The sequence below is a fragment of the Strongylocentrotus purpuratus genome, unplaced genomic scaffold (assembly GCF_000002235.5).
Source record: "Strongylocentrotus purpuratus isolate Spur 01 unplaced genomic scaffold, Spur_5.0 spur5_scaffold_14, whole genome shotgun sequence".
Lineage (NCBI taxonomy): Eukaryota > Metazoa > Echinodermata > Echinoidea > Camarodonta > Strongylocentrotidae > Strongylocentrotus > Strongylocentrotus purpuratus.
This window is the reverse complement of record NW_022145599.1, coordinates 11,863,642-12,151,999: the sequence shown is the minus strand read 5'-3', so window position 1 is coordinate 12,151,999 and position 288,358 is coordinate 11,863,642. Positions and strand designations below refer to the sequence as shown.

At 36.5% G+C, this 288,358-nt stretch overlaps 16 protein-coding genes and 1 long non-coding RNA gene across 22 annotated transcripts; 7 read left to right on the top strand and 10 right to left on the bottom strand.

The window, feature by feature from the left end:
- The first annotated feature begins 60 nt into the window (after nucleotides 1-60).
- Nucleotides 61-2,334, top strand: LOC115923480. Its single transcript, XR_004063906.1, has 3 exons — nucleotides 61-337; nucleotides 1,767-1,860; nucleotides 2,290-2,334. It is a non-coding gene; the product is annotated as an uncharacterized LOC115923480 (long non-coding RNA).
- Nucleotides 2,335-21,828: 19,494 nt separating this feature from the next.
- LOC762457 (mu-type opioid receptor-like) lies at nucleotides 21,829-22,563 on the bottom strand. Its single transcript, XM_001198078.1, has one exon. The coding sequence runs from the start codon at nucleotides 22,561-22,563 to the stop codon at nucleotides 21,829-21,831; it is 735 nt and encodes a 244-aa protein (XP_001198078.1).
- Nucleotides 22,564-27,098: 4,535 nt separating this feature from the next.
- LOC115923730 (craniofacial development protein 2-like) lies at nucleotides 27,099-28,619 on the bottom strand. The gene has a single exon (XM_030985005.1). The coding sequence runs from the start codon at nucleotides 28,617-28,619 to the stop codon at nucleotides 27,099-27,101; it is 1,521 nt and encodes a 506-aa protein (XP_030840865.1).
- Nucleotides 28,620-40,798: 12,179 nt separating this feature from the next.
- Nucleotides 40,799-44,575, top strand: LOC590735 (toll-like receptor 3). Its single transcript, XM_030984204.1, has 2 exons — nucleotides 40,799-41,111; nucleotides 41,846-44,575. Exon 2 carries the CDS (start codon nucleotides 41,869-41,871, stop codon nucleotides 44,488-44,490), a length of 2,622 nt encoding a protein of 873 aa, XP_030840064.1. The 5' UTR covers nucleotides 40,799-41,111; nucleotides 41,846-41,868; the 3' UTR covers nucleotides 44,491-44,575.
- Nucleotides 44,576-53,649: 9,074 nt separating this feature from the next.
- LOC763276 (rhodopsin, GQ-coupled-like) lies at nucleotides 53,650-54,345 on the bottom strand. The gene has a single exon (XM_001199195.2). It carries the CDS (start codon nucleotides 54,343-54,345, stop codon nucleotides 53,650-53,652), a length of 696 nt encoding a protein of 231 aa, XP_001199195.2.
- A 13,762-nt stretch (nucleotides 54,346-68,107) lies between these two features.
- On the top strand, nucleotides 68,108-70,282 carry LOC115923479 (toll-like receptor 4). Its single transcript, XM_030984203.1, has one exon. It carries the CDS (start codon nucleotides 68,342-68,344, stop codon nucleotides 69,068-69,070), a length of 729 nt encoding a protein of 242 aa, XP_030840063.1. The 5' UTR covers nucleotides 68,108-68,341; the 3' UTR covers nucleotides 69,071-70,282.
- Nucleotides 70,283-77,094: 6,812 nt separating this feature from the next.
- Nucleotides 77,095-78,303, bottom strand: LOC590039 (D(2) dopamine receptor-like). The gene has a single exon (XM_789661.2). The coding sequence runs from the start codon at nucleotides 78,301-78,303 to the stop codon at nucleotides 77,206-77,208; it is 1,098 nt and encodes a 365-aa protein (XP_794754.1). The 3' UTR covers nucleotides 77,095-77,205.
- Nucleotides 78,304-80,561: 2,258 nt separating this feature from the next.
- On the bottom strand, nucleotides 80,562-83,220 carry AnkAT-1 (ankyrin-containing gene specific for apical tuft-1). 2 transcript variants are annotated; one of them, XM_030983886.1, is made up of 2 exons: nucleotides 81,885-83,220; nucleotides 80,562-81,383 (listed from the first exon to the last, which is right to left on the bottom strand). In XM_030983886.1, exons 1-2 carry the CDS (start codon nucleotides 83,110-83,112, stop codon nucleotides 81,067-81,069), a joined length of 1,545 nt encoding a protein of 514 aa, XP_030839746.1. In that variant the 5' UTR covers nucleotides 83,113-83,220; the 3' UTR covers nucleotides 80,562-81,066. The 2 variants fall into 2 exon arrangements, with proteins under 2 accessions (XP_030839746.1, NP_001191242.1); NM_001204313.1 differs by having other exon boundaries at nucleotides 81,067-81,392; nucleotides 81,885-83,172.
- A 6,600-nt stretch (nucleotides 83,221-89,820) lies between these two features.
- On the top strand, nucleotides 89,821-100,971 carry LOC100893706. The gene is made up of 9 exons (XM_030984202.1): nucleotides 89,821-90,071; nucleotides 93,521-93,808; nucleotides 94,343-95,187; nucleotides 95,486-95,621; nucleotides 97,018-97,126; nucleotides 97,617-97,718; nucleotides 98,900-98,995; nucleotides 99,461-99,582; nucleotides 100,730-100,971. Exons 1-9 carry the CDS (start codon nucleotides 90,042-90,044, stop codon nucleotides 100,895-100,897), a joined length of 1,896 nt encoding a protein of 631 aa, XP_030840062.1. The 5' UTR covers nucleotides 89,821-90,041; the 3' UTR covers nucleotides 100,898-100,971.
- Nucleotides 100,972-110,418: 9,447 nt separating this feature from the next.
- LOC100893609 (neuromedin-B receptor) lies at nucleotides 110,419-117,905 on the bottom strand. 2 transcript variants are annotated; one of them, XM_030984201.1, is made up of 2 exons: nucleotides 117,655-117,905; nucleotides 110,419-112,729 (listed from the first exon to the last, which is right to left on the bottom strand). In XM_030984201.1, the coding sequence occupies exon 2, from the start codon at nucleotides 112,725-112,727 to the stop codon at nucleotides 111,645-111,647; it is 1,083 nt and encodes a 360-aa protein (XP_030840061.1). In that variant the 5' UTR covers nucleotides 112,728-112,729; nucleotides 117,655-117,905; the 3' UTR covers nucleotides 110,419-111,644. The 2 variants fall into 2 exon arrangements, with proteins under 2 accessions (XP_030840061.1, XP_030840060.1); XM_030984200.1 differs by having other exon boundaries at nucleotides 110,419-112,733; nucleotides 117,655-117,904.
- On the top strand, nucleotides 117,885-149,803 carry LOC577336 (probable serine/threonine-protein kinase DDB_G0278665). Of its 3 annotated transcripts, none has more exons than XM_030984198.1 (13): nucleotides 117,885-117,964; nucleotides 127,268-127,382; nucleotides 130,410-130,531; nucleotides 134,933-135,124; nucleotides 136,867-136,998; nucleotides 137,646-137,773; nucleotides 138,854-138,941; nucleotides 139,407-139,540; nucleotides 139,943-140,027; nucleotides 140,528-140,652; nucleotides 141,743-141,892; nucleotides 143,012-144,273; nucleotides 144,766-149,803. In XM_030984198.1, exons 2-13 carry the CDS (start codon nucleotides 127,268-127,270, stop codon nucleotides 145,236-145,238), a joined length of 3,006 nt encoding a protein of 1,001 aa, XP_030840058.1. In that variant the 5' UTR covers nucleotides 117,885-117,964; the 3' UTR covers nucleotides 145,239-149,803. The 3 variants fall into 3 exon arrangements, with proteins under 3 accessions (XP_030840058.1, XP_782664.4, XP_030840059.1); XM_777571.5 differs by lacking the exon at nucleotides 117,885-117,964 and adding an exon at nucleotides 124,552-124,686; XM_030984199.1 differs by lacking the exons at nucleotides 117,885-117,964; nucleotides 134,933-135,124 and adding an exon at nucleotides 124,552-124,686.
- A 1,863-nt stretch (nucleotides 149,804-151,666) lies between these two features.
- LOC753715 (synaptogyrin-3) lies at nucleotides 151,667-166,701 on the top strand. The gene is made up of 4 exons (XM_001177627.4): nucleotides 151,667-151,872; nucleotides 157,173-157,404; nucleotides 159,064-159,206; nucleotides 165,205-166,701. Exons 1-4 carry the CDS (start codon nucleotides 151,774-151,776, stop codon nucleotides 165,433-165,435), a joined length of 705 nt encoding a protein of 234 aa, XP_001177627.1. The 5' UTR covers nucleotides 151,667-151,773; the 3' UTR covers nucleotides 165,436-166,701.
- An 11,036-nt stretch (nucleotides 166,702-177,737) lies between these two features.
- LOC585348 (guanine nucleotide-binding protein G(o) subunit alpha) lies at nucleotides 177,738-196,568 on the bottom strand. Its single transcript, XM_030984196.1, has 9 exons — nucleotides 196,369-196,568; nucleotides 194,643-194,800; nucleotides 193,664-193,755; nucleotides 188,173-188,265; nucleotides 186,256-186,416; nucleotides 180,934-181,062; nucleotides 180,173-180,302; nucleotides 179,708-179,867; nucleotides 177,738-179,015 (listed from the first exon to the last, which is right to left on the bottom strand). The coding sequence occupies exons 2-9, from the start codon at nucleotides 194,764-194,766 to the stop codon at nucleotides 178,825-178,827; spliced, it is 1,080 nt and encodes a 359-aa protein (XP_030840056.1). The 5' UTR covers nucleotides 194,767-194,800; nucleotides 196,369-196,568; the 3' UTR covers nucleotides 177,738-178,824.
- Nucleotides 181,676-186,185, bottom strand: LOC115923478. Its single transcript, XM_030984195.1, has 2 exons — nucleotides 185,168-186,185; nucleotides 181,676-184,502 (listed from the first exon to the last, which is right to left on the bottom strand). The coding sequence occupies exons 1-2, from the start codon at nucleotides 185,496-185,498 to the stop codon at nucleotides 182,347-182,349; spliced, it is 2,487 nt and encodes an 828-aa protein (XP_030840055.1). The 5' UTR covers nucleotides 185,499-186,185; the 3' UTR covers nucleotides 181,676-182,346.
- A 2,574-nt stretch (nucleotides 196,569-199,142) lies between the features above and the next one.
- On the bottom strand, nucleotides 199,143-209,172 carry LOC585909 (actin-related protein 2/3 complex subunit 1A). Its single transcript, XM_030984194.1, has 11 exons — nucleotides 209,055-209,172; nucleotides 207,576-207,657; nucleotides 206,734-206,819; nucleotides 206,092-206,157; nucleotides 205,653-205,761; nucleotides 205,156-205,225; nucleotides 204,137-204,244; nucleotides 202,993-203,096; nucleotides 202,357-202,535; nucleotides 201,507-201,697; nucleotides 199,143-199,699 (listed from the first exon to the last, which is right to left on the bottom strand). The coding sequence occupies exons 2-11, from the start codon at nucleotides 207,637-207,639 to the stop codon at nucleotides 199,573-199,575; spliced, it is 1,104 nt and encodes a 367-aa protein (XP_030840054.1). The 5' UTR covers nucleotides 207,640-207,657; nucleotides 209,055-209,172; the 3' UTR covers nucleotides 199,143-199,572.
- An 18-nt stretch (nucleotides 209,173-209,190) lies between these two features.
- LOC585927 (ERI1 exoribonuclease 2) lies at nucleotides 209,191-220,965 on the top strand. Its single transcript, XM_011674456.2, has 9 exons — nucleotides 209,191-209,280; nucleotides 213,494-213,576; nucleotides 214,451-214,531; nucleotides 215,169-215,296; nucleotides 215,974-216,118; nucleotides 216,544-216,644; nucleotides 217,015-217,096; nucleotides 217,767-217,855; nucleotides 219,434-220,965. Exons 1-9 carry the CDS (start codon nucleotides 209,255-209,257, stop codon nucleotides 220,655-220,657), a joined length of 1,959 nt encoding a protein of 652 aa, XP_011672758.2. The 5' UTR covers nucleotides 209,191-209,254; the 3' UTR covers nucleotides 220,658-220,965.
- Nucleotides 220,840-235,607, bottom strand: LOC100893761 (kinetochore protein Nuf2-A). 2 transcript variants are annotated; one of them, XM_011674453.2, is made up of 12 exons: nucleotides 235,496-235,607; nucleotides 232,520-232,661; nucleotides 231,452-231,609; nucleotides 230,464-230,525; nucleotides 229,832-229,929; nucleotides 229,277-229,387; nucleotides 228,547-228,666; nucleotides 227,057-227,319; nucleotides 225,642-225,833; nucleotides 224,737-224,824; nucleotides 222,859-222,933; nucleotides 220,840-222,352 (listed from the first exon to the last, which is right to left on the bottom strand). In XM_011674453.2, exons 2-12 carry the CDS (start codon nucleotides 232,622-232,624, stop codon nucleotides 222,296-222,298), a joined length of 1,329 nt encoding a protein of 442 aa, XP_011672755.1. In that variant the 5' UTR covers nucleotides 232,625-232,661; nucleotides 235,496-235,607; the 3' UTR covers nucleotides 220,840-222,295. The 2 variants fall into 2 exon arrangements, with proteins under 2 accessions (XP_011672755.1, XP_030840053.1); XM_030984193.1 differs by having other exon boundaries at nucleotides 232,520-232,649; nucleotides 235,496-235,599.
- Between the last annotated feature and the right edge of the window lie 52,751 nt (nucleotides 235,608-288,358).

The following is a 288,358-nucleotide window of genomic DNA, read 5'->3' as shown; positions in this document are numbered from 1 at the left end:
TCATGACGTATTTATGATGGCCTCCGTTCAAGGTAAATGTCTGTGCGTGCGAGCCAAAGACGTTTAAATATAATTACTAGACGGAAAGCAGCACGCGCGGAAACCATGCAGACGAATGTGATTAGGCTCCGCCTCTTTTGGATCATTTGAAGACAAAATAAGCACCCGAGGCGGCTTTTTGATTGGATATGAGCCTCATGAATATGTATTTTATCGATAGTATCGTTTAAGAAACCGGATAATATATTTGACCTCATTGCGTCACTTTAATTATGCAGATTTATGCACGACGCAGGCTACTCACACAAACTGAGAAGATTTAGTTCATTGAGAATGGGTGAGTAATTGATTGAAATATGAGTAGATTAAGTGAATTTAGTCATCAATTTTGAAAAAGCTGCAATAGTCTTTGTGATCTACGGTAATTTCGTTACATTGTGAGACCGTTCTCAACAGATTTTTGGGGAAAAGACTAGGAAATTATTGCTCTTGAAATTGAACTTTGATTTTCATCGTCATGAAGTAGTTTGACTGCGGTTTGCCGTCATTTCACCCTAGTAGTAGTACTCCAGTTAGGGGCCCGGCCGTTCGGCCAGGCCCACCCCGGGGAATTTCGGTGATCATCTGCATCAAGATCAAACTTTCTAATCAAGTTTTATTTGAGATTTGATCGTCATCATGAATCTAATTCACCAATCATCGATTTAATTTAAATATAGATTTAACGTTACACCTTACAATAATCTCTGAAGCATGATTTTTTTGATAATCCAAGTGGATTAATTCTTGTTAAAATCTTTAGTAGATGTTGACTCTAATGGCTTTACTTATCAGTGCCATCCGTTCGCTCAGTTGCATCCGTGTCAACTTTATATAGACCAAAATTATCTGTGACCATTGATAATCAAACAACTCCAAATCCTATTTCATTTAGATGTAAACCTGGAACTTATTAATAAAAAGTATTCAAAAAACATCAACACTAGGATTTCTTTATTTAATAATTAGATTTTGTGTGGGTCCAGCATGCTTGTCAAGTTATCATTAGAGTCTAGGCCTTGACCTTACTAGAGTCTACTAGATCTAGATCTAGACCACTATCAGTGGCGTACGCAGGATTTTTTCAAGGGGGAGGGGGGGGGGTTAACATTTTGAAATCGGACCAAAAATTTCGCAACGACTCAGCCAGCCACTGAATAAGCATGGGGGGGGGGTTTAGGTCATCCATTTGGATTTTTTTTTTTGTATTAAAAAAACAAAAACAAAAAAACAACACTAAAAAAGGGGGGGGGGTTCAAGAAAAACATACACATAAAAAAAAATGAAGGTAGGGGGGTTTACCCCCCCCCCCCCTGCGTACGCTTCTGACTCCTGTTTTTACTTTTAATATATTATTAGAGATTTTTTTCTTTGAATTGTGCAGTTCATGTTGATAAATCTATTTGTGTAAGAGAAGACCCCTTGTCCACAATTATGTTTACTTATGAAGTCCACTTCTTCTTGTCTTAATAAACCAATTCTACTTAAGACTACTTTATATTTATAGGCCATATGAAGCACTTTTTGAGGCACAAGTTAAATCTTCCATTTGATTTTACTTTGTACTGTGGTCCATTAAATTGGAATGTTGATTTCCACACTATATTAAAATTAAGGCCAACCATGACATGAAAAATAGCTTTTATGCTAGATCTATTTTTATTTTGTTAAGGAGAAAGGGACGCCTTGATTTTCGTATTGATTTTGTTTTCTTTTTGTTCCAACAGATGGAAACTGATGAAGAGCTGGAAGGAGCTAACTGATGAGTAGACATTACAACATTTCTTATATTTTCAAGATGAAGCTGAAAGTCCCATGCAGGTAAAATTTTCAGGATATTTAGCACACAAATATTAAACGACCACCTATTAATTCACTAAAAAGGAAATGGAACTAAGTGTATGTTTCAAGTGTGTATAGTGGAGGGAATATTTTATTCTAGTTCTTCCCTTTCTTTGTTTACAAAGGGGTTTGTCCTTATTTACAGGAGGTCCTGTGTGTAGAAGAACGATGTCTAATGCACATTCAAAGCACTACATAATAATGATAATGATCATACATGTAGGGTATACACAGGACCACTCATTACCTTTTTTTTGTAAGTGGTCCTTTCACATCTTGAGCGATGAAGATGAAGAAGAACACAACATAAGATTAACGAAAGTCTGTTTATACGATGAATTATGGTTGATATGTATCTATTATTATCACTTTTTAATTGAAGTACCTACATTGCTTTCTCTTATGTAGGATGATGCTTCTCTACAGTGGATGATGAAAGCATGCTGATTACAAGCCCAGGAGAGGAATAAAGAACAGATATTGACAGAATCATATCTAGAGATGTGGGCCTACTGCACTTCATACAAGCAAGTGTGCTAATATACCATGTAGGTACCCCCAATAAACTATTGTAGGACACATTTATCATGCAGAAAGTTATAGATCTGACAATTATATTTTTCATTGTCCATTGACTTGTAAAAGAATACTTGACTGAATATCACAATTGTGATTTAGATTAAAACTAAAATGTCAATATACATGAAATATAAGTCTACATCACGTATGTTTCCGACAATAGCATTATTTCCTGTACATTCTCTGTTCCAAGTTGTTTGGTCATTTTATGTAAACCGAGTATTATTCATTTATGACCACAAGTTTACATTACAAGTACATTGTACATGTACCAGTATTACTTATTTCATACTTGTCTGATCCAAGCTCCATCAGGCCTATTGTCTTAATGGGATCATCAGAAATAATCTAACATGTGGTCAGTAACTAGTTTTGTAGGAAAAAAAGTTTAGGTTTTCCCACTAGAACCCCAAGTGAATATTAGTCCTTCCTCTTTTTGTCAGAGCAGGTATCAGGGTGTATGTTATTAGTTGTTGTTTATTTTCTTATACACTGTATCTTATTTCATTTTTCCATTCAACAGACTTGGGATATCATCACAGCCCTTTCTTCTGAAAACTAGCCTACAACTTAATCGATGAATGCAGAAGACATCTACATGGGACTACGTCTTAAAGATGCCCCCTCATATAATGAAAGAGGACAGTAGAGATGGGTTTAATCTTGAATATTTACATACTATTTATTTATTATTTGTATTATATGTTTGTAGAATACCACATTTAAAAAAAGCTAATGAATTTATCATCTTGTCAACTTTCAAATAATTAAAGATAACTAATCATCAATGAATAAACATTAATGACATTTTAACAATGTCAACTACCATCTTATAGGATGGAACTGAGTGCTGGGCAGAAAGAAATTTCCTTGAAATTTGAGTGATAAATATTTATCAGTCTATATCAAAGATTGAATCAATCAATGATATTTATAATTATAATTATACATGTTGAAATTCATTTACCTCAGTCTATGGACTTCTGTATTTGAAGTTTTGTAGATTATTACATTATTGCTGCTTCAAGTATTGTATGTAAGAAGGTTTGAAAGACAACCCTCTAAATGCACTAAATATGGAAACTGCTAATCATCATTGCCTGTTGTATCCAAACTGCTAATTTTAATAGAATCATGTTTTGATACTTCCTAGCTTAAGAAAACAGTGGGGGGGGGGGGGAACAATATTATATTTGTTATATGTTTATATTAGAAGGATTTAGAAAATGAAAACGTTTTGAATTATAGAATTACTGTTGCTAGAAGTAATGGCAGTATTGATGTGTAAGGGAAGGGGTGGTTTTCCCAGTGAAATTAACGGTATACCAATGTCAAATTGATAAAAAAGAGAAAACTATTCCTAAAAATAAAATTATAAAGGACATGGGCCTCCCAACTAACTAACCCTGGTACCACTCCTGTTTTTTTTGTTTTTTTTGAGAGGGGGGGGGGCGCCCCAATTCAAAATTTCCAGTGTTAAATTCCATTGTCTTTAAACAAAAAATATGTCAAGATATTGAAAAACAATGTTTCACTTTCCGTTTTCAATTCGAATAAAATGATTAACATATTTTCCGATCTCTCTGGTCTCTGCATTAAAAATGTTCAAAGCTCCTGCAAAGGCTGCAAAAAGGAAAAGTGGAGATAATCCAAGTGAAATGTGGACAGTAATGGAGTGAATATGGATCAATGGTTGATCGTAGTTGATAACGAGTAAATGTAAATGAATAGTATTACGACTGAGAGTGAGACAGAAAGGAACTGCAACAGATTGTTCAGTCAAGACAACAAACCGTTAGTTGCAGAAGATAATTTACGAAAGACAGAGAAAGAGAGAGAAGGGGAATCATTAAGGTACGATGAGATTGGGTGGAGAAAAACCATCTTCTTTGCCACATAATTTGTTTGTATAAAATAAGGACACTTTATACATTAGCATATAGCCAGAGAATGTGTTGTTATATGGCTTATAGCATGTTTGAGTTAATAAAACAAAAACAGACCCAGTTATTGATAGACTAAAAAGGGAATAAGATCGGATCAGTATTTCTTATTCAATGAGTTAAGGCCACTCCCCATATTAAAAAACAACAACAACACAACAACGAGAGGCCGGTCCACTTCCCGATGCATTCTGGGTACACCAGCTGTTATACTGGTGATCGATAATACAAGTTTGAGCGCGTATTTCACCTAACGGTGATCGCATCAGAATAATCTACGCTGATTCGCTGAATCACTTGCGTTGCTAGCGCGCAGCGTGATGAATAAATTACCCATAATTCCGTACAGTAGATTATTTGACCTCTCTAATTACGCTGATACGCGTATCGTCTTTTACCATGTAGTGAACATCATTCCAGTACACGTTTCGTGGGGAGCATCCTTCAGAATGCATAATTCATAGGGCTCATGAATTATGCAAGGAGGCTTATTTTGGCTTCTAATGGATTCGGACAAAATGGCGGAGCTTGGGGGGCCTGGTGCGAGCTCTTGTAATACATAGCATATATGGGCAAAAACATGCCTATACAAAATCCATTGTAGCTCTTTAGGATGCAAGATGACCCCAATTTTTTTTTCATATCTTGATAAAGTATGAATCGGAAATATGATTTCATGTCTCATTTGACCCTCAATTAACTCATGACGTCATCATAATGGCCCTCCGAACTCAAAATTTCAATTTGCATATTATGACGTCATCATATTTTTAGAAAATTGATTGTATCTCTGTAAATATTGATCGATTTCATCCAAATTTTGATATGTTTTAGCTGAGACAATTCTCTACAGATGCAGTATCCACAAATTTTCATTTTGATGAAAATATCATGGCTTTTTTTTGCGATTAAAGGAGGCATGTCAATTTTTTACATTTTGCGTGTATTCTCTATGGGACATGACTTTTTCTGAAAACTGGATTCTACATTTCCGTCTTTCACGAGCAATATCTCCGTCGTCTTAGCTTCGTTTTCGCTGAGCATCTAATATGTTGTAGCTGAGACAATAAGCTATCACAAATGTGACATTTATTTCTCGATCAGATGCCGGGATCATGCTCATATTTCACTTGCAAAGTGGGATTTGAGAATTCCATTTTCCGTTTACGTGTGATCTCTATGGGAAATGTTTTGGTATATCGGTAACGCACTTGACTTCCGACCTCGAGGTCCCTGGTTCGAGTCCGGGTGTCTCCAACAATTTGTTTTCTTCACTTTTTTTTCTTTTTGACCTTTCACTGTACCATCTCCTTTGAATATTAAAACACGTACAATTGCAAATAATGTAATAAACAACCATATTTACTTTATTATCCCCTATTATCACTTGATCCATTACTTTTTGCGTGTAGTCCCTATGGGAGATGACTTTTTCTCAAATCTGGATTCTACATTCCTCTCTTTTACGAGCAATATCGCCGTTATTTCCGCTTGGTTTTTGTTGATTTTGGAGTATGTTGTAGCTGAGACTATATGCTATCTAAAAGTGTCCCCTCATTTTTTTCAATCTGATGTCATCATGGTCTGTTGATGATGATCATCAACATCATCATGATGATGATGATCATCATCATCGTCATCACCATTACTATCAAGATCATCAGTATCATGATCATCATCATGATCATCATTGTTTACATGTCTGTATAACTTGAAGGCAGACCACCTTATTCGTCCTCGTGACGATTTAAATTCTAGTTTATTTTTATTTATTCCGTACACTTTTTTGTGCACACGTTTACTCGGAATTGACATGGTCAATTTCCTTCAAATTTTTGTCAGTCATTAAGCCCTATAATTACAAGTTTAATTTACTTTTTCAAGGTCATTAGGTCATCGTGACGTCATCCAGGCGCCATTTTGTAAAAATCAGGTCATTATCGTATCTCAATTATGAGTCATGAAAAATGAACCATATTTGGTATACATCAACTTCAGGTCAAAGGTCAACTAAAAAAGTCAACAAATTCCGTGCGCGCACTTCGACGCGCACGTACGCACGCATCAAATTTTTAAAATGCTCTAATTCGTTTCAATTTTTTTTTGCACACGTTTCAGGCCATTGTAAGCATTTTAAAAATTTGCGCGCGTGTAATTATGCGCGCGCGTCCTGGCATTTTGCAACATAGAATCGCCAAATTTTTTCTGTAATCATATTTATTACATTTTTCAAAGCATTTTGAAACCTTGTTTACCTTTTTCCGACCAGTAATAACGCAACTAGCGGCTGTCAAAGTTGAACGCACGCGCCGACCTGCGCTATCTGTATCCACAATACATGGGCAAAAACATGCCTATACAAAATTCATTTTAACTCTTCAGAATGGATAGATACCCCCCAATTTCTTTCATATTTAAATAGATTATGAGTTGGAAATATGATTTCATCTCTCATTTGACCCTCAATTAACTCATGACGTCATCATAATGGCCTCCAAACTCAAAATTTCAATTTGCATATTATGACGTCAGCAGATTTTTAAAAAATTGATTGTATCTCTGTAAATATTGTCCAGTTTTCTTTCAAATTTTGATATGTTCTACCTGAATATATTCTCTACAAATGCATTTGCCACAATATTTCATTTTGACAATGGTATCATGGCGTATTTTTGCGATTAATGGAGGCATGTCAATTTTTCACATTTTGCGTGTATTCTCTAAGGGACATGACTTTTTCTCAAAACTTGATTCTACATTCTCGTCTTTCGCGAGCAATATCTCCGTCGTTTTAACTTTGTTTACGCTGAGCTTTTACTATGTTGTAGCTGAGACAATAAGCTATCACAAGTGTGCCCTTTATTTTTCGATCAGATGCCGGGATCATGCTCATATTTCACTTACAAAGTGGGATTTCAGAATTCTATTTTCCGTTTACGTGTAATCTCTATGGGAAATGTTTTGGTATATCGGTAACGCACTTGACTTCCGACCTCGAGGTCCCTGGTTCGAGTCCGGGCGTCTCCAACAATTTGTTTTCTTTACTTTTTTTTCTTTTTGACCCTTCACTCATCCATCTCCTTTGAATATTAAAACACGTACAATTGCAAATAATGTAATAAACAACCATATTTACTTTATTATTACCCTATTATCACTTGATCCATTACTTTTTGCGTGCAATCCTTAAGGGAGATGACTTTTTCTCAAATCTGAATTCTACATTCTTGTCTTTTGCGAGCAATATCGCCGTTATTTCCGCTTGATTTTTGTTGATTTTGGAGTATGTTGTAGCTGAGACTATATACTATCTAAAAGTTCTCTCATTTTGTTCAGTTTGTCATCATGGTCTGTTGATGATAATCATTATTATCATGATCGTCATCATCATCATTATCGTCGTCACCATTACTATCAAGCTCATCATCATCATGATCATCATGATGATCATCATTGTTTACATGTCTTTATAACTTTTCCCTTTCTCAAAATAGTAAATATTATAATCTATCATAAGACTTGAAGACAGACCACCTTATTCGTCCTCGTGACGAATTAAATTCTAGTTTCTCTTTCTTTCTTCTCTTCTCTTTCCGTTCTTTTCCTTTCGCACCCCGCATCCCCGTTTAGCGACGCCCCTGGCTGTCCCCTACCCTAGCCCCCGCCGCGTACAGTCATGATTCAGTGGCAAAGCAATGGCCTCGTAACTGTGAGGCCCCAGGATGAAAACCGTGTCGATGTGCTATATTAGTGCCCTTCTGTGAGGCACTAATCCTCATTACTGCCAGTTATGACTAAAGGACGTAGGTCCCCTAGTTAATAAATATAGTAGCATACACATGCCTTAAAGGCGAGCAAAACAAACACTCGCCAATTAATATTCAATAAAATCTAATAATGTATACTATCATCTAGATCTATTAGGAATACATCATTGTCAAAATCATTCCATAAAATGGGGTAAAACAATTTAATCCACGTTTATGACCAACAGTGTGTGTTGGTATATAGGCAAACAGGATGATGTGTGTTTATAACATTGTTTATGTTAATTATACAGTGAGTAAGCAGATTTTAAAAACTGTCTGAAGTATCGATTTCGGTATGTTTAGGCAAACAGGAAGATGTGTGTTTATAACAGTTTTTATGTTAATTATACAGTGAGTAAGCAGATTTTAAATAATGTCATTAACCCCTCAACATACTTCTCTAATGGCTAATAATCAAACATTTATTAAAAAACAAAATATACCTATTAAAGGAAAAGTCATAGCTCATCAGAGACTTGCAAGGGACTTTTAAGTTTTTAGCGAAAGATTGTTTATTAATATGAGCTTTGTACATGTAAGTTTACAAGTACCAGTTCTTTTAGATATGTATCTTTTATGTATATACATAAATTATTTTAACAATTCCATTAATATCTTATATTTTTATCCTTTTTGCTGATGATTCTAACATTATCTATTCACATCGTGATCCTCACACACTCTAAGATACTATCAGGGGCGTCGATCCGGGGGGACGGGGGGATACGTCCCCCCTCAAATCTGGTTAGGGGGATCGTCCCAAAATACTGACTCAAGACTGCATCACAATTTTAGGCTTAGTAGGGCCTAAGAGTGCGCGTTTAAATATATTAAAACATCTTCTCGCTCGGGAGCTCTCTATAATATTCTTCAAAATGTACAAGTAAATATTGTAGAAAAGCAAAGTGTGAAGAAAGTATATTGCTTGATTTGCTAAGGAATATATTTTTTTAATATAAACAAACTTCATCGGAATGGGGATCTGGCGAAGGCGGGTGGATTATTTGGTCTCTCGGGGGAAGGGGGGGGGCAGACATGTGCAGGATTTGATGCACGCTGACGATGGTCTAGTACTTTAATACTGGGAATTTTGTTCAACAAGCCTAGTTTTTCTGAGATTCCCTTTCCCCCCTCACAGTTAAATCAAGCAATATAACATAATGTCTTATTCTCAAACTTAAATGTACTCTGTACACTTATTTTATTACGTAAATTCATTTGTTCTTTTATATACTGTAATACTGTATTGTTTATATGTCATTTTAATTTGTGGATATTTGAGTGGAAAATAAATCAAATCAAATCAAAACGACTAGCATATTTCCCGCAAGCAATATTATGGAAATCTAATGATGGGATTCTGATTGTTTGGTGCCCGGGAGGGGGGGGGGGGGCGGCGGATCTCACATACCACGACATAGGGGGGGGGGGAGGGGTACCGCTCTAATAGGTCACTTTTCCACAAACAATCTCTAAACATGGGTCCCATTTTAAACAAAATAATCCCTAAACATGGGTCCGTTTTTTTTATTCTCGGGTGTTTGCATGGCAAAAATACGAAATTGTGACAAATGGGCTTTACTTCGAAAAAAATCCTTAAAAATTTCCCTTAGAAATAGGTAGGGGTTTCGAGGCTTGAGCGGCACGTCCCGTCCAAACCATATATGATTACCTCCCTACGTGACTGAAAGTAGGGGAGTTTGATGTGGTGCACAATTGCACCCCTATGTTAATAATCGAATAGTCCATGTTTTTGCTTACCTCGGCAAAAAGTTTGCTTTTACTAAATGGAAAAATTAAGGTGGGGGTTGGCTGAAGTGGACATAATGAACCAAGCAGAACTGATTTATGATAATTCATGCTTCTTATCTCTTGTGTGCTTGACCTATAATCTTACAATCGCGTGGTAAATTGAGTCCAAACTTCGACTTGTTGTACATGTGTTATATAGGCAATGACAAGCCAACCTATTTTGATGAAATTACGGTGGGTAACTTTCAAAAGTCAATGGGAGATGAGGGTTCCAATGGAAGAGCTAGTGATAACGTACGTCGGGGTGGATGTGCTTTTCGTTTAAACAAAAAGTCCATAGGCTAACGTGTATGTTAGGCCGATGGACTCTGCCGATAGGGGGCGTTCTCAAATGAGACTAAACGGAGCTATATGGGGGATGCATGGGGGACGCACGGCCAGCGCTTTGGAAATTTGCAATTTTGGCCAGTGCGTTGTCGTTCGATAGGTGTGCGTCAGTATTCGTTAAAAGGCCCGGTCACAAAGCCCTCCACGGGCGTATCGCGGCCGAATCACGGCCAAAAATTTCTGCCCGTGAAGCAGACGCTGTTGGACGCTTTGAGGTCGCGATAAAGACGCGATACAGCCGTAGTTTACCCGTCGTTACACGCGGTAAGAAATTCACACGCGGTTGGCCGCGCGAAAAAGTTTTGGGCTGCCCAAAAATTTAGACCGCGGGTAATCGCGGGCGGTACACGTGGTACACACGCGGTAAAGACGCGGTACAGACGCGGAACGAACGTGCTAGGACGTGCTACGGCCGCGGTTAAGACGTGGTTACACGCGGAATTGGACGCGAAATTTTAGCGGGTAATCGCGGGTGGAGCACGGTCATAGCACGTTTGTTCCGCGTCTGTACCGCGTTGTTATCACGTGCATTAGCGTGTGTACCGCGTGTAAGCGTGGTAGGCCGCGGTACCGCCGCGCTTCACCCGCGATAAGGACGCGGAACAGTCGCCGGCGTCTGTTCCGCGGGGCATACCACGGGTAAACCGCGGGTAAGCCAATTTTGCACATTTTCCACCACGGGCAACCGCGGGCAAAAAAAAATCGCGAAATTTTACCCGCGATACAGACGCGAAAGGCTGTGTGACCGGGCCTTTTACTCGGTCGTCGCGCGCGCTGGACCAACGCTGGACCAATGCTATGCATTCGTCGTCATTCGCTGTGTGCTTCGGGATTTTTTGAGCATGCTCAAAAGTTTTGGGATGAGCATGCGCAGATCGATTTTCATCTCAAGTTACCATCCTCTTTGCCTTCCGTTGTTTTTTGCTATACTGGACGAAGGAATTAATGAAACCTTAGTGGATGCTTATAGTTTCGCTTTACAAAGTGATGACTATAAAAGACACTTCAGTTATTATATACCACCATATTTAGATGATCTCTTTCTCACCTCGTCGAGGATATACATTAAAACGTGAATAGTTTGGAGAGCAAGTTCAGAACCATATCAAATTTACAAACCAACCATTCATTGCGAAGGATCTTATTTTGGAGCGCATGTTCAGAACCATATTTAATTTACAAATCAACCATCCATTGCGAGGGATCTTACTCTGGAGCGTCAAACTACTGGGGTCGTGCAAAGTTAAGGTAAAATGCTTAAAAGTTTTCTTCTCCAGTTGCCTCATTTGACAATACGTTGTGTGGTCAGCTTATGAAGTTAAAGTTATCCAAAGTAAACTTGAAATTGCAGCCTGAAAAATATCTCATATGAACCTAAACAAAACGACAAAATTTCGTTTACGAAGATATTTAAGTGTTAGTATTAGTAGCAAGTATGGAGGCAGTACTAGTAGCAATATAGTACGTATAGTAGTAGCAGCAGTTATTATTATTAGGTGTAGCAGCAGTAGAAGTAGTAGTAGTAGTAGAAGTAGCAGCAGCAGCAGCAGCAGCAGCAGTAGTAGTAGTAGTAGTAATAATATTAGTAGAAGCAGTAGTAGTAGCAGTAGAAGTAGTAGTAGTAGTAGTAGTAGTAGTAGTAGAAGTATAAGATGATGATAAAGAAGAAGAAGACAACATGCATGAGGCTCTTCTACCAACTTTACCAACGTTTCACAAATTCAGAAAAATATGATTCCTGCATGCTACATTAAGCTGTAGAGGGTGCAATCGCCTAAACAGCAAACAAACACAAGATATAACAACTTAGTGAGATAAATTGACCCTATATGTTTTTCTTTCAGAAATCCAAAATCAGGCATTATGGCTTTCGAACACCGTGTACTTCTTCCATTGATCATCTTCTTCTGTATCCGAACCCTGCATGGAGATACTGTTCCCATAACACCTGAACATCTGAAGAGATCACTCTGTCGCGAGGACGTTAAGCTGAAGGAAACTGATTGTGATGGCAGAAATTTGGATTCTGTCCCTCAAAATCTTCCTGAAAACACTGAAGTTCTGAAGCTGAGTTCCAACAAACTCACCTTTCTCTTAAACTCTTCGTTTAAAAGATACCCTCTCCTTACCAAATTGGATATTTCCGCTAACGACATCCGGATGATTGAATCTGGGACCTTTTATCCTCTCAAAGAATTGCAGGAACTCGATATGTCTGCAAACCCTCATCTTGTGCTTCCCGACACAGGGCTCTTCAGATGGGCTAAGAAGCTGTCTGTTCTAAACTTAGAGCATTCGAAATTGAAATCACTACCCAACGATACGCTAAAATGGAGCCCACACTTAAAACTTGTAAAACTTAACGATAACCTTCTTACTTTCATTAACATCAGTCATTGTGGCAGGGTTAAACAGGTTGACTTGTCTTCAAATTATCTGACGCACATCACCCTGAAAGATTTCGATTTTTCATGTGATTGTGAGACTTTGTTTCTATATTATAACAATATCATATTAGTCGATCCCTATGTGATCGCATCATTGCATGTCAGGACACTGTGGGTCGGGGTCTCTTTGTCATTGGAAGTGTTGAGAAATATATTCATTGGCATCTCACTATCGAATATAGAGCAATTAAAAGTCCTCTTTTGCTGGACTATTAGTGAAATTCCAAGAGATTTATTTGATCCGCTGCAGGGTCATTCCCTGTCAGTGCTTGACTTCTCTTGGAACAATATAAGCGCCCTCTATCCATTCGTCTTCTCGAATTTGACGCGTACTAGATTACTTGATATCAGTTACAACTATATCGAAACGATCGAACCAGAATTCTTTGAAAATATGCAGGATATCAGGGTTTTGAAAGCGACGAGGAACAAAATGAAATATATAAACACCTATAATAGTTCATGGCAAATAGGCTTAACTGAGTTGGATCTATCCTTTAATCATTTGACTAATGTTTCCCGATTCACTTTTCTCGGTTTGCAAAATTTAACGTTCTTAGACATGCACTCAAACAAATTTCTTACAACCCTGGAAAGGGGGTCATTTATGGGACTAGAACAAATTGAAACTATCACTTTGTCACAATGTAATATCTTTAGATTTCCATTATTGGTCAATCCGAGCTTAAAATCTCTTTTCCTTAACAATAACTTAATTTTCCCACCTGTAGTGTTTTTTCCTAAGAATTTCTTAAAAAATCTACGATCACTTGTGCATTTGAACCTCAGAAATATCGGACTTAAGCGCATTTTTATTTCAACTGGAAATGTCTCTCTTTTCGATGGACTGGTTAGTCTTACGACTTTGGACCTGAGTAAAAATTCAATCGGCTCAATGTATGATCGTGAAGATTATTTATCATTTAAACCACTGTCTGCTCTACAAAATTTCAGTTTGGAAGACTGTCAAATTTCATTGCTTCATCCATTAGCCTTTGAGGCGTTGAAATTCCTTCGGGTGCTGAACTTAAGGGGAAACAAAATAAAGCAACTTCCTATTGACATATTCAAACATTTTGGACAAATGACAAACATTGATCTCAATAACAACCGTTTGACATACCTCGATATAAACCTGTTTTTGAACAATCGCATGCTGACAACACTTTTGTTATCAGAAAACAGATTAACAAGACTCAACCAAAGTACTTTCAAACTGATTGGACCGTCTCTTACATATGTTGATCTTTCAAGGAACCTTATTGACTGCAACTGTGAACTAAGTTGGCTTCTCGACTGGATTAGCGGACCACTTGTACTCATGAACAAGAATAAAACTATTTGTTCGTCAGCGTCTTTAGAACCTCTTCGCAGGAAACCGCTATTAAAATTTGATTCCAAAACACTTTGTAGCCCTAATGATAATATTGCCCTCTATTCTTTGACTACCCTTGCCATCATTTCCTTCGTTGTCATCGCCGTACTCGTCTTTCACTATCGATGGCAGTTGAGGTACAAACTCTTTCTCTTGAAATTAGTAGCCGTTGGGTATAACGAGATGCGAGACGCTCGAGACCACAATGATTATGAGTTCGACATGAATGTCATCTTCTACGACGATGACGAAGAGTGGGCTCGCGAACGTCTTATACCAACTCTCGAAGAAAGACTCCCGCAGTTTGAGAGGAACGTCTTTGGTGACGAAGACCTCGTGCCGGGAATGCATTACTTGGATGCGGTTGACTACGTGGTGAGCCGGAGTTACAAGACCGTCATTCTACTAAGCAGAGCCGCCGTGCACGATCGCTGGTTCATGCTCAAGTTCCGCACCGCGATGGACCATGTGAGTGACACTCAGACCGAGTTCGTAGTCGCGGTCTTCATCGAAGACATCCCAGATGATGAGATACCTTTCTTGGCCAGGTTGTATCTCAGTGACGGCAGACCCTACCTCCATTGGACTGAGGACGTGAGGGGACAGGAATATTTCTTTGATCAATTGACGAAATATATTACGATTAATCTCAGAACCAATGACTTGATCCCTAACGAGTAGAAGAATGCGACAATATGATTATGTGGCCGTTGGTGGTAAGCAGGGGTAGCCTCAATATCGTTATGAGGTGCAATATTATAAATAAAAAAGAATGGAAAATTTCGGAGAGTGCTACGACATAATATTTTTTTGAGCAATTTCTTTTCCTAGATACCTCGTCTTTGATAAGTGCAAGACATAGCATATTTAAAATTTCCGTATGATTGAAAATTTATAACCTGATTCTATAAATGTTTTCTATTACGACATAGTCTAACACGAGCCTTGTCTCTGTGTCTCTGTGGGTCTGCGACAGTGACTTAAATTGACCAAGTAATCCTAGATGGATTACAATAGTTTGTTACATAATTATTTCAAATTTACTCGAACGCACCTTGAAAAATAGAATCACAAATACGACAATTATTTTATTTCAACGCATTTTGATATACTTTTTACTCTTGATGTTTAATAACCATTTTATATGGATACAGTATTTATAGGAACTTGAAAAATCTTTGCACTCTAGATAATTGTCAAGCGGTTTAAGACAATATGATATGCAAAATGACAGCCGTCTCGTTTTAATACAAAAAAAATTGTCCCTTAAAATGTTACGTAGCGCATATTGGGATGTTTAATAACCCTTTCGTATGTATACAGTATTTATTGGAACTTCAATCTGGGCGTCAAAAATATATTACTAGGGGAAAAACAATATTCAGTATTGTATAATTACAATATTATGTTAATATAAATGTAACGCATTTAATGAAATAAAAAATGACATGTATAATAATAACTTTTTTTTTTACCCAGGTAGCCCCGTCAGTATAAATATTGTTCTCCTTAAGGACCCTGCAATCATATTATAACCCTGCGGCTTTAGCCGACCTACCATGACGATTTAGGCGCTTAATTTTTCAAGGAATTGTAGTCAAATTAATGTACGAATTAATGTACAAATTGATGTATGAATGTATGTATGAATTGATGTATAAATTAATGTATGAATTAGTGTCTGAATTAATGTGCGAATCAGGGGCGGATCTAGCTTTTTGCTAAGGGGGGGGTTTGACCAAAATAATGACGATGCAGAGCATCGTCCACGAGCCGCGTAGCGGCGAGCCGATTTTTTTTGGGGTGTTTATTTGAACCCCGTAAGTGATGTTTTCCTGGCATCTATTAACACAATGGAGACCATAAAAAGCAGTGCATGATAACGTCTTTTTAAATCAAGTAACAGCTTAATACACAGTTATATCCAGCCTTTTTATCATGTGTTTGGTTAAGTTACCAGATGAGTTGAATATCTTCTCACAATATTTGCACTTGAAAGGGTTTCTCTCCAGCGTGCGTTCTTTTTTCTTTCTTTTTTTTTTCTTTCTTTTTTTTTTTTTTTTTTTTTTTTTTTGGGCCGCCCAAGGGGGGGGGGGGGGTTTGAACCCCCTAAACCCCCCCCCGTAGATCCGCGCCTGGTTCAAAAGCTTTCTTTTGCCTAAAGTCAAAAACAATTTCTTTTGTTTTCTTTGAGTTCAGCAGTAAATAGTTTTCCCTACACCAATTTTCGAACATGGAAATGGTAGCTCTGTAATCAAGTTCATTTTCAGTTTCAATCAATCCTACTATTACTGTATCATCTGCATATTTAAGTATGTGAACAGATGGAGAATTAGATATACAGTCATTGGTGTACAGGGTAAATAGGGTCGCAGAGAGGACACACCCTTGTGGGGTACCAATTGTTGTGATAAGTTCGTCAGAGAGAACACCGTTGACCTTGACCTTCTGTGTCCTTTCATGTAGGAAGTCTTGCAGCCACAATATAAGAGATGGCTGAACTTGTAGATGTTGAAGTTTCTGTAGTAGGATGAGGGGTTCTATAGTGTTAAATGCCGACGAGAAGTCTATGAAAGTTGCTCTGGCATAATACCTTGCCTTATCTAAGTGTAAATGGATAGTTCTGGATTACAGTATATACAAATTTTATCTTTGATGATCAATATTAGTATTGTTAAAACTTAACAATTGATGTTTATGAGAGATAACATATTTTCTTAAAGGTAATACAAAGTTTTGGGAAATTTTGAAAATTGGGTGGATAGTGATTCTTTACAATTTTGATATATTTGGATGCCCCTGTGGATGCATTATAAGCACTAGAAAATTTGGATGAATTTGGATGAATTTCAAATAGCGCCTACGCCCGTACAATAGTAGCAGCGACCATGAAAATCTCAGAAAATGTAGTTGTGGTATATAATTTCCAAACGGGAATAGCTAATCGGTTGATTTTATTCAAGAAACATTGTTTTATAGCTTACTTAATATCTTGGCCTTGAGAGGGAGCTGTACAAAACAAAGAGTTCATTATTTCCAAATTTCCTAACTTTAGACTCGATTTCAACCGCGACAACGATCACTGAGTATTGCAGGATCGCATATGCTTCTAATATGTTCATTTGAACCAAATTCATGACCCCATACCATAACTTCGTATTATAGCGAATGAAATTGATTAATGATGTGTAAGTTACAACTTAATGTAAAGTAATAAAATATTATTAAGAGGATATCGTTTATACATGTTGTTCATTCTGAAACCTGTTCTCAGTATGTGTGAGTGCGTGTGTATGCGTGTGTGCGCGTGTGCGTGTGTGTGCGTGTGTGTATGTATATGTGTGAGAGAAAAAGAGAGAGAGAAAGAAAGAGAAAGTAAGAGGGTGAGAGAGAGAGAGAGAGAGAGAGAAGGAGAAGAGAAAGAGAAGAGAAATCGAGGAAGTAAGAGAAAAAAGACCGAGAGAGAGAAAGAGAGCATGTGTGTGCGCGTGTATGTTTGTGTATGACCTGTGTGCAAAGAGATACTTGATAGGGATATAATTGACAATATATTTTAAGGTGGTTGAAAAATTAATTATTTGAAAAAACGATTCCCTTGAGATCCTGATGGGTAAATCTAGATAGATGTGGTAACAATTTTTTTTAACGAATTATAGAATTAGTGATTGCGGGATCTCTTTATCACCAAATGAAATTCTACGAATGGAAATGTCTTGTTCTGTACCTTATAGTATTCCCCTTAATAGAAAATCAATTGATATAAAATGGATGCGTGAAAGAAGGAAATAGATTACAGCTTCCTGAATGCATCTTAGAGGAGTTAGATTGCTATGCTTATAGTATTTGAAAACAATACTATTTTAAAGAGTGTGGTAACGTAACAATGAAGAATCATGAGAAATTGTCTCCATATACGAATACCCGAGTTTCGATTAGTTTCACTTCTGTAAGTATCTTGACTATTGAATTGATGATATTAAATGGTTTCATGTAGGCTGTATGCATGCCCAAAGGTTATATACTTTCCGAGGTTCGTTCTCCCTGTACGTTTCTTGTATTCGGTACTGCTTTTCCTCTACGCCCTTTACTGAACATTAATCAGACTGTATAATACTACTCTGTACATGTGCATGATCTTGTACAAGCTTTACTTTTTATTAAGGCTCCTCACATTTTACATGGTTTTTAAATTGCCCTGTCATATCTACACTTCCCTCGTAACATCTTGATGTTTACCATATATTATACTTCAAATAATAATAATAATAATAATAATGGCTTCTTATAAAGCGCACCAGGTCCGTCAGGCATGACGCTCATGGCGCTATACATGCAAATCCATATACGAATACACAAGAAGATACAATATATCTATGCAATATTAACTTATTGAACCTAAAGCATTAAACTAGAGGAAATATGAAATACAAACTTATGAATATATAACGAGAGGAACAGGAAGTAAACAGAATCGTTGCTGTATTCAGCACCGGTTATTCTTTTAATATATTGTTATAATGATTGTTATTATTCCTATTACTATTGCTATCATGATAACGATGACAATTAGTATTATTATTGTAAAAATTATATGTATCTTATTTAAATCTTTATTCTATTTGTAGGCTATAATGTGTGTTGCATACATCTTTTTATAGAAATATGAAGAACATCTGAACTTTATCTTGAAACTTGATTTAAACAAAATGTATAACTCAAAGGTATTTCTTCCAACAACTTTTCTTTTGTGATTCCAAGTCTGTGGTGCATCTATTATATAAGAACTTATTCATAAACATACTCCAGTACGTAATCTTTAATAATCATCACAACATCTTCTGGTTGTACACCCTGTAAACATGAATACAAACGGAAACATCTCCTTCATGGCATCACTTCCTGCTCTGTGGAATTCTCAACCCATTACCATTAGACAAATATTTTCTCTCGATACTTTTAAGAAAGCCCTTAAGACCTACCATTTCTTACATTGATTGATTGGTTGCCTTTTTATACATATTCCATGCAAACTTTACAAAGTATAATATATTTTAAATAACATTAAAGTTTCTTTAAGTAATATGGAAATAGATAACTCTAAATCATAGTTAACAACAACAAGAAAGAATGTTCTTTAAATCATTGTATACGGAAATGACTAAAAGTAAACCTACTTAAAAGCCAGACTTGTTGCGTGTATGTTCAATGATTTAAGCTACTAATCAACATGTATACAGAAAAACCCAATATACACAAATACTAGACTGAGACAAAAAGGAGAATGTTGGTTAAAAGTGGAAGTGAGAGTGATATGGGGGACGACACACAGACAGATGGATATACAGATAGATGAATAAGTGGGATAGAGAGAGAGAGAGAGAGAGAGAGATGGAGAGAGGGGCAGAGATATGAAGCGAGAAGTAAAGCGAAGAAGTAAGATAGTAGTAGTATAATGTAAGATGGGACTGGTAAATTCTCTAGAAATGATAGGCATGGATGCGAGATGGAACAGCGAACAGCTATGAATTGACAAAAGTAAATAATAACAAACAGCTGTTTATTTCAGTCATTGTCATATTGCTGGAAAAAATAACGTTTAAGTGCATTCCTGAAACCGCATTAAGTGGGTCTCTCTTTAAAATCATCTGGGAAGGAAACTCCAAAGTCTGGGTCCTGTAGAAGTAAAAAAGTAGGGTTCTCATTTTTGGAAGATGATAGGAGCCCGTTCAAATAGTGGGTAGCTGTGTAATTGAATATTTTCATTGCTAAAAGAAATTCCGGTAACTCATTTCTACTGATCGAAAGCATAAAGTATAACAAACAGATCACGTATCTTTACATTTTTGTTAGAGTAAAAGAGTGTATCTGTATGTGCTCGAAAGTGTAAAGATTTATAATATTTATGTTTTTTTCTTCTAAAGAAGTATTAAAGATTCTGTCCAATAACGAGCCTGCACAGCTCCCCCAACTAAAGTAGAGTATAAATTCAATAATATGTGTGTCCAAAAAAAGTAATTTGATAAGTATACTAATATTTCTGGGATTATGTTACACATGTTATCAATATGTGGTTTCCCTGATAACCTTTTTGTAGTAGAAACCCTTTCAATAACAGTGATATCAAGAATAATATTTTTCTAGTTAATTCATCTTTTATATTACTAAACAACATACATTTAGTTTTCAATAAATTAAGTGATAATTTAATAGCTCTGATCCTATGTGTTATATCTTTCATTTACAAATTAATTGTTGTGGGTAAAATCAGAGGTTCTCTGTGTGAAAAGAAAATATCAAAATCGAATAATAGATGAATCAAATTTGATGACCTGTAGAAGTCATTAATATATATATATATAATATAAAATAGTGGGCCTAGAATTGAGTCCTGAGGTACACCGCGCGGTCAATATAATTAATACCTGAATAAACACCATCGACTGCTACATATTGTCTTTTATTGTGAGGAAGACCTAAACCACTCCAAGGCTTTCTTCTTATTCCATAGTTTGAGAGATTGTAAAGAAGGATGATGGTTTATCACATTAAAAGCCTTGGAGAAGTCCAGGAACACCACATCGAATGTTTAAGTTCATCAATGGAACATGCTTTTTTATTGATTAACGCGCGTCCAAAGTTAAACGTTACATGTGTTGTATTGTAGTTTGCTCATGAACCAAACTGCGAATCGTATAAGAAATATTTGAAGTGAGAAAATCAACTGCTCAAACATAAACAATTTTTTCAAGAATTTGAGATAGGCATGTCAATAAAGATATTGGTCTTTAATTTCCCAAATGTAGTGGATCCCCTATCTTCAAAATGGGAACCAATTTAGCAAGTTTCATAGCTTGAGGTAACAAAAAAGAGACAAATTAAAATGTGAACTAAGGATTGAACAATATATGGTGCAATTTTTGTTTCTAGAGACAATAACTAATTTACTCAAAACCAGAACTCTGCTTATTTTGCATTCCAGTAGTGTTTTATTTTTTTGTTTTTGTTTATTTTCTCCAAATTTATAATGTAAAGCGGAATAAAGAATTAAGTTGTAATTATTATGCCGGCGCTATACAAGTTTAAAGTTATTATAGTCCTTTAAACATCTAACTTTTTAAGCTGAATATCATTCGAACTTTTATGCACTATAATTTGCGAATGTCATTATTGTAAAATAACTCGAAATGAAAGTGTGTTCATCTGCATTTAGTTGGACATGATAACTAGCCTGTCACCAAGTCTACCTCGATGGGGGTAGTACCATAAGTATAAATTAATGTTCTGGTGGTAACAGTACAAAGTATTGTCAGTTATAATAGTTACCTTATTCAGTACATTATCTAAAAATTTACCAGTCGCAGAAATTATAGGTACCTATTCAATTTAAGAGTTCTCCAAAGCTGGATGACATCCTCAAGTTTGGCTAAACTTCGCCGCCGATGGTGCTTATCTCGACGGCATCTCTTTTTATTTATAATTTTAGAACTTTTGGTAACATTGCAAGTGAGCATGTCCTTGAGAGCCTCTGGAAACTCGGGATACCTCGCTGCGTAGATGATCGGGTTCGCGCAAGAGTTGTAGAAGCCCAGGACTGTAATCATTGAATGGAGATGGCTATTTATGTAAGATTCAGGAGCCCTACCGATGTTATAACCCTAATATGCAATATGGTTCGGAGTCCAACAGACAAGATAGATGAGGATGACGATCAGCATCATCTTCAGAACGCGGTTTCTGGCCACGATATGGAAAGATGGCATTGTTTTTCCATTGAGGCTGTTGGTCATGCCTCTAAATTGGTTGGAGCGGTGACTAAGCTTGCGAGCGATTAGAACCTGGGTAATTAGCATGGTGAGAGAAGGGACAACGAGGAGAAGGCAGAACCAATAGAAAGCTACAATGATTTTTGTCAAGCGGTTTATGTACTGCTCCTTGCACTTGTTGGTAAAGGTGTCAACAGTACGAGTAAATGAGCCAAAAAGTCCAGATAAGACGGAAAGGACCCAAATGATAACGATCAGGGTCGAGACACGTCGTGGAGTGATGAGGCGCTTGAAATGAAGAGGATGGACCACTGCAATGTACCGTTCTACAGATATAGACATCAGGAGGTACGCTGAGACCGTTATGGATGTCCAGAGCAGGCTTTGCGTGAAGACAAGTCTGCTTAAGACCTCACCCAACCAGGTCTTAGGGATGTACGCTGGCTGGGGCATGGGAATGAGGAATATCGAAGTAAGGAAGTCTGCAAAAGCCAGTCCACCGATCAGGGTATCCGTTGATCTGTTTTTACTTCGGCGATGAAAAAGAACAGCAATCACCAGGAAGTTTCCTACGATTCCTGTAATTGCCGAGGTGAGCTGTAGAATGACCAACCATGACCAATCCATCGGGCACCAGGAAAAGTTTAAAATGATCGCAGTGTTCTCACCAAATACTACGTGGGTTTCGGAAGATAGACCATAATCAACAGTTGTAGAGTTGAATATAACACATTGTTCCGTCATCGGTTGTGTCGTATTCATGATTGAAAGTGGTGATACTGTAGATCAGCCTCCCACACTGACCACTATTGAAGTCGTCTGAACATGCTTTAAGCGTTGGTCTTCTCCATGATTTCTGACCTTAGAACAGACTCAGCTACCGCAACTGACCACAGTGAAGATAGCAGCAATGTTTACAAATTGGTTAAGGTTTTCGGCATCGTCATTTCTTTGGCTGTGCTTCGAAAAAATCTCTGCTTTCCTCGTAATAGTCTTCGGAGAGAGTACATTATTATCCATATACATCATCGCACATCTTTTCGGCATCGTCATTTCTTTGGCTGTGCTTCGAAAAAATCTCTGCTTTCCTCGTTATAGTCTTCGGGGAGAGTACATTATTATCCATATACATCATCGCACATCTTTTATGAAATTTCAACATGTGTGGTCACATAAAATCATACTAGCAAAAAATGGGTCGTCATACAAGCAAAGCTTGAGCTCGCGTCCTCATTTCATTCAATAGTTCATTGTAATGTAACTGAATACATGTCAAACAAAAATGACAAATTGTGGGTGATGCCTAATTAGATTTGATGCTCATTTGTGTGTTGAACATCATCCCACATATTCAAATTTTCAACATGACATGTAATGGTCACCTAAATCAAAATGCAGTGAAATTGGTTTTGTATTTTGTCTACCGCAATACGGGCGATGGTAAAATACGACCGTTAATCAGGTACAATGATCAGGGACTTTGAACCAGATTGCATTTTCGATTCACGAGGCAGAAGTGATCAATCATTATTTATCATTGATTTCGGCAGACTCTAATTAAGTTTGTTATAATTTTCATGAACAATACAAACATTTTGTCGAAATATTAGCTCATCTTAATCAGGCTTCATTTAGGCCATCGAGTAGGGTATCTGTAAACAAAGATAATGAAATGGTATAATGGAACAACATGACTGAGGTGTTGGAACCTGATGTAATTTAAATCAAAGTATCCAGAACGGAGCATATTGGAGAAAATTACATAAATTATAGTGAAAAAAAAGAACATTTGGACACTTAAGAGAACTGAACTAAATGATAACCATGATTGTACAGGGGGAAAAACATTCAAGGTACATTGTTTTGGAGAAAGGCACAGGCCTATTCTTCAAATGTTATTTGGGTGTGTCAGAGTCACTATAGAGTTTATCTATCACTGTTTAATAATGCATGTATAGTAAGCCGGACAAATATGAAAACCCTTTATTTGTAAGGCATCACTCCTTCTTTCACCCCAAATGATAAAAAGAAAGAGAGACAGGAAGAGATAGATATATATATATATAGAGAGAGAGAGAGAGAGAGAGAGAGAGAGAGAGGGGGAAAAGAGAGAGAGGGGGGGGGTCGAGTTCGCGATGCTGTACTCAAAGCACGCAAAAAGATGAAATGAAGTGGCCTAGCAATTGATGAATCACTAACTGCTAGTAATCAGGAATTGGTCTGGTCTACCAAAAATCATCACAAACTAACGGAAGCATGGGTTTCACGATGGCAGAATCAAAGCCCTTGTAAACGGGTCTGACAACAAACAATACAAGAAACTGATTAGAGAGAAAAATGATCTGGACAAATTATAATCAATCAATGAAACAATCTATAGGAAACAAAATTATTTTTTCAAACTAATACATTTTGTTTACCCCATTGCATTTGCTTTTTCTTAATGCTCGATTGTAACTGAACTTTAGATGTACTTTTTTATAACTTGTTCATAAGTGAAGTAAGTCATTGTTTGTTGTTGTAGGGTTTTGATTTTTGTTCCCTTTTGTGTGAGTGCTGAACGCTGCTGATAAAAGTGTGTGACTTCGTATTTCCGTTTAGTACTCTTTCTAATTTAGAGTTTGGTAATTTATTCAATGATGGACATATTTTAATTGATAATAGTGATATATTGAATGAACATACTGATAATTGTTTGGATGATTTAAATGATAATATTGATCCTGATAAAAAACTGATATACCTGATGTAAACATTAGATACTGGCTACCAGAAGAACCTAGAACATGTCATGAAATGACAAGTGGAGTTGAATTTAGTGTCATTCATTTCAATTCAAGAAGTATGTGTACAATTTTTGATGCAATCCATGATTTCATATGTGAATTACATTGTCAATTTTCAGTGTATGGGTTTAGTGAAACCTGAGTATATAGTCGAACGCTTTTGATATCGTTATTTAATATTCATAATTACACATTGTTTCATAGTGACAGACTTTGAATGTCAATGAGAGATAAGATCTTCACTTATCACCCAACCTGTGGGAATCTCTTTTTATTGAAATCGATGTACCGAAACGTAAAAATGTTATTGTTGCCGTTATATATAGAAACCAACATACAAATATTCATGATTTTAATATAGCTATTAATGAGTCGTCGCCTAGCTGACAGAAGGGCGTTAGCACTACATCGCCTCAAACTTTTTTAAACTGACGTATTTCCGAAAAATTGTGACCATGTAGTCTTTAAAGTTTTAAACCAATTTTTGGGATGGAAAGCAGTTTCAAGTTTCAAGTTTATTTGTTTCACATTTCACAAAAAAAGAATTCACATAATTGACAAGATTAGAACATAATATGAAAGATACTAAAAGTGTCACATTATATAAATAATTCTTTGAAAAGACGTCGAAATTAATTGTATTGAATAGAAGGTTGACTTGACTTTGACTTAGGTGCATAGGACGGTGTGTCCCCTTGCTCCCCTACGAGAAATCATGCTCCAGTCTGATCTGTCGTGGACTCGTTGTTCTGCCTCTTGTGTGGATAATCCCACATCGCATAGAACCTGGTCCTTCCATCTCTTTGGAGGGCGTCCCCGTGGTCTGCGTCCATAAAAGTCATTTTGGAATGCTTGGTATGGTAGGCGGTGATGCGGCATGCGTAAAACATGGCCAAACCATTTCAAGCGACGTTTGGTTATTTCCTCGCATATGGTGCTTGGGACATTCAGTCTCTGCCTGATCGCATCGTTCCTTATCTTGTCCATTAGGTGAACTCCAAGGATGGTCCGGAGACACCTCATTTCAAATACCTCAAGCTTATTTCTATCAGACTTTCGGAGAGTCCAGGATTCTGCTCCATATGTGGCAATAGGGAGGATAAGTGCTCTGTAGATCCTGACTTTGAGTCTCCTAGAAATATCTTGGTTGGACCAGATGGCACTTTTCAGTCTTCCGAATGCCCAAGCAGCAAGTCTTGTACGTCTCTTCACGTCCTCTTCTATAGATGGAACTGTGCTGCCGAGAAATACAAATTTTTCCACTTTCTCAATGTTGGTGTTGTTAAGTAAAATATCTTGTTGATCCTCTGTCATGACTTTGCATTTTGTTGCATTGATTTTCATACCCCATCTTCTACATGCTTTCTCCAGTTCATTTGTTGAGATTTGGAGGTTTTCAAATACGAGTTCCATAAGGGTGGTGTCATCTGCATATCTGATGTTGTTGATACGCATGTCACCCATCTGTATTCCACTATCTAGTTGTTGGATGTCCTTCATCACATATTCCAGGAATAGGTTGAAGAGGCTTGGAGAGAGGAGGCAGCCTTGTCTTACCCCAGTTATGACATCAAACCATTCAGTTATCTTTCCATTCACCATAACAGAGCATTTGGTTTGTTTGTACATGCTCTCTATGAGGTCAACTAAGGACTTGTCCACTCCAATGGAACGCAGACATTTCCAGAGAGCTTCTCGCCATATGGTATCAAATGCTGCTTTAAAGTCAACAAAGTTCAAGTGGATTGGTATTCTTCTTTCTCTGGCCTTTTCGATGATTTGTCTAACGACAAACACAGCATCTGTGGTGCCCCTACAGCTTCTGAATCCACATTGTTCCTCAGTCAGATGGTTCTCGATGGTTCCCTGTATTCTCATGAGGACCATTCTACAGAAAACTTTCCCGGGTATGGAGAGTAGAGTTATAGCTCTGTAGTTGGATGGATCCAGCTTGTCTCCTTTCTTAAACACTGGAGTGATAAGACCCTTGCTCCAGTCTTCCGGGGTTACACCTTCCGACCATGCTGCATTTATTATTTTGAGCAGGAGTTGTCTCATTGGTTGTCCACCAGCCTTTAGAGTTTCGGCAGCTATTTTGTCCCACCCGCAGGCCTTGTTGTTCTTCAATAGTTTTATTGCCGTCTCTACTTCTTCAATTGTGAAAGGTTCACTTGGGTTATCTGTAGGTTGTGGGTCAGGTATGGTCAGAAGAGCATTTTCGTCCCTTGGAAATTGCGTGTTAAGGTGAACGCTAAAATGTACTTCCCAGCATTTCAACACATCTGCGGGAGCAGTCTTTAAGATGCCGTCCTTGTTCTTCACGGCAGGTTGCATTTTGTCTCTCTCACCAGATAGTTTCTTCACCTTCTTGAAGAGCTAATGGCTGTTGTTCTTCGCGTGAGCTAATTCCATCTCTTCCACCTCCGTGTCAAGAATTTTCTTCTTCCACTTCTTCACTTCATACTTAACTGCTTTATTCAGTTTTGTGTAGCTTTTCTTGTTGCAGTCCGAGGGATTGTTCATCATGAGGATTCTGGCTTTCCTCCTTTGTTCACAGGCCTTACAAACCTCCTCTGGGAGACCTTTAACTTGTCTCGACCTTTTGAAGCCTACAATTTCCTCTGAGATATTATTGGTTGTATCTCTGAATTTCTTCCACAGCTCATCAACATCTGTGTCTGGGAGCTGAAGTAGTGGTTCAAAGGCACCTCCAATCCTGGCTTTGAATGTTTCTACAATGTTAGAGTCATTAAATCTGCCCACGTCATAGGTTTTCGGGAGGCTCTTCATTCGCTTGGTCTTTGTGGGTGAGAACTTCACATTAGCCAGTACTAGATTGTGGTCTGACCCAATGTCAGCTGAGCAGTACGATCTGCAGTTCTGGAACGTCTTTATATTTCCTAATTTGGTAATAATGAAGTCTATCTGGTTTCTGTAATGCCCACCTGGGGATGTCCATGTTGCCCTTCTACATTCTTTGTGTTGGAAGTAGGTGTTACACACTGCCATTCCGTGTAACATGCAGAACTCAAGAAGTTTCTCCCCTCTTCTGTTGATCTGACCTAATCCAAACTTGCCCAAAGTTGGTGCCCATACTCCATGGTCTGCTCCTACTTTCGCATTAAGGTCACCCATGACAATTATATTCTCCTTCCTAGGTACCTTCTGGATATGCAACTGGAGTGCATCATAGAAAAGGTCACTTTCTTGTTCACTATGTGCAGATGTAGGGGCGTAAACCTGGATGATATTCATGATCTCTTCTTCCATGTTGAATTTCGCTGTGATGATCCTCGGTGAGACTGCTTCGTAGCTCACCAAGCAATGCAGGATTTGCTGGGAAATCATGATGCCGACTCCCTCCCGACTCGTGTTATCTTTCCTGCTTGATAAAAGGATTGAGTACTCCTCTTTGTTTATAAGCGTCTCTCTGCCAGTCAGGTGTGTCTCACACAAACCTAGAATATCCAGGTCAAATCTCCGAGCTTCTTCGAGGAGTATATCCCAGTGCCCTGCTTTCTTCAGTGTTCTCACATTCCAGGTTCCGATGTTCAGCACACCAGATTTCCTTGTGTTGTGAGAGGACTGTGAGGTGGCATCTTTAGTCATGTCATGTACTTTATCTGTTCGAGGTCGATGGTTATCCTTTTTCTGGGTACTTACACTATTAGAGGGTGCAGTTACTCCCTTTGCATTGTTGTTCTTGTTCTTCTTCTTCTTCTTCTTCATGGTGTTCTCTTCTGTCGATGTACTCCGCTTTCCTGAATTCTTCTCTGCTACATTGTGTACCTGTGGAATTGGCAGCAAATCATCCGGCAGATTCTTCGCACCCCTGCCTCTCTGCTGCCAGCAAGCAGCCACCGGGACTCGGGGCCGTAACGGGGGAACAACTTTCATAATAATATCTCGTAGAGGTGTGGCCTGTATACAAACTGGGCACGCGGCCGCTGACTTCCCAGCCGGGTGCAGCAAGATGTTCTGCTGTAACAAGGCAGAGGCCACCACCCTCCACCTTGTGGTTTATTTCAGGTTTTCCTTCCCTACCCAGAGCCCCTGTTGGTTTCTCAGGCCGCAAAGCTTGAGGTATCCAGTCAGTACCACGAGGAGGTAGGGGTTGAGTTACAAACAGAGAGGCGATTATGGAAAGGTAGACTGATTGGGTGCTACCAGTACATACAGCTAGGAGTAGGAGATAAGAGGAGAGGGAATTAAGAGCAAGCAGAAAGGGATACACATGCGAGGGGACATGCAAGGAAGAAAGGGTTACAGCTGGAGTTGCGCATCTGCATGCTGTACTGAATAGAAGGTTATACAGGTTTAAATAAAATTTTAAAAAATTAACCAAAGTGCGTGATAAAAATGTTAAAGCTGTAATCTTTTATAATGACACCACTGACCACTTAACTATTTTTTTAAAAACTAAAATAATATTAGTGTGAACGTCATTGAGTCCAATCAATCCAACTACTCTAAGAGATGTATAAATTCTACATCAACCGGTGCCTTGAAAAAAGAGCTCTCGAAGATTGGTTGGACTGATGTTTAGATATTTGATGATGTTGACTATACTGTGCTTATAATCGATGTTTTTGGTATAAATTCAATGAAGCTGTAGATAAAGAGTGTTTAAAGAAATATCATAGTAAAAAGGAATCCAATCCTAGGAAACCCTGGGTATCTCCTTTAATATCAAAGTGCATAAACAAGAAAAAAAGAATATATAAGATATTTTTTGTCAAACGTGATGTTCAATCACATACCAAATTCAAAAGATATCGTAACGTATTAAACACTACACTCAAAATAGCTCGGAAACAAGTAAATAAACATAATCTTGCAAAAGTATGGTAAATTATAAACAATCTAATTGGTAATAAAAGAAAGTAAGATTTTTCTTTGTTTTTTATGAAAACGGGATTAAAATAGAAAAAGATGAAAAAATCGGGTTTCATATTGCTCCAGTTGTCTCATTTTCGCCAGCACAAACGTAGCTAGTTCGCTGTCACTACCAAACTAGAATGTTCCACTATGTTGCAGGGTGTATATGCCATTGGGTATGATGTGTGAACCGGGTGTGCGGAAATGGTGTGTTGGGGAGGGGAAGTGAGAGTGTTCATGTGTGTGGTAATACTATGTGTGTCAACAATTAAAGACTAATACATGACAGATGGCTAATCATAAATCTACAATGACGAGTAAACTGTGTACATCACAGTCCACAGATAAATGTGCCTTGAACGTATATAGCAGACGGCAATCGGCGGATCAGACGACACTTGACAGTGATTTTGTATGTGAGATTGTTTTGCTAAATATAAAATACAAGAACCTTTTCCATATCTTTAAACTATCATTGATATCAGATAATTAAACAGTTAGTAAAATTAACCTACCAAACTACATAATACAATGAAATACTTGACTGAAAGTAGGGAAGTTTGATGTGGTTCACAATTGCACCCCTCTGTAAATAATCTAATAGTTCAGGTGTTCATGAATATTCATGTTTTAGCTTACCTCGGCAAAATGCTTGCCTATACTAAATGGAAAAATTACGGTGGGGGGGGGGGGGGGGTGGCCGAAATGGACATAATAAACAAATCAGAACTGATCTATGATAATTCATGCTTGTTATCCTTCGTGTGCTTGACTTATAACCTTACAATCGAGTGGCAAATTGCGTCCAAAGTTCGACTTGTTGCACATGTGTTATATAGGCAATGGCGAGCTGGCGACCTATTTTGACCAAATTACGGTGGTTAAACTTTCAAAAGTCAATGGGACATGAGGGTTCCAATGAAAGAGCTAGTGATAACGTACGTCGGGGTGGATGTGTTTTTCGTTTAAAAAAAAAAAAAAGAAGAATTTTTAACGTTTTTTTTGTTGTTGGTAAAAGTTCATAGGCTAACATGTTTATAGGCTGCTGGACTCTGACGATAGGGGGCGTTGTCAAATGAGACTAAACGGAGCTATATGAATGACTAATTTTCAAGTATTGCCTTATTGGCTCAAGCAAAACTGAAACAATTAGTACATCCTCATTTTACATCATACTTAAGGAATCCTTGTGATAAATCGTTATTTTTATATCCAACAAATGCAAATGAAATTATTAATATTGTAAAAAAGCTTAAAAGTACCAATGGTACAGGTTTTGATAATATTCTCAAGCTCAAACTTAATAAAGAAGGTTATTCAGGTAATAGCGGAACCATTAGTTCATATCGAAAATTAATCTTTTTGTTCTGGTAAAGTCCCTATTGTGAATGAAAATGGGTAAGATAATCCCCGTATTTAAAAAAGGTGACAAACATTTATTTTCAAATTATAGCCTCATTACTTTATTACCTTGTTTCTCAAAAGTATTGGAAAAACTGTATATAATACTACTATAGAACTCTTTTTAATTTAACCCTAATAAGACCGGGGGGCATTATGCCCCTCCCCCCTCCACGATTTTCCCAATTGCTCGGGAACGCATATGGATGGCGCCCCGCCGCTCGCTGACTTTTTTCTTTCGTGTCTTGCGCAACTTTTAAAATAGATTTTTTGAAAATCGGACCTACGGTTACAAGGTCACGTGACCTTTTGTCTTTGCATGTCAGCCGAAAATCGCTCATTTTCGTGATTTGTTTACAAAACATATGGAAAAGTCATTTTTCCTAAAAACAGATCAAACATGGGTTATTGGGTCTTGTTTAAAGTTAAGGTGGTTGTTTTGGGAGTCAAAATAGTTGAATTGTAGTAGGAAATGAAATAAAACAACAAAAACAATGAATTACATAAGTGAAAAAAACAATGAAATACATGAGAAATTATCAAAACAAGGGATAACATAAGGAATAAGCTGCCTCTTCCAAATTTGTTTGTCGTATTATTATTCAGAATGGTTTAATGAATATATGTAGTGAAAAAGAATGCTTAAATATGAATTATATATGATTTTTATGACTTTATTTTCATAAATTACCATAAATATGCAAATGAGTGAATTTTTCAAAAAATTGAAATTTCATATTATTCTATACACTTCACCTGACATGCGGGAATCGGCCGCTTCGCGACCGAGATCTTAAGGGGGGCCCATAATGCCCCCCCCCCGGCCGTACTAAAACCTCAAATAGCCCGGCCTTTTTAGGGTTAAATAAACAAGACTTATTAAATAATGCTCAATATGGTTTTAGACCAGGCCACTCCTGTGATCATGCCCCTTTTGACTTACACAATGTACTTTCAAAGTAAATTCCTTTCAAAGTAATTTTTATTCTTTTGGCATTTTTCTTGATTTAACTAAAGCTTTCGACCATTAACCAAAAACTGCACGAATTATCATATTTTGGAATTCGGGGCATAATATGGGATTGCTTTTTTAGTTATTTTAATGATCGATATCAATTTACTCTTTATACAAATTGTCAATCTTCATATTCCAAGGTCCAGTGTGGAGTACCTCAAGGCTCAATACTGGGCCCTTTCTTATTCATTTTCTATGTTAATGACTTATGTAACGCATCATCCTTTTTCCATTTTGCACTTTTTGCAGACGACACCAACATTATTTCGTCACATAGTAACTTTGATGAACTATTGTATGAAACTAAGGTGGCAGCCTGGGTCGAAGCTAATAAGTTAATAATTAATTACAGTAAAACTAATGTCATGCATTTTTGTAAAACCAAAAATTTCTCACAATATATCTGATGTTAACTTAGAAATGGGTAGGACAGTCTTGAATACAACTAAAACAATGACAATTCTTGGTGTTATTTTAGATGACAAACAAACTTTTCTTAATCATCGTTTACATATATGTAGGAAAACATCTAAAAATGTTGGAATACTGTGTAAATTAAGATCCATATTACCTGAAAAAACTTCGTCATGCTATACAACTCCGTGATACCTCTTTTCATTAAATACTGTACATGGGCTAGTTTTGGAATAACAAAACTAGATCCAATTCACAAACTTCAGAAAAAAGCACTCCACATTTGTACTAATTCTCTCTATCTAGCGCCATCTAGACCTTTATTCTTTAAATTAAAAACAATGACAGTCAATAATATTAATCAATTTAAAATCGCTACACTTATGCATGCTGTTTAAAATAGATATGCTCCTAATAATATAATAAGTCTTTTTCAATACAACTTTGAGTTCCATCAGTATAATACTCGCTCATCAAATAATTTCCATTTTCCTATAGCAACATCTAATCTAATCCTGAATTCTTTTTAACATACTGGGCCACGAATCTGGAATAATCTTGATACTACTCTTTTTCATGTACAACTATTTCCTTTTATTTAAAGTTGAATTTAGAAAAATTATTATTAATACTTATGCTTAATCATGATTTTTTTTTAAATACATATCGTTTATTTTTTTGTATACAATGTGTTTTTATCTGACATGTACACACATTGTAATAATCTGGAGGCTTCCTATTTTCAAGTGTATACTTTTTGTTGTCCTCCTTTTCTTGGTCAAATGTGGTTATTTACGAATGTACAATCTGATGTTTTATTTGATGTTCAAGAATAAAATGAATTGAATTGAATTGAATTGAGATAGAAAGAGAGAGAGAGAGAGAGAGAGAGAGGAGAAATAGAGATGCACATTTTCAAGGCAAGAGGCTTTTTTTTAGAGCTCTATGCATTGTACCTAACCTTATACAATCTTATGGTTTTTATTACAATTAAAAAAAAGTCATTACTGAATGCTGTATTTTTCAACAGCCATCCATCCATCCCCTTTCATCTGTTGATTGCAATACAGAATCATTGCATTTTTATCCTCACTCACTCATTTTTATAAATTCTGTGTTGTTGTTCTCAGATTCTGTATTTTACACATACAAGTATTGTCATTAGTTCAATCGATGGGCTAAAGTATGAAAGCACCAAAAGCACAAGTTTGCCAAAATATTTGTAAATAAAAAGGTCTAGGATTAGATATATTTTCCTGGCAAATAGGGCAAATATGCATGGATGATTTTCCTGTCTGAAGTATCTACATTTTTGGTCATCAATGTGGAATATTTTGTTGTTACCCCAACTTATGGAATGATTTCGACAATTGAATTATTCCTAACAGATCTAGATAATAGTATACATGTATACGTATAGTATACATACACACTCATGACGACGGATAGTCAACCTGTTCGAAACGTCGAGCCACTCTCCCGCCACTCATCCTCTCCAAGCACTATAGTTCTCCTCAGAACTATAAGCTAAGAAAGATAACCAACAGTCTTTTTCAAGACTACACAAACAGTCCATTTCAGGACTACACACCTTCAAGAAAGATTACCGAGAGTTCTTTTCAGGACTCCTCAATCCTCTCTCTCTCTCTCTCTCTCTCTCTCACATGGTGCACTTGCAAGCCTACTGTATAGTATACATCAGGGGCGTACGCAGGAAGAATTTTTTGAAGGGGGGGTTTTAAAATATTTTGCTCCCGAAAATTTGAAAATCGCGCCGGCCGAAAAGTCGCTCAGTGGGGGGGGGGGGGGAGGGGGGGAGGGGGGGAGGGGGGGGGGGGGGAGGGGGGGGGGAGGGGGGGGGGGGGGTAAGCGGACACTTTTTTTTTTTTTTTTGGAGGTCAAAAAAAAATCGCAACGACTCAGCCAGCCGAAAAGTCGCTCAGTGGGGGGTAAGCGGACACATTTTTTTTTTTTTTTGGTCTCGAAATTTCATAATTTGACATTTTTTGTCGTTGGGGGGGGGTAAGGTCATCTTATTTAGGTTAGCCGTGGGTATAATTTTTTTTTTTTTTTTTTTTTTTTTTTTAAATAATAAAAAAAAAAAAAAAAAAAAAAAGGGAGGGTTTTAGGTTTTTTAGGGGGGGTTTACATACATAAAAATACCAAAGGGGGGGGGGGTTGAACCCCCAAATCCCCCCCCCCCTGCGTACGCCCCTGGTATACATGTACATTCTCAGATGTTATTTAATACAAATTTGCGAGTGTTTGTTTTGATTATACGTTTCATTAAAGTATTAGAGAAAGAAGACGATTCTTTGTACCGTTCTCATGTTTGAATCCTTATTTGAATTCTGTCCCCCCCCCCCCCCCCCCTACGTCAAAGAATCCGTGACGTATCTTTAAATTATTAGAGAAAGAAGACGATTCGTTGTACCGTTCTTGACTCCTAATCCTTGTCTGTATTGAGTTTTCCCGAAAATTTTAAACCTCTAATTTATTTAGCTGATATCATAGGAAGGTGAAACTTCGAGAAAATACAAATATTATAGTTGTAGTTTCTCTCGAAATCTTCACAGCGGAAATAAAGTCACAGTTCGTACGGGGAAAAACATTGCCGGCCGACCGACATAATACATGTACATCTCACCGACTTCAAACTTCCGCATTGATATAGTACACGATAGTACACAGCTGACCCGACACGGCAACATATCTATGCGTATCTTTCTTGCTCCCTCGACGAGACGACTCCACCCAACAACCTCCTCTCTCTTTTACTCCCACCCCTCCTCTTTCAGGCTCTTACCCCTCTTCTCTGCTCTTTTTCATCCCCCGTTTCTTTTGTTTTCTTTTTCTTTTTCTTCTCCCTATTCTCCGTTTCTTTCTTTTCTTTCTTTAATCCTCTCCTTCCTTTTTTTTCCTCTTTCTTTCTTCTCTTCTCTTTCCTTTCTTTTCCTTTCGCACCCCGCATCCCCGTTTAGCGACGCCCCTGGCTGTCCCCTACCCTAGCCCCCGCCGCGTACAGTCATGATTCAGTGGCAAAGCAATGGCCTCGTAACTGTGAGGCCCCAGGATGAAAACCGTGTCGATATGCTATATTAGTGCCCTTTTGTGAGGCATTAATCCTCATTACTGCCAGTTATGACTTAATTAGTTAATTTAGTTAATAAATATAGTAGCATACACATGCTTTAAAGGCGAGCAAAACAAACACTCGCCAATTAATATTCAATAAAATCTAATAATGTATACTATTATCTAGATCTATTAGGAATACATCATTGTTAAAATCATTCCATAAAATGGGGTAAAACCATTTAATCCACGTTTATGACCAACAGTGTATGTTGGTATATAGGCAAACAAGATGGTGGTTGTTTATATCCTCGTTTATGTTAATTATACAGTGAGTAAGCAGATTTTAAAAAACTGTCTGAAGTATCAATTTCGGTATGTTTATATGCAAACAGGATGATGTGTGTTTATAACATTGTTTATGTTAATTATACAGTGAGTAAGCATATTTTAAAAACTGTCTGAAGTATCGAATTCGGTATGTTTATAGGCAAACAGGATGATGGGTGTTTATAACATTGTTTATGTTAATTATACAGTGAGTAAGCACATTTTAAAAACTGTCTGAAGTATCAAATTCGGTATGTTTGTAGGCAAACAGGATGATGTGTGTTTATTACTCTGTTTACGTTAATTATACAGTTAGTAAGCAGATGTTAAATAATGTCACTAACCCTTCAACATACTTTTCCAATGGCTAATAATCAAATATTTATTAAAAAACAAAATATACCTAAAAGGAAAAGTCATAGGTCATTAGAGACTTGCAAGGGACTTTCAAGTTCTTTAGCGAAAGATCGTTTATTAATATGAGCTTTGTACAGATAAGTTTACATATACCAGTACTTTTAGACATGTATCTTTTGTGTATATACATAAATGATTTCAAAAATTCCTCTAGTATCTTATCTTTTATCCTTTTTTCTGATGATTCTAACATTATCTATTCACATCGTGACCCTCACACACTCTAAGATACTATCAGGGGCGTCGATCACGGGGGGACGGGGAGATACGTCCCCCCTCCATTTATTTTAGGGGGATCGTCCCAAAATACTGACTCAAGACTGCAACACAATTTTAGGCTTAGTAGGGCCCAAGAGTGCGCGTTTAAATGAATTAAAATGCAAACATATTCTCGCTCGGAAGCTACTCTATAATATTCTTCAAAATGTACAAGTAAATTTTGTTGAAAAGTGAGGTGTGAAGAAAGTATATTGCTTGAATTAATACTAGAGTTTTGCTAAGGAATATATTTTTTTAATACAAACAAACTTCTATCGGAATGGGGATCTGGCGCAGGCGGGTGGAGTATTTGGTCTCTCGGGGGAAGGGGGGCAGACATGTGCAGGATTTGATGCACACTGACGGTGGTCTAGTACTTAATTTAAACTGGGAATCTTGCTCAACAAGCCTAGCTTTTCTGAGATTCCCTTTTTCCCCTCACAGTTAAATCAAGCAATATAACATATTATGTCTTATTCTCAAACTTAAATGTACTCTGTAAACTTATTTTATTACGTACATTCATTTGTTCTATTATATACTGTAATACTATAGTGTTTATATGTCATTTTAATTTGTGGATATTTGAGTGGAAAATTAAATCAAATCAAATCAAAACGACTAGCATATTTTCCGCAAGCAATATTATGGAAATCTAATGATGGGATGCTGATTGTTTGGTTTCCGGGGGGGGGGGGGGGGGGGGAATCTCACATACCACGACATAGGGGGGGGGGGTGGGGAGGGGTATCGCTCTAATAGGTCACTTTTCCACAAACAATCTCTAAACATGGGTCCGTTTTTTTTATTCTCGGGTGTTTGCATGGCAAAAATACGAAATTGTGAAAAATGGGCTTTACTTCGAAAAAAATCCTTAAAAATTTCCCTTAGAAATGGGTAGGGGTTTCGAGGCTTGAGCGGCACGTCCCGTCCAAACTATATCTAATTAGGCCCGGTCACACATACATATTGCTCTGGTTGTCTCATTTCCGCCAGCAAAAACATAGCTAGTTCGCCGTCTATAGAACGTATATAGCAGACGTCAATCGGCGGATCGGACGACACTTGATAGTGATTTTGTATGTGAGATTGCTTTGCTAAATATAAAATACAAGAACCTTTTCCATATCTTTAAACTATCATTGATATCTGATAATTTAACAGTTAGTGAAATAAACCTAACAAACTACATAATACCATGAAATACTTGACTGAAAGTAGGGGAGTTTGATGTGGTGCACAATTGCACCCTTATGTTAATAATTGAATAGTCCATGTTTTTGCTTACCTCGGCAAAATGTTTGCTTTTACTAAATGGAAAAATTACGGTGGGGGATTGGCTGAAGTGGACATAATGAACCAAGCAGAACTGATTTATGATAATTCATGCTTCTTATCCTTTGTGTGCTTGACCTATAATCTTACAATCGCGTGGTAAAGTGAGTCCAAACTTCGACTTGTTGTACATGTGTTATATAGGCAATGACGAGCTTGCAACCTATTTTGATGAAATTACGGTGGGTGAACTTTCAAAAGTCAATGGGACATGAGGGTTCCAATGGACGAGCTAGTGATAACGTACGTCGGGGTGGATGTGCTTTTCGTTTAAACAAAAAATCCATAGGCTAACATGCATGTTAGGCCGCTGGACTCTGCCGATAGGGGGCGTTCTCAAATGAGACTAAACGGAGCTATATGGGGGACGCATGGGGGACGCTCGGCCAGCGCTTTGGAAATTTGCAATTTTGGCCAGTGCGTTGTCGTTGGTTTGGTATGGTATGGTATATTTTATTTATTCACGGTTAAAAACATAATACAATTGTGCCCGCATTCAGCAAAAGCTGTTTTTCAGCGAAGCCGTGATTACATATGACAAAATATAAGACAATGAAAATACAATTTACAAGCAAATATGCAAGTTATAATAAGTGAACATATTTACAGAAATTTAAGTACAAAATAGAATCATAGTGATAAAGTGAGGGGGAAAAAATATATATCTACGAGTTGAAAGAAGACAGTGAGCAAATATCTTGAATTTTACTTATCTCAATGTTGTAAGATTTAAAAACATTTATTATTCTGATATCGTTGGGTAGGGAATTAAACAGTTTTGATGCATGGTATAATGGACTATATGTTGAAGAAAATTTGTGTGAGGTCTTGGAAGGGGGATTTGTGAATTTGCATAACGGAACATATAGCCTACATTAGTATCAAATTGGATCAATGACGATAAAACAGGTGGACCAAGATTATGTAACAACTTAAATACAGTAACTAAAGCCTGTTTGACACAGTTTTCTTTTAGCATGTCAATTTCAAGGGTTTTATAAAAAAATTCAGTGTGATATCTACTATTCACTCCAAGTACAGATCTCAAACACCTATTTTGTAGAGTTTGAAGTTGTTTTAACCGAGTTTCTCTACCGTTCATCCAAATCGTGCTGCAATAAGCGAAATGAGGCTGAATTAGGGTTTTGTACAGTATTAATGCTATCTTTTCATCTGTGAATTGTCTCATTCGCTTTAGTGCAAAATACACCTTTAAAACCTTTTTCTTTACATGGTCTATTTGTGGGTTCCATGAGAAATAGCAATCAAGCAAAATCCCAAGATATTTGCATTCCATTACTCTAAGTAATTTTTTGTTATTCAGACGAATATCAACATTACAGAAACGACTCAAATTCGACTTTGAGCCGGTTAGCATGACCTGACATTTGTCAACGTTAAGCAACAATTCATTATTTGAAGACCATGTCGTCCCTGATTTCAAATCACTATTGATTACTTTCTCTAATATCTTTGGGTCTTTTGATGCAAAATACATGCAAGTGTCATTCGCATACAGAGAAAGGGAACATTTGTTTATTGATTTATATAAATCATTAAGAGTGATAATAAACATCAATGGCCCAAGGATACTTCCTTGGGGCACTCCGCTTGTTACTTTCCTGCTCTGTGACCTGCTACCGTCTACCAAAGTGCATTGTTCCCTATCATGGAAATAATCCTGAAACCAACATATTGAACGTTGATCAAAACCATAATATCTTAGCTTTTTAAGCAAAATCTCAAATGATACAAAATCGAACGCTTTCTAAGTTACAATACCTACTACATACCCATTGTCTAATTTTTTACAAACATCTTCTGTGAGAGATAAGAGTGCAGTCAAGGTCGAATGTTTCGGGCGGAAGCCGTGTTGGTTATGACATAATAGTTCATTCTATGAAAGGTAATCATACACTTGATTAAACACAAGTTTTTCCAGCACTTTAGATAATACAGGTAAGACCGATATTGGCCTATAGTTACAGGGATTAGCTCTATCACCACCTTTGTGATATGCGTCACCCGGGCCTTTTTCCAGGCACAAGGAATTTTCCCCTTTCTTAATGATGCATTGATGATATGAGTAAGCGGTTTAACAATGTATTCAATAGAATCTTTTACGAAACTGAATGGTATTTGATCGAGGCCAGTGGCCTTATTCCTTGCAATATCATGAATACATTTCAAAACCTCGTTATCTGTTATCTCTTTTAACTTAAATGTTGAGTTTACTTGGGTCATATACTGATCCATATTACCACCAAATATTTTGGTTCCCTTCCGTTAAGATGGTAAATCTACAAAATGGTCATTCAAACATGATGCAATATATTTTGATCCTGTTATTTCTTTATTGTCTATAATTATCTTTTGAAAACCGCTATCATTGACTTTTTTTAGGTATGATACGTCTCAATGATTTCCACATTGCATTTAATTTACCTTCATTATTCGAAATGCTTTCCGAAACGTATCTCTTTTTAGATTCCCTAATCATTGATGTGACATAATTTCTTAGTTGTTTATACACCACCCAGTCATTCGATGACCCTGATCCTTTCGCATTTCTTTTCATTCGATCTCTTTCTCGCATTCTACTTCAAATTTCATTATTCATCCATGGTGAATCTTTATGACGAATTCTGTTTCTTCTTAATGGAGCATGTTTATTTAAAACTAAATTGAACTTAGAGCTCCATTTTTCAAAAGGACTGATTGGACCAGGGTCAGAAAGTACATCATCCCAATGAACTTTACAGAGATCCAATTTAAATTGAGCTAAATCAAATCTTTTCGTATTACGACTTTACATGTACTTATGATGTTTCATAAGAATGGAAGTTTTGGGATGAGCATGCGCAGATCGATTTTCATCTCAAGTTACCATCCTCTTTGCCTTCCGTCGTTTTTTGCAAAAGCGCACTTAGTGCGCTTTTGCAAACTACTGGACGGAGGCATTAATGAAACCTTAGTGGATGCTTATAGTTTCGCTTTACAAAGTGATGACTATAAAAGACACTTCAGTTATTATATACCATCATATTTAGATGATCTCTTTCTCACCTCGTCGAGGATATACATTAAAACGTGAATAGTTTGGAGCGCATGTTCAGAACCATATCAAATTTACAAACCAACCATTCATTGCGAAGGATCTTATTTTGGAGCGCATGTTCAGCACCATATTTAATTTACAAACCAACCATCCATTGCGAGGGATCTTACTCTGGAGCGTCAAACTACTGGGGTCGTGCAAAGTTAAGGTAAAATGCTTAAAAGTTTTCTTCTCCAGTTTTGCTCTATAATTGTGTCGCCTCGTTTGATAATACGTTGTGTGGTCAGCTCATGAAGTTAAAGTTATCCAAAGTAAACTTGAAATTGCAGCCTGAAAAATATCTCATATGAACCTAAACAAAACGACAAAATTTCGTTTACGAAGATATTTAAGTGTTAGTATTAGTAGCAAGTATAGAGGCAGTACTAGTAGCAATATAGTACTCGTATAGTAGTAGCAGCAGTTATTATTATTAGATGTAGCAGCAGTAGAAGTAGTAGTAGTAGTAGTAGTAGTAGCAGTAGTATTAGCAGCAGCAGTAGTAGTAATAGAAGTAGTAGTAGTAGTAGTAGTAGTAGTAGTAGTAGTAGTAGTAGTAATATTAGTAGAAGCAGTAGTAGTAGAAGTAGTAGTAGTAGTAGTAGTAGTAGTATAAGATGATGATAAAGAAGAAGAAGACAACATGCATGAGGCTCTTCTACCAACGTTACCAGCGTTTCACAAATTCAGAAAAATATGATTCCTGCATGCTACATTAATCTGTCGTGGGTGACAACATGCATGAGGCTCTTCTACCAACGTTACCAGCGTTTCACAAATTCAGAAAAATATTATTCCTGCATGCTACATTAATCTGTCGTGGGTGCTATCGCTTAAAAAGCAAACAAACACAAGATATAACAACTTAGTGAGATAAATTGAACCTATATGTTTTTCTTTCAGACGGAAATCCAAAATCAGGCATTATGGCTTTCGAACACCGTGTTCTTCTTCCATTGATCATCTTCTTCTGTATCCGAACCCTGCATGGAGGTACTGTTCCCATAACACCGTGGGATCTGAAGAGATCGCTCTGTCGCGAGGACGTTAAGCTGAAGGAAACTGATTGTGATGGCAGAAATTTGGATTCTGTCCCTCAAAATCTTCCTGAAAACACTGAAGTTCTGAGGCTGAGTTCCAACAAACTCACCTCTCTCTTAAACTCTTCGTTTAAAAGATACCCTCGCATTACCATATTGGATATTTCCAGGAACAACATCAGGAAGATTGAATCTAGGACTTTTTACCCTCTTAAAGAATTGCAGGCTTTAAATTTATCTTTCAACTTTGATTTTGTGCTTCCCGACACAGAGCTCTTCAGGTGGGCTAAGAAGCTGTCTTTTCTAGATTTAAGCCAATCAAATTTGAAATCACTCCCCAACGATACGCTAAAATGGAGCCCAGATTTAGAAAGTGTATACCTTGAAAAAAACGATCTTACTTTCATTAACATCAGTAGTTGTGGCAGGGTTGAGCGTGTTTACTTGCGTGAAAATAATCTTGCGCACATCACCCCGGAAACTTTCGAATTTTCATGTCACAGTGAGACTTTGGATCTAACTAATAACTCTATATCATCAGTCGATCCCAATGTGATCGCATCATTGAATGTCAGCTCACTGTGGGTCGGGATCATTCCTTTGTCATTCAAGTTGTTGAGAAATATATTCATTGGCATCTCACGGTCGACTATAGAGCAATTTCATCTCCGGTTTTGCTCGACTATTAGTGAAATTCCAACAGATTTCTTTGATACGCTGCAGGGTCATTCTCTTTCAGTGCTTGACATCTCTAACAACGAAATACACGCCCTCTATCCATTCGTCTTCTCGAACTTGACGCGTACCAGACTACTTGATATCAGTTACAACTATATCGAAACGATCGAACCAGATTTTTTTGAAAACATGCAGGATATCAGGGTTTTGAAATTGGAAAATAATTTAATAAAATCTGTAAACACCTACCAGCGTCTATGGAAAATAGACTTAACTGAGTTGGATCTCTCTCGTAATCGTTTGGGTAAAGTTTCCCCATTCGCTTTTCTCGGTTTGCAAAATCTAACGGTTTTAGACATGCACTTAAACATAGATCTTTCAATCGTGGAAAGGAGGTCATTTATGGGACTAAAACAAATTGAAACTATCAATTTGTCACAATGTAATATCTTTGAAATAGACTTGGTCACTCCGAGCTTAATATCTCTTTTCCTTAACAATAACCCTATTTTGTTTTGTATGATTCTCTATCCCTTCAAAAGTCTACAATCACTTGTGCATTTGAACATAAGAAAGACATTGCTTGAGAAATTTAGAGTTCCGGGAAATATCTCTGTTTTCGATGGACTGGTTAGTCTGACGACATTGGATCTGAGTGAAAATTCAATCGGCTCAATATATGATTGGGGAGGTTATTTATCATTTAAACCACTGTCTGCTCTACAAAATCTCAGTTTGGAAGACTGTCAAATATCATTGCTTCATCCATTAGCCTTTGAGGCGTTGAAATTCCTTCGGGTGCTGAACTTAAGGGGAAACAATATAAAACAACTTCCTATTGACATATTCAAACATTTTGGACAAATTACAAATATTGATCTCCATGATAACCGTTTGACATACCTCGATAAAAACCTGTTTCTGAACAATAGCAGGCTGACAACACTTTTGTTATCAGAAAACAAATTAACAAGACTTAACCAAAGTACTTTCAAACTGATTGGGCCTTCTCATACATCTGTCGATCTTTCAGGGAACCCACTTGAATGCAATTGTGAACTAAGTTGGCTTCTTGCCTGGATTAGAGGACCACTTTTACTCATGAACAAGAATATAACTATTTGTTCGTCAGCGTCTTTAGAGCCTCTTCGCGAGAAACCGCTGTTTGATTTTGACTCCAAAACGCTTTGTAGCCCCAACATTGCCCTCTATTCTTTGATTTCCCTTGTCATCATGTCCTTCGTGGTCATCGTCGTACTCGTTCATCACAATCGATGGCAGTTGAGGCACAAACTCTTTCTCTTGAAATTAGCGGCCATTGGGTATAAAGAGATGCGAGACGCTCGAGACCACAATGATTATGAGTTCGACATGAATATCATCTTTTACGACGATGACGAAGAGTGGGTTCCCGAACATCTTCTACCAACTCTCGAAGAAAGACTCCCGCAGTTTAAGAGGAACGTCTTTGGTGACAAAGACCTAGTGCCAGGTATGCATTACTTGGATTCCATTGACTACGTGGTGAGGCGGAGTTACAAGACCGTCATTCTACTAAGCAGAGCCGCCGTGCGCGATCGCTGGTTCATGCTCAAGTTCCGCACCGCGATGGACCATGTGAGTGACACCCAGACTGAGTTCGTGGTCGCGGTCTTCATCGAAGACATCCCAGATGATGAGATACCTTTCTTGGCGAGGTTGTATCTCAGTGACGGCAGACCCTACCTCTATTGGACTGAGGACGTGAGGGGACAGGAATATTTCTTTGATGAATTGACGAAATATCTAACGATTAATCTCAAAACCACTGAATTGATCCCTAACGAGTAGAAGAATGTGACAATATGACTATGTGGTCGTCAGGGTAAGCAGGGGTAGCCTCAATATCCTTATGAGCTGAAATGTTAAAAATATTTTTTTAAAAGGATGGAATTTTTTGGAGAGTGCAACGATCATAATATTTTTGAGCAATTCCTTTTCCTAGATATCTCGTCTTTGATAAATGCGAGAAATAGCATATTTAACATTTCCGTATGGTTGCAAATGTATCATCAGATTAAATCAATGTTTTCTACTACGACATCGTCTAACACATTGTCGTACGAGGCTTATCGCTGTTGGTCTGCGACAGTGACTTAAACAGACTAAGTAATCCTAGCTGTATTGCAATGATTATGTACGTTTTTACTATTTCAAATTTACTCGAACGCACCTTGAAAAGTAGAATCACAAATGAAACATTTCATTTATTTCAAGGCATTTTGATGAATCTTTTTACTCTTGATTTTTATAAGCGGTTTAAGACAGGATTATATGAACAATGACAGTCGCCTCGTTTTATTAATACAAACATGTCCCTTCAAATGTTACGTAACGCGTATTGGGATGTTTAATAACCCTCTCGTATGTATACAATATTTATTGGAACTTTAATCTTGGCCTCATGAATATATCACTAGAAGTAAAACAATATTCAGTATTGTAAAATTACAATGTTTTATTTTTATATATGTAAAGTATATAATGAAATAAGAATGACAATTATTATAATATTAATAATAATAATAATAATAATAATAATTATATATTTTATAACCTAGGGTAACCCAATCAGTATTAATATTATTCTCCCTTAGGGCCCTGTAATCATGTTATAACCCCGGCTTTAGCCGAGCTACCATGACAATTAAGGCGCGCAATCATTAAAGGAATTGTAGTAAAATTAATGTATGAATTAGTGTTCGAAATAATGCATGAATTAATGAATGAATTAATGTATGAATTAATGTATAAATTAATGTATGAATCGATGTATAAATTAATGTATGAATGAATGGATAAATGTTTAATGAAATGATATATCTTGTTCACGCACTGTAGCTTCGTTAGTATCAATATTTCATTTTATGTGTCCATATGCTCCATATAAGGGTTGTCGTAGTAGACGGATAGCTCTGGATTACAGTATATGCAAACCTTATCATTGATGATTAATATTAATATTGTTAAAGGTAAAGACCAGTATTGGAAACGCCCCAATTTCAAAAAATGAAATGGAAGCTCTTATTACCAATCATGTGAAAGAATATGTTTTGACTAATACATGATGATAAAAAATTTGCCGGGAAACCGCCTACTAATTCATATATTTGGTAATTTTTTTCTCTCATGGTCTGTGAGAGATATATATGGTAGTCCCATATACATCTTTCTGTGTATAGTGCTTGTAACTTTACGAAGAATGGGTCAAATTTCTTATCATTTTGATGATTCCAGAACCTTGCAGATGCTAGATGCTAGATGATCAACCTTTTCTGATCGATTCCACAACGTTTCTTTCACAATGCAATCGCATGACCATAACTGGTCTTTACCTTTAAAACTTAACAATATATGTTTGAGAGAGATAACATATTTTCTTAAGCTGGCGAATGAAATTGATTAATGATGTGTAAATTGCAAATTAATGTAAGGTAATAAAACGTTATTAAGAGGATATCGCTTATACATGTTGTTCATTCTGAAACCTGTTCTCGGTATGTGTGTGTGTGTGTGTGTGTGTGTGTGTGTGCGCGCGCGTGTGCCTGTGTGTGTGTGTATGTATATGTGTGAGAGAAAAAGAGAGAGAGAGAAAGAAAGAGAAAGTAAGAGGGTGAGAGAGAGAGAGAGAGAGAAGGAGAAAGAGAAAGAGAAGAGAAATCGAGGAAGTAAGAGAAAAAAGACCGAGAGAGAGAAAGAGAGGATGTGTGTGCGCGTGTATGCTTGTGTATGACCTGTGTGCAAAGAGATACTTGATAGGGATATAATTGTCAGTATATTTGAAGGTGGTTGAAAAATTAATTATTTGAAAAAACGATTCCCTTGAGATCCTGATGGGTAAATCTAGATAGATGTGGTAACAATTTTTTAAAACGAATTATAGAATTAGTGATTGCGGGATCTCTTTATCACTAAATGAAATTCTACGAATGGAAATGTCTTGTTCTGTACCTTACAGTATTCCCCTTAATAGAAAATCAATTGATATAAAATGGATGAGTGCAAGAAGGTAATAGATTACAGCTTCCTAAATGCATCTTAGAGGAGTTAGCTTGCTGTTATTATATAGTATTTGAAAACAATACTGTTTTAAAGAGTGTGGTAACGTAACAATGAAGAATCATGAGAAATTGTCTCCAGATACGAATACCCGAGTTTCGATTAGTTTCACTTCTTTAAGTATCTTGACTATTGAATTGATGATATTAAATGGTTTCATGTAGGCTGTATGCATGTCCAAAGGTTATATACTTTCCGAGGTTCGTTCTCCCTGTACGTTTCTTGTATTCGGTACTGCTTTTCCTCTACGCCCTTTACTGAACATTAATTAGACTGTATAAGCTTTACTTTTTATTAAGGCTCCTCACATTTTACATGGTTTTTAAATTGCCCTGTCATATCTACACTTCCCTCGTAACATCTTGATGTTTACCATATATTATACTTCAAATAATAATAATAATAATAATGGTGGCTTTCTTATAAAGCGCACCAGGTCCGTCAGGCATGACGCTCATGGCGCTATACATGCAAATCCATATACGAATACACAAGAAGGTACAATATTTCTATACAATATTAACATATTGAACCTAAGGCATTAAGCTAGAGGAAATATGAAATACAAACTTATGAATATATAACGAGAGGAACAAGAACAAGAAGTAAACAGAATCGTTGCACTATTCAGCACCGGTAATTCTTTTAATATATTGTTTTAATGATTATTATTATTCCTATTACTATTGCTATTATTATAACGAGGACAATTAGTATTATTATTGTAAAAAATATATGTATTTTATTTAAATCTTTATTCTATTTGTAGGCTATAATGTGTGTTGCATACATCTTTTTATGGAAATATGAAGTTTCTGAACTAAACTTTATCTTGAAACTTGATTTAAAACCAAAAAAAAAATCTATAACTCAAAGGTATTTCTTCCTACAACTTTTCTTTTGTGATTCCAAGTCTGTGGTACATCTATTATATAAGAGCTTATTCATTAACATACTCCAGTACGTACTCTGTAATCATCATCACAACATTTTCTGACTGTACACCCTGTAAACATGAATACACACGGAAACATCTCCTTCATGGCATCACTTCCTGCTCTGTGGAATTCTCAACCCATTACCATTAGACAAATATTTTCTCTCGATACTTTTAAGAAAGCCCTTAGAACCTATCATTTCTTACATTGATTGATCATTGGTTGCCTTTTAATTCATATTTCATGCAAACTTTACAAAGTATAATACATTTTATACAACATTAACGTTTCCTTAAGTAATATGGAAATAAATAAATCTAAATCATAGTTATCAATAACAAGAAAGTATGTTCTGTATTAATACGGAAATGAAAAGTACACCTACTTAAAAGCCAGGCTTGTTGCGTGTAGGTTCAATGAATTAAACTATATAGACAAACCCAGAATATATATACACTAGACTGAGACAAAAAGATGAATGAAAAAAATACAACATGTTAGTTAAAAGTGGAAAAGAGAGAGAGAGAGAGAGAGAGAGAGACAGAGAGAGATGGGGGAGGGGGACGACACAAGGATAGATGGATGGATAGGTGGGTAGATGGATAAAGAGAGAGAGAGAGAGAGAGAGAGAGGGGGAGAGAGAGAGGGGTGGGGGGAGGCAGAGATATGAAGCGAGAAATAAAGCGAAGAAGAAAGATAGTAGTAGTATAATGTAAGATGGGACTGATAAATTCTCTAGAAATGTTAGGCATGGGTGCGAGATGGAAAAGCGAACATCTATGAAATAACAAAAGTAAAAATAACAAACGGTTGTTTATTTCAGTCATTTGTCGTATTGCTGGAGACAAATTACGTTTAAATGCATTTCTGAAACCGTATTAAGTGGGTCTCTCTTTAAAATTATCTGGGAAGGGAACTCCAAAGTCTGTGTTCTGTAAAAGTAAAACAAAATATTCGCAAGTTGGGTTCTCATTTTTGAAAGGTGATAGGAGCCCGCTCAAATAGTGGGGTAGCTGTGTAATTCGATATTTTCCCTTAAAGGTAAAGACCAGTTATGGTCAAGCGATTGCATTGTGAAAGAAACGTTGTGGAATCGATCAGAAAAGGTTGATCATCAAGCATCTAGCATCTGCAAGGTTCTGGAATCATCAAAATGTTAAGAAATTTGGCCCATTCTTCGTAAAGTTACAAGCACTATACACAGAAAGATGTATATGGGACTACCCTATATCCATATGGAAACGTTGTATCATCCGCTCAATCTGACTTGCGTGCATAGAACAAATAAGCATTTTTCCATGAAAAAGTGAAGTTTTCTCAAATGTGCGTTTCTTTCCAGCATTGGGGCGCCCGGAAGTCACTCGGGTAACATTTCATAAAGTATAATATAAAAAGCCCATATGCAAATTTTCTGTACTTTCGTCGGAAAAAATACATTTATCCAGCACAATGTCGTCTCTTTTTGCGTTGAAGAATAACAAATAGCGAGTTTCAATCACACTTTGGCCGCTCTCGCAAGCTCTCACTCGTTTGTTGTTGTATTGTATTTATTTTCCAATCATATTAAAAAGACAAATAACATATGACATAAAACGAAATGAAACATAACAGAATTAAAAAAAAAAAAATTACATGTGTATATAGATTGCTTAAAAATGATTGGCTGGATTGCCCGTTCAGTGTCATAAAAATATATGACACTGTTCTTCCTGGGGGTCCAGCGACTTTGGGGCAAGCGGTTAATGAAAATACTAATCGTTAGCTTTCTTCTGGCATTAAACTTGTTTTGATTGATTGTATAATTATGTCGGAATAAAGGAAACAAAAAGGCCCGACCAATAACTTATCAGCGCCTGAATTGACCTTTTGACATTGAATTCCCTGATGCAAGCGCACTAATGAGGTCATCTTCGCTAAATCGGTGTCTTTTATCGTAAAATGCAACACTTTCACAATGTTTATACATCTTTTTTAATTATTAGTAAGATATAATATATTTGTTCTGATATCACTGAAGTTTTGGGTTTTATTTAATGAGTAATTTTAAAATAAGAGCCATTTTACTGTTTTAATTTACTGGATCGTACCATTAAAGTCGCAGGGTAGAAAGATGCATTTCCAACCGCGCCAAATTTAATTTACGTTCCGACATTCTGTTAAATGGGTTCGTGTTGTTAAGAATCCACTGCTTTCTGCTCCAACAAACGTTCACATGCGGAGTCGTTTATCAACTAAATTATTCAAATTTATGGATGCTTCCTAGCTTCCCAGGTGTTTGTGTTGCTGTTGAAGCATTTTATTCACCTGCTATCATTCTTTGTACTCCAATTGCCAGAACGCAAATTTCATTTTGGTTTTATAGTTTCATCGGAGTCGTTTATCAACTATGTATTCAAATTTATGAATGCTTCCTCCCCAGGTGTTTGTGATGTTTAATGCATTTCATTCACCTATTATTATTCTTTGTACTCCAATTGTTAGAATACAAAATGCATTTTGGTTTTATTGTTTATTAAATGCAATAAGTTTAGTCAATAAAAGAGTATGTTTTGCACAATAAAAACAATGTGTGTCCCTATTGTACAATGTGATGTGTCCCCCTCATTTTGTAATAGTTAATTTACCCATTCACATAATGGAACTACCTGCCGGATGAAGCCAGTGGCATGTGACCCCTGAGCACTCAACACCGTGTGGGAGTCAGTTTGTGGTCAAATTCTTTTATGAGACAAACACAAGCAAACGTTTCCATATGCTCACAAACCATGAGAGAAACAAATTTACCAAATATATGAATTAGTAGGCGGTTTCCCGGCAATTTTTTTATCATCATGTATTAGTCAAAACATATTCTTTCACATGATTGGTAATGAGAGCTTCCATTTCATTTTTTGAAATTAGGGCGTTTCCAAAAAAAAACATATTCTTTCACATGATTGGTAATGAGAGCTTCCATTTCATTTTTTGAAATTGGGGCTTTCCAATACTGGTCTTTACCTTTAACATTGCTAAAATAACTTCCGTTACTCATTTCTACTGATCGACAGCATAAATAATAATAATAATAATTATCCTTGCCTATATAGCGCCTAACACTTACTTTATCAGAAGTCTCTAAGCGCTCTACATAATGCAGCATAATTACCCTGGCTTTAGCAGTGCAGCTGTTACGCGCGCTGCGTTTCAAGGAATAAATTCCTACCAGGTACCCATTTACTTCACCTGGGTGGAGTGTGGTAAATGTAGATCAAAGGACAGTAGTGCGGCGGCGGGACTCGAACCGCGGACCTTGTGATCGACAGTCCGGCGACGTATCCACTCAACCACAACACCTCTACATAAATATCCTCATATGAAAACAGTTCACGTATCTGTACAATTTTGTTCGAGTAAGAGAGTGCATCTGTATGTGCTCGAGAGTCTAAATGATTTATATATTTTGTTTAAATTCTGAAGAAGTATTAAAGATTCTGTCCAATAACGAGCATGCATCGTTGCCCCAGGCTAAAATTTCGTAGTATAAGAAAAAACAAATTTAAAGTAGAGTATAAATTCAATAATATGTGTGACCGAAAAAGTACTTTCAAAAGTATTCCGATATTTCTGGAATATTTTTTACACATGTTATCAATATGTGTTTTCCATGATAACCTTTTTGTAGTAGAAACCCTTTCAATAACAGTGATATCAATTAAGAATAATATTTTTCTAGTTAATTAAACTTTTATATTACTAAACAATATATATTTAGTTTTCAATAAATTAAGTGATAATTTAATAGTATAGTTCTGATCCAATGTGTTATATCTTTCATTTACATATTAATTGTTGTGGGTAAAATCACAGGTTCTCTGTGTGAAAAGAAACTATTTTATTTCTATTCTTTTGACAGGGTAGCCCATTCACCAACAAGGAGTGGTCTTCCATGGGGCCCCGAATGAACATATTTACATCGTTTATAACATTTATACAGAACAGTAACAAAAATAATACTCGTTTGCAAAATAAACATATATCATTAACCTAGTAAACAGTAATGTCAATAGGAAAGCATTAATTAAGTCGCAGTTATGTGAATAAGTCATGTTAATATTACAGAACATGCACGTAGTGTATGTTCGGCTGAGCAATTCACAAATTACAACTTTGTTGAAACAATCTCTTAAATGAATTGACAGAGGAAGCCGTTCTCAACGAATTATCTAGCTTATTCCATTCAAATATGGAAGAAACAATTGGGCTACACTTGTTACAATCAGTGTGAAATCTAGGCACACGTAAACATCCACTGTCTATTTGCCTTGTATGATGCTCATGCACATCATTAGGATGGATTAAGCCTACCTGAAGGTAAGAAGGTGCTAAGTTATGAACGTATTTATATATCATCATAACGCGACTTAACTCAAACCGCTTGTCTAGTGTCATCCATTTCAGACTTGTGAACAAATCAGCCGACGGTGTGTCATATGTCTTGTTCAATATTATTCTTGCGGCCCTCTTTTGAATTTTTTGCAGCTTAGTTGTATGAGATTGAAATCTGTTCGACCATACAACAGAGCAGTTATCTAATCGTGGCAACACTAGACTGTTATAAAGTAACTTTAAGGATTTTTGAGGCAAAAAAAACTCTTTGCTCTCTTTATCATGCTAATGTTTTTCTGGGTAAGTTTACTTACGCTTTCGATTTGTTTAGACCATTTCAATTCTTCATCTATCAAAAGTCCTAAGCATTTGGTGAATTGAACTCTTTTGATCAAATTGCCGTTTAATGAAATGGTGAAAGATTCAATTTTCTTGAGATTAGCAGGAGAGCCTATTAACATGACACAAGTTTTTTCAGTGTTAAGAACAAGACGATTTTCCTTAATCCATGCCATGACTCTGTTTAATGCAACAGTTAATTTTTCTTCCACAACAGTTGCATCATTTGCACTGACGGTAAGTGTCGTATCGTACATACATATCTATGATACCTTCAGGAGTGCATTCAGGTAGACTATTAACATATATTGAAAATAAGAGGGGACCAAGAATTGAACCTTGTGGCACACCTAATTTGATGGTTGATGGATGCGACTTGGCTCCTTTGAATTGGGTCACTTGTTGTCGATCCCTTAAATATGATTTGAACCAATAAATAGTCCTATTACTACAACCTATACAAGCTAGTTTATGTAGAAGTAGCTCATGATCAACAGTATCAAAAGCCTTACGAAGATCTATGAAGGCAACTCCAGAAATTTATTTGTTATCAATATTCAACGACCATTGATTTACAAGTTTTGCAAGGGCAGTAGCTGTTGAATGTTTAGGTCTAAAACCAGACTGATTAGGGTGTAATAATTTATTCTCGTCCAAGAATTCACTGAGTTGTTGGTGGACGGCCCTTTCTATAATTTTACTCACGATAGGTAATATTGAAATGGGGCGGTAATTATTCAAGGAAGAAATATCTCCAGATTTGAATATTGGTACTACCCGAGCCTTTTTCCATTCACGTGGAACAACCCCTGTAGACAGGGGTTTGTTGATGATATCACAAAGAGACTCTGCGATAACATTCTTTGTCATCTTTAAAAGTTTACAGCTGATGTGATCTTCACCAGTTGCTTTATCTATACTCAAATTATCAATCTGTTTCAATACAAAATCCTCAGTAATCAAATTCAAATTAAATTGCGAATGAGTTGGACCATATCAGAATCGTATGCAAAGAGAATAATAGACAAAATATTTGATGACCTGTAGAAGTAATTGATATATCTATAATATACAGTAGTGGGCCTAGAATTGAGCCCTGAGGTACACCGCGGTCAATAGAATTAATACCTGCGATTACTACATATTGTTTTATATTGTGGAGGTAGTTCTTAAACCACTCCAAGGCTTTCCTCTTATTCCATAGTTTGAGTTTGAGTTATCCAAGGCTGGATTCCAACCTCACTTTTGGCTAAATTTGGCCGTCGATGGTCTGACGTCCCACGGTGCCTATCTCGACAACATCTCTTTTTACAAAAAGTGGAGTGTTTTTGGTGGAGTTGCGATTTAACATTTCCTTGAGAGCCTCTCGAAACTCGGGATACCTTGCTGCGTAGATGACCGGGTTCGTGCAGGAGTTGTAGAAGCCAAGAAATGTAAGCATGGAATGGACAGGACTATTTAGGTAAGATTCAGGAACCCAACCAATGTAATAACACAGATAAGCAATCTGGTTCGGAGTCCAACAGACAAGATAGATGAGGATGACGATCAGCATCATCTTCAGAACGCGGTTTCTGGCCACGATGTGGAAAGATGGCGTTTGTTTCCCATTTGGGCTGTTGGTCATGCCTCTAAATTGGTTGGAGCGGTGACTAAGCTTGCGAGCGATTAGAACCTGGGTAATTAGCATGGTGAGACAAGGGACAACGAGGAGGAGGCAGAACCAATAGAAAGCTACTATGATTTGTGTCAAGTGGTTTATGTACTGATCCTTGCACGTGTTGGTAAAGGTGTCAACAGAATGAGCGAAGAAGGTGAACAGTTGAGTTAAGACGGAAAGGACCCAGATGATAACGATGAGGGTCGAAACACGTCGTCGAGTGATGAGGCGCTTGAAATGAAGAGGATAGACCACTGCAATGTACCGTTCTACAGATATAGACATCACGAGGTACGCTGAGACCGTTATGGATTTTATGCTCATTTGTGTGTTGTACATCATCCCACATATTTAAATTTTCAACATGACATGTAATGGTCACCTAAATCATACATAGAACAATCAATAATCGTCATAATTTTAAGCACAACTTAATGTTCAAGAAATATTGAGTGGAGCGGTGAAAAGGAGTTAGGCACGAGATCCTATCAAACAATCATATAGAGAGGAAAGCGTGGACGATAAAATGAGTCTCGTAAAGTACTAATTAGAAAGGTAATCACATTGACGTTTGATTAGCAATCATGCTGTAACAAAACATTGACCCATTAAGGCATGTCAAGTACAGCTATAAAAACGTCATTTTGTTTACAATCTCGATTGATAGGTTTGCAAAATGCAGTGAAATTAGTTTTGTATTTTGTCTACCGCAATACGGGCGATGGTAAAATACGACCGTTAATCAGGTACAATGATCAGGGACTTTGAACGAGATTGCCTTTTCGATTCACCAGGCAGAAGTGTTCAATCATTATTTATCTTTGATTTGGGCAGACTCTAATTAAGTTTGTTATAATTTTGATGAACAATACAAACATTTTGTCGAAATATTAGCTCATCTTAATTAGGCTTCATTTAGGCCATCGAGTAGGGTATCTGTAAACAAAGATCTTTTTATTGAAATCGATGTACCGAAACGTAAAAATGTTATTGTTGCCGTTATATATAGAAACCAACATACAAATATTCATGATTTTAATATAGCTATTAATGAGTCGTCGCCTAGCTGACAGAAGGGCGTTAGCACTACAACGCCTCAAACTTTGTTTAAACTGACGTATTTCCGAAAAATTTTGACCATATAGTCTTTAAAGTTTTAAACCAATTTTTGGGATGGAAAGCAGTTTCAAGTTTCAAGTTTATTTGTTTCACATTTCACAAAAAAAGAATTCACATAATTGACAAGATTAGAAAATAATATGAAATATACTACAAGTGTCACATTATATAATTAACTCTTTGAAAAGACGTCGAAATTAATTGTGTTGAATAGAAGGTTATACAGGTTTAAATAAAAAACAATTTTAACCAATGTGTGTGATAAAAATGTTAAAGCTGTAATCTTTTATAATGATACCACTGACCACTTACCTGTTTTGTTATACTAACATAATATTAATATGAATGTCATTGAGTCACATCAATCCAACTACTCTAAGAGATGTATAAATTCTACAACAACCGATGCCTTGAAAAAAGAGCTCTCGAAGATTGATTGGAATGATGTTTTGATGATGTTGACTGTGCTTATAATCGATTTTTGTATAAATTCAATGAAGCTGTAGATAAAGAGTGTTTAAAGAAATATCATAGTAAAAAGAAATCTACTCCAAAGAAACCATGGGTATGTCCTTTAATATCAAAGTGCATAAAGAAGAAAAATAGAAAATATAAGATATTTTTTGTCAAACGTGATGTTCAATCACATACCAAATACAAAAGATATCGTAACGTTTTAAACACTACACTCAAAATAGCTCGGAAACAATATTTTTGTGAATTATTACAAGTAAATAAAATAATCTTGCAAAAATATGGCAAATTATAAACAATTTAATTGGTAATGAAAGAAAGTCAGATTTTCCTTTCTTTTTTTTTCATGAAAAACGGGATTAAAATAGAAAAAGATGAAGAAATCGGGTTCAACAAATACTTTTCAAGTATTGCCTAATTGGCTCAAGCAAAACTGAAACAGTTAGTACATCCTCATTTTACATCATACTTGAATCCTTGTGATAAATCGTTATTTTTACATCCAACAAATGCAAATGGAATTATTAATATTGTAAAAAAAAAAGCTTAAAAGTACTAATAGTACAAGTTTTGATAATATTCTCAAGCTCAAACTTAATAAAGAAGGTTATTCAGGTAATAGCTGAACCATTAGTTCATATCGAAAACTTTTTTTCTTTTCTGGTAAAGTCCCTAATAAAATGAAAATGGGTAAGATAATCCTTGTGTTTAAAAAAGGTGACAAACATTTATTTTCAAATTATAGCCTCATTACTTTATTACCTTGTTTCTCAAAAATATTGGAAAAATTGTATATAATACTACTATAGAACACTTTTTAATTTAGATAGACATGGCGTATTGAATAATGCTGAATATGGTTTTAGACTAGGCCATTCCTGTGATCATGCCCTTATTGATTTACACAATGTACTTCTAAATTCCTTTCAAAGTAATTTCAAAGGCATAACATGGGATTGCTTTTTTAGTTATTCGAATGATCGATATCAATTTACTCTTTATACAAATTGTCAATCTTCATAATCCAAGGTCCAGTGTGGAGTACCTCAAGGCTCAATACTGAGCCCTCTCTTATTCATTCTCTATGTTAATGACTTATGTAACGCATCATCCTTTTTCCATTTTGTACTTTTTGCAGACGACACCAATATTATTTCCTCACATAGTAACTTTGATGAACTATTGTATGAAACTAATAGAGAGTTATCTAAAGTGGTAGCCTGGGTTAAAGCTAATAAGTTAATAATTAATTACGGTAAAACTAATGTCATGCATTTTTGTAAAACCAAACATTTCTCACAATATATCTGATGTTAAATTAGAAATGGGTAGGACAGTCTTGAATACAACTAAAACAGTGACAATTCTTGGTGTTATTTTAGATGACAAACAAACTTTTCTTAATCATCGTTTACATATATGTAGGAAAATATCTAAAAATCTTGGAATGCTGTGTTAATTAAGATCCATATTACCTGAAAAAAAACTTCGTCATGCTATACAACTCCGTGATACTTCTTTTCATTAAATACTGTACATGGGCTAGTTTTGGAATAACAAAACTAGATCCAATTCACAAACTTCAGAAAAAAGCACTCCGCATTTGTACTAATTCTCTCTATCTAGCGCCATCTAGACCTTTATTCTTTAAATTAAACACAATGACAGTCTATGATATTAATCAATTTAAAATCGCTACACTTATGCATGCTGTTTAAAATAGATATGCTCCTAATGATAAAATAAGTCTTTTTCAATACAACTTTGAGTTCCATCAGTATAATACTCGCTCATCAAATAATTTCCATTTCCCTATAGCAACATCTGATCTAATCCTGAATTCTTTTAAACATACTGGGCCACGAATCTTGAATAATGTTGATACTACTCTTTGTTCATGTAGAATCATTTCTTTGTTTAAAGTTAAAATTTAAAAAATAATTATTAATACTTATACTTAATCATAATTTTTAAATACATATCGTTAATTTTTTGTATACAATGTGTTTTCATCTGACATGTACACACAATGTAATAATCTTTTTGTTGTCCTCCTTTTCTTGGTCAAATGTGGTTATTTACGAATGTACAATCTGATGTTTTATTTGATGTTCAAGAATAAAATAAATTGAATTGAATTGAATTGAGGTAGAAAGAGAGAGAGAGAGAGAGAGAGGAGAAATAGAGATGCATATTTTCAAGGCAAGAGGTTTTTTTAGAGCTCTATGCATTGTACCTAACCTTATACAATCTTATGGTTTATTACAATTTTAAAAAAAAGTCATTACTGAATGCTGTATTTTTCAACAGCCATCCATCCATCCCCTTTCATCTGTTGATTGCAATACAGACTCATTGCATTTTTATCCTCACTCACTCATTTTTATAAATTCTGTGTTGTTGTTCTCAGATTCTGTATTTTACACATACAAGTATTGTCATTAGTTCAATCGATGGGCTAAAGTATGAAAGCACCAAAAACACAAGTTTGCCAAAATATTTGTAAATAAAAAGGTCTATGATTAGATAGATTTTCCTGGCAAATAGGGCAAGTATGCATGGATGATTGTCCTGTCTGAAGTATCTACACTTTTGGTCATAAAGATGGAATATTTTGTTGTTACCCCCAACTTATGGAATGATTTTGACAATTGATTTATTCCTAACAGATCTAGATAATAGTGTATTGTATACGTATAGTATACATACACACTCAAGACGAAGGATAGTCAACCTGTTCGAAACGTCGAGCCACTCATCCTCTCCAAGCACTATAGTTCTCCTTAGAACTATAAGCTAAGAAAGATTACCAACAGTCTTTTTCAAGACTACACAAACAGTCCTTTTCAGGACTCCTCTATCCTCTCTCTCTCCCTCACATGGTGCACCCGCAAGCCTACTGTATAGTATACATGTACATTCTCAGATGTTATTTAATAAGAAATTTGCGAGTGTTTGTTTTGCTTAAACGTTTCATTAAAATATTAGAGAAAGAAGACGAATCGTTGTACCGTTCTCGACTCTTAATCGTTGTCTGGTTTCAGTTTTTCCTCTCCCGCGCGAAGCGCAGAAGCTTTGACGTTTCACTAAATTATTAGAGAAAGAAGACGATTCTTTGTACCGTTCTCGTATTTGAATCCTTATCTGAATTCAGTCCCCCCCCCCCCTAGCCCTCCGCGCTAAGCGCGGATTCTTTGACGTATTTTTAAATAATTAGAGAAAGAAGACGATTCGTTGTACTGTTCTTCACTCCTAATCCTTGTCTGTATTGAGTTTTCCCGAAAATTTTAAACCTCTAATTCATTTAGCTGATATCATAGGAAGGTGAAACTTCGAGAAAATACAAATATTATCGTTGTAGTTTCTCTCGAAGTCGTCACAGCGGAAAGAAAGTCACAGTTCGTTCGGGGAAAAACGTTGCCGGCCGACCGACATAATACATCTCACCGACTTCAAACTTCCGCATTGATATAGTACACGATATTACACAGCTGACCCGACACGGCAACATATCTATGCGTATCTTTCTTGCTCCCTCGACGAGACGACTCGACCCAACAACCTCTTCTCTCTTTTACTCCCACCCCTCCTCTGTCAGGCTCTTACCCCTCTTCTCTGCTTTTTTCTCATCCCCCGTTTTTTTTTTTTTCCTTTTTCTTTTTTCTCTTTTTTTTTTCCTTCTCCCTATTCTCCTTTTCTTTCTTTTCTTTCTTTTCTTTCTTTTTCTTTCTTTCCTCTCCTTCCTTTTTTCTCTTTCTTTCTTCTCTTCTCTTTCCTTTCTTTTCCTTTCGCACCCCGCACCCCCTTTACCGACGCCCCTGGCTGTCCCCTACCCTAGCCCCCGCCGCGTACAGTCATGATTCAGTGGCAAAGCAATGGCCTCGTAACTGTGAGGCCCCAGGATGAAAACCGTGTCGATATGCTATATTAGTGCCCTTTTGTGAGGCATTAATCCTCATTACTGTCAGGTATGACTTAAGGACTTAGGTCCCCTAGTTGATAAACATAGTAGCATACACATGCTTTAGCAGTCACGCAAAACAAACACTCGCCAATTATTATTCAATAAAATCTAAGAATGTATACTATTATCTAGATGTATTAGGAATCCATCAGTGTCAAAATCATTCCATAAAATGGGGTAAAACAATTTAATCCACGTTTATGACCAACAGTGTATGTTGGTATATAGGCAAACAGGATGATGGTTGTTCATATCCTCGTTTATGTTAATTATACAGTGAGTAAGCAGATTTTAAAAAAACTGTCTGAAGTATCAATTTTGGTATGTTTATATGCAAACAGGATGATGTGTGTTTATAACAGTGTTTATGTTAATTGTACAGTGAGTAAGCAGATTTTAAAAAACTGTCTGAAGTATCAATTTCGGTATGTTTATATGCAAACAGGATGATGTGTGTTTATAACATTGTTTATGTTAATTATACAGTGAGTAAGCATATTTTAAAAAGTGTCTGAAGTATCAAATTCGGTATGTTTATAGGCAAACAGGATGATGTGTGTTTATAACAGTGTTTATGTTAACTATACAGTGAGTAAGCAGAGTTTAAACACTGTCTAAAGTATCAATTTCGGTATGTTTATATGCAAACAGGATGATGGGTGTTTATAACATTGTTTATGTTAATTGTACAGTGAGTAAGCAGATTTTAAGAAACTGTCTGAAGTATCAAATTCGGTATGTTTATAGGCAAACAGGATGATGTGTGTTTATTACAGTGTTTATGTTAATTATACAGTGAGTAAGCAGATTTTAAAAACTGTCTAAAGTATCAATTTCGGTAAGTTTATATGCAAACAGGATGATGGGTGTTTATAACATTGTTTATGTTAATTATACAGTGAGTAAGCAGATGTTAAACAATGTCATTAACCCCTCAAAATACCTCTCCAATGGCTAATAATCAAATATTAATGAAAAAACTAAATGTACCCAGAAGGAAAAATCATAGGTCATTAGAGACTTGCAAGGGACTTTCAAGTTTTTTAGCGAAAGATTGTTTATTAATATGAGCTTTGTAGATGTAAGTTTACAAGTACCAGTACTTTTAGACATGTATCTTTTGTGTATATACATAAATGATTTCAAAAATTCCTCTAGTATCTTATCTTTTATCCTTTTTGCTGATGATTCTAACATTATCTATTTACATCGTGACCCTCACACACTCTAAGATACTATCAGGTACGTCGATCCCGGGGGACGGGGAAATACGTCCCCCCCCCTCAATTTTGTTTAGGGGGATCGTCCCCAAATACTGACTCAAGACTGCAACACAATTTTAGGCTTAGTAGGGCCCAAGAGTGCGCGTTTAAATGAATTAAAATGCAATATATTCTCGCTCGGAAGCTACTCTATAATATTCTTCAAAATATACAAGTAAATTTTGTAGAAAAGTGAGGTGTGAAGAAATTATATTGCTTGATTTAATACTAGAATGCTAAGGAATATATTTTTTTAATACAAACAAACTTCTATCGGAATGGGGATCTGGCGAAGGCGGGTGGAGTATTTGGTCTCTCGGGGGAAGGGGGGGGGGGCAGACGTGTGCAAGATTTGATGCACGCTGACGATGGTCTAGTACTTAATTTATACTGGGCATCTTGTTCAACAAGCCTAGCTTTTCTGAGATTCCCTTCCCCCCCCCCCTCACTGTTAAATCAAGCAATATAACACATTTTGTCTTATTCTCAAACTTAAATGTACTCTGTAAACTTATTTTATTACGTAAATTCATTTGTTCTATTATATACTGTAATACTATAGTGTTTATATGTCATTTTAATTTGTGGATATTTGAGTGGAAAATAAATCAAATCAAATCAAAACGACTAGCATATTTCCCGCAAGCAATATTATGGAAATCTAATGATGAGATTCTGATTGTTTGGTGTCCGGGGGGGGGGGGGGGACGGATCTCACATACCACGACATAGGGGGGGGGGGGGTACCGCTCTAATAGGTCACTTTTCCACAAACAATCTCTAAAAATGGGTCCCATTTTAAACAAAATAATCCCTAAACATGGGTCCGTTTTTTTTATTCTCGGGTGTTTGCATGGCAAAAATACGAAATTGTGAAAAATGGGCTTTACTTCGAAAAAAATCCTTAAAAATTTCCCTTAGAAATGGGTAGGGGTTTCGAGGCTTGAGCGGCACGTCCCGTCCAAACCATATTTGATTACCTCCCTACATGACTGAAAGTAGGGGAGTTTGATGTGGTGCACAATTGCACCCCTATGTTGATAATCGAATAGTCCATGTTTTTGCTTACCTCGGCAAAAAGTTTGCTTTTACTAAATGGAAAAATTAAGGTGGGGGGTTGGCTGAAGTGGACATAATGAACCAAGCAGAACTGATTTATGATTATTCATGCTTCTTATCCTTTGTGTGCTTGACCTATAATCTTACAATCACGTGGTAAATTGAGTCCAAACATCGACTTGTTGTACATGTGTTATATAGGCAATGACGAGCTTGCAACCTATTTTGATGAAATTACGGTAGGTGAACTTTCAAAAGTCAATGGGACATGAGGGTTCCAATGGAAGAGCTAGTGATAACGTACGTCGGGGTGGATGTGCTTTTCGTTTAAACAAAAAGTCCATAGGCTAACGTGCATGTTAGGCCGCTGGACTCTGCCGATAGGGAGCGTTCTCAAATGAGACTTAACGGAGCTATATGGAGCTACATTCACAAGGATGAAAGGTGCATTGCTTTGTAATAAACATAGAGAGTTTCAATACAAACAATTACAAGGGGCTGTATATACGAAAAGAGAGCTCTTTAAATTTGGTTTTGAGTCAGACCATTTTTGTTCCTTTTGTAGACTAGAAGTAGAGACATACCAACATTTATTCTTAGATTGTCTTAAAGTTAAAAGATTATGGCAGGAGGTAATTCAAAAGTTACTTTTAATCGAAATTGACATTGATGATTGGAAACCCATATTTATGGGAATATCCGGCAATACTGCTAGAATATTTGTAATAAATTGTATCATATTTTTAGTAAAGTATATCATTTTTATTTCTAGAAAAGAAGGAACTTTGCCATCTGTACAGAAAACAGTACATATGCTTAAAAATTACAGAGACGAGGAATACAAAATAGCCTTCAAAAAGGGGAAACTGCATTTTTACCTTAATGGATGTGGGTATTATTATTATTATTAGTATTATTAATTCTCTCTCGTGTACAGGTGGACAAACCGGAACAGGTTGCATGCAGCGTGTGTGTCGGCGTGAAGGGGTGTGAGATGGGTGGGCTAGGGGGAGGGGGGGGGGGGGGGGGGGGGGGGGGGGGGGGGGTGAAGAGTTTGTGTGGTGTGAGTTGAGGGAACAGGTTGCATGCAGTGTGTGTTTGTGTTTGTATGGTTGTTTATGTGTGTGAAAGGGGGTGTGGTGTGGGTGGGCTAGGGGGGGGGGGGTGTGTGAGAGTGTTGTGATAGGATGGTAATATGTAACTTTAAACCTTCCTCTACTGTTATTTTGATTATACACTGTTACATGCAAGCAGTGGCGTAGACAGGTTCGTACACCTGGGGGGATGACTGGGCTGCCAACGCTAGTGAGGGAGCGAAGCGACCGAGCGGGGGAGGGTGTGGGAGGGGGTGTCCCCCCTCCTACGGTAGGGAGCTTTTGCAATTTTGAACTTGAAATCGTGCAATCTGATGCATACTTAATGAGGTAAAATAACACACACAAGCGTGCACGCACACACACACACATACTCACACACACACACGCACACGCGCACGCACACACACACACACATACTACGCCTTGAATGGACAGACATACATTGACAAGATCTACACACCGTGGCATACGAATACAGAATGGACTGACACATAGTATTGCATATTGAACCACACTACGTATTTATTTATCTCTGTGAATTTTGCTGTTACACCTCTTCAGAAAAAAAACCAATGTCAACTGCATGTGTACACGCAGGTATAGTCTTTGTTGTCTTGATAGGGGTATGTGGTTATGAATGAAAACAGCCTCTGTGGCCATTTGTGAATACTAGAACACATAAACAACAAACAAATAACGATTAAACTTTGAACAATATGTCTGTTCATTATAAAGCATAATGAATACGTACATACTATGCTTTTTTTTTACCTCAAAGAAACAGGCATAGTATCCATAGATGGATATTGGCTGGCGGCTCATTAACATACAGATACAAAAAACATAAACAGTATCACTATGATCCATGGAGTAACAATACTGCTTTGTAAGTTTGTGAAGAAATCGGAACCATAACGGCATTGCATCGTTTCAAATTAGGGCATTATTTACTTCTATTTGATCTCAGTCTTATAATAATAATAATAATAATAATAATAATAATAATAATAATAATAATAATAATAATAATAATGATAATACAAATACAAAATAATACTAATACAAATAATAATGCTAATACTAATAGGTTCCTTTTATCTCGCATTTCAAGACAGGGTAAATTCACACTGCGCTTTACATGAAACAAACTTCTTTAAACATTTCAAACTTATGTCTTCATGCATCAATCAACATACTTTAAATGAATACAAAACAAAGTGCATCTTAAATAAAACAAAAATAAATAAATAGTTAACAATACAGAAAAGATGTAGCTGCTGAAAGCTTAACAACAAATGTATACCAGTCAGTCCTGATATCAGTATTAGTGTAACAATAGTCATATAGTGGGAGCATGAAGTTGAACAATTCATGATTACACATAATTATATATGTTTGTTTGAATAATACTTGTTATAAAGATAGTAGTATGGTACTCTCTGTCACGAATTATTATGTATACTGTTGTATCACATTCATTTTCTATTCTGTTTTAGAATTGGCTTTCACCGTGTGAATGCGGCTAACAATAAACACAATTACAATAATGATGAGGATTATTATTATCATCATCATAATTATTATTATTATTAATATTATAATTGTTATCATTATTATTATTACTATTATTATCATCATTATGACTTATTAAGTAAGCAAATATCATTCCCCAAAACCTGGGGGATGATTGTACATGCCATCCCCCCCCCCACATTGTGAGGTGGGGGGATGCATCCCCCTCATCCCCCCCCCCCCGTTGTCTACGCCCCTGCATGCAAGACTTTTTTTTTTTCCTTTTTTTTTTTTATGTTCATTGATTGATGTAACTTATGAAATGTCTTGTATCAAAGATCGTGTTTTATATTGCTTATCTTGATAATTTCTTGTTATGTGAATTTCTTGTTATGTGAAATTATGAGGAAGGAAATAAAATATCATTTAAAATTTAAAAAAAACATGGGGGACGCATGGGGGACGCACGGCCAGCGCTTTGGAAATTTGCAATTTTGGCCAGTGCGTTGTCATTCGCTAGGTGTGCGTCAGTATTCGTTACTTGTTCGTCGCGCGCGCTGGACCAACGCTGGACCAAGGCTGTGCATTCGTCGTCATTCGCTGAGTGCTTCGGGATTTTTTGAGCATGCTCAAAAGTTTTGGAATGAGCATGCGCAGATCGATTTTCATCTCAAGTTACCATCCTCTTTGCCTTCCGTCGTTTTTTGCAAAAGTGCAAACTACAGGACGAATGCATTAATGAAACCTTAGTGGATGCTTATAGTTTCGCTTTACAAAGTGATGACTATAAAAGACACTTCAGTTATTATATACCACCATATTTAGATGATCTCTTTCTCACCTCGTCGAGGATATACATTAAAACGTGAATAGTTTGGAGCGCATGTTCAGAACCATATCAAATTTACAAACCAACCATTCATTGCGAAGGATCTTATTTTGGAGCGCATGTTCAGCACCATATTTAATTTACAAACCAACCATCCATTGCGAGGGATCTTACTCTGGAGCGTCAAACTACTGGGGTCGTGCAAAGTTAAGGTAAAATGCTTAAAAGTTTTCTTCTCCAGTTTTGCTCTATAATTGTGTCGCCTCGTTTGATAATACGTTGTGTGGTCAGCTCATGAAGTTAAAGTTATCCAAAGTAAACTTGAAATTGCAGCCTGAAAAATATCTCATATGAACCTAAACAAAATCACAAAATTTCGTTTACGAAGATATTTAAGTGTTAGTATTAGTAGCAAGTATAGAGGCAGTACTAGTAGCAATATAGTACTCGTATAGTAGTACCAGCAGTTATTATTATTAGGTGTAGCAGCAGTAGAAGTAGTAGTAGTAGTAGTAGTAATATTAGTAGAATAAGTAGTAGTAACAGTAGAAGTAGTACTAGTAGTAGTAGTAGTAGTAGCAGCAGTAGTAGTAGTAGCAGCAGTAGCAGTAGTAGTAGTAGTAGTAGTAGTAGTAGTAATAGTAGTAGAAGAAGTAGTAGTAGCAGTAGAAGTAGTCGTAGTAGTAGTAGTAGTAGTAGCAGCAGCAGTAGTAGTAGTAGTAGTAGTAGTAGTAGTAGTAATATTAGTAGAAGAAGTAGTAGTAGTAGTAGAAGTAGTAGTAGTAGTAGTAGTAGTAGTAGTAGTAGTAATATTAGTAGAAGCAGTAGTAGTAGAAGTAGTAGTAGTAGTAGTAGTAGTAGTATAAGATGATGATAAAGAAGAAGAAGACAACATGCATGAGGCTCTTCTACCAACGTTACCAACGTTTCACAAATTCAGAAAAATATGATTCCTGCATGCTACATTAATCTGTAGAGGGTGCAATCGCCTAAACAGCAAACAAACACAAGATATAACAACTTAGTGAGATAAATTGAACCTTTATGTTTTTCTTTCAGACGGAAATCCAAAATCAGTCATTATGGCTTTCGAACACCGTGTACTCGTTCCATTGATCATCTTCTTCTGTATCCGAACCCTGCATGGAGATACTGTTTCCATAATACCGTGGGATCTGAAGAGATCTCTCTGTCGCGAGGACGTTAAGCTGAAGGAAACCGATTGTGATGGCAGAAATTTGGATTCTGTCCCTCAAAATCTTCCAGAAAACACTGAAGTTCTGAAGCTGAGTTCCAACAAACTCACCTCTCTCTTAAACTCTACGTTTAAAAGATACCCACGCATTACCAAATTGGATATTGCCAAAAACGACATCAGGATGATTGAATCTAGGACTTTTTACCCTCTTAAAGAATTGCAGGCTTTAGATTTATCTTTCAACTTTGATCTTGTGCTTCCCGACACAGGTCTTTTCAGGTGGGCCAAGAAACTGTCTGTTCTAAACTTAGAAGAGACAACATTGAAATCACTACCCAACGATACGCTAAAATGGAGCCCGGATTTAGAAAGTGTAAACCTTAACTTTAACAATCTTACTTTCATTAACATCAGTGATTGTGGCAGGGTTAAGCGTTTTGAATTGTGTTGCAATAGTCTTACGCACATCACCCAGGAGGATTTCGAATTTTCATGTCATAGTGAGACTTTGGATCTAACTTATAACCCTATATCATCAGTCGATCCCAATGTGATAGCATCATTGAATGTCAGCTCACTGTTGTTTGGGATCTCTCCTTTGTCATTCAAGTTGTTGAGAAATATATTCATTGGCATCTCACGGTCGACTATAGAGCATATTAGACTCGCGTATATTATTAGTGAACTTCCAACAGATTTCTTTGATCCGCTGCAGGGTCATTCTCTTTCAGTGCTTGACATCTCTTACAACGAAATACGCGCCCTCTATCCATTCGTCTTCTCGAACTTGACGCGTACCAGATTACTTCATGTCAGTTACAACTATATCGAAACGATCGAACCAGATTTTTTTGAAAACATGCAGGATATCAGGGTTTTGAAATTGGAAAAAAATTTAATAAAATATGTAAACACCTACCATCGTCCATGGAAAATAGACTTAACTGAGTTGGATCTCTCTCGTAATCGTTTGATTAAAGTTTCCCCATTCGCTTTTCTCGGTTTGAAAAATTTAACGTTTTTAGACATGCACTCAAACATATTTCTTACAACCCTGGAAATGGAATCATTTATAGGACTAGAACAAATTGAAACTATCAATTTGTCACAATGTAATATCATTCATATTCAAGTGGTCATTCCGAGCTTAAAATCTCTTTTCCTTAACAATAACCCGTTGTTTTATATGACTTTCTATCCTTTCGAAAGTTTACAATCACTTGTGCATTTGAACCTCAGAAAGACCGAGCTTGAGAGCGTTCAAATTTTTACAAATAGCTCTATTTTCGATGGACTGGTTAGTCTGACGACTTTGGATCTGAGTGAAAATTCAATCGGCTCTATATATGACCGTGTAGATTATTTATCATTTAAACCACTGTCTGCTCTACAAAATCTCAGTTTGGAAGACTGTCAAATATCATTGCTTCATCCATTAGCCTTTGAGGCGTTGAAATTCCTTCGGGTGCTGAACTTAAGGGGAAACAATATAAGCAACTTCCTATTGATATATTCAAACATTTTGGACAAATGACAAGAATTGATCTCCATAATAACCGTTTGACATACCTCGATATAAACCTGTTTCTGAACAATAGCAGGCTGACAACACTTTTGTTATCAGAAAACAAGTTAACAAGACTCAACCAAAGTACTTTCGAACTGATTGGGCCTTCTCATACATCTGTCGATCTTTCAGGGAACCCACTTGAATGCAATTGTGAACTAAGTTGGCTTCTTGCCTGGATTAGCGGACCACTTGTACTCATGAACAAGAATAAAACTATTTGTTCGTCAGCGTCTTTAGAGCCTCTCCGCGATAAACCGCTGTTTGATTTTGAGTCCAAAAAGCTTTGTAGCCCTAACATTGCCCTCTATTCTTTGACTCCCCTTGCCATCATATCCTTCGTAGTCATCGTCGTACTCGTTCATCACAATCGATGGCAGTTGAGGCACAAACTCTTTCTCTTGAAATTAGCGGCCGTTGGGTATAACGAGATGCGAGACGCTCGAGACCACAATGATTATGAGTTCGACATGAATATCATCTTCTACGACGATGACGAAGAGTGGGCTCGCGAACATCTTCTACCAACTCTCGAAGAAAGACTCCCGCAGTTTAAGAGGAACGTCTTTGGTGACAAAGACCTAGTGCCAGATATGCATTACTTGGAGGCGATTGACTACGTGGTGAGCCGGAGTTACAAGACCGTCATTCTACTAAGCAGAGCCGCCGTGCGCGATCGCTGGTTCATGCTCAAGTTCCGCACCGCGATGGACCATGTGAGTGACACCCAGACTGAGTTCGTAGTCGCGGTCTTCATCGAAGACATCCCAGATGATGAGATACCTTTCTTGGCGAGGTTGTATCTCATTGACGGCAGACCCTACCTCTATTGGACTGAGGACGTGAGGGGACAGGAATATTTCTTTGATCAATTGACGAAATATCTAACGATTAATCTCAAAACCAATGACTTGATCCCTAACGAGTAGAAGAATGTGACAATATAACTATGTGGTCGTCAGGGTAAGCAGGGGTAGCCTCAATATCCTTATGAGCTGAAATGTTAGAAATAAAAAAAAAAGGATGGAATTTTTTGTAGAGTGCAACGACCATAATATTTTTTGAGCAATTCCTTTTCCTAGATATCTCGTCTTTGATAAATGCGAGAAATAGCACATTTAACATTTCCGTATGATTGCAAATGTATCATCTGATTAAATCAATGTTTTCTACTACGACATCGTCTAACACATTGTCGTACGAGGCTTATCGCTGTTGGTTTGCGACAGTGACTTAAACAGACTAAGTAATCCTAGATGTATTGCAATGATTATGTACGTTTTTACTATTTCAAATTTACTCGAACGTACCTTGAAAAGTAGAATCACAAATGAAACATTTCATTTATTTCAAGGCATTTTGATGAATCTTTTTACTCTTGATTTTTTAAGCAGTTTAAGACAGGATTATATGAACAATGACAGTCTTTAATAATACAAACATGTCCCTTCAAATGTTATGTAACGCGTATTGGGATGTTTAATAACCCTCTCGTATGTATACAATATTTATTGGAACTTCAATCTTGGCCTCATAAATATATCACTAGAAGTAAAACAATATTCAGTATTGTAAAATTACAATGTTTTATTTTTATATATGTAAAGCATATAATGAAATAAGAATGACAATTATAATAATATTAATAATAATAATAATAATTATATATTTTATAACCTAGGGTAACCCAATCAGTATTAATATTGTTCTCCCTTAGGGCCCTGTAATCATGTTATAACCCCGGCTTTAGCCTAGCTACCATGACAATTAAGGCGGTCAATCATTAAAGGAATTGTAGTAACATTAATGTATGAATTAGTGTACGAAATAATGCATGAATTAATGTATGAATCGATGTATAAATTCATGTATGAATCGATGTATAAATTAATGTATGAATGAATGGATAAATGTATAATGAAATGATATATCTAGTTCACGCACTCTAGCTTCATCAGTATCAATATTTCATTGTATGTGTACATGCTCCAAATAAGGGTTGTCGTAGTAGATGGATAACTCTAGATTACAATATATGCAAACCTTATCATTGATGATTAATACTTATATTGTTAAAACTTAACAATTGATGTTGAAGAGAGATAACATATTTTCTTAAAGGTAATACAAAGTTTTGGGAAATTTTGAAAATTGGGTGAATAGTGATTCTTTACATTTTTGATATATTTGGATGCCCCTGTGGATGCATTATAAGCACTAGAAAATTTAGTCCCTAAAACGCTTCTGCTTTCGAGAAAAATTGAATTTAACAATTTACCGGTGCTCCAGTTAAATTTTGATGAATTTCAAATAGCGCCTACGGCCGTACAATAGTAGCAGCGACCATGAAAATCTCAGAAAATGTAGTTGTGATATATAATTTCCAAACGGGAATAGCTAATCGGTCGATTTTAGTCAAGAAACATTGTTTTATAGCTTACTTAATATCTTTGCCTTGAGAGGGAGCTATACAACATAAAGAGTTCATTATTTCCAAATTTCCTAACTTTAGACTCGATTTCAACCGCGACAACGATCACGGAATATTGTAGGATCGCATATGCTTCTAATATGTTCATTGGAACCAAATTCATGACCCCATACCAAAACTTCGTATTATAGCGAATGAAATTGATTAATGATGTGTAAGTTACAACTTAATGTAAAGTAATAAAATATTATTAAGAGGATATCGTTTATACATGTCGTTCATTCTAAAACCTGTTCTCAGTATGTGTGAGTGCGTGTGTGTGCGTGTGTGCGCGTGTGCGTGTGGGTGTGTGCGTGTGTGTATGTATATGTGTGAGAGAAAAAGAGAGAGAGAAAGAAAGAGAAAGTAAGAGGGTGAGAGAGAGAGAGAGAGAGAGAGAGAGAAGGAGAAGAGAAAGAGAAGAGAAATCGAGGAAGTAAGAGGGTGAGAGAGAGAGAGAGAGAGAGAGAAGGAGAAAGAGAAAGAGAAGAGAAATCGAGGAAGTAAGAGAAAAAAGACCGAGAGAGAGAAAGAGAGCATGTGTGTGCGCGTGTATGCTTGTGTATGACCTGTGTGCAAAGAGATACTTGATAGGGATATAATTGTCAATATATTTTAAGGTGGTTGAAAAATTAATTATTTGAAAAAACGATTCCCTTGAGATCCTGATGGGTAAATCTAGATAGATGTGGTAACAATTTTTTTAAACGAATTATAGAATTAGTGATTGCGGGATCTCTTTATCACCAAATGAAATTCTACGAATGGAAATGTCTTGTTCTGTACCTTATAGTATTCCCCTTAATAGAAAATCAATTGATATAAAATGGATGCGTGAAAGAAGGAAATAGATTACAGCTTCCTGAATGCATCTTAGAGGAGTTAGATTGCTATGCTTATAGTATTTGAAAACAATACTATTTTAAAGAGTGTGGTAACGTAACAATGAAAAATCATGAGAAATTGTCTCCAGATACGAATACCCGAGTTTCGATTAGTTTCACTTCTTTAAGTATCTTGACTATTGAATTGATGATATTAAATGGTTTCATGTAGGCTGTATGCATGTCCAAAGGTTATATACTTTCCGAGGTTCGTTCTCCCCGTACGTTTCTTGTATTCGGTACTGCTTTTCCTCTACGCCCTTTACTGAACATTAATCAGACTGTATAAGCTTTACTTTTTATTAAGGCTCCTCACATTTTACATGGTTTTTAAATTGCCCTGTCATATCTACACTTCCCTCGTAACATCTTGATGTTTACCATATATTATACTTCAAATAATAATAATAATAATAATGGTGGCTATATAAAGCGCACCAGGTCCGTCAGGCATGACGCTCATGGCGCTATACATGCAAATCCATATACGAATACACAAGAAGGTACAATAAGATATTGAACCGAAAGCATTAGCTAGAGGAAATATGAAATCAGGGGCGTAGACAACGGGGGGGGGGGGGGGGGGGGGGATGAGGGGGATGCATCCCCCCACCTCACAAGGTGGGGGGATGGCATGTACAATCATCCTCCCCAGGTTTTAGAGAATGATATTTGCTTACTTAATAAGTCATAATGATGATAATAATAGTAATAATAATAATGATAACAATTATAATATTATTAATAATAATAATTATGATGATGATAATAATAATCCTCATCATTATTGTAATTGTGTTTATTGTTATTAGCCGCATTCACACGGTGAAAGCCAATTCAGACGGTAAAAAAAGAAATCTTACAAGTATTTTGTGGTTATCTTGTGGTTTGGAAACCACAAGATAACCACATGATTAAACAGGCGCGGATCTACGGGGGGGGGGGGTTAGGGGGTTTAAACCCCCCCTTGGGCGGCCAAAAAAACAAACAAACAAAAAAGGGGAAACAAAGAAAGAAAAAAAAGAAAAAAAGAAAGAAAAAAGAACGCACGCTGGAGAGAAACCCTTTCAAGTGCAAATATTGTGAGAAGATATTCAACTCATCTGGTAACTTAACCAAACACATGATAACTCTGGATATAACTGTGTATTTAACTGTTACTTGATTTAAAAAAACGTTATCATGCACTGCTTTTTAAGGTCTCCATTGTGTTAATAGATGCCAGGAAAACATCACTTACGGGGTTCAAATAAACACCCCAAAAAAAATCGGCTCGCCGCTTCGCGGCTCGTGCACGATGCTCCGCATCGTCATTATTGGTCAACCCCCCCCCCTTAGCAAAAAGCTAGATCCGCCCCTGAGTCATCCCCCCAGGTGTACGAACCTGTCTACGCCACTGTATGAAATACAAACGTATTAATATATAACGAGAGGAACAAGAACAAGAAGTAAACAGAATCGTTGCTCTATTTAGAATCGGTAATTTGTTTAATATATTGTTATAATGATTGTTATTATTCCTATTACTACTGCTATTATAAATATAACGATGACAATTAGTATTATTATCAGGAGCGTAGACAACGGGGGGGGGGATGAGGGGGATGCATTCCCCCCCCCCCCCCACCTCACAAGGCGGGGGGGGGTGGCATGTACAATCATCCCCCCCATGTTTTTGGGAATGATATTTGCTTACTTAATAAGTCATAATGATGATAATAATAGTAATAATAATAATGATAACAATTATAATATTAATAATAATAATTATGATGATGATAATAATAATCCTCATCATTATTGTAATTGTGTTTATTGTTAGCCGCATTCACACGGTGAAAGCCAATTCTAAAACAGAATAGAAAATGAATGTGATACAACAGTATACATAATAATTCGTGACAGAGAGTACCATACTACTATCTTTATAACAAGTATTATTCAAACAAACATATATAATTATGTATAATCATGAATTGTTCAACTTCATGCTCCCACTATATGACTATTGTTACACTAATACTCAGGGGCGTACGCAGGGGGGGGGGTTTGGGGGTTCAACCCCCCCCCCCTTTGGTATTTTTTTTTTTTTTTTTTTTTTTTTTTTATTATTTAAAAAAATGAAATTTAAAAAAAAAATTAAAAAATTATACCCACGGCTAACCTAAATTAGATGACCTTACCCCCCCCCCCAACGACAAAAAATGTCAAATTATGAAATTTCGAGACTAAAAAAAAAAAAAAAATGTGTCCGCTTACCCCCCCCCCCCCCCCCCCCCCCCCCCCCCACTGAGCGACTTTTCGGCTGGCTGAGTCGTTGCGATTTTTTTTGACCTCCAAAAAAAAAAAAAAGTGTCCGCTTACCCCCCCCCCCCCCCCCCCCCACTGAGCGACTTTTCGGCCAGCGCGATTTTCAAATTTTCGGGAGCAAAATATTTAAAACCCCCCCCCCCCCCCTTCAAAAAATCCTGCGTACGCCCCTGCTAATACTGATATCAGGACTGACTGGTATACATTAGTTTGTTGTTAAGCTTGCAGCAGCTACATCTTTTCTGTATTGTTAACAATTTATTTATTTTTGTTTTATTTAAGATGCACCTTGTTTTGTATTCATTTAAAGTATGTTGATTGATGCATGAAGACATAAGTTTGAAATGTTTAAAGAAGTTTGTTTCATGTAAAGCGCAGTGTGAATTTACCCTGTCTTGAAATGCGAGATAAAAGGAACCTATTAGTATTAGCATTATTATTTGTATTAGTATTATTTTGTATTTGTATTATCATTATTATTATTATTATTATTATTATTATTATTATTATTATTATTATTATTATTATAAGACTGAGATCAAATAGAAGTAAATAATGCCCTAATTTGAAACGATGCAATGCCGTTATGGTTCCGATTTCTTCACAAACTTACAAAGCAGTATTGTTACTCCATGGATCATAGTGATACCGTTTATGTTTTTTGTATCTGTATGTTAATGAGCCGCCAGCCAATATCCATCTATGGATACTATGCCTGTTTCTTTGAGGTAAAAAAAAGCATAGTATGTACGTATTCATTATGCTTTATAATGAACAGACATATTGTTCAAAGTTTAATCGTTATTTGTTTGTTGTTTATGTGTTCTAGTATTCACAAATGGCCACAGAGGCTGTTTTCATTCATAACCACATACCCCTATCAAGACAACAAAGACTATACCTGCGTGTACACAGTTGACATTGGTTTTTTTTCTGAAGAGGTGTAACAGCAAAATCCACAGAGATAAATTAAAGGAAACCAAAACCTTCATACTAAGTTACTTTTATTGTAAAGTTTAAGATATTTGAAAAATATCAGTGAAAATTTGAACTAAATCGGGCAAGGAATAAGGAAGTAAGAGCTTTTTGAAATGACTAGTCACTAGAGGGCGGTATTCAATTTGATGACATCATCTGTGAACAACTCTCCATGCCTTTTGTACATAAAATTTCACAATTTTTTTGTTTTCTTCGTATTTATTTGTGTTCCTAATCCGACTTCATAACATGTGAAGTAGAATATCCTTTTGCATTCTATGTCTTGCTTTCGGGGGAGTACATTATCTCAATCACAAGAAAGAAGGAAAAACATGAAATTTGATGTACAAAAGGCATGGAGAGTTGTCCACAGATGATGTCATCAAATTGAATACCGCCCTCTAGTGACTAGAATCTTTATTCTATTTTAAGGCTATAATGTGTGTTGCATACATCTTTTCATGGATATATGAAGAACATCTGAACTTTATCTTGAAACTTGATTTTAACAAAATGTATAACTCAAAGGTATTTCTTCCTACAACTTTTCTTTTGTGATTCCAAGTCTGTGGTGCATCTATTATATAAGAACTTATTCATAAACATACTCCAGTACGTATTCTGTAATCATCATCACAACATCTTCTGGTTGTACACCCTGTAAACATGAATACACACGGAAACATCTACTTCATGGCATCACTTCCTGCTCTGTGGAATTCTCAACCCATTACCATTAGACAAATATTTTCTCTCGATACTTTTAAGAAAGCCCTTAAGACCTACCATTTCTTACATTGATTGATTGGTTACCTTTTTATTAATATTCCATGTAAACTTTACAAAGTATAATACATTTTACACAATATTAACGTTTCTTTAAGGAATATGAAAATAAATAATATTGAATCATAGTTGAAAGAATGTTCCGTAAATCAATAAATACGGAAATAAAAAGTTAACCTACTCATAAGCTAGGCTTGTTGCGTGTAGAAAAACCCATAATACACATCCACTAGACTGAGGCAAAAATATGAATGAAAAAGAAAATACAACATGTTGCGATTAAAAGTGGAAGATAAAGAATATGGGGAAGGGGGGACGACAGACAGAAAGATGAATATACTGAAAGATGGATAGGTGGGTAGATGGATAGAGAAAGAGATATATTTATAGAGAGAGAGAGAGAGGGGGGAGGCAGAGATATGAAGCTAGAAGTAAAGCGAAGAAGAAAGATAGTAGTATTATAATGTAAGATGGGACTGGTAAATTCTCGAAATATGCTAGGCATGGGTGCGAGATGGAAAAGCGAACATCTATGAATTGACAAAAGTAAAAAATAACAAACGGTTGTTTATTTCAGTCATTTGTCATATTGCTGGAGAAAATTACGTTTAAATGCATTCCTGAAACCGTATTAAGGTGGTCTCTCTTTAAAATCATCTGGGAAGGGAACTCCAAAGTCTGGGTCCTGTAAAAGTAAAAAAAAAAAAAATCGTAAGTTGGGTTCTCATTTTTGGAAGGTGACAGGAGCCCGCTCAAATAGTAGGGTAGCTGTGTAATTCGATATTTTTCCTTAACATTGCTTAAAGAACTTCCGGTTATTCATTTCTACTGATCGAAAGCATACATATCCTCATAGTATAAGAAAACAGATCACGTATCTGTACAATTTTGTTCGAGTGCATCTGTATGTGCTCGAGAGTCTAAATGATTTATATATTTTGTTTAAATTCTGAAGAAATATTAAAGATTCTGTCCAATAACGAGCATGCATGTTGCCCCAGGCTAAAATTTCGTAATATAAGAAAAAACAAATTTAAAGTAGAGTATAAATTCAATAATATGTGTGACCGAAAAAGTACTTTCAAAAGTATTCCGATATTTCTGGCATATTTTTTACACATGTTATCAATATGCGGTTTCCATGATAACCTTTTTGTAGTAGAAACCCTTTCAATAACAGTGATATCGATTAAGAATAATATTTTTCTAGTTAATTAATCTTTTATATTACTAAACAATATATATTTAGTTTTCAATAAATTAAGTGATAATTTAATAGTATAGTTCTGATCCTATGTGTTATATCTTTCATTTACATATTAATTGTTGTGGGTAAAATCCCAGGTTCTTTGTGCGAAAAGACAATATCAGAATCGTGTGCGAAGAGAATAATAGACAAAATATTTGATGAACTTTAGAAGTAATTAATATATATATATATAATATACAATAGTGGGCCTAGAATTGAGCACTGAAGTACACCGCGATCAATAGAATTAATACCTGAATGAACACCATCGATTACTCCATATTGTTTCCTATTGTGGAGGTAGATCCTAAACCACCCCAAGGCTTTCCTCTTATTCCATAGTTTGAGTTTGAGTTCTCCAAGGCTGGATTCCAACCTCACTTTTGGCTAAATTTGGCCGTCGATGGTCTGACGACCCACGGTGCCTATCTCGATGACATCTCTTTTTCCAAAAAGTAGAGTGTTTTTGGTGGAGTTGCAAGAGAGCATTTCCTTGAGAGCCTCTCGAAACTCGGGATACCTTGCTGCGTAGATGATCGGGTTCGCGCAGGAGTTATAGAAGCCAAGAAATGTAAGCATGGAATGAACAGGACTATTTAGGTAAGATTCAGGAACCCAACCAATGTTATAACCCAGATAGGCAATCTGGTTTGGAGTCCAACAAACAAGATAGATGAGGATGACGACCAGCATCATCTTCAGAACGCGGTTTCTGGCCACGATGTGGAAAGATGGCGTTTGTTTCCCATTTGGGCTGTTGGTCATGCCTCTAAATTGGTTGGAGCGGTCACTAAGCTTGCGAGCGATTAGAACCTGGGTAATTAGCATGGTGAGAGAAGGGACAACGAGGATGAGGCAGAACCAACAGAAAGCTACGATGATTTGTGTCAAGCGGTTTATGTACCGATCCTTGCACGTGTTGGTAAAGGTGTCAACAGTATGAGCGAAGAAGGTGAACAGTTGAGTTAAGATGGAAAGGAACCAGATGATAACGATGAGGGTCGAGATACGTCGTCGAGTGATGAGGCGCTTGAAATGAAGAGGATATACCACTGCTATGTACCGTTCTACAGATATAGACATCAGGAGGTATGCTGATACCGTTATGGAAGCCCAGAGTAGGCTTTGTGTGAAGACAAGTCTGCAGTAGACCTCACCCAACCAGGTCTTAGGAATGTACACTGGCGTGGGGATGGGAATGAGGAATATCGAAGTAAGGAAGTCTGCAAAAGCCAGTCCACCGATCAGGGTATCTGTCGCTCTGTTTTTACTTCTGCGATGTAAAAGAACAACAATCACCAGGAAGTTTCCTACGATGCCTGTGATTGCCGAGATTAGCTGTAGAATGACCAACCATGACCAATCCATCGGGCACCAGGAAAAGTGTACAACGATCGTCGTGTTCTCACCGAATCCTACATGGGTTTCGGAAGATATTCCATAAAGAGCAGTTGTAGAGTTGAATATAACACGTTGTTCCGTCATCGTTTGTGTCTTATTCATGATTGAAAGTGGTGATATACTGTAGATCCGCTTCCCCAAATGACCACTAGTGAAGTCGTCTCTGACCTCAGTGAAGATATAAGCAATGTGACAAGCTGGTTAATGTTTCCCTACAATCATCACGATTATATAAAATGTCACTATGTACGGTATTATAAACTCATACATAGGAAAAAGGGGTCGTCATATAAAAGCACTGCTTGAGCTGAAATGTTCATTCAATAGTCCATTATAATGTAACTGAATACATGGCAAACAAAAATGACAGATTGTGGGTGATGCCTAAATAGATTTTATGTTGATTTATTTTTTACATACGTACATCATCACACATATATAAAATGTCATTTTGTATGGTATTATAAACTCATACATAGGAAAAAGGGGAGTCGTCATAATTGTAAGCACAACTTAATATTTAAAGAATTGTGAAGTGGAGCGGTAAAAGGGAGATAGGCACGAGATCCTATCGAAAAATCATATAGAGAGGAAGGCGTGGACGATAAAATTAGTCCTGTAAAGTTCTAATTAAAAAGGCAATCACATTGACGTTTCATTAGCAATCATAATTTATTGTAATCAAACATTGACCCATTAAGGCCTGTCAAGTACAGCTATAAAAACGTCATTTTGTGTACAATCACGATCGATAGGTTTTCAAAATGAAGTCAAACTGGTTCTGTTCTTTCTTCCACAGTACGGGCGATGGTAAAGAACGTCTGTTAATCAGACACAATGATCAGGGAATTTGATCAAGATAGTCTTGTCGATTCAGGAGGCAGAAGAAGAAGAAGGGAGATCATGAGTATGGAGGACGCGCGACATTTACACTTTATTAAAAGAGATCGGACAATGTTAAGTCGTTTTCGCTGCGGCAATCATCACCTGCCGATTTTATCAGGTAGATACTAAAATGCTCCCAGGAAAATGAGGTACCGTTGTGTACTCTCTGCAATTTGCAATCACTCGGGGACGAGTTTCATTACTTATTTCCATGCCTCTCAGACAGAAATTTTTTCCTCGATAAATATTTTATTGAAAGACCGCATACACTGAAAATGGATCAGCTTTTTAACTCCAATAATGTACAAACACGTTTAGACTTTATAGTAAAATTATGTAAACAAAAAATGCTTCGTTTCCATTATTTTCAGTGTGTGTACAATTTTATGAGTTCAATATTATCTTCATGTTTCTCTTTTTTGTCCTATATCAAAATATTAAATTGATATCAAGAGTGTTTTCAGTAGTTAATTAATTCAAATAACAATTCACTGGTGCCAATAACTTTCTTTTTTGATTGCTTTCAATAATGTTGTCATTAGTTGTTATTCTAATTATAATTATCATTATTATCAATTATTATTATTATTATCATTATTATTATCATAATTTGTATCTCTTTCGTCGTTAGTGATTTTTGTATTGATTAAAATTAGTTCGGTTTGAATTGTATACTGTACGGTGTTAAATTTACAAATTCAAACTGATTGTAAACTTCTCCAATACCCCAATATGGGTAACATGAGAATAAATTGTCATTGTCATTGTCACACTCATCTATATTCGTAACCCCTCTCTCTCTCTTTCTTTCTCTCTCTCTCTCTCTCTCTCTGAATATTTTCTTTCCATTTCCCAATAATTCGAACGCAGAAACTTATAAACTCAACCTGATGACTTAATCTCATTGCACTAATGTGTATATCTTATGAAAAGGGGCTACAAAAATACAATATTATTATTATCATCCTCATCATTATTATTATCATTGCACATGAGTTGATTTTTTTGAAAGCTCTTGCTCTAAGGTTCAGTCATATACCTCCCTCTGTCTTTCACATCTCTACAATCATGTATATCTCTCCCCTTTCTCTCTCTTCCTCTTCTCTCTCTCTCTCTCTCTCTCTCTCTCCCTCCTCTCTCTCGCTTTCTTTCTCTCTCCCTTTCTCTCTCTTCTTGCTTTCATTTGTACGAGTTCTCTTCGCTCCTTCACTTTCTTTGTCTCACATATTTCCATTTTCCTCATTTTTGTTCTCTCAGACTTTTCTCTCTTTCCAATCCTTCTGTGTTCTCTTCGTCTCTTTCCTCTCTTATCCCCGGATTTTTAAATCTTTTCTTCCTCTCCCTGTCACACTTATTGTTATATTTATATTTCCTTTCCTCCTCCCCTTCTCTCAGACCCTGTCTCAAAGTGCATCTGTCTTTTGCAATCTTTAAATGACTACATCGAGTGAACAAGATTCATATGAACTTTTTTTATTAGGCAATAAAGCTGGACCTAAACATTCAATGTCGTACTGTAACAATGTTTATTATCAATTCAAGTAAATAATGACGACCAACGATAGAGTAAACGACAAAATCCATCCACTAATAAACAATCTCACCCACAAAGTGAGAAAATTCGGTTATCTTTTGGAAATATGATATCGAGCTGGAACATCATTGAATAATTGAGCCTAAGCCAAGTGTTCAATATATCTTGATTTAAAAAGAAATTTACCATTAAATCAGTTGGTATTTTCTGAAATCATATTGAATAAATGTATAGCTTTCTTAGTGCGTGCCTTAGGGCATCGATAAGTGTTGTTCTTTCTGATTATCGGGGGGTTTTCGCAATTGAAAACTCAGTTCATAAAACTTTGCATGAAGATCAATCTTCTTACATGAATAAAACAAAATTTAGCATTCGATCCATTTGTTTGTTTGTTTGTTTTAAAGCTAATAATTGGCTTTATTTACTACTTAAATAGAAATATAGTGCGCACTACTCGAGAGAATCTTGCCAATATCTTTCTTTAAAAGTTCATCAGACCTCTCCACGTTGTCAGAACCGACGAGAGAACGTTTTCCTGGCGATATAGAGGGAAAGGTCTGCTTCTGTTCCTCGTGTTTATTGGTGCCTGTCGTCTGCTTCACAGTAACGTCATTTGGAGATTGTTCTGTATTGTCGTTGAGGGCGAGATGATTGGTTGAAAATCCGATGCGGTTTTTGTAGGCTTCCTGGAATCTTTTATTAGTAAGCTGACGTCTCAAGCTAGGAAGGCGGGATGAGTTGGTGGCTGTACGAGCTGCGATGAAAAAGAATGATGGAAAATGAAAATAAAATGGATAAAGTTATATTTAACAGTTCTATAATGATATAATTAATGAACAATGAAACAGCTGGTATTAGGCAATGCACTAAAGAGAGGTATTGAAAATAAGTGAGAGAAAAACTAACTCAGGAGACGGTCAGACAACGGAAATATGTATTCTATGGTGAATGTTTAACCATTGTTTACATCCGAGGAAATACTTTTACGTTTGCATGAATGTTATATTAAATACTAATGCAGCAGGTACATTGCATTTATTTCAGTTCCGTAATAATCTTTCATCTGATCATATAATAAAGAAAATGTTGTTGCTATTCTCTTTGAATAAATGGAATGCCATATTTATTTAAGTAGAATTACTATTAAATGTTCATTAAATTAACCAATGTTTACATGTAAATGAATATTAATCTTCATTTCGTTAATAAATGAATTTTGAAACAAATGTTAAAAAAGGCGACTTACGTGATCCTGAATTCTGTTTGGAGATGTTCTCCCTCTGTTTCCTGTTGGCCTGGACGACCTTTAGAAGTTTCTCTTCCGATATCTCGATGCCCTTCTCTGTTGTGCAGCATTCAAGTTGGCAATTATCATGGTTAAAGTCTCCACTTGCTAATGGTGCCCTGGTTGAAGTCGGCTGGTAACCAGGTCTGAAAGTGTCAGTCAGCTGAATGGCGTAAGCTTGATAAAGCTGCGGTAGATGGTGCTTCTGGTCTGGTTGTAATTGCTTCTTGATGGGGTCGTTGTTGGAGACATCACTGTTATCTGCGAGGCAGTGGCAGCTGGAGTCTTTGCAAGAGGACATCGGTGTTCTGCAAAACATTCTTTGGATGGTTTCTGGGGAAGAGTCACAAGAGGAGGAGGAGGTCTGGCTACTAGAACAAGAGCTCAATGACTTGTCATCGCTGCACACGCTCATGTCGTCACCGTCCAGCTGGATTCCGTCTCTTGCTACCATATCATTTGAATACCTAGATTCGTTGTCTGATGAATCGCTGTCGTTCATGGAAGAAACGGAGATGAGACGACCGCGCCGTCCAGACTTTCCTGCTTTTGGCCGTTCAGTCTTCGATTTCTCTATCAGCGGCAGGAAATTAGTCTTGATGTGGCGAGTGGCCTCTGCCCAATCTAGAGCACTTCGACGGTTATTGTCCCGAATAGATACAGAGGCCTTGCCTTGATGAAGGAGTATACTGGCGCAGACATCGTTGCAAAGTCGGATCGCCTGCATGAGTGGTGTGATACCATCTTCGTTTGATATGTCAACGCTAAGGTCATACCGGCGGAGAGCATCTACTAGCAGTTTTGTGGTGGCTGCATTGCCAGATGTTGCTGCGTGGAAGAGCGGAGTGCAGTCGTTTACGTCAGAGTCATTCAAATTGATGTCTCCATCAGTCTTTTTGAGAAACAGTTCTACGACGCAGTCCAGGCCACGCAGGCACGCCCAGACCAATGCACTACGGCCAAGACAGTCTCGGTGCGCCACCACTGCTCCCCGACGAAGTAACATACGAATTATCTTCATGCGATAACGGGAATTCTCAACAAAAATGGATCGGATGAGAGGCGATTGGCCGTTTGCATCTGTGTGATTGACTCCAATCCCTGATCCCAGGAGAAGCCGTACCTGTCGGGGCCGACCGGCTGACACTGCTCTCAGCAGGGCAAAGTGACCGTCTGTATCAAATACCATAATGTAATTTCGGTATCAGGAGGAGGAAGTATATGAGCTGTGTTGTCAGGCAGAAGTCTACAGAAACTAATGATTCGAGCACTGAGTGATGTCGACATTTAAAGTATCGTGCACCTTGATGAACTTGACCTAGTGAACACTCCTCTGCTTCTCAATGAGCCTGTCAATTAACCTGAGCTAGAAAGAATATAATAGCGCTAATGGTCTAATGAGACAATGATGTGTTACAATGGATGGCGCACGAGTGCCTCAAGTAGAAGAATAGCTAGGAACACTCTAAAGAACTCCATTGTCGGAGTGTGTATTGGTATTGTAATAGAAGAAGCAACTGACAGGTAATCACGATTATATTATCTATGGCCTGTATCGGGGATAGAAATTCGACTTTCAAAGTATAAGTTGCGGTAATGAGAGACATGAACAGATGTTTGTAAGGGCGAGACCAACCGATATACTGTTATGACGTGGGTTTGTATTTCCTAGGCCTGTAATGATGATGGGCATGTTGATTCCATGTTACTTAATTAGCCCTACAGCCTGCGTGTGACGTAGCTTTCCAAGAACGTCAGTGAAAAAACGCTATTCAGTAAATTTTGCTTTTTCTTTTTTGAGGTGAATGCGTACATCTTTGATGGACAGTCAGTTACAACAGAACACACTTTATACTTGAAACTCACACTGTGTCAGTTGCCAACAAAAGATAAAAACTCATCATTCAAAGAGAAATATTTTCTTGAATCGAGGTTATGCCTGTCTGCATTTCAACAATTTCATGCAACATTTACGTGACATGATGCATGTTTTGAAGAAAAAAAAACGTTGCTTTCAGTTGATCACTAATAATTAATTTTCTTCGATATGATAATAATTCTTTTAAATCAAATAACTGTCGATGAAATTCCTATGGTTACTAGCTGCGTTGAACGTGATAATTATCCTTTGGAACCCAATAATTATCATTCGAAATCCAGCAATCATAATGAATATTACAAGTGTGGCATACATTTTACATTCAACCAGCCATTTTTGGAAATTATAGTCGGTATGTTTTATACCGAAATTTCGTTGTCTAATGTAGAGTTTTTTTTCTTCAATAACATTTATTTAAATCCAATTCATTTAAGAAACGCTTATGCTAAAATTACTAAGAAAAAATATTATTCGCGGCTTTATGTCCGAAACTTAATTTCATTTCTTTCTTCTCTACATACTTCTTCTACATCGTTAAAAGAAGAAACAAAATGTCCTGTTAAATCACATCTAGTAATAATCAGCGTTTGGAAAGACTCATTTATTTTAATGATAATAATAATAATAAATACTCATTGAAACCCCAAATTGATACTCTTGCAACAACAATAAAGAAAGAAAGAACAGAAATAGAAGTCAATCAAACCATTGTAAGCCTAACGTACAATTATATCAGTGACGTAGGCCTCTAAAGGCTCTAAATGACAGAATCTGCTCTTCTGCCTAATCAACACAATGCATTTTTACGATGACAGTGGCCTTGACACGTCCATTAATTGATCGTTTCAATAGTTCTTTGTGCCTCTTTGTGCCCCGATTATAAAGGCATATTGTTCACTGTTAATTGTTCATTCTGAAGTGACAGTTGACTATAAATGATGAAGAATGTTTTGTAATGTCAGTCATTGCGAGACCCTATTGAGAACAACACGAAGAATGAGAACACAAACAAGGGACTGGGATAATCTCTTTTATCCCTTTCTTGTCATATCCACCTCATTTTTGCTATTAGCAGATTATCCTGTCAGTTAAAGGCACTGGTCAATTGAAAAGCAATAAAGGAAAGTAAGGATTATGTACGTGGAGCGGGTAACTTGACCTTCCATAGTATTAAATTCAGTGGCGTAATGAGCGAAACTTTTTTTTGGGGGGGGCGCAATCTTTGCGAGAGAGCGGGGGGCGAGATTTTTCATTTTCGACTTGAAAATGTGCAATCTGGGGCATACCTTAGAAGGAAATTTTGACTTGACGACATGAACTAAGTGGTAAGCGTGTCACGATTCGACCGACTGAATATTGAATGGGTTACAACTTTCTACTTTACACTGAGTTAATATCCAATCAATTGTATCGATCAAAGTGTAACATACAGTAAATCATTATACAAACCAGCAAATCCTTCAATCTTTTGTAAATTCTGTTAAATTAGAGTCTCCCTGATCGAACCAAATAGCCGTTCGACAAACACGATGGTGTTCTGCACCATGTTTAATAATTTGCCTACAATGTCATAATGGGACTAAGTATCGTTGTCCATAAAACAGTTACACAAGGTCCATTAGGGACTATAACAAACATATGCTTTCCTGGCTATTTGGGAATTTGTCAGTTTGCAACAGAAATTGAGAAACGCGCATTTTATTGAAAATCATGTGATATCACGAACATTTATAAATCACTTGTATGGAAATGAATACAAGTCATGATTACGTTTTATTTGGCACCCCCACCATTACGCCAGTGATCAAATTGTTGGTATCGTAGGCCCTAAGAAATCATATTACGTCGTAGCACTTGCATAGCTTGTGAGTTGTGAGATTGTGTGCCTCGACGGTTCAATGCGATATTACATAATTTGCATATGTACCACACTGCGTTTATCATGAAAATCAATATAACTATGAATTTATTGCCATAATTATGCTTCGTGTTAATAATTCATATTGTTATGTTAAGTCCCTTTATAGGACGATATATATTACAATTCATTAATTATACCTACCTTAATATCCACTGCAAATTAATGTTAATGGGAAAACAAATGCATTTCGACAACAATTTAGGGATCTATGTCGAAATAGGATAGTTGAAGGGCAAAATCCATCCTAAAGAATAACCAGCACACCCCTTGAACGAAAACTGTATACGAATGCGGTCCGGTAACCAGGTTGAGGTTTGTTGTTTGTGTTATTTATTTCAATACGGTAATAAAAAAACCTGCTTTCAGCCGCTGTCGGACAAATGGGCTCTGTAAACTCATTTATACCTATTTCCATACGAATATCAAATGAGGAAATATGAAAATAATAACGAGGTTGTTATCTTAATCCACATTATGCATGAGTGTTTCAAAGTTTTAAAAAACTTGATATTGAATGTAGGTAATAATAATGACGACAGTAATAACTACAATACTGATAATGATAATAATAATAATAATAATAATAATTAGACTACATAACAATTATAATAACACCATACATTATTGATACTTGTACAAACTTATAATAATTCCACCTCAATTGGACAGGTATAAAATGTATATTATTTTCGATGCATGACTATGTCTTTCGTTGATTGTTGATTGTTTTTGTTTTTGTTTTCTGTCAACTCAAAATTATTTTATTGAATTTGTCTTTTTTGAATGTACATACGACAAATTTCTATAGTTAAATGGAAAGTAAATATTAACCTTATAATTCCGTTCAGGCAGACCATCTTTTCTACAGTATTGAATGAAGACGTCTTTGACCTTTTTTGTTTGTAAAGGAAACTTATTCACAATGTGGACAAGTGCGAAGCTACTGTTGTTTACATTGAACAGCACACACTTCATCAAAAAGTCAATATTACAAAAAAAATCGTAGAAACCCAAAGTAACCTTGTTAGAAGAGGGGTGGTTAATAAATTAAAATCATATTGGTATATATAAATATTATATATATATATATCATACACTTGTGACTAGGAATTTCAAACAAATCAGAGATCATCCTTGACCTTATTAATTTATTTATTTATTTATTTATTTATTAAAACATCTTTTAACAGGATAACATTAATCAGCTCGCAGGCTGTTTTACATAATGGTCCTGCATAAGGATGGAAAATACAGATACAGACTGACATTAAGAGTAGTTACAAACAAAATAGCAGTTTTATACAAATGGTAAAAAAACGAAAACAACACAAATGGGAAAAAATAGGCTTAGGGAAAACGAAAAGAGGAGACAAAATATAAAATAATGCAATATGACATTTAGATTATGACATTTTACATTAGAATTATATACAACAATGCAGTTAATAAATATTTTATGTCGAGATTAAGCCCAATGAGTTGTAAATATGGTTTATATTGCATAATTATAAAAAAAAATGAATATCAAATTTAGGACGTAATGTAGGTATTTGAAATTTCTAGGTAATTGGGTTAGCAATCATTATAGGTTGTTGCATATAATGTTGTAGTAGTGAGGAGAAACGGCAGTGAACAAATTTTATCCATTAAAGGAATATTTTTTATATTGATATTTAAAACTCTCTACTGAATTGGCATTTTGGATATCATTGGGAAGCTTATTCCAATTAACCGCTCCAGCATACTTAAAAGATTGTTTGAATAAGGTTACGTTGGGTTTTGGCAATACTACATTAAGGGAGTTTGCATTTCTTGTGTTTAGGCCATGGCGGTCGAAATACATTTCTATTTCATTTGATAAACGAGGTGGAGCAATGCCCCTTATACATTTAAACATAAGCATAGCCAGAAAATAATCACGGCGCTGATCAATAGTTTGCCAGGACAGTTTTTTTATCAATGTGTTGCCGCTTGCAAGTTCATAGTCAAAGATACCAGTTACATATCTAGCAGCTCTTTTCTGTAATCTCTGAAGGGGCAGCTTGTAGCTGGCTGGGCAATTCCCCCATACAGATATTGCATAGTCTATACAGGGTTGGATTACACACTTATAAAGGGTGTTCAATAGTTCTGGGATTACGAATTTACTCAGCTTTCCTAAAGAATAGATTTTATAGGCAATAGATTTACATAAGTCTCTTAAGTATACATTCCACTTCAAATTTTCATCAATCACTATACCTAAAGATCTAATAGATTTTACCTGTTCGATCAGTTCATCTTTTATGTATATATTTAATACTTCAGAGGATCTTAATTTTATTAACATTGTTTTGGTTTTACTTGTGTTAATGCGTAATCGATTTTGTTTATACCAATTATTAAGAGCATTAATATCTTTTTGTAATTTCTTTGTAACATCATCTATCTTACTATCTGCAACAGTGACTACAACATCATCTGCAAATATGTTGCAGACGCCTTCAGTTATACATTCAGAAATATCATTTATGAATATAAGAAACAAAATGGGGGCCAGGACACTGCCCTGTGGTACTCCGATAGAAAGCTCTCTTGTATCAGATAATTTTCCTTTGGAGTATACCACTTGCTTCCTATTACTTAAGTAGTTTTTGAACCATTTGAGCCTGTTTTCATTTATTCCATATTTTTCAAGTTTGAATAGGAGAAGCTCGTGATCAACACAATCAAAACATTTAGAGATGTCTAGAAAGCATGCACCGACCATTTCTTTCGTATTTAAGGCTTCGTAGAAGTCATCTATGACACGATGTAAGCATGTTACAGTTGAATGGTTTGGAAGAAAGGCGTATTGATCGACATTAATCATATCATGTTTTTGAAGGTAGGAAAGTAACTGTAATTGTACTTCCTTTTCTATAATTTTGGGAATATGACTAGCAACCGAAATTGGTCGATAATTTGTTTTTTCATTTTTTGAGCCTTTTCCTTTGAAAATCGGTGTGGTACGTGCAATCTTCCAATCATCAGGTACTATTCCCGTATCCTGACTTGCATTAAAGATGGCACATAGGGATTGAGCAATATATGGTGCAGCTAATTTGAGTAATTTAGTGTCAAAGTCTAAGACATCTAAATTGCTATTTGAAGCTAAGTTAGTTAAATGTTTTAGAATCTTGGAACTAACAATTGGTTGAAAATAAAATTCATAAATACAATGTGGATGATTCCATTTCGGTTTTTCTTTAACAAATGATCTAGAGATATTGTTACCTGTATTAATAAAAAAATCGTTCATTTCATTACATTCAATATTACAGCTCTGGTCCTTAGACTTTGTCACTCCAGAAATCTTATTCAATTCTGTCCATAATTTCTTCGAATTATTCTTATGTTTATTATGTACATCCCGAAAATATTCCTGATATTAATTGTTATAGTTTTGCAAAAGGAAGAGAACAAATAATTTCCTTCGAATTATACAGCGTTGTGAGAGGGTTGAAAGTGTAAAACACGAGGTAGTGAAGATTAGAGAATGTGAGAGTGGATTCTAAAGATCTTTGGCACTGGGGTCGGGATTATGTTCAAGAAAGGGCAATAATGCCCCCCCCCCCCCACCCCTGGATCCAGATCATTTGAAATCACTTAGTCTTTTTATCTTATTATAGCAGTACGTAGATGTGTAGATGTGTAGTGGTGTAGTGGTTCCTTCACTTGACTCTCATGCAATCACAAGGGTTGATGGTTCGAATCTCTACTCGCCACTAACTTGGCAAGACATTAATCCACATGTGCCACTCTCCACCCAGGTGTAAATGGGTACCATAGAGATATATACTTTTAGTAGTATATATATCTCTATGATGGGTACCTAGCTGGTGTTCGCGGGGGTAATCATAATTGCAGGGCTCCGGCTCTCAGGAAGAACAGCCGAAGAGGCGTCCCTCCCCCCAAACAAAATAATTTTTTAAAAAATAAAAAAATAAATAAATGAAATAAAATAAAATAAAAAATAAAAATAAAATGGATAATAATAATGTTAAAAAAATAAAAATAATAATAATAATAATAATAATGAATACATAAATAATAAATATTATTATTACGATATTATTTTGATATTTCAAATGAGCTTATAGTTTACATATTGCATTTTGTGGTGGAAACTGTAACATTCAACTTCAATTTCAATACGTCCCTCCTTTTTCACTTTATTTTAAACTCTAAGATACCATAAGCTTTAAGCTTCTACAGGTGTAGAAGAAGAAAAATATACGTTTGTTATTCTAAAGCTACGTAAATTTTCAAAATTTGGCAGGAGTCACATATCGATTGAATGGAATCCTCACAATTTTCTCTGCCAAAGGTAATGTATTTTGAATTCATAATATGATTAATGTGAAACGCAGACGAATAAAAGTTAGACTTGGTCAAACAATTTAATGCATTGTCCCATATGCTGATATTTATGTTATCTTTTTCCTGTTCTCATGGTCTTTCAAAATAACGCCAACTTTCAGTTTCACATTTTGAAATTTTCGGGAACTGCTCTAATCCTTGATTCCTCACATTCGTAACAATTATGGAGTTATTTGCATGGATTTATAATGAAATAAAAGGTGAATTCTATACGAATGGGCGCTGGGCGAAAATTATGCCCTCTGCGGGGCTGGCTCTGGCTTAGATCCTTCTAGACCGAATTTTCCGTCTCTTTCGTTCGTTAGCCTCTTATTGGGGTAGGGTCGGCCGGCTCTCTCTTTAGAGACGGAAGCCGTCTATACACATGTCCTTGCTAACGCCACGACCAGTTCTGGTCGTAGCGTTTTGCCCCCAAAATCCCCCAAAATGTCATTTTACCTCATGCATTGATTATTTAAAATTAGGAGAAGGTTTTACTACCTCGGTTCCACTTACCAACTTGACTGTATAATCCGTTTAATGGTCCCTTTTAAGGAAATTACGGGTCTAAATTGACAGCCGTGTTGAAAATCTTGCAAGGTGTGTTAAACTCTCGCTGCCGGAGTCATCTAAATCAATCTCATCCCTTCTAGTCTACGCCGAAGGCAAAATGATTATGAAGGAAAAACTGTGCGCCATCTACACGTTCGTAATGGCGTTATCACAGTTTTTCCTTCATAATAATTTTGCCTTCGGCGTAGACTAGAAGGGATGAGATTGATTTAGATGACTCCGGCAGCGAGAGTTTAACACACCTTGCAAGATTTTCAACACGGCTGTCAATTTAGACCCGTAATTTCCTTAAAAGGGACCATTAAACGGATTATACAGTCAAGTTGGTAAGTGGAACCGAGGTAGTAAAACCTTCTCCTAATTTTAAATAATCAATGCATGAGGTAAAATGACATTTTGGGGGATTTTGGGGGCAAAACGCTACGACCAGAACTGGTCGTGGCGTTAGCAAGGACATGTGTATAGACGGCTTCCGTCTCTAAAGAGAGAGCCGGCCGACCCTACCCCAATAAGAGGCTAACGAACGAAAGAGACGGAAAATTCGGTCTAGCTCTGGCTCTACTCTCTAGAATAGTTGGCCGATCTGCTCAAGTGGCTTCGAATTTAAGTGAAAGATGGCCTACTTAACTTATCGCAGCTCAAGTTCATTATACGGAGAGAGGCTTTAAACTTACATCCTAACGTAATGAACTAATCGCAACTAATATTCAACCACTTCAGCCTTTCCTTCCTAATGAATTCTTTAAAAATAACAAGCTGCATAACAATACAGAAAATAACTACTGTGGCGTAATTGCGTAACCGGGCTCTGCTGGGGTAGCGTTCTGCCTTGCCACCTCTCAAAACCCGGTCCACGCTCTCGACAATCATTCATCAACTATTTTTCAGTGGGCTCTCACAAAAGTATATCGTGTAAGAAATAACGTGGAGTAGCTCTCATTCACTTACTCCCGCAATCACTGAATGTCTGACAGGACTAAAGAAACAACACTTGCACAGTATCTGCAGTTCAAGTAACTTTACTCATTCCTTGTGACGAACCTGTCGCAACGACAGCTCGACGCTGACTCACTGACATCTCACGATGTACACATATATATATTTCACAATTAACTGTAACGCCCTCTACATCTTACTAAAATACTGGACTAGTTATGCTACACTACTAATAATTTACTGACATTAATTGCACAAACACAACGCCACTAGGCTATCGTCGATCCAACAGCAAAAGTACTAAGAGAGGACCAGTAACTACGCCCTCTCACATTGCCTGGCGGAAATCATCGAATGACTATGGAAATGCCATTAATCACAACAACAACATTCAATGGCAAAGTCAATACGTAATATTACGTCACACCACAGAAATGTTGACATGTCATGCTTTAAACTGGTGACGCACTTCAGACACAACTGACGCACACACAGCATTGTACACACATAAAATAGAAAAATCAACAAACATCGAAGAATAAATTTCCAGTTTGTACCTTAAATATGAAAATGAGGATTGTTCAAACTTAAAAAATACTTAAGTGAGACTTAAATTTAAGTAAATACTTAAGTGAAAATATCATAACAAATCTAGAGGGTTTGACTAAAATATCATAATTTTGGTAATGAAAAAAAAAGGAAATCGCAAGCTTGCTCGTCGCACAAATATCTTATAGCATTGAGTGAATGGAACCTAGCGATAGCCAATAAGAAGGGACCTTGTCGGCACCAATTTAGTAAAATGAGGGTGCAATTTGCCAAGATCGGATGAACGATTTGTGCATGCGCTATTGCGCTAAATGTAAGCTAAAGTTCTAAGTGTCTAGATCCTAATTCCTACTCCTAGACCTAGACCCTATGTTATTTTGCTTTAAAAAAGTCAAGAAGTCACTCGAGTTGAATCTTGATCTCAGAGTCATGATTCATAATTGAGAAGTTTTCCACAGCACTGTCCTTATAACTGGACAAAGTACGAAGATGCACTGATAAGTAGGAGAAGGAAATTCAAAAGAAGTAGGAGAAGGAAATTCAAAAGAAGAAGAAGAAGAAACCTCAGAAATAATAAAAAATAATAAATAACATATGAAAACAAAATGCCATGATGTAGTCTATTATGTAAGCTCTCATCAAATGTTTTATTGAAGTGAGTTTATAGATGATATATTTAAAGTGAGGATAAATCAACATTAAGATATTTCCATGAAAATTATAGGTAAGTCAAAGTTGATTTAGATGGCCAATGTCATTATCTCTGCTAGAGTAACGGCTAGACAAGGAAAAAAAATCAGACCTTTTGGGAAAATGTTATGTCTTTAAAATGAGCACAAAACTTTGATATGAAAACTGTTGATCATCTGGTAGTAATTTAACAAAAAATCCAACTCAAGCCAGGTAAGTCTTCCTATTTACATTTTAGTGGTTGCAGATGTATTATTATGATTATTTTACAATTTGATCTACATGTACATCTAAGCATTGTTATTTCTTAACAGATGTTCTGCATATCTACTATTTCAGGAGTACCCTTGTTTTGAGAAAATAATTAGTCATTACTGTACGCCATGTTTTCAATAATATTAACAAATTTAAAGGAAAAAATCTTAAACAAAATAGATATATCTACCCAAGCACTGGAATACTTCAGTTAAATCCTGAATGGTATCAATGAAATTTGGCTTCTGAATTTTTAGATTAAATATATTTTTCAAAATATCAATCGTTAAACATAAATAATTTGTCATTTAATACTGTACATGTACATGCCATGCTTTCAATAATAATTGCCCTTTGTGTTATGAAAAATTCTTGACCAAAGTTGATATCATATTTTGTGTAAATATCACCCAGGCACTGGAGTACTTGAGTGAAATCCAGGAGCATATCAATGAAGTTAGGCTGCAGAATGAGTCTACATGTCGTGACATCAACCAGCTCCTCAACAAACCCTGGCTTGGTAAGACTTCCCCTGCTTCTTCCAGCCTCGCAGGAACTCAAGAAGAGGGCAGTAGAGGTTCAGCCAGTGCTCCTGAGCATTTGACCGATGGTAACGTGTTCTCTGTAGAAGAGCAATCAATGCTGGCTGAGGTAGACGGCGTGCTGGCCCAGGCCCAGAAACTTAGGCAGTTCCAAAGCAAGGTCAGTGTGGGAAGTTCTTGTATGTCAATGAATTATCAGCAATTGTCGACATGACGATTCCAGTGCTTTCTGAAATTTGATTCTTTCCATTCAGCAAATTTTGCAAACTTTTGAAAATGAAAGGGGAAGGAGTTACTGTGGAAATGTTAACTTTGCTTTGTAAGCATTGAAATTTATTGATTGTAAAATGCAAAGTGTGTGTATGTTGTTTGTGTGTATTTATGGGTGTTTAGACATTAAATAGTGATCTGCTCATTACTAATTTCATTACAGCTAAGTAGTATCTGGGCTACATGATTAATTCAAATGAAAGTACACATCCCTGTTGACTAAGTTGTTGACTAGGTCCGTTGCTTTATACTACAAATATACATCATGTTAGGCAAATCACCAATAATTATTTAATAAAACCCTACAGATAACAATCTTTACTATTTCTCATCAAATGAAGCTTATTGTATTTTCCTGGTAAAGTTTTGCTTTATAGTGGAACACTAGTTCATATTTGTATTTAATTTCCTTTTTTCCTCGAAGGTGAAAAGCAAACAAACCAGCAGCAGTAACCAGGACAAAAACTCACCAATAGCTGTAAGTGCTCCTAACCATACTGAACCACCCAAGTCTACCGAGGTTGCTGAACCCTCTACTGCACCAGATCAGCAGAATAATCAAGAGAGCCAGGGTGAACTTACCAACCAGAACACCAACAACTCTGGAGGGGGTGCAACCGATGTTGCAGTCATATCCGCAAGAGATCTTGATAGGCTTCTGAAGAAAGATCCACTTACAAGAAAGGAGCAAACTTCAAAGCTGACTCGTCCAACGTCAGGAACGACTAAACTTTCCAAGCAACCTAAGTCAAAGAGAACAGCTTCAGGTACATCAGGTGTCCACGGACAGGCATCAAGGAAAAATTCACAACTCGGGACATCCTCCGCAGAAATTGGAAGACACATCTCAAAACCAGTATCTCGATTTGGAAACGCTCAAAGCAAGTACATGCAATCAGCTAAAGCAAAGACATTAGCTAAAGACAATTCAAGGAAGATAAATATTCAAGGTAGTGGAAATGGCCCCAGTGTAAGGCAGAGCTCGTCACAAGGACAAACAAAGCGGCCATCATCAGCGAATAGGACATCTAATGAAGTGGCTCGTGTTCCATCAGGAAAAAGTAATGTAAAGATTGAACAACCAAGTAGAACTCAAAGAAGTACTGATACAGTTGACAGAGTAACTCAGTCAGTGGCTCAGTTGGAGGTGTCTAAAGCACTTGAAACAAGATCGGGTGATACTCACCATGAAACAAAGACATCACCTTCCACAGAAGCTGATCTTACACCACACAGAGAGAAGATCCCTTTTATGCTGAGGAGAGATGGGTGAGTGCTTAACATATTACATTATGAAACAAAGTTATCATAGATTCTATAAACTCACAAGTAGCAGGGTTAATAAAATATTATTTTGCTATCTGGGCCAGTCTTAAAAAGAGTTGCGATTAAACGCAACTATGTACATAAGAGACAGGAGACTGCAAACTGGGGATTATTTGGAGGACTTGCGATTGATTTGGATAATGGAAGTGTAATCGATTTGATGTTGCAACTGTATGACGCCTGACCAAATAAAAATTTAACAATGCTTTCATGCGATCAATTATTCTCCATATTTTCACAGATCAAGTCTTACAGTTCCATCAAAGTTAAAGAAGCACTACCAGACCGATGCCAAGCTCAGAGACAAACTGACATCCCTGATACACGGTGATGGCTCCAGTCATTCTGAACATTTCCTGGATCTCTTTGGCGACAATGTATCCTTTATATCTGTAATGCAGATATGTTCAGCTTTACAAGCTTGCTTTCATGTACATGTAGGTCCCATCATATTTCTCTCAGTTAAATCAGTGCATTATATTGACCACTTATCTTTATGTTATTTATTATGTATTATTGATTGTTATTTTATTACACAAAAAACAACTTTATTTTGAAATGTATTTATGTAACATGAGAAATTTGAAAATAAATAAACGAGATGAGATAAGATTGGTGAGGTGTTGTATAGTCAGGTGGTTTAAACATTTGACTCAAGATATGAAGGTCATGGGTCCAAGCCTATTGTCCTTTAGCAAGACATTATCACTCAGGTGTATTAGTACCTGGTAAAAAAAAATGAGCTGAAGCTGGGATACTTTCAGCGCACCCTGCATACAAATATCTGATATTATTGTTATTATTATTTTGATTATTCTTAACAATTCTTATTCTTTTTTGGGGCCCCAACTCCAATAAGCGAGTTCGTAAATAGCTCTGGAACGCATGACCCCAAAATATCCACAGATCTTTGACATGATGGATACTTCCCACGTGTGTATTTTAGAATAATCACTGCCGAAGTGATGGAGGTGCTTCATGAGTTTTGTTTGCCTCTTGAGAAGAATACTTCCACCTGTGTATCAGATAAATATACTGTTGGTGTATAAATGAATAATGATTACATAACTTTCATGAGCACGATCCGAGTATTCGTCTCAATGGTTTTACAATTTAGGTACGAATGACCTTTATCTGCCAATGCGCAAATCGTAATTACAACCTCGCTTATAGAGACAGGGCAAACAACATGAAGCTCTTTAATCAAAGCAGTGGTCTTGGAACTGAGAAACCCCATATATAACCTATGTCAATAAGTCAATGAGCCAATGCTGTTGGTTACACCTAAATCACAATAAACCTAGACCATTAAATAGGGTATGAAACTGCAAAACCTCCGGTTGTGTAGCCAATCCAAATGAACATATGTATTCTTACAATCAGATATATCTAATGGAATATTTGAAAATGTAATGATTTAAACTAAATCAGATATATCATCTGCTTAGAGCCAGAAGGGCATTAACTTGTATCAAAGTTTAAAGTCCCACTGCACTACTTATAGATACTTACGCCCTCTATATAGCAAACAATGCCTAATCGGTGCCTGTTGATCCCCCATGATCCCCTTTTTCTTATGTTAATTGAGAGCTTATTTGATGAGATAACCACCTGTCAGTGACCTTGCAGGGAGGTCTAATCCCCCTGGCCAAACTAGTACAGACAGGCTTCAATGCCCTTCCTCCTCCTCCTCCAGGCTTTATTTGTATGATCTTTCCTCATCCTGGCTTCGGGCTAGATTTGTGTAGCTTTCCTCAACCCTAGATACCTTAGCCTTCATACAGCTTACATCTTGATGCTGAGCTGCAGAGGCTTACAGCAGAGTACCAACACCTGATACAACTCACTAGGGATTTGAGAAAACAACTCCATGCAATACATGGTAAGCATATGTAGGAAAGGATCCCAGGCTACCTTGGCACTAGGGACTACCCTTGGCACTCAGACTCGGTGAACAATCTTGGCCAAGTTATTCAAGAGAGCTGAATCAATCACAAATAGTTTGTTTTTTAAATATTCTGTTTGGATTGAGTAACGCTCTAACAACATCCACATTCAAGACTTTATATAAGAAATGTGTAAACAAGTTACTGAAGGGGTAACAATGAAAGTTTCAGTAGCTGAAATTTGACAAACATGAATCTGATTGCTGTTTTAGCGATCCAGTGTGTAGCCTGCTTTTCAACTCTTGAAATGTTATTACCAATCAATGCCGAGTTTCACAAAGGTGCTAAGTAAGTCTAATGGAAATTATAGTTGTTGTTTTTAATGATAATTTTTAAAAAATATATTTGAACAAATTTGCTTTTTGATAATTTGTGATATTTACCGATATCTTAAATTGAAATTCACCTGTCATTTATTTTGTGCAGGTAAGACTCCTTGGGAGGATGTGTACTATCTCCATGCTATATCAGAGGTCATCAGACAGCGACAAGCTGAGATAAGTCAGCAGTTCTGTGAGCTGAAAGACGGTGAGTACCCCAGCTTTGCAGGCTTAAACCCCTCAGTGAACTGTTTGGTGAATTGCATTTTGGTCTACATCCATTTCGTCTACTATCCACATTGTCTTATAATCATTTCGGCCTCTTATCATTTGGTCTAATAACCATTTAGGCTAATTGCCATTCGGTCAAATTTCCATTTGGTCTAATGTACAATTAGTCTATGAACCATTTCGTCTATTATTCATGTAGTCTAATAACCAGTTAATCTAATTTCCAGTGTGTCTAATGCCAATTTCATCTTCTATCCATAAGGTCTAATAATCATTTAATGATTATTATTACTTATGATTAAATGATTATTAAAGGTAAAGACCAGTATTGGAAACGCCCCAATTTCAAAAAATGAAATGGAAGCTATCATTACCAATCATGTGAAAGAATATGTTTTGACTAATACATGATGATAAAAAAATTGCCGGGAAACCGCCTACTAATTCATATATTTGGTAAATTTGTTTCTCTCATGGTCTGTGAGAGATATAGGGTAGTCCATATACATCTTTCTGTGTATAGTGCTTGTAACTTTACGAAGAATGGGCCAAATTATTATCATTTTGATGATTCCAGAACCTTGCAGATGCTAGATGCTAGATGATCAACCTTTTCTGATCGATTCCACAACGTTTCTTTCACAATGCAATCGCATGACCATAACTGGTCTTTACCTTTAAACCATGTGGATAGTAGACAAACTGGTTGTATACCAAACGGTAATAAACCAACTGTTTTATCATCTGAATCGCCTGAAACAGCCTGTAAACTTGTCATACAATGTACCTTGCTTCAACTAGAGCTCTAGCGCCATCTAGTGGGCGTCATACTAAGAAGTCCTCAAGTTAATTTTGTACAGAATTTTGTTTCTAATGTCATGTGTGTTGATCAGAACTTTGTCCATTTCAAGAATAAACTTGTAAGCCTAATTTTGCCATGCCCTTTAGCTATGATGTTTATGAAATGAAGCATTATGTAATCTTACAGATATGTTAACGTTTGTATTTTTCGGAACGGACAATAAAAAATAAGCTGAGAGTCCTCAAGTTTGGATGGGAACAGTAAACTACTTTGCATTTTTTATGAGGCTATTTTTAATCTTCATGTATTGCTGTCTTATGCAACGGTAAATTGATCCTGTATCGCCTCCTCTGTAGGTCTGAAGGATGGAACAGATGTCACAGTGTCAAGGAGCAGTCACAAGACAATGAACAGCTCTCCATTTCTATGGCATCAAGTGAACAACTTTGAAGGTAATATTTTCATATGGTAGTCATTTTAATAATACAATTTGGCAAGACGTTTTTTATATTTTTTCTAAAAGTTCACACCTCTATAGAATGAATTTTCTTTAATCAACATAATCTTTTCAAGCTTTATGCAATAGATTATACTATATTATGCATTTCTTAATTGCTGTCACTTGTTGTCTCTCTGTGATAAAGACAAAATGTGGTTTTCCAATTATACACATGTAAGTTAAAAAGTTACATTGTAAGAAATTTAGGCTTCATTATTATTGCACATAAATCATATTTTCAAAAAATTCACCACTTCTGGGCCCTGTCTTATAGAGAGTTTCAATTGATAGCAAGATGCAGTAGGTTTGAATCAGTTACTGTACAACTGTTTTTAAGATGAGGGCGTAGTAAGAAGAAAATAATATATGATTAGATGATTGAATGAATAACTTTTGTTCTTCTGTTCTTGTATCTCAGATGAGTTGCTTTCTATTCCCGATGGTAACATCTTACAGTACTCCTCTAGAGCAGAGTTATTGGAATGGAATCAACTAGTGTACAGGATTCAGCATATACAACAAGAAAAGATTATCCAGGAGGTAAGCTCCTCTACACTGCCTCCATTTTTGTCTAGGTCTATTTTTTGTTGTTGATTAATACTCGCTTCTTTTATAGTTTGGTATGATTACAATATAAACCACTTTATTAGAAACTTGAATGACGCCCTACACAACATGCCAAAAAGAGAGAAATCTGTGTAGAAACTTGCCACCAGTCTGTATTCAGGAATGAATTGAAGTCCAGAGATATCCTATAAAATAGCTGATTTAGTTAAATTTCTTCTGTTTTTGAAGAATAACCTTGGTATGAGCTTTTAAATTTGTATGCCAGGTAAACCTCAAACCGACGACGCTACTTCTGATTATCTCGGTTATCCATATTTACCATTACAATATGAAAATCTTTTAATCCTAGACATTTAGATGTAAAATGATCCTTCATTAATGGATCACATGTATCCTTAGCAAACCTTTTGATTCTGGTCAGACAGAGTACAGTCTGTGGTTTCCATGAAGTGAAACAAAGATAGGTTCCTGTTGTGTCACCTGATGTGTGTATAAATGCAACACAGGGCAAGAAATATTATTATGGTTGTGGCAGTCGAAAATCAAGTCGTGTTATTATTTATTCTGCCTAAATTAGAATTAAGATGAATTTTGTTATATCATGAAACATCGCTTAACTCCAATTTAGTGTATAGTGGTAGAATCAGTATCAATCGTAAACTGTAGTACTATGATAATTGATACAATGTATATTTCTATGAATAAAATGTATATCAAAGGATCTTAACAATGCATTCCTGCTTTTTCTTTCTCTTATTCTCTCTCTCTCTCTCTCTCTCTCTATTTCTCTCCCTCTCTTTTTCGCTCTATCTCTTCTGCCTCACTCTCTACGTTTCTCTCTTTCTTCATTTTCTCTTCTGACCCAACTTTTTCTATCCATCCCTCTTTTATCTCTTTCTCTCCCCCCCCCCCCCCCTCTCTCTCTCTCCCTCTCTCATGGCCTTCTATATCCATCTGTCTGTCTCTCTGTCTGTCTGTCTCTTTCTCTCTCTCTCTCTCTCTCTCTCTCTCTTCATCTCTCTCTCTCTCTCTCTCTTCATATCTCTCTCTCTCTTCATATCTCCCTCTCTTCATATCTCTCTCTTTCTCTCTCTCTCTCTCTCTCTCTCTCTCATTGTAGGTTGCAGGTGATGCAATATTGGAGCTGTTATCAGGTATTGACTACGAAGACCCGTCCTATCCAACTCTCTATCGGATCACCCATGGTCTGATACTCAACTCAGGCTCAGTCTATCCATCCATGATATCTGATGAAGAGAGAGGTATAACGCCTGGACCAGAGTTTTAAAGCCCCACTGTACTACTTGTAGCTACTTGCTCCCTCTATATAGAAAACTTCCCCAATCTGTGCCTGTTGGTCCCCCGTGATCCTCTTTTTCTTATGTTAATTGAGAGCTTAGTTGATGAGATAGCCACCTGTCAGTGACCTTGCTGGGTGGTCTGGTCCCTTCTGGCTGAACTAGTACAGACAGCCTTTAAACAATGATTAATTAATTGTACCGGTATCCTTAAATACTTAGCATTACGCCTTCACATCTGTATCATAACACACAGATAAATGAGTATGCATAGCTCTTTTGTCATTCAGAGCTATTTTGTTTTGGTCATTCCCTCTAGCCATTTATTTACACAAGAAAACATATTGTGGTTTATGGTGTAGTAGGTGAACAAACTCCGACTATCCGTCGTCAGGAGTAGAGAATAGCTGGCATGCGTGAGCTTAAGTCACAATGGTGCGGACTTGGGAGAAATATACATGTCTGTTATATAACTCAAAGTGCAATATTGCAAGTATTATAAATTGCTTTGTAACTTACATGTATTCCTTTTTTTATGTAGCTGATGTATTTCTAATCTCTTCAATTGGAAATACACCCCAAAATCAATTTTGTATTTATTCATTATTTTGTAAATGTGAAACTAAAAAGTGACAGAGATTTGTTACATTTCAAGTTACTGTCTTACAAAGAGGATGTCATTTAAGACACACTTCTGCAAAGATTTCTCCCTCAAAAATGTGTTTGAAGACAAATATTGATAAAAGAATACATAATTTGGATTATCTGTTATATGCAGAAAACTTAAATTTTGTATTCTTTCATTCATATTTGACTTCAAACAAATTTGTTTTGAAAATCTTTGCAGGAATGTGTCTTAAATGATATCCTCTTTCACATTATGATACAATTTAAGTGAAATTTTGTCATCAAATTTGTGGGGCTCCCAGCACTTTAGAAGGGCTTTAATAAAACAATGTAGAAATTCTATTTGTGTGTACCTTGTTGAAATCAAGGCCGTGACAGTGCAATCGTATTGTTCTTGGTTTGCCAGTGACCACATCGGCTTAAAGGCTTCACTAATCTGTTGTGATGGTGTATTGATCCAGGGTAGTCGTCATTTGACGGTTTCATTTCCTCTTGGAGTGTGAAGTAGGGCAGTGCTATGCTAATAGTAGTGTTCAGACTAAGGCAAAGCAATGATTCAATGAAGATGTTCATTGGTTTTTACATGTAGGTTTCACCAGTATATTGTGATGGCATTTAAGTCCAGGGTATTGTTTGATGGTTTCATTTTCTCTTAAAGTGTGAAGTAGGGTGGTGCTATGTCCGTAGGAGTGTTCACATTATGGCACTCATGGGACATGTAGTGGGTTAAAGGTTTCACTATTCTCTTGTTATGAAAGTTCGATCCAGGAAAGATAATAATAATAACTAAACCTTTTTGTATAGCGCATGTTAGACACATAGGCATAATTACATGTCTCTATGTGCTTTACAGAACAGAATACAGAAGGAGAGGAAATGGTGCACTGGGTTCATAAATCTAAAATGTGAGATTTTACAAAGTGCTAAATAGGTATGTCATGTAATTGCCGCATTTTCACATTGAGTGTAAACTGGACCAATGTTATACCAATAGGAGTATTCATACTAGGGCAAAGGGCAAACGCAGTGAAATTCTCATTTGTTTACTTGCTATCTATTTATTGATTCAGGGTAGGGCCGGTAGGTATCATTGGATGGTTTTGTTTCCCATTATGTATAACAGTTTGAAGAACAAAAGTGACATATTTCTGCAAATGTGAAAATAGCAAGTTCAATGGAGGAGCCTGTGCATTTGAATGTACTTTGAACAGAAATATGATTGCATATAAATGCTCAGAATCATCATCATCAAGAATGGCAATACTACTACTGTTAAGCAGTTCTACTTTTCATGCTCATAGGGTGTGTTTTTATTTAAAAGAAATATGGACCTAATTAAAAGTAGTCTAATAATCTATATCAGTGTTATGTTCTTAACATGCTATATCTTCAAGGGTAACATTTTTTTTTGTCCACTTTCAAAATTTGTATCTATAAACTTCAGTTCTACAAAGTTTCAGAAATTGAAAGATAAAAATGCACATCAGTCAAATGGATAAAACATAGCTCTAATAAAATCCTACATTTGACACGTTTCTTACAGTCATCTACAAAGCATATCATTGCAAGTGAACAAAGCGTATTTAATCAGAAAATGATTATTATATTTCTTATCATACACAATGTTAAAGCTTTAGAAATGTTCACACTGGGACAAAACATTAATCCTCTGAAACGTGCAGTCTTCTTTTTTTCTTGTTTTTTAAACGTTTTGTTAGTTTTGTCCAAGTGTTGGATATGCATTTCTCCATCGTGGAGTTACTGGTGCAATAATGCGATGAGCAGCTTTATCACGCTAATAGAATTATTTGGATACATTCCAAAAAAAAAATAGAATCTAGAAGATACAGGATAGGTCAGAGTGGGATTGCTTAATGATAGGTGAGAGTTGGTCCTACGCATTAAAAATTCCATTTTAATTTCATTATTCGGCCACTGTAATTACAGTCTATCACTGAGGTATACCTAAACATTTTGTTTTCCTTTGTTCAGAAAAACTTTTGATATGAAATATAGTCTTTGGTTTTTATTTAGAGGAAATGAACTTGTACATGACCTTGTTAACTCACTTTCATGACGAATCAAGTTGTGATCTGTCTGTTTTTGAATTTTCATTGTTTTGATTTGTTGCCTAAGACTATTTTTAGATGTGTACTTCTTATAAGTTCACCCCCCCCCCCCTTTAAACAAGACATAACATGCTGCATATTTGATTTATCATTGTTTTTCGTGTTCTGTTATTGTAATGGTTAAGAATGGAAAAGTAAAAACAAACCTTGTGAAATATTGGCACATTGCCAAATTTGTGGACAAGAAAGTGACAGTACAGGTGACAGCCTGTTTGAACAAGTTCCATAAATACTATTAAACTGGCCTAAATTTAGCTCTTGTTATGGTAAATGTATAATTATGAATGATGTCATCATCAACAAAGATTTCATCATTCAAACTGGGCAATCGAAGGACACAGACAAGTCTACTACCTTTGTTTTCATGTTGTGGTGAAATAGTGGTGACCTGGTATCAAAACAAAAGAAATCTATAAAAAAATTAAGTGAAGTAAGTGATTATACAATGGAGCACTAATGGAGACATAACATGTGTACTTTTGATTACTACCCTATTTTTATGAGTTAATGAGAGAGCAGAGGGAATATTCTGCTTTACAGACAAATTACTTTGTTATTGGTATTCTAAACTGAACAAGTCTACTGACTTTATTGAGATGTTTCCTAATATCAAGAAGTATATTTGAATGCTTAATCTAATCATGAAAGAATATACCTGTATGTTACATGAGAACATAGATTTGGAAACACAAACAAATTCTGCTAAAAGTAATTTGAATCCTGTATTTCTCAAACCAGGAGAAATTATTGTAAACCTACATCTTGTGACACTACTTATTGAACATTCTGGAATCAACATCGTCTTAAAAAAGAAACAATACATGTTGATATATACTTCTGTTGAAAGTTATATAAAGCTAGAATGTTAGCTTGTCTTGAGCTAATCTGATAATAATCAAAATGCCTTCATTTTTTGGCACATTGCCAAATTGGTCTTTACTATAATAAATATATATCTTCATGATGAACATGAATTTTAATATCCCTAACAAGTTCTGACAGGTCATTCAAAGTCTTCTTTAGATAAATTTCGGTCAAAGTCCTTGAATATGGACAGTACTCTCAAATTTAGTTGATGAAATGCAAATTAGTTACTTTTCCTAATATGTCAATGATTAAAATAGAATGAACGTATGTAGATTTTGAACTATGTTTTTGCTGCAGTTTCAATCTAGGTTGAATTTGTATGCAATATTTTCTGTATTCCCTGCTTTTGATGATTTATATGTGTTCATGATGGATATGCCTTGAAAGCTTGGTCACACTTATATATTGAGAGTATATTTCTTGAATTGCATTATGCATATTTATGAATGAAATATTCTGTATGATATGTACTTTTATGATTCATATGGTATTGAAAATAAACAATATGACATTCGGGTAGACTATTATGATTGCATATTCCCTGCGTTGTGTTTTTGACCATGTGTTATTTAATTAATTTTGCCCACTGGTTATTGTTGGCTGATTTTCCAGTGAGGCCATCATGTAGTGATTTTTTTTATTGATTGATAATTGATTTATTGGTTAATTAATTGAGAGATTCATGAATGGATTGATGATTAACTGATCGATGGATGGATCATGGATGACTTGAGTGTGGAAATCAACATACGATTGTTTGATTGAGTGACTTGTTGGTGGCTACAGTGAGTGAGCAAACTACCGATTAGATACATGAGTGAAATAACGAAGGGTTAATTTATTGACTGATTGGTAGAATGATTTGACGATTTATCTCATTTTATTGATTGGTTTATGGATTGAATCACGTGATTAGTTGATTTGATAGTATAGTATTAATGACTGCTTTGAGAGAAATAGTTGTTTTTTATACGCTCAAGGGAAGGTTAGAATTGTGCTATTGCCCCGAGGCGTGCCGAGGGCAATAGCCCAATTGTAACCTTCCCGAGAGCGTATAAAAAACAACTATTTCTCGAATATTAAAGCAGTCATTAATACTTTTATATGCCGAAAACAAAAGAGTCAACTAATGACACCACCTTGGCCTTTCTCTAGTTTATCTGCACGGTTGTTTTTTTATGAGTGTATCTTTGAGAGTAGACTAGATCTAGATTCTAGTCTAAGCAAGATATTTTTACAATTTTGGGGGTGGGCCGGCCCTGTGGGGAATAGAGAGAAGAACCTGCGCTTTCATATGACACCTCACTTATTGAGTATCACCTTCAGGATCACAACAGATAAAGGTTTGAATCTCGACCAATCAGATGGCTGGATTTCTTAAGTGAGGTATATAATTGACTTTAATATATATTGAGTGACTGTTTTCTAAACGACCAAGGAAATCATTTATACGATGGGTTAATGATTAAAAATCCTCTTACTTTTGAAAGGTAACAATCGTATTTCTAACTAATAAATGAAGAAATCTATTGAAGCACAAGATGCAATAATATATTTTTTTTAAATTATCTATATATAAATGCAAACGGAGAGAGAGAGAGAGAGAGAGAGAGAGAGAGAAAGATGGGGGGGGGGCAGAACTGGTCCTAGCTACTTATCGGCCAAAGTATCTATTTCCTTTATTTTCCTGATCAATATCCGGACTTCTACAAAAAGCTTTGTCCCTCAGAGAAAATGTAGGAACATTAAACATTATACACGACATTGAATGATTAATATTTATCTTGTTAAATAGCCATGCATAAGGCAGAGAGAAAGAGAGAGAGAGAGAGAGAGAGAGAGTATTTAAGAGAAGATAAAGAGAAACGAGAGAGGAGCGAGAAAGAATGTGCGAGATGGGGAGCATTATAGTGACTGGTTGAGGGACAGAGAGAGAGAGAGAGAGAGAAACAAATAAAGCCTGTCATAGCTACCATAATATTACATCCTGACACATCACGTTTACCAATTGTTTAAAAGCTAATAAGGATCTCAGTCGTAGGATCTGTTTCCTGATCAGTTTCCCGACTTCTTCTAAAAGCTTTGGTGCAAGGAGAAGCACATCGGTGTATGAAACATGAGATTCAGTAATTGTAATTTCTCTTGATTGTTGATAACCAAGCATGATCAGAGCAGAGAGTAAGTGAGTGAGAGAGAGAGAGAGAGAGAGAGAGAGACAGACAGAGACAGAGAGAGAGAGAGAGAGAGAGAGAGAGGGGGGCGAGAGAGGGGTAAGGGGGGGGGGGTGGATAAAACCACTCCTAGATAGTTATCATTATCTTGGCTTGCACATTTCGTTCACCAATCGCCAGCTTATAAGGATCTCAGACGGTTTCCATCGATTTCCTGATCAATTTCCGGACTTCTACAGAAGGTGGCTTTGTTACAAGGAGAAATATATAGGTGCATTCAGGTGAACCTAAGTAGCAAACCTTGACACATCGAGGGATTGTGAAACTTTAAAGCCTTCGTTTTGAGATCCATATGAGCCATGAGTCCATAAGGGGCTGGATCGAATATATATCTCCAGAGTGTGTACATTGATTAATAAGACATTTTGCGTTATGGTTGTTTCTTATGTTGAATCTGCTATTTCTTACTCATTCAAATTACTTGTAGGATTAACGAATTCGTGCATTTTTACACTTTATGTCCCCCTCTCTTTCATACTCTCTCTCTCTCTCTCTCTCTTTCTTTCTCTCTCTCTCTCTCTCTCTCTCTCTCTCTCTCTCTCTCTCTCTCTCTCTCTCTCTCTCTCTCTCTCTCTCTCTCTCTCTCTCTCTCTCTCTCTCTCTCTCCCTCTCCTCCTCTCTCTCCCTCTTCCCCTCTCTCCCCTATCTCCATCCATTTTCTCTTTCAAATCCTTATACAGTTCTGTTTTCTAATAGAATTGTTCATACTAAAATATACGATATACATGTTCTATCAGCTATCTATGTAATTGATATTAGATTTCTCAAAGTTGACTCAAAGTTTTTTGATAATCATAATCTCTGTAACCCTTTATTTAAACATAGAGTCTATAGGGCATTTTGTAGGCCTAAAGAAAATTGATTCCGATAATTTATTTGTCTCTGTTATGCCTGTTGCATAATTTGGTATACAGTATATCCCCTTTTGCGTTTGCTCTGTTTTCCTTGGATTTAAAAAAAAAAAACTAACGTTTATGTTCCCTTATTATAGGCCTAAATCATCGCTATTGTCGTCCTCCTCCTCATCGTCATCATCATAGTCATCATTCCCATCATCATCATCATCATCATCATCATCATCATCATCATCATCATCATCATCATCTAATTTTATAAACTTGTCGATAATTTACAAGTATATTAATAAACATTATGTTCATAATTCAACTTAACATGCGGTATATAGCCTGGCCGTGAAAGCATTTCGAGTTTATTTCATTTAAACACATTTCGTTCTGATTTGATCATTAATTCGTAAACTATTAAAACAAATGGTGTATTGATATTCAGTTGTGAAGATGAAACTGGTAGCTATAGGGGTTACCTTGTTGGGATGTATGCCCAGGGTCCATCCCTTTATTTCGGGTTGGGCACTACTTCTGGTTCGGTAGTGGGTCTATTTTCCACATGAATTGCAATAAACTTTTCCGGAATATTTCGAACACCTGTCAATTTCACGTGTTTGCCCGGGTCATGGGCACGAGCAGTGTGTTTTAACGGATCATTTATCTCAAACGAGTCCTTGATTTCCTAAATATACACTCTCGATACCCGACGTTCAACTCATTTTTGTTCTCTCTCTTTCTCTCTCTCTCTCTCTCTCTCTCTCTCTCTCTCTCTCTCTCTCTCTCTCTCTATCTCTCTCCTTTTTTCCCCTTTTTTTTACACACACGGATCAGTAATGTACGTGGGATACCAGCGTATACCAAAGTATTTGTCAGGTTAGCTTCTTTAGATTTATTCACTAGATTGCGTTTACTCGATGATTTCATGATGGGACCATTTTATTCCTATTTTGGATTTCAGCTGCACTCAGATGTCTAAGTTCAGATCCTGAATTGTTGAAATGTGTTCAGATGGCAAAGTGTTTAAGCTCTTTTATCATATCATTATCTCGAAACACAGAACATTATCGTTCCAGGGGCTCGCTTGAAATGTTAACGTGGGTCATCATTCAGTTGCTCCCATTCTCAAGTGTGAACTTTTCAGTTTTGCTGCATTTATATATTACTGAATGTAATGCAACTCGCTTATAATGAGATAGAATATTAAAGAGTGTTATGATACTCGTCTTGTTTAGGCCTATCCCGCTTTTATTCAATTACATTAAAGGTAAAGACCAGTATTGGAAACGCCCCAATTTCAAAAAATGAAATGGAAGCTCTCATTACCAATCATGTGAAAGAATATGTTTTGACTAATACATGATGATAAAAAATTTGCCGGGAAATCGCCTACTAATTCATATATTTGGTAAATTTGTTTCTCTCATGGTCTGTGAGAGATATAGGGTAGTCCCATATACATCTTTCTGTGTATAGTGCTTGTAACTTTACGAAGAATGGGCCAAATTTCTTATCATTTTGATGATTCCAGAGCCTTGTAGATGCTAGATGCTAGATGATCAACCTTTTCTGATCGATTCCACAACGTTTCTTTCACAATGCAATCGCATGACCATAACTGGTCTTTACCTTTAAACGAATTAAACATCGGACAGAAGCGGAGCCACATTTTTTTCTTCTTCAGGGTGACCATGTTTCAAAAGGCACCAGCAACCAAGAAAGACGTTTCGAAGCGTTAGGTGTCGGCACAAATCTCCGACCGGTATTGCAAGCAGCAACTACAAAGACAGGGCTTAGTAATACACGATTCGTGACAAATCATTGGGGGAACAATCGCCCCCTGCTCCCTCCAACGCCACCCCTGATCTAGAATTTTGAAAGTAATTGGGTTTTTTTTTCAATAGTGTTCCCGATTCCAAGTAAGTTGATTGCACGCTTTACCACTTCATGAACAAGGAGTGGAATTCTAGCTTCTGATTGTTTTTCAGGTTTCCCTTTCCGCACTTTCATCTCTGCAAATCTGATTAAAAGGTCTGATTAAATGGTATTACGATGAGTTGTCAATTCCGGGAGGACTTAAAAATGTAGGTCACTCTCTCGATATCTCCTTTATACAGAAAAGAAAAAGACAGACGTGTATTATGACCACAATTAGTGTGACTGCTTTTTGTTGGAGGAGGTTGGCTATTCGTATATAATTATAATTCATGCAAAAAACTACGCATTTTTTAAAACAGGTATGCGACGGGAATGTCTTCAAAATTCTGTTTCTTGCAAAATCTTCACAATGTCTCCTTTTTCACTCTTCCTATTTTCCTTCCAATGCTGTCGTCTTTCTTCTCTTTTCTTTATTTATCTTCTTTATTTATTCCTTTCTTCAATCTCTATATCTTGCCCTTTGGCTCTCCTGAGTTTCTCAGGAGCCCCCCCCCCCCCCCACCCCCTCTCTCTCTCTCCCTCTTCATTTTCTTTGTCTCTCTGCCTTTCTCTCTTTTCTTCGTTCTCTCTCTCTCTCTCCCTCTTTTTTTCTATAATTATGTCTCTCTGCCTTTCTCTCTTTTCTTCGTTCTCTCTCTTCTTCGTTCTCTCTCTCTCTCTCCCTCTTTTTTTTTTCTCTCTCTCTCTCTCCCTCTTTTTTTTTCTCTCTCTCTCTCTCCCTCTTTTTTTTTCTCTCTCTCTCTCTCCCTCTTTTTTTTTCTCTCTCTCTCTCTCTCTCTAAATTTACACCCTTCGCATTTAAACCAATGATAAGTGGAAATATCTAATTGCCTTTCTTTCGTACTCAGAAAAGCCAATCCATATACAACAGTTCTAATTTTCCGTCTTTGATTGTTTAATCTTTATAAGATTATGTAACCGTATTTTTACAATACTCGATATTTATTTACAACTATTTACATGTATTAAATTAGAACTATCATTATTACACATTGTTGACCGGCAACATTCATTTTGAGAGCAAAGAAAATCTTTATCACAAGTTGGAATATTTACATTTCTAGCAGACAAGTATAGATAAACTAATCTTGTTTAAGGAGTAAAATGACATTAAAATCACTTAACAAACAATTATAATATGGGAGCACGACTGTCGATGATCTCATAATGTTCCTCTCTTTGCGTCTTTTTTGTTGTTGTCTTCTTCTATACATTATAATAAGGTTTCAAGAGCACAACGATAATATATACCAACATTATATTTTGGTGTACACAGGAGAAGCAACTAGTTCATATTATATGCAAATACAATCATTCTGACATGATGTGATATATAACATTTTCATACTTGAATATAGCACCTTTAGCGACATAATCATCTATGCTTTAGATGGAGAATTTTTGCAATATATCATTAAAAATTATATATAGGAGGTCCCTCCTTATAATTCTTTATTAATTATGAATTGTAATATGTATATACTTGTACTGGATATTTCAAATATACATAAAAGTACATATATCCTACAAAAGTATGAATGCAGTGCTTGATAAAATTGCAAGTGTTCTACTGACTCTATTATAACGAAGGCAATTTCTTTTCTGTTTGCATATTGGGAGATCAAGGACAATAACAGCTTAGATTTCTTGTCCAAACTTAGCAGTTTATGCTTGACTGTCTTTAATGTTATTCTTGCGTATAATATAACGTTATTAACGGAATTTTCCCCAACAAAACCAGTGAAACAATCAGATAAGAGTTACTACAACAAGAACTACTTATGTTACACATTGTCTACAAAATATATGTTAATGTTGTTAATATAGGGCGACTGTCGCTATAACGCAAAATGTACAAGGATAATACTCCAACTCCAGCTCCATCAATAAAATCTGTTACATAGTAATATTTGTCTTTGTCACAATGTCTGTATGCCTCGTACTCTCAGACTCTCTTTCTCTTCGATGAAAATATTATGATAGCATATGATTTGCATATTACACAAAAGGCAGGTATTGGCATTTATAACTTACAATATACAGTCTATAGATATTTACATTTCATGATGAGCAATTTGACTTGCCGTCATGTTTGAGTCTTTACACATAGTATGGATTAGGCTTAGATGAAGGCCAAGCCTGCTCAATCTTTGTCACAAAGTTCTGATTGTCCGAACAACATGAGCATCCCCTATGCGAGTCAAGCGACTTATAGTCCCCACACAGAACGCATACGAGAACGGAGCAGACGGACAGTCCTAGGTAGGCTACATAATTTCCCGCCAACCGGAGAGCGGCGATGTTGATTGGTTGGAAGTCTTCGGGTTTGAAGTACCCCTCGATCACGCGAACGCTGAGATAGAGAAGCCAAGTGAAGACGAAGGCGATGACGGTGACGATCATGACGGTGGCCAGATTTCGACGTGTGGCCCGTTGTCGATGATTACCCTTTGCAGCGAAACTGTCCAGCGATTGCCTGCTCGAGCATGAGATCAGACGACACATGAGGATGTTGTAGGCAAGAGAGAAGACAAGGAGAGGCAAGAAGTAGACGATTGCGGTGTGGACGCCGGTGTACACGTCGAATGGTCGCAGGGAATGGTAGGTGGAGTACCAGTAGTCGGTCAACCCGGCTAGGAAAGGGACGGCGAGTAAGAGAGCGAGGAGCCAGCCAGCCAGGGCGTAGCAGCAGCTGACACAGAGGCTCTGTCTCGGGCAGTATGACGTCACATTAAAGATGGCCCTGTAGCGATCGATCAGCACGCCACCGAGCGAGATCGCCATCGCACCTCGAGAAGCGAACTCCATGAAGAGATACCCGTGCGCGATCACGTTTTCATACTGCTCCGGCGTACTGAAGAAATAGCGATGGTAGTGAGCGACTAGCGTGTTGAGGGCGTAGAAGATCTCGGCGATGAAGAACGAAGCAGCGTAGATGTTGGACCTTGTGTTGCGTTTCTTTGGGTCACATGACACCATAGCCAGGGTGATGCAGTTGATGACGATGGCCAAGCCAAGCATTGGTATGGTTGTCATGGTGACGACCTTGGAGCACATCACGTCGGGAGTAGGCGTTGGCGATATGTCGGGAACATCGCTGACGTTCATAGAGAGAGTTGGTGAAGTTGTCAGGATATCTTCCATCATGTCTGTTGTAAAGGTTTCAGTCGTTGTCAGGTCCATGTCTATCTGCAAAATATAAGAGAGTATGTGAATTAAGAAAATGCTTCACCAACATACTTCATCAACAAAATTAATATACTACCATATTATATTAACCATTCTAACAAACAGACTAAGTAAACCTTTCCCAAATGCACTTCATTTAACGGTCTAGTTTCCCCATTATTTCGCCGACCATTTATATTATGGATTGTAAGCAAACAGGAAAATCAATATAAGGATGAGTAAAAGAAAGTACACAAATTGTATCATCAAAGAATAATAAGAGAAAGGTAAGCTCAGAATAAGAATAAAACGGGCACGAAATGATTAAGCTTGGTGCATAAGAATGAATAGCGATAGATCATAAAGCTTTCATCTTTAAGGAATACTTTCGTTCACAACTGCGACATTATTTTAATGTAGGCCCACGTAGGGTAACACTTTACGTGGAAAACAATAAAGTCGAGGAAGTCAACAGTCTACATGTACAAGGATCGTTCATGAAAACAAAACACTTTTTGTCACTTCCGACACGAACATGTTGCACCATTCATAGACATCAGAAGACAGCGCATACGAGAGATCTATCGATACTTCAACACCGAGATTAACGTCATCATCCTACTGTGTTCCCTGATCAATCGACATAAATTTTCGCGCGCTTTCTGTTCGCCTGCGCGGCATCACGTAAACTCGATGATATCATCCAGATAGATCAAAGGAAGAACTTTTTAATCTTGTCACATCTTCAGAAAGATCATGATGATATCATCACCGAGGAATTAGTGAATCAGCTGCTCTATAGGCGGGGATATACCAAATATTCGTCACAGCTTGTCTTGACGACCCCCCCCCCCCCCCCTCATGAATCGCCTGGGTGTCTAGATTGTACATTTCCGGAGTTGCATGATTTATGTGAGCTCATATTGCGTTTGGTTGGACTTAATATAAATAAAAGGAAATTCATGTCAAATCTTAGTTGGAGTACTTAAGATCAGCAATCTGACAAGAATAAAAACGACGGAAAACAACTCTCTTTTTTTAGTGCCAAAGACTTTAGTGCCAAAGATTTGTTTAGAAGTTAGTGATAACTAACACTTTACAAATAAAGCAATTTAGTTTTCTTGAGTATCATAAACTGGGTAATAAACCATTTTAAAGCGAGAACGTTATAACTATTTGAATGGAATATCTAGGTTTCAATTGCTGACCTCAATGTAAAATTATTCATTTTTCCTCCATATTATACATGTACGTGTAAACCTTCAGAACAAAGAGAGTATTTAAGTGTTATAACATTCTATTTTAAGGATGCGAACGCGCCAAGAATTCATGAGTCAAGGGACCTGAAAAATAATAGAGGTAACCCAATATCGGTGTTAGCGTTTACATATTCACATCTTCGACTATACGGTCGTTTCCCTTTGCAAGAAAGGATGGACAAATTAACAAAGATCCCACTAAAATGTCATCACATCAATGTGATATCATCTGCCTTGTTTTTACGATTATGACGACGATTGCGTGAAATGTCATGATAAAGCGCGACACCAAGATTTTTTACCAAATCCTCATCTTTCTTCATGGAGACGCATGAATAGAATTTGTCATCTTTGGTGACAGGAGGGCGGATCGCTAAAAAGTTGATATTTTGGCTCGATGATTGAATATATTTAGAAGAAAAGTGAGTAACTATATACTAACTACATTCTTGGGATAATAAAGACTATATAATCTTGATTTTGTGTGTGACATTTTAGTCTATGTTCTGTAATCCATTATTTCTGTTTTTAGTTCACATTGCACATCACTAATCATTTCCTGTCTGATAGATGCAGTTTCGTTTCATCTATAAACGCTTTATTGATATAATTGTAGCCCTATAATATATTCAATTATTCCATAATATCATTTGTATTTACCTGATACATGATTTCTATCATATTGCATTAACAACGATTAACGGAGTGAGTATACATGAATATTTAAAGTAATATTCAACAGGAATCTATTAACTCCCCTTGAAAATAATTCTGAATTCTATTCGGTCAAATATTCTTACTTACAAAATATTGTACAAGCATTTCACTTCATTTCACGGTGTTTTCACGGTTTTCACTTCATAAAGCATAATTTCATTTTTATTCAAGCAATTTCAATGTATGTAATTTAAATCATGAACGTATCTATTTATTTCGTGGATTGGAAGAAATCTGCATGGAAAATAGAATATTTCTATTTTGGAACGAGGTCATCTTTTCCACGTCAGCTGACAAAAATATTTCCGATGTTTACTGTGCATGGAAAACATTTTGTCCTCGATTCGCATTTTAGCTGATATTCCTTGCACCTGAAACCAATTAGCATTGACATTGAGTTGTTGGTATCATACTAGGATGATAATTCACCTTGAGGCTTTATCACGCGCAAGCTATATAGTATGTTACTGCCCGCCAACATGACCAGATAGTGACAATACGGTTGTGCCCCCCCCCCTCAAACATTTTTTAAAATAAAAAAATCAATCAATCAATCAATCGATCAAGACATGTTTTATAAGGTAGATATATTTAATGTAAGTTCGTGAACTTGCCCGAACAAGGCGGGCATGTCTAGACTGATAATAGTCGTCACTTTCACTTAAAAGGAATACCGTTTAGTCTCTGATATTCGAACTGCCCCTCCCCCTCGCCGCCCTCCCCATTTTGACTAAAGTGGCACATTAAAGCCGCAGTGGTAGCTCTATTATGGGCGCATCCGTTGGACGGATGTATGGCTTGTTGGAGTGTTTCACTTCCTGGGCAAGTTTCCTTTTCATCTCCACCATACCCCATTCGTGTCTGGCCAACCGCGGGCTAATGAACTAAACTACTTTGTAACGAATTTAGGGGCGTAGCCAAAGGGGCGGTATAAGGGTTTACCGGGCCAGAGTGATGTGAAGGCGTGGTAGTGTGATCAAGGCACTGGTGGAAGGGGTTCAGTTTGACCGAGATCATGACGAATTACATAACATTAATGATTCCTCGAAAAAAAAGTAATAAACCCGTGTTTTGCAAATCTACAGTGATAATTATTGCGCATTCAGCTGAAATGGCAGATGACATATAGGAACACAAAAATCATGATTGCCACCACGAAACATTTTAAAACATCTGAATTATTTTGCCCAAACTCTTCATGCATTGTATTAACTGGTAAAATATATCTCACGTACAAAAATACTAAAGCCTTCCTTGAAAGAAAGAAAAGAAAAAGTCAAAGATACACCTCTAAAATATTCACCCCTCCAACTTTAAGCCCTGTCTATGTCTTTGCGTGGTTGAGCTATCCTACCATTACGCTAGTTTCCTGTATCGCGTTTCTTGCGTTTTCCCGCTCAATTTTCAGACTTTTATTTTGGTTTAAAGTAATTTCCGTCCGGTCAGATTCTTGCGAAGATCATTGGGAAATGCCTCATTTAACGGTATTTCATTGTTTAAACAAACATGATGATGAATAAATGGGAATTAAAGGAACAGGTAAAGATCACCATATATTATTTTATACGAATACCGTTGATGGACAATTGGACACGTTGGATGATGCATCGAGCAAAATCACATTCTCTTTTTTTTCTGCTTACCGTGCAATTCTCTTTTTCTTTTTCTTTCTTTTTTGGTGTGTGTAATGATCATTTACACACGGTTAAACAATATCCTTTACTGCTCCATCAATACATTAAATAAGGTAATTAATCTATAGAGTAACTTTGATTTTATAAAGTGAATACTTGGACTTTTGGTGAATAATCTACTTAATAGTTAAACATAGAGTAAAGTACCCGGTAATCGGTCAGCTCCGGTTTTCGGCCAATTGGTTGGATACATGGTAAAATCACTTTAAAATACATCGCATAATAGCATAACACATATCCCACACATACCATACCATGCCAGTGTCACTGAAGAACCACATTTGCAATGAAAAATATATCCTAAAATATCACATTTTAGCGATGTAATCGGCGGTCCCGCTACCCAAATCTGAAAAATCGAGTTTCTTACGCGTGTATGTAAGAAATATGGGTACCATAAAATGAGCTTTATTTCAAGTATTTTTGAGATATAGAGCCCGATTTTGTGCTGGTCGCAAGCTCAAAAGTATCTCATCGCATGTATTAAATCAATGCAGCCGCACACCGCGACGCACACACGATATGTCCGTCTAATTCAGATTCCAACTTCCGATCACCGCTGTGCCTGTATTCGGTCAGGCGAGCACCCGGGAGCTCCGGCGTGGGATACCTGCTCCGCCCGCTTGTGCTATACATCAGCGCAGAAACGCACGGCGCGCGCGAGCGCTTCCTATTGACTTTGTACATGCGGCCGTAAACTGAAACGCTTGGCCGATAACCGGCTCCAAAACAGTGAAAATTGAAATGAATATTGTCATGGCAATTCGTGATTTTTTTTTTGGATTCTTTTTTTGTTTAAATAATAATAATATTTGCTTCATGATTTGAACAAGAAATGATAATAAATAGGAAGTAAAGAGTCCAATAAATAGGATTTTGTCTTAAGTGGCCGAAAACCGGGTACTTTACTCTATTTTGATACAATAAAAATCAAGAACATAAATCAGTAAGGATCTTAACAATATTAGAAGTACTTCTCACACTGATTTCAGTAACAATCAAACGAAATATATAAATATAATAATATTTACATAATATACTAATAATGAAGTATACACATCGAAAACATTTTACACAATAAAAAGAAATCATTCACATTGTCTATAGTATGTATCAAATATGATATATAAACTTATACGGAATGCAATGCTTTAAAAAATAGTGTCCACATGGAAATATTGTACAATTAACTATTATCTAACACTGTCTATACTCGAGCTTTGCAAAACTAAGAAGAGTTAAAAAGGAAACAAAGGAATTATTTAAACTCACCAGTATTACAGGAGCAGATAAACAAATTAATAAATTTCTTTCTCCTCTGCAGATATAAGTCGATCAGAGAAGGCAGGATGCTCCTTAATCACCAGGAATGCAACAAAGAATTGAATTAATTCCGACAACTTTGATTTCGAGGTTGTTCTTTTACAAATGCTGGCAGTGAACTGAACAGACAACGGACGAGACCTGCGATTTATACAAACCCCGCCAACGTGTTTTCCCGCTCAAAACAACAAGTTACTGTACGTAAAAAACTCGACGTGCGAGTGACTCACATCTGCATCATAAAGCTCGCCTCCGATTGGTCAGTCTGAATAATGCAGGACAATAACACATGTACTAACTTGCACAGGGTTGGCTGAGAGTTTGAATATTGTTTGGCGTTTTGAAACAATCATCGAGCCAACTTCATGGGGATTCCCCGATGATGTAACAACATACGGCCCGGCCCTGCATGCGCCTACGTATATTTCACGTTGTTGTCGTTTGATCTGTTTTGGCGAAATAACATTATGTGGTTTGTAGGAAAATATGGCGGTGCTTAGTGTAATTAATGATTAATAGAGCAATTCCGTTGAAACAGGGATAAAAACAGCCCCTTCTGCATTCATGTGATCATACTTATTTCATCATCATCGGGAAAGTTTTCTGAGCTGGCTAAATTTGTTACTTAAAAATGCTGAATTAATCAATTGATATATTATTTTCCTTGCACAGAATATAAACTATACCCTATAACTTTTGTAATATTGATGGTAGACTTAAGACGCACAATAAAATGTATGCCAATAACATTATAGAAAGGCTGCGATTATAGATAATGTATTTGGGCCTATCTTTTTTAATAGAAAGTATTCTAAAAGGCACAATCCGTCTTTCTTTAAATAAATATAATGCTCAGGCATCATCAAGCCCTAAGCATGTTATGAAACAATATGCGATGGCATTCACCTTCTGTATCTACCAGTGTTCCCTATTTCTTGTCACATGCCCACGATGTTGAATAAGTAAAGAATTAAATGAATATATGCAAAATAATAATATTATTATTATTGTTATTATTATTATTGTTTGTAGTAGTAGTAGTAGTAGTAGTAGTAGTAGTAGTAGTAGAAGTAGTAGTAGTAGAAGTAGTAGTAGTAGTAGTAGTAGTAGTAGTAGTAGTAGTAATATTTGTTGTAATAGGATAAGTAGCAGTAGTAAAAGAAGAAGTAATAACGATAATAATAATAATAATAATAATAATAATAATAACAATAATAATAATCACAATAATGATAATAATAAGATTAGTAATGATAATAATGATAACGTGGCTTGTTTACCCGAGGAAGCCTCGTCAATTTTAATGCCGTTCTCCCTGGAGCCTTGTAGTTATATCATTAAAGATGAAATTGATTGATCAAATCATTTTTCAATGTGTCAATAGGAATGTTTATTCTATTTTGCACCACATCGTTGTGATTAAAGGTAATTGGTATATCGTCATGAATTTGGTTCAAATGAACATATCGGAGGCATATGCGATCCTACAATATTCTGTGATCGTTGTCGCGGTTGAAATGGAGTCGAAAGTGATGAACTTGTAAATAATAAACTGTTTATGTTGTATAGATCCCTCTCAAGGTCAAGATATTAATTTATCTGTAAAACAATTTTTCTTGACTAAAATCGACCAATTGGCTATTCCCGTTTGGAAATTATATATCACAACTACATATTCTGAGATTTTCATGGTCACAGCTACCATTGTTTGGCCGTAGGCGCTATTTGAAATTTATCAAAATTTACCGGGAGAACCGGTTAATTTTTATATTAAATTTTTCTCGAAAACAGAAATGTTTTAGGGGCTAAATTGTCTAGTGCTTATAAAACATCCACAGGGGCATCCAAATATATCAAAATTGTAAAGAATCACTATCCAGCCAATTTTCAACATTTCCCAAAACTTTGTATTACCTTTAACCTTGGTATCAGAATGACCAGGCTTATACCCAGGTCAACAATCACGTGGAAAGTGCCTTACTTTCAAATGGAAAAATTCAGTAATATTACAATAATATTTTGTTATAAACCATGCAGAGGAAAGTGAAAGTTGGCAGCTTCACATATTATGAGCGTATGACTACTGCGTTTATCATGGGACCAACTTAAAGGGAATAATTATATGAATAATCAAAATCGCAAAGTATCTAAGAGAATAAAAAATGTTTATAATGTCGGGTGGAAAAATGAAAATGATTATAGCCGGTAACACTGTATACAGTGGTAATTATAGGTACGTCACTCACGCTCTTGGATTATTTCAGCGCTTTAACCCTCTTCGCTTTTCTTCCCAAAAGTGGTCAAGTTGACAATGACTAGCTTAAGGACAGTATTTCTCGGCTGAGGTTCGAATTCCTAACCTCTCAACTAAAAGTAAACTAAATGCAGCATTGTATACCGTGACTCTCCCCGGGCACGGATCCAGGATTTCTCAGGGGAGGGGGCCCAACTTTTTTTTTTTTTTTTTTTTTGCTCCCGAAAATTTGAAAATCGCGCCGGCCGAAAAGTCGCTCTGTGGGGGGGGGGGGGGGGGGGGGCTCTCCCTATTTATAATGATGATTGTGATCTGTGGAATATGGAATCCCAGCTATTGAAGAGGCAAATGAAAGCAATCGTCGTCTTTTGACCCTGTCTTTCCCTTACCTTCTCTGCTCGTTTTGACAACCATAACGAAAGCGACACCAAAGAAAGACAAAAAAAAAAACCCCAAAACAAAGAAAGCAAACATGCAAACAAACAAATACAAAAGGGGGATTACGTAAATAGAATTATTATGCAATCAACCGTATTTACCTGCGCAACAAAAGTAATGAGAAAAATTCTTCCACAGATCAACATCTCAATCTCTATCACATGAAGGTAAGTTGCTTTAACTAAATCAATTATATTGCTGGAAAATCACTTAAGAAAAAATAATACTCTTTTCACATGGCAGAAAATTAATGACACGCGATTGTTGTATAATGTCTTTCCAAGTCTTCCTGTAGAACTGTGCTGTCACTTTCCATTTCTAAAATATGATTTTCCTGCCAAATAACATGACAGTCACGAGAAGCATAAACTCCAAACAAAATTCGTTTTAAATAAGAATGTTTGTCATACATGGCATGGTGAAAAAGAAGAAATAAGAAGCAGAAGAAGGAGGAGAAGAAGAAGAAAGAAGAAGAAGAAGAAGAAGAAGAAGAAGAAGAAGAAGAAGAAGAAGAAGAAGAAGAAGAAGAAGATGATGAAGAAGGTGAAGAAGATGTAGGAGGATGAAGAAGAACGAGAAGAAGAAGAAACACATGGTAAAAAAAGGGCATGAGAAAAAATATGGTGGATTATGTACCACTTGAAAATTGATTAGATATTGATAAGCTTCTTAGGACTGTATATGGTGTTATTTCTGTATTATGCTGTTATTCTCAAAAGTATTAAAAAATCTATCTTGTTTGTGCTAATATTTCTTAATTTTTTAAATAGGCTTTTCAACTTTCATGTGTCATCCTGTTAAGTTATTATTATTATTCTTATTTTGTTTTTAATTTTATGAAATCAATTTACTCTTAAATGTGTCTATATGTTACATTGAACTTGACTAACAAATCAAATGAAATCGAATACCAAATTCTTTCCCCAAACTATGATAGATTGTATACATGTTAATGTGTATGGATGCAATCGTATCCCGAGATTGAAAAGAAAAAAACTCAAACACCACCAACAACAACAAACCCTAGATGGCAATCCAAATCGAGCATGCAATAGCACAATGATGTCTTCTTCTATTTATTGCCTGTATCCTAATATCTTTTATTCTGGAACATGATAAATGACACTGTCTTGTGCAAGAATCAACTTGTTTACCCGTCGTTACCAGGGCAGCCCACTGAATCAGTGACGTAATGGTTGTAGTAAAAGGAAATGATTTGATATGATGGCTGGCCGCCCAGGTACGAGTCACAGGTATACACGAAGTTGTGTAACACAAACTGAAATACAGTGTACCGGCAAAATAGAGTAATGACGACATATCTATTTTTGTCAATCTTATTCTTAGGCAATAAATAATGAATGCAGGCCTATATTGAGATTCGAACTGAGAAGGGGTTATTGACCGTATTCATAACAAATTTGCATCTAACTTCGGGGTTTTACGAAGCGGTCGGGTCGTGTTGCCTTAACCGAAATTAGCCTCAATGTTTTGCGTGCATGTTGTGCTATTTCATTATCTAATTATTATTTTGTATTATTAGAATATGATTTATTACTATATATGATGTGTTGTTTAGGGGCAAACTTGAAAACATGTTCATCACGCCATGATCACAGGATAAAAATTCAGATTTTAGGGTTTCAGTTACTCAAGTAAAATTTAAAATTTAAGCGTAATAATGAAAGAATGAAATTGTATTTCATCGTATTGTTACATTGCATTGGAACAAAACGTATCAAATGTAAATTAATCAAAATTTAAATATCACATAAATGCGCATAGAAATGCATGCTTGTTTGAAAAAGACAATACAGACATCAATAAACCAATTATCAAATGTTTTCTTTAGAGAAAGAATAATTTTTGGAATTTGTATGATTTTGCCCAAACATTCACTGATCAGTTGTCCGCCTTAATCAAAACCACTCAATATCAAGGTGGACTTCCCCTTTAAGACGACCGGTGAAAATTCCGAATATGGTAAGTATATTCGGTAGTCAATGCCAAGTAATCATCTGAACTACCCAATCAACAAGTCCTTGCGCAAGGCCGTAATTAGGTAAACTTCTATAGCAGCTTCCCGCTGCACTAACCACATAAGCTATTGCTTCATTTTTAGTCAGGAATCCCGCTTGACTTTATCTACTACCAATTTAAACATTGTTTGGTTGTTGATGATGCATGTGTTTATTTTGTATAGTACATCCCAACTCTATATCTAAGAGATGAGAAGTGGTTAAAGACAACACTTTCTCCCCTTTGTTTTAATGGGGGGGGGGGGGGGGGGTAAAAACAGAGGTCCTATGTCTCGAGACAAAATCAAAACATGTTAAAGAAAGAAACAGTTAATGTTTTTATTAGAACAAAAGAAGAAACAAGGTTTCTGGCACCGTAAATTCGCCAAGTAATCATCTGAACTATACCCAATCAACAATTCCTTGCGCAAGGCCGTAATTAGGTAAAATTCTATCGCAGCTTCCCGTTGCACTGCACAGAAGCTATATATTGCTTCATTCTTAGTCAGGAATCCCGCTTGACTTTATCATCTACCAATTTAAACATTGTTTGGTTGTTGATGATGCATTTGTTTCTTTTGTATAGTAGACAAGTATAAGTAACATCCCAACTCTATATCTAAGTGATGAATAGTGGTTAAAGACATACTTTCTCCCTTTTGTATTTGAAGGGGGGGGGGGTGTAAAAACAGAGATCCTATGTCTCGAGACAAGATCAAAACATGTTAAAGAAAGAAACAGTTAATGTTTTTATTAGAACAAAAGAAGAAACAAGGTTTCTGGCACCGTAAATTCGGAAAGTAAAAGATTTGGCGGACACGGGTATAACAGGAAGGGGTCGTATCAATTGTTTAAATTTCTGACGGGGATGTAACTGACCCAATCAGGCGTGGCCTTTGTGGGGATTCCCCCAATGATGTCACCTTACGTAATTCTTTTGTTTCATCAGACATCATGTTTTTTTCTCAATTATTTGACAAGCATGGACTTGAAAATGTTGATGATGATGACATTTTTGGAGTTTGGAGGGGTGATCTTGCCGGGGGTATTGAGCGAAATATAGGTGAAGAAAGAGAGAGAGAGAGAGAGAGAGAGAGAGAGAGAATGGGGAGGGGGGGGGGGGGTGCCGAGAATATATTATCAAATATCAGAATTGCATAGTGACATAATAATTATGGAATATACTTAACATTAAAATAAACAACAACAATACAGAACAAATTAATACACAAAAATGATGTCATATGAGAGGACGAGATATCTCGTAAATGTTTTCGTACATGCCCAGAAGTACTGAGCATGCAGATGGGACTGACCATTCCCCCTCTCCGAGGGCGCGGGGGGGGGGGGGGTCAAGTATACTCTCGCACAAGTACCCCTTTTTAAATTTCCGTTTACCTTATGCTATATATTTGTATTGCTAGCAAACTATGCAGAGACATAATACAGTACTTACTGCGCGATGATAAAAACCCAACACCACCAACAGAATTACACATGTGGACAAAAAAGGGGGAGGGGTGCATGAGGAAGAAACATTGTAGGCCTACTGGAGATACGTGATATTGTTTACTTTCGAAGAGGGCGTTAGTCACATTACTTTTAGCAAGCTACATACAGTTCATAATTTTGTTTTTACCATGGCAATCGACGCGTCTATGACGTTTGGCAACTGAACTAAAAAATTAATGCATTTCCGTTTTTCCCCCAAACATCAAACTCTGGCTACGTCCCTGCTGCATGACGAGGGGCGTTTTATCGAATAAAATTGATTTCAATTTTCTATCGTTAATGAAACAGGGCCTTAAACTGAAATCAATTTGAGGCCCTTAAAATCGATCGGATCGATTTAAGTTTTTATGAAACCATGCAACTAGCTGGATGAAACCCCCTGGTGGCCTATTTCCCCCCCCCCCCCCCCCCGCGGCAGCTAAAAGCAGTTAGTAGTTATTGGAAATCGGGGTTTTGAAAATGGTTTCTAAACATCAAAATTGGGCCTGAAAATTAGTGAAAAATACCAAGAAATAGGAAAACTGTTGGAATCCTTATTCACGTATATCCCACCTAACTCTCATATCCCTGATCCCACGCAGGCCGAACGTGCTACGCGTGTACACCTGAATCTCTTTGAAAACAGCCTCATTAATTAAAACGTATTCGGAGCAGACAGGCCCAGTGCAGTGGCAGTGCAGTGGTGAAAAGACATGATTTTCTTTTCCTAATGAGTAAAGCTTGCCATTTATTGCGTCACTTTACTTCTCCAGTTCATTTGTAAGTTCTTTACTAATAATTTTTAATTAGATATGTAATTCTAAATGAAAATGAAAACAAACCATTTCATTTGCCATTCGTTGATGTCCGCCATACATTGCAGCACCCTGTGCAGTGCGATAGGGGTACGCCTACCAATCTGTTTAGTGGCGTAGCCAGTTGCACAATGCAGTGTGATGCTGGCGGTTCGGGCCAGTTGTGCTGCGCTGATGCTGGAGGCCGGGTGTAGTACGTAGTGGTGGTAGACCTACTGGTAGAATTAGAAACAACACCGACGGCAGACGTGACGTCTTGGTGTGCATTGCTCTGTCATGACTAAGTTTGCTTCTAGTAAGACGATGATGATGATGATGATGGTGATGATGATGATAATGATGATAATGATGATAATGATGATCTTGAATTGAAGACAGTGAGTGGTGATGATGGTGTTGATGGTGTTGATGACCGTGATGATGATGATGATGATGATGATGGTGTTAATGATGACCATGATGATGATGATGGTGATAGTGATGATGAAGATGATGGTGGTGGTAATGATGATGAGGCTATTTCTTGAAATCTCTGCTATAGCTAGCTTTAATAAACAGCTCTTCTGTCATAATGTTAGTGGTCTTATTTTCCTGCTTAACTTGAAACAAGTTTGATAGGGTCTAATTACTTCAAAAGTATTAGTGTTACTGAATCAGTCAATCGGTTCAATGAGCCCTGACAACTTTGACGTGAACGACATCCCTCTGCCATGCTCTTGTTACAATATTTTTTAGTCAACCTTTCAATTCCTAGAAGTTCTGTGGTAAGGTGTCTACACAGTACATGTATATATGTGGAGAGTGGATTCTTGTTAAACCGTTGTCTACTGGAACCTGACCAGTTACCCCTGTATTAAGCCTGTGACCATGAATGAATTCAGTAGTCAACAGATTAATATCCTTCATGGTCATAATTATACGGATGGTCCTTTTTTGCCAGTAGATGTCTAGTCTGTTCTTGAAGGAGCAGTAACTACAAGTACAGTACCTCCTCTAGTAGCTAGCCTACTCCATGAATCCACCACTCTCTTTGAGAAGAAGAATTTTCACACATCCAGGGCATCGTTTCACGAAACAGTCATATATATATATATATATATATATATATATATACATGTACATGTACAAATATATACTGAAAATCTGTAAGAAACAATTTTCCTGTTATTTGGAACTCTATTCCTCCTTATCCCCATGCAAGTCTTTAACATTGTTCAAAAGAAACTTAAAGCAGCATCTTATTATCAGTGATTCTTTTACATGTACATGTACCAATATTCTTATTATACAGCATTACCTATAACTGTTTTCAAACTTATGATTTTGTAATGATTATTTCCATTTGTATTAACTGCCATGAACGATGTCCCTGTCATGTTTTGTCATGTATGTATGTTTCTTTTTTAGTTTTGTTTGTATATACTGTATGTACATGTAAATCTCTTAATTACTGTTCGGGGAACTATGCCTCCACAAGGCCATTTGGCCTTATTTTTTTAGTTCCCTATCTTCATTATCTTATATTGTAAATCTTATCATATATCTTTGTATTGTTTTTATTGAAAATGGAAATGAATAAAATGAATTGAAATGAAGTTCACCGACATCCCATTCAAACGTGTGTTAATTTTAATACATTTTCCTGAAATGCTGCCCAGATGTCTAAATGTCATGCAAGCCCACGTGGGTGCATCTAATATTCTAATCACAAGTTGCTTTTATGTTGAGAGTGTATTGAAGTTTGCAGTATCTCAAGATTAGCTTAAATTTAAGCTCATATTTTGTAATTATAGGATAGCAACATTGTGGTGGTTGTGGTTATTTACCTTACTGCTAAGAAAGCATAAATGCTTGTTAGTAAGCAACCAGACGGCCAACGGCTTTAGGTTCTCTCCGAGGGACCTGGTAATGAGGATTAATGCCTTACCAAAGGACACTAGCGCATCAAATTGGTTTCGAATCCGGGTCACCGGATTACAAGACCACTGCTCTACCGAAATCCCTGTTCCTTCTCATGCTTATTTCCTTTCTAATGCGCATTTCTCTTTCCTTATCTTCTTCTCAACCCCACATGCAGCTCATCTTTTAGTATTATTTTCTGTACCCTCGATCTCTCACTTCTTTTTGTCATTGTCTACTCTTTGTATTATGACCGTGTTCTTGTATCTTTGTCGTGTATAGTATTGTCTTGTCCCTTTCTCGTCTCTGTTGGCATTCCCCTCCCCCCCCCCCTATTTTGTAGTTTTTTTTTTTGTAGTTACAGATTAGTTAATTTAATTACTCATTATTCCTCAGTTTCATTTGAAGTGTTCACACTTGTGCAAGCATTGCTTTTTAGTGGACTCCTCTGTTTCCAACATGTATTTCTTAAATTTGTTTTAAATGCTTATAATTGATTTGTAATGTTTTGTTGGAAACATGAATAAATTTGAAATCTTGAAATCTTAAACATGCTGAACGAAATTCATATTGGTAAATGGCCGATCCACTCTGATCATTTTGTGCTACAGTATGTGAATATTGCCCTTTCTTCCTTCTTTTTTCAGATGTATACACCCTGTACCTGTTTTAGCAGGATGGCCAGACTAACTTTTAATACTGGTACATGTGCACTACTGGTCTGTGCATTCATCAGTGGGTCTCTAGCTGCCCCGCTCACAGGTAGGATTTAATCAAAATGTTGTAGGGCAATATTTTTATTATGCTTTTATGTACATGGTTCTGTACATATTAAGAGAATCAGCCATTTGTGAAGAAATGTATAATAAAAAAATGTTTAGCATCCTGCCTTGTTGAAAAAAGGAAGGAGGATGCCCTTCTTTTCTTCTTCAAAATGGCCGTTTCATGGCCATTTTCCAAGACGTCTGGCCGGGCTATTTTTCAAGATGGCCGCTAGCTTTTATATTAACAAAGATCATTTTACCAGTATGTTTTCCATATTTTTTTATTGAAAAAAAAAAGCAGGCGACCTCAAAAAAGGTAGCGGACGGGGACGCTAAACAATTGTTCCCTATATAAGTTCAACACATTAAAAGGCGAATTTGGCAAGCAGAAAAATATGCTATCCCCAATGGAAACTAATGTGTTTTGTGATATAAAATGTTTCATAAATTTTGAAATAGTTTTTTTAAGACAATGTACCCTTGACTGAAGGCAATTCCAATACATTAGGAAGCTCATTTGTGGGCAGGTCCAAGCTATTGTCCCCTCTGGGGGTCAAATTTCATCTTTATATATATTTAACAAACTATACCTCATTTTAAAGCTGAAACTATGAATTTTATGAATCTGATAAAAAAAAAAAAAAATTATCAAAATACGAAGAGTGCCAAGGTCACGAACTTCGATTTGTATTAATTAGCGTGACGTACGGGACATTACATTTTTATTTTTGTATCTCATTTGAATTATTTGTTTAAAATTAAATATCTCAGGACATGATGACCATCATGCTAGAAAATAGGAAAAAAATATAAAAACTTTCAAAATTAATTAATTATGCAAATGAGGTAGGTTCCAAAGTGTGATGTCCCGTACGTCACAATTAGATCATAATTTGTTTAATTTTAATTATGAAAATAATTTTTTTTTTTAAAGATATTCTAGGAAGTTCTAATTTAGAAGAATACCTAACAAAAAATAGGTTTAACAAAAATTTCGAAAATTCTGTGTTGATTACATAATCAAATTAAGAAATGTGACGTACGGGACAGGTGTGTGACGTACGGGACAACCCCATATAAAACCAATGCGAGATGTGAAAAAGGAAATGACCAAAAGGAGAATATATACTGTGTTAGGAAACTTGTTGTATACAGGGATATATGAACATTCCAACTGGGTCCCTTCTAGGAATTTACTTGTTTGTACTTTTGTTGTTGTTTTATGTAATTGTTGTTAATGTAATTAGTCTTCAAGCCACACCCCTGGTATTATCAACTTTGGTATTTTGCCAGTTGATGTCTCCAACATTGGCAGGATGCTAAATATGTAAATCATAATAGTGTACTAGTTCCAGGAATGAGTCTAATGAAATTATATGGTAGTGGATGCACCAGAAGCTGGCTTTTACAACTCATAGATGCTGCAGGTAAGAATAGCATACATGTATGTATGCTATCAAGCTCTCCATGTGAGGTTTTTTTATATTCTATTTAAATGTCATATATGATGGTAAAGGATTACAGCATGCACTGTACATTTTATGAAGCCAGCTCGGGAATTCTGATCTCCTAAAAATTAAATCATAACTTTTAAGGAAGGATAGCCTTTTTGAGTATTTCACACTCTCACCCACCTAAGATTTTTATCACTTTTACACCCATGCATTTTTGTTGAGTTTGCTTTAAATTAATCTTTTGAATTGTGGAAAAGGTCACACAAACGTTTAGGGTTTTAATTTCTTATATCTGGTGGTGTTAATAAGATGTTTTAATCAATACGAAATACATTCAAGATTTATATTTTTGTATCCATCTTTCACAAACATGTAGGCTACATTAATGTACATCAAAATTCTTGAATATATGACAGCAACATATACATGTTCTAATCTGTGATAAAAGGATATAAAAAAGACAATATGTCCAGCATTATCTTTGAATTCCTTCAAAATTCTATGATATTACTATCAAATAATTCAAACAAGCTATGAAGAAAATACTTCATATTTTTAATGTATCTTTGTTCACAAACACTTGGAACATAAGAAATGTTCTTTGACAAAATATGATGTGCCAAGTGTGCCCCTGTGTTTCAAACAAGTTTAAATAAAAGTTTTCAAGTTCAAGTTCATCTTCTTCATTAATTATTGTTTAAAAACATTTTGAAATGTTGAATGGAATGGATAAAAGAAATAAAAAAAGCAGCATGACTGCACATGATAGATGGGTAAATGGAATAAAAAATGGTATAATATAGTGTGTATGAATATTAATTAAATTTGTTTTCATTGTTAAAGTAATATTTGTATTGATTTACCTCATAAATTAACACAGATCTAATTGTCACTGATTTAAGTTAAAATTGTTCACATTTAACAAATTTTGACGAAAATTCTCCATTTCAATGCATTTTCCCATAGGGAAAAGTTGTCCCGTACGTCACGTGTCCCGTACGTCACGTGCACACATTTATGTTTTGGTATATTACATAATAACGAAAGGTCAGAAAAATATGGTAATAGTTGTGATTAATGCTTGATTCCATAATGAATTAAGATATCATTACCATAAATCTCATAACTTGATAAATTCAGAGAACTTTTATGATGAACTTATTTTTGAAAAAGTCAGAAATTCTCTGGTCCCGTACGTCACGCAGCACATTAATTACATTAAAAATTAATTTATGAATTGGTCAGAACTAAAACTTTTCACAAATGAACTAGCCCATAATAGCCACAGACTCATACTAAAAGATAGCCATATAAATAATGACATCCATTGTTATTTCTTGTTTAAAGTCTCTGAATGTCCCGTACGTCACAAAGCAAATAGCTTGGACCTGCCCTTGTATATATTCAAAAGGTGGTAGCAAAACCATGTCTTGTGTAACTAAGGCAAAGAGGTTTATAAACCACTTGACTCTGTACATGTATTGTACATGTTTGTATGTAATTACTGGGATTGGTCATCTCCAGCATCATCCAATGTAAGCTTTAAAACAAGAATCTTCTTTTCTTGACAGGATCCGAGGACCAGGAACCGTTCAGCCTTCTGGTCTCTGTGTCCCTATCACTAGCATCTTTCCTAATCCTGGTCCTAGCTGTAGTCGGCTGTGCCTGCTGCTTTGGCAAGTCAAGTTTGCTGGTATGTACGATAATGTACCTGTGTGAATGGTTGTATGATACGTTTTTCAATTCCAACAAATAACATGAAATACATGGGATTGCATTGTACATAGTAAAACAATGAAACTGAACAATATAATAGTATATTATATACAACAGGTTGGTCATAGAGGGGACTGCTGAAAAGCAAATAAAAAAACAAAAAACAAACAAGTAAACAAACAAACATCTTATCCATGATATCGTATGTATGTATTTAAATTTCCCCTGTATTTGTAACCTACATGTATAATTTGTACAGGTCCTCAATAAAAAGTTTTGATACTGCTGAAATAAATCTAATAAAAAAAAAAAAAAAAAGAAGAAATATTTGGTCAACTCCATGGTATCTTGTCCCATACATTACTATCTACATCACTGATTATATCAAGCTAGGTAGCCATGCAACAGTAGAGCTTGGTTTAGACAAAATATCAAGAAAAATTATGCTTCTAGGACCTGGGTTTTTTTTCTTCACACCGTATTGAGCATGCAGAGAAAATTTGTTTATTCTGTTATTTTTCAATATTTGCATCTTTTTTATAACTAAGCAAAATTTTCAGTTATAAGAAACTACATGGTACATACATGTAGATCTATACATGAAGTGGATGCCTCGTATCAAGGTTACTCTTTGTAAATAAGCTGTGATGATGATGAATAGAATTGCAGGGACCCTGGAAAGCTCTTTTATACAAAGTTCCTCTTTTGTCTGGATGTTATGATTATAAGCTGCTGTATATCGTCAGTCACGTAGGAATCGAAGGTGCATCATGGTTATACGTAAATTTGCATCCTATTGTAAATAAAATGAGTTTTTAAATGGTATTTAAAGAATGATATATGGTTGACAATCTTTTTAGAAACCTAGTATTGAGTATTCAGTGAATTTTAGTCCTAAAACTGTTTTTTTTAATTGTAGTATTCTGATGCTGTAAATAAACATAAGAATAGCATGTATGGAGATATCAGTACACTACATGTACAGTCAAACCTGTCTAGAAAGGCCACCCAAGGGAAACAGAAAAAGTGGCCACTATAGACAGATCACCTTTCTAGACAGGTTCTATAACATGCACATATTTCTCTCATGAAGGAGACAAAATACATGGTCACAATAGACAGGTGGCCTTTATAGAGAGGTGGCCACTAAGACAGGTTTGACTGTATTACTTCATTGTGCTGTCAATTGGAGAGACTTCAATATTGATGCATACCTGCCAACCCTCCCGAATAATCTAGAATATCCTGTTTTTCTGGATTTTTAGGACCCCAAAATGTGGGATATCCCAGATTTTCAAAATTTCGATTTTGTTTTTTTTGTTTTTTTTGTTTTGTTTTGTTTTGTTTTGTTTTTGTGTTGCTTAAGCCAAATTAAGCTTGTTTCATCATATGCCGCGATGTGAGTTCACGTATTGCGTACGTTGAAAGGCTGCATGATTGAGCAGCGAATTTGTATTCGCTTTTTGGCACAGATTTAAAATGTTGGCAGGTATGTTGATGAGATTATACTCTATACATTTCATAATTCCTTATGACCTGAATGGCTGTGTCTTAAATATAAAACCAAAGTGAACAAATTTTCAGTGTACACAGTGGTATGAAAAATAAAGTGCTTACCTAATTAGTAAAACCTAATGAGAGAGATTCATACGTGAATGGGCAATACCTTATAAAATGTCAGAACCAGAGTGTATTGTCAATATGAGAATGTGTGTATCACTCTTATGTGGGATTTAAGTTTGATTAGAAATTATCTTTAATTTGATCATGCTGCTTTTATAGCTGAAGGGATGAAAGGCTTTAAATGCGAGTTAAATGTAGCATAATTGCAAGTTATGTTTGTAGGAATATAAGGGGTGAACTCTATTATTACTTCTAAATTAGAATAAAGGTTAAGATTTCATTTCAGAAAAAAAAATAGATCATAAAGGAAAGAATTAAATCAACTACAACCACAGGCTCATCTTGTACAACATAGCAAAATCAAATCATGAATTATTTGTAGATACAAAAAACTAAATAAATGTATCGATTTGTTTTGATAGTGTTTTGGTTGCATGAATAATTTGCGATCAAGCCTTGGCAGCCATGCCAGTTGATCATTCTATCATTAAAACAAAATAATATTAAGAACTGTTTAGGGTACAACAACCAAGCTAATAATCTGTGCACTATGAAATGTTGATACAGAGTACACTGTACATGTACATGTATTGTCAGTCTTATTATTTTTGGAATCATATGATGATGAAATGAAATAGGAAATATGTAATTTTATTTTGAGGTACAAACCATTATCCTCTCCGCCTATGTATTACAGAAGACACTTTAAAAAAGAAACTTAAAACCCAACTCTTTCCATCTTGAATCCATAATGTACGTTTTGAGTATCTAAAATGTCTTTTCGTTCATAATATCTTAATTACTGTTCCTTGTTTGATTGCTATGATTTGTATGTTTCTTTTCTGTTGTAATAGCGCTTTGATCAGTTTGTCTGTAGTAGCGCTCAATAAGTATAAATTATTATTATTATTATGATACAGTAGTATTGTACATGTAACTTCTAATAGCAACGTATGTACATGTACTGTACATACTGGTAATAGTAATGTGTTTCATACACATGTATAGAAACACGCTTCCCAGTCTCCATATAGTATTGATGCACCTTAGCTGTTGAGTCATTACAGATGAATTCATATTTTTCAGTTTCCCACGTGACAAGCCAATATTGACATTGCATTCCATTAATAATACGTAGGTGGATGGTTACACAGATCAGAGGCTTAGAGCATTGTAGCATTTTATTGCAATATGATAGTCATAAACCAAATTGATAGCACTAACAGAACTGCCCTTTCAGTTTAATTATATTTTTGTTCAAAGAGGGGGCGGGTCTGGTTTTAAGGAAACATTCAAGAGAAGTCCTCAGTTTTTCACCAGAAAGTGGATATGAGTGAAACATGAGGAAAAATCTGGTCTTTACCACTTGCCACTATACAAGTGTTAGAAACTTGAATGGGGGGGGGGGGGGGGGGGGGTAGGTAGGTAGGTAGGTAGGTAGGGGCACTTAATAATTTGCCAAAACAGGTAGAATATAAAATCTTAAATTCTGACCTATCCCAAATTCATATTTTACCTTCTGGATCCAAGCTTAAGAAGAACATTTTTTGAGTGTTTGTGAAAATTTTGTAATGATATGTTACAAGAAAATCCCCACTTTTTGCATATCCTTTTTCTGGAAGCAAGTCTGTGAGAACATGACTAAAAATAAACACAGACGGCTTTTCAGTTATATGCTATGTTTTTTTTCTTGGAAGGGGTGGAACAAAGTGTAATGTGCCCTGCCTATGTGGATTAAAGTGGTATTGTTAGTTTCAGTCAATGAACGATGAGGTTACTGAATAAACAGGGGTTGGAGATAAACTTAAAAAACCAAAGGTCAGACTTATATTGGTATGCACTATTTCTCTTTGTTGTCTCCCTGTAAACACTCAGCCTGACTCAGGTATGCATTTTACCAAATATGTGTAGACCTGTGGAGAATTTGGTAATATTTAAAAACTATAGCTTCTTATTCTTATGTTAATTACTTCTACAAAAAGTCTCAAGTCTCAGTTTTACTTCTATGATAGAACGATGTGTGCATACAGTATATTTCACTGCTTCCCCTATGAATAGGGTTAAATCAGATTTTCATGGTTTTTAGATAATACTTTGCTGATCACCCCTTGTTACGATTAACCTCCACATTTTGAATAATGATTTTTGTCTATTTAACTTAATACTTTCATTGCTCAGAATTTAGAGGCAAATTTCTTTCACTTTGTTTACCAAACCCAGATTATCATGATAATGTGGAATTTGATCATAATGTTTATGATGGGAATAGCAGATTTGTTCGTCATGGGCTACCAGACAATGCAATGAATGCAGCCCCCTGCTGTATGATTAATTGATTACATGTATATTTGCATAAATATGACTAAGCTTCTCAGAAAGAATGCATGTGGTATATAACATAATGTACATGTACACCACCCATATCTACTGTAAGTTATTGTGCTTTAATTGCTCAAATTCATTTTTTTGTTTGCATTATTACTAATTTACTATGTGTACCATAATTTTATCATTTTTTACTGTAGTTTTTTTTCAGGGGGTGACTTTTTAGTGTGTAAACCTTGCTTTAAAAATGAATGTTTGGAAAATACTTCCATCAATGACTAATAAACATGTTCACATACATGTACATGTAAATGTTGTACATGGTACATGTATGTAATAGACACAACGGAAAGAAGAAGTGCAAGATGCATTCAGAATAAAATCAACAAGTATTTTCATTTTATTACTATCTTTTTAAATATTCTTTTAGAAATACGAGGAGTCTGTAGAGTATGAAGAACGGAACCCCAACCAGAGTCATACCAACGATGGGTTTGCAGACTTCAGCCCACCCACACAGAGCACGCCTTCCTTCCCACCGGGCGGGGTCTCAGAGACGGTCAGTATCGAGGCCCTGCCTGACCTATCATCCAGGCTGCAGACTAGCCATGGATTACCACAGGTAATGTATTATTTGGTATCGTATCTGCCATGCTGAGATGAATGACTTCCAAACTGAAAATGCAAGAGAGTTTTAACAGAAAAAATACCCCAAAGATTTTTTTTTTTACCCTTTAAAGATATACACCAGTTTTGGAAACGCCCCCCTCTCAAAAAATGAAATGGAAGCTCTTATTACCAATCATGTGAAAGAATATGCTTTGACTAATACATAATGATACAAATTTTGCCGGGAAACCGCCTACTAATTGATATATTTGGTAAATTATCATATCGATCCAGCCTGGATAAATGCACTTTAACATTGAACATTTGGGCATATATTTCTGCTTTTTTGCAAATTTAGGTTGAAGTATTGCCATCTAAACCTCTGAAGGCAATATTTAAACAATTTTGAATGGATATTTTTCACCCAATACCCTTGAACCGCATTTTCACCACTACCGGTCTATATCTTTAATAATAACACACATGAAATTTATGTTGAATCATATCTTCCCATGTACTGGTAGCACATCTGATGAAATTAAAGTAACAAAACAAAAATGCATTTTTTAAAAAAAATGATTTTATTTTTAATGAAGGAGATCTGGAAAATTATGACTAATGAAATGTCAGTAGGAAGATACTTCTGTTTGTTTGTTTGGATTCATTTCACATTATTAGACATTTACTCCCACTTACATATGTCCTCGTACTGTTTGAAGCATTTATATCATTTACCAGGAAATCAGCCTATACATTGAGTATTGTTTGGTGTGAACAAGGAAACAAGCCTTGGGAGTAAACACCAGGGACCCGTTTCACAAAGCCTTCTCTCAATGACAAATGACAAAAAGCAGTGACAAATCTGCTGATAACCAATCAGGAGGGAGGATTTCAGTAGCTTATAACAACAACTGTCATTTGTCACTGATGACAAGTTTTGTGAAACGCCCCCCAGGAGGTCAGACATGAAAAGGGAATGAAATGGAACAGGGAAAGAAGATAAAATGACTCAGCTCACTGTTTATATTAGCCTTGTTTATTCTATGCTCCTCAGATTAAAGTGAGAAGGCAATTTATATATCTATTACAGTAAATCAGCATATATACATCTATGTATACCTACATGGTCTAGCATATGCAGTCTAAAATGTTATTATATGTAACCCTTTAAATGTACTATTTTAACTACAACCTCGCAAAAGATAATAGTCTGAGTACTTTTAATCCTGTTGAGGAGACAGTTGAAATTGCTAACATTCCTGAAAGCTGCCCAAGTTGATTCAGGCCTGTACATGTAAATTAGACCATTAATTTATGAAAGCCAAATCCCCCAATTTCTGTATGAATTTCTGTAAGTGTGTATTGTAATCAAATTTGATTTAGTCATGAATGAAAATGATAAATTCTTATATTTTCATGTATTTACAAACTTATGATGTATTGTACAGGATGTAGAGTTTGCCATTTGGCACTCCATAAATCGGTGGACTAAATGTTTGCACTTTGTTAGGCAGGTTTTAAATGACCAAGAGTTAGTCAGACGGCTGTCAATATTATGGACCAATATTGTGAACGACCAATGATTAGTTGGTTGAGTGATAGATGATATTATGAATGTTTTACAGGTGAGCACAGCACTGTCAGATTGAGGTTAAAACCTGGCCTAGAGTTAGTCAACTTTCAAAAATACGGGTTAATATTGTTCTCGTCCACTGACAGGTTGATTAATTGATGGATCATATGAATGTTTTGCAGGTGAGCACAGCACTGTCCAGTGATGTAGGTAACCAAGATGGAGAACTCAAGCACCTGAAATCACCCAGATTTGTGTTCCCAAGAGATCAACTCAACTATGTGGATGAGCTCGGCAATGGCTGGTTTGGAAAGGTTAGATTCAGATACTATGATGCTACAGTTTTCATGTTTTCTCCCCCCTCCCCCACCCCTATCTCTCTCTCTCCCTCTTTAAATATTTCTCAAGGGTAGAAAAAATGCCCAACTTGTAACTTTATCCAAATTTTACTAAAAGGCATATATGTCTAGCCAAAATTTAATTGATATTTGCAGGTACAAGGTAGGATTTCAGGAAGCAAATTTCCCCTACGAATGGAGGGGGTAGGGGGGGGGGCTGAGAAGCCCCTTTATATACAAATCTTTGTATTTTTATTCCCAATTTTTTTTAAAATTCCAAGCCATGTCTATTTTCTTTTATCTTCTTCATGTTTTGACTTCAAATTAGAATATGCTGTTAGGGTGGCCATTACTCAATGCTCAAGGTTCATGCAAAGTTGTGCAGCACTCGATCAGGAGCACAAATTGGCTCAGTAAAATTTAAGACAAAATGGATTTAGTGGGTGATTGTTGTAAGAAATGCACCATGTATGGTAATGAAATGATTAATTAATATAAGTATATTAATATGAAAAATTGTGAAAATTTGTGTCCTCTTTCTAATACATGTACATAATGATTTAATCATTCAGCGTCTACCCGATGATTGATCAGTCCAACATTTCTCTCCCATTATTCTGTAGGTGCTGCAAGGTGAAGCACATAGATTACACCCAGGGATGCGTAAGACACGCGTTGTGATCAAACAACTCAGAGACACCTCTACTCCAGACGAACAACTCCTCTTCTTACAAGAAGTACAACCATACAGGTAATTCCTGATAGACTGTGGAGGGATTACATTGGGAACAAGAACAACTTTAGAATGAGGAAAGACCCTGTGGTGTGGACAAAATGAAAAGAAGTGATTTAAATAAAGATGATACATATATTAAGGCCATTTCTTGATGAGGGGAGGGTTTTAGTATCATGAAACTATGGGTGCGTTTACCTTTTTTTCCCACTCAGGAACAGCGTTTCTATACATACATATCAAACCCCACTATACGAACGTGATTTGCGGGATGTCGCGTTTATCATCTTGTTACAAGGTCTTGTCTCTGCGCAACTGCTTTGCGCCATTTGACCCGGGAGCAGAGAGTTGCTCGGAGGTCAACTAGGGTACAGCACATGGTGCGCGCTATTTCTTTGAGCCGGAAATTAGCCTGGGAAGGACCGATATGTACATGTATTTGTGTTTCAAAACAGCTTTGCGTTTATCATCTCTCAGAAACTTAATTCTGGCTTATTCTCACAATAAAAACGCACCATTTTTGGCATTCCAATATACCCCTATCTAAAGATGTTTGAAAACAGGTCTGCGTTTATCTCCATGCAAATTTGCCTTAAACACATTTGAAAACGCCGATTCTAGGCCAGAAAAGGGATGATAAACGCACCCTATCACACACCCGCCCATGTTTCTTTGTTACCGTAGCTCATCTAACTTCATTATCTGAAAGAGAATCTGAAACCTATATACACTGACCTGCTTGACAAACTTACTTACTCTCTCTCTCTCTCTCTCTCTCTCTCTCTCTCTCTCTTTCTCTTTCTCTCTCCTTTCCTCTCTCTCTCTCTCTTTTTCTCTCTTTCTCTCCCTCTTTCTATCTCTCATCCTCTCCTCTGTCTTTCTGTTTGTACCCACACTCTCTGCTGTATCTATCTATCTCTCCACCTTTCTCCCAAGTTTATCTTTCTATCCTTCACTAAAAAAACATCTTTCTTATATGCGCACGATTCCGCGCTTTCTTTCTCTCATTTTTATATCCATCTGCATGAATTTTTAATACTTGTGGCATCTATCCCTAACATCTTGTTTATTTGCTTCAATCTTTCTCTTTCTCTTTAGGGAAGTAAATCATCCCAACGTCTTGATGCTACTTGGTCAATGCATTGAAAGCATACCTCTTCTGCTCGTCTTGGAGTATGCTCCATATGTAAGTCTGTCAATTCCAGCTTGGCATTGGATGTAATCCATTCCATGAAACTATATGTACAGTCTTAAGTTACAAAGTACATTATTGTATCAACATATGGATATGACAAGTTTGGATAGAATACTTTTATGTTTAAGGTTTAAATTTATTTCATATTTGCCTGGAAGCCAGGCTTAGCTACAGTTCATTTAAATCTTATGTTGCACTGTGGTTATACCACAGTATGTAAACTTCAAAATTGGGTCTCACAAGAAAGATCTTCTGAGATCAAACATGTCCCTTGTTAAACCGATCGTAGACCCAGGATTAAGTTTAATTTGACATAGTAGAATATGGATCCATGAGTTTGATGGATCGCTGCATCTGGATCAGACCTCTTTTAAGACATTGGGCTCTGGTTTAAAAAAATATTGTTGTGTCCCTGGCTTACTCTAAATTCTCTGGACATTTTTCTTTGATCAATAGGGAGACCTGAAGAACTACCTACGCAAGAACCGCGGCATGGTGGCACAGATGGCCCAGAAGGATGTCCAGCTTCGTATGGCTCATGATATCATCTCAGGGCTACTCTGGCTCCATCAAGCCGACTTCATTCATATGTAAGTAGCACCTAAAGATGAGCGGTAGTGTTGTTGGAGGATGGCCTTTCACCTCGTAGATCTATCACAAAAGATACTTATCCTGCTTGTGAAATTGTTGTATAACTGCAGTCGCAGGAAAAAACATTTTGGTTGGATCTCCTGAAAATGTAGGTATCCATAATAATATAACAACTTTTTAAATGTCAGTATATTTAAAGAGTGTTGAAATGGTTAACAAGTATTATCTCTTTCTTAATCTGAAGAAGAAAAAAAATTGTTTTTAATATGGACAGGGAGATGTTGCTGTCATATTTATTTTTTGTCTACATAAATCTGTATATTCTTCTACACATTCCTTGAATTTGTTATATATTTGCCATCTATTTCTATTTGTGGAACCTCTTTCCTTCGTCACGCTAGTGATTTTGCAGCAAGAAACTGTCAAGTGTGTGCAGATGCATCAGTCAAGATTGGTGATTATGGACTGGCTCTGGAACAATACCCTGTAAGTTTTCACCCTTCATCAAAAATTCATTCCATCCATGGTATCAATATACTCAGTGAGAACGAGTTTTTTTAAACTACCTCAATTACCAAAGTTAGGCCTCATCAGAATCATCAAATAAAATTTTGAGTTGATGCAGATACTAATATTCATCCACATGTTACAACATTAATTGTAGGCTGTACAGTGAGTAGTAATGTTATGCCATTTAATATTGAAGAGTGTATCAAGAGATTCAAGTTGACGTTTCTCCCCAAATGTTCTTTTACAAAAGAGCACAAATGAAAAAAGGAAAAAGGTTTTTTCCTTCTACAAGTAGTTCAGTATTGTCTAGTGCATGCTTACATCAGCTAGCTACATGTAGCTTGTGGGAAGATGGAGAAGAAGAATCTGTTATTTGTCCGGTTGTGTTTTCTTTAGTAAAAAGTTTAAGAGGATTCATGCTATATAACATGTAGTGGTAAGATCTAATGCCTTTGTTTCCTTGCTTGGGTTTCCAGGAGGACTATTACATCACTAAAGACGAGTGTCACGCAGTGCCTATCAGGTGGCTAGGACCAGAGGTCATGGAGATCAGAGGTCAAGATATCAAACCCAAGAAAATCACCAAGAAATCAAATATCTGGTGAGTCTGCAGGTTTCACAAAGCCTTTTTTTCAATGACAAATGGTAAAAATCAGTGACAAATATGCTGATAACCAATCAAAAACAAGGAATTCACAAAAACTGTCATTTGTCATTGATGACAATTTTTGTGAAATGGGGCCCTGATGAACGACTGCTCCCAATCTTTGAAGATGGGGAATTTTTATTGCAAAGACAATCCTAGCTAAGTTGGAACTGCTGTGGAGCACAAACAACTTGACAAGTTTTGGATGGAGGAGAGTTTGTAAATAAAGCAAACTTAATACCATGTAGAGTTCATCCAAATACATGAGAACAAAATTAAGGTACAGTATGAATGAATGTGGTGGTGGTTATTTTACCTGACTGCTAAGAAAGCATAAATGCTTGTAAGTAAGCAACCAGACGGCCGACGGCTTTAGGTCCTCTCCGAGGGACCTGGTTATGAGGATTAATGCCTTACCAAAGGGCACTAGCGCATCGACTTGGTTTTGAACCGGGTCACCGGATCACGAGACCACTGCTCTATCGACTGAGCTATGTTCAGACAAATAAAACTGATTTTGAATCTCTTTTACACAAGAACTCCCTTTGACATACAAAGGTATATGTGTTTCAAAATATGTATATACTTGACTTTGAAAGTTGAAATATAATTTCTCTTATTTATATCTTATGGACACAAAACTGGACAAATATTTGTAGAAAAATAAAATTTGTTTTTTCAAGACAATATTCCTCATTGCCAGAGTCATAGTTGTTTAGACAAGGCTCTACAAGATTGGTGTACACTATAGAAAAATTCGGAATAAAGTACAGCGTATCTCATATCTGATTGTGAATTCTCTTGATCCTGACAATCCATCTTTTCTCCTGAATCCACAATCAGATCCTTTGGTGTGATAAAGCTAGAGCTCCCAACTGAGCTCAACGGATAATCATGAATTCTCTTTCCTAATGTCCCGTCTTTTCTTTTGAACCCACGATTAGGTCCTTTGGTGTAATAATGCTGAAGCTCTCAGCTGAGCTTAATGGACAATCGTGAATTCTCTTTCCTAATGTTCCATCTTTTCTCTTGAACCCACGATCAGGTCCTTTGGTGTGATAATGCTGGAGCTCTCCACTGCAGCGGACAGACCCTATCCCGACCTGAGCGACGAGCAAGTCTTGAAGCAGGTCGTCATGGACCAGGATATCAAGCTCGACAAACCCAACCTGGACCTCAAGTATGCAGAAAGATGGTGAGTGCTGCCTTTGGTGGCCAGGACTGGAGGACTTCCATTTCAAGGCTTTCTGCCGAAATAGGCCATTTTATTGTGTTTTCTGGTTGTCTGTCTGTCCATACATCCGTACGTCTCATCGATGGATTACCGCTAAAATTGGGTCATGTATGTATCTTGCAAAGCTTATGCACTGATTAGATTTTGGGGTCACAAAGTCAAACGTCATGCAGAGGGCTCATTATGTATGCAAAAATAGCTTGTGATCGCGTTATCTCAAGAACCGATTGATGGATTACTGCCAATCTTGAGTCGTGTATGGTTCTTGCATAGCCAATGAACTGATAAGATTTTGGGGTCATGAGGTCAAAGGTCAAAGGTCATGAGGCTCATTATGTATGCAAAAATAGCTTGTGAAAGCATTGTCAATACTGACGGATGGATTACTATCAAAATCGGGACGTGTATGTATCTTGCAGAGCCAAAGCACTAATTAGATTTTAGGGTTATACACGTTTATGAAAAATAGCTTGTAATCATGATAATCTGAGAACCTGTTAATGGATTACAATCACAATTGAATTTTTTAAATTGCTTCTGTTTTGGTTTGAACAATCGCTCTACGGCGGAGGCATCATTTTCGGCTGCTTGCAGTCGAACATCCATCTAGTTCGTAATGTAATCAATTTTAATGCATAAATCTTTGTAAAGTGCCATGTTACAAATAATTGGATTCACTTGTTACAAATAATTGTATTTTAATAGTCAGAATTCAAATTGATTACATTAACTGTTGCTAGGTAGAACAAACATTATGGTACCAACGAGCCTCATCTTGAGAATCAATTGGACTCTATAACACAAAGTTTTTCTCTTTGATCAGGATTTTGGGACGGTCTTGCTATAGAAGGTTTTAAGAAATTGGGATTGTGACAACGTTTTACTTCACTGCAAAAAATACCTGAATGACCAATTATCTTTAAATTGATATCTCAGAAAACCATGTTATAATAAAAATTGTTATCCTCTCTGAATACTCACACTGGATAAAGTTTAAACATGTTTCTAATATGCAATAACTTTAGCAGAGGAAGCGAACCCGACTATGTTTCACTACAATGTCTATTCCTTCGTTTGTAGGTTTGAGATCATGATGTTCTGTTGGATGGACAGTGACACCAGACCAACAGTCAAAGAAGTCCATGAGCTCCTGACTCACCTGAAAAATAACATAGATAGGTTCCATATGGAAGACTTCGAAACAAAATGGAACGCCCTCAAGCCGGCCATGGCCAACCAGAGTTCATCGGAATGCAGCGAGACCTCCCAGGAAACACCGCAGCAGGAGATATCACTTGAGATTGGTGGTGGGGATCCTCTGTCCATTGGCGTGGCTAAAGGGGATCCTTTGTCAGTGGTCAGTGACATGTCTCAGAACCAGACACAGCAAGTGGTCAGCGTGGATGTGACAGGTCCATCACTCGGCCAGACTGATCATGAGGATCAGCTGTTTGACGACCTTTCCAAGAAGGGACAAGGACAAGAAAAGAATCAGCCTTTTGAAATCTCTTTTGATGAACCAGAACAAGAAGCACCTACGAATATGCCGGAAACCGAAACTGTTTCTGAAATCATACCAAGCGTAGCGACACCACAAGCAAACATGGTACCTCCTGCAGGAGGGGACAGCACTCACGAACTCAGCTTTGAGGATGCCTTTGACACTCCTACACCTCAAGGAGATAGAAAGACTGATACTCTGTCTTTTGGACTGGATGATAGTGTTCCGAGTGCTGAGGTCACTCCGAATACCCCAGACTTCTTTTCGTCAGAGGATGTCAATCCTGTCGAAGCCAGTACTCCCTTTCCATCATCTCAACAACCCAATATGCAAGTTTCTATTGACACCAGTGTGTCAGCCGGAGGGTACAAAACAGCTGATGGCGGTCTCTTAGACGGGAACGATAGCACAGTCACGTTCACAGAGTCTTTCAACACCATGTCAAGTAACCCTTTCAGTAGTAGCACTTCGTCGGAACCCAGTGGCTTTGTCTCGGCCGTTGAGTCCGCAGGTGATACGTCTATGGAAGACAGTCGGGATCATGAGAACAATGGGTTTGGGGAGTTTGAGAGTTCCATGGGACTATCATTCGGGACTCCATCGGAAGGTGATCTATCCTCTGTTCGGGAGACACCAACACCTGGTGGACAGAACTCGACGTCCTCAGACTTGTTTGGTGATCTGTCTCAACCTTCAAATCCATTTGATAGCTCAGCGGCGTCCGTGAGCTTTGGTGTTGGTGTGGAGAGTCCGGCCATGAAGGAGGTCTCTTTTGACCAGCTGGCACAGAATGGAGAGGACAAGAAAGACCTTCACAGCTTTAGTGCTATAACATTAAAAGGTAGGATCAAGTTTTTTTTAATGATTATACACACATCTTTCCTCACATCAAGTAAAGGTAGCAAAATCATATCACTGGAAACTAAACCAATGAGTGAATGAATCTTCCATTGTATTGATGTTTACATAAACATAGTCTTTCTCTCTCCCCCCCCCCCCCTCTCTCTCTCTTTCTCTCTCACTCTCTCTCACTTTCTCTCTCTCTTTTTTTCTCTCTCTCTCTCTCTCTCTCTCTCTCTTTCTCTTTCTCTCTTTTTTTCTCTCTCTCTCATTGTCCATTCACAATGCAGAGTTCTCATAGTCTATCTGTACTCCCCTCTCTTCTTTCCCATGTTGTGGGATAATCCTGATAGGGAGCAAAGTAAAAATTCTACTAGATGTGTGTTTTTAAGATTAGTTCTACCACAAAATGCAAAAACAATTTGCTTTGATACCAACTTATTGTTGTTATTTGTGACACTTACCCTCATTTGTTTTTGTTTTTATCGTGTAGAGCATGAAAAAGAGTCTACTGATGTTCCTCCAGTAGGCGACCATGAGATTACACCTCAAGGCTACGCAGAGGTGAGTGCTGCTGCCAAGAAGTCCTACGGCATGACCATGCTGACCGTCACATCAGGGAAGAAAAAGAAGTCTATTAAGATCCTCAAGGAGGAGAATGGGGAGGATGCAGGAGATGCCGCATCCCACGTTACCATGGTAACCAACGGCTCCAGCAAGATGGCGAAGGATGACGGCATCTCTATGGCACCTCCTGCTTCCGGTCCAGGACCTAATCTCCTGGATCTCGATATCCCTGTATCGGGTCTAGATCAAGGATCTGGACTGGCTCCTGGTCTAACACTTGGATTCGGCACCATAGAGGTGGAGGTGTCCAATGATGGAGGGGATGCGGTGGTGGTCCAATCGCAGAGCCCAGACTCGGTTGAGTTTGGCTCTTTTGAAGATGTCAGTAAAGAATTATAAAACTTGTTTATATTCAGTGTCTTTCTTTCAAAACCAAAATGTACATTATGCATAAAAAGTATATTATACCATGAAAAGTCAACAAGAGATTTATATACAAAAAATCCAATATATTTGCTTAATACTTTATTATTAGTGGTACAGTACATATAAATTGTTATGTAGAAGTACAATGTAGAACCGTATCTGAAAGATATTGTTTGGTTTGCATTTTTGGTATACATGAATATTTCTAATTCTACCAGTAGTCAATTATCAGAGGAAAATCCAGTTTATTATTAGGAAGGGTTTTTGTACTCGGCGTACAGAGTATATTGCAAGAACATGAATTATGTTGATTAATGTTCTAACAAATTTGCCAACTACATGTCTGATTTACTTTATTTAGCTTACAATGTGTGTGTGTTAGTTTGAGGGAGGGAGAGGTACTGGAGCTGCTATTGATGCAAATTTGATTGATGCTAATTTTATTTTTGCCATAAGATTTACAAAATGAAATTAGAAATGTCAAGGATTAATTTCTAACTGAGTTAAAAATTCAATTTTATCTGGTATTCATCTCTTTCTGTAGGTATTCATCAAATGCTAGGAATCTTTCAGTTAACAAAGTATCATCTGATAAAAAAAGACAATTGGATATTCTTATTTGCTTTTTTGCTGCCAAATGTTGTATGATTCATAGTTACATTTCGAGAAAGAGACACCCAGTTTACAAAAAAGAAAGAAAGAAGACTTTCCAAAATATTCAAATTCTCTTTTTATTTGAAAATATTGTTATTTTGATCTTTGGTGCAAATGTGATTCAGTAATTATTATTCAGGAAAGGGAATACTACTTCAACTCGGCCAAAATAAATGTTGGGGACATTAATTTTGTGCTGTAAATATTACTTGTCTTTAATTAATATTGTCATGACTTTGAAAAACAGTATGTTATTACAAAGTACTACCGCCAAATCTAATTGACCATCACAAAATAGAGCAAATGAAATAAAGGTCATGCACTATGTGATGATGTTTTCCTTTTATTAGTGATTATATGAGATTATGAGCAACTGAGATTAATGAAATAAGACTTTTTCCGGTACTCTGAAAGTGGGACAGTACTAAGCTGAGGCAGAATATCCTCAATTGCAAAGAAATGATTTGATAGTTATTTAATATTTGCTGAACAGTCAGTGAAAAGTGCTGCAGAACTATACCTCTGCTTTCTTTTCAGCATAAATTGTGCACACATTGCATGAGTTCTCTAATAAACAGTACTAGCAGTTCTATTTAATTAATTGGTATTCTAATGGTGTATTCATACTGTAACACATAATATGTTAGCAGAGGTGTTGCCTTTCCTTTCAACTTGAAATATTTCAATAAATTTATGAAAAAACAAAGGAGTCATCAATATGTCAAATAATCACTGCTTGTCTTGCAATAATATTAGCAGCACAATGAATTGTTCAAAAACTATTTCTCTTGCAATTTATGCACATTCAAAGGAAAAATTAATTAGATTTTTGAAAGTATGTACAAATAAGATGTTAGAACTCTGTAATACTTCTAATATTGTTGCTTTAAAGAAGCAAATCAAAATGCCATTAAATCTCGACCAAGAAATAACTATATGTACTTGGTTAATTCGCTATAAACACTGAAGGACAGGTGATTTGTTGTTTAACACACGCCAAACTGTAGCAAGTAACACTTGTAACAAATAGTGCTAGTATATATAACCATTAACATAAAAAGCAGTTATCACGTTACATTTGGTTGATCTTTTTTTTTCCTCTGGGTATCTTGCCTGTATAATCCCTCTTTGCCATACAAGTTCATCTTGTTCATGCCCTCTTATTAAAAATTCTTTGCAATTTAGCCAGAATTGCCATATGCCCATCATACAAGTAGACATGGGTTCTGCATTCCACATTGGTTAAAGCAATAGGTTCATAGGTTATGGTACAAAACGGTAGCTCAAAGTTGCAGATTAATATCATATTTTGAATCATTTAATGATTTATATTCTAAATTGAGTTGAAAAATTAATAATCCACTCTTGTGTCTAAATTGACATGTTGCATGTAATACATTTGGGGATTTGCAGTCATATAGATCTTTAATTTGAATGTTTATCGTATTCTTCAAAGGTATTAGTATCCAACTTTGTTGAAATTAGTCTTCTCAATGCATGTCTTCTTCTCTATGCTTCACTAATGGTTATCCTTTATTAAATGATACTTAAGTGTATATATTTAATGGACATAGTACTTGTATCCTATGAAATATTGTTGCCCATTACAAATAATCATTTGGGTTTGATTACTAATTGGATGATGTAATAAATAAAAGCACAGTGCTGGCTAATTTTTGAGGTGTTAAGTACTAGCATTCAGGCTAATGAACTTTGAAATTACAGTATAGTATTCACGTTATATTTTTGTTTCTAATTTGTATTCTGATAGGTAAAATAGTGAATGGTATGCTGTGATTTAAAAAATGTGAATGATGAAATATTGCACAATGAAGTGTTATTCAATTACAAAAAGCTAGATGTATCAATTTTAATTACATACTTCAAGAATGTGTCTTACATATATAAAGGTATAAGTGACCTTTCTCCTGATATTTTGAATATTGTATAAAAAATAATTGTATTTTTTTTCTTTAAACGATGAACATTTACTTCACTTTGAAATTTATGTTTAAAGGTAGACTTTGTACATTTTCGTTTTGAATAACAATTTGTGATTGTTACGGTATTCAGTTTTGAATAAGTTAGATGGACAGTTGTGTGATTCCTGTTTTGCATGTATTCAGAACAAGTACAAACAATGGATTGTTAAATATGAATTACAATTAGCTTTAAAATGAAGGTTCAAATTTGAATCGATTCAGTATATATATTAGATCATTTCATTATAGAGACATACAAATTTAATATAGTTATATCGAAACAATATGAAGAAAAGAATTGTATATGATTGCTATTTTTGCTATGAAAAAGGTGTGATGTTTAATTTACAATCAACTCTTTAATGTGTGTGTCTGCTGTGAATTTATAATCAATATTTTGTCTAGAATATTGAGTTAAGAGGATATTTTTGGTACCTATATGCTCCTGTTGCTTTCTATTTTAATCATGGGTAGGGGGGGGCACTTTGGCATGTGGTATAAGTTGAAATCAGAATGTTTTATTAAAAAAAGAACCACTTTTTTACATGGGACATGAAAATTCAGAATTAAGGGGCAACCAGTAATTTTTTAGAAACTCAAGATATAAAGAGTATAATTTGAAGCAAATAATGTCAAAATGATAAAGTTCAAGAAATTTCATTGCATACAGAGATATTGTGAGAGAATGATCAAATTGATTGAATTTTACAAGAAACTACATGGCAGCATTAATTTTGATACAATTGTATAATTGATAATATTTGTGTAAATGTGTCATCACTCTCACAGCAACAGTTTTTACTAATATGAATTTGATAATGCTTCCTAGGTATATTTGCCTCTTCATAATATTTAAGAACAAAGTTTCAGTTGACGATAGGCCAGTTTTAAGTTTGATAATTTATCAAGTACCAAGCAAGCATGAGAATTGACTATAGGATATTTGAGAAATGTTTGACTATGAAAAAGTACTTTCATAGATAGGACATACATAAAGCTACTTAGTAGTAAATGTGCTATGCATGGAATCATTACAGTGCTATGGTTTGTCTATGTAAAGTCAGACAGGGGTTCGTATTTCAAAATATATATTCATTTTCATTGTAATATGAGACAGGATATAGTATCTCAAAATATTGTACAATTTGTGATTTCTTACTTTGTACGTGAATAAATCTAGGGTCATTTGATACAGCCGGAGGCTGACAAAAGTAAGGCTAGGCCCAAATCTTTAAACAATATTTGTTCAATATCAAATACGGTCTGTGCCTGCAGACTACTTATCAAGCCTAAAAAATCAGTAATTTTATATTACTGCATATATTATAGAAAAGGATTAGAAAAAAAGCATTATTCATTATTAAAGTGTTGTAACCATTTATGGATGTGAATTCTTCCTGTGTTAAACCATATTATATATTTCAAAGATGCCTGCAATTAATTTAGCTCAGTATACCAAAGCATTTTAAAGATTAGTATGTAGTGAAAACAAAGTAATAGATTTTGGGTACATCTCTGATATGCATTTTCAACTTCAATTATTTCTCTTATGAAGTACTTAAGTATCTGAAATATTTGATTAAATAACCACTTCATAATTAGGGCTGTATTTTCTCTCCTTTGTGTTCATTGACTCGTATCAACCCAAATTGAAGAGAATTATTTTGGATTTTATTTTTTGATATGAGGAATAGAATAGAATAGGTTAATTTCTGTTTTGGAAATTTACTTTGATACTTGTTAATTGATTATTTACCACATCAACATTGTATTCATTGAAATTGATTTATTATTTTTGTATATGTTGAAGTATCTGATATTAAGTCAGGATTTTACTTTAAATTGATAAGAATCTGTCATTCTTGTAGAAGAATAAAATATCCCTATCATCAAAAGAGGCAATCAGTGTATATATAACATTTTCTTTTTATGAGTGACTTTCAGCAGTTTTCAAAGTGAAAATATTTGTTGGTTTATTTATTTATAATTTCTATTTTACCTATCTTTCTATCTGTCTATCTATTTATCTATCTGTCTATCTATTTATTTAAATCTCTCTATCTCTCTCTCTCTCTCTCTCTCTCTCTCTCTCTCTCTCTTTCGCTCTCTCTATCTATATATATATATATATATCTATCTCTAAATATATACATGTTTCTATTTATCTTTCTATCTACCGGTACATATTTATCTATCCATCTATCTATCCATCTATCTACCTATCTATCTATTGTTGTGTACTGTATGTCATTTTTTTTAAATTAAATATTTTGTTTGGTGGGGGGGGGGGGGGGGATTTCAGCACGTATACTAATTCTCATCTTCAGGAATAGGAAATTTTAAATATGCTAATCAAAACGGGTGAAGAACCCAAAGCTCTTCAGTTATTGAATACTAAACCTGAGATAGCTACAGCTATGCTCTGTTGAGAGTGTGTTATCTCAAAATAAAATTGTACTTCGCAGGTTGATGGTGAAGCCCAGCAGCTCATTTTAAGGTTCTTGCTCCATTTGAGAAAAAACAACTACAGCACACACACAAAAAAAAAAATCACGACACAAACATGCTTGTTATCAACCCAGTACCCTAAAAGGTCAAACAAAAGACATTTCATGCATTGTGAGATTATGTTATGATTTCGCCTTTATGCTAAGTAATGGTATTGCACTTTGCTTGACGACTGAAAAATTGAAGTTTAAATTTAATATATGAATGCGCTGATGAGTAAATGCATACATTTCCATCATACTGAATGAATGAATGTATGATTTTCTTTTGGCAGCTAGAGTGATATTAACTCTATGTAAAGGTGCGCAAGCAATGCCCTCTGTACTCTTAATGGACAAGGTATTGATTTAATGGCAATATATTAATTCATTTTAGGGCTATAAGGGGAAATATATTAAAATCATAATGGCAAGCTCAACAAAGACCCAAACACAAGAATTACACAGAGTAAAAGTTTCTGAACATGAAAGTTTGTAGAATATTACTATAATGGGAAATAGGATATGGGAATAGGCAAAAAACATCAATCCAACGAAACAAAGACATGACCAAAGTAAAGTAATCATTAAGATGTATTTGAAACTTGCCAAGTTGAGGCTGCATAGAATTTTGGGGGCATAATTCAAATAGTGTACCCGGTAATCAAAACTTTTACTCCAGTTTTTTCCTCAACAAAAAGATTAAAAAGTACCAGGATATAAAAGTGAATTGAAGCATGATTGATGCAGATTTTAGAACTTGGTCAATTAGGCCTATCCGGCATTTTGATCGACAAATCTTCCAAGGGTACTCTGAAACTCTCTTATTCAAATTTCTAGATCTTCATATAATTATGTAGATCTTGTTAAACAAGCAAAATCTTCTGAAATAGAATTAGTTTAATTTTTTTTCACCCACAAACTTGTGTTACAATTATTTCCTCATTACAACAGTATTATGGCATGTGATGCAGAACTTCTCAAAATCTCATAACTTGATTACATAGTTCCAAAACACAAGAAACCGCCAAGATAGAGAAACTTGCGTTTTACTCTGATGCCCAAAGCGTTTGGGGAAGAAATGCGGGGGAGAAAAGGGGGAGTCCCCTGACCTTGAGCAAGCTCGCTCCGCCTCACCTCGCAAGATTGCCCTCGCGCCAGCAAATTCAATGCTCGTAGATCCCATTTCCACTCATTCTCAATCAGCGCTGTTGAGTTGGATACTCAAGCTCAGGTTTTATGTGCGTACGTTCATGCGTTCTCGCGCCGTACACACCTGTACTATTTTTGCATATGCAGTGCAGAGCTAGCAGAGTTGGGATTTAAATTGGCGAACAACATCTCAATATTTTTTGAATTTATCAGCGAAATACTCAAGATAACAAAATGGAAGGAAATGCATATGGAGCTGGGATGGCTGGAAAGCCATTTGATGTTTTAGACTATATCAAGAAACCTTCTGTAATACTGAGATTCATCAGTTGGGTAAGAACTTGTTCTTTACTTTGCCTCGACTCTTTTTGATTTGCATTAGGCCTACTGACTGTGACTGTGACTCGGTGGTGCATTTTGGTGTGTTGAAATATGTCTCATGACGATGACCAACGCACTGATTGGGCTTGTTGTGTTGTAACAAAACCGATATAACGTTAGACCCTACTTTAGAGTCTACAGAGTGCATCCAGATGAGATTTCTCATTTAAAAAACAGATGAATTATCATGTTTGGCCTTGGGTGACCACTAAAATAAAGTAGATCTAAAAAGACAGTAGTAAAGACTCACACATGTTATAAATTTTGTGCTTGAAAGTTGAGGAGTTAAGGGGAAATCCACCAAGATATAAATATGGTAATTGAACTTTGAAGCATACAAATAAATAAAGAAAGAAAACAAACTGGTCAGTACTAATAGTTGAGCAAAAAATAATGAAAAAGAAGAAAGTTATGAATATCGAATGTGTGATCAGTCAATTTTTCTTTAGTTTAAGAACATTTTCAATCGTACATCAGTAGGGGCGCTGCTCTGAGATTGAGGAATGTCTGCATTAATGAGGATATCCTCTTGAACGCGGACAAATAGCGTCCTTAAAAATAAGGATCATCCCCTCTTTTGTCTTCGGTGCTCTGTGGGTTGTAGGATTCCTGATCGATCCGCCTGCTGGCAATGCAAAAAACAGATTCCTTGTAATAAAATGCCCCCAGTTCACTGTCTACTTTTATGGGTAGTCGGTCTTCCCGAGAATTTATCGCTCAGATTACGTGAAAGTCTCTGTACGAAGTCATTGTGAAATGCATCAAGAAGATCATCGCGGAATCCGCTTTTCGCATTGCCAATGCGCGGATCTAATTAAGGATCGTCAGCGAAAATGGGGATGATCCTTATTTTTTAGGACGCGTCTGTCAGCGTTTACGAAGACGGTCCTTGTTTATGCGAACGATTTTTATTCTCGGATCAGCGCCCCTACTGTACATTCACACTAAATATAACCCCTGTATGAAACGAGTCTATTCCGTCATCAATCAATGATTGAGAACATGACATTTTCTGTACAGAGCCAATTCGAGATGATCTGAGCTGGCAAGATGCATCACACTCACAGTGTTGCCAATTTGTGTTTCACTGATGACAACTTTTAAAACTCATAACTTTCCTATTTTTAATCGGATATTGCTCAAAGTAAACTTTCACTATTTTTTCACTCATTTTTCTGCTTACAAGTATTAAAACCAAGATAACATCAGGGTCGACTTCCCCTTTAAGAATTTTACTCATGGTTTTGTTTGTTTAGGCAGTTAAGAATCAAAATGTAGAGCAAAAGATGAACTTTATCTTGTGATATACCGGTAGACTCAGATAGCTCTCCAATTTGAATGTTCATGTTAGCTGCAAAGCTTTATGAAAGAAAAGACTCAGTACTTGACTTGTGAGATGGGTGCATTAACACAAAGCAGTTCAGTGTCTCCTTTTAAATGTACATGTACAATGTTCTTGTTTTAGTGACTTTTAAAAATATAATTTGATCTAGAATTCTAGGAATTACAGATTGTACATGTACAATGTACATGAGCACAAAGAGCAAAATCTGAGAACATTTTGCATCCATGTTTCTAATGCAGGACACAATGGCGATCATGAATGAGAACAATTTGATTGTACGTAATCATAACAGTTTCTTACTTGACAACATGGTGTAAAATTTGAAAAACTGGACATTTTTAAAGGATTAATGGGATTATTAAAAACATTTTTTTACCAAAAACAAAAAGTATTTTCAACCATGTTATATTTTAATAACAAAATATGAACATGTCCAATGTACTGTACACACTGTACATGTAATGTTGTCCAATGATAGTAGCTGGGATAAAACTGTCCAATTATCCAAAGAGGGAGATTTTGACTGGTCCAAAATACTTTCCTCTGGTTTATTCTGATAAAAGAATTTAATGAGGGAAATGGAAATTCAGCAAAAGTCAGAATCAACTATTTACATGTACATGTACATACATATAAACAAAAGTGATATTAAGATATAGGCAGGTGAATGTAATGTACTTGTTAAAAGAAGAAAACCGGGAATAATTTGGTAAAATGTGTTTGGAAACTTGAAATTAATTTTTTTTATTTACAATTGGTCATGTTCTTTATAGTTTAATGTGTAAGGCTTACAAATTTCTCTGCTATTTACATGTACAGTACATTGTTGTAAAACAATTTCAGTTTTAAGCTTCATTTTCATGAATGCAAGCCCTTGGTGTGATAATGTATTTTTGTCATATTTTATACAGTGCAAGTTATAAATTCAGTCAGATTGTTTACATGTATATTCCCTCTTACGACAATTGGTCAGATTGCCTCGGTGGCCGAGAGCACTGCGTTTACCCTTTTGAGAAAATGTATGCAGAAATGGAGCTGGAGCAGTGTTATTTTAGCGGTGCACTATCCTTCCATAGCTCTATCTCTCTCTCTCTCTTACTACTGTATTTGATATATGCGGGGGATAGCAAGGTGCATATTGATCGGGTGCCCGTGGCATCTTAGGGAACTGGTATCCACACATCTCTTATTGATTGTTGGGTGCCTGTACTGGTTCCCATCATCACATTCTCTCTCTCAGTACTTTTATACTGAGATGGCCATACAGTGGGCAAGCGTATGTACAGCTAATTAGGTGGTAATCCCATAAAAAGCCATTTATGGGACTAAAGATTCAGTGTGTTTGTATTTGTGTACTTTTGCTTATTCATACATATTTACATACATGTACATGTACAGTATGAGCATGATAATACAGAATGATGATGCATACAAATGTAAATGTACAAAAGAGAGAGAGAGAGAGAGAGAGAGAGAGAGAGAGAGAGAGAGAGAGAGAGAGAGAGATAGAGAGGGAGGGGGTGGGGAGAGAGATATTAGGGAGCGAGATAAAGAGATTATCCTGGACTTTGACTATTATTCATAATGATGTAATGCATTATTCATAGAGGTATTAGCTAATTTGTAACCACAATGGATCTCGTTAAAATTTGAATAACTACTATTTGAGGCAGAGTTTCTTTGATTGGGACTGCATTCATGGTTCATTTATTTTGAGGATGTTTGCAGAGTTGAAGGAAAAAACAACAACCCATTTTTAATCAAATGTTGTAGAGTGATTCATGTACAGGGCAAATACATGTTGGATACTTTAAAAGCAGAAACAAACAATAACAAACCATAGACCTTCAATATACATGTACATGTACATGTTTTTCTTGAACTGTGCGTTTGAAAACAAGGAATTAAGTCATTTAATCATTTAATTATAATACACAATTTGTTGATATCCTCAAGGTTTTACAATTCACAAAGATTCAGTGTTGAGTCCATTATTATTCAACTATTTCATAGCATGGAATTCATCAAAGCTATTAAAACCACTCAAGAAATTTGCAAATATTTTATATCCATGCACAGTTTATGGTTTTCAGTACCTTTACCATGATCACATGATTTGAGTGAAAAGCAAATTATTATTATTTCATTTTCACTTATGGGTATCAACCAAAGTGTTCTTGAGCATGTACATGTACATGTACATTACAAATCATAGTCATGTTGTTTGAAAGTGCATTGCGTCACCTGACAATCCTACAATCAATTATTAGTACAATGTGTTTACTCATGACTGTAGCTGAAATAATTGAATTTTACCTAGTACAAACACAAGTGTGATTGAATGGGAGCAGGCAATGAATGAATCGAGTGGTACATCATGTACGTGATAAAGCCACTGTGTAAGGCATACATGTACATGTATGCATGGGCAGGCAGCTGCAGGCAGGCGTACCGCTGCTCATGTTAATATATCATGATTGATAGGAAACCTGGCCCAGGTATACGATCATCGCACAGCTGATGATAGTTGCATGCACCATGTCCTCTCCTTGTCATATGAGTGGTTTTATTTGCACAATCCCCTTTACAACATGCATAATGAGGTCAAAATCCTTCCAGCGCCAAAGGGAAATCAAAGTACGCAGGGCCTGGCAGGGTACCGGGAGCGACTCATGATTATCTAATGACTCGAAGGTGACCAGAATAGTTTGTGGGAAAAGTGTGCGGTGTGGTATTTCTGACTGGATGCTGGAAAAAAGAAATAACAATATCAAACAAAAGCAACAACAACGCCTAAAATGGTTTAAATTATACTTCATAGTGCAGGCCTTAAATTTCAATATTTTTGGGGCAAGGCCACTTTTCTGTAGGGCACATTCCTATATTACAGCACAAATAGGAAGAATTGAAAAGGGCACAAAAAATCTCCAAGACCAGTGAGAGGGGCATTAAGGCCAAGCAAAGGGGCATCCACGGCCATGGCCTTGGTGGCCTTGGATTAATTTAAGCCCTGATAGTGTCATATATTGGTCAGATTATTAGTTTTTCAGGGATAAGGATATTTTGATGGATAGAAAGAGATCAATTATAATAATAATAATAATGGTGGCTTCTTACAATGTATATAGCGCACATGTCCGTCACGTTGTGACGCTGGCTTTAGCACTTTTGTTTTACTTTTAGCTGACAGGAGTAAGCACTGTGTTGTGTTGTTTTGTTAATTCATTTAAGCTAATAAATCTAATTAGAAACTTCAGTGGGGAATAGTCTGTGAACTTGATGAAGTCTTGAATAGTCTCTTTAGTATTACCCTGGAACGATTGGACAGGAAATTCCTTTTTGGCACTTTTGTATACATTTTGACTGGATGGAAATCATTTATAATGAGGGGGGGGGGGGGATCATTAATTAGAATTAAATCAGCAGCCACTTGTTAAACACATTCAATTGGGTAAAGATGGAAGAGCATAACCAGGGTGAAAATAATTTGATATCAAGTCTTGCATAAAGATAACTTCAGTTACAACAATATGTAACTACATGTAGCCTATTCAAAATTTGCTTGTAGACATATGTAAATGTCATAGTGCAATATTATTCTGTTATAAATGTTAAAATGCAATATTACTTTACAGAATTGTATTGATTTTGAAACCTAACGTCTCAAAAATAATTTCAAGTGATAAGACATCGTTATATGCTTATAATCTACAATTTCAAGAAGCATCTAGACAGTGTTGAAAATTAACCAAACTTTATTTTAAAAGGACCTTTTGGCTTCAAACCATAATAAGTAATACACGTATTGTAGCCCATTTTGATATTTACCGGTAGGTCGCCACCCCAATAAACAGCCAAAAGTTTTGTTTCGATGCTACCAATTTTCTCTTCTTCTTTTGAATTTCAGGTATTTGCCATCATCGTGTTTGCGTGTATATCGGCTGAAAAAGAATACAGTTTTGGTAGCTACGTGGCTTGTCCATATGGAGGAGACAGCGGTGCATGTGGTTTTGGAATCTTCGTTGGGGTGATAGCTTTCTTAGCGTGCATGGTTTTTCTTGTCATGGATGCAATGTTCGACAACTGGAGCAATGTGCAGCACAGAAAGATGGCCGTCATGGCTGACCTTATCTTCTCAGGTAAATTCAAACAATATTTGAAATCTTGACTTGAACCTAAACACTTTACATTTACATGTATGTGCACCATCTCCAATGACGAATGGCCCGGTAAAATGAAAGATGGCTGTCATGGCTGATCTTATCATAGGTAATTCAAACAATATTTGAAATCTTGACTTGAACCTAAACACTTTACATGTATGTGCACCATCTCCAATGACGAATGGCCCAGTGAAAAGAAAGGATGTGGGCTGTGTCTGAGAGGGAATTACAATGTACCTCAAGAAATTGCTTTATTTCATAAATGAGAAAAAGTCACTGTAAATAAAGAAACTCCATAAAATGGTACACGTAAAGATCTCTCTATTTGTCAAGATGCATAAATATGGAATTTGAGGTTTACTTGAACGTGGCCCATTTAAAGAATTTCAATTTTTTTCCTTTTCATTCTGGACCCTCAAGTTGGCTTATTATTTCTGTTAGAGATTTAAAAACCCCACATACAATGGTGTAGAATGGAGGCCCTGTCACTAACATACAAATACACTTTAAATGAGCACTAGCACATTTCCAAAATCACAAGACATCAACCTTGTCTACTACATGTAGATGGAAAATGAAGATGACAAGTCCATTTTAAATAGTGCCTCTCACAAGAACAAAGTTTCAAGGTCATGTGGTAAAAAGAAGTAAGATATGTACAGCTTCATGTACACTGTATCTGTCTCAGCAAGAATCATCAGTGAATGTTAAATTGTGATCTGAAAAAGGAAGACGCAAAAATCATGTTTGTGGCAGTGTTAGAGAGGAACATTAGCTAGCTTTATATGCATCGATATGATGTGATTTACCCAATTACAATTCCAAAAATAGAAACAAAAACAAAACATGTTGGGGAATTCCATGTCACATGTACCTCAAATGCATGTACCGTTACATCTCTTTTGCAGAGATACAGCTCAGCACAATGTTGATATCGAACAATATGTCATGAGTGGTTTCATTACAAATCGGATCACAGTTATTGGCAATGAGCCAAACACAGTCCTTACCTGATCATGGGATCTGTAGAGTTGTTGTTGATAGTATTGTGATGCATAAATGAAACAATTATTACACATGTATATATATTTGGATGAATTTAACCGCAAAAACACACTTACTTTTAATAACAGAATGAGAAAATTATAAAATAAGTATGTAACAATTCAGTACATTTTATAGTTTGTAATGTTTTTAACTACCCACATTTAAAATTACATTTTTCACAAACAGTGTTTCTATACTACTAAAAAGTAGGATTTGTGTACATGTATTTCAGAATTGATAATTTGTTTCATTTAAATATATTTTTGTGACCAAAAGCTTTTTTTCAGTAGTGATATACAGTGTATATATTTTTTTTCTTCATTTTTTTAATAATTATTATTATTATCATTATTATTATTATTTTTTTTTAAATAATTGTTATAATTTTTATTTTTTATTTTATTTTATTTATTTATTTATTTTATTTTTTATTTTTTTTTTGGGGGGGGGGGGGGCGGGTAGATTGCACATACATTGTACAAGTTTCTCTATAATTTGCATATTAAGCAGAATCCTATGTCAATGTCTTCTTCTTGATGATTTATGGATATGATAAAGAACATTGCTTTCTCCCTTCTTTGTTTTCAGGTATTTGGACCTTCATGTATTTTGTGTGCTTCTGCTACCTAACAAATAAATGGGTCGGCACAACAAACACAATAAAGAATGGACCCGGAGTAAGCTCGGTACAAGCAGCTATCGCATTCTCCTTTTTCTCAATAATAACTTGGGTGAGTAGTCATTTTTAATGAAAATGAATATTAATTTGAAAAACAAGAGCTTATCAAATTTTGTGTATTTGGAATTATGTCACCATTCATTGTGGTGAATGAGTGTTTACAACTTTACATATTTATTTTGGATGTTTGCTTTGAGTTAATAACTGACTGAATGACTGAAGCCTGGTTTGGATATTACGTGGCAAAACCACGGCAATATTCTTTTATGTTGAAGCTGTAACATGTAACTGTATTACTGTAATATGTGTCACCAACATTGTATCTGTGTCTTATCAAACACAGAGGTTAGTGGATACGTACAGGACATACATGTACATTGTACATGCACATGTACATGTAGCATTTACGTGCGTTTAAAAGAAAAATAACGTGGCAGTTTACATGTACTGCGTGATATCTGAACAAGTCTTTATTGAATGACTGATAGAAAAATTTACTGATTGAATGATTAAATAGCTGCATTTTATGAATTGACTGACAGATGGAAGGATTGATTTATAGCTGACCAGATTATTGTTTGTTTGTAGTTTGAAGCTACTGTACATGACAGTGTGCATGTGATCTTGAATATTGGTGGTGGTACTGCGTCATTTCAAGAAGAAGAAGCTTATTATAATTCTGAATTATTTATCATTCAGTAAACCCATGACTTGGATCAGCAACTGAGAAAATTAATAATTAATGAAAATTTGATAGAATTCCTTTCACTGAAACCATGTACTTTGCATCATGAGTGATCATGTACTAGTAAAAGCTTGATTTTCGTACCTCCCTTTGCTCATTATTTGGCTATACAACTGTACTACCGGTAGTTATTTTACACGAAACTCTTGTGAAAGGCTACAACATCATAAACACTGCATTTCTAGTATTACAAATTATATTTGGTTCTGGAAATGATATCTGTTAAGTTCTATTTTCTATTATTACCTTTAATTGAATGACATTAATTAAATGATGGGTGGAACGATTGATTGAATAATGGACTGAATGACTGACTAGTAATAAACGAAATGACTAATAAAGTGACTGAACTTGGGTTGCTTGAGCCGTTGATTTTGACGGACTGATGACTAACTGAAAAATGGACTAATTGGTAGCATGATTGACTAATTGATGGACTGAGTTACTGATGAAATGATTCATTTACAAAGAGAAGGTTGAGTTCTGGGAAGAGGTGAAAAATAATTTGAGAGCGTTATCATTGTACAGTACATGTACATGTATTATAAAATGCAAGTGTGGAATAACATCAGATAAAAAATGTTCCCTGGAAAGCATGGCTCTTCAAATGCCTTACTATTCTAAATATGGCATGTACGTAACATCATACAAATCGTGACAGATTTTTATGCCACATGTTTGTGTAGTCCCATATATCATGTACATCTTTCTGTACATTGCTTGTACTTTATTACTTTACCAAGACTGGGCCAAATTTCTTATCATTTTGAATGATTCCAGAACCTTGCAGTACACACCAATACTGATCAACTTTTTCTGATCGATTCCACAACAATTCTTTCGCAATGCAATCGCATGTCCAGACCTCAACTTTATCTTTAAGGTCTAGCTGAAATAAAAGACAGCATGATTTGTTTAATGTTACTGTAAACCAATCAGATGTATATGTATGCTAAAGTTGATCAGATCCAAGTTCAACAACATTTATCTGTAAGATTTAAACTTGAGGTGAGCAGAAATGTGACCTTTGCTCATGATGATTTTTAATTTTTTTTTAAACTCCATGGAGTCTGTTTAATAATGTATTTGAGAATGGTACCGGTATGTTTTACTCTACATCTATGGTTCTGTTTAGAAAAATGATGTTCAAAAACAGTTCAATGATGAACACTCTTTTTCTGATTGGATTCTGATAGAAAATGGGTTATGGTTTGGTATGTACAGTGTAGATGTGATTGATGTCTGGTCAGGTCCCTTTAAAAATAGAAATCTTGGGGTGATCACATAATTCATCCAATTTATTAAAGGTGATTGTCTTTGCAAACATTCTTCAGTAGGGATGGTACTTGGTAGAAGACACAAATCTTTCTTTCCTCACTTCAAATACCATTCAAGAATCCTTTTTATACAATGTACATGTACATGTACAGTATAGTTGTTGGAAATTTACTAAATATTAATGCAAGGATGCAACTGATGTACATGTACATTGTACGTGTACAGTTGTGATCTCAATTATAAGAGACATGATACATTCTAATGTGATGATGAAAAAAGAACATTCTACCTCACTATGATATCATGTAAGAATAGTCTAATAGTCACTGAATATTGCTGAATGCTGATGCAGTTCGTGCTGAAGGTTTTCATACAATTAAAAAATAAGGTCTGAATAGCTGTTTTATGGCCTATATTTACAAGTTTGATCTCGATCACTATTCACTATATCCTATTTTGGATAACCAAAGATTTTTTTTACACTGCTTCACAAGAATACTTAATTGTAGTAAATATAATTTACTGCAAGTTTGATCTCAATCACTACGGTAGATCTATATCTTATTTTGGAAGACCAAATATATATTTTTTTACACCGCCTCACGGGTATACTTACCGAAAGTTGTAGTAAAATGACTAAATGCTTGATGCAGCTCTTGCTGAAAAATTAAAATTTTACGTAGTTAAAGACGAAGGCGTGAAGAGCTGTCTCTTCGTTACATGTCCATGTATGATCTCAATGGCTGTACCTAATAGGATGGCAGATCAGATTACCACTTACCCAATCAAGACCCTCATGAGAATGTAGTCTGAAAGACTCAGCATTTACCGTTAATCAGAGCTATATGTAGGGCAAGGGACTTTGTTTTTCTAATTTCAAATTATAGATTTCTTAATTTTTGATGCAGTCACATTGATTTTCAACTCTAAGAGGAAAAAAAAATACATCATGTAAATTGTGTTTACGGTAAATCTTTTAACTGTTCCATATCGACATACATGTAGTACTAAAGCAAGGAGGCCACATATCACTCGTATGAGTACAAAGCTGTTTTTTCTCTTATTTTGATACTTCATTAACAACTAAATTATTCTTTCTCCTTGTAAATTTCTTGTTTTTTGTGTTATTCCTACAAACTCAAGAATGAAAGGTAAACTTGCTGAATTAGGGCCTTTGTTGAATACTTTTAAGATGTAAGCCTTAATGTCATTTACTCAAGAAACATAAATGGGGACAAATCATTTTTTTTTGTATACATACAATGTACATGTATGTTAAAATGGCAAAACTTGGTAATAGGGTATGAATAATTTAGTTGTTTATGCAATTGGCTGAATCACATCATACCAGAGGAAATCATACATGTGACAATGTAGTGTATTAAAAAACAATATATCCCTCACAATACCAATGTGTGATCTGAAGTACCTTCATGTTTTAGAAACCAGATCTGTCAAAAGTAATGACATGGGAAGACGAGAAATGGTTCATATATTTTCCTACACATGTTTTGCCACGGTAAGAGATTTCCAAAATCACAATGTTGCTTGCCCTTTGGAAGAAGGAAAATGACCAGAACTCCCCCCCCCCCCCCCAATGAAAATATATATGTGTTGTCCTTATTATGAGGTGAAATAATATTCCATACTTGTTCTAGATATCATCCACCAGCACTAGAAGTGTGTTGTATTCATGTCATGAAACACAATCAAATCAAAGTGCTTGGGAGTGAGTTCACAAATAAGATTTCTAGATGGCAGGCAATTCAATTTCTGATAGTCATTTGTGTAACATATGAATGGTTTTTGTGTTGGCCCAGCTACCTGTATAATAAATATAAATGTATATACCGGTAGGAGGAGGATTGAGTCATAGACTGGAATTGAAATGGGAAGGATTCTTCGAAAGTCAAATTGTGGGGAAAACGAGGAGCCCATGCATGCAGTGAGCCGTTACAGCTGCCTGTGCAATGCGTGGAGGGAGAGTGAAGTTCAACTAATTAGAAATGTCTTGTGTTTGCTTCATTAGTTGCTACACGTTGCGTGCAATGCGAGTGCGAGCGAGTGTGTGTGTGTACGTGTGACGTGAGCCGTGCTGTATCGTGGCAGTACGTGGCTGCTGCCCTCGCGGGTTCTCTTATCTTTCACTACCTCTCAATCACTCCAATCAATGAAGGCTAGCGAGCGAGTAGCGTTACGAGCCGACCGACCGAACGAAGGAACGGTGGATGATTTATAAGCTGGTCTATTTGGGTTCTCTCGGGGTCTACGAGGGTCGGTAATTAGTTTAGCCGGTACCCTATACTGTGTCTATATGACTTATATTGAGTGGCGCTGTGTTCTCAAGAAGAGCTTCAGTAGATGATTCAGTATTCTAATGATGTACTTGTGCACTGCAATGTTTTGCCCCTTCTTGTTCCTTCCTTTTTTTTGGGGGGGGGGGGGGGGGTAGGGAGGGGTTGTAGTGGTTGATATTAATTTTTTTCTATGAAAATATATAAGGTGCACTAGCTTAGTGTTCATGTAAATGTACAGTTCATGTACATATTTGACTACTTTAAGCTTTGGGGGACTTGAGTACGGCAGTAGGCATTTACAACCATTTTCATACGGCTTAATTTTTTGTTAGATTTGATCCATGGGTACATCGACATGTGTGTATATTTGTAGTTTGTACTTTATCACAATGAAGATAAGGAACCCAATGTACTTATAAATGTCATGATAAATCCTGAAACATAATGGATAAAATTACCTCCAGACATATGTGCAAAATCCTTTTTCTCTATCATGTCTTAAAGAGAAGGTTGAGTTCTGGGAAGAGGTGAAAAAATTTTGTGAGCGTTATCATTCTTATTATGCAAGTGTGGAAGAACATCAGAAAAGACATGTTCCCTGAAAAGCATGGCTCTTCAAATGCCTTTATATTCTAAATATGTCATGTAACTCGTAAAACTCGGGGGGGGGGGGGGGGTAGGTTTTTTACGCCACGTGTTCATGTAGTCCCATATACATCTTTCTGTGTACAGTGTTTGTAACTTTACCAAGACTTGGCCAAATTTCTTATCATTTTGATGATTCCAGAACCTTGCAATACACACAAATTCTTATATGCTAGATGATCAACCTTTCTAGTCGATTTCACACCGTTTCTTTCACAACTCAACTTCACAACTCAGAACTCAACTTCATCTTTAAAGGCTGTTCTATGTGGGGGCTGAGCCAAAAGTTATTCAAAGAGCGTGCTGTAAAATGAATATATTGCCAGTGTGTTGTTATTTTTGGGGAAACTATTCATTTCGACTTGAAAGTAGCTTTTATTATATTAAGATTAAGAAATTATTATACTGCATGTAGACTTAAAATCTCAGACCAGATTTTGATTAATCAACCATTCAAGTTTAACAAGAAATGCATTGAAATACATGTCAGTGTTACTGTATGAACACAACCATACTATTTTGCAATAGTTGCAATGATCTTTGACCTCATTACCTGTACTTCAATTGCAATATACATGTACCTGAACTTTGAGCTAGCAAGAGTGGATGAGTTGTTTCTGATTGGTCATTGTTTAAAGGGGCAACACGAAGAGGCACATTTGCCAGCTTTTCAAGTTTATACTATATTATTATACCCGGTATGTCCCTTTTGTAGGCCAAAAATGAAAAGAATTCCACCGGGATTGGAATGAAAATACTAATTCAGAACTTCCCTCAAAATGAAAGGGCTTGAAAATGGCTATTAGTGGGAAAATAACGACCATTAGTTGTCAGATCAACTTTAGTGATTGCAATCACCTAAGTAATAGTCTGATTTTCAGACCCTTTTACTGAAGTGCCGTACGCTTTTTGCTGCACAAAGATTCAATCAATTTAATTTTGGCCATTACTAGAAGTTGGTTATTGATGTAGACAAATGCTCATGTACCTAGCAAATTTTATGTACATGTATGTTCTTACCAAAGAAAAAAAGATGTCACTTCCCTTCGTTAACCATGTGTTTCTTTCTCTCCCAAACTTTACAGGCTCTTCTCAGTGGGCTGGCATTCATGAAGTTCAGGCAGGGTTCCGCATCTGCCTTTGCCCCCAGCTTTGAGCCCAGTGATCAACCCACCCCCTACCCCGGCACCACGGCAACCAGCGTGGGCAACGACTCCTACCAGCAGCCCCCGTTCGATCCCACTACCACCAAGTCCGGCGATCCAGGCTTTTCGGCCCCGCCCTCACAAGCACAGTACCAGGCTCCATCGTACTAACTAGCGGCTGGCATGGAGACCCCCCTCAGTGTCAAGAGGAGCTTACATGCGGTGTTACGTATATCCGCGATGCAGACTAATACATGTAGATATATGGTCAATCTTCCTTTTGTAGAAGTGTTATTAGTGTATGAGACAAGGTGTTCCATTATTCCAACTTGTGTTGGTTAGGAAAAGAAAAAAAAATTTGAGGCAGAGGAAATTATCAGGAAGCTGTTCTAAGAAATGAAAGGTATATATGACAGAGGATTTGAATCATTCTAGATTGTATTTCAATTGCATTTTGATTATCCTGAGCGTCGTGTAAATGTGTTGCAAACACCAAAGTCTGTTGTAAATGTGAGTCGTATGATAATAATAATTTGATGTGATGCTGACAGTAAATTAGAATGATGCCCCATCCATAGTGGTATTAAAAGCTAGGCCATGTTTATTGGGAGATAGCCTAACCATGTAGCGATTCCCCCATGTCTTGAATGCTAGAGTGAACGTATGTGACGGTGTGTGTGTGTGAGGTATTGATATTACCCCCTCAGTGGCCTGCTGTAAATTGAAACCCAATCAGGAGACGAATGATGTATGCAGCAGACGCCAAACGCCACCGCTCACTTCGCTTCGAATCGTCTTGTTACGTCATTATCTAGCAGTCATGGGATACGCATGTGGCCGCCGTGTATACGTATCGTAATATTTATCACTTTGTCTTTCAAATTAAACAGACCGATTCGTCCAGCAAATTTCAATTATGTAGATCAGCTTCTACTCACTACTCTTTTGTAATTAATTATCATCTCTGATTCTTTTAACCAAAAATTCACAACCGCTATACATCAGTGTTTCCTAAAGTTGTCTTGTAGTACATGTATACTAACCTGTAAGAATTCCAGAAACTCAAGGTTATCTTAAACTGACTCTCTGTAGTAAATGCCACATGTAATTTATATTTTCCAGATAACTTTTCTTTTTCATGTTAGAACAGACTCTGTATGATTTCTCATTGTAATTGTTAGTAGTGAGACATGGTTGTGAGGAATGCTTGCGTACATGTGTCGCTTTTGAATCCTACTGTATGTCAAATACTTTGATCGTTGAAACAAGCCAACACCTAAAATCCCTGATATTAAAGCATACCAGCATGTTGGTGTTCATATCCGAAGACTTACGACATTCGTTCTCGAGAGTTATCAATTCAAGTGATATTAAGATCAGCTTAGTATCCATAAGAGGTTAGATGACTGAGGGAGAAAAGGAAATTGAAAAAAAAAAGGGATCAAATTCTCTTGTGTATCATATTGTGCTGAACATGAATTTGAAATTTATATAACTTTCTTGAGGAAATGTACGACATGAGGAGAAAAACCTCAGGCTTTGTCTTATTATTGTAAATCCTGGGACTAGCTATTCACAATGTCGCCATTTCTTGTAGTACATGAACAAGACTTCACAATTTCCATCACCGCAAACAAAGTAAAACCTATTTGAGCTTTGGGGGATTTCCTTTAAAGAGAAGTGGGATTTCCACATACCGGTAGCAATTCTTGATATCTCAGTTATTTTTCAATAGCTCTTGTAGAGATTTCTGGAGCTCAATTGCTTTCTAATCATGCATTTCCCCCCCTTGAATCCATATGAATATTTAGAGGAATCAAATTTTTAAACAATCATCAGTCGATCAGTAAATGACACTTAAAAAGAAGAAAACAAACGTAGATCAAAATTCGTTATATGTACACGAACCTGTACTCCCTTGCAAAAATGAAAGGGTGTCCCCTATAATTTTAAACAGTTCTCACTGTATGCCTGCATACCGGTAATTGGTAAGTGGACGGGCGTTGCAGAATAAGAATAACAAGATTAAAAAATCTGCTTTTCTTCTCTCGTGAACACCGTGACACATTTATTTGTGATGGTTACATGAGGATGTTTCTATGATGATGAAGGTGTAGAGTTTTAAGCATTGTGCTCAAACTAATGAATGAAGGAAATATTACAAATTTCTACTAAACTTGACCTTTGTAGAAAGACTGCAGAGGAGGTAAATAGGATTGGTGGTCTTTCTAGACAGGTTATATAGCTTTCTAGGATGGTTTAGCTGTGTATTGGAAAATTTACTACAGTACAGGCTTGTTTGTATACAATGTATATAGGCAAAAATTCATGAAGTGATACGAAATATATACATGTATATATGGCGCAGCTTCAGGTGCTATATGATAAGTATAAAATGGGAATAAGGGGGTAGATATGTTGTAATTGCTTGTCCTTTATATGAAATGTAAATGATGTTGCATTTAACATGTTTGTCATTGATCATGGATGTGGGACTTTTCTGCTGCTTCAAATTCACAAAATGCTGTTCTTTTTTCTTCTATCTTGCCTAATTCTACTGAATTATACATACATGGATTGACATTTCTCTCTCTCGCATTTTCAAATGGCAAATGGCATTTTTTACAGTATCCTACACACGCACCATGTGTAAATTATTCATCATCTTGCGCAATAGGTACATGTACGTGTATGCACTTTATTTGTAGGGATAAATATTAAAAAGGATTCATTCTATGACAATAACCAACCCCTCTCTCTCTCTCTGTCTCTTTGTCTCTCTCTCCCTCTGTCTCTCTCTCTCTCTGTCTCTCACTCTCTCTGTCTCTCTCTCTGTCTCTCACTCTGTCTCTCTCTCTTTCTCTGCCACTCTCTCTCTCTCTCTTTCTCACTCTCTCTCACTCTATCTCTCTCTGTCTGTCTGTCTCTGTCTCTTTCCCTCTATCTCTCTCTATATCTCTCTTTTTCTCCCTCTCTCTCTCCCTCTCCCTCTGTCACTCTCTTTTGACTGTCCTATCCCATCAATCATCCTCTTTTATATTCCATCTCTCATGTATTCATCAATTCTTTAGTTGAACAATGCTGCTGCAATCACCTTCATTTATATGACAATGGAGTAAATGTTCATTTATGCCTGTAACACCACTAGTCGTGAAGCAAATGGGTGGCTAGCTAGCTTCATGCACATGTACTGTACATGTATACCAGTATACACCTGTAGGTCTAGCAATTATGCACTCCTAGGCAATTGCATATATTTCATGATTCTTTTTCTTTTAAAGTCTACATCAGCCTCTATAACTCTAAAAATGCCAGTCGTAAATCCTCTTGATGCTGCAGCTTTATACAGCACACCTATTTTACTTATTTAAACCCTGCTCATCCATCATGGTATCATACTAGAAAAGTTTCTACGATAGATGATGTTGGTTGGACATAGTATATTAAAGTTGATTTTTTTTTTGTTTTAAATTGGAGAAGTGAACAGACTTAATGACAATATGAAATTAATAACTTAACTGGGTTACCAACTGGTGTCTGGCAGCTGAAAAGTTATCATATCCAAAATGTTTTAAAAGATAGTTGTTACTTGGGCATCTAAGTTAGATTTCATGCAATTCAGACTGTCATCTCCTTTCCCATTAAGCAATCTTTATTCATCTTTTTATAATGCAAAATCGAAAAAGCTTATGAAAGTCAAATTTGTTTGTTTAAAAAAAAAAAATCAGTTTGATCAATGTAAGAATACACAACCTTGCAATAGGATACTGTGCCAACAGAAATACACTTGTGTGTAATTTGTTACTTGTGATACTCTGTACATGTACTTCTGGATACATATTCAATGCCTTCTCTTAACCTGTGAAAATCAACATCCTTTTGAATGGTGCAGAAATGGAAACAGAAAAATTTATGCAAACTTCAAATACATTCTTTATTTTATTGGTGAGTTTTTTTTCTAGGGATGCATTGAATTTTGTTACTAACAAATTATTTTATGATTGGGGAGATGGTACATATGGTACAACTTGTGTGTTAGTATTAATAATGGAGCATTTGGTTAAATAGGGGAAGAAATTCTTAGATGGAGAACAAAAATGGAGGTGTAAAACATGTGGTATTTAGAGCAGTTTCCTTTTGTATCTCATTCATGTGGAATTTTAAATGCTGTTCATTCCCTAGACCTGACGGTTAAATATTATGAATATATAGCTCTGACAGTGTTTTATCTTTTGAGATTGTTTGCCTGGCTCATATCCAGCATCCCCCCCCCCCCCCCAAAAAAAAGGAAGATAAAAAAAATTGTAAGACAAAACTATCATGGCATCCTGGTATTGGAACTTCCTTGACTTTTAGCAAAATGTTCCAGCTCCCTCTTGTGTTGAGAGCTTTACAGTCACAATGCTATAGGAACTGTGCATTGAGCCATCTACATGGGTCAAAGAAATTTGTTTGGGAAATAAAAGAGAGTCCTTTGTAGTGATTGAATATTAATTGATTTATGTTGGTGTTGGAAAAGGCAAGAAACTTGTGTCAAGTTGCTGTACCATGTGTCATTACTACATTCCACAATGTGATAAAGCAGTGAAATACCGTAATAGTGCGGAGGGAAAAAGGTGGTTGTATAGTTATGTAAAGAGATCGATATATTATACACTGTATGTATGGGTTTACTTTAAATATATATGTATTGTGAAAAGTATAAGCATGTTACGAGTTCGACATGAAATATTTAATACGAAATATGCCAAGGGCTTGAATGAGGCACAACAGAAATTAGTGTCCTCTGTTATAAATGTGAATACGAGTGTTGAAAACAAAACAAAAAATGAAATAAAAATGATTTTTCAGTTTTATGGTGTATTGAACCATAGAAATACAGTGTTTGTTACAATTCTAGGGAGGTAGATGATTAGGTTTTGGTGTATTCATTGATTATTGTTGAAATAGAATTTGTTATCAGGTACACAATGTAACATTTGAATCCATCCCTATACGCGACGTTAATTTCGTATTTTTAAAGGCAAGTGCATTTTTCATACAAGCGAATTAGTAGTAGATTGTTTTTCCTTTTTTGTCTTATGTAGATAAAATAATGACTTCTCTAGCAAGTTTCAACCTACCGTAGTTCATTTGAAAGAACCCCCTTTTTTGCTGGGGGGGGGGGGGGGGCAAGGTAAAGGATAACACTTATTGATAAATTTTGGAAGATTATTGATTAGTTCATATCTTGAGTGCATTTTTAAATACTCTTCAACTGTATTATTAGAATAAAAGGTCACAGCTATAGCAGTTATTTATTGATGTTTCAGTTGGGATATTATTGTGCGAGAGTTATTGGATGTTTGTTGACCCAGGTGCAACTATAGAGAGTAGTCGATACCAGTTGTCGGTTTAGGGCTGAAGGGGTGCTAAATGTCTGTACATATATCAAAATGTCAAACCTTTAACACCCTTTTCAATCTAATCAGATGATTTTTTTTGAGTGCAAGGTGGTTGTAACTTGTAATCCCGTAAGTCAGTTGGTTTTATTGAGTGGATAATGTCAAAGTTATAAAGTATGTTTGTTTTATTTGATGGGAGTATATTTTATGTGATATGAGACGTGTTTAATAGACCCCTTCCACATTATAGAGTGTGTATGTCAGTGTAAGTTCCCCTAAGACAATGTGTAGGATATATGTCTTTGTTCTGTACCAGTCAGGAATATGTTAGATCTGAATTTTTTCAAAGTTAATCCATATACCCCATTTATCAGTTTGATTCAATAGACCCGTTTACAAACATATTCAAATTTACAGATGTTTCCTAAGCGAGGACCTAGTGACAAGTAATCCATTAACTTGTTAGTAATGAATGAACTACAAATACTTGATATCCAGTCCACACATTACCTGTTGCTATGTTGGGCAAGCCTCAAACCAGCTATCAGGTTTCCGAGAACAACGTTAACAAGTATGCATAAAATTTGAATATGTTAGTAAACCGATCTCTAAGAAAAAGGTTTGATTAATAATCAACATTGCGTCATATGTGCATTTGACTCTTGGATGTCTGTTTCATTTAATACTTCCCCTATCCTAGCATAATAATTTTTTTTATTTAATGCACCTTTTCTAATGAATTCACCCTAGAAGAATGAGGAATTTTTGTTTATTCTGCAAGCAAGAGAATTGCAAACATTCTATAGATACATCACATTCAAAAGGTATTTCAATTTTTAAAATGTTTACCTAGCAACAAGTTATCATATTACAGTCACCCGGTACATGTTTTTGCATCTTACGTTCTCTTTTCTTGTTATATCTCTCAATGCATTTGCATCATTTTTTGGCCCTTGCAAAAAAAGGTTCAGCAAAATTGATAAAGTAAGAGATGTATAAAACTGAGAAGTCGGTATACCACTTGATTGCAATATTCAATATGGGAAGAAATTTAGAAGGCGAGATTCCTAAACTATGAACAATTTATTGGTTTAACCATTATTTTTGTGTGAAAATGAGATATTCATGAATCGTGATGGATTTGTTGGCTACTTAAAGAAAGCCAAGTTTAAAATAGTTCTCTGTACATTAAGTTTCACTAAATTTCTATTAATATAGATGAATACCAATTCTTGGTATTTAATACTAATGTTAGTCATTTTATATTTATCTAATATGGTTATTTCTTTCTTCATCTTTCCCCTTTTCCATTCAGATTTTTTTCTAGTGCAACAAAACGTAGAAAAAACATTGCAAATTATTTTTTAAAAATTGTTATCTATAATAATCAATCATATTGAATCAAAATGAACAGAATTTCTCCAAAAATTTCTTCAGCCCTACTTAAATGATAGCGATAAGAACTCAAATCAACTTGCTTTCAATCTATCTTCTAATGCTACTTGCAAAGTGATTCTGCATGACTTTTTCTACATACATTCAACATCCATTCTAGCCATTTGCATGATATGTGTAGCATATTTTCTTCTTTATCATGGTTTGTTATTACTTAATTTTGTGATATTGTTTTATTGCACATGATTGACTTTGTATTTTTGGTGAAATTTTCCCCTATCCAGAGCAATAAATATTTAGTAAACAAGAGTGGGATATTTGAATAAATGGTTTTGTTTTATGAAATAAAAAATATTGGTTTGTTTTGTGTATTTTTTACTGCATGATGTATTCACGCATGTTTAAAGGTTTAAGGTTCGTTGAAAAAGGGTATCTGCAACAATTTCAGGAAATACAAAATTTGTAAACAAGATTTAATATTATTATTTTCATAAAATTAAAATTGTCCACAATACCCTTTTTTGACAAACTGGAGGCACATTTACAAATGAAATCGAAATGAAATTTGGCCCTATTTAAAATTACTTATTTTTGACCAAAAATGTTTGTTTTTCTGAATTTCCTGAGATAGCCCGATACATTTTTTGACCGCCTGGGTCATAAAATAATAACGAATTAAAATTTGGCCAAATTAAATTTTTGTAATATATAAAAAATTAAAAAAAATTACCCCTGTTATGGTGCTTGCATATTTACAAAGTTAAAGGGGGAAAACAGGCACAGTTGACCTCAAACTCCTTGTGAACGATTACATCATTGAAACATGAAGAATACAAACGAATGGGGCAGGCAACAATTACCTTGTATACGTTGTAAATGTGAGTTTATTACGTTTGCATGTTTTTTTAAAACACAAATTCACTGATCTATTGAACCAAAAAGTTGATACAATTATTTCATATGAAAAAAAAATCACTGGATGGGCCAAACATTTATTAACATGTTTTTATAACAATCACTTTACAATTCTTCTTTGCTGAAAGTTTGAACCGACCACACATGTACTCAAGTAGTACATTTCAATAAAATGCACAAGTACAGAACAAATGGTTCACAAATATTGAATACGGCATCATCTTGATAAACTAGAAATCGAGGCTTCTCTGGTGAGTACTGTCTATGTTATATTCAAACAGGGTATATTCAGAACTAGGATCTCATCAGGGTCTACAATTAGATGTAAATCACAGAAATTTGACACTTTCAGGACAGGATTTATTTCAAGACAAAATTGATCATATGTTATTCTCCAAATTGATAACAATAATATTTTTCTTTTATTGTTACATTATTAAACTGAAACATAATGTCTCCGTAACAATTAACATGGCGAGATTGGCCTGTATTCAATCCAATATTTTATGCAGTTTTCTGCTTTGATAAAATACTTCGTCAAATTCGTATTTAGTTAACACTTTTGGCTAAGTATTTTACCCTAAGTTTAAGACATATCCCAAACAGACTTACACCATTTACTTTGAAAGCCTTGTTAGCAAGCATACAATTTTCAAGCGCAGTTATCATAAGTTGCGCAAAATTATGAGCACATTTAATGCGACGTGTTATATTTCATACACCATATGACGTCACAATGGAAGTAATTTGCCTTACAGTTGGCTGAAGTAAAACAGTTAAATGTACTCTAAAAACGAGTTAAAACATTTAACATACCGGTAGCCAAGAAAAATGCTAGTAAAGTACACTGAATTGAACAAAGCCCTAGATGGTTGAATGGAGCTTATCATTGGCAATGGGATCAGGAACTATACAATTTAATATACACTTTAAACGGAATGTTCTCAGAATTTATAGAAACACACGCATTGCAACGACACACTTTTTATCACACAATCCTTAATAAATTATCAAAAAGTACATATATACAAAATATTAGCTCAAATAACACACTACCGCTTGCAAAAAAAAGTTTTTTCCTTCTCACAACAAACAAGCAATTGCACAACAATCTACATGTATCACATGTACATAATGAATATGTAAACAGTCTATGGCAAAAGTTTACAATGGATTTCTACTTTTTTCTACAGTTATATGCAACACAATTTTTTTCTATCACAGGTTCATATAAATGTAATTATCTAAACAAATGGCAATACTTTTTAATAATACTGATAGTTGATAATCTAAATTATCTACATGTATATATTACTTATTTCTCAAATTGAAATATTGTCGCAAAAATATATACAAATGTACTCCCATGTATATGTAAAATTGTTTGATGTGGTAGGTATTAACAGTACATCAAACATGAACGAGAATTCTCGTGGAAGTTTAAACGAGACAAATTAAACAAAAAACACCCAAAACATGTAGATGATGGTGACGTTCACATAAGAGGATAATGTTCAACACTGGATTTCAACTTCACATCACATTAAAGTTATCCATAATCTGTATTCTTGCAATTAATCAAGGTCAAATTAAATCTACATGTAAATTATTTCAAAACAAATATAGAATACAAACACATTAGGCATAATAAACAGGAGTGTTTTTAAAGTACTGTCAGCTTTTGTTACATGTAGCTTTATTCAACAATACCTTAAACGATTGTGATTCAACGTGACTTAGGACATTTTTATAGATTTCTTTTAAAAAACCTGGTAGAAAGAGAGTTAATCGAGCTATTCATGCTTATGGAAAGGAGCTGGTTTGATACCTATTGTTTCACAGGACAATATTCAGTATTGTCATTAGAAATTAATGTTTAGAATGATCTTTAACAATAACCATACATGTATGTTTCATAAAGATAGGTACGACTATCTCAGTGAATGATTTCAGTAAAGATTACACTATGAACATTCTTTTAGCTTTAACCTGTCCAATTATATTCTATGATCATCCAGAGGAATTAACCACAATGATAATTGGTGAAAATAATAATACCATTCATTTTCTGCAGAATTAAAATTTTGCTAGATGTGATTTCCATCTGCTTTCTTTCTGCTGCTGGGTAATATCAGATAAAGATAACTTTGTACAATTTTCCATGATGTTCTCAACTATTTTCAAATTTTGAACCAAGTGATTTCCAACAAATTATACAATTGCACAGTAGCATTTCAGTTGGATAACTATTCACAAAAATAAAAAAGGGAAACCGATGAATACCGGTACATTCAATTTAATAAGCTTTTGCCTCAAACATAGACGATCAACTATGATCATAAGTAACTATCATCATTTCACAAAAGCAAGCTGGCTTGTACAGTAATTCATATTTCTTTCAAGAGTATTCCTTTTTTACCGGGGCAAGAAAAGTTCTTCTATATGACAGCATTCAGTACATAATTACCACATAGATTTTATGTCATATGCAATATACTAGTAGTAGGTCCATGATATAAGACACAGCTGATGTTTGGGGGAGGGGTCAAGGCACTTTAGTTTTCTATCCTGTTTACCTGTGATACATTATCAAAATGGATGTTTGAGACAAAACAATCAAAAGTAGTCAATATGCTTCTTTAAAGACAGAAGGACATTAACTCTGTGTAAAAGTTTATATGTTACCACCATTCTGGCCCTTAACAGACAATAATCCAATTGGTAACAAGCCTTCTCAACTAATTATTCACTTTACATGATAACAGTACATGTCATTTACAAACATAGTACGTTTAGCTCAAAGTGAAATAATGAAAGATAGGAATTGTGAAGAAAGATCGTTTCAATTACGGTATAAGGATTAAAAATTTAGATCATGGACCATGGTTAAATTGAGTATTTTATAAAAACTTCTGCAATTCTGTCCTTGAAAACATATAGATATAGTTTGAAACTGTGCATTAAAACCAGTACCGTTTTGACGGAAGGGTGTTAAATAGTATAATTTTACAGAGTTAACATCCTTCTGGCTCCAAACGGATGACTTTACATGTACCGGTATGCAAATTCAAGTATATGATAATGAAAGAAATACAAAGAGTATTCACATCTTGTAAAGTATCATAGGTGACAGAATGCATCCTTGAGGAACCACAGCTCTCTGACCTATGCTTACACCACCAGTTCAGTAACCATTCTCAAGTGAAACTAGTGATTCAAACACTGTGGCTTCTACATCTTTGTAAGTAAGATAAATCAAGTATTGCTACATCAAGTCTTTTGTTTTTCTTTGCAAGGCAAGCGATCCCTTTAGATTTCATATCACAAACCTTCCATTTCATTTTAAATTGTAACCTTTGACCCCAGGCATTGCAAATAAGGCTTACAGCAAGATCATTGGCAGTTTAACAAAAAAAAAGCACTAGTTCATCTAGTGTGCAAACTTGTGGCACACACCGAGAAATTAAATACACACTTTTCACAACAAAGGCAGCTATTAGAGAGGCACTAGCTTTTACTTCAAGATTTACAAGAGCAAAAAGACAATAAAATCACCTGCTCAATTTGATTGAGAGGAAAAGACTACCGATAAATGATTTTATGATTGGAATGTGAAAGCAAAGTTTTTGGCAGTGTTGTTTCTACCTGGTCTGGCTCAGGAAAGTTTGGCAGAATTTGAACCATATGACTTTGAAAAACTGAAGATCACACTCCAGACAGCTAAACAACAACTTGGACAAGCAGAGTAGGCAGAGACTTTATTGAACTGAGTTAGAGATCAAGGGAAAAATAAAGATTTACAGGGGGTGTTTCATAAAGCTGTTTGTAAAGTTACGCATGACTTTACGAATGACTTTGATATGAAAAGCCGAATGGGATGCTCAATCACTTTTAACTGCATCAACTTAAGTTGAACTGTGCAGATATAGATTAACATTCTTATGATAACAAACATTTTTAATGCAAAGTACATTTTTTGCCATAATTTAATTGAGGTTATTTGAAATATAGTCACACTTTGTTAAAACATCAGGAAAAACTTTGGGCATCCTATCTGGCACTTCATATTCGAGTCGTTCGTAAAGTCATGCGTAACTTTGCGAACAGCTTTATGAAACACCCCCCAGGAGAGAGGGCCTTTAAGAGAAGGGGCAACCAGTACAGAGCCCTACTGCTCTGGCAATGTAATGTTTATGTTTTCATAAGCGCTCTGTACCTGCTTTATGATAAGACGCTATGGCAATGTTTTGTATTACCAAAGTGAAGTAAGATGCTTGCCATAGGAACTTTTTAAAAAGGATAGATGCAATCACAGACCTAGATACTGCAGCAGATATCTTCTGAGCTCACCCTAAGACCTTGGATTAGGACATTGAAAAAGAAACTGAAAATTGAAAATATAAGTGCGTAACTTATTCTCTGATTTAGGGAAGACTTAATACATTGCCTTAATAAGTACAATTGGAATTCTTTGTAGTAAAAGCTAGTGCCTCCCTCTAGCATAGAAATCTGACATAAAAAAAGCCAGAATAATAAAAATCTAAACAAATATGTACATATATGAGCAAAACATTTTTTTTGATAATCCTCATGAATATGTCCACACAATACTTTCTAGGAGACGTTTTACCTTCACATGCATTTGGCACTCCTCCATTATTCAATACTAGTAATATAAAAGTTCATTCTAAAAATATGAAACAATGTTTAAAAATATTTGATGTACCATAATGTTCATGCTCATATGAATCAAAACGTTATTGAAAGTATCTGATGCAAATTGTAAGAACACAAATCCACAAATCCATCACATGAATACCAGTTTGCTGATTTATTTTGGTGCATTTTGGCCGTGGCAGAATGAATACCCGAGTTTCTGAATACATCACTCAAACAACGCGCTCCCCCATAAAAAAAAGGTAATTTATCCCTGCTTTTGATCATAGTTTAGTTACTTCCTGCTTTGATGCCAGACGACTAGTAATGCTAGTTAGCCTGAGAACATCAATGAGGCAGCAATACAAGAGAGCAGCATATTCAGATTTGAAATGAATACAGAATTTTCTCACCATTTTGTTAAAACATGCATCAAGATCATTGCATTTACATAATGTCAATAGGATAATATTAGCATTGACTTTCGTTTCACTGTACATATACAAGGTAAAGCCCATCTATGTGGCATTTAACTGCTCATGTAACTCTGCCCTGAAGAAAAAAAAATGATTAGGATGAGAATAACTGGCAGCCAAGCCCTTGCAAGACATCATTTGACTTGACAGCATGAGAATATATACCAGAATTCTTGATGACCCGATAGCTCAGTTGGTAGAGCAGTGGTCTTGTAATCCGGCGACCCGGATTCGAAACCAAGGCGATGCGCTAGTGCCCTTTGGTAAGGCATTACTCCTCATTACCAGGTTCCTCAGAGAGGACCTAAAGCCGTCGGCCGTCTGGTTGCTTACTAACAAGCATTTATGCTTTCTTAGCAGTCAGTTAAAATAACATGATCAGTGAATTATCAGCAGTATTCACATCTTGTGAAGTATCATAGGTGACAGAATGCATCCTTGAGGAACCATAGCTCTAACTCCAAGGATATCACGTACAGTGTTCCTAATTGATGAGTACTTGGCATACAACGGCCATCATCTTGCGAATGACCAAAAGCACCAGAATTGCATCCTTGAGAATCCAAAATGAAAGTCTATCCTCAGTCACTCAGGAGTTGGAACATAGTCAGTATCACAATATCACTGACCATGAGGAAGGGCTGCAATCTTGAAAATCTCAAGTTCAAACAAATGAAAGAATCCCTTGGTATAAGGAATACAAATGTCAAAGGAGGCAAGGTTAAATGTAGGCGTCACATGAGGGCAGCAGCCTCAAGGTTATCTTTGACAATTGTATTGGTTACCACCTGAAAGACCACCTCCATGTTGCCGGTGTCTGTTGCCGTGGTGAAGTGGGGATACACCTCCTTCTTGGGGTTGCGGTTGCACTGCTGGAAGCGTCTCTGGATGTACTTGGCCGCAGCATCGATGTCATAATCTGGGCCTGTTCAGGAGAAACCAGACAAGAGAAGAAGTGAGCTCAAGACGGGAACATGTACATTTTTGAAAGGTACTCTCACTGAAATATCTGGGTGTGTCATTGCTGTGATCCGTTACACTCAATTCCTATGAGAACTTTTTAGGAATAACCATCTATTTCACTGCTGAAAAATGAAAATAAAAGGGGTAGGCCAAAAGTATCAGCATATTGAACAGAGTACTTGAGAATAAAAAAGAAAAAGAAAGGCAAATGTGGAGATAACAAGGAAACCAAAAAATAGATAGTGGAGTTTCAGAATGAAGTTTCAGAAGGAAACCTCACAGCGTCTTCCTACAGGTGATGCGACATGGGTCTGAACCTCCTTGATCCAGGTTTACTAAAATGGTTGACAGTGTGTTACACAATCCACACACAGGTAACAATATCCCAGGAAATTCTTTAATGATCAAGTGCTATAACCGGGTTAGGGTTGCTTGTATTCTTTCCTATTTCGTCCTATCTAGGTAATCTTCTATCTTCTTCTTTATCTTATGCACTGCTAAACAAAAGCATGGGGCCAATAGCAGACGCAAAAGCCCAGCTTCACCGAGGATGACAATTGTTACACTTTACGACTATTAAACTGATTTAACATTTGATCAGCAAGAGGAATGCTAGAGTGTTTCCTTGAAACAAGGCAAATACAAAGTCGTTACCTTGAAAATCTGGAAAGTAGTGTTGAAGCTGCCTTGAAGTGTGGAGGATTTTGAACTGGAACAAATCCACTTTGTTGAGAAAGAGAATCATTGTTGTTTGACGGAAGAAACAATTATTGCAGATGGATTCAAACAGCTTCAGACTCTCTTGCAAGCGATTCTACGTGGAATGGAGAAGAAATAGTCACATTTTTGTTTGAGTATTACTTGTTTTCAATATGTCAGTTTGATGTAAATAGTTTGAATTTATAGCAATTTGATTTATTCAGACTATAAAACATCTACACAATTGAAATGCCTTCCTAAATTTTGATATAAATGTATGTCCAAAAAACTTTTTACATTTTCTTTTCTCTTCACATTCTCTATCCTATCTAAATCTAATCTCATTCTAATCTTATCACTTTTTCTTTATCCTTCTATGCGCCCATTGAGATTGTGAAATCTTGAAGCCAGCCTTCTTACCACTTCAGGGTCTTCAAACAGAACCATGTCGTAGCCACTGAGAGCAGCAACGAACAAGAGCGCCTTGACATCATCAAAACACTGGATCCATTTCCTTCTCTCTGACCTTTGACCTCCGACATCATATAACCTGGTAAAAGTAAGAAGTTAAGAGTATTACAAATAGGAAATAAAAAGGCAATATAATTTCTGAAATGGCGCCATGTAACAGCATATTATCCTTCACACACAATTCCTATTAACAAAATGATAATATATCTCTAGGCATTGGTCAAAATATGGGGGAATATGGGGGAATTTAAAACGCTCCTTGGCTATGTTATTTGATATCATTCAAGAAAAGCAAATGCAGCATCCACAAATGTGCAGCTTTTGATTAAACAAGAGTATCAGACTAGAATGCAAATTTTGTGATCAGTGTAAGGACTTTTTGACTTTTCATTGGGACAAGAAAATCCTCTTCAGAGCAAAAAAAAAACCTTGAAATTCTTTGGGAATTCAAAAGCCAAATGTTACTAACAAAACCATTCATTCCATTTTCGTACGTACCTTGTAAAGCGTACAAGTTAAACAACTCTCCATGGATCTTCCATTGATAATGCATTTTCCAAATATAATAGAGGGCTTGCTCAGCAGGCGACCACAACCAGCCAGTTACCAACTTTTCCATCTTTTTTTTTTTGGGGGGGGGGGGAATTTATTTTGCTTTTGTAGGGATTTGTTTGGTTTTGTTTAGTGATGTTCCTAAAACTTGAACATACCTGAAAATGACGCCCCTGATTTTGAAGTGAGTTTCCAGTATTCCTGTTGTCCTCACTCGAGCTCTGAGGACATCTTGAGTGTCTGGTTTGTACTTCTCAGACGTCAGTCTCTCCATGTTCTCAAAATAACTGGTAGGAAAGAAAAAAAATTGTAGGAAAATTGTCAGTACAGTGAAACCTGTCTATAAATTGAAGACCACCCAAGGGAGACAAGAAAAGTGGTCCTTATTATATACAATGTACTGTATGCAGGTGGTCTTTATGCACAGGATCCTTTAGTACATGTTTCAATAAGAAACCAATTTCAAGGGAAACAAACAAATGTGGTCTTTGTATACAGGTGGTCGCTACAGCAGGTTTGACTGTATTACCAATAAATCATAGTTTATTAAGAACTTTAATATCAACCTGTACCTACACTGTACACCTTATAATTTATTTACTTCTCCCTGAGATTAAAAATCAACATCATGTAGTTTCTTGCACATCATTGGTATATTTGTACGATGACCTTTCCCTCTAAAAGGACCTGCTAACCCTTACTGGGAATGGTGAAAAACAATCTGTCATAACTTAAAATACTTGTTCACTAATTTTGCTGATCTGGACATAAACATACGAGTTGAACTATAAAATAAAGCCTTCAATTTATAGAGTAAAACTAATTCATAGTGTACAAAAACTTGCACTTGATATCACATACGAATTGAAATGCCCGCATCCCCTACATAGTACGGGTTCATACTCTTTCTCATAAATTTAATTCCATGACTTTCCATGACTTTTCTAGCCAGAATTCCATGACCTTTCCATGACTTTTACACATTTTTTTTACACGGTAGACTGAAAATTTGATCTCAAATCAAAGCGAAGCAAAGTGCATGTTTCAAGTCTACTAATAGAAAGGCAGCTTTTGTTATCTAGTTATTTCATCTGTTACAATTACATGTTATTTTTTCATCATATTCGATATGCACTGCTATATAATATTCTTACAATTACACATACATGTATTCATATCAACAATTGTCCATTTTTTAATGGCAATTTTCACTTCTAAAGAATACAAATTGCCTGTTCCTGGTTTCATGGACCACCATGATTCCTTCAATAGCTCTCCTTTGCATGTACAAGGTAACTACCCCCCCCCCCCCCCCAAAAAAAAGAAAACAAAACAACACCAACACACAAACTCACACACATACCATCACCAATTTTGATTTCACCAACAAAACACAGTAGGCCTACTCACATCAGCTGATGAATTCTTGTTTCGCTAGCATTAAGCTGGTCAATAATTTCTGAATGAGTTTTTTCTTGAGACATCTTCATGTAGCTGTTTGAAAGAAATCCCTCTACACATTGCACCTGTCTGAATATTTGGTGGCATTGGTAACAAACTGTCCAAGTTCTTTAATAATTCTTAATGGCATTCAGCTGTTCATCAATCTGTTTCTGAATTACTTGTAACTGGGATGCCTTCTCCTTTGCTGTACGTCGGAGGCTGTTTGATTTGGAAATACAAGTCAATCTTCCTTGTGACTCTGCTTCCTCAGCATACTTGTCTGCTGAGGTGTGAAGACTTTTCACATCTGCTTGCAGTCTCATTTGTTTGGCCTTTAGTTCTTCCAAACCATCCATCAGTCCTTTTCTCTTTCCTTCTTTCTTTTCCTTTTCCTTTTTACGCCTCTGTTCATCGAGATAGATGTGGTATTTCTGCCTGCCTGCAGACGCAGCCAACATGATTGATTTGTCAATAGTCACATTCTTGATTCCTCCAACATACTTGATATGGTCATAAATGGCCCTCAATGATATCAGTGAGTGTCCCAGGAGATTGTCCTCTTCAACTTCGTTGTTGATTGAGAAACCTCTCTCAATGGAGGCTTGTCCATGGGACAAGACAAGCAACATGCGGACCAACTTTAAGAGGGTCGAATAGCGAGACTCGGACAGAAATTTGCACATTACAGAGTCCAATCTCTCTTTCTTTGGATCAAAGTCTCTCATCTCTGCACTTCTTGATGCCTCATCACATGCTTCTGAGTATTCTCTTAGGATATCGTCACATGAATCCTTAAGTCTGTGGGCATCACTAAGGGTGTTAAGCACCCTCTTCAGCTTTGCAGTGGAGTTTTCTTTGTCTTTTGCCATGTTCTTTGGACTCAAGCATCCTATATTTCTCACAAGTGCATACTTAAGCGGACATCGCTCAATGAGCTTCCGGGTCATTGCAGCAAGAAACTTCTTTGCTTGAGTGCGAAATTCCAGAACTTTCAGCTCACTGATGATATTTTTCGCCTTCAGATCTTTCAGCTTCTTCTCAGTGTAGAATCCAATGTCCAACTTGGCCAAGGGCAGCTGAATGGCCTCACTGCTAACATCTACCTGCATTATCTTGTAAGGAGAAGTAATGGTACTCCTGTCCAGCTTTAAAAATCGCTGCATAAGGGATGCAAGCATTCTAGTAAGGTCTTCAGCTAAAAAGGGCAGCATTGGTGCATCAGTCTGATAGTCTGTTAGGAAAGGATTGACCAGCTTTGCAACAGATATGAAGAAGTACAGTCTTGCTAAGAAATCAGTTATATGAGTACATTTTGAAACAGTTTCAAAGGACTTGTTCTTTGGGTGAGGGATTTTCTTCTCTTCTACTGCTTTAACATACGCACATACACTCTCCCAGATGCTGATTGCTCTCTCTGCAACAGGAAGGTTTTCCAGCCATCGGGTCTTGCAAAACTTAAGTGGCATGGTATGATCTCCAGTTATCTTCTGATAATCCTCTCTTCTGGCAGGGGAATCAGAAAACAGGTAATACAAGGATGATAGAAAGCTTTCCACCTCCCAGTCAGCAGCCTTGGCACCTGTCAGAAAAGCACCATTAACTATATGGAGCCCGCATGAGCCTATATTCAGTATGGATTTGGTCAGGTCAGCAGTGTACTCTCGCGTAAAGTCATCATACATCTTCCAATTAACGTTGGGACCATCCATTGATATTTGCAGTAATTTTTCCAAGCCAACTGTGTGCAGAACTTTATTCAGTTCTTCCTTGAGGTGAACAGCTGAACCATGTCCGATGAACACAGACGTCAAGTAGCGAGTGCAAACTTCATTGTGTTGCCATGTTCTTATGAGGAAGTCCATCTGCTTTTTCTGGAGCTTCTTGTTGAGGCTTTCATCAAACAGTATCACATAGTGGTTTGATTGTTTTATGTTGTCATAAAGGAGGTCTTGCACATATGGGCCCAAACCAAACACCGTCATATACCGACATTTTGTTTCTGACAACGTGAAACCCTTAGCAATAGCTGAGTCCGGAAACATTCTTTGAAAGAGCTCACTGTTGTGCTGGCAAGAATGAAATGATAAATGATCCTCCACCACTTTCAGACACCAGAGTATTTCAGCTTTTAAAGTTTCCTCTCTTGCAGCAACAGGAATGGGAGTTGTCACTTTAGAGGTTGATGGCGCACAAGTACTGGTTGTTGCATCTGTAGACGTGATAGATACTGATGAACTTTCTGCACCTTTTGCCTTGAAGAAGCTCTTGAGTGAGAGAGTAGAATCTAGGAGAAAAGAAAAAAATGTCTATTAAAATAAATAAAATATAAATATCATCATTTGGTAAGATTTAGGGCCGAGTCAAAACGTTTAACTGCCGTTCAAACGACCATTAAAAGCATAAACGTTTTCCTATTTTGACAACCGTTTGACAGTATGGGGAAGGAAAAAAAAAAAAAATTCACGGCAACTTTTGGCCAATTGATGTAAGTCACTAAGACAAGTGGACTAATTTTTGACTCATTCCTTAAAAACATATTTTAAAGAAATAGAAAGGAGGAAATACTTCTCAAGGCAAGCAAACTGTTGGACCCAATTGTAAGTACAAAATTTAGTTTTATGATTTTTGGGGTCAATTTTAAGGTAAATTATTATTATTTTTTTTTTCTGCAGTCCACATACAGTGCCCGGTACAACACTGGCGTGTGAGTGCGGAGCCCCCTGGGTTAGCGTTCGGGCTGTTGCATGCAGTAACCTAGCCGGCCCGGCCCGGGGCCGGGGACGCTCCCGAACGGGCTGGTCGCAGTAAGCAGTAACCAATGCCTGCGAGGTGACATCGCATCGCTAAATAATCTCAAATCTTTCATTTTTATATAATTATTATCAGTCATTATTTGGATTCATGCTCAATAAAGGATCGGTAAAATTCACATTAAAAATGCTCACTTACGACGTTGTTGCTGTTGGAGGTTTGCTGTGTGTTTTTCACTCTTCTTGTGGCTCTTGACGGCTGCTTCGCCCATATTACGGACACTGAATTTACACATACAAACAGCACATCTAGCAGTCCCCAGATCGGAACTTTCTTTCAAAATCCAGCCACGGTAATCCGGGTGTTCTAACCAAGCATCCTTAAAATGACAATTTCCAGGCATTTTGAATATCACTTCCACAAAATTTGTAATGGTGAAAATATCCACGTGACGAGTTCCAAGGTCTGTGAAAATAAACAACTCCGTTTCATGAAGAATCAACACATGCACAAAAGTTTCAAAACACATGCCGTCGCGTCGATATATAGATCGTCAACGAGCTAGCGCTGCCAATTTGCCTTGTTGACACGTCAGTATTGTTCCTTTTTTATTTAAATAATGAAAATTAAAAAACAAATATTACTAATTTACTTTTTCCTCATTTATTGGAGAAGTGTAAAAATTGTAGTAGTCTAAGTGGTCGCAATTTAATGCAAAGCCAAAGTGCAATCGAGGCATTACATTCGTTCTTGGAGTGTCACATGTCGCGTTGGCACCATCATCATATGCACACACACACTGCACACGTACACGTGCGCTAGCTTGCTGAACTGAGCTAGCGCTAGCGAGCTCGCTCGCAAGCTAGCCATGTGCGCACGATGTGGACCGTACCGCCATACACTGACCATACACACGTAGTTCGTATCGTACACGTACACACCCACGTACACAGCGCTTATCCATCGATCATAGTGAACACATTCACAAGTACAATCAGTCGGTATGTTACGAATGAAAGAAAATACGAGAAGAAAATGGTTGAAATATCTCCATTTATTCACTTGTATAGTGAGAAAATACTATAGTTGTCCATAATTTTGATATTCCATGACTTTCCATGACTTTCCAATGGAAAAAATAATTTTCCATGACTTTCAAGGCCTTAAAAGCAATAAAGTAAAATTCCATGACTTTCCAGGTTTTCCATGACCCGTATGAACCCTGGCCGGCCCGCTGAAGAAAACAAAAGAAAATAATGAACAATTAAAAAAAGAAGAAGACTTACTAGAGAGCCGAGTCATTAAGTTCATATTCATGTCCTCTTGAGACACAGAGACGTATTCCAGAGTCATTCCACAAGGCAAATAATGAGCTGGATATGTCATGCTTCATCACAGTGTGCTCATCAAAACATCTATGGCATTGCAGGATTGCTTGTGCATGGGACTGAGGCCAGAGGTAGAATGATTGAGGGGAAAAAAGCAAATGAAAAGGTTTTTAAATGTATATAAAACGTCTTTTATAAATTTATGTTACGGTAATCTTTTCATTTGTAAATGGATATGGAAGCTGTTCTTCGACCCAATCACTCAAAGCTTCTGCTGTCACATTTATATAATCAACTGATCACTTTGTTCCTTCTATTCCTCCATGTCATACATAGTACTCATGCGTATGTCCTATCTTCTCTGTCATGATCAAAACAACATATATTTATTGACCAATGACACAAGATGAAGAACACATCTGCACAACCTGAAGAGGTGTAACTCATGCTGCACACAGCTGCTTATCTATAATAATATCAATGATGATCGTAATCATATTAATTTTGTTTACATACAGTGTAGGCTGGCCTAATCAGCTTCAATGATATTCCTCCTGAGGGCCCTGTAATTGATATTACCCCATGGGAGTGTTACACAAAGACTAAGATCGACTTTAAGCTGGACTTAACTATGGCATGCTGTTTATGCCACTGTTTGCTCTCATTATTGTTGAAGAAAAAAAAATCTTAAATATGGCTTAAGTTTACAATGTAAGTAACTTTTTTTCTTCAACAATGACCTATCAAAGAAATTAAATTCTGCAGATTTGTGATGTCCCTTGAGAGACCAATGGTGAGAGCGACTAGTGGCATGAACAGCCTGCCATAGTTAAGTCCAACTTAAAGTCGATCTAATTCTTTATGAAACACCTCCCAGCAAATGCCAGCTAGGTACCCATTTACACCTGGGTGGAGAGTGGCAAATATTGACCAAAGTCTTGCCAAAGGGCATTAGTGCCCGGCTGGGATTTGAATCCTCAACCCTTAGATTGAGAGTCACGTGAATGAACCACTATACCACGACACCTCCACTCTCTGATAATATAAGAGGAGGAATGAATTAAAAGAATCTGGTGTTCTGGTATTCAATTAGACAGAGGGCCTAATTTTCTATGCAAATTTAAATATAATGTTTAATTACCATCTCTACCTGAGAAATTATATTTACATAAATCACAGTGAATAAGAAAAAATATTTTAAAAATGGATAAATGCATATGTAGGACTATAGAAGAAGAAAAGAAGAATATTGCAGATTAATTCAAAATTTCAAATCAATCACATGATGACAAATGTAATCACTCTGAAAATTGATCTTTAAAGTCTACAGAACAATACACATTGGGCCCAAGAGGTTTATGGCAGGTACTGTAGTACCAAAAGCTAAGTGAGGTTTTAAATGGTTATTATTCCACAGCCATCAATCAAACTTAAGATACAGTATGCCCCTTTTCATCTCTTAATCTCTCTAATCTTTATTAATTAGAGCATTACTTTGTAGACTGGCCAAACAAGATGAGCTAAAACCATTTTACATGTCACTCATGTTGGTGAATAGACTATGACTATACTTTGTAAGGTATAAACAGACTGGTATGGTTATCTCAGTTACATGTACAATGCCAGATCGACTCCAGACTAATTGGGCGTTCAGGATGATATATGTTTCTATTTGGTCTGTTGTCGGTCTGGGCCTCTTTTCACAAAACTGTCATATACATGTACATGTAAGTACAAGTTCACAGACAACCCATTGAAACACATGTTAAATTTCAGACACATGCATTTTGTGACAGTTTTGTGAAAGGCTGCCCAGGTGTCAGTCTTCTATCATTGGTGTGATTGAGGTATCATGGACATATACATGTATCTTACCTTATTTTTAGAGTTGGCAAGAGGTATTCGCAACAGGCCCATCCCGTTTAGTACATACTTCATGGAGTTCAGTAAATTATCCAAAACAGCAGGCTGGTTAAAAAGAAAAAGAAAAAAACACTTGCATTTTCTATTCAAATTACATTTTATCATAAATGTGTATAATCTTTTCAACATCATTTTTCCTACTCTTAAAAACCTAAATTTTTGCAACATAACACTTCCAAAAATTGCAAAAAACAGCCATTTCCACAGTAATACATTCATGCAAACTACAAAGATGAAATTTTGTGACTTGACTTCACCAATTATTAAATGGCTCAAATTTTACCAATTTGTGAAAAAGCTTCTTTGCTTGAAACTACATAGTACATGAAATTCATTGCCTTGAACCGTGGGAAAAATGAACAGGTAGTCAAGTGTCTCAGACTGGAACAAAATAATCAAGAAATTGGCAAACAAACATGCACCAGCTATATTTTGCTTGGGTGAATAATCTTAATTCCAATCCTCATGTATATTTTCCCATATGCCCCATGGTTTCTTTTGTACAAACATGACATTAAGGTTGTGGTGAATGTTTGTAAACAGTCTTACGCCTACACAGCTGGCAAGACAATGATACGCCTACATAACAGTTTCTCATGGACTTGCATGTTGCGCCTCATATCACAGACCAACATTAATGCTCATCATGCATCGATAAACCCATTTATTTCTAGCTTTTTGTCAGATGTTAGACAACTGAAGGTTCACACAGCGGGTCTTTTAACTTTAAGTTTAGGTCATGGTTTTAAACTTTGAAGTTATCTTGATGTAGTTAGGGACGATGTGGACCCAGTCCTGGTTATAACTATGAGTACTGTAGTTAATTTAAATTAACTTCCAGGTTACACCAGCTTGCAGTTTAAAACTTTGAAAGATTCATTCTTTTGGCCGAGTGTGAACAACTCTTGGCATTGTTAGTGGGTCGTTGTTTAAAGGTACTATGTCCCTTTTGCAGGCCAAAAAAACGAAAAAGTTAAATTCCAACTGCATTTGAAAGATAATACTAATTTAGAACTTCCCTAAAAAAGGTGGGGCTTGAAAATGTCTTCAAGTAGGAAAATAACGACTATTAGTTGTCAAATCGTCTTTAGGGCTATAGAGCCCAAAAGTAATAGTCTTAATTTTTCAGACAATTGTACTGAATGGTCATACGTTTTATGCTGCGCAAAGATTCAATCAGTTTAATCTTGGCCATCACAAGAAGTGGGTTATTGATGTAGACAAATGCTCATGTACCCTTTACAACTCTTTTCATGTATGTTATTACCAAAGAAGAAAAAAAGCCAGTCACTCACTCAATAGTGTCTGACAGTGAAGTCTAGCCAGTAAACAGGTTTCCTTGCATATATGAGGACACTGCTAACGTTTAAATTTCACAGATAGGACATACATGAAATATTCATAATTCCTGCAAAGTTCTACAGCATTTGAGGTTGGCTGCAAAAGGGACATACATGTAGTACCTTTAACAAATTTTGAGTTTTTGCAATTTATGACTGTCCCATGTGAACATACATGTACTACATGTATTTTACTGGAGTGGAACCATACTGGTAAATCCATGGAGTAACAAAACAAAACTTGTTCAAACATAGATCAAGGACACCCACAGTCACTCATGCATGGATAATGCATGAATCATGTACACATTATTGTACATGCTTTCTGTAGGAAGAGTAAAAGGAGACAAAGAGTAAAAGAGACTTTGAGACAGCAATTCACCTGAAAGCTCATGCCATCCACAAAGCAAGAAGTTATTTCATTTCAACACATGCTGCTCGGCATTTTAATTACAATTACCGGTATATGCAACATATGTCTGTATTGATCTAGGTTAAATAGACAATATGGTCCCACATACTGTACATTCTACTTGTTCCAAGTAAGAATGTGTAAACATAACACAAGGGGTGATCTTACAAGAGCATTTACAACTGTACATGAATTTCTATTTGAAAGAAAACATCATATTAGAATTACATGCACCTGTTCCCTACAGGTACATAAAATATAGAATATATTTTAACGCACTCATTAAAATGTATGCAATAGATCAACATATTTTCTTTCGTCAAAACAAAGAATAAATATTTTTAGTGAAAAATCTATTTAGTAAAACCATCCAAATGAATGGATCAACAGCTCCCAGGGGAAATTGTAATGCATTGTGTTTTCATCATTTACAATTATCCACAAAAAAACAAAAAAAATACCCTCCTTCATAAGGTTTTCACCTGCAACTTCCCTACATTACATTTCTCTCATATTTCTGCATCCATATAACAAAACCAAAAAAATTAGAATCACTCGGACCTCTTTGAAAACATTGTATCAAAATGTCTGTCAATGGAACAACATACATTTTTCACCCTTCTTTGTCTAGAAAAATAAACAGTTTACACATGGGCCTACACATAACACAAATATTATCAAAGGCAAGGAATTCTTCTGTCAACACAGAATTGTGTTGAACCGAAACTGTCCCCTTGTGCTCTTCACTCCCTATTCTTCCATTGGAGCATCTTTGTTTGGTTGACCTTAGAGGGTGTCCTGCAGAGTTCACCCCGGTGACCAGCATGTGTGATGTCAACTGTCACAGTCATCACCCTGTGGGATGCTGCCCACATCACCAACAACAATACAACAAAGAACAGTGTGCAAAGGGACTTCTTCTGTCCAGTGTGGAAATGTCTACATGTATGACTGGCAGTTCATAGGCCTATCTGTGTACAGTATAGTTAAATTCCCCAAAGTTTTTCGCTAGTTTCTCCCCCATTTTTTACAAGTTTATACAATTCTTTTAATTCTAGGATTTGACCTTTAACATGTCTCTTAATAGAGGGTATCCCTCTTTCCTACACAGTTCACCTCAGAGACCAACGTGTGTGCGATGTCAATTGTCATAGTCAAACAACAGGACGCTGCCCACATCACCAACAAGGCAACAACAATCATGTAAAGAAACCTCTCCTGCCCAATGAGGAGTGGCAGTGAATATTTAAATTTCTCTGAGTTTTTGCTCCTACAATGTACATGTACATGTAAGCTTATCCCTAAAATTTCTCAACAGCACCTTTGATTTTCATACTGATCTATCTTCCCTTGTTACGATTACATTCTGTCACTTATACATGTAGCTGAATTACTCTACAATGCTGCCACTTTATTTCTATCATGGACAGAAATAGGTGGGACTCTGTCAAACACCTAACAAAGAATGGGTGAAAAAGAACGTGTCCAGGAATGCCAGAACTTGCAGCTCTACTGCAGCAAAATAATTTCTCACGATATACAGTAGTTTAATTTCTAATTTTCCCAAATGTTTTTGAATGACTTTTATTTTCATGAATAAGGCCAGAATCACAAGCTTGTAGGAACTGCAGAGCTTGAGTGTCAACACTTTTGTTATTACGATAAATTATTTACAAGTATATCCTGAATTCTCTTCATACAATAGTCTAGATTTGTTATTTGTTATTCATGATTTTCTTTTTAAGTTGATTCCTCTTCCATAAAGCATTGATCATTAATCATTATTATTTAATTTTAAGACCTCCTCTTCTAAACTTATATGCCTTTAATATAAAAAGAACACAATCTAAAGTGCTTCTAGGCAGAAATATATTTATTTCAAATTCGTGATCAATGATATGCTTTATGAGATATCATGCAATATCCATTTGCAGCTGCCTACATTGTTACTGTTGCTTTCCATACAATGTAAATACATGGACATTTAAAGTTATGTGTCCTATGCTGACATCATAGAGACTGGAAAAAGCTGAAAAATCGTGGAGGCAGGGTAATAAAAGTTATTTCCAAACAAGATCAATGTTGCATGCTTTCCCTCAGGGTTTTAGTCAGTTCGTCACACATGAATGGCATCTGTTTACAAATTGGCCTCAATCATGAAACAACACCTAATAAACCTTCCTTCAACAAAGCAATAAATATTTAATTGAGTGAGTGACATACAGTGTAAAGAACTGTTGGACCTTGACCCCATCTTTGATTTTACTCATCAAATTTGTATACAATGTATATTTCCGATAATAAATACCATTGTGAAGTACCGGTACATGAAATCAGTGTGTGTACTGAGGGTTCTAAAACTATAAAGGATAGTGGATATTTAAAGATTAAGTAGAGTTCTGGTCATGCGATTGCATTGTGAAAGAAACGGTGTGGAACCTACCAGAAAATGTTGATCATCTAGCATATAAGAATTTGTGTGTATTAAAAGGTTCTGGAATCATCAAAATGATAAGAAATTTGGCCAAGTCTTGGTAAAGTTACAAACAATTGCACAGAAAGATGTATATGGGACTACACGAACACGTGGCGTAAAAAGCCGGCACCTGATTTTTACGATGTTACATGCATATTTAGAATATGAAGGCATTTGAAGAGCCATGCTTTTCAGGGAACATGTCTTAACTGCTGTTCTTCCACACTTGCATAATAAGAATGAGTAATGCTCACAAATTATTTTTCACCTCTTCCCACAACTCAACCTTCTCTTTAAGTGTTGTTTGGTGTTGCTCTCTTTTGTTACTGGGCCTTCAGCATCGATTTATCACTCATCCAATGCCTTTTCCACATTGACCAAATGACCAATGGTATAGAACTTTGTATTTATTGTCATTGCCATCAATGATAATTGTATGTGACTGACTTGCCCTTCAAAATGAATTTATCAAACGATGAATATTCATGGGAAATAAATATCCACATTATACTCTACATCGATCATGTTGTATACATACATGACATACAACGTACTATTCAGATTGTACATATTCAAACATGACCTTTCTCAGAGCACTGAAAGATGCCACATTACACTGTACGTCTGTGTGCATTGTACATTGCAAACAGACCATTCAATGCCACTCTCAAGGGCACTTGATAATACATTTTCTTCACAACTTTAAAGGGGACCATTCACATTATACATGTATTGTGTTTTAAGACAGCAAAGTTGTAGGCCTCCAGATGTAGTAGGCCAAAACAAAAATGATACATGCTAAGAGTAATGCTTCTTGTTTCTGCATCTCTTAAAAGATAACACCAGGGGAAAAAAAATGATGAACATTTTTCATGAAAATAACACTATTTAATTTGTTTTGCATTGAACTCTATGCAAATTTTTTTGGGCTCTTACATTTACATGTATATGACTTTCAGGGGCTCTTTTTGACATTTTGGGGGCTAATTTGCCCGAGCCCCCAAGTATTTTGTACCTGGATAACAAATAGACAGTGAGTACATGTGAGATCAAAACTGTTGCATGCGGCAACTTTGTGGCATCCCCACTTCCCATCCCATTTACATTACAAATAATTTTTTTTTTAAATGCCACGATAAACCGCGGCTTCCCACACAAGTGTGAATGAGCCATCAGTAGGATTGTAGAAAAATGTAATTAGAATGATCATCTCACCTTGAAACTCATGAGTTCATAGTCCGTGAAGCCATCACTGTGTATGATTTTCATCTGTTTCACCAGGGTACTCTTTCCGCTTTCCCCAGCACCTGGTGAAATTATTAAAGTGAAGGCTCAAAATGTAATTGTAAGGTTTATGATAAGACGCGTAATAAAAATGTGTGAGTAAAAAATTTTCACATCACAGCTTGGATAGTATGATCATAAATTAGTTGTAACATGGTCAATTTGACCAACTGAATTGGTTTCATTTCGATTTGTGTTATTTGTCTAAAGACTCTAAATTTCTCATTTCGTAGATCTGTATTTCACAACTTATAATATATAGTATTATATCCCTCATGTATAGTTGTTTGCATTGCGATTGTACAGAGCACGAAAAAGGTATAGATAAGTACTATCTACCTGAGATAGGTCTTTTTGTCAAGTAATTTTTTGCTGCTGCCCCACTTGCGCGACTTGCGCATAGAATATTAAGCATAGCAAAGTAGGTTACGCGAAATGTCAAAGTCAATGTCAAATGAGCGCGCATCGACTGTATTACATGTACGCATGTTGTGCTTTGTAAAATCTAGCTGAAGCTAAACTGTCTGCAAAATCAGTTGTTTTAATTATGTAAAATTCACTTTAAATAGACCTTATTGCCGATGTGGGATATAAAACAAATAGTAACCTCCTTTACTCGGGCAATGGATACAAACTATCACCGCCTCGGTGATAGTTTGCACCATTACCCTCGTAGTTGATTAATATTTGCTTAATATTCATTGCATAAATGCAAATCTTATGAAGACACTGTTAGTGATAGTAACAAATTGCATTAAGACAGCAAATTACCAAGTGATAACGTTCAAAAGCTTATCACAATTAAAGGCTCCCAGCATATAAGAATGAAACAGACAAACAAAAAAGAACAAATAAACAAGCAAATGTTTAAACATATCATAAACTAATCCAATACATTTCTTCTACTTACCTAACAAGAGAATTTTGACTATATTCTCTTCTTGTCTAGCCATTGCTACCAAGTTGCGGTCGATTTCTTCGCTGCGATGACGGGCCCTCTTCTGGTCGTGGTCTAAGCTCACGCAAGTCCCCATGGTTCATGTTGGCACCCACAACGACTACTATCCGCTGTGTTTTGAGAAACAAGATGTTACACACACAAAAAGGTGTTAAACATAATAATAAAATAAAATTATCAGTACATTTAAACATGAGATGAGATGAGATGAGATGAGATGAAATGAAACTGGAAGAAAATAAAAAGGAAGGAATTGAAAAGAGAGAAAAATGTATCAGTATAGAAAAACAAATAGGCAGTGGGATAACGAGGAAAAGAGGGTGAGGTCAAACATAAAAGTGGGGACATGGTTGAAGAAAAAAATTGTTTTGTAAGAACATTGAAGCATAACAAGTACAATCCAGTTAAAAAACATAACACATAAACACATTTACAAACTCTGGTGCACAGACATGTACCAGTATGCCAATATATTCACAGAAAGTGTGGTGTGGCCTCTTAATTCAATTTTCTTGTAAAGTAGGTCTACAGTTTACATGGACCGACGTGCAGAAAGTTCATTGGAATAAAAAAGGAAATTCTAAATCATATTGTTAAAGAGTTTAAGAGTGTTAATAGTGAACATACATCATCAAAAGAAACTCCAAACGACAACATTTTGAATTACATTTTAAATTGTTTATTTTTTGTTGTTGTTGAAAATAAGCATTTTCATCAACGATTTCCTGTAAATAAACATTTTTGAAAAAAATAAACCCCTACGTACATGTCTACATACATGTATGTACATGTAGATCTAGTGTGTATTTGCTATTTGATTCATTTTTTTTTTCTATAATCCAGTTCAAGACCCACCCCCCCCCCCCCCCCCACCCCTACCATCAGAGACATGTACAGTGTACATGTACTTGCCTAATATTTATTAAATCAAAATTGTTGATACTTAGACTCTGAGGCCGGAATTCATAAAGGAGGTTTGTCAACAAACCTAGGTTTATGTGCGTCAGATGACGCGTTTTGATGTGTTTCAGAACAAGGCCAGGTTCAGCAGGTCAAAACGCGTCATATGACGCACATAAACTTAGGTTTGTCGACAAACCTCCTTTGTGAATTCGGGCCTTAAAGACTGAATATAGATCTACATGTAGAATTGTAGAATAGAATGTAAAATTTAATTTTGAACTTCATTCTTCAATATCAACATGATCTTTCAACAATCTATCAATCATATAGTCATAATAAAATAAATGAAATGAAATGAAATGAAATTGTGTTATCTCAAATTCAAAAACATGCATGATCAGGATGATATTGATATGATAATGAACAGTAGATTAGATCTAGATCTAACTTTTTCATAGATTCTACCATGTCTATCATGTCTATAGACACAGTAAAACAAGCCAAGATATTCCCATCTTCATGGATTTACATTTAACATTAAAAAAACAAACTGTGATGTAGATCTAGCAGAAACTAAAGTCATGCCATGGCCATGTTTATGACAAAGCTGACAAAACAGAACAAACGTTAGAGCCAAGCTAACCAACAGCAACGCGTCCCCATTCTGCCCAGTTCTCCCCCGCTACAGTGACCAGCTTTGCGGTGCGGCTCTAGCATAGTGCGTCGAGACATCTGATCTAGATCTACAACCTAATGAAAATATATGACCATTTACCTGTTGCCTGTGATCTTCACTTGAAGATTGGTTGGTTTCTGAAAGACCTCTAGAAAATACACAATTTTATTGTTGACTTATCCGAATTTGGGATGAATTCCTGGGACAAACAATAGCAATTCCATCATTGATAGAAGAGTCCAAAGCCAGGCTACGCTGGAAATAAATCCAATCAATGCTTGTGTGATACTTGAAGGACTGAAGAAGAAAACACACACATATACGGTACCGAATGCATATTGCATTGTGTTGCGCGCATGCACGGAAACTAGTTACGATCATATCTAAACAAATAGATGTTGCGATACCACTCCACGCATAGATATATTGTTTGAAAATGCAAATTTGTAAATATATCAAGAATTCCGACTGCTTCTTCAAACACCAATAATAATCACCATCCTAGCTGACCTATACAGTTAAGGAAAATGTTCATGGACTTTTCTTTAAGAGAATTGCATGCAGGTAATCAAATTATACCAATATATAAGCTGCATGCATGTTAGCCCTCTGAAGATAAAAAGTATAACTATAAGCCGAAGAAGAATAAAAAGATAATTAACTATTAATAATCTACAATTACATTTGAAACGTAGTAACAGAGAAGTTGTCCTGCAATTTGAAGTTTTCAATCAATCATAAATAAATTCAATTTGATATGATATCACAATCGGGCTATATCTCTCTCCCTAGCTCCCCTAAATAAAGTCACATACAGCTTGTATCCTGTCTAAATATTCCATCCTTTTGGTGTAACCTTTCTTAAAGTCTGACTTTTAATTTACCCACAATTTGTATTCCTTCATCTTTGATACTCGATTTACTTTTTTTCTGATTCCCTCCATCTGTTTTTCTTCATCATTTCTCCAACAATTCACTATAAGCTAATTACCTCACTCACTTTATCCTCCATCAAACTCCTTTATCCCTATATGTTCTTATTGTTTATAGTCATCGATCTGTAACCTATAACAAAGTTATGTCCTCATCTTAATTTTTTAAATTAATTTTCTCTTTCCCAAACATTTATTTTTCTCACTATAATTCCATCCTCTCTCTCCCTCCTCCATTAAACTCAAGACAAACATTAATCTACCTATCCCTTATGGTACAAAGCCCCCCCCCCCCCCCCCCCCCCCTCTCTCTCTCTCTCTCTCTCTCTCTGCTGCCATCATCTTCTGTATAGCCAAAATAACTATAGAGATTTTTCTTTTTCTTTTAACTTCATTTTCATAAAATAAAATGACACTTATCCCCAGCCTCTCCCTCTTTCACAATTAATTTCTTGGGCATTTCAATGCTTAGAAGAGTAGTGTTGATTCAGACCACAACTTTAACAAGTCCATTATACTCACCTAAATTTTTCTTGTACATGTATCAATAAGCTCTTTTAATTCTTACAATACGCAATATCTCAAAATATACAAAACATTGTGGACTGTTGAACCAGAAAATTGTCAAGCCAGTCTAATCCATCAGGGGGGTAGTGAGCACATTTTTTTTTTTTTTTTGATCCTCAAAAAAATTTCAATTTGCACCCCCCCCCCTTGAGCCCAACCCCCCAAAAAGGTAAAAATCACGTGATTTTACATGATTTTTTTCTCAAGGGGGGGGGGGGGGCCCGGGCCCCCCGGGTCACCCCCCTGGATCCGCCACTGACTAGCCCCGACACCATGTGTGTTGTCCCATATATAGCTTTCTATGTGAGTGCTTGTTACTTTACCAAGACTCGGTCAAATTTATTAAGATTTTGATGACTCCAGAACCTTGCAGTGCACACCAATACTTATATGCTACATGATCAACTGTTTCTGATCCTTTCCACACCTTTTCTTTCACAATGCAATCGCATTACCAGTACTAAAGTTTAGCTTTAAGCTATGGTTTATACATCCATAAGAGTGGTACAACTGTACAAGTGTATCCTCTTGTCCAATTAATAAAAAATACATTTCTGTATACTTGTTTAATCTGATTTAAGTGGAGCGATTGAACAATGGTATAGATCGTTGGTTAGATTTAAACCTCTTTTGTGAATTCGGCCCGTAATGTTACAGTCAGTTCTGCATCCCTCCCATCTATCTCTCTTATTTCCAATTCCAGCTCAAAATCACAGACAAACACACCCACACACACAAAAGGAAGAAACATTTTAAATTTTGTTTAACTATTTTTTTTTATTAATATTTTTTCTTTTAAGTTTCATACAAATCTTCTTTATTTGCAGGATCCATACACTGTCCAGTTGTACAAAACGTTGGCCTGGATACAAAACAAATTTGGTCAAAAGTCCATTTTGATGAGAAAACTGAACTTTTCTTCAGTTTCTTGGAATGACAATTATCACCATGGAAACTGGAAAGCTTGCTTCAGTGATTCTTACATAATTACTGTATCCCTTTTTTTCTTCTCACTCCAATCATATCATATATGAGACATCTGCAGGCGAATGTAACCAAATATTATAATTTTTAAAAACTGGAATGCTGACACGAGATGAGAAAGACAAAAGTGGATAAAAATCAATACAAAAAAATACAGTTTCTTTCAATAAAGAATTCATTTCACGTTCTCAAATCATGGAATGATCTTTGATATTCTTGGAATAAAGAACTACAGTTTAACTGAAGTAATGACATGATTATTAATGAACTGAAGTCAGATACATCAATTTAAAGTAAATTAATCAGAACTCACCCGGTATTAAACAATTTGGATGCAATAATTCAGGTTATGACGTATGTTGAGTATTTTTTTTAATACTACCAATGTTGCAAATTGAACATGCTAAGATTGACAAAGTATGCTTCAATTTTTCATTAATATCGATGCTGTAAATTCTAATCTCCACACCTCTGTTTTTAGCGATGAGAGAGACACATAATTACTTCTACAAAATCTTTTAAAAAGGCCTGTTTAAAACAGATACATAACACATCTTACAGGCACTTTAAATCAATAGCTTCAATCGTTGCTATGAATATTCGCTTTCTGATAATTTGTTTTATAGGAAAAGCAAGTTCTAAAAGTGCATTAAGAAATGACTATATGATTCCACTACTCTATACCAATAACCTGTATGGATGTTATCTTAACTTGACTACATGATACATTGTTGAGCTGGGTTCCTCTTAAGGCTGGCTCTTGCAGTCCCCCTCTACAGTTTTCGGACAGAGGTAGGGGGCGGGGGGTGTTGAGACAGCTTTAGATCTTCATGTTACCCAAGCTAGCTTCCAGAGATGACTGGTTCCAGATGACCATCTGGCCGTCCATACCAACGGAAGAAAGCTTGGCGATAGCCTCCTTTTCCCCGGTGTGAATGAACAGTTGACTAGCAAGGGAAGAAGAAAGAATAAACACATCCAATAGTTAAGCCCTTTGCGCCACCAAATTTGTCAACAATCATCATAAATGGCTTCCAAAAGAATAGATTTGATTGACAATCCTTTGTTTTATTGATAGATTTGAAATTTAATATTTTTGAAGTGTACCAATCACCTAAAAAAAGAATTTGTGTACAGCTAGAATGTTTAAAATCAACCCCCAAAACCTTCACCCTGCATTCTCCGGGCGAACAGAAGTATTAGTAAAATAAAGAATAATGTAAACCTTCGCTCAGGGAACAAAAGTTGGACTTGGGTTCTGTGAGGGCCCTCTTTATGTGAATGCTTTAAAGGGGGCATCGAGTAGTCTACTCACAAGTCACTTTTATGTTAATTGAGAGTTTATCGAAAATCTCTTTTCAACAGTAAAATTTGAAGCTCATACTAGTATTCTGAATATAGTATTACCCCATTAAACTAATAACATACAGAAAACTAGATGGAATTCGACTGCGCGCAGTCGAAAATGATGCCTCCGTCATAGAGCAATTTTACAAACCAAAACAGAAGAAATTTTTCAAATTCAAGTTCAATTGTAATCCATTAACAGGTTCTCAGAATATCGTGATTAGGCCTACAAGCAATTTCTCATATACATAAATGACCCTTTGATCTTTGACCTCATGACCCTAAAATCTACTCAGTTCATTGGCTCTGCAAGATGTCCTGTGTTAAATAGTAATCCATCTGTCAGTTCTAATGAGAATGAGTTCACAAGCTATTTTAGCATACATAATGACCCATGACCTTTGACCTTATGAACCAAGAATCTACTCAGTTCATTGGCTCTGCAAGATACATAAATGATCCAAGTTTGGCAGGAATCCATCAATCTGTTCCAATGAGAATACGATCACAAGCTATTTTTGCATACATAATGAGCCGCATGACCTTTGACCTTGACCTCATGATCCCAAAATCAAATCAGTTCATCAGCTCTGCAAGTAATATACATGACCTAAGTTTGGCAGGAATCCATCAATCTGTTCTTGAGATAACGCGATCACGAGCTGTTTTTGCATAAATAATGTGCGCTGTGACCTTTGACCTCGTGACCCCAAAATCTAATCAGTTCATCAGCTCTGCAAGTAACATACATGACCTAAGTTTGGCAGGAATCCATCAATCGGTTCTTGAGATAACGCGATCACAAGCTGTTTTTGCATACATAATGAGCCCTGTGACCTTTGACCTTTGACCTCGTGACCCCAAAATCTAATCAGTTCATTGGCTCTGCAAGATACATACATGACCAAAGTTTGGCAGGAATCCATAAATCGGTTCTTGAGATAACGCGATCACGAGCTGTTTTTGCATACATAATGAGCCCTGTGACCTTTGACCTTTGACCTCGTGACCCCAAAATCTAATCAGTTCATCGGCTCTGCAAGATACATACATGACCTAAGTTTGGTAGGAATCCATCAATCGGTTCTTCAGATAACGCGATCACGAGAACGGGACGTACGTACGTACGTACAGACGTACGTACGTACAGACGGACGGACGGACAACCCGAAAACATAATGCCTCCGGCTACTTCGTAACGGAGGCATAAAAATACTCTTTATGCTAACAAATTTGTGAGCAATTGTGATGAACGGGTTTTCAAAAGAATGATATTTATTTATGATGCTTTCATTGCTAGACTGAATGTTGAATTACTAGAATAGGAATGAACCTCAAAATAAAAGCTCCTTTTCTTTTTAAGAAAAAAACATGCCTAATGGCTAATCATAATTAATATAATCTTACTTGATGGAGTTCTGATGGACCGATGCCTTCTTGGAATCGTCGTCGGCCGTAGCTCTCTTGTCCAGATTCTTGAACATGGCCATGGCACTGACCGTACCAGCGGACTTCTTCTGGGCCACGCTGACCTTGCCCTCAAAGGTGATCTTAGTCTTATCATCCACCCTGAAGCGCATCAGCTCACAGTCATGACCCTGAAGATGCAAAGGGGAAAGGGTTGTGCTTATGTTAGGTTGAACTTGAAATCATATTGACAAAATCAGTCAGAAAATGTGATTACTCTGTGATCATTATGTCTTTGATTTAATGCATATTATTTTTATTGTTTTGATGATGTATATAGAAACGGTTAGTTATTTTTTTATATGCTGTAAAAATTTCTGCAATTCAACCAGTTGACTGCATATGAAGTAGGTTGTTCCTGTTAATGAAAATTAGGCACCGGTACATAGAATTTGATGATAAATACTGTTTTTAATAAAGCTTTAGGATCTGTCAGAGATCAAGACCTCACATCAAAATGAAGTTTATTAGGAAATAGATATCTGGAAGTAACTGCAGGTGATTTTATCAGAAAACAAGGATCCACATCAACATTTTATTAAAAAAATAATATATATCAGAATGTTCAGACGGTAGCGTCATTATCCACCCTTGGTAATTTTGAAACAGTCCAAACACCCTCCATTGTTCCCTCGGGTGTATTGGATTGTTTCAAAGTTACCTTGGGTGGATAATTCCTACTATTAACGTCCTCAGTAATGTGCACTAATTTTATACATATATCTTTAACATAGAGTTAACACCTTTCTGGCTCTCGACCGAATATGAAAGAAAAAAAAATGCATCTTACTGCTGCTATGATGGTGCTGGGTCCCATCCACTGCAAGGTCAGGCAAGGAAGAGTTTTCATCACGCAATGACCAAGAGCAAAATCTGATGCACCGTTTACCACGGTGAGAGTACTGTCATGACCACACCAGGCCAGACGGTCACCGATCTTATCAAAGGACACACTGTGCACCCATCCACCTAGGGTTTAGGGGAGAGAGAGACAGACGAAGAGAGACAAGAAGGAAGGGAGAGAGATATATATATATATATTATTACTCAATAATTCTAGAAAATGACTTTTAAACCACATAATACATTCTAGAATGAAATTATCCTTCATATATTTTGTGTACTAGTACCCCAAGGTGGAAAGCAATAATAGTAGAACAGAAATTAATATGTTTGTGCATGACAAACAGGAAAGTTGTCCATGGATGACTAAATCACAATCCATTGACCAAAATGTCATATTACGATTCAAATAGATTTAGGGATCTCACATTTCAAATACCAGTACTAGAAGACCTCACTATCTTATTATTGGTCCCATTTGTTTCAAATTAGCCATTGGGTTTCTCTTATGTTTCTGCCAACGTACAAATGAAATGTTTACCAAGATTGTATTGCCTTTTTACTTTTTAATCTGACCCCTTACCTCCACCACCAAACTCCTTGAGGCAGACTCCGAAGGGCATCTTGGTGCCCCAGGTGTTGGAACTAGGCTTGGTCTCAATATCCTTCACATAGGCAGAGAAGACTCTGAAATAATGATGATAATAATAATATTTATACAACAATAACAACAACCATTATAATAATACAGTCAAACCTGCTTTTAATAATGACCACCTGTCTACAAAGACCACATTTTTTGTTACCCTTGAAAATGGTTTCTCATTGAAGCATGTACTAAAGGAACCTGAAAATAAAGACCACCTGTCTGTGAAGACAACTTTTCTTGTCTTCCTTGAGCGGTCGCTATAAACAGGTTTGACTGTAATAACAACAAGGACAATAACAATAATAACAATGATAACAATAACAACAGCACCACCAACAATAATAATAATATCATTGATATTCTTATAGCGCACACAGCCACTACGCAAGGTGCTCGATATCATCCCAGCTCTGCTAGACTACCATTTTCAGTGCTCACAGCATTCAAAGTAATTCCTTCCCACCAGTACTCATTAGACACCTGGGTAGAGAGTGGCAATGAAGATTAATGTCTTGCCACAGGAAATTAGTGCTGCCGGGGCGGGACTTGTACTGCGAACCATGTGATCCACAGTTCTACAATTAACAGGCACTATGAATATGAAGGACAAAGAAAGCGGACAAAATATGCAGTTCCTCAGGTAGACAAAGGAACACCCCTTCACTGCTATTATGTAAAAATGTGTAGAATAGGTGTCACATGCATATTCACCTGTTCTACACATTTTTACATAATAGCATTGAAGGGATGTTCCTTTGTCTACCTGAGGAACTGTATATTTTTTCCGCTTTCTTTGTCCGTTATGTTCATAGTGAGGTTTAATTCAGACTATCATTTACAAATGCCAAATCTTGGAAATCACCCATTGTGAAGCTGATTTATGCTGGACTCAGGACTGAATATAAAGTCAAATTTGAGTCTGAGTTGGGAGACTAGAAGGGCACTTTGTTAAACATGTACATGCTGACAAATTTACTGACAAAACAATACTACCAAGTCTCAATAGTGGCTTCAAAAATGTCAAAGGTAGACTAAACTTCAGATAATTATGCATGAGCATTTATAAACTAAAACTGACCTGACTTTGAAGTCAGTTGAGCCACATGCCAGAAGCATGTTGTTGGGATGCCAATCAAGGGTGGTCACGGTTGAACGGATCGGCTTCTTGATGTGCTTGCTCACCCACCTGTTGACACAGAGACAAAATAGTAGGAGACACAGGTTTAATATGTTTATATACACATAATATTGAATCAATATTCTCAAATTCCTATCTCAATATCATAAATAAATGAAGATACATAATAATAATAATAGCTACATTTATATAGCTCGGCAATTATCCACCCCAGGGGATGCTCAGGGGTGCCTATAAAGTAGTATTATAACCCTGGCTTTATTTAGCCCAGCTGCCCTAAGGCGCTAAAAGCATTCATGGAATAAATTCCTACCAGGTACCCATTTACTACACCTGGATGGAGAGTGTCAAGCATATAGGCTTCTTGACAGGAATGGAAGACACTTGGTCCAGACTAATACAAGGTGGTCTTGGAGCATTCCAGAGGAATCATTTCTCTATGCAACAATCTGCCACAGGACATTGGGGATGTTCCTACACTGCACATCTTCAAGAGTCTCATGAAAACACACCTCTGTCAGACATCTTAAAACCTGTCTGCACTAGTTTGGCAGGGAGGGTTTAGACCTCCCCCAGGCTCCCTGCATGATCACTGACAGGTGGTTATCTCATCAAATCAGCTCTCACTTAACATAAGAAAAAGGGGATCATGGGAGACCAACAGGTACTGCTTAGGCATTGTTTGATATATAGAGGGCGCAAGGAGCTACAAGTAGTGCAGTCCCGCTTTAATTCAATTTGCTAGAAGCTAGACAGACTAATCCCAAAATGTTATATATTTTGTTTCTCTTGTCAGAGTGACAGGTTTAGATCAGGTGTTTGCTATGGGTCAGGTGTAATGCTATTTATTTTGTGAATGTTGGTTGGATGAACTTGACCTTTGCAAGTGCATGAGTGCACGTGTCACAACTACCTCTCTAAATGCGCTCTGAGGCCACACATACAGTACAACTACTTACCAATCATTATCGTCTTCAAAGTAGCAGATCGAGACCAGTCTAGCTCCACTGCCTACAGCAAACTTGTTCTCTATGCAGAGATAATACAAATGGAAAATATAAAGTAAAAAAACAGTTCTGAAATGAAAAAAAACTGAATTTTGCATGTTCATGACTGACTTCTCAATATCATTTCACATTTAACATTATACCTATGTCCATGTGGTTACATTAGACTGTTGAGCATGCTCTGAATGAGTGTGCTGTAGCTGGACCACCATGCCCCCCTCACTGATATTGATGACCCATAACTGGTGTCATGACAGAATCTATTTATTTAAAAATGAAAGGATTATTTCACAATACAAAATAATTAATTTCACAACCAACACAACACTAAATTTTTCAATTTACAAAAAGTTTCTTGCTGTAAGATGGCCAACCTCAACAATTCGCAAAAGTTTCACGTCACAAGTTTTTGGTTTCACAAGATGCAGTTATTGTCATGACAACCTTACCTTTGGGTGACCAGCGTACACAGGTGGCAGCTCGGTTGATACGCAGGATAACAAGAGAGGGCTTCCACTCATCATTACCGTTCAGGCTCCACACGTAGGCATTACGATCCTGGATAAAAACAAAAATAAAATCCACTTCTGAGGTTCTACCATTATAATTTACTTCTTGTATTTCGCTCACATCTACCATGCAAGGTGCTGCAATGTTACATCAGCTTCACATGCAATGTATGAAGGCTACCCATTTCTGGTTTTAAAAAAATTGAGGTTGATTTTTTATACATTCTACCTATACACATATTTTTTCAGGTGATTTGGACATATTGAATAATATACTGATTTATATCAAAAATTTAATTCACAAATATGTTCCTCTAAAGAGAAAGTAAATGATCATTATTTCTGATTCTTTACACAAAAATCTTTCTTTAGTACTTACAGATCCACATGTCACAATCCTGTTGCTATTCGCAGCCCAGTCAATGCTCGTCACTCGCTGTGTGTGCTGTAATATAAAATAGTACAGTATCGCTATTTTATAACGTAAATTCCAAAGTAATACAATTGGTCTTAAATCATTTGAGCAATCTACATGAATAAAGCCATGAAGTTTTCCAACGTTTATTCCACTTACAGCGAAAATGAGAGCAGAGTAAGTAATTGCTCCTGTGACAAAGGCTCCAGAGCCAATTCGGTACACTTAAGGAATCCCAAACTTTATCCCTAGATATAAAACTCTAAACCTAACCTTAACCCAACATAAAACCCAAGCTGCAACCCTAACCCTATACTTAAGATGAAAGATTTTTTCACTGGAGAAAATATGGATCATTAAATAACTCTTGCTAAATAAAAATGTCAGTCACTAAGATAAAACAGACTCCTAAAGATTTCCTTTAAAAAAGTGTCACCAATTTTTATAAACACATTCGGTTCACAGGGTGTTGGAAAACATGGAAGAAAAGAAATTATACAAAATTAAAAATATATTGGTTTTCATTAAATGTATATCAATGTGTGAATGGAATTATTGTCTTATTTTTCTACATAAGCTGGAAAGAAAGAGATGAGAAATGCTTACTTCACCCAGGGTGTATTTCTTGTTCCATGAAGTGCCTTTCTTCTCATAGATGTCCACCTCTTGACTATTGGCAGAAACAGCAACCTCTGTACACCACAACAATGAAGAGAATTGCAAAAGAGAGTGAGTTATCAATACTATCTTCTCAGAAAATGGGTAGAATGAATGCTTATTAGACTACATAAACTACTGATATATCATGTATGCTTTGAGAATAAACATGTACCGTAAGTTTTACAATTTTCTCTAACAGGATCTTGGCAGTACAATTAATGGTGCAATTCTTTTCCCCATTATTATTAACCTTCTTTGCAGATACATGGCCCTGCCCAAACAACATAAATTAGATACAACTGAATACCGGTACAAACATCAAGATACTTCACTTCAATAATTCAACTTTAAATTTAAGTTCTTGTGTAAGAAAGGTACATGTATATTTTAAGCCCAGAACAAAATATTACAGAAGATTCTGTATCCGCACCATCCTAATTACTAAAAACTGAAAGGATATAATTGCAGTACATTGTTCCATTGATGAATAAGAGTGATTTAATTGTAATAATCATTAAAGTCCCCAAATTGGCAATCTGGAGGGGAAATCAGATTCAATATTTTCATGTAAAAATTGGCAATCTTTGTTTGAATTAGTCATTTCAATTTACATCTGCCAATTTAATAAACATTCCTATTGTTTACTTTTTAAAACTGTATGTATGTACTGTGAAAAATAAGGAAGATTGGTGTCAATTCGAGGAGAGAAGGCTGACTTATTTAGAACTTAGGAAACCTGTGAAGTCTGAACGGTTATGGGATATAAAGATGTTGATAATATATCTTACGGGTTCGATTCTTGTTCCATGCATGGCAGGTAATAGGCTCCAAACCAAAGCTATGCTTTTCCATCCTGATTTAGTAGATTGTCTGGAAACAAGGAAGACATAAGAAGTACAGTAATTATCAAATGCAAAAGAATAATGAATGAAAATGTCTAAATATTAGTTGCATATTTCTTAAGTACATGTATGTTACCAGCTTTGCTTTGTCATTTAGCAGCTTATAATACTGTATGATGGGGATCGAGCCTTATTCCTGCGCATCTAACATTAAGACTTTTCTATCATATTACCCGAACGCTTGACCTTGTCTTCATCCTTATATTCTAAAGATTATATAGTATTAGTGTGCTGAAAATAAGGATAATTTTTTATTGTGGTAGTTGTTGAGCACTTGAGGAGGCAGGCATGTCATTAGGCTAATATTATCAAATGGTAATAATTAGCCTCAGCTTAGCAGCCAATTAGGCTAATGCCTCAGTCACACCTTTGCGTATTTATGCCAAGCCGTTTTAACATTTATTCCTTATTCTTGTTATCAAGAGACGATTTTCTGTTGTAAAGCAATGGTAATTCTTGATATCAAGAAAAAGAAATACGCAAGCCAAATATGCAAATGTGTGACTGAGGCATAAGGTCAGTGAGAAACTGTTCTTCTTTTTCGGGTTACCTGCCTCCTTCAGCTCAGTTCAGGTTTCAAGATCCTTGCACATCATAGATACCCAAGCTCAAGGTAAGCCAGACGATTAAAGCAACCTTGTATCACTTACTTATCATGAAAGATGAATTACAAGATAATAACCAGTAGGGGTGCGCTGGTCCGAGATTGAGGATCGTCTTCATAAACGAGGAATAATTGCCTACTAATAATGACGTTTTTTTTATTGGCGCTATGCGGGTTCCGGGTTCCCGAATCGCGCACTGGCGATGCGAAAAACAGATTCCGTTTAATAAAATAACCCCATGGGTTGTCTATCTTCCTGAGGATTTATCGCTCATAACGTGAAAGTGTCTGTACAAAGTCAATGAAAAAAACATCAAGAAAATTAGTGCGAAATCCATTTTTTTGCAGTGTCACCGCGCGGAGCAGAAATAGGGTCTGGATCTAGACCATCTGCAAAAACGCGTCTGACCGTTTACGAAGACGATCCTCATTTATGCCAACGATGCTTCTTCTCAGACCAGCCCTCCTACTGATAACAGATAGACAGAGTAGGCCTACACTATTAGTCCTAACCTAATTAGTCCCATTCCCAAGCTTTAATACCGCCCCTTTCTCGCACGACTTTTCAGTTGCACATTTGACATCGATGATATCTGCATCTGCAGCCACACAACAGGCGCAGGCATTCACACAACACTCAACAAGGAAATCGGCACCCGGAAGACCAATTCTGATTCTATTTAGACTCTAAATTAAGAGTTTTCATATCAAGAAATGGACATAATAAATTAAATGTAATAATCATATTCCATCATACTCACATTACTTAGGAAAAAAATGTCCGAAAAGGGGAAATCTAGGTTAAAATTCGCGGACTCTGGTCAGTCTACACGAATTCCGTGATCAATGCAAAATCGTGATGAATTTCCGGGTTACCTGCGATATGTCGCCCTCTAGTGGCCCTATTACAATTAACGGCTGACTCGATCGAGCAGCGCAGCGGCAAGTTTGATTTTTCAACATGAAATCGACAAAACAACTGGCAAAGTAAGATTTATTTCAACCTGTTAAACTTTAGAATGGGTCTGTACGATAATGTTGGTTGATGCGTATATTGTAATATTAGAAGTGAGGTATTTTTCGTGGTTAATCCCCTGATATTTGATGTGGTGTGGTTTAGGTTTCGGCGTTGGTAATGTCAGCGGTGGCTGATTGAACCAGACGCCAGGGCCGCAGGCCTACTTGTTGAAGGGCAGTCCGCTCCCTGGAGCTTGAAACGAAAGTGGATAGATGTAGACTTCTAAGTTCTAGATCTAACGCTATACGTTAGACCTAAAAACCGGTCTATTTTGATTTGTTCGGGGATATGTTTTCCTGATCGAGACTACGTCTGGCTTCACCGAATCCATTTGCATTGCTGGAGGAGAGCCAGAGCTTCAGCAAAAAATGCTCCTTGTTTTTTTAATAAAGACTTATTTTTTGAAAATCATTAATGATATACAAAATGTAGATCTAGTGACGGGGCGGTTATAATACTACTAATAATACTATAATAATGCCTAGATCCTACCATAAGCTGTAGAAGTAACTGCTTGAAGTAATCTAAGTCTCGATGAAGCACCGATGTGTGGAGCTCCACTAGACGCTACGTAGACTCGAGATCAGGGGAACACAGCAGACGGCATGTAGCGCGGTTGCAGTTCCAGTTCAAATCTGCTATACCCAGTATCGGGCATGACCACTGAAACTACCGCGGGTGTCGCCAAATGCGAGACTTGCGCGGATATGGGTTTATACCCGCCAGAGCCGTATTGGCTCGGGCTGAATCACTCCATTATTCCCCACTTAATGAGTTTGAAGCCTACTTCTAACTTAAACTAAACTAAAACTAATTTAACACTACTCCCGTACCGCAGTGCGGGGTCACGCCGTTCCCGCTGGTGGATGGGTCAAGGACCCTCCTTGCCAGCACCGGTGAAGTCTTGGCCTTTCCAGAGGGCGGGCGCCTTTATCATACCTTAATAAGTACTGTATTCCAAAATTTGGTACGGGAAATATTATATAAAGTACATGTATACAAAGACTGAGCAATCTCAAAACTACAAACTACAAAAACGCCCGTTTCCAACAGAAAATACTTATGGAAATTTCAGCTAGTGTATAATGCTAAAAACCAGGCCCTAGGAATGTTCAGGGAACCAGAAATATCCTAGCATCTCTAGCTTGGTATATTTAATTACTAAATAGGATTCAAGTCCCGGAAATGTCCCAGGGATCAAGAACATAAAGAAACGGAAATATACCAGTTAACCCTTACCATGCCGGTTATACATATTGCATAATGACAAATTGCAAAACGTCTTGGCACGGGCATAAGGGATTGACCGGGGCATTACATTAAATTCCCAAGGTGACCGAGCATGAAAGTGTGAGTGATCAACATAAACGATGAATAGCAATAAGTGTGCAGAAAAGGGGAAGTGCAGTTTGGATGGTACAATGTCCAGAAATGTCCAGAAACTGGGCAATCCCACATGAGAGCCAAACGGCTCCCTACAGGCAGTCCAAACGGTGCATATAAGAAGTATTAGAATGATAAAAGCAGATCACTGAAATCAGATGGAAAATGATATAGAAGGTGAAAACACTTCAACAAAATAAGGTTACATTCTCTGGGCCACTCGGCACCCGGGGGCACAATAGCCACTGCCGGCAAGTTCCTGAAATCATTCAGGGCACCCAGGCCCACAACACCATCAAGCAAATCCAAAAGGCTCTTGTTGATCCAGAGGAACTACTCCCCAAAAACATGATCATATTCTGACTTATTATTGGAACCACGTAGTGTCACTTGGGAGATATCAAAAGCCGGCCGTTTTATGGCCTCAAACACACATGGGTGCTCTGTCTCCCTGTGGAAAGAATGCTTCCTAGTCAGCTCTTAAAGCGGAGCAGCTAATTCAGCATAGATAACTCCGCTAACCGAAGCAGAAACTTTTCAGTTTTATTTAATTGTTATCCATTCAGTTTAAAAACATCAACACTTAAAGTTCAGGAACTCAGAATGGACGATTTACAATGAAATTAAACAGTGTAAACAAAAGTGAACTAAAATATATATATATATTTAAGACAAACATGTTATTTCCCCCGATCAAACATGATCCGAGGAATCCAAAATGGGAGCCTGTGGGTGGGCTGGAAAAGGGAAAGGTCCTTACTCTGGAGCCCTGGACTCCCAACAACCTTACATCTTACCCGCTTCCCACTAGAAGGAGGCACCACGGCCGTCCTAGCGACTACCTGGACAAAGGGACCGACCGAAGAGTCAGACGGGTCACTAACATTATTTACCTTGACAAAGGGACCGACCGAAGAGTCAGGCGGGTCACTAACATTAACTACCTTGTCCAAGGGACCGACCGAAGAGTCAGGCGGGTCACTAACATTAACTACCTTGTCCAAGGGACCGACCGAAGAGTCAGGCAGGTCACTAACATTAACTACCCCAGTATTTACCGATTGTAGGCCTCTCGGTTTCCAGATCGGAGATCGGCCTCGCTCTCCGATCCCTCCAGGTTTTCCGGAACACCAGTAGCCACGGGAGATAGAGGGCGGGCATGGTAAAGCATAGAAAACTCCAAAGACTTAACTTAAAGACATAACTGTCCACCTCCTGATCGTACATGCAAGTCTGCTGCACCTGCTGCCGAGAAGCTGGATATAAACGGCGGGGCTCGCTCTCGTACACTACACGTTGGGTGTGCTGTGCCCACCTGATGGCATCCAGAGCCTCCTCGATGGACCTTGGGCGCGTATTTAAAGCCGTTAAACCAGCCGCCTTATCGATGCAACCCTGGCATAGTTGCAACACCATTTGAGTGTCGTCACCCCTACGGTCACACCCAAAAGCCTCATGGAACAATGCTTGGAGTCGGTCGGACCATCCTAGGAGGGACTCATCCGGGAGTTGGCGAGCCGTTTGAAATTCGGCTATGGCCTCCTCCGGGAATCGGGTAACCCCAAACCGACGCCCCATCTCTGTCAACATCGGGTAGTACAAACTAGTGCCCATGTCCCTAAGGTTAGAAAAACAATCTGAGGCAGACCCTTCCAAACACCAGCCTAGTGCATCCAAACACTCACTCGGACTCCACTGGCACGATGCAGCATAACTTGTGAATTTCTTGCGAAAGGAATGCCAACTAGTCCTCCCATCGTAACTAAGTGACCTCGGCAGACGGGGGGGGGGGCCAATCTCGGCGCCCCTGCGACCTGTAATCTCCCTGACCCCCTGGTGGGGATTCCCTGGGAGGATACTGATTGTCGGGTCGGGATTCCCTAGAAGCGGGATAAACATAATCCCTACGTGGGGGCTCCCCAGAAGGCGGACAATAATTGTTAGGAGGGGATTTCCTTGACGGCAGACAGTCAACGGCCCTAAGCCGATACTCGGCTGTGGGCTCGGCTGGGGAGCTGGGCGGTTGCGGCGAGCTCCTCCCCTGCTGTAGAACTGGCTATAGGCCCAGCAGGGCCTCCACCTGTAGGTTTAACTACCATAGCCTGATAAGGCTCAAAATCAAATAAACGTAAAAGCTCCTTGGCTTCATGGAGACGGGGACACTGCAAAAATAATTCCTCTGTTAAGCTACCACATTCCTCCCTCCACTTCATAATTTTGCCAGACTTTGTTTTATTGACAACCCTCAGAAGGGTCTCCTCAGTCACATAATTAACTTTAACCTTCGCTGAGGCCATAACCAGCTTTAAATCAGCAACGATTAAATAGCCAAATGATAAAATTAAATACACAAACAATCTTTCCTTCTTGCTTACTTAATAATACCCTACTTAGTTTCCTAATAGCTTACTAAGTGCCTGACAGGTAAATACTGAAACCCTAAACCTCACCGAAAAACACCGCGGAATTATCTCCACGGTGAACAGCTTCAGCGAGCGGGCCAAAACTAAACCCTACTAAGTAACACTAAAGGACTGCACTTAAACCGGCAACATACCTCACCGAAAAACACCGCGGAACTATCTCCACGGTATAATGCTCGGCGAGATGGCCGTACAATATTAGTAATGATGAAATGAAGATGAAATTAAATACCACCCACGATTTAACCCAAAATCCACAGATATACAAAACAATACTGACAGTCAAAAATCACTACAATGATCTAACAAATGAAAGATTAGGCAGTGATCTAAAGTCAACCTCTTAACTTTATAACTTAACTTGTTTTTTATTCAGAGAATTGGGATTGCTGAGGAAGAGAATTCCATCATCAAAAGCCAGCGGGAAAAGTCACAAAAGTGCTCAGAATCCAAGGACTTGTAAGTGTAGACCTAGACCTACTTGCGTTTGTTATTTTTATTTTGTATTTAGGTATCAGATCTGGCCATTTCTTTAGGCCTATAGTCTCATCATTAAATCATTATCATTATTCATCATTAAATGACATCCCAAAATAGTAAAAAGGAATGATTCTAACACACTAATAATACAGTGAACACAGTTAAAGCAAAAACAGTTCAAGTAAATATACACTCAATATCTTATGATTATATTTCTTTTGAAGTGTTTTACTGTTTAAATAGTGGGTTAAATAAACTGAAATAGGAGATCATTAGGCATAAGGCCCTACATCTGAAACTGAATATTTTCATTTAGTTTATTTCAAGACTCAAGTATTATAATCATAAACCAATATCATAATGTCGCTTAAAATAAATGTTCTTGACTTTATCATTTCAGGTTTGTGTCACCTGACTGATCTAATCCAGCTATTTAGTTTGAAGTTAAAATTTAGATGTGTTAATCTTATTTAGGCTATAGTTAGGTCAAGTAAGCCTATTAAACCTGTGAGACCTGTTTTAGCAGAGTTTATCAACCACCTGTATAGGCTGTATAGAATTAGACCACAATTTTTGTTACCCTTGAATCATGTATTTTAGGAACTAGGCCAGGGGCCCTTTTATTCGAAACCGTCATAAGTCTAACTCTTGACTATCCCATCTAAACGCGTGTTAATTCTATAACACACGTTTCAATGGGATCTAGTCAAGAAGTTAGACTTATGACGTTTTTGAGGAAGGAGCCCCTGTAGTATTGAATACCTGCTCATAAACACCACTTTTGTCTCCCCTGACTCGTCATTGTACATAGTTTGATAACAGAAGAGATTTATATTGTTTCTTCTCCTTCCAGGTCAGACATTCAGTTATCTCATTGTGATAGATTTTGAGTCAACTTGCTGGAAAGATAAAAAGAATACCAGCCAAGAGATCAGTGAGTATCACTATCAGATTAACATATACATTTTGTGTTTGTTTCTTTGCTTTTTCTTTTAAAATACATATTCATCTTTTAAAGTATGCAAATACATAACTCGATCAACATGAACAAAAACAAACACTTTGGGCAGCAAAATTTATAAGAGGAAAAACACAAATTTCTGTCTCTTTAAATGTGTGTGACGGAGTGTGGGTTGAGGGTGGGGGGGGGGGGGATTGGCATTTGTTCCACTCCACAGTACGACCAGTAGATTTAATATAAGAATAATTCAGATACAATATCTAGGAAACAAAAGTGTTGGTAAAATTCTCATTGTTCATTATATACTGACAATCTAGTGTGTTTGTCTCTTTTCCATATCAGTTTGCTGTCTAAATTTATGCATGTGTCAAGTAAACAGACTTTCAGAAGTGGCCCAAGTTAATCCCTTTTATCGTACACCCTGTAGTTTGGTTATAAGTAAACAGACTCTACCTACCCTATGTTTGTTCAACATGAAATGAATTGGTTTCTAGCATATGGTGCACCAATGCATTGTTTGCAAATCCATTGACTTATGCAGCAACTGTGGCAAATTGTTCAGGACAAAACTATGTTTATTATGTTGTTTATGGTTTATTCCAATTTGCAGTTGAATTTCCCGCAGTTCTTCTGAACACTACAACTGGTCAGTTAGAGTCCGAGTTCCAGCAGTATGTAATGCCAGATGAACACCCTGTTCTGAGTGATTTCTGCACCGAGTTAACTGGAATATCGCAGGTAAGATAAACTACTAGTACAATTCAACCTCTTTCAGGGCCACCTTTATAGCATAGCAAGATCACCAGTCTATAAAACCACAATTTACGTTTTCCTTGATTTGTTTTGTTCTCATTGAAGTATTATACTAAAGGGACCTGGAAATGAAGACCAGTCACCACTGCACACTGGGCTATCAAGACCTCTTTGTTCATCTCCAAAGTCTTTATATACAGTGTAGGGTGGTTTACTAAATGGATTTAATTCTTTGCTTTAGTGTTAATTGGAGAGTAATTTGTCAAGAAACACATCAATATCAGTAGATTGAAATCCAACCACATTCTATTCTCAGACAGAATGTCTGAATATGCACAGGTTCTTCTTTTAATTTCCCAACATTCTGAGTACAATCTGTACTACAAATAAAGCAGTTAGTAAATGGACGTCAGTAATTAATTGATTGCACGAAGAAAATAAGAACACCAACAATGATTTAAAAAAGATATATCCCTTGCCCCACCCGTATGTATTGTATTGCTTTGCATTATATTCTATAATCTTTATGGTGTATTATGGAATGCAATAATATCAAAGGAAGTTATATTTCCTTGTTTAGTCCTCTTCAGCCTTTACCTAGTAAGACTTTACAAGAATTTTTCTCTTTTAACCATATTGAAAAAAACTCCTTGAAATTTCAGGAACAAGTTGAGAATGGTGTCCCTCTGTTCATCTGCCTCAACAAGTTTACAAGTTGGTTGAAGAAGATAGAGAGTGAGAAGAACTTAGCTTACAATCGATCAACGGACGACACCAGGAAACTCTGCACTTTCGTCACATGGTCGGGTGAGTACGAGGATGGAAAGCTGGGGCATTACTAGATCAGGGGGAGGTAATGTTAGACTAACTAGTGATAAAACAAAAGGAGATTATCAGATTTTCAAATTTGCCAACAATGGTAAAAATTTATCACATTTTCAGACAGATGTCAAAGAAAAACAATGGATTGTTACAGAGATTGGAGATCTTCAGGATGAATTTCTTTTCAGTGCATCTAAGTATCTGTGTATGTGTAATATATTTTGTAATTAATATAAACTACCTTTCGTTTCCAAAGTTTCCAAAATGAACTCTATTTTCAAGAGGAAAAAGCAGTAACATTATTGGTCTGACTAGGATCTGGTAAAAACTTCAGTCAAAGTCTTTGTAATTTTTCTTTACCTTTGATATAACCAAGATAACAAAGTCACTCTTTTCTTTCCTGAACATAGACTGGGATCTTAGTGTGTGCCTTCGTTATGAATGTCAACGGAAACAGCTCTACAAGCCAAGTGCCCTCAACCATTGGATTGATGCCAGGGCTGTCTACAGGGTAGATACCAAATCCTTAATAAGTATCTAAAAAAAACAACTTGTATGAAAATGAAGTACAGTTATAATTATTCATTTCAGATTGCCAACATTAACATAGTAGCACATGTACTTTTCTTTTGATAATTTTTATGTAGATAACATAATTGATAAAATGTGTGTGTGTGTGTGTGTGGATGGGATGGGGGGGGGGGGGGTGAGTATCTTTTATGCACAAATAATGCAGTAAACCAGTATATAATGTACTGGCATTTGTAAAAGTCAGCATTTCAACAAGCCAGTACATGCCAGATATTTTTTCTAGAGTATTCTGTAGTAATTCTTTGCAAAACCCGACTGTCTACGGCATATTTACCATAACTTTGTTTCAGAATTTCTACCAACGCAAACCCAAAGGTCTGAGTGGGGCTCTCCAGGAAGTCGGCATAGAGTTCGCTGGAAGGCAACATTCAGGTGAATACATGTACATAAACCCATTCTGTCTATAATTTGTGGCATGGCTCAAAAAAATTTGGATTCATATTCACAGACAATTTATGCGATACAGAAGCAGAAAGGGGCAATATGTTGACATATAATCTGTATCCATTCCCATATGGCATTTCACAACAATAAATGCAGCACAATGAATGGGATTCATTGTATATCTGGAGTTATAAAACTCAAACAAATATTTTTAAGTTGAATCCATTATCCTGATTAGCTACGGTATTGCTGAGCAAGTTTCATAGCTTTGTAAATAGCAATCCCAGTGTTGAGAATTAAGATGTCTTCTTTCAATTAATTTCTTTTGAAAAAAAATTGTCAACTATTTTTACTTTTGTTTTTGTTTTGGCTATAATAATAATATTCCACTTTTAAATAGCGCTTAATACATTAACAATGTCTCTAAGCGCTTTACAGATATATCATTACCCCGATTTGAACCCCATACCTTGTGATCTGCAGTCGGTTGACTTATCCACTAGACCACAACACCTCTACATAAACCCATTCTGTCAATATTTTGTGGCTTGGCTAAAAACTTACTTGTCAAAGGTCACCAATTAAATACCGAAAATGTAGCAATATGAGCTCAGTTTTTATTCATTTCCTCTTTTAAACTTTTCTACTCCCTATGAAGGATTGGATGATGCAAAGAACACAGCTATATTAGTTTGGAGGATGATCCAAGATGGCTGCCATTTCAAGATTACCAAGACCATTCAATCGGTAGGTCATGGTGTTTTACGGAGGTAGCAGTCGTAGTACAGTACGATGTAAAAAAACAAAATTAATTTCAAATGTATTAATTTTTGTATTTTAAAGATGCCATGTTGATATTTAGTTTTCATATGGATCTTTTTTATGTATGTACAAATCTTTTTGAGTCGTTTGTATCTTCACTTTCCTTTATATAATGAATGCGGAGAAGTATTAATGGAATTTTTACCTGTATTCGTCAATTGATTAAATTTGTATAGGGTGTTTTGCCTAAGGATTATGTTTTTTTAAATAACTTTGTTATAAATACAAATTGAATGAAGAACCTTGAAATGAGAACTCACCTTTGACAGGTATTATTATCATTTTGGCTACTAGTGGTCCGGTGTACATTTAGAAATCAATTGATAGATAATATATTGTTATTCTGTTTGTAAAATCTTCATATTTAAATGGAAAGGGGGTACAGATATTTTGCATATCACGAATGTGCTAACTTTGCTACTACACATTTCCCTTTCAAGTTGCATCTCTGAATTTACAGGGTCTTGGATTATTCTTGACTAGTGACACTTCCAAAGTTAGTTATCAGAATCTAAAGAGATATGTACCTCATTACAAGCTACATTTCGAAGTAGCTATTTTCATTCCCAAAAAGTTATTGTTGATATCAAAGGTTATCTGTATTAGGAGTCAGAGCTTGATCAATAGGAAATAAAGCATTTGTATTCCACATTTGTAATTACATTCGCTGGTTGTGGTGTACCAAAATTAAAATTGTGCAAAATAATAGCTGGAGTGAAAAATGTGCATATTGATCTGTCGTTTAATACTCAAGTAAGAAAAATAAGAAATGATTAATCCAACATTCATCAAGGATTAAGGAACAGTAGGAAAGTGGGCTCGAAACACTTTTGTAAGATAAATAACAGATTTCTAAATGGCAGAGCATGATTTGAATGTACCACAAATATATCCCATGTCTGTGATGCATTAATTGTTTTAAAAAAAACAAGCCTCTTTTTAAATGTTATGTTAAATTTTGTGTTACTTAAATCGTTATGTTAAATTTTGTATTACTCAAATCTTATTTGTTAGCAAGTACGTAACCCCTGTATACTATTTTATGTGATAAAAAGAAATTCAATTGTTTGTTCCTTTTTCACTTGTATATATTTGTTTCGTTTTGTATTGCTTTGTTATTGTCCAGTAAAGTATTTATGTACATAGTTATCCATTGCAAAAATATTTTAATTCAAATTTTTTCTGATGTTTGTATAACTTGTATTTTTTTCTTTTTACACTTGTAATATCTTTTATATACATATATATTTTTTATTGAATGGAATGAATAAATCTTGACTATGTACTGTACAAAGATTAAATTATGGAAATTCCATGAAGCATGCCATTTATTGTGATGTTTTCATGTTGAATACTTTGAATGATTAAAACAAAAAATATTAGTTCAATAGATTTTGAATCATGTAAACTGTCCTGTAAGATAATGAAAACAGAACTGCAAATATAAAAAGCATTACTAGTAATATATAATTATTTGGTTTTCTTCATTTATATTTGACACAGGGCACACTGAAGGCTATTCCTAGTGCACTACCTCAGCCAGGATCGGCTCAACAACACTCAAAAGTATCATCTGCAACTTCATCAACAACTACTACAGTTGCACCACCACCACCACCATCATCATCATCTACAACTCCAACAACATCATTATCAAAAGCATTGTCTTCTTCATCATCATCAGCAGCAGCAGCAGCAGCAGCAGAAAGCACTGTAAATTGCAAAAGAACAAAAGAAAATAATGATTCAGGTACCACAAATGCATCATCGTCCTCGCTATCACTGCAAAGCATGAGAGATGAAATACCCATTGTTGAAGCGGCACAATCAAATAAGAGAAAGAATAGTGACATTACTTCAGTCAAGACAGTAAAGAAATCTTGTGTGGCTACAGGTGTCAAGGGTCCTAAGAACCAAGGTATTCCCTTCAGTATTCATGAAGATGGAAAGACTGGAGATAGGAAAGATGATGTCACAAGTTACTTGGTCACAGAGAAACATTGTGTGAGAGAACAGAACATAAAGTCCCTACATGAGAACAAGCAGACTTCATGTAGATCACATCCAATCACTATAGTTAGTGATAATAAAAATGCTAAATCAGCAAAAGGTGGAACCCCTAACCAAAGAACTACAACAAATGGAGTGTTCAAGACACCACCAACTTGCCCACTCCCTTTCCACAAGCAGAACTCCATCAAGAAGTATGGAAAGCTTGGTGAGAAGACCAGTCCAGAGATTCAGTTCAAGACTCCAGCAAGCACGAACACCACTCCTACAACTGACAGCTTGAAGACTCATTCAGACTCTCTCAAACCAGGCGTCTGCATGGCCAAGATTACACCACCAATGTGCAAATGTGCGCGACGGAGCAAGAGACGCGTTGCGGCACGTCCTGGTCCAAACCAGGGAAGGGCGTTCTACTCCTGCCCCGGTCTAAAACGCAGAAGTGGAGGGGGCCTGAAAGACACCACCAATGCCAAGATGGGTTGCGGATTCTTTTCCTGGGAGAGTATGGTGTTGAGTGACTTTGGATCACCCAACAGTGTGGGTAGTCCAGGTGGTTTCGCTACCCCAGGATCAATGATGAAGCCAAGAACTCCAAGCCCTCTAGCTATGGGTTCCATACAGAAAGCCATCTCCTTGAAAACTGGACAGAAAGCTGGAACATCCACGAGAGGGGGCGTTACACCTATTGGAATAGGGTATTCCAACAGTTGGAGGTGATTTTTCTGAAATGTACACATGATATTCTAAACAATAAATTGATTTTTTAAAGGGTTTGTCATGTTATATACATAATTTATTGATGATTTATGTACATTGAAATTATAACAAATAAGAAAGGAGCAAGTACTATGCAATGTACATTGTTATAAGCAAGCAAACTAAAATATTACAAGATGGGGTTGTTGTAAGATTAGTCAGAGTTCATTTACAGTGCCCTCCTGAAATCAAATATTGCTTATTAAATGTTTGAAGAATAATCAACTACCTCAACAGATAACTACAATAATAAAGCCCATTAACACTTTTTAAATACTTAAAATTTGTGATTGAAGGTTACAGAGTAGAGATTACGGTAGATTTATAACATTTGTTAGAGTAGATATTAAATAAATATTTCATTTTGTGATTTACACAAATCGTTGTGTAAAATTTCCTCTTCTATTTTATTGTAATATCATACAATATTGTGTGCTGAGAACTAGAAGGTGCCAAGTCTTTGTTTAAAAAAAAAGTACATAAGGTAATTCCCTACTGGCTCTTAGCTGACCATGTATAATTTTTTACCATTTGTGACAAAAGAAGAGATCAATGCTAGCCAAGCAAACCCTTTCACAAAGTTTTGGCCTACATCAAATTCAAAGTAACATGTACAGAGTACTTGTATTTTGAAAAAATGACCAGGATGCTACATCGTTTTCTTGATACAATTCTATCGTCAATAACTGTTTACCAGTAATGAACCACATGTACGTATAAAGAATATTCTTTCGGCAATACCAATATTAATATACCGACATATAAGATGTTGTGGTGCCAAATTGAGTACACATGTATACACAATATATTTGTACTCATAAGTGACTATTCAATTAAAGCTTCAAAATTAAATTGTATCTTGGCATGTTATATGAGAAAAACTTCTTGTTCTATATGTATTTCTTTACAAAGCCCTGCTGAAATATGTCAGTGGTGTTTAAAACCTTCCAGTAATTTGATTTCAAATGTTAACTTGTTAATGAAATGTACAGAAATATAACAGCATTATTTACTGCCCATGAATGAGTTAATAGTGTATTCTATGAGACCCCACACATGTAGATCATTGTGTGTACTTGTTTAATGAATATTATATTAGAATAACTACATTTACATGTATGTACAGTTATAAGCAACAAAGAAACTGTTTATAATGACTTATTTACATCGTATACATGGACTGAAATATTTCTTGTTGAATAATATACAATAAAACAATTTCAGGTATAACATTATATGTAACAGAATGTTTGTTCGAGTCTGTTTGGGTGTACAAATGTAAAAATACCCATGAACGGCTTCGTCATCAACATCTTCAGCGAATTGCCAGCAAAGCTTCCCATCTCGCTCTGTACAACATGTCGTTGATGAAGCTGTTCATGATAGTTATGGCCCGACTGGAGATGCAGGCGTTAGGATGAACTTGCTTGAGGACTTTAGAGATGTAGATTCCATAGCTCCCAGATTTCTTCTTGTTGCGGGCAGCGTTGCCAATGAGTTCCAAGATTTTTCGAAAATCTCCATACTCTCTTTTGCATGATTAGAATGATACTATAATTACAGATTACAGGCACGGATTGGATCCATCGGTTCCCAGGTTTATCTTGGATCGGCTTGCTCCCAGCCAACAGAGAGATCCTTGTGGTACGAGTCCAACTGGAAAAAAGAAAGAGAGAGAGAGAGAGAGAGAGAGAGAGAGAGAGAGGAAATGAGAAAAGGGGGGGGGGGTAGAAAAGAAAAAAAAGAAATATCTTTTTCAAATGAATGGAAATTAAAGCATGGAATTGCTGAAATAATTTTCTTTTTTGTAAACTCGAATTTAAAACTTTTGAAGAAGATTTTCCTAAGTTAAAACCACCATTGAGGGGGTTTGAGACGGGGGGTGTGATGCAAAATACAAAAATTGTGCGATGGAAACTGACTAAATGTGACAAATATCACTTGGTGTCTTGGTGATGATTATAAAAGAAAATACAGAGAATGTTTTTTTCTGCATACACTTGACTGTTAACAGTTTTCCTTGGAATTTGTCTGCTTTTTTTCTTCTTTTCCAAAGTTGGAAACAAAGTTTTGATGATATCCAAAGTAACTAGTAGAGCATTGAATGGTATATTTAACTGCATGAAAACTACATGGTGTACAAACATCTATAGTTTACTTACAGCAACAAGGAGGTGTTCATATTTCTCCTTCTTTTTACTCATCTCTTCTCCATGGATGTTCTCTTCATCACTCATCTAAGACACAGAAAAAAGAAAACAAAAAATTATTCATTTTCTACTCGGGAAGTTAATATCACGACATAGGACAAAAACTACATTTATCAAATGGAATGGGTGACTGCATGGGTGGGCCATGTATAAAATCTATAAGGATTATACAATTTCAGAGGCAACTGCTTAACCCTACGTTAACTGGGGGGGGGGGGGTCAATTTGACCCCCCCCTGTAGAAATTTCGCGACTACTCCGAAACCGCGGCAGATATAAAATTTTCCTCTCATGACTTTTTACTTTCGAGTCTTACGCATCTTTTAAAACGATTTTTTTGAAAATCGGACCTACAGTTACAAGGTCGCGTGACCTTTTGTCTTTGCATGTCAGCCCGAAAATCGCTCATTTTCGTGATTTGTGTACAAAACATATGTAAAAGTCATTTTTCCTAAAAATAGATAAAACATTGGTTATTCAGTCTTGTTTAAAGTTTAGATGTTTGTTTTGGGGTCAAAATAGTTAAATTGTAGTTATAAATGAAATAAAACAACAAAAACAATAAAATACAACAACAAAATACATGTACAGGTGACAAATCCTTCTCTTCTGCTGCACCACGCCTATGGAACAACCTCCCCCAGAACGTACGGACGTCGTCATCCCTTTCTCAGTTCCAGAAGTCCCTTAAGACATTTCTATTTAATACTTAATCTGTACCTGTAATATTACATGTAGTTTATAAGTTATTTTGTAAGACAATTTTTTTTTTTTTTTTTTTTTTATGCGTAATTAGGAAATGTAATCAGTTCATAAGTTATTTTGTTATTGATATTCTTATATATGTATATGATATGTAAAGCGCTGTGATACATTTACTGTAATGAGCGCTATATAAATGCAAATATTATTAAATACATAAGTTAAAAAAACAATGAAATACATAAGAAATTATAAAAACAAGAGATAACATAAGGAATAACCTGGCTCTTCCAATTTTTTGTGTTGTATTATTATTCCAAATGGTCTAATGAATATATGTAGTGAAAAAGAATACTTAAATATGAATAATCTATGATTTATGGGCCGAAATGTGAATTTTATGACCTTATTTGCATAAATTACCATAAATATGCAAATGAATACATTTTTCAAAAATTTGAAATTACCATAGTATTCTATACACTTCACTTGACATGCATGCAAATTTTCGCGGCGATCGGCGGTGAAACGGCCGAGATCTTAGGGGGGGGTCAAATTGACCCCCCCCCCCCAGTAAAAACCTGGTCTGAAATAGCCCAGTTAAAATAGGGTTAAGAAGATGATTACTAATTGCCACACTGAATAGGATGGAAGGGATTGGTGCTTCAATTTGCCCATAAATATACATTTCTCAAATTAAATATTAAATATTTGCTTACGAGGCTGTATTTCGAGGGGTCAGTGGCACAAAGATGTAACTCCATTTTGGCCATTTTGAGAAAACATGGTTTATGTGTCACTAAGCACTTAGGCCATAAGAAGTTAAGTCTATGTTTCACTAGCCATTGACTTCAATGGGGTGTTGGGTGGAGTTAAGTCTTTTTGTTTTCTGGAAAGCCCACATTTTTCTAAACATTTTTATATCTAATACTCATATTGGCAAAATATGGAGTTGCGTCTTTATGTCATCCTACAACTGAAAAAGATAGGATGACAGAAGCATCTATGTAGCTGCAGAACTAACTGACTCTTGACATGGCTCTACAATTTCTACACAGTTTCACTTTTGGCTTTAAGTTATGTTTTATTACACCTATTGAAGCTGTGATGATTAGTGAGTAGTCTGTACCTTTTTCTTGATATTGTTCTTCTGTTCAATCAAGACCTGGACGTGACCAAGTTTTTTCTCCTGTTTTTGGCAGCATTCTTCCAGCTCCCTGAATGGGTGCAAAAATGAGATTGAAAATAAGGAGGAAAATGATAAAACAGCCAGCTGCAAATACTTGAGATCTGTTTGCTTTCCCTCTCACACACAACTGAAAAAAACATTCACTTTTCAGAAAGCAATTAAATTGCAAAAGCCTTGTAAATCTTAATCTAGTTTGAATTTGTGTCGAGGAATCATCACTTGTCCACTGCCTGTAGAAGGGTGACAACTGATCTTTTTATTCTCATAATGAATATACATGTACATGTACTTAAACTGCTTGCATGCATAATTTGATAAAAAATTATTTGAAAAATATGACGTAAACTTTGAAATAGAGTCAACCAGTAAAGAATGTGAACATATTAATCAAGTTTCTACTTCTAACAAGACTTCTTGACAGTACCTAACACACTGGTTCTATGACAATCTTAAATCAAACTGAATTCCTATGTTCAAAGGAACATAATTATGAATTGTGTCTTCCCCAAAATCTAATTCAAAAGTGACATTAAACTCAATCATGCAACACTGTAAACAGTTACAAACTGAAGTTACAAACTGATTCAGCCGAGGACGCAGGTTCGAAACTGAGTCACGTCTTTCGGATGGTGACGTTAAAGGTCGGTCCACAGACGTAAATAAACATATCTGATTGATACCAGCTGTAAAAACCCAATTGCACACACACATTGTAACCAGAAACCTGATGGCACAGAAAGAGGTCAAGATCCATATCCAAGGTCTGATGAAACACCCCAGTACACACAAATGGGATATACCTCCTTTAAATATTGTAGTGAGAACAATGCATGTTTAATACTGACCTCTGTTCCCTCTGTATATTCTCCTGCAGAGCCGTGACGGTGTGCTGATGCTGCAGCTGTAGCTTGACCAGTTTCTCTTGCTTGGATTCCCTCTGTCTGTTGAGGTGACCCTCCTGGGCTGTGAAGTCTCTTAGTTGGTCCTTCTCGATCTGAATCTGATCCCTCACACCTTCCATCGTTGCCTGAGCCTCCCTGCAATGGTGGAAAGATGGCATAGAGTGGTGAAGTGTGAAGTCATAAAAAATCTATTTTTAGAATTTCTCAATTTTTTCTTCATTTCCGAAAGAGCATCAAAAATAATGTCCAAATGTCGAAAAACAATTGAATATGTTAAGTATTGGCTGAGATATATGACCATCTGAAGAAATATATTTCCTATAGGAACTCAATGTTATATGCTCTGGTTCCTATAGGAAATATATTTATTCAGATGGAGAAAAAAAAAAAAAAAAATTCTAAAAATAGATTTTTATGACATCACAGCTTCGGTACTCTATAGGAGTTTGATACAAATTTTGTATATCGAGGGTTCAGTGACACAAAGACATAACTCCATATTTTGTCAAAATGAGTATTTGATATCAAAATGTTCAGAAAAATGAGGGCTTTCCAGGAAACACAAAGACTTAACTCCACCTAACACCCCATTGAAGTCAATGACACATAGACTTTAATCCTTAAGGCCCAAGTGCTCAGTGACACATAAACCACTTTTGCTCAAAATGGCCAAAATGGGGTTACGTCTTTGAGTCACTGACCCCTGGATATATTCAAAGCAGTAGTGATAAAAATTACTTCTTAAAAAATCCCCAGAAGACTTTCATGCTTCTAGGATATTTTGATGTAAAGGGAATAAGATGATAAATGGGACTTGGGTATACTGTGCAATGATTTTCTCATCTATTTTATACCTGAAAAGTAGTACATGAAGTAGAATCAAGCACTGTTGGAAAAAGACACAACTCAATTTGAAAAACAAACATTCATAATGAAACTTTGGGGGATGTAGGGGAATCATTGTACTAGTAAATCCAAAAAGGGATATAAATTGTCTAAAGCATGACCATTACATTGAACTTATAGTCAATCCCAACTACCTGAAGGTGTATGAGTGGTACCTGTGTAGCTCTTATAAGGCCCACCATGATTAGCTAATGATGGACAGTTGACCAATTCATCCAATGTTTGATCAGAACACTCCAATATAACACAGATAGAGTCAAACTTGTCTATAGTGACCGCCCAAGGGTAACACAAAAAGTGGTCTTTACAGACAGGTGGTCTTTGTAGACAGGTTCCTTTATTAGATGTTTCAATGAGAAACCATTTTCAAGGGAAACAAAAAATGTGGTCTTTGTAGACAGGTGGTCACTAAGGCAGGTTTGACTGTAATAGAGCAGAGACACAGTACCCACCTCTGTTTCTCCAGCTCTGTATTGATAGCTGTGATCATGGAATCCCCTTGCTCGCTGGACTGCAGAAGCAGCTGGCAGTTCTCGTTCTGACCCCGCATCTCCTGCAGCCGGTGTCCCTTCTCCTTCTTGGTCTCCTTGCGTGAGGCCAGGGTGGAATGCATCCTCGAGATGTCGGCTTTCATACGCTCCGGGGATTGGACGACCTGAGCTTGCATCTTACTCACCATCTCCTGTTTGTTCAAGATGGACAGCTTGTGCTTGTCCTGCCAGTATGGAGTAAGAGGGAGAGATAGTCAGACAACTTACTTCTTTTAGAATATTGTGTGAAAGACAAGGTGTGATGTAGCATTACTGGGACCGTGTTTTCAAATGTAGTGATTTTATTTCATCTACATTGTGGTATTTGGAACAGTTCTTTGCAGTGGCCTAGCGCCAACTACGAGTGAGAAGCAGTTGAGAATAAAGATCACTAATACCACAACAACATAGACTGGACTTGTAATTGCTATGTCCCATATTTAAAGTACTTCCAAGGTATACACACTAGGTTACTACATACCTATTATATGTTGCTCAACCAAATGTACTTGAAATTATTATAAAAATAGTTATCTGGTTGATGTGGAAAACTGGGGCTACAGTAGGTGGTAAAACCATCATGGAACCAGACACCGATTGATAGTAGTTGCTTAAGATTTGTTTAATGGTGATGGACAGTGGCACCAAATAAGGGATTCAAAATCTGAAACTCTGACATAAGAGAAGAACAAGTGATAAGTGTCTTGATTTCCATTTTTCCTCTTAGCCATGGAAGGGTGAAACCTGGGGGGCGTTTCACAAAACTTGTCATCAGTGACAAATGACAGTTTTTGTTACAAGCTACTAAAATTCCTTGCTTCTGATTGGTTATCAGCAGATTTGTCACTGATTTTTGTCATTTGTCATTGAAAAAAGGCTTTGTGAAACGTCCCCCTGGAGGTGCACCATGATATCGCCTGTTGGAACCAGACGGCCAATACATTTTATACTGGTGTACAGAGTTAATGCCCTTCAGACTTTGAACAGACGATATGTTCAAGGATTGGCCTAGAGTCGTAAGCACCTTTCAATAACAAACTTGAGACCTACAGGTATTGCCCTATGCTTAGCCAAATTGGACATCCCTCCATATATATTGTACATAACGCAGACAAAATAATCACCATACAAACATGGAAATAATTAATAAGCAATCATTCCATTACTGTTTTGGGATCTATGAATATGGTATACATCGGCTTATTCATTAGATGAAGCCCTTAAAATGTCCTATGTGCCAAGTTTAAGATTTTTATTTTCACTCCATGTGAACAGGTCTTTGACTGATAGAGCACAAAGCAACCCGGCCTTGTTATGGTTGACGAACTTCACCCATACCCATTTCAGAGATAAAGAAGTGTTATTTCTTCCACTTATAAATGAGCCGTTTTGCCTCATTTCTACAATCTTACCACAAGGGCTGCTTTCTCTGCTACTGTAGTTCTCAGTCTTGAGATATCTCTCTGGAGTCCTGCTTGATCTTGCTGCTGTGACATCATCTTAGCGTCCGACTCATCAATATTGTCTTGCAGCTGAATATTACAACCAAAAAAAAAAAAAAAAAAAATAGAATAGATAATCAAGACAAAAGGATAATACAGATTAATAATAAATTGACCAATAACCTGGTAACTACAGGGGTGATAGTGAGCACTTTTTTTTTTATCAACCACAAACAAAAATGGCACTATAACTTTTGAGTAATGGTAAGGAAATTAAAAAATAGGGGGAAAAATAGGGGGAAAAATAAGGGAAAATAAGGGAAAATAAGGGGGAAATTGGGAAGATAGGGGTGAAATCAGGAAGGAAAAAAATTGGGGGAGTGGGGGAAATGAGGAAAACTGATTTAAATGGGGATAATGAAAACGCAAGTGACCCGACAAAACTGATCTGCAACTGGAAAAACACTGGGAACGTACGTTTGTTTTAAAGCATATCTGCACTACTTTGGCGAGGAGGGATTAGACCTCCCTGCGTGGTCACTGACAGTTGGTTTTCTCATCAAATCAGCTCTATATTATCATAAGAAAAAGGGGACAATGGGGGACCAATGGTCACCGCTTAAGCATTGTTTGCTATATCTTATAGAGGGTGCAAGTAGCTACAAGTAGTGCAGTCCCGCTTTAAAGATATAGATCTGACCTGTTTTGCATGCTCCTCTTCTTCAGCTCTGTTCATTCTGATGAGATTGATCTTTTCTTTGATCTGAGTGATCCTCTCCTGACATGCACTCCTCTCCGCCAGTGATCCTTGCTGCAAATCAAACAAACAAAAAGAAAACGATAAAAGAAGTGTTGTACCCTTGTAGTTGCTTTATTATTCCATGTTCTTGTATAACGTTTAATGTCTATTTTCTCCTGCGAAAAAGTGGTGACTACACGTAGTACTCTTTGCATTTTCTAAATTCCTTCTAGTCTAATTATTTGGAATTTCATGAAAAGTCTTTAATAGTATATAACACACTTATAATTGAGCATCAGGACTTGTGAACGAAAACATAAACACAGGGTATAGTCTCCCCTTACAAGGGGAATGATTAAGGAAATAAAATTTGGTACATACTTCTTTCAACCTGCCAAATTCCTTAAATGTACCCTATTTTGGACCAAGGTTAAACAAAGCCCTGCCAAGGTGCCTGAGTAGAATTATATTCTTCCCAATGAAACCATACATGTACATTCAAATGTATCAAATTACAATCTCTTGACATATGTTGTAGTAGACATCCTCTCGTTCAACGCTGAACCGCCAGAAGTTGATGATGGCACTGAGAAAGCGACGGGTTCGTTTGGGTTCTGTAAAAAGCACACACGAATGTAAGTGTATATGATCATTCGGTACAATCACACAGGGAATATTTTTAAGAGATGGCATAAACATTCAATCATCCACCAAGAAAAAGATTTTGTTTTAAAACCTCACAATTTTGCAGCAACTTTTCTACAGTAAACCACTGAGCAGCTCTATTTAGTTGTATGGAATCTATATAGAAACATGAATGTGCAAATACAATTCTTGTTCATTCAAATGAAACAATGGTTACAGACATGTGCAATTTTTGTGAAAATTGAAACATTTGTACAATGCATGTATAAGGTTATTATTATTCCCTACACTTTGCAGAAGCATGTAGTTTTTACTTAAGTTACTTTACTCATTTGCTTTGTTGTTCTAATAGTACTTGCTTTGTCATTCTTTCCCTTTTTCATTCCCTATATGTGTGTTATCTGATGCTTTACTTTATGAAATGATTTCTGCAATAAATAATCATAAAAGAAAAAATAAAATAAAATTTGTAAATGTAATCATATTTTATGGTGTTAACTCACTTGGGTGTAAAATATCCTTCATTTTGAAGTCCTTCACCAGGCATCCAACCATGAATCGCTGCCTGCAAAATTTTGAAGAGGGCGAAAAAGAACGAGAATATATTGGATGTAAATATCACAAACTGTTTTAAAAAAAATAGTTTTAAGTCTGAGATGTTCCTGGATTTAAAAAAAAAAATTATCCTCTTTGGTTCTGGATTTCAGATAAAAGTGTATGTTTCATAGGCAATACATTTCAGGATATAAGGGTAACATTTTGCAATATTCCCAAACACATGAATATGCATGTACAAACTTTTTGTGGATGTGAATTTCTTTATTGTCATGCACAAAATAAAATGGAGGCATAAAAATCGTTTTACAGCTCACATTTGTATAAATATAACAATACATTAACATATCATAGACAGTAACTACAAATAACATAAATAACATAACAATGTAATATAATTTAACCTCTCTGTTGAGAGCCAGAGGAATTATTTGATTATTTGTACTCCCCTGGCTCCCAACAGACAATATTATCTTAAATAAATAGCAGAAAATGTACATGACAACAATCAATGTCATATAACATATAAATATAACAAGTCACAGCAAAGATCTAAAAATCCATTATGCATCAATTGTTAAAAATTTCAGATAAAAACTGTACTAGACGAAAATCCAGCCATGGTTGGTATCACTTTGTTTATAATAGTTCACATAAAAACAACGTAAGAACGAAAAACTGAGGAAAACCACGAAAATGACGAGAAGACAAAATGGAGCCGTGTAGTCGCCGCGGAGCAGCCCCCTCTTTAATCCATAAATCGGGTCATATTTAAAGCCTATTTGGTACCTCTTTTAAGGCAAAAAGGGCTCATATTTCGTGAAAAATATTCTTGGAAGTATATATATAAAAGCGCCTTTGAAAATTGTTGATATGTGACGAGCCATTTATTTAGGAGGTACATATTGCAAAAGGGATCAAACTGAAATGACTTACATGGCTAGCGTGAGGTTCATGAGTGGGAAGGTGTCTGAATAGAGCTCAGGATGCAAGACACCCTGTGAAGCCTCCCATTGAGGCTGGTTGATCTTATCCATGGGAGTGTTGATCAGTCTCTGCAGGAAGGTGGCATACAGCTTCTGGATCTTGGTGCTCTGTAACACACAATGAAAGCAAATACACACTATGAACATGACTGACAAAGAAAGCGGGCAAAATATACAGTTCCTCAGGTAGACAAAGGAACATCCCTTCACTGCCATTAGGTAAAAATGTGTAGAACAGGTGTCACATGCATATTCACCTTTTTACATAATAGCAGTGAAGGGATGTTCCTTTATCTACCAGAGGAACTGTATATTTTGTCCGCTTTCTTTGTCAGTCATATTCATAGTGACATGTACTGTACAGCCTTTTGAAGGTGATACTCATATTCATGATCTTTCTTACCCCTTCAAAGATATCTTGTCGATTACCCCTTTCAAGCCGATCAGGTTATCTGATGAAATTAGCTCCAGGATTTAGGTTAAGTGTTGGTGTTTTAGGCTAGAACTGTCCATGAAGCAACTGTTTCTACATTTAATGCTGTAAACCTCCTTTAAATGCTATGCCTCCTTTTTTTTTTATAGTTTCATCTGCAAACTGCTCTCATAATTTTGTTAACAATAGAATAGTATTACAAAAAAGGAAAGAAAGGATATCAAGGGAATAGGGAATGTATGTAGGTAGACCACTTTGTTATATAACAGCTATCACTCCACTTTAACCCATTCGTTACAGGAGCCTGATAGTTTATGTATTAAGCCTATGTGAATTGGAGAATTTAGTAGTCAGCAGGTTAATATTTTTACCTCTAGCAGAAAGAAATAGAAATTAACCTAAATAAATGCCAGGTCACAGTTTCACAAAACTGTCATTTGTACTAGTTCACCGACGTCCATTGAAACATTGAAACATGTGTTTCATTTAATACACGCATTTCCATGGATTGCCGGTGAACTTGTATGCCCCGACTGAGAAGTACATGTACATGTATCAAATATTCAAAGTTCGCCAAAAATTTACCTGAGGGTTCTTGAAATCCTCTTCCGAAAAAGTCTCTCCAAGGATCTCATGAAGAACTGAAGCCAACTCAGCTGATGATAGGAGAGGGAAGCTATAGGCTGCCATGGTTGCTTCTGGGATTCAACTCACACTGGAAAATGGTCTAAAATAAATGAATTGAAAATGTAAAGTACACTAGGTCTACTCAGTTTCTAAGAAAGATGGCTAGAGTAGAGAGTCATCATAGCACGCCTGTGGTCCTGATGAGATAAATGTAAATGTGCTAAAGAATGTTCCTGATTTGGATGTATCGCTTGGTATTTTATTCAATCAGTCTATCCAAACCGGACAGATACCCCAAGATTAGAAGGACTCAAATATCACTCCACTCTTCAAGAAGGGATCCAGGTTGACCCCAAACAACTATAGACCAGTCTCCCTTAACAGTCTTTTAAGAAAAAGTGTTCATGTGTTACACAGCTCTTGGAATGTCTCTATGACTGGACTAAAGCCTATGACGAAGTTAAAGGAATGGATGGCATATACATGTATCTTGATTTTCGAATGGCATTCGATACCGTCCCCCATCGTAGACTGTTATACAAGCTCAAGCACAATGGTATCCGTGGACACATTCTCAATTGGATTGAGGGGTTCCTAACTGGACGTAGACGAAGAGTATTCTTACTATAGAAGATCTGATATGATCATTCCACCAGGGTCCTCAACAGGACGTTATGATTCTCGACTTCAGCAAGGATTTTGATAAGGTACCCCATCAAAGACTTCTCTTCCTACTTCAAAAGTGTGGAAGGCCAACTTCTGAAGTGGATCAACAATTGGCTGAAAACAAGATCACAGAGAGTGGTCATTGATGGGGAATGCTCAGCCTCGGCTGAGGTTCTATCAGGCGTACCGCAGGGGTCCGTCCTCGGCCCTCTCCTTTTCCTCGTTCGTATATCTCAATAATATCAATATAAACATCTCGAGTATAAGGCTATTTGCAGATGATTGCATACTCTACAGAGCCATTAAGACAATCAATGACACAGTAATCCTCCAGACGGATCTGAACAGGTTATCTACATGGGCAGACAAGTGGCAAATGAAATTCAACGTCACCAAGTGCTACTTTTTTCGGATTTCCAGGAGGAGACGTAATCTCATAAACCCAAGCATACTACATAAACAGTACTACCCTCAAGGAGGTAAACCACCATCCCTACCTCGGAGTGGAACAAACCAACAACTTATCTTGGGAGAACCAAGTGGATAAAGTAGTCAAGAAGGCAAACTGTATGCTCGGGATAATTCGTCGTAACCTGTCTGGCTTCTCTACCAAGAAGATCAGAGAAGCTGCATTCACCTGTCTAGTAAGGCCTCATCTAGAATATGCCAGTAGCATGTGGGATCCTTACTTAAGTAAACACATCAACAAACTAGAATGAATCCAGAACAGAGGGGCTAGATTTGTCACTGGCAAATATGGAATAGAAGTCCATGTATCAGACCTGAAGAGTGATCTAAAATGGCAAACGCTACAGAGTCTATGTTTTGTGGCTCGACACTCGCTCTTCTTGAAATCCATCAAAGACCAAGTAGCCATACCCAGACCTGAATACATCACACAACCCCAGAAGATACTCAAGGGACATCATAATCTCTCCTTCTCTAACATAAGATGCAAGACGGATATTTATCGGCTTCACCTTCTTTCCAAGAACCATTCGGGCCTGGAATTTACCTCCCCTAGCATCTTTGCCAGCGACTTAGTGGAAACCTTCGAAACCAGACTCTGGGAAGCCATCCAAAGGGGTAATATAATCAGAGTCCCTCCCCACAACTGCAATGTGATGGGACTCAATTCCAAAATGTTCTAGAAGCAACAAACACTCTCTCTAACGATAACGTTCTTATTGGTCCTCTATATATCCCTCTTGAGGATCAGGACCAGGATCAAAACAGAATCAGAATCAGAATCAGTTCTAAGGAACAGCACCTCGAGATAGAGGTCAGTGACAAGCGGCCTGCCGCAACTTCCGCAAGGGTCTATTCTCAAGCCACTCCTCTTTCTAATCTTCGTTAAACGGTTAATGACATTCCCGCGCGCCTGTGTGAAGTTATCTACCGTAATGAATTATGAGGATCTAAGACATTATGGTAGATAACTTCACACAGGCGTGCGCCCACCCGCAACCCACCATCGGTATGCACTTGTATTGTGCAGCGGTTTGCCATGAAACCTGTGAAAAAGTGTATACTAATATCAACGTTTATCTGAAAGATACTCCAAAAATAACGACAAAATTGACACGAAACACGTAATATTCATAACGACTTTAGTTTTAACCCATGATCTTTATAATTTTATTTGGACATTTAATGAATATTTACTTCATTATGGGTATGTTTTAGTAGACCTAGGGTATCTCCACGCCAGAGTTACAAGTCAAATTTTGGATAGGCTTCTGAACAAGCGCCATATTTTAGATAAATCTAAGATAGGTTTCTGAACAAACGCCAAAACTTCTAGACTCTAGATCTAATTTAGACCTAGAGTCTAGATCTAGATCTAGATCTAACTTTGTTAGAGTCTATCTAAATTTTAATCAGTTCATTAATGCCGGACAGCTCACTGTGCAATACTAATACTAATATAAAAACAAAATTATGCTACCAACATAAAGCATCTGACACTCTATTGTTAAATAGGATAAGATATATTAATCTTTAATCTTGGAGTCGGACGAACACATCACTCAGCTGCAGCTCAGCTCAGCTCAGTGAGCTCAGCAGGCCAAGATCCCGCCGGACAGTGACTGCCGGTTCGCCCGAGCCTATGGGCGTAGTAACGAGTCGATTTTGATTGAATCACGGTTAGCACAAACGCTGGAAAAAGAAACATTTGACAGTAGAAGAAACAAACCATAACGATCTGATGATATACATTCAACCCTTTAAAATTCATACACTCCAAGAATACAGTTGATATCTTACCTAATTTATACCAATATCTTGACTTCTTCAAATCCAGAATTCGAGTATAAAATCAAATTCATAATCACCGCGATCGAGACTGGTATCTACGCATGCGCACAAAATCGTCGGTCGAATTTGACGTCAAAAGATGGCGCTCCAAAAATGCAATTTAAAAATCAAAAAGTTTCTTTGTCTTGAATAGGAGGAGGGTAACGGGGGGGGGGGGGGATCATTATCTCCCTCACTCTTTCCTCTTTTCCCTTCTTTTTTTCTCATTTCCTCTAATTTGTCTAACCCTTTTTAATATCTAGTAAATGTTCTAGTTCTAGACATGAAAATGTAAAATGTAACATTTGGCTTATTCTGGGATGTGTTTACAGGTAAAATGAGGTCATGTTATACTGTATCATTGTTATTGGGGAACAAAATGATGTATAAAAATAATATTCCGGTTTTTTTAATCATGCAGTCGAAAAGCTAAAGAAAAATGTGATAAACTACTTGAGTGCGGTAATAACATCCAATTCCTGTAATATCACTTTTAAAAAGTTATCAGGATTTCAATTTGCACAAGTTTTTGTTACGAAGAGAAAAACGAATTCCTCATACGATGAGATAAGATATTATTTTCTTATTTAAAAAAAAAGATAGACAAAATCTCACTAATTGTCTATCACTTTTCTTAGATTTTTTAGGGATAGTGTTTTCGTACATGTACACATTCTTAGCGAAATAATATATAACCTGTTTAAACGCCATAAGATGAGTACCTTCAAGTTCTTTAAAACTAATTATTGCACGCCGATTGTATAATAGTTACATGCTAAGTTTACTGTTGAACAATTTTACAAACAAAAAAGTAAGAATCGCTTGATAAGTGAAATAGAGGCTAAATTATTGTATAAATCATCGGAATGTGGCAACGACAGGTTCACCGTATCTGTGTCTTAAAGGTACTATGTCCCTTTTGCAGCCAACCTCAAATTCTGTAGAACTTTGCAGGAATTATGAATATGTCATGTATGTCCTATATCTGTGAAATTTAAACGTTAGCAGTGTCCTCATATTCAAATTATGCAAGGAAATCCGTTTACTTGCTAGACTTCACTGTCATACACTATTGAATGACTGACTGGCTTTATTTCTTCTTTGGTAATAACATACATGAAAAGAGTTGTAAAGGGTACATGAGCATTTGTCTACATCAATAATCTACTTCTTGTGATGGCCAAGATTAAACTGATTGAATCTTTGCGCAGCATAAAGCGTATGACCATTCGGTACAATATTGTCTGAAAATCAAGACTGTTACTTTTGGGCTCTATAGCCCTAAAGTCGATTTGACAACTAATAGTCGTTATTTTCCCACTTGAAGACATTTTCAAGCCCCACCTTTTTTAGGGAAGTTCTAAATTAGTATTATCTTTCAAAGGCATTTGGAATTTAATTTTTCCATTTTTTTGGCCTGCAAATGGGACATAGTACCTTTAAACTTCGTGATTCATCTTTTTTCTCTTGTGCTTCAGACCTACCAGTATGACGTTTAACGTACACGCGACCTCTGACCTTTCTCATTACAAACCTCGAACAACTCTCGGCCTCAGTCTGAACCGAGAAACAGAGGGAGAGAAAGGGAAGAAGGAGAGGGGCGCAAGCCAGTGGGGTGTAAATGGAGGGGGAGAGGTGTAGGGGAGAGAGGTACGGGGGGGGGGGGGAGAGAAGGATGAATACAAAAAGGATCAAAGGTCTAAACAGAGAGTCAGAGAGAAAGAGGAGAGGGTGTGGGAACAGAAAAAGAGTGAGAGAGAGAGAGAGAGAGAGAGAGAGAGAGACAGAGAGAGATGGAGATAGAGAGAAGAGGGGGGGGGAAGGGGTATGTTATAGGAAAAGGGGGAAAAGAATTTAAATTTGTAGGGGGCCAGGAACAGTTTTTTTTTTTTTCTCTTTTTCAAACGATGGAGAGAATATACTTTTGTATAGCAGAAGATAAATATATTGATCACTGTAACAGGCGGACAGCAGGAAAGAAAGAAAAAAGGGAGATAGACAGAGTGAGAGAGAGAAGAGAGAGAGAGAGAGAGAGAGAGAGAGAGAGAGAGAGAGAGAGAGAGAGAGAAGTAACGAACCAGTGAGAGAGAGATATGTTTCGAGACAGACAGGCAGAAAGCGAGAGCAGTTGCAAGCTTGCAAAATATGTTGCAACTTGTCAATACTAAGCACGTATATTGCGAGTGGATGTGCCTATTTCTCTATTTTGTATTCTCCCTTTTAACATTGGATCATTAATTTTCACGAATTTGTTCTTTCGTGCATCCTTTGGAAGTCAACTCTTGGATAAGATTGCAGAATGGAATTCCACAGTTAAGTGTTCTTCGTCTTGACATTTTATTCGGAATCATTAAATCGGTGAGTTCCAATGATTATCATATTATGTTTTTTCTCACCACAAACTATAAGTGTAAACGCGCGTTTTCCCCCCGGTGCATGATATTGGTACATTGCACCGTATATTATATAGGCCCACACACTCATGATGTTCGCAGATATAGAATCTATACTATTTATTTTTTTTACATTTTGATTTTGAAAAAGAAGTTATCTTTATTTGGTACAGGTATAGGGTATATAGATATCCACAAAATTGTTTCTGTATGATAGTGTGGTACATGTTTTCAGTTATATTTGTAGTGATCAGTGATCCAAATGATTTTTGTCAGGATATATCACGATCAGGGGCGGACCTAGCTTTTTGCCAAGGGGGAGGGAGGGGGGGGGGGGGTGTTGACCCAGTGGCGGATCCAGGATTTTCGCGCCGTTTTACTGTTTTACTTTTTTCTTCTTCTTTCCCCCCTTTTTTCCACTTCTTTTCCACCCTTCCCCCCTTTTTTTTCTTCACTTTTCCGCCCGGGTGGGGGGGGGGGGTTCATACTGCCGAACCCCCTAGATCCGCACCTGATGATTTAAAATGGTGATATAAGAGTCTATGTTTTTATCTTCGCCCGATCCTGTTTTTCTAATAAACTAACGAATACAGGGATTTTTCGTCACATACACACTGGGTTACATGCAGGGTTCACTGAATGAGCCTGAATAAAATATGATATCAAGTTTTGCACTTTAAACGTATACATTGAAATGCTTCAGTACTTCGGATTTAGAGGAAAAAAGTTACCTCTCATTTTCATTTCTCATTTACAATGATGTAAATAGAAGAACTAGATGAATACAAAAAATGAAATCATTGCACCCTTTAAACTATGACATCAAGGAAATACATATGATACAGGATGTCATCATGTCAGCAAATTATCTATATTTGCATCTCATAGCTAAGTCAGTTGTTGCCTTGTGGGTGACAGGTATATTTTCATCGAAATTTTAAATAATAAAATGAAAAGTTTTAAAATTAAAAACATGTTGATAAAGATATTTGGAAAAGTGATTGGGGTGAAAGAGAAAGGGGAGAGAAGAGTCGAAAAGAGAAAAGAGGAAATATTGCTCATCTGATAATAGCGTTATAGAATGGAAGGTCCTATACATTGATTTAAAATCTGTTGATATGAATACGTATATGATTAGTGTTTTTCACCAAAAAATAAAAAAGAACTATTATACTCGATATGTATGTATACTTTCTATTTTATAACTTTGAACCGTGTAAAATGTATTATATTATTGGATATTGAATTGTATATCTGATTTCTTGTCGAAATCACTGTTCGGTTGGAAATGAAAAATAAAACTGAAACTAAAACTGAACGCCCCCCCCCCCTCCCCTATACATTTTAGAATAGACATCACGTAGTAAAGCAAAGAGATTTTATGTCCGTGTAATCCAGCAACCCCTCTGTCACTGGGCGGTCAGGGTCGAGATAGACTTTCCCCTCGCCAAGGTCAAAATCAGAACAAGGTCAAAATCAGCGCTAATATGACTATGGAAGGGGGAACTTCCGAGTTCTTTGTAGTCGTTTTGAGGATCGAGGCAGACTAGGGATCATCCTGACTAATCAGTAATCTAGCGCAGTATGACAGACATGTAAGGGGAGTCTGGTTTTGATCAAGACTATTTCGTTATGAAAAATGAGAAGCCAGATGATAATAATATTGAAAATTATACAGTGAATAATCACCGGCAGTTTGTACGTATATGTAAATAGTATTGCATGCGTGGCACGGTGAAAGTAGCACAAGCTCCATGGTATGAATTATATAGATGGAAATGGGGAGGGAAGGAGGGAGGGAGGGGGAACGGAGCGGAGGGAGAGGGGAGGGGAGGGAGGGGAGGAAGTGGGGAGAGAACGAAAGAGAGAGAGAGAGAGAGAGAGAGAGAGAGAGGGGGGATGGGTGGGATGGGTGGGATGGGGTGGGTGGGGTGGTATAGTTAGAACGAATGATAAAAAAAGAGGAATACACAGAAAAAGACCGAGAGAGATAAAAAAAAAAAAAATAGGATGGGGACATAAAAGTAGACAGCTACAGATGATCATGCGTAAACACATAGCATATACATGATTGTATAAAATATAGAAATAATTTCCAATGGTACAGAGAGAGATAATGAGAGACAAATATAATACAGAAAACGGGGGTGTGTTATTTCATGCTCACTACTTTCCCCCTACTTAATGTTTTAGCTGTATATGTTCTTGGAAGATAATGCTGATGAACAGTAATTTTATTGAATTTCAAATTTCAAATGTATTTATTTCACTTGATAAAAAAGGAATGAACATGTACATCATTAAGGTAAACAGTGAAGAAGAAAAAAAGCATTTACAATATAAAAACTACAACATAAAAACACAGGTCGAGTGAGAACCGGTGTTGAGCATTCAAAATCTCAATTGTCCCGGCCCCATGTACATTCATCATATTGAAGACAGGCACATTCGTATATTTTACTTAAAAATATCCAGAGCATGCAGAGTGTACGTAAGTTTAGTCAAGGCAAAAATTATGATTCATATCATACTCTGAGCTGTGAGGCCTCATTGAAAATGACCTTGTATGGAGGAAGCCCAACGAACATTGACGGATTATCACTGTGATTTTATATTACATCAACAAGCGAACATGCAGGGTATTAGCATCAATCATCGGTGTAATTTGATATCATAAATGATGATTAGTCCTTAAAGGTATAGGCTTCATTTCGAAGAGGTATAGGAGAGAGTTGATGGAAAATGAGGCTTTTCGATTTGAGTCTCAATTTCACACAAACACTTTTTCAGACAAACATTTTGTTTGTTTAAATGCATAAGTTATTTTGATGATCAAGAATTCTCCAATGAGATTTATTCTTCTTCTCCTTTTACTTCTTGCTGTTGTTGTTGTTCTTCTTCTTTTTCTTCTTCTTCTCCTCCTTTTTTCCCCCTCCTCTTCTTCCATTTCAGTATTTTCTTTTCCGCTTTCTCTTTCTCTTTTTTCTCCATAAAAGTATTATTTGTTAGTTTATTTGTTTCTTTGTTTTTCCGTTTAACGTAAAAGAGCGGAGAGCCGATAAGCTGTCCAAATTTATGTCAATCCACTTTTTGATTTAGTTGATTCTTTTCACACATACCCAGATATTATCAAACAATATTTAAACAACATGCTGATATGGGTCTTAACGGGTGTTGTAATCAATACACAGCGTATCTCATCTGACTTTTCTTCTTTTCAAATTTGATATAGAAAATGTTTTTTCCTTTTACTGAGAAAATGATAATATTTTCCTCTTTTCAAATTTAATATATAAAATGCTTTCTCCTTGTACCGAGAAAATGCTAATATTACTACCAAAGGAAGTAATAATTGAAGACAATGCTAAGGGAATGGAAACAGAAGAAGAAAGAAGGAAATTAACGAAATACGAATGGTGTCTGAGGAGAAGAAAATGCATGAGAAGAGGTTAGATAAGGCTGTTAGAATGAAAAGAGATATGAAAATAGTAATTAAAAAAATATATAATTATTCTTACAGAAAACATGAGGGAAAAGTAAAAATACTCGGGTGTACAACATAACAATACTTAAATCTTATTTTACTGACGAATATCAATGGCAATATATTCCAAAAGCCCCCCAAACAACCATCAGATTTTGAGAACATGCGGTACCATTTCATATGAATAATGATTGGTAGGCATTAATTAATCAGTCGTATTTTACTGACGAATATCAAAGGTAATATATTCCGAAAGCCCTTAATAACAACTGTCGGATTTTTAGAACATAAGGGACCATTTTCATATAAATTATGATTGGTACTTGTGGTAGGTATTATTTAATCAGTCGCAGAGGCATGTTTAAACAAAAATGATTCCAACCCTAACACTAAACCAAACTCTAACATTAAGGCTAACCCTAACCCTACCTATTGCATACGGTACTCTATACCAATGGGTGGAAGTAAGCTTCCTCGGCTATATTTTTTTAGAAACATGCCTCTCCGACTGTTAACAATTTTATTTGATAGAGCGCCATCTATCAACTTGAGTTTGTGTTGCTTGCATGAATGAAGTAAATCCACAGAACTGGAAAATAATTTTATTTCCAATTCTGTGAATACTGATCGCATTCTCGAAAAACGTATTAAAAAAGTTCAAAACTGTAACGACAATCATTATTACTTTGCTTGATTTCGATTATCTGCAAGTGTTGTTCAAAAAAGCAAGTACTCATTTCTTGCAAGCTCCCGAATAATTTCGCACTTCGTTGTGTAAACTATTTTTTCCTTTGCCCCCCCCCCCTCTTTTGGCTGCATAGTGATGGAAATCAATAATTTAAAATAGTTGAAATTTCTCTTTATTAGTACATTTGCAGTGACTCTTAACTATATGAATTATAGATATGATTTAGGGACCGAAGAAGGATTTCTCTCCAGAATTTAATGGCTCTTGGTTTGACGGAAATATCATAGGCCTAATGAATAGACAGGTTCATAGACATTAGACAATGTCTAATCTTTATATATTTCTACCCGTGAAACAATATCATGAAGTGAAAATAAGGCTTCAGAATGTAGGAGTCATGTATATATATGAAATCGGTCATTGGTTAAAATTAATGTCGAGTTAACCCTTTCGATGTTAAATAATGTCATGTTAAATGGTAAATGATATTTATTTACATACTATCTTGGAATACATGGATACAGTTTGCTAATGTTGATGTTACATTTACAGCCATTTATAATTAAAGAGAACTATCAGCATTCTGCTGTGTGAAGTCTGATATAAATAGCAGCTTTCCATCATTTCACCAGGGAGATGAAACTCACATCTCCCTGATTCCACCAAGCTGAAAGACATTTTAAGGTCATTGACCCAAGAGGGCGGGCTCCAATTACCTCCCAATGAACCGTTGCCGATTTGATTGAAAAACCGACCTAGTACCGCATCTGTTGCCAAATTTATCACCTTTTCTCATTATTAAATAGTGTATGAACATGCATGCATGTATTATACAGTATATGGCAAGTTGGCAAACATGGTTACTAGAAAGACGACAATTTCTTCACGCGTTGAAAACACGACCACAGATCCAAATGGCTTGCACGCGAGTCCCTATCATAAAATAGCATCTAGATATCTATTCTGTAAATTTGTACATCATGATGTGTAAAGCATTCAGAGTAGGCGTATTACTTCAACACGAGTTGCTGTAAATTCAATGCATTTTTATTTAGCAAGTTACTTACCCCCTTTGTCTTTTTAAAAAATCAACTTCGGTTCATTTTTCATAAACTGAATACGAATAATTTCTTTGATGTCCTTTAGAATTTTAAGGCCCTATTCATTACTCTTAATCACGATTAAGCTCATGCATATATCACTACATTCGTGTTTTTCAAGTAGTGGTAATGGAACAATAAGAATTATTCTTTTAACGTAACATATTTATCTTGTAAGTTTGACTCTTCGCGTTTTTATTAATTTTGATAATATAGTTGTTTAAAATGCATATCCGACTTTAACTTACATTATCGTACATTACATTTATTTTTATTTATTTCCCCATGCATTTTCAAGTTAAGGCCACATTATCATCAGCAATGATAACGATATCTCTAACTGTGAGTTTGTGTTGAAAGGGTATGGCATAAATATGTTACTAAACGATGTATACTCATGAAAGTGCAGCTCTATAATTTCTATGATAATTTAGAGAAAGAGAGAGAGAGAGAGTGTGTGTATAGATATATATACAAAGTAAAACCTTATAATATATTATGAAAAGCTATATTGGTCGTCGCCTTTGTCTCTTTTAAGGGTGGATGAACCTGACCATGAATGGGAACTATTATTAGCAAATGGGAACTATTATTAGCAAATCTCAGATTTGATTAGGGGTATTGTCGAAACAGCTGATACCGCTACGGATGAATGGGCGAGAAAACGAGGATTTCTCATCAACCGTCTTCGATCTGAGCGGGATGCAAATGCCGTAGTCATGTATTAACAAAGAAGGAATATTACAGGAGATAGCATTCTCTATCTATCTCTGTCTCTCTCTGCCCCATGCCCTGCGTCCGCCCCACTCTCTCTCTCTCCCTCTCTCTCTCTTTCTCTCTCTATCTCTCTCTTTTGTATAAGTTGTGTAATTTTATGATTCACCTGGATAGAAAGTTTCTTCTTTTATTTTGGAAGAAGACAATAAATGATTATGTTCTATTTTATTTTATTCTATTCTATTCTCTCTTTCCCTATCTCTTTCTTTCTCTCTCTCTCTCTTTCTCTCTCCCTCTCCTTGTTTCCCTGTCTCTCTGCATGTCCCTCTTTCTGTTTTTTTTCTCTCTCTCACTCTCTCTTTTTATCCCCCATGTCTCATCGAAGACAGAAATTATTGGTGAACCCCAAAATCAAAAGTGAACCCGAAACACAATCTGTGACGTTGAAATAATGAAATGGACAGCGTCTTTCATGCAGATACTAGTATTGTTTTAATTTTATTTTTATTCATCGTTTTCTTAGTATTTGTTTACTATGTATGTCATGTGAAAAGGGAAGGACATTTTAATAGTGCATTTAAGTTGGCTAATGGTAACCAGTAACATAAACAAAATTTCAGGTAAGCGTGATAACATAATAGGCAAAGGCAGTCAAGTACACAACCATTTTAACTTTCTCTTTTAGCTCCCCCACCTATACTTATAATTATGTCTGTTTCTCTCCATCTGTCTTCACTTTCCTCTCTTTCTTTCTCTCTCTGTCCCCCTCTGTCCCTCTCTTTGTCTTTGTCTGCCTGTCTATCTGTTTGTCTCTTCCTCCCCTCTGTCCCTCTCTTTGTCTGTGTCTGCCTGTCTATCTGTTTGTCTCTCCCTCCCCCCCTCTCTCTCTCTTTCTCTCCTCCAATGTATATGGCTCTCTTTCCATCTCTCTTGCATTATCTATATACAGTGCGTCCCAGAAAAAAACGAAACCGAGAAGTATCGATGTTCTATCATAACTTAATCACAACTATGATTAATGAATGATACATATTTGGAAAGTTTAGAGTCTCCTCTTTCATGTGATGCTACTCAGATGATGCATATTTCACGCATGAGTGATTAAAAGCAATTTGAAGGAAGGAAACCAAAAAGACATTTGGCGGGCGGTATCTGAATTTCGAAGAAAAATGCACATTTCTAGAAAGTTGAGTTTCTACCCTTTCATATGACACCTCAATCAGGAAAAATGAGCGAGGAATGACAAAGTTCTGTTTGTTTAAAGTAGTGCTTGCATTTCCATAATTTTATTAAACGAATTCGTTTTCACTGGCTCGCGGCCCGCCGTATCAATAAACGAAATTAACAAAAGACTTAACTCCGTTTCGTTGACAATCAGCCGTAGACGAGAGTCTTCATACATGGCTGATTGTCAACGAAACGGAGTTAAATCTTTTGTCAAATCTGCTTTTTGCTACGGCAGGCACCCAGTGAAAACGAATTCGTTTGTTAAAATTATGAAAATGTAAGGGCTACTTTAAACAAACAGAACTTTGTTATTCCTCGCTCATTTTTCCTGATTGAGGTATCATATGAAAGGGCAGAAACTCGACTTTCTAGAAATGTGCATTTTCTTCGAAATTCAGATACATTCCGCCAAATGTCTTTTTGGTTTCCTTCCTTCAAATTGCTTTTAATCACTCATGCATGAAATATGCATCATCTGAGTAGCATCAACTGAAAGAGGAGACTCTAAGCTTTCCAAATATGTATCATTCATTAATGGTTGTGATTAAGTTATGATAAAACATCGATACTTCTCGGTTTCGTTTTTTCTGGGACGCACTGTATATTATTTGCCCCGGGGCTTCATAGTGAGAATTCTTAAGACCTCACTCTTACCTCTCCCCTTCACAGCTCCAAGCTTGTAGTAATACGACCTGAACTCGTCTCTCAGGAATCACTTCACCGGCTTCGATAAGCAGAGGGTCGCCCTTTTTCGAGGACCACTCCAGGCCCCAAAATTTCTTTTTGAATTGCCCAACCCCTGAAAGAGATTTCCCCCTCTTCCCCTTCGAGTGCCCCCCTCGCAACAGACATACCAAATCGACGATTAGTCTTTTCATAAACTCAGGGGTGGATCCAGCATTTTGAAACGGGGGATTGGGGGGGGGGGTTCCAAAGGAAAAAACCGGCAAGCAAAAAGAAAAGAAAATGAAAAGAAAAAGTCATCACATTTTAGATGGGCCGTTATCTAGCAGTCACACTTTTTCACAATACATTAAGGTACACCTACTCAATTTCCAATAGATAACGACACATGACACAAGAATGATGTTCGATAAGGCTCTCTAACCGGAAACCCATTATTCATAAATACCGTTCTTATTCGCACTGAAAAACAAAATAAGTATAATTATTTTCTTTACGGCAGATTAACATTGTCTTCTACCCGGAATACTATTTAAATATTTATACATTTCCCTACGTCAGTACCACCGGAGTACGTTGATGGTGCTAATGATTATAGTAGAGAGCTGTTAGAAGTATCCAGACTCTTTCATAAAAACGCCAATTTGAGTTAATTAATGACTGTGTCTCCCTGTACTCTATTCCCATGACAACAGTCAGACAATTTCGCGAACTAGTTTGGGCATTCTAATAAGAGACGAATTTGTACAAGTCGTTAATAGAAACCCATCACGCTTGCGGTCGTTACAATGATCAAGACATTCACGAACAGAGTTTTTGAAGCCATATCAAAAACAGCGGCATAACGCGTGATAAGCTCGCAAAATTGTGACAAACAAATTACTCAGTAAAAACAAAGTTTCTACAAAGTAAAGGGGATTCAACATCCCCTTAAGCTTTATTCGCTAATACGACGAAAGGAGGATAATTTGAAACAAAACGGTTTCCATATCTTTTCTAAAAGTTATCAATTCACTTGTAGATACAGACAATAACGAACATTGCCATTGAATCGTTAAAAAGGTTAACATTAATGTATTCAAGTGACGGCTTGTATTGGCATATTAAGTGTTATACTTGGTAATGTTATACACCAGAATTATTTCGTCTTCAAAATATATTGTAGTTTCCTACATTAATTTTGAATACAATAGTGCTCCTGTGTGTCTTTATCGACACGTCTATCCCTGTCTGCCCTTTGCCGCCTCTTATTTTTCGCTGTCACATCTCCCATCTCTCCCCCTTTCTCTTTCTCTCTCTCTCTCTGCAGCTCGCAGCAACCTACTGTGACTGCTGTAACCTCCAAACCTATAGTTGGTCTGTAAATGATAACGTTTCTGGTTGTTTACAATAATTATGCTACTGTCACGTCAAAGGGTGACTAAATTACAAATTCATGTTGATTTTATTGATCAATAATAATGTATACATCACATATCTTTTGGAGGTACATTTATGTCATACATTTTATATTATTTTTTTTGATTACTTTTGTTCTATCTTCTAATAGTGTGGTACGGTATGTCACTGAAACAGCTCCCGTAGGATTTTTGTGCCAAAGTTGATTTTGTTTTTGCATTTTTGGATTCATTGGGGTCCAGCTATCAGAAATTGAAAATACACCAAATTTCCCTATTGCACGTTGGCGCCCAATGTGGACCCCCCCCCCCCCAGGACATGAAGGAGGGGTCTGAAAATTTGAACCCCATCATTTTTGGCCAATTATGACCCTTTTGGAGCCAAAACAGCAACAACAACAAAAAAAAAAATCAACTTTGGCAATAAAATCCTACGGGAATACCTACCATACCGCACTATAAGCTCCACCCCTAAGAAAACACCTCCAAAAGCAAATGACTTTTGTGACATCATGCGGGTCATTCATCAGTCAGCTAGATGAACAAAAGGAGACCGAACAAAAGACAATGGTACGTCCTCACCTGTTCACAATATAGCATCGAATGTTTTTTTTTATACAATGCCCACTCACAAAATTCATTTCAAGCAGTTGCTATGTCAGATATCCCCAAGCAACATGATGAATGAGAAGGGTCTCAATGGGCTATAATAAGAAAACATGCAATGCTAATGCAATATTAAAAGCACTCTTTGAGGCCGATTCGGCTTTAAATTTGACTATTAGATTAGATTGTCGATATCTTTATCATTATTTAGATGGCTTAATCAGGAAGATAATGTTTGTTGAGATTTCCTATATCTAATATTAAGATTTTTCGAAAATCAGATCGCAGGACATGGTCTCATAACCCCGCCCCCCCCCCCACTCAGTGTTATTAAAAGGTACGCACATGCGTGTTCCCAGCACCCCCCCCCCCTTTCAGCATAAGTCTGGTGTGTAAAGTTAATACGGGTAGACCTTTTTCTTTTGTTACGAGCGGGAGGGGGGGGGGGGCGGGCTCATAACACCTTAAAGCTACTATGGGATTTGACACCAAATAGTGGGGGGGGGGGGGGGTGCACCGAGCTTTCTCTGCCAAGGCTAACAATGTTTAATAAACTTTAATATGCCAAATATAACTAAAAGTTGTTTTATTGTGTTGAAAAAAGTGAATGTATGCATATTTTTTTTACTTTGTTGGATAGTAACAGCGAAACGTGGCTCCATCAGTATGCTTAGTGTGTAACTCAACTTCGCTCATGGTGCTATAAAGGAGATCACTAATCTGATCATCGCTTCCGTTTGTCGTAAATCGGCAACATAATCAAATCGAACTCTCTTCTTCTCTCTCTCTCTCTCTCTCTCTCTCTCTCTCTCTCTCTCTCTCTCAAATATATCCCTCGATCTTCGCTCTTGATCACATTAGAACATGATTTATTTCATTTGGAATTTTTGGATGACCATGTTTCTGGGTTAATGTGACTGACGATGACAAACAGATCATTTTGGACGATTTCCATTGCTAACGAGAAAGTTGATAGATGGTTGTGGTGGCGTCGCGTGTTCCATAAAACCAGCCTCGTTTACACAAACAGTGGGTGTTTCATGAAAATAAGGGGCCCTATTCACAGAAAAAGAATATATTATGTTCCATAAAACCAGACCGGCCGTGTTCACATGAAAGGTTTTTATTCTATAAAAACCAAAGCTCAGTTCACAAGAACAGCATGTGTTCCATGAAATAAAAGGCCCTATTCACATAAAAAGCACGACTTGTGTCCCATAAAACCAGACGGGTCCTGTTCACATAAATAGTGTACGTTTCTTAAAAAGGAAGAAAAACACCAACTTATACCTCGTTTTAACTTCTTTTCTTGAGCGAGACTTTGGACCAAGCTAACATCTCGTACAACGTGGCCTACCTTTTTCATAAAACCAGGGGCCCCGTTCACACAAAAACGTGTGTTCCATAAAACAGGGGTCTCGTTCACATTAGCAGAAAGATTCAAATATCTATTCGACATACCCCATACCCATAATCTTAGATTAGAATTACTGGGTATAACGTGTCCATCATAAAAATACGTAATGATAAATCTGGAATCTTGTAATCAGGGTTAATTGTATTTGATTTAACTGTGCACATGGAGAAAATACATACATTTCAGTTCCAATTTGATTAACGTGTCTGGCCACCATTTGCCAGTTATGTTTTAGACAGTTACATTAACGTAATATTTTATTCATCAACGACATAGACATCATTTCAATTATGCAAAGCAGTGTACATAATAATAAAGTCATATTTTTTGCAACGCGTAAATAAGTATTATAACATCAATAATGGGTATGGTCTGAATGGAACCGGAGATATTCATACTTAACAAAAAACATTTTCAAAATTATTTTACGAAAATAGAGTATTCAAGAAAAATGGAAACAAGTTGCAAATGTAAATCTTCAACCGAATATACTTATCTATTAACAACATTTTAGCGTACAATTATGTCAACGTATACGAGTTTTTTTTCAGGTGAAGTGGTTTTGAAGGGTGACATCTTGCATAGCTTGTTAAAAATGCGAAAATAGGCCTACGATTTTGACAACTTTGTCACTCCTCGGCCGTCATGAATGCCGATTTAACTGTTGAGAATTTTAGAGTGTTGTGTAGGATATTCACCGTGGAACCATTGTCACATGAGCATTGTGTTATAGGGCATTTAGCATCGGAGTTATGAAAGTGGCGAGTATATAGCAAGGGTAAGGACACTGCCATTTTCAGGCGGGGGTAGTAGGTGTAACCGTTTCCAATTCCCGACACCTCCGGTCATGGACACCAACACCCGTTTAACACCCCTTTAGACACCTCGGGCTTACCCATGCATCCCCTGCCCCCTGTTACCTCTTTAATTGGCGCTATTTGAGAGTCAGGCGAGGGCGATGCGAGGGCGGGCATAATTTATAAGAAGGATTGAGATCGTAGGGTGGTAAAACGGTATTTGAGATGGTAATTAGCAGAGAAAAAAAGGCGCCATGGGGATACACAAAAGAGGAAAAGGTCCAGGATGCAGATAATTACCGGAAAGAAAGAAAGAAAAAAAGATGAAAATATAAGATAGATAGAGATAGAGAGAGAGAGAGAGAGAGAGAGAGAGAGAGAGACATACAGACTGGAAAGAAATACAGAAAGATGGAAATATAAGATAGATAGAGATAGATAGAGAGAGAGAGAGAGAGAGAGAGAGAGAGAGAGAGAGAGAGAGAGAGAGAGAGAGAGAGAGAGAGAGAAATGTATTTTTTTTAAATTATCATTCCAATAAATATTATTATGGCCATCATAGCATAAAGTTGATATCGAAAATTGCTGAAAGCCGTCAATCTTCCTGCATACAATTATTATGGGAGACCAAGAAAAGAAAATAGGACGTGAGGGGAGGGGGCGGCTGAAAAATATCAATAATCATGAATATAATAATGTGCCTCTGTTGGCACCCAATCATAATGACCGGCATGCTTAGATGAGCAGAACGCCCATGAGAGAGACATGAATTCTAATATATCATTCTGTGCAGATACATTGAGCATGCATCTAAGCATTATGAATACGACAATAATAATATATTCGAATTTCTTTTTTTTTTTTTTAATTTTTTGAATCGACATTACTTTTATGGGGGGCTGGAGATTGAACAGCAGCAACAAAACTCATGACATAATATTCCTTTCCAATGATATAGGATTTCAAAAATTCCAGGAGCCCCCCCCCCCCATTTCAGTTTAGGGCCAACAGCTACGGGAGGGGGGGGGGGGGTGTCAACAACAGATTCCCCGATACTAAAAATGATTAGCATAAATAAATGTACGTGATTTCGGGCATTTAGTAGTTTTACTCTAGAATGTAACTTTTCAGCCAAACAAGACAGTATTCAATATTTTTTTCTTCAAGGGGGGGGGGGGCGGTCGTTTCTGTCCCCTCTTGATCCATCTATGTCTCTCTTAAGAAATACTGCACAATTATAGCGAAGACACAATGCTCGTCTCTACATTGTCTGGTTGTAATTGCTTTATTAAATAGTAAGTGGTCTGTATATATCTTTCATGTTTATGGTATTGCGTTTTGAGAGGAGTTTCTTTTGTTCCTCTCTTAATTCTCTATCCAAAGTCAATCATAAATAATTGAAAACAATGTCATATTTACGATAAAGATGGCAACATCGTGGGCTTGATCGAGAGAGCATTACGCAGAACATGAATGCTATAGTCCTCTGTGCATGATACCTCATAAAAAAAGAATATGACATTATTGAGTGACCCTTAATTTTTCAGAGGGTTGTGGAACGATTATTGGTAGCAATAGCTATTTATGCTCTCATACGGCTCTCAGAGCGAGACGTAATCGGCTGGAGGGGGGCGCCCAAGCGTGCCTAATGAAGAGTTGGCTGCTGAGACGATTTGTAGGTTGGAAAACAGCATCAGCCGTCCACCCCCCTCTCCTCTTTTGGATCTGATCTTTTAGGGGTCCCATATTAAAAGCCCTTTGTCATTAGCGATGCAGAGAAGTCATGGTCTAGATGACCTCTTGATAGGAAAATAATAATCCAACTAAATCTCGAGAGAGGGAGAGTACGAAGAGGCAAGAAGGAGCGAAAAGAGGATCGGAAAGGGATGCGAGTTAGGAAGAAGAGAAGAGAAGAGATAGAGAGTATAGGGGACCGAGAATCGAGATAGAATGAGAAACAAAGATAGAAATAGAAAGAGAGAGAGAGAGAGAGAGAGAGAGAGAGAGAGAGAGAGAGAGAGATAGAGTGGGAGAGGGGGGAGGGATCAGGGTGGTATGGATTGGAGGGAGATTGGGAAATAGGTAAATGCAGATTATAGAGGAAATATATGACGGAGGGAGGGATAAATGGAGAGGCAGCAAGAGGAAGGAACAGAGAGGAAAGAAAGAGAGATGGGGAGACAAGGACACAAGAAGACGGAGACAAAGCTAGAGGAACGGACATCGAGAGAAGGGTTGCGAGAGATGGGGAGAGGGGGAGGTCTAAAGAAGAGGGGGTATAGCATAAATCATTACATTCGAGTATTCATCAGAGTTCTTGAATGTTATAATTGCAGTATTAAAACACAATTTGTAACAGAAATGACAATATTAAAGTCTGACAAAGAATTAACGCCCATCTGGCTCTAAATACACGTAACGTGGATCTATTATTTTGCGCATGTTATCTGGACCGGATGTTAAAATACCGCAAAAAAACAACACCTTTTAATGATCTATGGTTTGAATTGTATGCATAATTATACCCGCAAGATAAAAAGCGCCCGATTCATAATATTAATTGTGATTTGCGGTTTCATGCAGGTTGTGCATAATCAAATGACAAAATTGAATTTGCATTTAAAGTGACTCGGTAACATTGTTGAAGGTTGATGAAAAAATTGCTTAAATTTTGTATGAAATGTTACTTACTATATTCCTTCTACTGTAACCCTCTGACATGCAAAAAATCCTGACAGAATTCTCAAACCACGAAGATATCTATGATTTTCTTCAATGTCAATGTATGACACCCTCTAACAGTGACTAACAGTGAATTCTCCCAACCATTTTTGAATTTTCCCAACCGTTTTTCCATGAAAAAAGACATCAAACAGGCTATAAAAATCTGTCAACACTTATGTCTGGAATGGAATGTAGAGCCATCTTCTTGCTTGTGACGACTTACATTCACCGAAAATGTAATTAAATTGTAATAATATATTTGGGAGAATTAAGGGATTGATTAGATCAGTCAATTCCCTATTTGTACCATGGATAACAGGATAATGGTCCGTTTTCACTCATATTTTCAGATTATCTTTAATTGTACATCTAGCATTGAAGTCACTACCTTAGCACCACTATCTCTCATCTAAACAATGTTACCAATTAGTCCCTTTAAAGCACTATACCTTTTCTTTATTTTTCATTTTTTTAAAAGCGGTTTTATTAAATTTCCTAGAAGTTGATAATGCTGAAGATGATGATGATGATGATGGTGATGATGATGATGATGATGATGATAATGATGATGATGATGGTCGTGGTCACTTGAGCTGTATTGAGGGTTTCGAAATGGTGAAATATCATTTTGTTCAGTGGATGTAGCTGAAGTGTTTATAACGAAATATAAAATCCCGTAAGTCATTAGTATTATTCAACCGATTATTTCTTAGGACCATGTTAAGAGAAATAATCACAGGAAGTATATCCAATATTATGATGAAGAAAAAGAAGAAGAAAAAGAAGAAGAAGAGGAAAAAGAAGAAGAAGAAGAAGAAGAAGAAGAAGAAGGAGAAGAAGAAGAAGAAGAAGAAGAAGAAGATGAAGAGGAAGAAGAAGAAAAAAGAAGAAGAAGAGGAAGAAGAAGAAAAAAGAAGAAGAAGAAGAAGAAGAGGAAGAGGAGAGGAAGAAGAAAAAGAAGAAGAAGGAGGAGGAGGAGAAGGAGGAGAAGAAGAAGAAGGAGGATTAAGAAGAAGAAGAAGAACATGGAAGACAAGAAAGAAAAACAAAAGAAATCGACTGGAGAACATTACTACTGAAGTCTGTGCTATATTGATGGCGTCCGTGTCAAAATGTAACTAATTTCTTTTATAACCACGCCTTCACTTTGTGAAGAAGGTTGAGCGAAGAGCGCGAGAATCACCAACCTACATACATCGTTTTCTACAGGTGGGACAATCCAAAGAGCGAGTTCAATCACCCGTCATAAATCGCTTGTCGATTCGAGGGTATCTCGGAATTACCTCATTATGCCCATGCCACGTGAGATTCATACTAACGTGCTCAGAATGCTTTTTATCATACTGTACCATTTATTCACATTTGTTATACTGTAACGGCAGGTAATAATGAGCCTGAAAATAATGTATATTATAGTTTATATATAGCCAAGTGGGTGGTATTCCCCATATCATATTTTTAACGGGCTGTAGTTTAGGCGGCATATCCATTTGCGCTGCCCCCTCCCCCATTGTGAAAAAAAGTTGGTTACGCAAATCAGAATGCTGAATATCGAATTTTTGTACCACATTATTTTAGTATGTGAACTGTTACTGTAATTATGAACGTACATGTTATATATACAGTTTACAATATTTGTTCATACTAGATCTAACTGGAAAAGCCATGTAATTAGTTGCTTCTAAGATATCTAGTGTATCTGGTGACTTCGTGCCGTATAAATGTGATTTCACCAACGATTATTACATAATCTCTACAATACCCTGTTGTTTCCATACTTATCTTATATTATATGAATTTATAAAAATATTGTTTTGGGAAAGTGCTCAGTTACCTTCTTGAATAGGTCGCTAATCCTTCATTAGAAAGCTCTGAGTTTGATAACTAAATCATCCTACCGTGCCCACACTGCACCTCTATCAATAAAGAGCTGAAAATTTTAAATTTGAATTTTATGTAATGTCATACAGCTTGGTCAGTTCATGTTTTAATACAAACACAATAACTTGCCGAAATGTCTTTTATGATCTTTTATGTCGTTAACTCCTTCATCCATTTGTATGTACTGTATGCTACAAGAAATGCAAGTCATTTTCCTCTAGTTATGACTTCTTTTCTGAAGAAGAAAAAACACATTTAGTGGTCCTGTCTTATGGAATCGTCTCCCACCTAATGTAAAAAAAAAAAATAATCTTCACTGTTTTCATTTAAGGCTAAGTTAAGATTATCCTGATAGAACAATCCATCATTTGCGTATAGATTAACTTGGAATAATAACATCAACATGATCAACAGGTAAATGAAAAAGAAAACATACAAGGAAATGACAAAGACAGACTAGACTAAAAGTAGACATATAATTAAATGAAAGAAGAGTAAATTTAGTTGTGGAACAATGGTACAAAAACATGAGGATTGAAATTTAAAAAAATAGAAAAAAAGGATAACAAAATTCGACTAATATTCAACTCTAGGCCATGCAGAAAAGGGCGTTTATTTACCCTATGCACGGATTGCAATATCTTTTCTTCAGTTTTCACTTCCCTTTGATAATGACTCTGCGATTAATAATGACAACACTGCACATTACTACCTTATTTTGCTAAAACCATCGTGATTCCTTTTTTCAAACATATAAAACCATCACAATTAGTATTCCTTTCCCGTCAACATATGCCATTATCTATTTAGTTGACCGATATAAAAGGGTAAGTAGCTGGGAATGGAAATGAAGCAAAATCTGGAGCGGCGATAATGAAACTATATATAGTGAGAAAGAGAATGACGGAAAAGAACGAGAAATAAGAAGAAGAAGAACAAATTATGGGTATTTTTATCACGTGCAGGGTGGTGCATCTGATCGCATCCAGCGCGTGGAATGCATAATCAAGATAAAACATCCATGCAGAAATGCCTTCTATATACTCAAGTTGCACGAACTCTCTAAACTGTCTTGACAAAAAATAATAATGGTGGATTTTAAATCAAACAGGTGACTGCCAGAGCATGTTGGAGGTCATGAACTTCAGTGGGAGGTAGGAAATAATCTTGACAATCTTAGTGATTTAAAGCCAACCCTTTATATGTTTGAAGTCTACGGTGTAGTTAAAACAATAAATACATGAACAATATTTTTTTTCACAAGGTGTCTATATACATGTGTTAATCTTTGTTCAATTCTGATTGAGAAAATGCCTTGTCTCTCTAGTTTAATAATAATAATAGCAATATCGATATAGTATTCAGTAACTCATGCTACCCCTTAATCGACAAACCTACACGAATTACGAAGTCATCTGCCACTTTAATAGATAATATACTTACAAATAACTTATTTTCATTTCATGATACTGGTCTATTGTATTGTGATGTATCCGATCACTTGCCTGTTTTTACCATTTCAAAGTTAAATGTTGCTAATGTCAAATCATCTAAAGTAAACATAGGTCACAGAATTATAAATCAGAAAAATATTGAGGCCTTAATTAGGAATTTGCACGAAGTCAACTGGAGGGATGTATATGCTGCGGAAGATCCAAACGATAGTTATAATATTTTTCAAAATAAATTTCGTGCATTGTATGATAAGCATTTTCCAATTGTATTAGAAAAAAACAAAAACAAGAAATTAAAATGTTGGATGACGAATGGACTGTTACAATCGATCCGACATAAGAATAAATTATACAAAATGTATTTACGTAACCCATCAGACCAAAATGCTTATGTGTATAAAAACTATCGTAACCTACTCACAGGATTAATTCGTAAAGCAAAATCTCAGTATTTCCATGACAAATTTGTACTTAATAAATCTAATGTAAATCGTACGTGGCAAACGATCAATTCACTACTTAACAAAAGTAAGCCAGCTGAGAATTCTGTATTTAATTACAACGGGGACATCGCTACAGAACCGGACATTATTTCGAACTCCTTTAATGACTTCTTTACAAGCATTGGTCCATCTTTAGCAAATAAAATCCCAGGTACCCAAACGAATTATTTACAGTATATGAATGATCCACCTGTTGACTCTTTGTATTTATATCCTACTAGGGAAAACGAAATTTGTAACATTGTTAGTACTTTTGGAAACAATAAAGCTGCAGGTTTGGACGAATACAGTCCAAGAGTCATTAAACAGGTCATTATGTACATATGTAGACCACTATGCCATGTATTCAACCTTTCATTATTAAACGGAGTTTTTCCAGATGAGCTAAAGAAAGCTAAAGTAACACCAGTGTTTAAATCTGGTGACAAGGGTGAATTTACAAACTATAGGCCCATTTCTGTACTGTCAGTCTTCTCTAAATTATTCGAGCGCATTGTTTATAAAAGAACTATTGAATTCCTTGACAAACATTCTATTCTCAATAAACATCAATATGGTTTCCGTAGGGATTATTCAACATGTATGGCTCTTACCAATCTTTCTAGTAAAGTCATAGACGCCTTTGAGGCGAACGAATTTGCAATTGGAGTTTTTATAGATCTGTCTAAGGCATTTGACACAATTAATCACAATATTTTACTATCTAAACTATATCGTTATGGAATACGTGGTGTAGCTCTTAAATTTTTCACCAGTTATCTTAACAATCGATTACAATGTACCAAATATCAATCTTCTATTTCGGAGTTTAGGACAATAACATGCGGAATTCCACAGGGTAGCCTGCTTGGGCCATTGTTATTTATATTATATGTGAATGATATTTATAAATCTGCTAATGAATTGTCTTTTATACTGTATGCCGACGACACAAACATATTTCACAGAGATTCAAACTTGAAGTCTCTTATGGATGCAGTAAATGCAGGTCTTACATATATATATGTGAATGGTTCAAATCTAATAAATTATCTATAAATGTAAAGAAATGTAATTATATGATTTTTCACAATGGAAAGAATGTAGATTTAAATGATTTCAATATTAATCTTGATAATGTCATATTGCCAAGGGTAGATAAAGTCAAATTTCTTGGCGTTTATTTAGATAGTTCCTTGTCTTGGAAATACCATATTCACGAAGTTGAAAGTAAGGTGTCCAAAAACATTGGCATTATATCCAGACTCAAACATCTCTTGCCTAATCGCATTCTACGTATGTTTTATTGTGCTCTTATACTTTCATATTTTTCTTACTGTAATCTTGTTTGGGCGAATTCCTGCAAGTACAAAATACAAAAGCTTATACTATTGCAGAAGAAGATTATTCGTATAATATCCGGAATGCACTATCGTTCCCATACTTGTCCCATCTTTAAACAAATTATTTTCTTGAGATTCAGTGATATTAACTTGCACCAACAGGGTATTTTCATGTATAAAAGCATGAATAACATCTTCCCATCACAATTTAGTGATTTTATCAATTTTAAATGCAACTCGGAAACCCATACGTATAATACGAGAAGCGCTGCCAACATTCGTCTCCCTAAACATAGAACCCGAAGATTTCAAATTGACATTACACTGGACCAAAATTTTGGAACACCTTACCATCTATTCTACACAAATCGCTCTCCTTGCAGACTTTTTCCCGTAAGGCAAAAATGTATTTAATTGCTCGATATTGATACCCTCTCTTGTATTTATGTGTGAAATGATCTTTTGTGGAATTTAATGACATCTTTGTATGACCGATTATTTATTTACTTTGATAACTTGTTGCTAGTACCATCTGTATATTCCCAGGACAATGCTGTCGGATAAAGCTGTTGTCTGTTTGATGATTTTGCTTGTTTGTAATGATATGTACCCGCTGTCTATTTTACAATTGTACTTCGTTATCTTTATGATGTAATCGCAGACACATGTACAGCCCAATTGATGTAACTTTCTCTTTATAAGTGAACATGCCTTCCTATACTTTTTATAACTTTTTATGTAAAGCGCTGTGAAACAACAGTTAGTTCGTAAGAGCGCTATATAAATGACTTTATTGTATTGTATTGTATTGTATACTTAATTCTCTCCTCTCTTCCTTTCACTATTTTTTCTTTCCTATCAACGTTCTGTTATATACAATGTAATTTTCATAATAATGTCTATAATGTTCTTTCGGTAACTGTGTTAATTTATTATGGGCGTTCCCAACTCAAGCTACGCTTTCCGGGTTTTCGCCTCCTTCCGTATCTGAATTAATTACTGTATACTCTATGTTGAAATAATTGTTACATATATCATGTATATATACATTGTGTTTTATATTGTGCTGTTGAGAAGGAAATAAATGTTAATAAATACAAATACAAATAATACAAATAGTCCGTTCTTGTATAGCGCATAATAATAGTCTCTATGCGCTTCCAAAGAGCTTCGAAAAGTGTTACTCTAGCTTTATCTCTGGCTACTGAATCATCTAATATTATGCAATGGTAAACTTGTACCAAAAGCAAGGGGGCTTGGGCGTTAAGTGATAAATCTAAAAAGGCACATGGCGATTTAACAAAATACCCATTTGCAGAATAAATTGAATCAATCTTGCTAAAAATCACCTGAGTTACTGTACACAGGATAAGTATGAAAAATTATAACGATTCACACGGGTAATCACATCAATTTCAGTATCAATTCTGCTCTGCCTGCAATTTGTATTACCCTAGCATTGCTAGGTACTCTAGGTAAGCATTTACACCTGGGTGGAGAGTGGAAAACATGGATTAATGTCTTACCAAAGGCCGTTGGTGCCGTGCTGAAATTCCAACCACTAACCCTTCATTGAGCGTAACCCTTGGATTAAGAGTCAAGTGAATGAAATATACTACGACACATTCACAAGGAGTATCTAAGGGGCAGAGGACACGTGCCTCGGGCGGCACTTGAAGGGGGCAAAAATTAAAAATTAAAAAGAAACACGCAAAAGAGATAAATAGAAAGGGCAGATAATATAATATAGGGCGAAAGCAAAGATAGTTAAGGATTATGCACATCAAATTCACGCCGTAAAATTCATTAGGAATATAGGTTGTGACTAAAATACGAAAATCTTCTCATGAACGCTCATTTTGTTCGCTCGTTTTGTTCCCTCGTTCAATTATGTTGTTTTAGGACGTATTAATTTCGCACCCTAATATAAGGTATGCTTTATAAATAGCGTGCTTTTTACATATCTCAGAACTCGACCTTGTTCTTAAAGTACATGTACATAATGTACATACGACTTTTAATTCATATATATATTGCAAAGTCTACTCATAATGTATGTGAGTGTGTTATTGGCTTTTTACGAGCTTGGAATAGCACAAACTTGACGCCACGTTTACAAGTACTTCGTTTCGACCTCGATTTTTTTTGGGGGATCACAATTTTCTGAATCTCATCTCCTGAATTAATGTTCCTTTGATGAAAAGAAATACACTTGTAGCTTGCATAGTTTTACATTTGGGCACAAGTTCACCCCTATATCATTGTCCATGCGGTGTATAATGTAGCTCTTGATCATAAGTAGAAACCACTGGCACTCGTGTACCCCTCTTCGCGAAGGTCCTTCCAGCCAGGCGGTTAGGGGTAGAAAGGTCGATCGGTAACGCTACACTGGCTCGCCTGCACTAACCACAAGCCACATTTAGAATATCGCCGAACGTTTTTCTGTTTCCTGGCCATCTTATATGACATTTGTCATTCATAAGAACTGTATGCATTCCGAATTTCGAGACTGGAGATCCTTTTTCCTTCCGTGCCCTTGTTCAATGTCAAGCACCTTAACGAGAAAAAAGGAGCACCATTATACCCTCTTATACTATTCTCCGGGGGGGGGGGGGGGGGGTACGTGTAATTGTATTCTCTGACCTACTCTAACACTAATGTGTAATGCTGTCAAAGTTATATAGAGAAGGTTCTTTTTTATAAACGACTACGGTAGCTGTAGTTGACTGTAAATTAACTCATCCATCTAATTTAAACAAAAATGTGGAATAGTCATTGATTTAGCAACATAATCATCTTTGGAAAAAGAATGATAACGAAAGCTTTTCCTTTTTTTTTTAATTTTCTGAAAAATAGTACTTCACTTGTCGTTTTAAAAACCGTCTGAAAACATTCATCTACACTTCTTAATTTATCCTTACACTAAGGGACAGTGTCTTGATATAGATACAATCATTTATTATCATTACTATCATATCATTTTAATGAACGTAATTGATTGATATTTTGTAGCATCCTATATCACCCCCAATCAAAAATAAAACATTTGTATATTCAGAAGGTTTTTAAATATTTATTCTTACTTAGGTCTCTACACTTAACTATAATACTTTCACAAATAAGAGCAAGTAAAAAGAATAAGGCGTGAACGAATCATTAATTTTAGTTAACTTTTCCGAAGCTACAATGGAAACGAAAATTCCTGGAAATTATCACAGGAATTGTACCTCCCATCCCTTTGACTTTAAAAAACCCGATCAGAAATCATAATTATACATGTTCTAATTTTATCCACATCCAAGTTGATATTTCCGCCGAACACCTTAACGTCATCGGGGCACACACTCTTGTACTCAAAACCACTCCGAGACGTAATATTAAAATCGCCTACTTAACCCTCACATTGACGCGTATCTAAGGAAGATCTGAACACAGGGCCCCGAGGCTTATCGCCGCTCTCAATCGCCCTCTAAATATAGAAATGGACTTTAAAACACCCGAAGCAGCAGTAATTCACGACTAAAAAGACCCTTTTTGGTGAGTGTGCGATTGAAGGAGGAGGTGGCAGAGGCAAGGATAGGGTATATTAGAGATGATATTGATATTGAATTTCTGCAGCTGCTACGTTTTTGTTTCCCGTTTTGACGTCGAACGAGCCCTCATCCTCCTTCATGCTTTTATGTTTCTTCTCTTTTGGGGGGAGTTTCTGGTTTCTTTTTTTGAAGGATACTTCGTTTTGATGATGGTCATGATGAAATGGAAGAACTTCATGGAACGGCGTTTTTACTGGGGAACGATGAAATGGGGGCCAAATGAAATTGCGGGGGAAAATGTAAGAAAAGGGAAAAGGAAAGGAAAATGAGAGAGGATGAAAGGGAGTTTGAAATTAAGACGGTACGGATCCATCCCACAACACTCTCTCCTAAGTATTTATCGACTTTTAAAAATTGCTTTTCATTCACGGAAGAAGACCTGTGCCCCCCCCCCGCCCTGATGTTTGTTACACCCCCTACCCCCCCCCCACATACTTGGACCAACGCTACGCTACTGGTATGATGGGTGGATTGCTTTACCCCCTCTCTACCCCACCCCTCCCCTCTCTTCCCCCTCTCTCTCTCTCTCTCTCTCTCTCTCTCTCTCTCTCTGTACCTGACTACTAAACCCTCATCGTCAAACCATATTCGGGATTACTTGGCTGCTTGTGGGAAGTAAGTGACCAGCTCAAAGGAAACTTTGCAATCCATATATAGGAATAGGAAGAAAGTGATTCAGATCGATAAGAGAGTTGGAAAGGAAAGAAGATTTTAGGGCTTTATACTAACAGACTTAGAGAAAAGGGGAGAGAGATAGAGATATAAAGAGGGGAAAGAGAGAGAGAGAGAGAGAGAGAGAGAGAGAGATGTGAGAGAGATAGGAAGAGAGGGAAAGATAGATAGATAAAGACAGACAGACAGAAAGGCAGAGCGAGAGAGAAAGAGAGAGAGAGAGAGAGAGAGGGAGAGAGAGAGAGAGAGAGAGAGAGAGAGAGACACTTCTCAAGTGTTTTGTCAAAATTAATATGAAAACCTCGCGAGGAAATAATAAATTGCATGAGTACATTTGATACTATAGTATAACCGAATTTCCTAAATTTAACATCCCCAATCCAACCAACAAACACTATATCCTCTGAACAACTTTTATATATAGTTGAAGAATCGATTTCATATCTCTTCTCCAAGCAGCAACAACAACAACTAAACAAAACGAAAAGAATTAGTGAGAGATCAGAAATAGGTTTGAAGCGTCTCATGGAGAGCTGACGTCAAAGCATGTAAGGTTGGATACCCTATACACAACAAGCCACCAGCGTCTCCTATCCGAGAAGAGACGCGGGATACCAACATTTTCAAATCCATGACAACGGATCGTGCCCTTAGCAACCGCACGGTCTGCGCGGTTGTGTCGTCTGCCTAATGAAACGTAGTATCTAAAACACGCTGTCAATCATTTTCTCCACCGCCTTCTCTTTTCTCATATTTTCAGAACCTGAATCTTCCTCTTTGGCCAGTTATTTTATGGGAGGTGAATTTACTCAGACTTTATGCCATCATATGCAAATTTATTTAACATATGTATTTTATTTATGCCGCTTTCTTCAACTTGCGGGGATGTTTTCCGAATTTCATGATAACTAGAACGCGATGGCCATTTTTTTTGTGGGTCAACTTAACCATCCTCTTCAATCTTTCTTTGCCGTCTTCCACATCCGTTCATGACCAAATTGTCTAAATTAAATCTTAATCACAATTTGAGATCCTTAAAACCTCTTCAGACTTTCTGCAGATTATTGTCTAGGTTACGGATGTCTGTCCTCGTCTTGTACTCAATATATTTCATTACTTCATCAATCAAAACCAGGTTCTTGAACCTGAACAGGAAGTCCACATCAGACACACAAAAACAAAATTCAATTAATGAGCCACTAACTCTTTCTTAATTGTTCTGATTCTTTTCATCTCTTGAAGAAAATGCTAAACAACTATTGCATACTTCTAAGATTTTTTTCTCGAACATGATTTAATTACTCGGAACTAAATTTCTAAAAAGTATTTTACATATTAATCGGACAATATTTCTTTAGGTTATCTCTGTATTACTTATTGTGCTGTTCTTCATATGCCAGAATATAATCTTAATGTAATAGCTGCTCTTTCTGTGTTATATTTGTTTTAAAGGAACATCTTTTATTTTGTAAATAACAATTTTTGAGAGACGAGGCTTGACAAGTGCAAGGACTGATAATTAACTCTGTTTACCAGCTTTTGTTTCCTTAAATTTCTTTAATTTTGCATGTATGTGATTCTGTTTTTTAATTTGGTAAATAACAATCACCACAAATCAATCAAAAAATAAAATCAAAACAGTTATCAAGTGTTGCCTACGCCCGTTCTATATTCAGACTTGAATGAGTCGTATTTGGGTAGTCTTTATTTCCGATTTTAACGAACCAATCAAACAAAATGTCATGGTACTTTTTATATACCTTTCTCTTTTCAACCATCACTTGCATACATTTTAAAGATTATATTACTTAATCTTAAGCTAACTAGGCCATTGTTCCTTTACTTTTTTCACCTAAAAGTACCCTTAACCCAGTGGCGGATCCAGTGTTTTTTGACCGGGGACAGGGGGAAGGGCACCAAACCAAATATATCTAAACAGCAGATACAAACAGGCAAACAAGCAAAACAATAAAAATAGCGAAAAATAAACAACCAACAAGAGGGAAGGATTTTCCAAACTGAAAGGGGCACAATGGGCAGATTATGCCAGAGGAGGGCCACTTTAATCCCTGTGATCCCTCTGGATCCGCCACTGTCACTCGTGTATAATTTATACTGCATGACAAGGACTTTGCACGTCGTAGACATCCCAAATCTAGGTCGGTCATATCTGATGCTTTTGGCTGAATTGACGCGGCAAACTTTCACTTCTCGAAATTCACTTAAAATAACATCACGTCCGACGTCAGACGACGAATGTGTCTCTGTCCATTCTTTTTTCCCTTTAGCTTAGTTCCCGCCAGAATGTACACATTAAAATGAGGCATGTTCCCTTTTTTCAAACATCGTCCATTTCCGTCCGATTTAAGCCTAGTCTGCGGGCACAGACGCTAATCTGACACAACAATTCCATAAAGTCTTGAGCCGAGCTTAACCCTGTTAGTGTCTCTTGCTGTGTCGAGTCAGAAGCAGCTAAGGAACAGAGCCTATGGAATGCTGTAGACCGTCCGAGCAGTCTGCTTAGTCTTGCATTTCAGACAACTCTCTTGCGCACCACGACCGGATAAGGGCTTGTGCCTGCGAGCTAATCAAAGCCGTCTTATACCAGACCAACAAGTATCAAGTTCTCTGCCACTGGCTAGTGTTTTGCCACTAATTTGACGGTTTATCGTCGGTAGCTAGCCCACCTGCCCTTCATTCTCGAAGTTGAATCGTTCACGATTACAAACAGAGATCGTGTGTCTCGTCGGAGCGTAAATAAGGGAATTAAATTGGGGGTATTAAAGGCTAAAAAAAGAAACCCGCGAAAAATTGTGAAAAAGTATCAGACGACGGATGCGTCATTACTTGAGGTGGCTCATTTTAGCGCGTTTAATCGGGGCCATCACGATGTGTAAATAACATCCTGATTAACTGGCTTTGTTCACACTCGAGAAAACAGAGAGTCTGCAAAATGGCGTCTGGATGGAATGCTCCCCATGGAGTGAAGAATGTGCATATATTGTGTGCGGGCAGGCAAGCCTGAATCCGATGACCGGGGTAATGATATGTGTAAAGCGCTCGGAAACATTGTCGATGTATCAAAGCTATTTAAGCCATTAACAGTATTTATATAATTATCAATTCTTTGGGCAAGAAGCTATTAATTTGTTCTCTTGTTAAACAAATGGGGCAATTTATTTATTTGATTTGCTTCAATGCAGAGTAGGCTATATAAAGTAATACCCACCAAATAGATTTTCGGCACAGTCATGCTCTTTAAAGGGGTACATATTTACCCCGCGTGCAAGCGTTACGCTAATACTTTGGATTAATGTACGAATTTTTGAATATATCATCCTCGAGTTCGATGCCGATCTTTATTACCAGAAAGCTCGACACGAACTCAAGCTGGGCTTCGGAATCAACTAATGTCGTTGTGAAATGGTCTCTCAGTCATGCGAGGCTAAGGTCTCATACGTCATTTTTTTTCCTTCATTCATTCATTCAATCGTTTCATTCCTTTTCTACTCGGTGATTTTTACGAGATTGGAGGTTAATCCTATGACGTCATTCTGTCGTCACACAGCGCGATGAACCACGTCTTATTACACTAGTGTGGCTGGGATACGCTGAGTGTCCTTCAAAGGTCTAATATTAGAGACCGATGGAGCATCATTCTGCTCTATATTATCGGTTGTATTAAGATATTAACCTTAAGAGAGGGTAAAAAACTCTATTAGGGTAAATGTGTGGGACTATAGAGACTCGTTTGACACATGAGGATTAAAAGAGGAATCACGAGAACGATTCGGGGCAACGGGGAAAACGGCAAAAGAAAAAAGTTATACAAATTGAACTGCTGGGTAACTGGTAAAGGTCAATTAATATTTATCAAAGTATATTCCGAAAAAAAAAAACTTGAATTAAAAAATAGGTTTACCGGTAAACCTTTACTGCCAGTTTGTACCCCTAAAACAGCCTGTGTATCATTATGGAAACTATGCCATTAACCATTTTAAGGGGCTAAAATAATTCTCGCCACGTTTTTCGAAAATGGTGCTTCGAGTAAGTTCGAGATGAGATCCATCCATCTTATCTCTTCTATTCCATCACTTGCGACGTCTTGAAGACGCAATGTGAGATTCTGGACACGCTGTTGAAAAATTATTAATGGATTTTCAAGGTTCCCTGCCCCTTAGTGACCAGAACTTACTGCAACCTTTTTTCTGGTTTCGTATTGGAAAAGAAAACTCCTTCATAACTGGAACACATACTGCCCTCGCGTCTTCAACAATTCCGGAGCACCACTAAGTATACATCGTAGTGTTGACGCATTACTTTATCATGATGTCGTTTTCGAGTGATCGAAATGATTGCGATGTGCGGCGTCACGTCAAAAACGTATTACATATTTTGTCCGATTTGTGAGGGAAAAGCACGTTTTTAATTATTTACGTTAGGAGGTGGGTTGTTTGTTTTGGGGCAGACGTCTTGGAGACGGTGAGATAGGGGATGCAGGAGGATGATGGATGAAGGATGGGTTGACCCATACCAGACCCTCTTGAACGTATTAACACCAGGAATTTGTTCATTTCGTTCGATGTATCAACCTTTTGCTTTCATTCATGCTTCTTTTTGTTTCATGTTTCAAGAATACTATCTCTCCCCATCTCTCTCACTATCTGTCTGTGTGTTCGTCTGTATCTATCTATCTATCTTCCTCTCTCTATTTCACAACCACATCCCTCTCTCTCCCGCTCTCTCTCTCTCTCTCTCTCACACACACACTCTTCCCCTATCTCGCTCATTCTCTCCTTCTATCTCCCTCGTTTACCTTCTATCTCTCTCACTTCTCTCAAATCTCTCTCTCTCTCTCTCTCTTTCTCTCTCTCTCTCTCTCTCTCTCTCTCTCTCTCTCTATCTCACACATTTCCTCCCTCTCTCTTCCAACCTCTCTCTTGCTCTCCTTCTCTAACCAACCTGTTCCCACCAGCACACATCGGGTTTCTCTAATAATCATTATGCTATACATTCATCCTATTTTCTCTTTCACAATCTATCATCCTCTCCCCTTTTCTTTCATTATCGAACACTCTTTTCCGACACTATCGTCTATCTTTATACATATACCCCATTTCTTTCATTTCCCCTATGTTCGTAGAAAGTTGTTAAACATTTTGAAATTCATGCATCATTTATTTTTCTTTTCCATACGCCTATGTTATCAAAACGTTTGTAATTTTACCGTTTGACCCGATAAGCATATAATAGCAAGCGTCCATAGTTTGGATGTTTTACCTTTCGACTGGATACGTTTTTCCGGTATAGATTGAAAGTGACAATAATATTGCCAACGTCAATAAACTTGATCGAAACAATTATTAATTTGTATGCAAATCGCAGGCAATTTAAAGAAACATATACACACCTCGGAGGATACAGAAATAATTCACTCAATCTACTCGTCTTTCAGAGTTTAAAATAAAAAATAATTCCTTTCTCTATATCCTTGAGATTGTAAAGGAAAACAAACTGTTTGTGTCTTACAAAGTCTTATTCTCTTCACGCTTTGCCTTCAAGCATTATACCTATACCCACATCAAGCCTTAACTGCTGCCATAAATAAACCCAAGAAATTGAGATCCGAACCTAATTATTTTTAACCACATCCAGGTTTTGTGTCTCGAGATTACAACTTATTTTGTTTGATCGATGGAAAAAGCCCCATGTCGTAAGCCGAGCTAAACCCCAAAAAGATCATTCAACATATTCAAGAGAATATACTAAAATGGAAGATTCTCTGCTCGAAGGCATTTTCATGTTGACAGTATAGCATCGTCCATCATAATCTCGAACGGGATAAAAGCTTACCGTTTTTAGAAGCACTTTGCCGAATCGTGGTGAAGAGTTAGATTTCGACCGCAAAATGCTGCCAAGAGATTTGTACTTCTATATCAAGAAAAAAAAAAAGAAGGAAAGAAAAGGAAAGTGAAGGATGTACGGATTTACAAGGAGAAAATCGGGGACACAGATCTAAAAAGGTTTTTAAACAACAATGCATGGATCTCCCTGTCTGGACAATAAGAAGATTAATAAAAGAAAACAAAAACAACGGTTAGTAAGGGGAATAAAAAGAAAAGGGTAAGGACTATTTCATTTTCTAGAAAATATCCGTCCAATGTTGAAAGAAAATTAAAGAAGAAAAAAAAAAGAGGAAATAATTTTTTTATTTTTTATTTGTTTAAGTAAGAACCAAATTTTGTCAAAGATATCAAATATTAGGGCATGTTGGCCAATGAACGTACAATTGGATTCTTTCACTTAATTTTTTTTAAAATTCTTATTTCATGACAATGAAAGAGAGAGAGAGAGAGAGAGAAAGATAAGTAGTGAAAGAGAGATGGGATGGAAGGGAGAGGGGGATTGCACTGCTAAAACCAAGTTTACTTGTAAGCTTCATGCACTTGTTGATACACAATGTATACCGCACCTGCGGTTCACCTATGACGTATATTTTTGTTTTTACTAAAAATGTTCAGCCTACGTTGTTTTATGACGATGTTTAGGGTTGGCTCAATCATATACATAATTATTGACAGAGTTACGGACAAAATACCGAAATAATTGATCAAGAGTCCTCCAATGAGGATAGTACATGTCGTGACTACAATTTTTCCGCGAATACTCACTTACCATGGAAACTGTTATCATTGAGATCAGTCAGTATTGAATATTCAAGGAAAAAACAGCTTAAAATTGCATTTTTTTTAAAAATGGTTATAATCCAGAGCGTTTACAGTTTTTAAGGATTAATCACATTTGTGTCTACATATAAGTGTAGGTCTAGACGCTTAATTGAATGGCGACCTCAATTTTTTTCTTTTTTTTTCTGTAGTGAAAATTCACAACAACAACAAAAATATCAGCGGTATATTTAAAGGGTGAAAAGAAGGGGAACAAGGAAATCTGTGACCAAAAGAGAAGATGGGTGAGAAGAAAAAAAACAAGAAAAGAAAGAAAGAAAGAAAGAAAAGAAGAAAAAAAAAGGAAAGAAAGTAAGAAAGAAAGAAAAGGGGGAAAAAAAAATCATTTTGATACGTGATAATATCTACAGTAGATATGAACGCATCAACAGTTGAAAAGGGAAGTGATTGTGACGTCAATTAGTGTGTTATAGTGGTAACAGAACTATCATTTTTAGTATTTATCATTATTACTAGTAGTAGTAGTAGTAGTGTAGTAGTGGAAGTAGTAGTAGTAGTAGTAGTAGTAGTAGTAGTAGTAGTAGTAGTAGTAGTAGAAGTGGAAGTAGTATTAGTAGTAGTAGTAGTAGTAGTAGTAGTAGTAGTAGTAGTAGTAGTAGTATAGTATATGTAGTTGTAGTATTAAAATGAGTAGGATAGTAGTAGTAGTGGTAGTAGTAGTAATGGTAGTAGTAGCAGTGGTAATAGTAGTAGTAATAATAATAATAATAGTAGTGGAAGTAGTAGTATTTTTAGTAGTAGTAGTAGTATTTTTAGTAGTATTAGTATTAGTAGTAGTAATAGTAGTAGTAGTAGTATAGTAGTAGTAGTAGTAGAGGTAGTACTACTAGAAGTAGTAGTAGTAGTAGTAGTAGTAGCTGTCGTTGTAATTAATGTTGTTATTGAAGCAGCAGTAGTGGTTGTAGAAGTAGAAGTCGTTATCATCGTCTTAATACCATTGGCAGTAGTAATAGAATAATATTGAAAACAACAGGTTGTAGTACAAGTCGATTTGTACATTTTACAAGATATTTGTCAAATTATGATGGGTTCATCATCAGAGAATCGGACTTGACGTGAAAATTGAGACATAATTGGAAGAAAAACACATCTTTCCATCACGTTCTCAGATTGGTTTCTCCTTGCATATCCCCAGGCATTGACATCTCTGTATTTCTGTCTTCTTCTTCAAATTGACAACTCCTCTTAAACGCTGCCTGCTTTCAATTGAGATTATTAAGGCGCGGATGACCGCGTTGCGCCAAGGGACAAATGTGACAAATGCAGACTTTTAATTTACGAAAATTCCTCTCAAATTTATGATCCTTCTTTCATTTAATTGGATTATGTTGCCCAAGGCAACACCACCCCCTGACATGGCCACTTTCCTATGTAAAATATGATTCGTGTTTATAGGCGCGAAAAACGGTCACATTGTAGACGCGGGAAATAGAAAGAATATTTAAGCGAGGTACGGGCACAATTTGTAATTGGGAATTATTAATACGGGATAATGTAATTCTATGGATGGAAGATTTGAAATGTTACATTAAAACAAAAATGTATTCAATCCTTATGCATCCCTAGAATGTTATTAAATATGAATATTAACGTGTAGTGAAAGGATTATATTAAATGGCAATCAAAATATCTAGGGGAGATTTGGAAAAAAAACAGTATAATGATTTTTTTCTTCTGGATCATATCTTGTATTCTTGATGGTCAATCACACAATCACATTTATGAAGAACTTGACAATATAATAATTGTCACTGTGCATTGGGTGAGACATGATGTTTCTTTTTGCTTTTATTTACATGTAGATTTCTGCCTATAGCAGCATTATAAGCTTAACGCTTAATCACATCCGTCAAACTTTTTTCTTAGTTCGAATGACACAACATTGTTTAAAGAAATATGCAAGTAATCAAACAAAACAAAATGGCGAATGCACTCATTATAGGTCCGTCTACAACTCCTTATACAGGCTGTATTTCCAAAATACTTTTAAAGTGTGAATTGGGCATTCATCTCACCGAGTTATCCGTCTGTCATTTTTCTTCATCCCCCAAAATCAGATTTGTCAAAAGCGATCAATCTGCGTGAAGCCCTAATATCATTATTTTGCGAGAGATCACGTCTAAAAACCATCCATCCACATTATCTCGGTGTTATTCCAAGATCGTGTTAGACTGCGATGCTAAACGTGTACAAACAGAAAAACCCTGTAGAGATTCTCGAATTGTTTTTACAAAGCGAACGCAGTCGTGGACTGTTGGTTAAGGGATTGCCGTTTATTTGTTCGAGTGATCGAGGCAGGGAAAATGACGAGAACTGATTGAAAATGTCTTACCTAAGAATTCGAGTTCTATGAAACACTTGAAAACTCTTTGATCGTGAATCCACTTTGCCTCTATTTTGACTTCAATCTCTCTTTCTCTCTCTCTCTCTCTCTCTCTCTCTCTCTCTCTTTCTCTCTCTCTTTATCTTCCTGAATCGCGCCAAATGAGCAAAATTCCCTTTCTCTTCTAGAAATCATGCTAATCTTTCAATAAATGTACATGAGGAAGAAATGAAGCCTGATTTGATTTTATATAGTTAAAACAAAGCAATCGAAAAAGCATTCATGAAATATCAGGACCCGATTTTTACTGTTTCTAACATAATTAAAAGTGATAAGCTTTGCTTGTGCTATTGTTTTAAAGCCCCACTGCACTATTTTGGCCAGGAGGGATTACACCTCCATGTATGGTCACTGACAAGTGGTTATCTCATCAAATCAGCTCTCAATTAACATCCGAAAAAGAGGATCATGGGGGACCGATGGTCGCCGATTAAGCATTGTTTGCTATATAGAGGGTGTAGAGGAAGTAGCTACAGTATACGTAGTGCAGTGGGGCTTTATACGAACATTACTGGTCGGGGGACATTGTAGACAGACGACTTTGGGAGAAATTTGGGGTTGCATTCCCGGATGGAAGTAAAGGACAAGGAAGTCAAACTGTATTATTAGTTGGTCACTAAAATAGATCGTATTCCCTCAAATATACGTGTAGTACGTCAGTCATCCATCAAAATGCATAAAGGCAAGTAACGTTTCCTATCCACTTTACTGAGAAAGTGTGGGATCGAAACGAATTCGTGAATATGTCAAAAATTCATGGTTTTCTTTACTTTACCTTTTTTTCGGGGAGGGGGCGTTTAGTGCCACGGTGTTCCTGAATTGATAACCGACAGGTTCAACGTCATTTATCTCAATACTACACAATTTCATGAAAATGGTGTAGAGAGATAACTAATTTTAAGAGCAACTTTCCAGCTTTCATTACATACCTTGGTTCTACCATCGATTAGTTAGGAGCTTTTGACGGTTATTGGTGAAAAACTAATTTTCTCGAAATTTGTTGAGGGTCAAATGTTGGGCGAAGTTTAATAGCTGTTCAAATATTAACGAATGAGTGATATCTGTCCTTACCTTGTTAAGCAATGAGCAGCTGTGAAGTGCCCACCTTCCCCTCTTGACAAAGAACTGACAACGACATTGCGTGTCCTGTCAAGAATAAGGCACTCTTAAACACGATTACAGAAATGCACTATTGCCAGTCACGTTTAAAACAATAGTCAACCCACTTGACTATGTGTAACTGAATGTTATATGCTTGCCTGACTTTGCAGCACCACACATACCGTGTTAACCATCCGGAATGCCATTCATCTCAGCAATTCATTCGGTCGCAAAATTGGAGGGTGGATACCATTTACTAATTTTTCTTGAAATGAGAAGGGCTTTTAATACCATTTTGTTACAAACGTGTACAAACAGATTTCTGTTAGGAATTCATTCTAACCAAAAAGTTAGTTTTGTACCAATTACATTCAAGGGCTTTTATCTCGATGCATAACATTGATCATGCAAACAAAAGAAGTCCAATGAAAGCTGAGAAATTACTCTTCGCTTTTTCACCATCTAAAATTGTGTATAATTATATGAAATAAGTGACCTTTGAACTTCGGTTAGGTTTTTAGGAACATTCTGTATAGATATAATGAATGGATTGACGAAGAATTAAAATTCATTTCCTCTTGCTCGATCATGCTCATCTTCCATCAGAAAGCAAAAAACGTGTGACGGGAAAAAAATCAGATAAAAAGAAAGGGTGAGTGATTGCAAAAGCACTTTCATTATTCCTCCTTCACTTTTACCGTTTTTGTCGGGGTTCCGATACTTTTTTTCTCCTTTCACTCCACCATCTCGCCAACACATGCTTTTTATTCCTCTCACATCTTGTCATCGATTTTAATTCAAATTTTCGACTCGATTGCAAGCGGCATTGATTGAACCTAGGGCCATCAACCACGCAACAGTTACTAAAAAGGCGAAGAGTCGTCTTCAGCGGCAGAAAAAAAATCTCCCCCTCACGTTCAAGAATAGAATAAAGTACTCGCTTTCTTGATGTCTAAAGTCCGAGGGAGGCACCCCACAAAATTCGGAGGCAACGCTCGATCAAAAATGCGCACGCACATCTCGGCTACTTCCGGATCAGAGGTTGACATACTTTTTGCTCTCGCGCGTGTCATATTAGATTTCTAATTTCAAATTCTTTGCTCATAAAAGAGAAGATAGAAAGTATGGATTTACCGCCATTCCTTTGCTTTATCGTTTCTTTGTGTGTAATAGTATGGTAACCTTTCTTATCATTACATTATGGATTTTTAGAGAGGCAGGAGAAAGAGGGTCCGATGGGAGATAAGAGATTGAGAAGGGATTGAGAAGGGATTGAGAAAGGTGAAATATGAAAAGTGTGATTCACTGAACGGTAGGAAATATTACCATAGAGAGAGGGGAGAGAGAGGGAGAGAGAGAGGGGAGAGAGAGGGAGAGAGAGAGAGATGAAAAGAGCGAGGAAGAGAGAGAGAGAGTGAGAAAGAGAGAGAGAGAGAGAGGGAGAGGGGGGGGTAGAGGAAGTGAGGGGGAGAGGAAAGTGGAGGAGGAAAATGAGAGTGAGTGGGTGAGCGTATGTGTGTGTGTGTGTGAGAGAGAGAGGGGGTGAGTAAGGGAGGGATAGAGAGAAAAAAGGAGAGGAAGAGAGAGAGAGAGAGAGAGAGAGAGAGAGAGAGAGAGAGACCAGAGGGAAACTGGTACAAGATATGTGAAGAGAAAGGGGGAGATGAAATAGAATGAATGCCTCAAAAGAATTTATTCCGTGTGACTCATTCGAACATGTGTCAAAGAATATAACAGACCATTAAAATAGCCATCTTTGAATCGAAAAAGGAGTCGTACTAAACAAAAATGGTTGGATTCCACAGTCATGATACCTAAGAATGTCATGTCAGCACTCCCTGCATGGCTGACACATAGGGTTCTGGGGTCCATGGGGACATACACCTGCAACTAAAGCCTCCACCACAAGACAGCAGACCTATATACATCTTAACTACTAGTTTAAACGTGTAACACATCAGTGGGAATTAGGTTGCGGAAGAGCTGCTAAATGTTTCTAGATGATGTGTGTGTAATATCACCCACGGGCCTATCACGTCATTTTGCCTACCCCATCTGCTAATGTTTTTCGTTCCGGAGACCCCCGGTAGTAATAGAAGAGGGTAATGGTAGTAGTTATTGTCGCTTTAATTTTGGTGGTTCGGGTGCTCAAAAAAATCTCACTCGCGATTGAAGGTGTGTCACTGTAAACTCTAGCTTTAGCCGGGGAGATGGAACATCCCTACTTCAACAGTGTTTTGTTACTCTTTTTCTCAGTTTTTACATCTTGATGTATTTCGATCCTCTTGTTTGGTCTTTCTCGCCCCGCTTCAATAAATTCTCTGCTCCCTTTCCTCTAGCACCTCTCTCCTCTCCTCTCCTTTCTTTACCCTCGCCATCTTTATCCCCATGTAGTCTCTCTCTCTCTCTCTTTATCTCTCTCTCTCTCTCTCTCTCCATCTCTCTCTCCCCCCCTCTCTCTCTCTCTCCCTCTCTCCGTCTCTCCCTCTTTCTCTTTCTCCATTTCTATCAATATCTCCGTTTGCAGTCATTGTTCACAAACCTCCTCCTCCTTTCCATGTATATATTCGTCCGCACATATTAATTTCTCCAATCAACATTCACTTCAAAAGAATATATAGTTCAATTGATTTGATGTTCATTTCGATTCCATATACATGTACATCGTCAGATACATGAGTAATATACAATTCTAACATGTATGGCCACATAAAACCACAGATTAAAGAAGGGGTCGTCATACAGCTTTACAAGCTTGTTTTCGTGTAGGTCATTTCATATTTCTCTCAGTTAAATCAGTACTCTATATTGACCACTTATCTTTATGTTATTTATTATGTATTATTGTTTGTTATTTTATCACACACACAAACAAATATTGTACTTTATTTTGATATATGTACCGTGAGAAATATGAAAATAAATGAAATGAAAATGAAATGAAATGTGCACTGCTTCAGCTGACGTTCTGATCATAAATAAAATATTCATACAATAAACAGGTTTTATCACATGTAAATGACCCCCACTTTAATACAGCTAAATCAAACTGAAGTAACCTAAAGTAGACAAGCCAAGTGTTTAAAGTTCATCAAATCATCCAAATGTGACAAAGAAACAAATCAATTTATGTACATTTCAATTCATAGCCTCTCAACTCGGAGAAACTCAAAGTACCCGGTACCATCAACATCTAGGTTAAGGATATCCACTTTAACCGTATTGTTTTATCCAGCGATCAGTTTACATCGCTGACTTGTAGTTAACTCCATGGCTATCATGGCAATATGGCTTACTCGTTTAAAAAAATGACATGGGGAGTGTTTCACAAAGACCCTGAGTTGAACTTATCTCTAAGTTGGACTTAACAATTATGTAAGGCCGTTGGCATCTATATGAAAATATTTTGTTATTTATTTTAAAAGGCATAAAATGTTGATTCAAATCATTCATATCCTCTATTATCAAGGAGATTTCATGTTCTTGATGTGGAATTTATAAAAAGTCTATTTTTTTTCTTCGCTTTTTAATATATTTTATTTTAAGGCTGCAGATGGCTCTCCATAATGTTTAAATCTAACTTAGAGTTCAGTTCGACTTATGATCTTTGTGAAACACCCCCAGATGTATATGTAAGTGTGGACGCAGGGATACCCTACGCCTTTTTAGGCCTTGCCTGGCACCCATGCTCATAATGGAAATGAGTAGAAGGCCCGAAATGAGGGGTAAAATAAAAATGGTCAATTAATGTCCAAAGCTCAAATCTTTTATTGGAAATGCAATCGAAAATATAATCCAAGTGAAATTTTAAATGTCTTTATTTTCTAATTACATTTCGTAAACGCATCTGGGGAAATAAAAGCTAATCTCCCACAGTATAAAAACAAGTTATAATATTTAAAAAGAAGAGTTTTAATCGCTAGATAACTAAACATTTTGGAAAGGATATTTCGTCATAGCATAAGTATTATATAGCACCCTTTATAGTATTAGCTAGCAGTTATAATTATAATCGTTATCTATGCGTGGGACTGCAGCGAAGAAAGAATGATTATTTATACGAGACATTTACAATTTTGATATATAGAAAGAGTGGGCGTTGTGTCTGAAATGTAAATTGCGTGCAAAGATTTTCGTCACTTGAACATAAAGGAGAGCGATACCAGTAGAATTCAGCCTCATAATACCATTATCGTGTTAATTGATTGTTTGCATGTATATCTGTGACAAACAGACAAAAGGATCTCCGCCATACGGCATAGAAAATTTACAAGCGGTGAGCTTTTTTGTTTTATTTTATTTTATTTCATTTTATTTTGTTTTATTTTCTGATTATTTTCAGCTTTCCTTTAGTTTTTTGTTCGTCGGTGAGACAATTTCTTACTCATTGATTCATAGCATTAACTGTTGTTGTACTTGGCATAATCTTGTCATACATGATGTGCATTTTGTCATATATACAGTAAATTACGCCTGAAGGATATACAGATATATAATAGTTGTTATACTTGGCAAGGGAAATTATAAAAGTACACAACCAGAAACTATCCCGATGGATAGAGTACAATTAATCTTCCTAAAATCTCGTGTCCAAATTGGGTTATTAGAGAAAAAAGAACGGGGACAAAAGAGAAAAGATATACAAGGTACACATTAGGGAGGGGGCAACCCCCGTCTACCATGACAACTCGGTGATATTTTTGATATTCCGCATGTAAGTGTGTACCCCTATCAAGTAACAGAAACTCCACCCTTTGATGTTACAGACATTTATGGACATGATTAATATTCTAAATTCCAGAAAGAGAAATGAGGTTTGAAATATAAACTAATTCCATCAACGATACTGTCTTTATGTTTTCATTCTTTCTCTCAAGTATCAATTTAAGCTAAAAAACCAAGTATTTTACTAATTGACCTGTTTTAGATCAAAATTCATAACCACTTATAGCTGTTTTCACGACGATAAAATGATATAAATACTTTCGTCGTTCATCTCGGAGCACCCATAGCTCTTCCTTTTTAATTTAAATTAATTTTGAGGGCAGGAGACTCCATCTCACGCTTACAACAAGACAGTAGCTAATTTTGGATCCCATGCAGATATTTTGAGGCCCTCTCTTAATGGATGTTCTTGATAATTACAGTGACATGACCAGCTGAATTAGAATAGAGAGAATTTGAAGTGGATTAATAACACGGCACCATGGGAGGCTGGTGCTTCTTACGTCACACGTTGGGTTTCTCCGCTTTGCTGCTCCCTACCCAAGTGTGTAACGTGGACTATACCAAGATAAGAAGAAGATGAAGAAATTGATGATGAAGAGTAAGAAGGAGGAGGAGAAGAAGAAGAAGGAGGAGCAGGAAAAGAAGCAGAAGAAGAAGTAGAAGAAGAAGAAGAAGAAGAAGAAGAAGAAGAAGAAGAAGAAGAAGAAGAAGAAGAAAAAAGAAGGAGAAGAAGAAGAAGAAGAAGAAGAAAGAAGTAGAAGAAGAAGAAGAAGAAGAAGAAGAAGAAGAAGAAGAAGAAGAAGAAGAAGAAGAAGAAAAAAGAAGGAGGAGGAGAAGAAGAAGAAGAAGAAGAAGCAGGAAAAGAAGCAGAAGAAGAAGTAGTAGAAGAAGAAGAAGAAGAAGAAGAAGAAGAAGAAGAAAAAAGAAGGAGAAGAAGCAGGAAAAGAAGCAGAAGAAGAAGTAGAAGAAGAAGAAGAAGAAGAAGAAGAAGAAGAAGAAGAAGAAGAAAAAAAAAAGAAGGAGAAGAAGAAGAAGAAGAAGGAGAAGAAGAAGAACAAGAAGAAGAACAAGAAGAACAAGAAGAACAAGAAGAAGAAAGAAAAGAAAAAGAAGAAGAAGTAAAGGAAGGAAAAACACGTCGTGCATGGCATTTGAAATTGATGTCGTTTTGGATATGGTCGTCGTTGTGCAAGTTGCCATAAGGTTTGCGTTAGAGCGATTAAAAAAAAAAAGTCGTGAATGTCGTGTTGATGTTCACCGCATCATAATCTCAACGAGCCTGCATGTATGTATCAAGCTTTTTTAGTGTGTGTGCTTTACATGCATCTTTTTCAATGAACCACAGAAAATAACCTAAAATATAATAATTCATTTTACGAGTTGAGGAAGTGTTTTGCCGCATATCAAGAAAACATCTCTGTTTGCATTATAATGAGAAATGTACGCATCGGTCATGAAATTGCCTGTGAAAAGTAAGGGTATCCCAATCAAAGAGCGATACCAAGATATTTTTACTGTTATTGATTTATCATGTAATCAAACTCACAAAATGTTGATGGTACCTTCCGATCATCTAAATCTTCCGATTGATCAAATATACATTTCACCTCATAGATATAAAAAGAGAGAGTGAAAAGGAGAGATGGATAAAGAGAGAGGGAACTTGAGAGAGAGAGAGAGAGAGAGAGAGAGAGAGAGAGAGAGAGAGAATAGGAGAGAGAGGGGTACACAGAGAGAATATGAGAAAGAGGGAGAGAGAGAGAGAGAGAGAGAGAGAGAGAGAGAGAGAGAGAGAGAGAGAAAGTAAGAGGGTGTGTGGGAGAAATAGAGAATATCTTGTACTGGCGTCTTTATGCAAATATCTTCATTACATGAACCGAAAGTAAAAGAAGAAAAGCCTTCTCCATTTCTGTAAGACGTAATCTGAGAGCAGACGGCGGATTATCATTAAAAGAATAAACCTTTTATGATTTGAATGATTTAAAAGTAGGCCTATATCCCTTTGACGTCAATAGGAAAAAAATAAAATAATGACATAACACAAGTAGAGAGCAATGAATGCGAATAACCTTTTCAAATGAGAAGAGCCTCAGAAATTTCTTGCACTCTGAAACCGAAACAAGTTTTAGTGAAGTAATAATTTTTAATACATGGAGAGAGTGAGAGAGAGAGAGAGAGAAAGAAAGAAAGAGAGAGAAAGAAAGAAACAAAGAAATAAAGAGAGAGAGAGAGAGACAAAGTGTGTTTGTGTATGAGAGAGAGAGAGAGAGAGAGAGAGAGAGTGTGTGTATTGCTGATTAATCGTGATTATGATGTATGTTTGATTATCCTGAATATCGTAAAAACAAAGAAACAAAACAAATTCCAACAGGAACAACGACAAAAGGTATCCAGTATACACATAATCCATGCTTTGTGTTTCGTTGATGTATGCAGTAACTATCGAAATATTATTCACATTAAAAAAACAAAACGATATGAATAGTGTCTGATAAACATTAAGAGGTCACTTATATTTCACCTTTCACATGTATTTGTTTTCTGTCATACATCAGGTTGTTTACGCACAACAATCAACGGCATTCAAGACAATACTGCGATAAAAGGTCAATCGTTTAAATTGACAAGCCGTACTATCAAATGCATATCTACGTCCTAATATCAAAAGAGCCCTAAAAATGTATTGCTTTTCAATTCTGTCAACGAAACACAATTGTGCCAACCTTCACTTGTTAGCAATATCACAAACGAATTTCCCATGAAATTGAGAAATGAAATTTTGATGAAAAACGTTATTCTCGTCCGTAAATTTTAAGAGTTTGGCTGTCTCCTGACGATACAGATTTGGCGAGCAAAAGGCAGAATTTTCTCCGACCTTTTGCGGCGCACTTTTAGTCACATTTAATCTCATGACGCATGCATTTAATCTTGGAATTCTATTTTGTGAGTGTTTGTTCGTTTTGTGGCCGCGAGAATGATTGTTTTATAGGGTGAGTGTTTTTGCTTGGATCTAAAAATAGCGCAATTATGTGGACGATTTTTACCTTTTGATTTAAGATTGAAATCAAGGCGATTTAACGGGTAAATGGATTTGAGTTATAAACTTTAGTCGTGAGAGTATTGGGGAAAACCTAACGCACTTTTGTACATTCCCCTTTTTACTGTTGATAAATACCAATAGAATAGCAAATACGTAGATCAAATTTATGCAACTGTTTACAAAGCTATTAGGCCTATTCAATATATTATTCAAATAAAAATGAAATAGGTTTCATGAAATGCGCATCAAGCATTATTGAAAATGCGTGAAAAACACATATTGGGAAATCATCAATAGAAAAATTATCGTCGAATGAATGAGCTATGAGCAATGATCATTTTTTTAAATCAACATTTTAGATCTCCTTTTACCCCGTAACAGTCACGAATAAAAGCGCAAAAAGGTATGAAGAGTGTATGATTACAAGCTTTATTGATAGAATAAAGAAAATATAAGCATACAGTCGTTTCAATCATTCGAAGAGTCAGTGACCTCTATGATTGCTGTGATGTCATTCACAAGATATTTTTGTTCTAATTAATTCATATTCTAATTAACAATAAATCGTACGCACTAAAGGCTGGTTAAAATATTCATTCATCACGCGTCCTTCTTTAGAATGTTACCAATCTGTTGTTCATTTTGATGATTCCTTCTAACCTTTTCCGTAGCTCTAATGCATGTGGATCAGGTCCGTCAAAAGCCGTTACCATCTATGAAAATATTTTGTAAAATTTAATTTATTTTAAATAGCATGAAATGTTGATTCAAATCATTCACATTTTCTATTATCAAGGAGATATCATGTTCTAGATGTGGAATTTATAAATATTCTAAAATACATAATTTTTCGATTTCGAATACATTTTAATTTAAGGCTACATATGGCTCTCCATAACTAGTCCAACTTACAGTTAAGTTCGACTTTAGATCTTAGTGAAACATCCCCCTTGCGTTAAACTATCATTACCCGGCTTTTTAGCATGGCTGCTTTATTGGTCCTTTAGCTTTTTAAGGAATTGATTCATGCCAGGTACCCATTTACCTCTCCTGGTCGAGTTTGGCAAATTTAGATTAATGTCTTGCAAAAGGACATTGGTGCTGTGGAAGGGATTCGAACGCTGTACCCTGTGGTTCACACTCTAGCGACTGATCCACTAGACCAAAATACTTCTGGGGGGTGTTTCACAAAGATCCTAAGTTGAACTTATCTCTAAGTTGGACTTAAAAAATATGGGAAGCCATTAGCATCCTTGAAAATATTTTGTAATTTTTGTTTAGAAGGTATAAAATGTTGATTCAAATCATTCATATTTTCTATTATCATGGGAGATTTCATTTTCTTGATGTGGAATTTATGAAAAGACTAAAATACTTGAATTTTTGCCTTTGAATATATTTCATTTTAAGGCTACAAATGGCTCTCCATAATATTTAAGTCCAACTTAGAGTTAAGTTCGACTTAGGATCTTTGTGAAACACCCCCCTGGAGTAATACAGTGAAATTCCTACCTCCCCCTCTTTCCCTCTCCTTTCTTTCCTCTTTTAAAGTCATATTTGGAATCTGAATATTTGTAAGAGCAATCTATTCATAGTATTACTTCATATTGGATTATACAAAATAACTAGAAAGCTCACAAATATTCATAACCTTTTCATGAACTCATTCTTATTAAATGCTATTTTCTTTCAGGTAGATGCACCTTCTCTGCCCTTTACATCGTTTACTGCAACTATCATGATTACATCAGACAATTCTTTTATATCACGTGACTGGATGCGGCGTCAAAAAGCGGGGGAAATGTTAAATGAAGTCGCCTTTTCTTTGAAATACGTTTTCTTTGGCTAGCACAACAGTCCGGTAAGTTTCTGAATCTTTTGAAATCCAAAGCTCGATCAACATTCTTACCGGCATTACAACACTGACGATAACACAGATCTGCTGTGGAATTATTTGCCTTGACTAATGAGAAGTGCATGTGAATTATTTATCGTGCTTTCATTTTCTGGACCCGCAATTCTCCCATCCATTCGGGCATATAATAGCATAATGACGCAAATGGAGCGCTTGACTTCAAAACGATAATTAACAAACATAATGCACATTATTCATGTTGAACGTCGATTTACCCTTGTGTTTTTTATCGCGATCTTTTTGTTTATTTGCGGCTTTCTGCTGTTTCAATGTATATGATTAGGAAGATCTGTTTTTGCTCTTCGTAACGGCGTGGTTCAGGGTGTGCGCGCGCGTGTGTGTATTTGTGTGTTGTGTGAAAAGTAAAATTTGCTACGTTTACCGTCTTTAATGGGAGTATTGAACTTGCATAAATGATTTGACCAAAAGGGTTTCTTAGAATTATCCGGGAAAAAAATAATGTCACACCTTCTCATTTTCACGATATTTAGCAAAAAGTATAATAGGATGAACTGCTGAATAATCATGATAATTAGAAAAGTCATATTCCTTCTACTTCTTCGGGGAAATGATGACGTATTTCTCATTTTGCAAGCTACATCTATATTGTTCGAGAGAGAAATGGGGTATTAATACCGTCACGCTAGATCAGATACATATATATACTCATCCCAACCAAAGGAAATGTATAATGGAAAAAAGAGGAGAAACATAAGATCCATGAAGGCAGAACAAGCGAGCTTCTTCGGAAAGAAGATTTGATGACCCGATTTTCAGAGCGCTCATTATTATGCAGGTTAATGGCGCCGCCACGTTTGTTCACATTTTCGTCAAACATTGAGAAAAAGTATAGCTTAATTATCATTACGATGAGAAGGGATTGTACGTGAATAAAATTATGGAGGAGGATTTCCTGAATTTCCATTAAAAAGTCATTTTCTATCTGTCAGTATTCAATCATTATTTTTTCTATCAGGAAGTCTAGTTTCTGGAGTTTATGGCCGAAAAAAGAGTACATGCATATCAATGAAGGGATGGAGTTTGTGAGGAAGCTAAAAATGCAAAATTTTCGCTTGAAATTTTGATGTCGATTTTCAGTATGCATGCGTGTTGCAATGAATTGCTATTACAAGATGTTCGACTATTCCACTTCAAAGGAATGATACAAATACTAAATATTCGAAAGACAAGAGTGTAGTCGAATTCAACAGTATAGCAAATATTTATCTTATTATAGTGTTAAAGAGAGTATAATAGAGAATGAGGGCTTCTCTTCAAATTATTAGATTTTCTTTTCTTATAATGGAGTTCTCGAGTTTGATAGACGGTGTTTTGTTGGCGAATTAAAAGAAAATCGAGTCATTTAAAGAGAATGAAAAATGGAATGACTTCTCAGCTCTTTGAATGTTCTATCATCGAATATACAGTCAAGTTATATCAAATGATACAAACATACGGTGAAGGGGGAGGGGGAGGGGATATACACAGCATGATGAATCGCTCTAAATAAGACCAATTATTCCGTGAAGCCCCTTGCAAAATAGGGTTTTCAAAAAAGAGGGAGGAATACAACAAATCAAAATCGATCACTCTCGTATATTTGAGATTACGTATGACTTCGTTCTTGATCAGATTCGATTTATTATCATGAATCGCAAAAAAATACTTCAATGAATAATTATTCTATCGTATTATTTTGTCGTATCCAGTTTAGGATGTAAGCCTTCGGATGCAACAATACTTATGAAAGGAGGGAGGATTTTATTTTCTAAAGCTAACGGTATAGTCAGGATAGTCGTTATAATTCTTTTATTTCTCGAAAAATAGATTTGTTCGACGAAATATCCATTTAGAGTGACTAATCATGGGTGACAATTTTGCCTTAGATATTGAAATATTGTGTATTATTATTATTGGCGATATTTTCTGGAATATCAAAGACATTCAGACAAAAAATGAAAACGGAATAAAAAATTAAAAAATTCATTTTCTCAAGCACCACACTATTATATTTCAACCTGAAAGTTTCTGATATCATTAATTTGTCCTACCATTGTAAAATAAATTCTTGTATGGTACCACTACCTCAGAACAGAAACAACGAATGAGATACGAAACATGACCGTCTGCATGCAAGCAACAAAAAAAACAAAAAATAAATAAAAATGAATGAATGAATGAATGCGGGGGGGGGGGGGGGGTGTCGGCCTTACTAGGTGGACATGGGTGGATGAAATACGTGAGAGTAAGGATATCGAGTGAGGGGAGGTGTCGAATAGTCTTGGTATATTTCCTGTCCCCTTCCCCTCGCCCTTTTCCATATTGTTTCCTTTCTTTTTATTTTGTAGTCAACCGATGGGGGAGCAGAAAAGTGCCCCCTCCCCCCTCACAACTTCGCCACTTCATCTACGTAAAACATAGGAAGAAAGTATCTATTGCGACGAGCTATTCTACCTTTATTAAAAGCACTATCTTAATATTGCCATGTTATACTTCCGTCCACACGTACGCAAAGCATCACCGCATGTAAGCTCTCCTCATATAGAACAACACAAATATCATTAACTATTTTTAGCCACCATCATCATCGAAAACTATTTTTGCATCACTTTTGCATCGTGGAGGTGGAATGCCTAAATATTCCAACTCCTTACTACTTAAAAATGCTGCCAGTCACCCCCTTCCCTACGTACGTGGAAACGTTTTCTCTCGCTCAGAGAAGTTGGCTCACGCTGAAGACATGAGTATTGGAGTTAATCATTAATGACAGTGGGATATGTCCTAGATATTTCACTTATTGGTGTTGTCGAAATTAATTTCGTAAAAGGATAATCGAGTTAATGATGCTTCGAGGAAATGTCCAAAACAGTACTCGGGTTAAATTGGTCAATGACACCATTTATCTGTATTCCTCGTACCCTCTTCTCTTTCTCTCTTTCTCTCTCTCTATCTCTCTCTCTCTCTCTCTCTCTCTCTCTCCTTCTCTCGCTCTTCTTCTCTCTATCTCTCTCCCCTTCTCTCTCTCTTCTTCTCTCTATCTCTCCCCCTCTCTCTCTCTTTCTCTCTCACTCTCTCTCTCACACACACACACACACACACACTTTCTCTCCTTCTCTCTCTGACTCTCTCTTTCCTTCTCTCTCTCTCTCTCTCTCCCACTCTCCCACTCTCTATCTCTCCGTCCCCTCCTTTCTTCCCTCCCCCTCTTCCTTATTACGATGTTATGATTATGGGGGCATTTATATTATAGTATCAAGTCCTACCGCCTTCCGTCCTGATCTAAGACTGCACATCTTCTAAAAAAACGTGTCTCTTTTAGGTTGCACTATTTTCTTTTATCATATCAATAGGGAGAGGGAGAGAGAGAGAGGGAGGAGGAGAGAGAGAGAGAGAGAGAGAGAGAGAGAGAGAGAGAGAGAGAGAGAGAGAGAGAGAGAGAGAAAGAAAGAGAGAGTCTGCATAATTCCCTATCCCGATGATCGATCTTCTTGAAACATGTTGAATACGATAGACTGATCAAGCTCATGAGTTTGAGACCGGTTTAAAGGATCTATCCCCGTCTAACAGGAGCCACATGACAAATGAGGATCCAATTTAAACAACCCTCGTTGGTTACAATCCGGCTTTTATTGGTTGAAAAATAAGATGGGGGTGGCAGACTGGATTGTGTTCCCATCTCACGAATGATAAAAGTGCACGCATGCCGCTCGGCGAAAACTGAGAAGTTGTCGTACGTGCATCATGAAAGAAAATGAAATATAGTGTGCCCTGTTTTTCGATATGATCCGTTTACCTAATGCAAAACGAGATTATTTTTTTAACAGTACCCCCCCCCCCTCCACGATGAGCCCTTCCTCTCACCTGAATTGTGCCAAATATGGGGATAGAGAACATTGTAACCAAATGACACGGTTGTCATGACGACACAGGAAAAGCGGTATCCTCTGATCTCCGCCTTCACAAGCAAATTATGTCGTCTTTAATCATCCTAAAATGGACAACAAGATAGAATGAGAGACATAATAAGAAAAGGGGAAGACAAGAAGGGAGAGGGGAGAGGGGGAGACGTCAGAGAGAGAAAGAAAGAAAGAAAGCAAAAAGGAGAGTGAGATGAGAGGGAAGGGGGGGGGGGGGAGAGAAAGGCACAAAGAATGTCTTTACTAACAGAACTGAACATATGCATTTGAACAGCGCCTAATTTATCCTCGGTAATATCCTCACAAATTGCCGTTGAAGAGGGCCGGGTTGGTGGTTGAAGCCGACGGCGAGAAGCAACTCGATGGCAGAGCGAAGATGAATTGGTCGGTACAAGGACCATGGATGCAACGTCGTTAAGCAAAGAGTACACCCAGGGATAAATCTTGGACTGGATGAGAGGAGGCGGAGGAGTCTCCATCAGGAGGGACATGATGTTTGACTGTGATGGAAGAATATTGCCCCCCTCCAGAGATTCCCATCAATTCTAACCCTCAATCTGGTTCGTGCAGGGGTGGATAATTCTATCCGACGGGGGGATGTATTGTGTTGTACACGTGCGGGGACTGCATCATCTTGCGGTGGCGAAATTCTACTCCGCACCAGGCTGTAAAAAAATTATAGGCCTGTATTGGGAAAAAGTAGGATTTTTAGGAGTAAGGTAAGAGTCAGTGGAGGGGGGGGGGGGTAGGGGGAAAAGATGCCCGAAAATACCAAAAGAATTTATTGTAAACAAAGGAGAAAGGATAGACAACAACAACAAAAACAAAGTAATACAAAGGAGTATATTTTACAGATGAGGAATAAGCTAACAAAATTCACAGTCTCCCTTATTTTGAATGTTCGTGTACATTGATTTTAGGCAAATGAGGGGGGAAATGACAATATCAAATGATGGAGAGAAAGAGAGAGGGGAGAAAAAGAGAAAGAGAGATAGAGAGAGGAAAAGAAGGCGAGAGAAGGAGAGAGAGAGAGAGAGGAAGAGAGGGAGAGAGAGAGAGAGAGAGAGAGAGAGAGAGAGCAAAACACCACACAAATATCGTAATATTACTTTTTACTAATATGAACACGTGCGTTAGTAGCTAGAAATGGGGGGTCAACAAACCTTTTTTTTCTCAATTTCAAGAATGAATTATTAATAGCGTCTAATGTGACACCTTACAGATCCGAAAATGCCAAAGTTCAGAGTGGTCATCCAAAACAGAAAACAGAGACCTCTTTTTTCCTTGGGTGACGGATTCTACACACCTTCGACGTGTTTTCACCACGATCTTCATTCAAGATAAAGCTGAGTTCTGGTCATGTGATCGCATTATAAAGGAATATGTGTTAAAGTGTTTGGGAAAGGTTGGTCGTGTAGCCTATACAGGACGTATTGGTGTATACTGCGAGGTTTTCGAATAATCAAAATGATAAGAAATTGGCCCAGTCTTGCTAAAAGTCACATGCACTATACACGGAAATGTGTATATGGGACTACTCAGACAAGTGGCATGAAAGTGTGTTCCACAACCTTTAGCTGTTACCTGTTGTAGTTTTATTATGAGGGCATTTGAAGAGCCATTCTTTTCAGGGGTTACCTTTTCTATGATAGTCTTCCACACTATAACAAAGAGTGAACAATTTAATTATTTTTCACCTTTTCCCAGAAATACAGCTCCCTTTAAATCACCTTCACTGCTGGCAAGGCTTAGGTAATGGTATGACTATGATAAGCGGGACATGATTAGCTTTTTGGAGCTCTTTTAGCCATGACGACTTCATGTTCCATCTTGTTGAGTGCAACTAAAACTCCCCTCCCCAAAAACAAAATATATACAAAGAATACAAAAAAATACAAAAAATACAAATACAAAATAACAAAAATACCAAAAACTACAAAATACGTCAGAACAACACATGCAAAAACTACAATATCATAATACTTTGTTTTTGTGGTTGACTATGACAATTGTCTTACAGTGACAACAAAAATATTACTGCAAGTGAGTAAAAATATCCATTCATTCTCATTACTAAATTGGCTATACCTTATTTTCGAACCATGTAGGCGTACGTGATTATATTTGATGAGTATCACGCTCTCCTTTGCCTCTTTTGATTCACAGAATCTTATTTTTTTTTCTTCAGAGGACAGACTCTGTGAGAGTGCGATAGAGCAGGCGAGAGAAAGGGAAGGAAAACAAAATTTAAGGCCATAATTGAGGGGAAACGAAGAAATTGAAACGTAGTATGATGTATAACCTCGAGGTCATAAAAGTGACTTTAAAAAAAAAGGCCTAAATT

Coding starts and splice junctions, on each gene's coding strand:
- LOC585909 (XM_030984194.1), bottom strand. CDS start 207,639: ATGGAAAAGCATAGCTTTGGTTTGGAGCCTATTACCTGCCATGCATGG. Junction 206,820..207,575: donor ATGGAACAAGAATCGAACCC/GTAAGATATATT, acceptor TGTGGTGTACAG/AGGTTGCTGTTTCTGCCAAT. Junction 203,097..204,136: donor TCAACTGACTTCAAAGTCAG/GTCAGTTTTAGT, acceptor TCATTATTTCAG/AGTCTTCTCTGCCTATGTGA.
- AnkAT-1 (NM_001204313.1), bottom strand. CDS start 83,112: ATGGTATTTGATACAGACGGTCACTTTGCCCTGCTGAGAGCAGTGTCA. Junction 81,393..81,884: donor CAAACAGAATTCAGGATCAC/GTAAGTCGCCTT, acceptor TTTTCATCGCAG/CTCGTACAGCCACCAACTCA.
- LOC762457 (XM_001198078.1), bottom strand. CDS start 22,563: ATGGATTGGTCATGGTTGGTCATTCTACAGCTCACCTCGGCAATTACA.
- LOC115923730 (XM_030985005.1), bottom strand. CDS start 28,619: ATGAAAGTTGTTCCCCCGTTACGGCCCCGAGTCCCGGTGGCTGCTTGC.
- LOC115923478 (XM_030984195.1), bottom strand. CDS start 185,498: ATGTGTTTTGAAACTTTTGTGCATGTGTTGATTCTTCATGAAACGGAG. Junction 184,503..185,167: donor CCTCCAACAGCAACAACGTC/GTAAGTGAGCAT, acceptor CTTTTCTCCTAG/ATTCTACTCTCTCACTCAAG.
- LOC585927 (XM_011674456.2), top strand. CDS start 209,255: ATGAAATCGACAAAACAACTGGCAAA. Junction 209,281..213,493: donor TCGACAAAACAACTGGCAAA/GTAAGATTTATT, acceptor TTTTTTATTCAG/AGAATTGGGATTGCTGAGGA. Junction 217,097..217,766: donor CGCTGGAAGGCAACATTCAG/GTGAATACATGT, acceptor CTCCCTATGAAG/GATTGGATGATGCAAAGAAC.
- LOC590039 (XM_789661.2), bottom strand. CDS start 78,303: ATGACGGAACAACGTGTTATATTCAACTCTACAACTGCTCTTTATGGA.
- LOC100893761 (XM_011674453.2), bottom strand. CDS start 232,624: ATGGCAGCCTATAGCTTCCCTCTCCTATCATCAGCTGAGTTGGCTTCA. Junction 231,610..232,519: donor AGGATTTCAAGAACCCTCAG/GTAAATTTTTGG, acceptor TGTGTGTTACAG/AGCACCAAGATCCAGAAGCT. Junction 229,388..229,831: donor ACAACATATGTCAAGAGATT/GTAATTTGATAC, acceptor TTTGATTTGCAG/CAAGGATCACTGGCGGAGAG.
- LOC100893609 (XM_030984201.1), bottom strand. CDS start 112,727: ATGGACCTGACAACGACTGAAACCTTTACAACAGACATGATGGAAGAT.
- LOC590735 (XM_030984204.1), top strand. CDS start 41,869: ATGGCTTTCGAACACCGTGTTCTTCTTCCATTGATCATCTTCTTCTGT.
- LOC585348 (XM_030984196.1), bottom strand. CDS start 194,766: ATGGGGACTTGCGTGAGCTTAGACCACGACCAGAAGAGGGCCCGTCAT. Junction 193,756..194,642: donor AGTCAAAATTCTCTTGTTAG/GTAAGTAGAAGA, acceptor TAATTTCACCAG/GTGCTGGGGAAAGCGGAAAG. Junction 179,868..180,172: donor TGTTTGAAGACCCTGAAGTG/GTAAGAAGGCTG, acceptor CATTCCACGTAG/AATCGCTTGCAAGAGAGTCT.
- LOC577336 (XM_030984198.1), top strand. CDS start 127,268: ATGTATACACCCTGTACCTGTTTTAGCAGGATGGCCAGACTAACTTTT. Junction 130,532..134,932: donor TTGGCAAGTCAAGTTTGCTG/GTATGTACGATA, acceptor ATATTCTTTTAG/AAATACGAGGAGTCTGTAGA. Junction 139,541..139,942: donor CAAGCCGACTTCATTCATAT/GTAAGTAGCACC, acceptor TCGTCACGCTAG/TGATTTTGCAGCAAGAAACT.
- LOC100893706 (XM_030984202.1), top strand. CDS start 90,042: ATGGAATCCTCACAATTTTCTCTGCCAAAG. Junction 95,188..95,485: donor TTTATGCTGAGGAGAGATGG/GTGAGTGCTTAA, acceptor ATATTTTCACAG/ATCAAGTCTTACAGTTCCAT. Junction 98,996..99,460: donor TCAAGTGAACAACTTTGAAG/GTAATATTTTCA, acceptor CTTGTATCTCAG/ATGAGTTGCTTTCTATTCCC.
- LOC115923479 (XM_030984203.1), top strand. CDS start 68,342: ATGAACAAGAATAAAACTATTTGTTCGTCAGCGTCTTTAGAGCCTCTC.
- LOC753715 (XM_001177627.4), top strand. CDS start 151,774: ATGGAAGGAAATGCATATGGAGCTGGGATGGCTGGAAAGCCATTTGAT. Junction 157,405..159,063: donor GGCTGACCTTATCTTCTCAG/GTAAATTCAAAC, acceptor CTTTGTTTTCAG/GTATTTGGACCTTCATGTAT. Junction 159,207..165,204: donor TTTTCTCAATAATAACTTGG/GTGAGTAGTCAT, acceptor CAAACTTTACAG/GCTCTTCTCAGTGGGCTGGC.
- LOC763276 (XM_001199195.2), bottom strand. CDS start 54,345: ATGTCTATATCTGTAGAACGGTACATTGCAGTGGTCTATCCTCTTCAT.